This window comes from Musca domestica, unplaced genomic scaffold, assembly GCF_030504385.1.
Source record: "Musca domestica strain aabys unplaced genomic scaffold, Musca_domestica.polishedcontigs.V.1.1 1, whole genome shotgun sequence".
Classification (NCBI taxonomy): Eukaryota; Metazoa; Arthropoda; class Insecta; order Diptera; family Muscidae; genus Musca; species Musca domestica.
The window spans coordinates 7,243,865-7,532,222 of record NW_026712114.1 but is presented as its reverse complement, the minus strand read 5'-3'; the positions used below and the strand labels follow the sequence as shown (position 1 = coordinate 7,532,222).

Here is a 288,358-nt window from a genome sequence, read left to right as displayed (position 1 = left end):
ATCCTAGAGGATCTACGTCAAATAATGTGGCCTGTATCGTGATTTCAACAGACAGACGGACGGACGGACATCGTTAAATCGGCTTAGAATTTTTAGCTGATTATGAATATATATACATTATGGGTTCTACTACGAATATTTAGGGATGTAACAAACGGAATGACAAATTTAATATAACCTCCTGTCCAAGATGGAGGGTATAAAAATGTCGGAAATAGCATCCAATTTTAGAATAAATTTAGATTTGTTCGAATTGGTCACTTTTGGCACGAATTATGGCCTTCAAACGGCCAATGAAACCGTCACACGCTGCCCGAATGTTGCTTTACGGTATTAGTGCCAACCTTGCTTTCCAAAATACTCCAGACACAATAGTCCAATGGATTGGTATCCGGAGATCTTGGTGGCCATTGTGCACTGGAAATGAAGCGAGGAACCTCATTTTGTTACCATATTTGGGTGGCGCGTGTTGTGTGCAATGGTGCTGAGTCCTGTTGGAATGTCCAAAGTCTGCGGCCAAAATAATTGCGTGCCCAAGGCTTTAACACACCCTCCAGAATATTTTCGCGATAATATTCGGCATTTATTTTGTTGCCGCGGTCGATTAATACGAGCGGAGAACGACCATCGGCTGTTATGGCGGCCCAAACCATCACCATGGCCGGCGCTTGAGTTCTGGTGGCCAACCGAAAGTGCACATTTTCAGCTGACCTCTTTGGCAAGAAAACACGATCATTTTGTTTGTTTACAAACTGCTGGACGAGAAAATCATCGGAGAAAATCAAATTCGGCAATTCACCACTTTCGGCCAACCGAAGAAACTCTTTAGCTCTTTTGAGTCTAGAAACTCTTTAGCTCTTTTGAGATAGACCGATAGTTCCTTTTGATGATCTGCATAGAATCACATTCTGAGTCGATTTATGCATGTCCGTCCGTCCGTCTGTCTGTCCATGTATTTTTGTAAACAAAGTACAGGTCGCATTTATTGCCCAATTCAGGTGATTTTTTTTAAAAAACATTTGTTTGGCCCAGGGACGAACCCTATTGAAATTGGAGATAATCGGTAAACATTTAGATATACCTCCCATATATATATCTTCATCTGATTTGCCTTTTATTGTGCACTAAACGTGTAATATCAGCTCAAATATTATGGAATTTTGCACATACAACCAAACCTGGAAATAAGTATGCCAAATTTGATCGAGATTGGTTCAGATATAGCCATTGGTCCCATATATATTGTTCATCCGATTTGTTATTTTTGTCCTCCACAGCCGTAATATGCACTCTGTAACAACAATATTTGGGGAAATATATCAAATACAGCTCAGAAATACATTTGCTAAAATTTTATCGAGATCGGTTCAGATTTGGATATAGCTCCCATGTAACCCTTCGTCCGATTTACCTTTTGTAAATTGTGCACCAACCGTTTAATATTTGCCCAAATGGGATGGAATTAGGCACTTACAACCGAATTGAGTTTAGAAGCTAGTATGTCAAATTTGGTGAAGATCGGTTCAGATATAGCTGTAGCTCCCATATATATTTTTCATCCGATTTGTTATATTTGTTACCCACAGCCATAATATGCACTCCGTAACAACGATATTCAGGGAAATATATCAAATACAGTTCAGAAATATCTTTGCCAAATTTTATCGGGATCGGTTCAGATTTGGATATAGCTCCCATATATATATTTATCCGATTTGTGCTCCAAATGGGCAATACAAGTCCGAATTTAAAATATACAAATGGTTCGGCTATAATTACAATCAATTATAATTACAATCATAGTGTGTATGATTGAATTCTCCCATAAAAAAAAACTCTACCGTCCGACTTTAGGACTTTCTATACTGGTTCTTATTGTTTCAATGTAAATTAGTTAATTAACAATCGAATATTGGAGAACAAACCTCCATATTCAGAATGATATTTTAAGTCCTGTTGTGTATTCCAACATTTTGAAGCATTCGTTGATTCCAGTCAAAATAGTTGTTGTAGGAGAGTTTTATAAATCCCAGCTACATTTTCTTATGGAATTGTTAAAATTCGGTATTTAAAGTTTATAATGAGTTCTACCTTCCCATACATTTTTCCAATATCAAAAAATTTCGTATACCCCTGGAATCATAGAATTTCGGCTAATTTTTGTTTGCTGATAGAGGCGTTGGGCTGTCGATCTTCTGATTGGTACCCCAATGATGGACACCCCATACAATCAGCCACTGCGACGAACATAAATTACAATGTGGAACATATAAAATAAATAAATAAATATTTGCAATATTTTTAGGGAATTATGAAAGTAGGGTTAAATTTGTAAAAAAATGATCGCAAATGTATTTAAGTAATTTAGTTTACTTACGAATTGCAATTGCTTCTTGGGGTCCAGAAGAAATTTGTTTAAGGTGACCTTTCCATCGGTGGTTATTCTAAGGTTCTTAAATAAATTTCGCGGACTCAGAATATATTGCTTTGGAACAATTATAAATATCAAAAAAAAAATCCTTCCCTCACTATTTTTAACAAAATTAATGTTCAGGGTTGAAGTTAGAGTATATCGGATTCAGCACTTCCGCTAGAAACCTGTCGTAGGGCAATTGCATAGTACGATTTAGATATCAAATATTATTCATGTGCCTTAAAAGCACAACTGTCCCAAATATCCCTATTGTTAAATTGTGTGGATTTTAATGAGATTTACGATTATTTATGAATAGAGAACAGAATGCATTGAAGATTATCTACAAAATGTTATATTGGAACACCCATATTTGAAATTGAAACCACAAAACGAACCAATGTTAATTTCATTATAAATCGCAATTAAACTATTACCATAGAAAATGAAACGAATAAAGGAATCCTAATAAATTTTAACAATGTTGAGGGCGGATGCCAAAATTGAGGTCTATATTTCCTTTTGAAAAACAAATGAAATATCACTTACATTTAAAGGAAGTTGTCAAAAGCAATCCCACAAATTTCTAAAACTGGGATACATTTAATACTCCTCGATAATTATTTCATTTAACAATTGGATTTTTAGCGACAATGAGAATCAGTGCATGTGTAACACAATACAACTCGATATTCTTATGGCCACATTACTTTAATTGTGTTGAAAAGAAAACGCAAATAAGATTTCAATTGATTTCTATTTAAAAAAAAAACTATAATTAAATAAAAGAAATTCCATTGAAAATCTCATTATCTTGGGTGCGTTGAGCTGCACTTTCCGCCTAACACAATGGAGAGGAAGAGAATGCCAAGCCGAAACAATGCTAAGAGGAAAAGTGTGTGTAAGCGCATGCGCGCAAACGCGCCTTAAATCCCTGTACAATGGTGTTTTACAAAAACTATGTATCCGGAATTTGGTAAACTTTATTTTCAATGTGTTTTTTATAAGAACTTATTCTTAAGAATAAGGACCAAAAAGGACCTTAAAGAAACAAAGGTTATTTTAAGTATACAATTTTGAGTAAGGACTTTTATGACAATTGCTCACGGAAGTAATAAGTACTTCGGGATGAAATCTACCCCTTTTAAAACAAAATTAACCTTTTTTAAATATAAAATAACAAGAAAAAGTTCACACACATGCCCTAAAATAATGACCATTGGTTTAATACAAAATGCTTTGTACGAAGCTTAACATCTTAACAATTCAAATTGGTACAATCAAGACTAAAATGTGTATTTGAAGGGTATTCTTATTAATTGTCCTGCATATAAGTTGACTTGATATGAAAGTGTAAAAAAAAGTAAGATTAAGTGCCCAAAACTTAACCGCTTTCGCTCGTTGGTTATAATTTTGTATATGTGTTGTTGTTGTTGTCCTTCATCCTGAATACAAGTAATGATACTAATCCCTTATGCTGGTCCAAATATGTTCAATAGGACTTTTCGCACACGATATTCTCTTAAATCGAAATCTTTACGAAACATATAACAAGAAAATAAGGTATATATTTCTGATACGTGACCATTAGGAAAGTATTCCTCCCCCTACGTCCGTCAGTCTGTCCAGACTTCGTTATATTTTACCAAACCTAGATCTTTCTTCTGGTACATTTTGATAATATTTTGATCAGGTGGGAAAATTGACAATATTGCTTCATTCTTTCGTGTATCCTCCTCTTAGTCAACATCTTCAATAAAAACTATCTTAATATAAGAAATATACTTTATTTAAATTTAACACATCCTTCCTCACAATTTTTTTACTTATTTTATTTCCCTCAGCCAGATGGCTAGAGAGGGTATATGTTATTTGATACGGCCACAATGTGACTCATCGAAATTGCGGTTATAAACCGTAGATCAAAATTGATAATATCGGTACATGGAAATATGCATCCATTTTTTTTTTTTCTATTTTCACACTTCCCAATATATCTTCCAACAGAAAATCTGGTGTGAAGATCGGATATATTGGCCCTTCCCCTCAAAAAGGGTGAACATTTTGGATTATTATATTTCCCATAAAAAGAGATATGAGCAACCGATCCCTTTCAAAATTGGCAAATCCTATTATTTATATTAACACAAGATCTGGTGGGAGGATGGAATATAGCGGTCCACTTATTCTGGCACCTCCCCCATATTTCTTTCTACGCGAGACCTAGTGTGAAGACGATAGATATCGGCCTACCCATTCTTATATGGCTGGGTTTTTGGAAATTCATAGTAAAAACGTATTAAAATGTACCTAAAAATAAATGAGCAAGAATTCTGAAAATTAAAATTAAAACGACAGTCACTGGTGGGCTGCAGGTTACTTTAAGGTTACGAAAATTTACAAAATGGTACTAAACTTCTAAAATGGTACCATTTGGTATTATGTCATAAAATCGGAAATATGCATCCAATTATTTTCTAATTTTACACATCCCAATATTTCTTCCAACACAAAATCTGGTGTGAAGATCGGATATATTGGCCCTTCCCATCCCCTCAAAATGGGTAAACATTTTGGATTATTATATTTCCCATAAAAAGTGATATGAGCAACCGATTCTTTTCAAAATTGACAAATCCCATTAATTATATTAACACAAGATCTGGTGGGAAGATGGAATATAGCGGTCCACTTATTCTGGTACCTGCCCCACATTTCCTCTCTCATATTTCTTTCTACATGAGACCTAGTGTGAAGATGATAGATATCGGCCTACCCCTTCTTATATGGGTCTAGGTTTTTGAAAATTCATATTAAAAACGTACTAAAAAATTAATCCTTGCGACAAATCGGATGAGCTAGAATTCTTAAAATTAAAACGAAAGTCACTGGTTGACTGCAGGATAGATCTGCCAAAAGATATCTGGAAATTCGAACTGTAAGGTTACGAAAATTTACAAAATAGTACTAAACTTCTAAAATGCTACCATTTGGTATTATGCGAACGTATGGAGATAAAACTGGAAATTTTGGTAAGAGAATTAAGGTCGGGAAGAAAGTTTGGTTTAGGCGAAACGGATAAAGCTGGAATTTCTAAGTTTTTGTATTGAAATATCCCTGTTGGTGGTAGGTTTGAGAATTAAAGTTGGCTTTGGAAATATGTACGTTAAATTTGGTATGGGGTAAACAGATAGTACTTACAATTAAGGTGGTGGTATGGTACTAAATGTGGCGTTGAGTGATGGGACAGAGCTGTAATCCTGAAATTTGAAATGAATGTCACAGTTGGGGTCCTATTCTGAAACCCTGAAATTTGAAATGAATGTCACTGTTGTACGAAAAAGTTAAATTTTGTATTAAGTGAAAAGATAGGGCTGGAATCCTCTAATTTTAAACTGAGGCCTCTGCACGCATCTGAAATTGAGATATTGAAATTGTTTTGAAAGCGTCTACTACTACTATAAAAGTACTAAAAGGTACTGAATTTGATTTTGGGTTATGTCCTGAAATTTGGTATGGACTTCACTGTTGGTGTCTGCGGTTACGATATGGAGATGTTTTTTGGAAATGTATACTTTAATTATTTGAAAAGTACTAATTGGTACGAAAATGGGTATTGAGTTAAGGGATAGAGCTTGAATCCCGAGGTGGAGGTGGTCTTGCAAATAAGTACTATAATTGTACGAAAATTACTAAATTGTACTAAATTTGGTATTGGGTGAAGGAATAGAGCCGAAATCTGAAATTTAATATGGGTGTCACTGTTAATTTCTGTGGTGGAGATTTGGAGCTGGTTTTGGATATCCGTATTTATAATTGCACTTAATGGTACACAATTTGGTAACGGGGGAATTTAAAGATCTGAAATCCTGAAATGTTATATTATGGTATGAAATATGATATTGGTATCGGAGTTTTATTTTGAAAATGCGTATCATAATTTATCGAATGACCTTAATTTTACTAAATTTGAGTTGAAAAACATTCCGAAATTGTAAGTTTAGATAACTATTGGTATCTAGGATTGAGAATTCGTTGCGGTTTTGCAAATACGCACTACAATTGTTCGAAAAGTACTAAATTTAATTAAAATTGGTATTCGGTAAATGGATAGAGGTGAAACCGTTAAATTTTATATTGCGATAACCGTTTGTGTGTAGAATTGAAATATGGGATTTTTTGAAAAATGAGTATCAAAACAAGTAAAAAAGTATCGGTCGGTTTTGCCGACAGATGTATACCCTCAGCCAATGTTCGATTATTTTAAAATATTTTGACTTCTGTTATGAATTTTCAAACTCTTGACCCTCTATGGAGTGGGTTTGGAAAGAATGGGTCAAAATTGTCCATTTGAGCGTTATGTTTTTCAAAGTTTTGAACCCTATGTGGGGCATGTAGCAAAATAAATGGTCCGATCTATACCATCTTTAGAACAGATCTTGTGTTGGTGGAAACAATGAGATGTACCATGTCTGGAATGGAATCGGGTGTTGATTTCGCTTTTTATGAACTTCATGGGTATTCAAAATTTTGAGAGTTTGGACAGAAGGAGTGGACCGATATATTCCGTCTTATCTTGGGTTCATAAAAATAGTAGGATGTGTGAAATTTGAGGACAATTGTACTCTTACATCATATTTTTTTAAAAGTTATAATTATTCAAACTTTTGACTATTTTTGTTGGAGGTACTTGATGGAGTGGACCGATATTGTCTATTTTCACACCTGACCTAGCACTCACGCACATATTAGGATTTGCAGAGTTGGAGCAAAATTGGATTATCGTTTTTCTATCTATGCAAAAAATATATATTTTTTGAAAATTTCGACCATTTGTGGGGGATGTACCAGAACCGATATACTCTATCTTAACACCACACCTTGGGTTGATATAAATATTGGGATGTGTGAAATTTCGAGACAATCGCAATCTTACATCACATTTTATGAGAGTTGTAATTATTAAAAATTTTGGCCATTTGTGGGGGATGTACTTGATAAAGGGGACCGATATTGTCCATTTTCATACCTGACCTAGCACTAACTCAAATATTAGGATATGCAAAGTTGGAACAAAATCGGATTATCCTTTCTCTTTCTGTGAAGAAAATATTTTTTTTGCAAATTTTCGGAGGAACCAGAAGGAATGGACCGATATTGCCCATTTCCGAACTCGATGTAAGTTTGACAAAAATATTACGATGTACCAAGTTTGGACCAAATCTGATACTCCCTTGCAGAGTTATCCTGCGCACCAGCCAGCCAAACAGACAGACGGACGGACGGACGGACGTCGCTAGATTGACTGCAAAAGTTCTGAAATGGATTTGGTCTAAAAAGACCTAGGGTCTAAAACCGTTATTGTTATCGACCAGGCACGTTTTGACTGTATCAAATTGTATATAACCTCTGTAGCCATATGGCTGAGTGTATAATTATACGAAAAGTACTAAACGTTACTAAATTTGGTATTGAATGAGCTTGTATCCCGAAGTTTGATACTGATGGTATCTGATGGTGGTTTTAGTACTTTTGTTCAAAAGTGCTAAATGGTACTCATTTTGGATTCCTGTTGATACTCAAATTAAGTATTGGGTGAAGGAATTGGGGTGAAATTGTGAAATTTGATATTGATGTCACTGTTGGCTTCCAGTGATAACATATGAAGACGTTTAAATAGTTTTGGACATAAAAGTTGAATATCCTTCTCGATAAACTTTAGGTAAACATTTTCCTATTAATCTTTCCGAAAACGAAAAGCTTAATATAAAAAACCTTGAAAGTCTGAAAATTTAGATTTTTATCCAATTGAACAAATTTTACATTTTACAAAAAAGGCCACGAATTCAAAATTTTAAGGTGGATATTTTGCTAACGAAGTAGCGGCCACTTGTTAGTTATGATATAAACATCGGATCATTTATCTCAAAAAAAAAAAAAAATATTTTTTTTTGAATAACAAAAAACATTTGGAAGTTTCCAATACCCTGTTCATAATTATTAATTCACGTACCCCTTTCCGTACCCTCACAGTCGAAAGTCGAAGAAAGTATAAAACTCACACAAAGTGGGTAAATTATCATTTTCCTTACTTCAATCTGGGAGACGAAAGAGGACTTTGGACTAACTCAAAGCTGTGCTTAAATTTTTGTATTTTCTAATTATTTTTCAAATAAAAGGTCATGCAACCACTAAAAACACGGTTCAAATATTTATTAATTTTATACCACGAGGGGATCGTGTTATCATCATTATGTATGTGCGCATTTATTATTGCCACTAGGTATATATGTATGTGTATTTAAGTACGTGCAACAGTCTAATCTTTGAACAAATCAGTATGTTGTAGTCCTGAGACTATGAAAAAAATCATAACCTACCATTTCGAAGATACCGCTGAAATACGTTCGTTTTTGCTATGTCAAGCCATCAAGAAGAATGACTATAATCCTGGGCTATAAAGCTGATCGCTTACAGTTGATTTTGAAAGAAAGAGCCAAACAGGATTGTAAATTGGAATTTATTGAAGAATGTGTCAATAAATCGAAAGATGTGAAGCCAGCTGATGTGATGGTGTTCAATATAATGCCATGCATTATCCGTGATATGAAGGAGAATTGTAAAAAGGTTTAAGAAACAAATACTAATATAGCAAAATTAAAAGATATGATTATGTTCGTTTTCTCACAGTAATTCGTTTTATAAGACTTTCATTGGCACAGATTTCTGTGACTTTAGCAAAACTTATTGATCGACGTTTTGCAGCAGATATGATACAAATGTACTACCCACCAACAATTGTATCAACAGCCGACATGCAATACTTCTTTGGTCTTAGAAAATTGCCATTCATGGATACAAAGTTGAAAGAAAGAACGTCGACTGATCAACGGCTACATTCGCCAAATCTGTACCGTTTCCAATTAACACAACCCCAAAATCCGACACAGATCTTAGCTCATTCTTTCGTTGTTAAGTATTCTCGTGAAGATATTGGACAAATTGTCCATATGATATAATACTTTTAGAATAGTGATTCTGGACATTCACACGTTTCATTGAAAAAGAAAAAAAAACACAGTTTCCCCCGATCAATCTTGCTACTAAATTAATGCAATCCAGACCATCTAAAAATATTAAAAAATGGCAATATAAATTCGCTCTTTCTGATACACACCAAAATTGTTCTAATTTTCCAAAAGAAATATATCTCATTTAAGTCAAAGGGAGTACTTGACTACCCAACGCAGCTTATATCCGCTACAAACATTTAAAAGTTTGAATATTAATAACTAGTATTTTATGTGAAATCAACGTCAGACATGTTTTAAACTTCTCACACGATCATATTCCCGCTTCTGTTAAACTAAAAAAAAAAACATCTGTTCACTATATCTGGTACACATTAACAATTAGAATTTTAAAAATTCAGTAATCACAGGTAAAGCAAGTGGAGTTCAGGTCTAAGCCCAAACTTTGCATATACAGGGTGAGATAAAAAAACTGCAACAGAGTCAACTGCCACATTTTTTTTAATTTTATTGAATGAGAACAGAGAATGTCGGAAATAGCATACAATTTTAAAATAAGTTTAGATTTGTTCGAATTGGTCACCTTTGGTACGAATTGTGGCCTTCAAACGGCCAATGAAACCGTCACACACTGCCCGAATGTTGCTCTGCGGTATTTTGACCCATTCCCGGCGAAGCGCTTGCTTGAGGTGGTCGACAGGTTGGTATTTTTTATTGCCAACCTTCTTTTCCAAAATACTCCAGACACAATAGTCCAACGGATTGGTATACGGAGATTTTGGTGGCCATTGTGCGCTGGAAATAAAGCGAGGAACCTCATTTTGAATCATTCTTGGGTGGCGCGTGCTGAGTGCAATGGTGCTGAGTCCTGTAGGAATGCCCAAGGACTGCGGCCAAAATGTTTGCGTGCCCAAGGCTTTAATACACCCTCCAGAATATTTTAGCGATAATATTCGGCATTTATTCTGATGCCACGGTCGATTAATGCGGACGGAGAGCCACCATCGGCAGTTATGGCGGTCCACACCATCACCGTGGCCGGCGCTTGAGTTCTGGTGGCTAACCGAAGGTGCACATTTTGCTTGTTTACAACTGCTGGACAACGAATGTTTTCTCATCGGAGAAAACCAAATTCGGCAGTTCCCCACTTTCGACCAAGCGAAGCAACTCTTTAGGACTTTGGATCTATTTTCTTTCTGCGGCGGTGTTAGTTCTTGCACTTTTTGGAATTTCAATGGCCCCGAGCTAATCTTCAATATTTGCGAATGGAATATTGCGATATGTTCAGCTCACGAGCCATTTTTCGGCCACTGCGACGCGGGTTTCGATCAAGTCGCTTCTTTACTTTTCGAACCATTTCTGCTGATGTTGCTGTTTTCTTCGGTCCACTTCCTTGACGTCGGGCTACGCTACCAGTATCACGGTAACGAGCGATGGTGTGAGACACAAAAGATTTATTCACAATTAAATGCTGGAGTGCTTTAACGATAGCCACTTGTGGGTATCCTACCAAATATAAAGAAATCACACTATCACGCTTGAATTCTATCACGAATAACAAAAATGCTTTTGTACGCTTGTAAACAATATAATGAGCTGTCACTGGAATAATTTTAACAGCTGTCGGACTAGTGGCTTAGAAATGACAGCAGTCTGAAGTTGGTTCAAGTTTTTTCATCTCACCCTGGATCGACTCAGAAAATTTGGAGTCGATCTAGGGGTGTCCGTCCGTCTGGTTGGTGGCTTGCAAGGGAGTATCCGATTTGGTACATCGTAATATTATTGTCAAACTTAAATCGAGTTTGGAGATGGGCAACATCGAGTCATCCTTCGACCTCAAAAGGTAAAATTTTCAAAGAAAATAATTTACCTCAAATAAAGAGAAAGAGTTATTCTATTTTGTGGAAAATTTGCAAATTCCTATAATTTTGTCAATGCTAGTTCAGGTGCGAGAACGGACAATATCGGTCCACTCCATCAAGTACCCCCTCCACAAAGGGTCAATATTTATAATAATTAAAACTTTTATAAAATTTGAAATAAGAGTCTGATTGTCTTCAAATTTCACATTTTCTAATATTTTATTAACTTAAGATCTGGTTTAAGATATATCGAAAGACACCTTCTGGTAACTCCTACGCAACGGTTCAACATTTTTAATAGACATGACGCTTAAAAAGCGTGAAATAAGCATCGGATTGTTTTCAAACTCCTCAGATTCTAATATGTCTATCAACACAAGATCTGGTTGAAGATGGGATATATCTCCCCCACGAATGATCAATATTTTGAACAAACAAAACGGCCATAAAACGTGAATTGAGCATCCACTTCCCCCTAAAATTTCACAAGAACCCAATGTTTATACTGAAACAAGACCTGTAGTGGGAATCTCTAACTCATGTTTTGAGTTACCGACAAAAATTGGTAACTTTGAAAGGCCAAATTTTGATATAAAAAGAAGTTAAAGTTGACAACATTGGTATATATCGGTAGGTCTTAGCGACTACTTCGATTCCGTAGCTAACTCACCGAAAAATTTCAATAACTACCGAAACCTTAAGCATTTTAATTTTACCGAAAATTCATCGATTATACATTTCGAGAAAAAAAATCAACTTATTTCTAAAAATAGCTTTACTAAATATGACACAAATACTCGGCTTTAGGGATATGGGACGCCCACTTTTCAATATATTTTGCGAATAATCGGAAATTATGTAAAAAAAATGATTTTTTACCCTTGATATAAATAAGTTTTCAATAACATCTAACTAAGCTTTTCAAACAAGAAATCAAATCAAAATTTAATTTCGGAATCCAAATTTCATTTAAATCTCCTTTTATTAAATTTCAATAGGCAGCACCCTGTGGTGTCAAGAGTACAGAGGGCCAGTATTCAGGCAATTTTAAAAACTTGTATATTTCATTGTGTAACAATAAGTGGTGGTGGTGGTGGTTTTCAAGAAAGGGTTCGGAACTTACATGCTGATATATATGGTAGCGACAATAACTTAAATTGTTGGACAATCAAAAACTCACTCCCCTCATTTGGATTAGGACAAGCCAGCCAAAAAACAAATCACAAACAATAGCGCAACGATTGGAACATTTGTTGTAATTTTTTTTTTGCCAAGTGGTAACCTGAGGAACGAACACACGCCAAACTTACAATCTACGTGACAGTTACGTACGTAAACGCTCAAACACTAATCACAAAAACAACAACACCAACTCAAATTTACTGCCAACTGTCAGCCATAATGAAAATGAAGAAATGTTAAATGTTTCGAGAAGTGGAAAAAAGAGAGAACGAAAGAAAGAGGGAGGGAGTAAACGAAACGAACAAAAAACTAAAACTTTAAACAATGCATCGGTAAGCGTACACACACGACCTCTTATATGAAATTTGTTAAACTTTGTGTTCAACCCTCTGCACCCTAGCACCACTACCTTAGCCCACCAATTGCCCAATAACTCCATCCACCCATCCATCTTCATTTAGCCACACTCCCATTTTCTGTTTCTCTTTGTGTGTGGCTCGGTTGTTGTTATTGTTTTCGTTGTTGTTGCAGAAATAACTTTTATTTCCCATTGGTTGTTTCTTTGTTAAACAATAGAGAGCTTCTCATTCGAAAGCCACTTGAAATCGAATAGCAATATACAAAATGTGTTCATTTGTAGTGGTGGTGGTAGTGGAAGGTAGGTTGGTAACCTTTACAATCCGTGTGCCTTCATTCAGCCACCCAAACTCATCGAATCGAATAATTTTAACCACACGCACGCATACACACTCAATCGGGTGGGGAGGAGTGCACTGGAACTTGATTTTCAGTGATGTCAACTTGTCACTCGATTTGCCGACAAATTTATAACTTCTGCATTTCACAGATGTATCATAAAATTTGGACCTACGTATCCCACCTGTAAGCTTTTATACGTACAGGCTTTGAAATTTGAAGAGAACAGGGATAGAACAGTGTTGGCTTGTTTGTTCGGGATACCACAGTATTTTGTTGTTGCAAAATGGTCAGGCTTAATCCCTTTATTGTTGTTTTTTAAAAACAAGGTTTGTTTATTAGTGGAGAATGATAGTAATGTTTACCAGGGGGTAAGACAGGGAATACCTAGGTTTCGGAAAGAGCCATCAATCCTCATCAGTTCCCTTGTTTTTGTCTGGGATATTCTCCCTAGAAGTTATTTTAAAAATGTTTTCTCATAGAAGTTATTTTTAATTTATGGGGAGAATATCCCAGACAAAAAACAAGGGAACTGATGAGGATTGGTGGCTCTTTCCGAAACCTAGGTATTCCCTGCCTTACCCCCTGGTAAACATTACTATCGTTCTCCACAAACAAACGTTGTTTTTGAAAAACAACAATAAAGGGATTAAGCCTGACCTGATTAAGCCTATATTTCCCCATTAAAATTCCCACCCTTTTGAGGGCAACGTGTCGATAAGTTATATATTCACGCTAGATTTCATGCATGAAATATCGATCAAGTATTTTGCGTTTTATGAAAGAGATAATTGTTCAAATTTTGTCGCTATGTGGAGAGGGAGTAGAGGAGGTGGGCAGATTTTTGCAATATTCACACCATCTATGTGGTTGGTAAAAATATTCGAAGTTCAAAGAACAGTGATGACTTGGTTCGCTTTTTATGACAATATGATCAAACAGTTGAACCTATATCGGGAAGGTACCAGAAGGTGTGGTCCACACTAAATCTTGTATAGGCACAAATCTTAGGATGTCCAATGTTTGAAAAGAATAGGATGCTTATTTCGCATTTATAAGCGTCACGATTATTGAAAAATTTAAACAGTTGTGTGGGAAGTAACAGGAGTAATCCGATGCATACCTAGAGTTCATATCAGACCGAGAGTAGGTAGAAAACGGGGGTAATCCTATATAAAATGTTATAAAAGTTATAAATAATTAAAATGTTAACCCTTTGCGGATAATGTACTAGAAGGGTCGATAGTGGTCATTTTCCCCACCTGACCTGACACCGATGCAAAAGCTTTTGTTATTTTATTATGACTATGGAGGGTACATTAGGCTTGCCACTCTCATTGTAATTTCCGTAAATAACGACGCCAAAAAAAATAAATTTTCTTGAAAATCACTACAGCTTCCGAACGAAAGGAGGTAGGGTAATAAAATTTTACTTAGACGAAATAGAGGTCTATAGAATTGTTGGTATTGAAAATGAGCTATATACAGTGTGATATAAAAATAACTGCAACAAAGTCAAACGCCCATAAGTTTTATTTTTATTTTTTAATTTGTATTAAATGAAAGCAAAAAATGTCCGAAATAGCATCAAATTTTAGAATAAGTTTAGATTTGTTCGAATTGGTCACATTTGGCACGAATTATGGCCGTCAAACGGCCAATGAAACCGTCACACGATGCCCGAATGTTGCTGTGCGGTATTTTGGCCCATTCCCGGCGAAGCGCTTGCTTGAGGTGATCTACACTTTGGTATTTTTTAGTGCCAACCTTGCTTTCCAATATACTGCAGACACAAGAGTCCAACGGATTGGAGATTTTGGTGACCGTTGTGCGCTGGAATGTCCAAGGACTGCGGCGAAAATGTTTGCGCGCCCAAGGCCTTAATACACACTCCAGAATATTTTCGCGATAATAATCGGCTGATAGCTGACCTCTTTGGCAAGTAAGCACGATTATTATGTTTGTCTACAAACTGCTGGACAACGAATGTTTTCTCATTGGATAAACCCAAATTCGGCATTTCACCACTTTCGGCCGAGCTAAGCAAGTCTTTAGCTCTTTTGAGTCTATTTTCTTTCAGTTGCGGTGTAAGTTCTTGCACTTTTTGGAATTTCAATGGCTCATTTTTCAATATTTGCCAAATGGAATATTGCGATATGTTCAGCTCACGAGCCATTTTTCGGCCATTGCGACGCGGGCTTCGATCAAGTCGCTACTTTACTTTTCGAACCATTTCTGCTGATGTTGCTGTTTTCTTCCATACACTTCCTTGACGTCGCGCTATTCTACCAGTATCACGGTAACGAGCAATGGTACAAAACGCAAAAGATTTATTTACATTTAAATGCTAGAGTGCTCTAACGATAGCCACTTGTGGTTTCCCAGCCAAATATAAAGAAATCACACAATCACGCTTGAATTCCATCACGAATAACTTTTTTTGTGGAAAATTCTCAGCAAAATGCTTTTGTACGCTTGTAAACAATATAATGAGCTGTCACTGGAATAATTTTAACAGCTGTCGGACGAGTGGCTTAAAAATGGCAGCAGTCTGAAGTTGTTTGCACTTTTTTCATCTCATCCTTTTATATTATTTGAAACGGCCAAAACGTTCTTACATTCGTGGTCGCTTTGGATCAAATCCGTTTCAGGAAATTTGGAGTCGATCTAGGGGTGTCCGTCCGTCTGGCTGGTGCTCTGCAAGGGACTATCCGATTTGGTACATTGTAATATTATTGTCAAACTTTAATCGAGTTTGGAGATAAGCAACATCGGGCCATCCTTCCACCTCTAAAGGTACACATTTTCAAAGAAAATAATTTACCTTATACAAAGACAAAGAGTTATTCGATTTTGTGGAAAATTTGCAAATTCCAATATTTTTATGAGTGCTAGTTGAGGTGCGAAAATGGACAATATCGGCCCACTCCATCCATAACTTTTATTAAATGTGAAAAAAGAGTCCGATTGTCTTCAAATTTCACACATCCCAATATTTTTTATTTTTGCTGTGGAGATACTTCTTCTGGTACCTTACCCACAAAGGGGTAAAACTTATGATTTAACAATTATCCCTATAAGTGTTAGATTTTCTTTAAATTTGCATATCCCTACCGTATCTGGTACTTGGCGCACATTTGGTATTCCAAATCTGGCACCTTGTAACATTTATATGAGTATATTTAATATTTATATGGGTCAGATACGCAAATGGAGAATATTTGCCAACCCTTTTGGGACCTCCCCCGTAAAGGGTAAAAAGCTTAAATAGGCATAACGCATGTCGGTGTATATTTGACAAGTAAACAGGCATTGGCTCATGGCATACATCTGTCGACTAAATCGACTGATACTTATAAACTTCTTTTTTCATATAGAATGAACAATTGTCTTAGATCACGATTGTAAAAGGAGATTTTTACGGCACCCTTATATTATAACTAATATCAAAAATAATTTAAAAATCAATTGATTTTCTCTATATGGAGAACAATTTAATGTCATAAGCCTAAAAACGCAGATAGTGCATTACACATTTCCAATGTGTTAGTATATTTTAAATACTTTGTGTAAATATATACAAGTATCTCATACACATTCGCCTTTTGCTTTTTCGTCGCATTTGTGAAGTGAAGATGCCAGCCAAATTTACACTACATTGCTACAAACACACACACACAATTGTGGAAAGCATTCATTTCGTTCATTCGAGAAGTTCAAACCACACTCTCACACATACACTAATGCATTTAAAATTGCGCAAGGATTGTGCCCAGCAAATCCTTGATTGACATACAGAAACAATTGCTGCTTTTAAGCACAACTGTTGTCAGCCATTCATTCATTCAGTCAGCCAACTGCTGTTAAAAAATGCGCACACAACCCCTTCAGAGGAGTAGAGGCAGCAGCAGCAGCATCAGCTACACACAAAACTATAATCATCGTCAAACGAACATACATCTCGTACAAATATTATCAACAGCAAGGACAATGCCAGTCAGCAATGAACAACAACCCCGCCATACAATACCGCAATACCAGGAATAACAACAACAACACCACATACAGGAAATCGACAATCGGCAGCAGCAGCAACAACAACAATAACAATGTTCTATAACTACAATTTGATTAAAATTTTATTTATTTGTCATTGTCTTTCTTCATTCGTCCGCTTCTGTTTCCCTGCCTTGCTTCGTTCGCTGATCCTTTCGTGGGCACATGATTGTTGTTGTTACTGTTTTCGTTGCAATTCCAGCTACAAGAAGAATGTCCTGGTGAATGATGATGCTTCTGGCTATTGTTTGAATTTTTATACATATACTCAATTTCAACAATGGGGGAACAGACATACACGCATATACAAATACATATATGAAATGTATGAACATGGAGAATTGTATGAATGAACATCCATCCACACTATTCGTGTATAGGTGGAAGGAATAACTTAAAAAAGGATTATTTATTGGGGACTACAAGAGTAGCAGCACAAACAAAAACAACAACAACAACACATGAAGAGACACTCGACACAACAATCGAAGAAACAATGCTCCGCCGCTCACTGATAAAAAAGACAATTCATTATTGAAATGACAGAATGAATGTTAAGAGAGAATCGTTCAAATTAAAATAAAATTCTTTCTTTCTTTCTTCTTTTAGTTCGGGTTTTTATTAACACTAACACATGCACACAAAACCAATACAGCGAAGTATCAACTATTTTATGGAACAAATGCAGACTATCGTTTATAGTTTTAATTGTCACTGAACGGATTGTTATTGTGTCCATGTATAGGTTGTGTCCTGGCCGCCATATGGAGTAGGGAGGACAGCAATGAACATCTGACCTCTCTATGAATCAAATAAAATATTTGTATATTTGAAATCAATAAAATTTTGGAAAACAAAAAAATAAATAAAATTGAAGAAAATAATAAAAGGGGTTTAAGAGGATATTTTGGGTTTAACAATTTTATTCCGATATGTGAGATTTAAAAATTTTTTCCAACATATTTCAATATTTTTTAGTTTCAAAATCTGGAAAATGAAAACCTTGCAGAATTTTGAATTGATTTTAATGGAGACATTCACAAAAATAGATTTGTACGCAAAATTCCTGCTAGTCGACAAGATACTTAATTAGGATTAGGATTTGTAAATTACCTTCTGTTCTTTGTTATAACCTCCACCATTGTATTAAGTTTGTCATTCCGTTTGTAATACCTCGAAATATACATATTAGACCCCACAAAGTATCAGCATAGATTGCTATGTCGATTTAGCGATGTCCGTCCGTCTGTCCATTTGTGGAAATCATTCTATGTAGCTTCCGAATGAAATGTCTGCACGACTTTTAGTATTGAAAATGTGCCATGTAGGTACAAGATTTGGCATTGCCCCCATTTAATGGTACCTCCATATTTTCGGTATTTTGGTGATTTAAGCGACATTATTCACCGGAATTGTTGCAATTTTGGTATATCAAAGAAGCTCATATATTTTGAAATTAACACCCAATTCCATTCAGACTTGGCACATCTCAATATTTCCATCAGCACAAGATCTGATATAAAGATGGTAGAGATCGCACCATTCTTTCTGGTACCTATCCCACAAAGGGCCAAAGTTTTCATATTTCACACATCCCGTTATTTGTCCTAGCACAATATCTGCTGTGAAGATATATATATATATATATATATATATATATATATATATATATATATATATATATATATATATATATATATATATATATATATATTTATATATATATATATTTTTTTTTTTTTTTTTTTTTTTTTTTTTTTTTTTTTTTATCTGTATATTTTTATCTGTATGAAAATGGAATACAGATATATTGTAGAGAAGTTCTCAAATTCTTCTAGTGCTAACAAAAATATTAAAAACATTTTTTTCCCAAGTTATGTCAGATATAGCCATATAAAGTTGTCCCCCTTTGTGGGGAGGTCTCAGAAGGGCTAAACAGAATCTATAATCATCTCAGGTCTTGTGTAAATAAAAATATTCGGATGTGTGTAATTTGAAGAGAATCAAATGCTTATATCGCATCGAGCGAGTCATAATTTTGCAAAATTTTGACACTTTGTGGGAAAGATATCAAAAGGATTGGCCCGATTTAGTTACTCTTCACACCTAGCCTTGTGTTGATCGAAAAATTGGGATGTGCGAGTTTAAAAATAATCGGATGTTTAATTCGTATTCTGTGAGTTTTATGGTTATTCAAAATGTTGATTCTTAGTGGGGAGGAACTTGATAGAATCAGCCGATATTTTTCGCACATGACCTGGCACTGACAAAGATATTGGGATTTGCTAAATTTGCACAAAATCTTTCTTTTTCTTTCTTTGAGGTAAATTATTTTCTTTGAAAATTGGGACCTTTTGTTGGGGAGGTACCAGAAGGGCTGAAGCGATGTTTACTACCTCCGAACTCAGTCTCAGTTTGACAATAATATTACGATGTACGAAGTTTGGACCATATCGGATACTCCTATCCTATCGGATACTCCTATTATCGTTCGCACAAGCCAGCCATACTGACCGCCGAAAGGACACCCTTAGACCGACTTCAAATATCCTGAACCGGATTTGGTCCAAAGAGACCTAGGGTGTGAAACCGTTATTTCGATGAGAAACGTTTTTGCGGTATCAAATGTTATATAAACTAGCTATATGGCTGAGGGCATACAAATAAAAAACTCATATTTATCAGCGGAAAATAGTAATATTTATGATATAAGACTTAGGATTTATCCATTCATGTGAAGTATGTCATACCAAATACTGCCGTTATAGTCGAGAGGAACTTATATGGATGGTATATCCTATTCCAACTCATTTTCCACTAAATTGGATGAAGGTATTTGTTTCTCTCGATTTTGAGAAAGTCAAACATATATTAAAACATATATTACAAATCATGGAACCGGATGGAAATGAAGCGAGGAACCTCATTTTGTAACCATTCTTGGTTGGCGCGTGCCAAGGGAAGCAACTCTTTAGCTATTTTGAGTCTATTTTCTTTCTGTTGCGGTGTAAGTTCTTACAGTTTTTGGAACTTCATTGGCTTTATCCCGAGCTCATTTTTCAATATTTGCCGAATGGAATATTGCGATGTGTTCAGCTCACGAGCCATTTTTCGGCCACTGCGACGCGGATTTCGATCACGTCGCTTCTTTACTTTTCGAACCATTTCTGCTGATGGTGCTGTTTTCTTCCGCCCACTTCCTACCTACCAGTATCACGGTAACGAGCGATGATACGAGACACAAAAGATTTATTCACATTTAAATGCTGGAGTGCTCTAACGATAGCCACTTGTGGTTTTCCAGCCCAATATAAAGAAATCACATTATCACGTTTGAATTCCACCACGAATAACATTTTTTCTAGAAAATTCTCAACAAAATGCTTTTGTACGCTTGTAAATGAGCTGTCACTGGAATAATTTTAACAGCTGTCGGACGAGTGGCTTTGAAATGACAGCGGTCTGAAGTTGATTGCAGTTTTTTCATCTCATCTCATTAAGAGGGCCATCATACAAAATTCCTTGTATCATCTTATTTGAGTGAATGAGTGAACTGTGTAGGATTGTGTAGGATTTTCAAAGTTTGAGCTAGATGATAGATTGATACATTTTATATTTATTTTTTGACAAGTTCACAATTACGCCCTCTGTGATCTCATCTGATCTCATTTTTTCTATTTAAACCCCATCTCATTTCTTAATGTAAGGGAAACAGCAAATTATCCTGTATAACACCCTCACATTAAAATATTTTCACATAATAATTCACAAAGTGTTTAACACACTCAAATTAAATGGGACACAACAAATTGTCAGCTCAAGTCGCCTTTACCACCCAGGCCAGTCCACAACAATGTGTTGACTACATGTCGTGTGTCAACATTGGAATGAAGGGACATTTACTGGAGAAAAAACCATATATAATGACCATAAAAAATATAACTTTATTCAATATAAATGTCCCCAATATACGTCACACATGCGTCGATGATAATAATAATCGTAAAAAAGGGAACGAAGGAAAAAACATTACACAAAATATGAGGTCCTCAAAATACCGGCACGTGCCGGCTCGAAAAAAGGCCACACAGTCGAAACGATGTAAGAATGTTGGGAAGCGTGTTAACCAAAAATGTACCCAAGTAGGACACAAAAAGAAATACAAGCACTTTTGACTTTTGTAACGAAATATATTAAGGACAAGAAGGAAGGCCTCATACGTGTGAGTGTGTATGTGTGTGAGGGTTTTTCTTGGGCGGACTTCTTACACATTGTCAGTCACCAACATTCCAAGAGGCCAACAATATACGGACACTTTTTTTGAAATACCAAAACGTAAACTATGACACATCATAACTTGTACCAATCATACACATACATATGTACAAATGAACACACACACATATATATTCACATAAGAGAAAGGACATGGAGTCAATAAGTAAGCCATAACCAAAAGTCCCCAAGTAAAACATATACCACTCAAGGACTTGTATGACAACTAGCCACCCACTCACCACTTGATCGGTTGTATTTCATACAAGTTAGATTCGTCTTTATTTGCCTCAAGAATGTCTTTTGTTCAGTTAGGATGTAATAAAAAAAGTCTCACCTCCCCCTCACTCCCTCCCCTAACGAACAAATGAAAGGTCGTTAAAAGCACTCTCGACAGTTTGTCAGTGACCATAAAATATTTTTGTCTTCCACAACGAAAGGATATTCTTTTGAATTTCTCGTTTTGAAGGCCAGCAAATAAATTGAATATAAATGTTTTTGAATTGCTACAAGAAAAATTGCTATTATCTGAAGTTGGAAGTTCACAAAAAAAGTCCCCCAATTTGAATGGTCACAAAGAATCGTAGAAGGCTTCCAAAAAAAGTCGAGAATAGATATCGTTAAAATACCATGAAATTTTGCGGTAAAAAATTGTTATTGGCAAATTATTCAAATAAATTGCATATCTCAAATGTAATCGGAAAGTGTCAATGTTGTGGGAAATGTTAGGAAGGAAAAAGTAATGATAACGAGCAAGAAATACAGTGGGACACTTGGAAATAGAAAATTTAAATTTGACAAAAAATATTGAACAGAAAAGAAATGTTTAAGGGAGAAATTATGTGAAATATTTTTGGGTGGGCTTAGCTTCCAGTTCAATTGGATTGAATCCGACTCCTGAATAGACCGTGTTAATAAATAGCTATTGAAATTATGGACAAATATAATATAAATATCAATAGGAGAAGAGTCGAAGTGCAAACAATTCCATAATGAGAGGATGAATTCACCAGATTGGCATAGGGTTTTACTCCGGAATAGGTCAGCAAACCCAACCCTCGAAAAAGCTAAAGAGTTGCTTCACTTGGCCGAAAGTGGTGAACCGCCGAATTGGGTATTCTCCGATGAGAAAACATTGGTTGTCCAGCAGTTTGTAAACAAACATAATGATCGTGTTTACTAGCCAAATACGTCAGCTGAAAATGTGCACCTTCGGTTGGCCACCACAACTCAAGCGCCGTCCATGGTGATGATGTGGGCCGCCATAACAGCCAATGGTCGCTCTCCGCTCGTAATAATCGACCTTGACATCAGAATAAATGCCAAATATTGTCGCGAAAATATTCTGGAGGGTTTTTTAAAGCCTTGGGCACACAAACATTTTGGCCCCAGACCTTGGACATTACAACAGGACTCAGCATCATCGCACCCAGTACGCGCCACCCAAGAATGGTTACAAAATGAGGTTCCTCGCTTCATTTTCAGCGCACAATGGCCACCAAAATCTCCGGATACCAAACCGTTGGTCTATTGTGTCTAGAGTATTTTGGAAAGCAAGTTTGGCACTAATAAATACCAAAGTGTCGATCACCTCAAGCAAGCGCTTCGCCGTGAATGGCCCAAAATACCGTCGAGCAACATTCGGGCAGCGTGTGACGGTTTCATTGGCCATAATTCGTGCCAAAGGTGACCAATTCGAACAAATCTAAACATATTCTAAAATTTGATGCTATTTCCCTCATTTTCTGCTTTCGTTCAATAAAATAAAAAAATTAAAAATTATGACGTTTGACTTTGTTGTAGTTTTTGTTAACTCACCCTGTATATTCTTGATCAGCGTAAAATTCTAAGACGATTTAGCTTTGTCCGTCCGCCCGTCTGTTTTAGTCACGCTAGAGGCAAAATGAATGGAGATAGGAGGGTAAAACTTTAAACAAATCAGTCTGCAGGCAGGTCAAGTTCGCGATGGTCTATATCGGTCCACGATATTGTGTATTCCCCTATAACGGTATCTCCCGATGTTCGGTATTTTCATGATTTCAGCCACATTTTCCAATGGAATTGTCTGAAATTATACACAAGGTGTCTTTTCGATCCTGGAAAAGAATTGTCTATATAGAATATAGATATTCGGTATTTTGATGATTTTTGCTACATTTTTCAATGGAATTGTCTAAAAATCCATACAAGGCGTTCGTTCTGAGTACTTTACCCCCTGAAAGATAATTATGTCCACGATATTGTACAGCCCCCATATAACGGTACCTCCCGATATTCGGTATGTTGATGATTTTAGCGACATTTTTAAACGGAATTGTTTCAAATTTCGTATTTAAAGTTTGAAGCACGTATGACAAAAAAACGTCTATGCAGGTCCACGTCTTCGTATAGCTCACGTGATGATATTAGCAACATTATTTACCTGAATTGTTTCAAATTTCGTATTTAAAGTTCGGAGTCGGAACTACAGCCTATGACAAAAAATTACTTATTGATTTAAGTGGTATTTTTCGACGGATTTTTTTGGACATTTTTTAAGATCCTTCTAAATGGTGGAGGGTATTAAATTTTGGACCGACCGAACTTAGAATCTTTTTTTACATGTTTGCATTGAAAATGGGATGTATAGATCCAAAATTTGTTATAGCCCCGATAGTCAACACATCAAGGATCTTTATTTATATTTTAGCTGTATTTTCAACCGAATTTTCTATTTTTTTTTTTAGAATATAGAAAATATCAATACAAGGGAAAGGTACAGACCCCACATAACTTTGCCTCCCGTATTCGGTATTTACATGTCTTAAGACACATTTGAAGTTCACAATGTATAGCATTTTCTTCGGTATATAATTTCAGTTCCATGTTGTCGTATATCCGCCGTATTAGGATATCTCCAATAATAGAACCTCCTATATTGGAGGATTCTATACACATTATTTAACGGAATTCTCTCAATTCCGTTTTTTTGGAGTTCGCAATAGGTCCCACATTCTCCGGCAAATACTTATCTATGTAGGTGCACGTTCTTGTATGGCCCCCATGTTACCGTACCCCGTTATCGGTTTTCGGATGATATTTAGCACATCTTCCAATAGGATGGTTTGAAGCAACCTTATGGTTCCTACTTTTGTGAACATTAAGTGTTGTTAAAAGTCTTAAACCATAAACCATAAATTAACTCGTAATGCAGAAAGTATATCGGTTTTGCAATACTTTCAGGCATACTAGTAATGCAGATAGTCTGTTCTTGGCATTACTTACTTAGTAGGCTATTTTGTAAGCAGTTACTGGTGACAAAATGTACATAGTAATATAGTAATGAGATTTTTTTCTGAGTGGCCCCGAAAACATGGCTCGTTCCCCGATGACAGTACAGGGAAAATTTTGTAATCATAAATCGAATTAAAAACACTAAAATATAATTCTACTTACATTTTTTGCAGAGGAAATCCTGAAACGTAAAAAAACATATATGTAATTAAACTAATTTCTTGAAAATGTTAATTTGATTACTATTCTAACTTTGTCAATACAAATTTGAATTATTTTTTAAAATAGATTGTTTTTATTTACGAATCATGGGTTTTGAAGATGTATCCTGTCGGCTCACGTTTTACAAGGATACCAATTTCATATATAACGATTACTCTTGATATTTAAAAGTAACGTTACAATCAATTTTTATGAGTCAGAACTTTTAAAATTTAAGTTGCAACTCCCTAAATATCTTTTCAGGGAAGTTTTTATCCCGGAGAATAGAAGTTCTTCAAAAAAAATGTTTTTTTTTTTTGTTTAAAAATTGAGTTTATTCACTTTACCCACTGTTTCGCTAATCCATTAATAACTATAACTCGTTTCTTATTGCATGGCAATAATATTTGAATAAAAAGATTGTTACTTGCAGATATCAGTGGCAAATCATCGCCATCATTATCATCATCATAACCGCAATAATCGAAGGGTTTATTAACACTTACCTCGATGATAACAATTTAGCAGGCATTTATTTACATATTTATGCCCCAAAAACAAAAAACACATTTGCAAGTGTAAAAAACGAATTATAACAAAAAACATTAATAATCGCAATAAAAAGATGAGAGAGAAAAATACCAGCATTTCCTATATAAATACCAGCAAAAATAAAAAAACCCAAACCCATTCATTATTTCTTCAAAACCATAACCAAATAAAATAAATTTATTAACAGTGTGTATATGTTGGAAAATATTTCATGCGGAAAATTACACATTTGTCTCCCTTTCTCGCTCTGCCGTGCCTTTGTTTCATTTCCCCTTTTTCGCAAAGGCATCCAGCTATCATCGACAGCAGTTGGCAAATGAAACAAATCATCTTCAAGCCACAAAGCCACAATGATATATCTTGGCCTACACACTTCGACCCTGGTTCATCAATGCAAACGCAGTGACATACGTTCGGTTCGTTCATTCGTTTAGTCGACCCACTTATTGACAATAAAGCAAAAGACAACGCCACGCCAACTGCCGGTATCAGTACCAGGAAAACCATCACCATCATCAGAATTGACGTTTTTCGTTGGTGATGACAACTGGCAGAGACACAGACACAGTTCGCATCCCTTTGCCCTGTTTCTTTTAACCAGACGTGACGACCGAAAAAATCAACGAATCTACAGAAATAATAGACTAACTTGTAATCTTTGTCTCTTTCTCTCTTACCTCCCATCTTCCTTCCCCCCGTCTCTTTTCTGCTTCAATTTGAATTTGTTAGTAACAAACCCACACATCCGCCCACACACCCCCAGCCACTCCAACCCACCTCTCTCTATTCATAGTCTAACAAGTGACTAAACGATTAACGAAGAAGGATAACGGCAATAACAACAACAACAAACGATGACATTTTTCTGTTTCGATTTTCACGGAGAGCAAATTGGGGTGGAACAGTGCTACGAAACCTGATCTCTTTAGACACATAAATAAAAATGTGGAATGGAGAAAATTATTTTTCAATTATGAAAAAAGGATCCAATCGGTATAGAATTAAGAATTTTTACACCGATCGGCTGTGTTTTAAATAACTTCAAAGGCCCAAATCACAGCTGATTTTTTCATTTTTATGCGAGTAGCTAATACCTTATTTTTTTGGGTATAAATGTTCTGAGCAGTTCTCGTTGAACGTTCTTGATATTACCTGATTTAAATAAATAAACCCATTTTTAAACCCTCAGCCATAAGGCTAGAGGGAGTATATAGGGTATAGAGACCGTAGGTCTCTTTGTACCAAATCCAGGACATTTCAGGAAATTTGGAGTCTATCTAGCAATATCCGTCCGTTTGTCTGTCTTTCTGGCTGGTGCGCACGATAACTCTCAAAGGGAGTATCCGATTTGCTCCAAACTTGGTACATCGTAATATTTTTGTCACACAAAATTCAAATTTCACACATCCCAATTGTCTTCAAATTTCACACATCCCAATATTAACATTAATATTAATCCAAGGTCTGGTGTTAAGAAGGAATATATCGTTCCACTCCTTCTGGTACCTCCCTCATAAATAGTCGAAATTTTCAAAAAAAATATTTCCCGCACATAAAGAGAAGCGATATCCCGGTTTTGCTCCAACTTTGCAAATCCTAATTTTCTGATGCCAAAAAGTATATAATATCTGTCCACTCTATCAAGTACCTCCCCCACAATGGGTCAAAAGTCTGAATAATAAAAAATTTTATAAAATGTGATTTAAAAGTCCGGTTGTCTTCAAATTTCACATATCTTAATATATTTATAAAGCCAAGATCTGATATTAAGACGGAATATATCGGTCCTCTCTTTCTGGCACCTCCCCCACAAAGGCCCAAAATTTTAAATATCCATGAAGCTCGACCACCACAAGGTGGTCAGAGTATTATGTCTTTGTGCATTTGTTAGTAACAGGCAAAAGGAAACGAGATAGACCCATAGTTCATTTTGATGATCTGCATAGAATCAGTTTCTGAGTTGATTTATGCATGTCAGTCCGTCCGTCTGTCCATGTATTCTTGTGAACAAAATGCAGGTCGCATTTATTACCCGATCCAGATGAAATTTTCCAAACAACATTTGTTTGGCCCAAGGACGAACCCTATTGAAATTGGAGATAATCGGTAAAAAATTAGATATAGCTCCCATATATATCTTCGTCCGATTTGACTTTTATTGTGCACCAAACGTGTAATATCAGCCCTAATAGTATGGAATTTTGCACATACAACTAAATTAGGCCTGAAAATAAGTATGCTAAATTTGATCGTAATCGGTTCAGATATAGCTATAGCTTCCATATATATTGTTCATCCGATTTGTTATTTTTTATTCCACAGCCGTAATATGCACTCTGTAACAACAATATTTGGTGAAATATATCAAATACATCTCAGAAATACCTTTGCTAAATTTTATCGAGGTCGTTTCAGATTTGGATATACATAGCTCCCATATATAACTTCGTCCGATTTACCTTTTATTGTGCACCAAACATTTGTCCAAATGGGATGGAATTTGGCCCTTATGACCGAATTAAGTCTAGAAACTAGTATGTCAAATTTGATGAAGATCGGTTCAGATATAGCTATAGTTCCCATATATATACTGGACATCCGATTTGTTATATTTTTCACGCACAGCCGTAATGTGCACTCCGTAACAACGATATTCAGGGAAATATATGAAATACAGCTCAGAAATATCTTTGGCAAAATTTATCGAGATCGGTTATCTGATTTCAAAATTAATTTTGCACCAAATGGGCAATACAAGTCCGAATTTAAAAGATACAAATGCTTCGGCATATTTAGTCTTTTGAACTTTAAATTACAATTATAATCATAGGGTGTATGATTGAATTCTCCCATAAAAACTTTTAATTGTTATGCCGAGTTCTACTAAATTAGCAAAGTGGTGTAGAGTATCATATAGCCGGCCCCGCCCGACTTTAAGACTTTCTTTACTGGTTTTTTTATTTGAACTGAGTGGGACTATATGGATCTGCTTCTTATTATAATACGGTCACAGACTGTATATATCTGCGGGCAAACTTATTGATATTTCCAGGGAACTACACATACATGCATTCCGGAACCATTTCGGGGGGTAAAAGAAGTAGCCATATTTCAGAAGAAACCCTTCTTGCGTACATCACTTTCATGCCCGGTTCTGCATGTTTCAATATAATTTTGCATTTGTCTGCTTGTATTTCCCATCACATGAGTTCAGTCTCTAACTTTAAAAGATATATTCCCAAAAAAATTATTTTCAAATACTGTGCCTTTCCCCCTTTTTAGTCGGCAATTTGTACGCCAATAAAACAAGCTGCAACATTAGCGTATCATTGACTTTCGCCCCCACCAAAAAAAAAAAAAAAAAAAATACAGATCCAAGGTTGGAAAGAAAAAATACCAAAAGTACCATTCAATGCGGGAGAGAAGAAACAAATGGAATAAAGAAATCAAAAGGCACGTCACTCGAGCGTGCAAATGTCTGCGGGTGACATGACAAACACCAAACAAATTTTATTTGCCGTCTTTCGCCACCCAACGCCCACCACCAAAAACCACTTTCCTTTTAGAGACCCATTCCACAAAGGAGATGAAATGGTTGGGGCGGAGGTGGGAGATGAAAAAAAAATATTCAAAGGTAATACAAAAACGAAATCGAAAAGAAATTGAAAATATAAACGAAGAAAGGTAGTAGCTGAGTTAATAAAATCGGCAAAAATGATACTGAAATGAAAAGGGGGAGGTTGGTTGGCCCTCGAGGGGTGAGGGTAGTAGATACGCATGTTGTCATTACAAATTTAGCGGGTGTGATAAATACTTTTTGATGACACAATGATGATGACGATGACGTTTTTAATATCACCATCAACAACAACAAAAACAGCAGCAACAGCAACAACTTCAAGATTATTGTGATATTTTTTAATTTAAAATTCCTCCAGCAACCCCCGCTTCCTCGTTTAGTAACCTCGAAAAAATGTCAAGAGTTACTTACATCACAAAAAGGGGGAGTTTGAAGATGAGTCTTGCAATCATTACACAGGGATAGAAAGGGAGAGAGGGAAAGAGAGAGGGTATAGAGGATTGGTAGAGAGGATGTGGCTGAGGTATTTTGGTTTGTGGGTTGGTTGCTTCGTTGACTGTTAATAAACTCTAAATGATGTTTCATAATTAAATTAACAACAATAGCAATGCCATTGATCCATCATCTCCAACGATTGTATACAAATTTAATTGCTAACAGCAACAGCAGAAGGACAACCAACCACAACGACACGGCGGCAATCGAGGATATGAAGCCTCGAGCCAAATAACCCAGAAAAAAAAGGAAAGAGTATTGAATGGATTTGTTTCGTATTGTTTATTAAATTTATGTTAAATCGTAATAGTTTGGAACGCCTTCTCAAAAAAAAAAAATCCCGGCAGATGGGCAGATGTCTGCAGCGCAGACGGACACAATTCGAAATGTTTTATCAGTCATCCGTGCCGCCAAACCAGCAATCAATGGACATATGCATGTGCCGCCGCTGAAGGACATAGATTTTTAATTTTTTTTAAAGAATTCTTGCAATCATCCTTTGACGGGTTAAATTGGCGACTGTGTGTGTGTGTGTTTCGTTGGAAGTTACCCTTTAGAAAAACCAAAACCAATGAATCACAGGATGCAATGGTTGAGAATGAGTTTATCCTGAGTGTTTGTATAATTTTGAAAGGATCACTGTCAAAGAGTTTATCTTTTGTCTCTCGTTTTGTTTTGGCATTGCTAATGTATTTATGTTTTATTGAGTTCGGTTTATTGTTGTGAATTATTTTTTTTTTTATGAGAGGGGGTGCTTGTTTTCTAAAAAAAAAAATTCGTTATTTTGTAACGGTCATTTGTTAAAGCAAGAAATTAAAAAAAAAAACTTCAATCAAATGTTAGTAATGCAACAAAATTAAAATTTTCCATCAAATAAGATAAGAACCTCAATAGAATTATGAAGCAGAGCACGTGTATCGACGTTTTGAAAGTTTACAACGAAAATTACTCCAAATATAGGATAAATATTGCCCCCTCTTCCAAACTTTTTTGAAATTTTCGAATTAATATTCCAGGAAATTCTTCTTGTCTTAGGTTATATTACAGATAATAATAAAAGGATATAATTTGTCATAAATTTTACCCCTCATGCGAGTTACTAAATTGGTCCTTTGAAAGTGGACATCTTTAAGAAACCCTTTTTGAATTTCATAGTAGAAGACCTTCTGGTCTACTTTAAGGGGACACTTTTGGTCTTCCATAAGTTAAGTCTTTTGTCTTTTATAAAAAGGAAATACTTCCTGATCTTCTACAAGGAGACCTTCAGGAACCTCAAGCCGAAAAAATTTTAGTCTTCTACAAGAAGATCCCTTGGCAATCTATACCCAGACTTTTTGGAGTCCTGTAAAGAGAATTTTTATACTTCTATTGAATTAACTTTTGGATTTTATATTAGATCTTCAGGTCTTCAATAATAAGATTTTTTGGACTTCTATAAGGAGACTTTAGGTCTTCCATAAGAAGTCTTTTTGGGTTTCTATTAGAAGACCTTGTGGTACATTGAACATATCAGAAAGTATCAGACCGTTCATCAAAAAAATATTGACTTGCATCATGATTTTTAGAAGATTACCCCTTTTTTTAATGGAATGTGCAATATTTAAAGAAAATCGGACATATATTTCCAATTTAATGCGAATAATTGTTAATCAAAATGTTAACCTTTTGTGAGGAAGGAACCAGTGGGAATTCACATTAGATCTCGTTTTATGAGATTCATGGAGACTCAAAATATTGACCCGTTGTGGAGGATGTACCAGAAGGAGTGGACCGATTTATCTTATCTTACACAAGATCTTGTGGTTATAAAAATATTGAGAAGTGTGAAATTTGAAGATAATCCGATTTATAAATCACATCTTTAGAGTTATAATTATTCCAAATGTTGATGTTATGGAGAGGTATATGATGGATTCCGATATAGGCCATTTTCACACCTGACCTAGCACTGGTAAAAATATTTGGAAAAAATGTTGGCACGAAATCGACCGATGGTGCCCGAACCAAGTTTGACAATAATATTACGATGTACCAAGTTTAGACCAAATCGATGCTACTGGTCTTCTGTATGATAAAACCTTATAGGAGAAGACCTCGATGCTACTGGTCTTCTGTATGATAAAACCTTATAGGAGAAGACCTACTAGTCTTCTGTAGGAGAAGACCTTCTGGTCTTCTGTACCTTCTGTAGTCTTTTATATGGGAAGACCTCCTGGTATTCTATAGGAGAAGACTTCCTAATCTTCTATATGAGAAGACCTCCTGGTCTTCTGTAGGAGAAGAACTCCATGTCTTCTATAGGAAAAAGACTTCTTGGTCTTCTATAGGAGAAGAACAACTTGCATATGATGACCTTAAGATATTTTACAATCGATGTATTCAATAGTTTAATACCCTCTATAGGAGAAACCTTCCTATATTATAAAGGATACCTCTCTGCCTTGTAGAATAAGAAATGTAAGTCTTCTATAAGAACATTTTCTATAGGAGGAAACCTTTTAGCCCATCTGGTCTTCTACGGGGTGAGATAAAGAGCAACAAAGTCAAACCCAGTAATTTTTATATATATATTTTTTTAATTTCATTGAATGAAAACAAATGTTGGAAATAGCATCAAATTTTAGAATAAGTTTAGATTTGTTCGAATTGGCACGAATTATGGCCTTCAAACGGCAAATGAAACGGCCGTCACACGCTGCCCGAATGTTGCTCTGCGGTATTTTGGCCTATTCCCGGCGAAGCGCTTGCTTGAGGTGATCGACACTTTGGTATGTTTTAGTGCCAACCTTGCTTTTCAAAATACTCCAGACAATAGTCCAACGGATTGGTATCCGAAGATTTTGGTGGCCATTGTGCGCTGGAAATGAAACGAGGAACCTCATTTTGTAACCACTCTTCGGTGGCGCGTGCTGAGTGCGATGGTGCTGAGTCCTGTTGGAATGTTCAAGATCTGCAGCCAAAATGTTTGCGTGCCTTAGGCTTTAATAAACCCCCAAAAAATTTTTTGCCGATAATATTGGGCATTTATTCTAATGCCACGGTCGATTAATACGAGCAGAGAGCGACCATCGGTTGTTATGTCGGCCCACACCAACACCATGGCGGGCGCTTGAGTTCTGGTGGCCAACCGAAGGTGCACATTTTCAGCAGACCTCCTTGGCAACTAACCACGATCATTTTGTTTGTTTACAAACTGCTGGATAACGAATGTCCAGCCAAATCTGGCAGTTCACCACTTTCAGCCAAGCGAAGCAACTCCTTAGCTCTTTTCAGTCTATTTATACTCTACACCACATAGTGGTAAGGGTATTATGTCTTTGTGCATTTGTTTGTAACATGGAGAGAGACTTTTGAGAATCTCCATAGAAACACTTTCTGAGTTGATTTATGCATGTCTGTCCGTCTGCCCATGTATTCTTGTGAACAAAATGCAGGTCGCATTTATTATCCGATTGAGATGAAATTTTCCAAACAACATTTGTTTGGCCCAAGAACGAACCCTATTGAAATTGGTGATAGTCGGTGAAAATTTAGATATAGCTCCCATATATATCTTCGTCTGATTTGCCTTTTATTGTGCACCAAACGTCTGGGATGGAATTTGGCACATACGATCGAATTGAGTCTATAAGGTAGTATGCCAAATTTGGTGAAGATCGGTTCAGATATAGCTATAGCTTCCATATATATTGTTCATCCGATTTGTTATTTTTGTCCTCCGCAGCCGTAAGATGCACTCCGTAACAACGATATTCAGAGAAATATATCAAATGCAGCTCAGAAACATCTTTGCCAAATTTTATCGAGATCGGCTTCGATTTTGATATATCTCCGATTTCAAATTAATTGTGCACCAAACTTCTAATATTTGTCCAAATGGGATGAAATTTGGCACTTACGACCGAATTGAGTCTAGGATCTATTATGTCAAATTTGGTGAAGATCGGTTCAGATATAGCTGTATTTCTCATATATATTGTTCATCCGATTTGTTATATTTGTTACCCGAATCCGTATTATGCACTCCGTAACAACGATATTTAGGGAAATATATCAAATACAGCTCAGAAATATATTTGCCAAATTTTATCGAGATCGGTTCAGATTTGGATATAGCTCCCATATATATCTTTATCCGATTTGAAATTAATTTTGCACCAAATGGGCAATACAAGTCCGAATTTAAAAAAAAGGCAAATGTTTTGAGCATATTTAGACCTTTGAACTTGAAATTATAATTATAATCATAGCGTGTATGATTGAATTCTCCCATAAAAACTTTTAATTGTTATTCGGAGCTCTACTAAATCAGTCGGCCCCGCCCGACTTTAGGATTTTCCTTACTGGTTTCTTTCTGTTATATTCCAGCCAAATATAAAGAAATCACACTATCATGCTTGATTTCCATCACGAATAACTTTTTTTCTCTAAAATTCTCACCAAAATGCTTTTGTACGCTTGTTAATGTTAATAATGAACTGTCACTGAAATAATTTTTTTCATCGCACCGTGTACCAAATGATATATACCATCTATAGCCATATGGTTTACTAATAGAAAAATTCGGATGTTGGGTATTGACCATAACTTCGTTTGTAAAATAGCAATTGGACGACAACTTAAGATGTCAAATGTCCAACAAAACTAGGAAAACGTCAGTAACCATTCAAAAGTTATATAGTTTTGGGCAGGAAAATGCGATTCTGAATCAATACGTATCACTTGTTGCTAATATTGGCAATATCGGTCCACATCTTCTGATAACTCGCCCACAAAAGGACATGAATAAGAAAGAGTAGACATTTTGTTAGTCAATTCTAGGTTTGGTTCGAAGAAAGACTGTGTAGGTTTACTTCGCCCAATATCTCACTGGCCAAGAAATCAAAGACGTACACAGAGAGGAACCCAGTCCCTCTCTTATTTTTTAGATGTACGTCGCTGAAATAACCCCATCTAATTGAACGGAATACAATGCTTGGTCAACTTCTTTAAATTCCTTCCTCACCCAAGGAGTCCGAACAATTAAGAATTTTATAAAATCACTTATAAATTCTAATCTAGACTTAATTAATCTTTTGAAATCTAAAATTGCATTGTGTCTTTAGATCATTTTAAAATTTTAAATTTAAGGGTTTGTTAACCCTTTCTAATTTCAAGGAATGATTAAACGTTCGAAACAATAACAAATAATTTGCGGTATTCATATCTACTACTAATATTCACAACATCCCCCTCCTCATAAAACCAACTCTTAATGAAGACACAAGTTGGAAGCACACTCTTGAGCGTACCACAAAAACACCAAAACCAAGTGCCAATTACATGGTTCATGCATAATAATCACCGGCTGGCTTGCAGGTCAATATTTCTAGTGGGTGGGGAGGGGCCAAAACCCCCAATCCCATAGACCGCCACAATTGCTAACATGTTAAATCAAGCAGCAAGTATTTACCGGGCTACGGGGAAGAAGGCGGGAGGAGGGGGGAAGGAGGTATTGAATGTCAAGAACTAGATAGGGGATGTTCTGCAAGATGGTTATGTTGTGGCCGGGAGGCTGCTATGCGGGATTAAAAATGTGTGATGAATATAACAATAAAATTTTTGGCCACACTGCCTGAGGTAAAGGTGTGAGAACGGATGTTTGCCGGCAATTGTTGTAAGGTGGGACCAACAGGAATGCAGAGATATGTGTGGATGTAATGTTGGCTGCTCTGTGCACACGAATTGTGGCAAACACGAAAACCAGACTCCCATACAATTACATTTTACAAAAGGACGACAAGGACAATGGCCATGCCATGAAATCTTTTATTTGGAACTTGCCTACTGTGAGGTGTTGTTGTAATTTATACTGATTTGTATTTAGCTTATTGGCGACGGGATTGGGAGTTACTGACTAGGCTGGCTGCCTGCCTGAGGGATTATTTGTTAACTCGAATAGCTTGGTTGCTTGGCTTCGTCACTTGGATTTATGTGATCTCCAGTGGGAAGCAGTAAGTAAGGGAGGTGGGAATGAAAAGGATTCTCTTGGAAATTGTATTTTGGGTTGTGGCAGTCAAAGAGTTATTGTTTCGAAATGATTTCTTGCAAACAAAGGACAAATAGTGAATGCCATGGTTCCAAAGCCCTTGGAAGGGAAGAGTAGAAATAAATTTAAGAGACCGCAGCGGTTTTCAATGCATTTAAGGTCCTTGATCTCTGAAAAAATATTCTTGAAAAATCAACGATTATTGCTCTCCTAGTGCCTTGCATGAATAGGATACATTCTAAAGCTCCTTGGCACTCCTTATTAGTTCCGTAAAAATTTCAAAGCAAATTTCCAAGGACTTTTTATCCTTTCGAACTCTTTGGCAATTTTTTTTCTCTTCTAGAAAATTAATTAAAAAACATTCAACATTCTCCATTCGAATGAAACTTTTCCTGCATACATATTATGCGCCCAACTTAAAACTTCAAGCTGCTGGTGCCTGTTATTATCCTTTTTTTAATATTGTAATTTGCGCGTAATTAGGGAACTATTTTTCAAGTGAATGCGTTGCAACTGCGAGCCTGCATTTAAAAGCAAAACTTTTGTAATTTACTGCAACATAAAATATGCGACAGTTTGAAAAAGTTTTCTTCATTTTCCAACTGTTCTTTGTCAGAAGAGTCGCGCAGGGAGGCGAAAAGCAAATGGGGTGGACAGATTTAAAAATAATGGAGGAATAAAAAAAATTTAAAGAATATTATCTCAAGGACCAACCAAGAAATAAGCGTGGATTTTTAAAGAATATTTTCTAAAGGAGCAAAAAAAAGATCTAAGCGTGGATTTTTAAAGAATATTTTCTTAAGGACCAACCAAGAAATAAGCGTGGATTTTTAAAGAATATTTTCTCAAGCACAAAAAAACATCTAAGCGTGGATTTTTAAAGAATATTTTCTCAAGGACCAATCAAGAAATAAGCGTAGTTTTTTAAAGAATATTTTCTCAAGGACCAACCAAGAAATAAGCGTGCATTTTTAAACAATACTTTCTCAAGGACCAACCAAGAAATAAGCGTGGATTTTTAAACAATATTTTCTCAAGGACCAACCAAGAAATAAGCGTGGATTTTTAAACAATATTTTCTCAAGGACCAACCAAGAAATAAGCGTGGATTTTTAAACAATATTTTCTCAAGGACCAACCAAGAAATAAGCGTGGATTTTTAAACAATATTTTCTCAAGGACCAACCAAGGAATAAGCGTGGATTTTTAAAGAATATTTTCTCAAGGACCAACCAAGAAATAAGCGTGGATTTTCAAAGAATATATTCTCAAGCACAAAAAAGGATCTGAGCGTGGATTTTTAAAGAATATATTTTCAAGCACCAAAAAGGATCTAAGCGTGGATTTTTAAAGAATATATTCTCAAGCACCAAAAAGGATATAAGCGTGGGTTTTTAAAGAATATATTCTCAAGCACCAAAAAGGATCTAAGCGTGGATTTTTAAAGAATATATTCTCAAGCACCAAAAAGGATCTAAGCGTGGATTTTTAAAGAATACATTCTCAAGCACCAAAAAGGATATAAGCGTGGATTTTTAAAGAATATATTCTCAAGCACCAAAAAGGATCTAAGTGTGGATTTTTAAAGAATATATTCTCAAGCACCAAAAAGGATCTAAGCGTGGATTTTTAAAGAATATATTCTCAAGCACAAAAAAGGATATAAGCATGGATTTTTAAACAATATTTTCTCAAAGACCAACCAACAAATAAGCGTGGATTTTTAAACAATATTTTCTCAAGGACCAACCAACAAATAAGCGTGGATTTTTAAACAATATTTTCTCAAGGACCAACCAACAAATAAGCGTGGATTTTTAAACAATATTTTCTCAAGGACCAACCAACAAATAAGCGTGGATTTTTAAACAATATTTTCTCAAGGACCAAAAAAATATAAGCATGGATTTTTTTAACAATATTTTCTCAAGGACCAAAAAAATATAAGCGTGGATTTTTAAACAATATTTTCTCAAGGACCAACCAACAAATAAGCGTGGATTTTTAAACAATATTTTCTCAAGGACCAACCAACAAATAAGCGTGGATTTTTAAACAATATTTTCTCAAGGACCAACCAACAAATAAGCGTGGATTTTTAAACAATATTTTCTCAAGGACCAACCAACAAATAAGCGTGGATTTTTAAACAATATTTTCTCAAGGACCAACCAACAAATAAGCGTGGATTTTTAAACAATATTTTCTCAAGGACCAAAAAAATATAAGCATGGATTTTTTTAACAATATTTTCTCAAGGACCAAAAAAATATAAGCGTGGATTTTTAAACAATATTTTCTCAAGGACCAACCAACAAATAAGCGTGGATTTTTAAACAATATTTTCTCAAGGACCAACCAACAAATAAGAGTGGATTTTTAAACAATATTTTCTCAAGGACCAACCAACAAATAAGCGTGGATTTTTAAACAATATTTTCTCAAGGACCAACCAACAAATAAGCGTGGATTTTTAAACAATATTTTCTCAAGGACCAACCAACAAATAAGCGTGGATTTTTAAACAATATTTTCTCAAGGACCAACCAACAAATAAGCGTGGATTTTTAAACAATATTTTCTCAAGGACCAACCAACAAATAAGAGTGGATTTTTAAACAATATTTTCTCAAGGACCAACCAACAAATAAGCGTGGATTTTTAAACAATATTTTCTCAAGCACAAAAAAGGATCTAAGCGTGGATTTTTAAAGAATATATTCTCAAGCACCGAAAAGGTTCTAAGCGTGGATTTTTAAATAATATTTTCTCAAGCACCAAAAACGATCTAAGCGTGGATTTTTAAAGAATATTTTCTCAAGCACCAAAAAGGATCTAAGCGTGGATTTTTAAAGAATATTTTCTCAAGCACCAAAAAGGATCTAAGCGTGGATTTTTAAAGAATATTTTCTCAAGCACCAAAAAGGATCTAAGCGTGGATTTTTAAAGAATATTTTCTCAAGCACCAAAAAGGATCTAAGCGTGGATTTTTAAAGAATATTTTCTCAAGCACCAAAAAGGATCTAAGCGTGGATTTTTAAAGAATATTTTCTCAAGCACCAAAAAGGATCTAAGCGTGGATTTTTAAAGAATATTTTCTCAAGCACCAAAAAGGATCTAAGCGTGGATTTTTAAAGAATATTTTCTCAAGCACCAAAAAGGATCTAAGCGTGGATTTTTAAAGAATATTTTCTCAAGCACCAAAAAGGATCTAAGCGTGGATTTTTAAAGAATATTTTCTCAAGCACCAAAAAGGATCTAAGCGTGGATTTTTAAAGAATATTTTCTCAAGCACCAAAAAGGATCTAAGCGTGGATTTTTAAAGAATATTTTCTCAAGCACCAAAAAGGATCTAAGCGTGGATTTTTAAAGAATATTTTCTCAAGCACCAAAAAGGATCTAAGCGTGGATTTTTAAAGAATATTTTCTCAAGCACCAAAAAGGATCTAAGCGTGGATTTTTAAAGAATATTCTCTCAAGCACCAAAAAGGATCTAAGCGTGGATTTTTAAAGAATATTCTCTCAAGCACCAAAAAGGATATAAGCGTGGATTTTTAAAGAATATTCTCTCAAGGACTACTTGAGCTAGAATCAAGGACTAAGGGAATACTTTTTCTAGGACCAGTAGGATTCGGGGATTTTTAAGAATATCTCTTCAAACAACATCTTCGAATTACAAAATACCATATATATGGTCACCCCATTCCATTCCATCTACGCCCCACAAAACAGTGCTCCAAGGCGCGCCCCTATTGGCATAGGGGTGGCAGCGAACAGAACCTTTTTACATGTGTTGAGTGTTACAAAATGGAGGAAACTAACTGAAATACTATAAATTTTCCAACAAAACAAAAACTACAAAAAACACACACATACACAACACATGCAATGTGTAATGAGAATGAATCGCAAAAACTTACAGCGGAGCTGGTTAAAACTTTGCCCTTTAGCGATGACTACAAAACACAAAACTGAAGCAATGAAACACACAGTCGATAAGGAAAGTTGTAAGAAAAAAACTATTTTTCAAGTTTTACTCAATGCTGGTACTGCTTCCCCTATTTCTTTTCCGTTTCCTAAACTGAGAACATCTCACATTTCAGTGCTACACATTCTTAGACTCCAGTTTCTTCTTTCGTTGTTTATGCGCCTTTTTCTTGGCTTCAATCCGCCTCTTTTGAATTAATTTTTTACTTTTTGAAGAAAAAAAGTTCAATGAAAACAGAGAGGGAGAGCAAAAAGCAACGCAAGAACCTTAACTATTATGAAACTTTTACATAATTTCATTTCATGCCTGACTAAATGCCAGCAAATAAGGGGCACCACGTTCCCACCCCAAAAATGAAAAGTGGTATCCCCCCTCAGCCACAAGAGTCACCACAAGATTTTTCCAGTCTCTTTTTAATTAAACGCAATTAGGGCGCTTAATACAGAATATGCTAAGTACATTCCCTCTTTTGGCGTATGTCACGGTTTCAAACGCTTGCGAAATGGCGCCCAACGGTGGTGGTTGCACCTACTCATGTTAGTTCTCCCCCCACCAAGTTGTGAGGATTTGTGCATGCTGCTTATCCGCCATGGCAGCCAAAGCGGATATATACATCATTATTATATTTATATAATGTATTTTTGTATATAAAGAAAGAAAAGTAGCAAAAACAACAACAAACCTCAAGTTATAAAAAAGAGGAAATGGTTAGGGGAAATAGAGAAAACTATAATCAGAAAACTTATAATCACAATAAAAGAGAAGAGTATAAAATGGTAATTATAGCAAATGAATGCATAGAAATGGATATACCGGGGGTGGAGGTATATTGCGAGCTAAGCGGATTCAGTTGAGGAAGGTTTCCGTGGTCTGGTAGTAAAGTGTCACTACATTATCTTATATGTGGAGTAAAATTATTTTATGAAGGCATGGCAATAGATATGCTATATAAGCAATAGTGTGGAATAATTCTGTGATCATATCAGATTTTCAACAGATCTGCATATAGGGTCGTTAAAAATCGTGTATGGTTCAAATTTCAGCTCTATCCCTTCCCCTAATAACAAAGCTAGCACCATTTAATACTTTTCGTACAAATATAGTACGCATTTTCGACGTCTCAACCTCAGATACCAAAGTGACCTTAATACCAAATTTCTGGATTTCAGATCTTTAATTTCCCCCATAACCATATTTAGAGCCATTTAGTAGAATTACAGTACACATACCCAAAGTCAGCTCCTTCGCTCAACCACAGACACAAGTGGTGACATTCATATCAAATTTCATGAATTCAGCTCTATTCCTTTATCGAATACCAAAATGAGTACTATTTAGAACTCTGCGAACAATTATAGTACACACTTTCGAAACAACCTCCATATCTCAACTCCAGATGCCAACATAGACCCCAATATCAAATTTTGGGATTCCAACCCTATTACTTTACCCAATAACTAATTTAGTGCCATTTAGTGGTTTTCGTTTCCAAGCCACCGCCAAATGTCAAACACACATACCAGCAGTAATCTAAATATCAAATTTCAGAATTTTATCTCTGTCCCTTTATCCAGTACCATTCAGAACCGTATAATACCGTATAATAACAGGGTGAAATGAAAAAACTGCAACTAAGGGAAATAAATAGAAAGAGATTACAAAAAAAGTGAAGACCAATCTTATTTTTGAAAGAATTTCTTCCTATTTCATACCGATAGACGATCTTCTATTCCAAAATGACTATTTCAAACACTTCCGGATGGCATATACATGAAATAAATTTTTGAGTACAATAAATATGAGACATTCTGGACAAGAAAGACAGGAGACCTTCTAAAACAGAATGTGTGTGAATAAAGCCCTTTAGAAAATTAATAGCCCTTAAATACCCTCTGATTTTGGTGGCCATTGTGGTGTAAGTTCTTACACTTTTTGGAATTTCCATGGCTTTACCCCGAGCTCATTTCTCAATATTTGCCGAATGGCAAATATTCTCGATCGGGATTCGATCAAATCGCTTCTTTACTTTTCGAAACATTTCCGCTGATGTTGGTGTTTTCTTCTTCTTTTTTCATCTCACCCTATCCTCCAATTCCATAAATCTTTTTGGAAATTTCCAACAATAAACTAACTTCCAGAGGTTTTCTAAGGCTTGTGGGGTCTTCCAAAAATTGAGAAACCAGAAGACGTTCACATGGCATTCTTAAGAGGACGTCTGAAGAAAGATAATCAACTAACGGTCTCCCAAAACAAAGACAACCAAAAAGTATTCGAAAGCTAGAAGATCGTCTACAGGTCCTCTGAGGCAGACTATTTCTAGAGGTCTGCTGGATATTGATATTCTCCGTGGTTTTTGCTACGAGTGTAAACCTTCTGAAGGGTTCACATAAATATAGCTATTTCCAGAGGTCTTCTTAGATATATTTACATTCTAAAGAACTTCAGAGCCAGGAGACGATATCGAGGCCTCTTTAGTTAGAAGATAATTTTTAATTCTAGAGGCCAAACAACCTTCATATGATCTTTTATAGATTAAAGAAGCCTTCTGGAGACCCAGATAAAATAAGCATTTTTTTTTTTTTTTTGTTAAGTTTTGTTAAGGTATTTATTTTAGCTTGAAACAATGAAACGTGGAACACCTTCGGGAGATTATAAAAAGATAGAAATCCTGCTTGAGTCCTTCAATAGGTATATGATCCTCTGTAAAGATCTTAGGATAGGAAATCGTTTAGATATCTTTTGAGATAGAATGCTTTCTGGAAAAAATAAGACCTTCTAGAGGGCTCCTAATACAGATCAGTGGAGGTCTTACGAATTTGGTGTTTTTCCACAAATAGAAGACTTTTAAGAGATCTCCCAAAGATAAAAACCCTATTTTGTCTATCAAAGATCTGATCTCCCTTCAAACCGTCAGTAGGAATTCGAAAGCCAAAACAAATTCTAGAAAACTTTTGGAGATTTTTCAAAGATTTTACCTTCTGGAAATCTTTCATAGATAGATGACTAAAGGTCTCCTTAGGTAGAAGGCTTTCTAGAGGTCTCCTAAGGATACCCTTTTGCAAGAAGGTTTGGAGGGCTACAGATAAAACCCTTTTTAAGGTTTTCTGTAGGTACAAATTCCTCCGGGGGGTCTTTTAAAATATGAGATCTTCGAAATCTACTAAGGTAGAAGACTTTCTCAAACTCTCCAAAAATTATATTCCCTTGAAGAGAAGAGAACGATTTGGAGATTTGTCAAAGACCTTCGGAGAGTCTTCTATATTTAGAAGACCTTCTTGAGATCCTCCTTAACACATGTGGTAGTATTTTAATGTAGTTGACTTTGTGGAAGCCTTAAAAAAGTAGAACACTTTCCGGAGGTCTTCTAAATCCAAATCAAATTGGGAAGTAATCCTAGAGAAGCCCTAGAAACCGTTTTGGGGAATTTAAAAAGATTTTGTCTATTATGGATAGACAACTTTCCAAAGAGATTTAAGATAAAAGGACTTCTAAAGGTCTTCTAAAAGTTCTTTTGTATATTTCTAAAAATAAAAGCCCCTCCGGCGATCTCTTAAATATCTCTTATATGTTAAAATAATACATTTTTTGGAGATCATTCATATAAATGGATAGTCTGCAGGTTTTTGTAGGTAGAAACTTTCTTGAGGTATTTAAAGTTTAAAAGAGCTTCCCGAGGTTCTATTGAGTAAGAGACATTCTGCGACAAAAAAGCTTCTGGAGGTCTTTTAAAGAGAGATAACATTGCGAAGGTCTCCAAAAATAGATGAAGTTAGAAGATTTCTTAAAGATCTGCTTAAAAATAGGTAAAAGACTTTGCTTTAGTGATCCATGGATAAAAAAAAATTATAGGAGGTGTCCTACGCTAGAAGACGTTTTGGAGATGTACTAAAATTGGAAGAACTTTTAGAAATCTTCCGAAGATAGACTACTTCTGGAAATAAAGAACCTTCTGTGAATATAGAAAACCCTTCTGGAGGTTTTTGCTCCAAAGTTTTCTTTAAGTAGTTTATATGGTAGAGGACCAACTTCTGTAAACTGTGCCATGCAGAATTTCTCTTAAACTTCCAACTTTCCCTTTTACTGCCAACCTCATATTTACATGGCGATTAGCGTTGTGGTCAGTTACCATATTTTCAAAGCGCATTAGCAACGCTAAATTAAAACAAAATGCCAAGTATTTTTCCGCCCACTCGACAAGTCTTTGTGTGCAACAACAACAACATTCGGTTGGTGGCTTATTTGCCAAATGACCAAAAAACAACCAGAACGTCGTCGACATAACGACCATTTGAAGCGACCAAAGAAAATTGGTCAGTTAAGTTTTATTTTGTTTTCAGAAAACCGCACACCGTAAGTACTTCAATCCACTTAAAAATACACGGTCATTAGGATTGAAGTTATTGCCCCTGCCCCCTCTTGGGGAAAAGGCGGTAGTAAGAAGAGAGGTGGGTGACTTGAGAAATTAGTTAAGAAATTAATTTTCTTTGCGGTTTTATAAGAAATGACTCCCCAAACCAAGGATGTAGAGATATAAGTATTTTTATTATGAAAGCATAATGTAATCCTGTTGTAATATTGGTTATCGGAAATTAAACTTTTTGAATTGGAAATCGACTGAGCTGTATATACAATATGAATGATCTTAAGTAGAATTCTATATTCATATAACCCTTCAGATAATCTTAAGCCTGTAGACCAATAAAGAAAATGTTTCTTAAAAAATAAAGATATTTCCCTTAAAAATTATCTCCAATAGGGAAAGAGGAACGCCTAAACGTTTATTTCGCCTAAAATTGAGCAACAATTTCTGTAACAGCCCAACTAAATACTTGACTCTGCAAAAACGGATGGGAGCTAACCACTACATGAATTACAAATCATGTTTATCGAAAAGGTCATTGGAACACAGGGAGAAATAACAAGGCATGAGCTGTCCAATAAGATATGCGATTTAGAGGTCCTCTGCTATGGGTCAGAAGATATTGCAGGGTTTTCATTTAAGAATCCTTAATGCGAAGACCTTCTGGCTCTCAGCTGAAGAACAACTTCTGGCCTTCTGCGGGAAGACCTTTCGCTGTTCAATTTAACCTGTAAGAAGACCTGCTTCTGGTCCTCTATGAGAAGACCTGCTTCTGGTCCTCTATGAGAAGACCTGCTTCTGGTCTTCTATGAGAAGACCATCAGTCCATCTATGAGAAGACCTTCATCCCTTCTATGAAAAGACCTTTGTCCAATCTTCTATGGGAAGGTCTTCGTCTGGTCTTCTATGAGAAGACCTTCGTTCGATTTCTACGAAAATACCTTCGTAGGGTCTTCTTCAAGAAGACCTTCTAGTTTTCTACAAGAAGACCTTCTCGCCTTCTATGAGAAGACCATCTCGCCTTCTATTAGAAGACCTTCTCGTCTGCTATGAGAAGACCTTCTCGTCTTCCACGGGAAGTCCTTCTGGTTCTCTATGAGAAGACCTTCTCGTCTTCTGGTCTTCTATGAGAAGACCTCCTTCTGGTCTTCGATGAGAAGACCTCCTTCTGGTCTTCTATGAGCAGACCTCCTTCTGGTCTTCTATGAGCAGACCTCCTTCTGGTCTTCTATGGGCAGACCTCCTTCTGGTCTTCTATGAGCAGACCTCCTTCTGGTCTTCTATGAGCAGACCTCCTTCTGGTCTTCTATGAGCAGACCTCCTTCTGGTCTTCTATGAGCAGACCTCCTTCTGGTCTTCTATGAGCAGACCTCCTGCTGGTCTTCTATGAGCAGACCTCCTGCTGGTCTTCTATGAGCAGACCTCCTTCTGGTCTTCTGTGAGAAGACCTCCTTCTCGCCTTCTATGAGAATACCTCCTTCTCGTCTTCTACGAGAAGACCTCCTTCTCGCCTTCTATGAGAAGACCTCCTTCTCGTCTTCTATGAGAAGACCTTCTCGTCTTCTATGAGAAGACCCCCTTCCGGTCTTCTATGAGGATACCTCCTAGCCTTCTATGAGAAGACCCCTTCCGGTCTTCTATGAGAAGACCTTCAGCTCTGGTCTTCTATGAGAAGACCTTCAGCTCTGGTCTTCTATGAGAACACCTTCTTCTATGAGAATACCTTCTGCTCCGCTCTTCTATGAGCTTCTGTGTGAAGACCTCCATCTGGTCTTCTGTGAGAAGACCTCCATCTGTTCTTCTATGAGAAGTCTTCCCTCTGGACGTCTATGAGAAGACCTCCTTCTGGTCTTCTATGAGAAGACCTCCTTCTGGTCTTCTATGAGAAGACCTCCTTCTGGTCTTCTATGGGAAGACCTTCTCGCCTTCTATGAGAAGACCTTTTCGCCTTCTATGAGAAGACCTTCTCGCCTTCTATGAGAAGACCTCCTTCTCGCCTTCTATGAGAAGACCTCCTCCTCGTCTTCTAGGAGAAGACCTCCTTCTGGTCTTCTAGAAGAAGACCTCCTTCTGGTCTTCTAGAAGAAGACCTCCTTCTGGTCTTCTAGGAGAAGACCTCCTTAAGCTCTTCTACGAGAAGACCTCCTTAAGCTCTTCTATGAGAAGACCTCCTTCAGCTCTACTATGAGAAGACCTACTTCAGCTCTTCTATAAGAAGACTTTCTGGTCCTCTATGAGGAGACCTTCTGGTCTTCTATGAGAAGACCCTCAGCTCTTCTATAAGAAGACCTTCAGCTCTTCTATGAGAAGACCCTCAGCTCTTCTATAAGAAGACCTTCAGCTCTTTTATGAGAAGACCTTCAGCTCTTCTATGAGAAGACCTGAAGGAGAAGGAGAAGAAGAAGACCTATGAGAAGACCTTCAGCTCTTCTATGAGAAGACCTCCTGACCTTTCAGGAGAAATTCTTTTAGGCAGGTCTGTTTCACATTTTTTCCATTTTCCCCGTGTCGAATAACCTTGATTGTATCATCATGGTCTCATATATTTTTGCATATAACACAGCGTGCACTCACACACTCACATAACAACCACTTGTGAAGACCCCCCAACATATAAAACTTTGCACCCCAACAAATGCAAATATCCAACGTCCATTTCAATGCACTTAGCTGCTGATGCTGCTGACCACAAACTCCAAATATGGCAAACCAAATGAATAAAGCTACGACGACCATCATCCCACATCCAAGTGATATGTGTGTGTGAGTGAGTGTGTGTGTGCATTTGGCATATGCCATTCATGCTTAAAAACCAACAAGTGCTACTTGAAATAAATAAAACACAGTATTTTAAATAAAAATTAATTGGAGAGCATTGCAAAACCAGCTTCATGCATCCCGCATCGCATCACATCTAGCTTCCAGCGTGTTGGCATTAAAATGTTGTTATGTTCCGTGAGTAGCAGTGGGAGGAAATGGAGTTGGCCACCGGGCAGGCAACTATTATATTGTTAATATTAATACAGCTCATGGAAGAGTATGATGTATGTTTCGTTGGTTGGTTGGTCGGTTGGTTGGTCGGTTGGTTGGTAGTTGTTGTTCGAGTACATGTAATGGGTATAATACTTGTTTGTTGTCGAGTACGTAGAGTACAACAACTAAAACAACAGCATGACCAAATACTCGAAACAAAAACATAATATAAACACAGTATTTATTAAATGGACCTACTCATAGAATATGTACAAGGTTACCTTGGTGAAATTGTGTTATGCACAGGGTGGCAAGGGGGACGAGAGAGTTCTTCGAAATTGCGAGGGTCAACTGTGAAGGTCAGGAAAAATATAGATGGTACGCCACCATCATTTTCTATGGAAAATCTGGTGGGAGACCACCACCCATTTTCTATAGAAAATCTGGTGGTAGACTACCACCATCATTTTGTATAGAAAATCTGGTGGTAGACTACCACCATCATTTTGTATAGAAAATCTGGTGGTAGACTACCACCATCATTTTGTATAGAAAATCTGGTGGTAGACTACCACCATCATTTTGTATAGAAAATCTGGTGGTAGTCTACCACCATCATTTTCTATAGAAAATCTAGTGGTAGACTACCACCATCATTTTCTATAGAAAATCTGGTGGTAGACTACCACCATCATTTTCTATAGAAAATCTAGTGGTAGACTACCACCATCATTTTCTATAGAAAATCTGGTGGGGAGACTACTACCACCATTTTCTATAGAAAATCTGGTGGGGAGACTACCACCACCATTTTCTATAGAAAATCTGGTGGGGAGACTACCACCACCATTTTCTATAGAAAATCTGGTGGGGAGACTACCACCACCATTTTCTATAGAAAATCTGGTGGGGAGACTACCACCACCATTTTCTATAGAAAATCTGGTGAGGCAGACTACCACCACCATTTTCTATAGAAAATCTGGTGAGGCAGACTATCACCCATTTTCTATAGAAAATCTGGTGGGTGACCAACACCACCATTTTCTATAGAAAATCTGGTGGGAGACTACCACCATCATTTTCTATAGAAAATCTGGTGGGAGACTACCACCATCATTTTCTATAGAAAATCTGCTGAGGAAGACCACCGACCATTTTCTATAGAAAATCTGCTGAGGGAGACCATCATTCATTTTCTATAGAAAATCTGCTGAGGGAGGCCATCATTCATTTTCTATAGAAAATCTGCTGAGGGAGGCCACCCCCATTTTCTATAGAAAATCTGCTGAGGGAGGCCACCATCATTTTCTATAGAAAATCTGGTAGGAGACTACCAACATTCCCCAAATTATAATCTTCACCCTCGTTTCACCCGACGACCACATTGAAATCAGGAATCATTTAAAATAAATATGTAAACTGTATGAATGGAATTTCGCTGGGAAAAAAAAATAAAAATGTTGAAATTATTACTTGAATTAAAAAGTACTTGAAACGAATGAAAACACTGACCACCAAGTTAAACCGTCCATTCATAATTCTCCCCCCGCAACGTACAACACGAGGAGGTCAACATGGAAAAATGTTTTTTTTTTTTTTTTTGTTCGCTTGGGTCTCCCCTGTTTGTTAATTTCGTACACGCTTCAAACCGTGTAGTTGACCAACAAAAACAGAAAAACAGCATCCAAATCAAGTAGTGATTCCTGTCCAAAAAAATTTTTTTTGGTAGGACTTCATCGCAAAAAAAGGCGAGGCACGAGGCCAAAAAAACTCAATTTAATGAAATTTGGAAGTAAAACACATTCATCGTCTTCATCAGGGGTTGCTGCCGCTTCTGGCTTGCCACTCTTCTGCCATTCAACCTGCAACCATAAAAATTAATTTTAAATGCCCAAAAAATACACTTAAAAACCAACAACTGGCGTTGCATCAGCATCTTCATCATGGTCAAGTTGGCAACTTGAAAAGCCGGAAAAATAACAATAAGAAAGTTGCATAAAAAGCGCTTTTATTCGCTTCACTTGCAATCGATGGGAGGAAGTCCATTTCGTGGTTGTAGATAATTTGCTAGTATATTACATTTATCCGGGTATTTGTGGTATATACAAAATAGCTTAGGATCGACTTTGTGGAGAGCTTGCTCAAAAATAATAAAACTGAGTTCAGAAATGACAAGAGAATTCTGTCGTTTTATAGTCAGAATCTCGGTTTGGGCGAAAGGGCCTGGAAGATAAAGATAATGAGATTCCATGGGACTGCCATTGAGGACTTATATGAAAAATATTTCTGTTTTGGACTAAATAAATTTTAAAATAATATCTAGACTAGCCCGTTTTCCTGAACGGAAAACATGAAATGCAATGCGGAAAGTCCCAGAATGACGCCAAAAATGGATGGATGGATGCTATGAAAACGGATTTCGATGCCTTAGATATAAAACCGGATTAAAGATATTTATGGGAACTATATCTTAAACGATTTCTTAACCAAATTTAACACACTGATGATTTGGTGGGCTCCACCAAAATTCATCCCATTTGGGCTTTTTTACATAATATCCTTGAAATCGAACAATGATTTATATGGGTCCTATATCCGAATCTGAACTAATATTGAAAAATATTGGTAGAGACATTTCTGAGTTGTATCTGATATCTGGTACCGAATATCATTGTTATGGAGAGCATATTTTGAATTTGAGGGACTTGAAACCTAAATTGGATGAATCATATATATTGGAGCTATAGCTATATCTGAGCCGATTTTCGAATTACTTACAAATTTGAATTACTTGCTTCTGGGCTGAATTCGATCGGATGTGCCGAAATCCATTCCATTTGGACAAATATTACACATATGGAGTCCATTAAAATTGAAATCGGACAAACATATATATGGGAGCTATATCTAATCTGAACCGATATTTACCAAAATTACAAGGCATACTTCTTGACTGAATTTGGCAGTGTGTGCTGAAATTCAATTCGGACTGGTGATTTGTATTTACAAATGATTTGTGAAATTTTTATCGCCCGACTTTAAGACTTTCTTTACTCGTTTGTAAATTTGTCTTTTTTATGAATATACCAGAAAAATGGGATACACACTTCCCATCATTGAATATTCTAATGTTAGGTAAAATATTACAATGTGCGAAATTTGGAGAGAATTGGGAAATATTTCCACAGAGTTACATTATTCAAAATAATGACAATTTGTGGGAAGGTACCAGACGGAGTGTTCCGATCAGCCCCATATTCGAGTTCATAAAAATATTAGGATGTACCTAGTAAGAAAAGAATCGGACACTTATTATGCACTTTATAAGCACCCTTCGAGAGTTATCATATGCACCAGAGGGCTGCAACGAGTATGCAAAAATTCAAGCATACTCGGTTTCTTACATGATTTTTGTTGATGCAGTCGTTTAGTTTGATCTGAATGAAATGACCGTTTTCGCTTCTGATCGAATCGAACGCTCAGTTTGAATCACTTCACTCACAATCAAACATGAGCGTTCGAGACGGTTTGATGTGTTCAGCAGCATGAGTTGATCGAACACATGAATGTAAATGAGCAATCATAACCGTGATTGTCTTCTTTGAATCGAGTTCGCTCAGCGTCATTGTTCATTCAACCATTTAATCAAGTTGGGACAGTTTATTTTGACTTTTTTTGATATTTGAAATGGAAGAATATTGTGATAGTGCGACCGAAATTGTTGCAAGTAGAAACTACACAGGTGTAGGTAAACGAAAAGGTCGAAGTTTGTGAAAAATCTTGACCAATATTGTAAAATTAAAAAAAAATATTTAAACATTTTTAGTTTTCTAAATACCAATGATGTGTTTCTTTATTAAAAAATTTAATTTTGTGTTTTTTTTTCCAAATAAGTTACTGAAGTCTAGCATACCAAAAACCCAAATAAAATGAAAAATTGTATGCTTATTAAATATAATTTGTACCAATTTCTTTAATGGGGACATCTTTTAGTTATGAAATCCTTAGTAAAATTACAATCATGATTTCGCTCAAATTCGAACATTTGTGTTTTAATCAAATCAAATCACTCACTTAATTAGGATAAATAAAACCGATCTGACTCATTATAGATGATCGACCCGTTATGAACAATTCATCATAAGTTCGTAAACAAATAACTCATGTGAGGTGTTTGATTGCGATCACAAAACTTCGATCAATACATGTTTGATCACAATTTCTTCGTTTGGCTTGAGTGACTCGAATGAACATGTTGCATCTGACCGACTGATTGAGCTTGATTGTATTTCCACTGTGTGTGATCAAGCCTACTCAATCATACTCATTGCAGCCCTCTGATATGCACCAACCATACGGAAACAAACGGACGGACACCACTAAATGGAGTCAACGTTTTCTGCAAGTTATTTCGTCCAAAAAGACATAGGATCTTTAATCGTTATTTTGATTGGACACATTTTGGCTTTGGTAACCATATGGCTGAGTGTATAGTAAAAGAGAAATTGGAATAATATTCTTTGCAATCACTTATTCTACTAGGATCATTATGTTTGAAATTGAAGCTAAAATATTTAAAATACAGAAAATTAGGGAGAGCCGTTATATGGGTGACACATTTTATTTTAGTATTCAAAATTTCTATCCTTTGTGTAGGAGGAATGAAAAACAGTGAGACGGTTTGAATATTTCCAACCCTTTCTGGAAACTTCCATAAAAAGTTTTGACAATTAAAAAAAAAAAAAAATTAAATTGATTTTTTTTTTTTTTTTTGGAAATTTTTTGTCATAGGCTCTAGTAACGATTCCGAACTTCAAACCAGAAATTTGAAACAATTCCAGTGAATAATGTCGCTAATACATAAAAATAACGAATAAAAGGAGGTATCGTTATATGTGGGCTACACAAAGACGTGGATGCATTGACAATTTTCTGTTATAGGTTGTAGTACCCATTGCGGACTTTAGATACGAAACTGGAAACAATTCCGGTGAATAAAGTCGCTTAAATTAGCAAAATACCGAATATAGAGGGTACCGTTATACGGTGGCTATACGGAAACATGAATCTGCATTGACAATTTTCCGTTATAGGTTGAAATAACCATTAAGAACTTTAGATACGAAGTTTGAAATTTGCAGGGGGTAAAGTGCTCAGAAGGAACTCCCTTTGTGAATTTTAAAACAATTCCATTAAAAATGTTTTCTACAATTATCAGAATACTGAATATCGGGAGGAACCGTTACATAGGGTATATGTGATATCCTGGACCTATGTATACAGTTCTTTTCCAGGGAGTAATATACTCACAAGGAACTCCTTTTGCAAATTTTTAAACAATGAAAAATTTGGCTACAATCAGCAAAATACCGAAAATAATAATAATTACAGATCTGTGCAAAATTTCAGCTTCATATCTTAATTCATTTTGACACAAAATTCATTTTGTCTCAAGTGTGATTACAACAGACGGACGGACGGGCCGGGCTAAATCGTTTTACGCTGATCAAAAATATATATACTTTGTTAAGTCTAATATTATTATTTTGATGAGTTACAAACGGAATGACGAACTTAATATACCGAACTTAATATAATACGAATTATATTGAGATCAGTTCAGATTTGGATATAGCTCGAAAAAAACATTTTCGGCCGATTTTGACGCATCAAATATGAAATTTATATGCATTTTTTATAACAACAACTACTTTTTATCCCTCCACCATACTATGGAGGGTTTATTAACTTTGTCATTCCGTTTGTAACTCCTTGAAATACTTATGTCAGACCAAACAAAGTATATATATTCTTGATCAGCGTAAAATTCTAAGTCGATTTAGCGATGTCCGTCTGTCTGTTGTAATCACGCTTCATCTTTCGAACGAATTGAGATAGAAGGCTAAAATTTTGCACACATGTTTATTTTTTCAGTAGGCAGGTTAAGTTCGTAAATGGACAATATAGGTCCACGTCTTCGTATAGCCGGTATAACGGTACCTCCTTATATTCGGTATTTTGATGATTTTAGCGACATTATTAACCGGAATTATTTAAAATATGGTATTTGAAGTTCGTAATGGATACTACAGCGTATGGCAGAAAATTGTCTGTGCAGGTCTACGTCTTCGTATAGCCCCCATAAAACGGTGCCTCCCAATATTCCGTATTTTAGCGACATTAATAACCGGAATCGTTTCAAATTAGGTATTTGAAGTTCGAAATGGATACTACAGCCTAAGGTCCATGTCTTCGTATTACCCCCATATAACGGTACCTCTCAATATTCCGTATTTTGATGATTCTAGCGATATTATTCACCGGAATTGTTTCAAATTTGATATTTAAAGTTCCAAATGGATAGTACAGCCTAAGACAGAAAAATTACTGTGCAGGTCCACGTTTTCGTTTAACCCCCAGGGTGCCTTCCAATATCCCCTATTTTGATGATTTTGGCGACATTATTAACCGGAATTGTTCCAAATTTGGTATTTGAAGTTCGTAATGGATACTACAGCCTATGACAGAAAATTGTCTGTACAGGTCTACGTCTTCGTATAGCCCCCATAAAACGGTACCTCCCAATATTCCGTATTTTGATGATTTTAGCGGCATTAATAACCGGAATCGTTTCAAATTTGATATTTGAAGTTCCAAAAGGATAGTACAGCCTAAGACAGAAAAATTATTGTGCAGGTCCACGTCTTCGTATAGCCCCCATATAACGGTACCTCCCGATATTCGGTATTTTGATGATTTTAGCGTCATTATTCACCGGATATGTTTCAAATTTGGTATTTAAAGTTCCAAAGGGATAGTACAGCCTAGGACAGAAAAATTACTGTTCAGGTCCACGTCTTCGTATACGCCCCATATATCAGTACCTCCCTATATTCGGTATTTTAACGAATTTAGGTACAATACCCATCGATATTGCTTGAGATGTCGTATTTAAACATCGTAATGGATGCTACAGCCTCTGACAGAAAATTGTCTGGCTTGTCCTGGTCTTCACACAGCTCCGATATAACGGTTCCTCCCTATATACGATATTTTTATGACTTTAGCTACATTATTCACCGTATATTTCAAGTTATCGAATTTGAATATGGTAATGGCTTATGACAAACAGTGCCTTTGTAGGTCCACGTCGTATAGACCCCAATAAAACGACTATATTCGGTATTTTTAAAATTTAAACAGAATTTTCTAAGGATTTTATTTTTTGAAAATTTCCAAATTCATTCCAAATGGTGGAGGGTATTCAAAGTTTGGCCCGGCCGAACTTACTGTTTTTAAACTTTTTAATATATTAAAATCGATTGAGGTTTGGATGTAGGTCCCACATATATTTTAGGCCGATTTCATGCATTTAATGCACCAAACATGCTATATACCTCCAATTTTAATGATATCTATATTGATGATGCACCAATATAATTTGACAAATTTATTTACTGACCAAATTCCACCACAAATTCCAGATATCATTAAAATTGGAGGTATATAACATGTTTGGTGCATTAAATACATGAACGCGCAATATCCTCAATTGCAATGAAGTTTAGACTTTCTGACGGAATTTGTTTTATTTTTATTTAATAACCACAATATATTCGTATATATAATACTAAATGCATAAAAAATCGAAAGAGGGCACACCAGGTTCAGGAAGTAAAACATAAACGCCAAGGGAGACGCTCATTCAAATGCATGGACTTTGATAAATCAGCCAAGCCAAAACCAAACCTATTATTTTGGCATTTTGTCCCACTCTTCAGATTCGATTTATTTTCAAGCTAATAGTGTATCAAATGGTCGTCCTCATCGCCTATGCCCATATCGCAGTTACCACCACCATAAAATTTTACATAAATTCCCCTAAACTTACCATCTCACTTCGATGGTTTTACGAAAATGCCAACAAAAAACTAAATCAATTTAACTCATGCCTATCAGAGGGGAAGCAAAGCTGAAGATATTTTTTTCTACGTTGGAGGATTCTGTAGAAAATTGCCAATTGGCAGACAATTCACAACTAAGAATGGTAAAAAAAATATTTGGAAAAAAATGTGTTCAGCTTCAAGTTTTCTGGCAATAGATTATGTGGCTGCCATCAAAAACTACTTCAGAAGCCAATGGAAAAAAAAAAAACTAAACTAAAAAATTAATCATTCCCAAACTCAATTCACGAAGGGAAGTATTATTTTGCATTGGCAAAAAAACTTAGATTGAGACAAATCCGTTAACAAAATTTGTGGCCATAAATGGGGACCTCTGCACCTCCATCACCCTCCCACTTCCACCAACAAAACCAAGGGTGTAAATGTTAAAACTTCCATTTATCCCTTTGCAATGAACCATGGCAAATGAAGAAAAAACTCTTCCATTTTTTTAATTTGTTTTCACTTCACGATCCTGCCAGCCAACAGCCGCATAAACTTGCCATATTCCAACCACACATGCCAAACAATGGAAGTTGGCTTAAAACCAATCTTTTGATTGGTTGACGATTACGGATGATTTAACTTTCGATGATGTGTTTGTGAGTTGTGTTTTTTTTTTTTCTCTTTCTCTCTCTCCCCGTTTTGTGTGATATGTTTATGACACAAAAGTGCGATTGATTGTCACCAAGGAGAGTGATATGAGTGATGTGTGGTTGTGGGCTTGTGTTTTGAGGAGAGTGGGGAATTTTCACAAAAAAAAAACGGGGATTGGCACAAACTTTTGCAGTTGTAATTTAGCGTAGGCAAGGGAATGTTGGTGTTTTTGTCTTTTGTTCAAAATTGAAAAGAAAAATTTCTATTTAGAAAGGTTTGTGTCAAGTGTTACGTATTTGTGTGTGTGTGTGTGTGTGTACATTTCAATATACAAATATTGTCGTTTTGAGAACGTTCAATATTTTGAAAGCAACACAACATATATTGTTAATAAGATTTTCTTCTATCGCCTTTGAGTTGGCTTTAAAGGAAGTGAGTTAATTGTTAGAAAATCTGGTAGCAGCACACTCAGAATTTTGAGCGATTCTAGAAAATCCCTCTAAAAGGATTTCTAGGTACAGTAATCCTTTAACTGGTTTTCTATGTAGGAATAGAATCATTAGAGGTCTAGCATTTGTTTTCCGTAGCAAAAAGCCCCCAAAGGGTATTAGATACAGAGAAAACACTGTACACATCCCAGGAACGCTTAGGAAGGTATATTATAAACAAAAGACCGTCAGAAAGCCCATAGGAAACTCAATATAAAGGTAACAAATAAAAAAGCAGTAAAGTTCGGCCGGGCTGAACTTTTAATACCCTTTACCATTTCAAAAGTACTTGAAAATTAAACAAGTTAAAAAGCAGTAAGTTCGGCCGGGCCGAACTTTTAATACCCTCCACCATTTACAACGAATTTGGAAATTTTCAAAAAATAAAATCCTTAAAAAATTCTGTTAAAATTTTAAAAATGCCGAATATAGCCGTTATATTGGGGTCTATACGACGTGGACATACATATGCATTGTTTGTCATAAGCCATTACCATATTCAAATTCGAAACTGGACCCGCACCGACAATTTTCTGTCACAGACTGTAGTTCCCATAACGAACTTCAAATACCAAATTTTAAACAATTCCGGTTAATAATGTCGCTAAAATCATCAAAATACCGAACATAGCGAGGTGCCGTTATATGGGGGCTATACGAAGACGTGGACCTGCACAGACAATTTTCAGTCTTAGGGTGTAGTATCCATTTGGAACTTCAAATACCAAATTTGAAACAATTCCGGTGAATAACGTCGCTAAAATCATCAAAATATCGAATATCCGGAGGTACCGTTATATGGGAGCTATATGAAAACGTGGACCTACATGGCCCATTTACGAACTTAACCTGCCTACTGGAAAAATAAACATGTGTGCAAAATTTTAGCCATCTATCTCAATTTATTCGAAAGATAGCGTGATTACAACAGACAGACGGACAGACAGACAGACGGACAGACAGACAGACAGACGGACATCGCTAAATCGACTTAGAATTTTACGCTGATCAAGAATATATATACTTTGTTGGGTCTGACATGAGTATTTCGAGGAGTTACAAACGGAATGACAAAGTTAATATACCCTCCATAGTATGGTGGAGGGTATAAAAAAAATCCGAAAACTACCACTTAAATGAAAACCGTTATATGGGGACTATACGAAGACGCGGACCTGCATACGAAATTTTTTGTCATAGGCTGTAGTGCCCATTACGAGCTTCAAATACGAAATTTGTTACAATCACGGTGAATAATGTCGCAAAAATCATGAAAATACGGAGTATCAGGAGGTACCGTCATATGGAGGCTATACGAAGACGTGGACCTGCCAACGAATTTGTTTGCCATAAGTTGAAGTACCCATTAAGATACGAAATTTGGAACGATTCCGGTGAATAATGTTGCTGAAATCGTCAAAATACCGGCTGTCGGTAGGTACCGTTATACGGGGGCTATACGAAGACGCGGACCTGCATACAAAAATTTTCGTCATAGGCTGTAGTTCCCATTACGAACTTCAAATACGAAATTTGAAAAAATTTTGGTAAATAATGTCGCTAAAATCATGAAAATACCGAATAACGGGAGGTACCGGTATTTGGAGGCTATACGAAGACTTGGACCTGCATACAAAAACTTTTGTCATAGGCTGTAGTACCCATAACGAACTTCAAATACCAAATTTGAAACAATTACGGTAAATAATGTCGCCAAAAATCATCAAAATACCGAATATCGGGAGGCAACGTTATATGTGGGCTATACGAAGACGTGGATCTACATGGCCCATTTTCTGTTTTAAGCCGCAGTATCTATTATGAACTTTAAATACCAATTTTGAAACAATTTCGGTAAATAATGTCGCTAAAATCACCAAAATACCGCATATCGGGATGTACCGTTATATGAGGGCCATTTTCAATATCAAAAGTCCTGCAGACATAATACATATTTGAGTAAAATTTTATCAACCTACTTCATTTCGTTCGGAAGCTAGAGTGATTTCCACAGACGGACAGACAATGCTAAATCGACATAGAATTTTATGCTGATCAAGAATATATTTTGTGTGGTCTAAAATGTATATTTCGAGGAGTTATAAACGGAATGACAAACTTAATATACCCTCCATACTATGGTGGAGGCTAAAAAAAAATAATCTATACATATATAGAAGATATTTATAAGGAGCTCTGAACGTATTCTAGGCATAGAAAAGCCTATTGTCAATAGGATACTTTCCGAAGTTATAACTTTTTGTGAGTTCAATTCAACAATTTTATTATCCCATACACTGAACCAGACCCCTTACGATGCAATGGTCTTATGCGACCCGCCAGCAATTTTGGCAGTGTTCCATTTTTATACCCTACATTACATAGTGGTAAGGGTATTATGTCTTTGTGCATTTATTTGTAACATGGAGAAGGAAGCGAGATAGACCCACAATTACTTTTGGGGATCTTAAGAGATTCACTTTCTGAGCCAACTTATATAAATTATTTATGATGAAATTTTCCAAACTATATTTGTTGGGCCCAAGGACGAGCCCTATTGAAATTGGTGAGAATCGGCTTATATATAATTGTCCACCAAATGGCAAAAATCAGACCAACTCGACTGAATTTTGGCAATTCCGACTGAATTTATCCCTTGTTTCTACAACTACTTCAAATTTGGTGAAAATCGGTTCAGATGTAGCCATAGCTCCCACATATATTTTTCATCCAATTTGGTTTTTAACTCCCTCACATGCGTTATATGCACTCCACATCAATTGTACAGGGTGAACTGCAACCAACTTCAGACTGCTGTCGTTTCTAAGCTACTTTTCCGACAGACGTTAAGATTATTCCAGTGACAGCTCATTATGTTGTTTACGAACGTACAAAAGCATTTTGCTGAGATTTGTGATTTCTTTATATTTGGCTGGAAAATTACAAGTGGCTATCGTTAGAGCACTTCAGCATTTAAATGTGAATAAATCTTTTGTGTGTCGTACCATCGCTCGTTAATGTAATACTGGTAGCATAGCCTACGTCAAGGAAGTGTATGGAAGAACACAGCAACATCAGCAGAAATGGTTCGAAAAGTAAAGAAGCAACTTGATCGAAAACCGCACCCGCGTGGCAGTAAAGCCATTGCAATTTCAAAAAATGCAAGAACTTACACCGCAACAGAAAGAAAATAGACTCAAAAGAGCTAAAGAGTTGCTTCGCATGGCTGAAAGTGGTGAACTGCCGAAATTGGTTTTTTGGTACGCATTTCCAAAACTTCGTACCACAATCCTTTCCAAAACTACCTCCATACCTCAAACATACAATCCCATAGAAATCTTATTTCAAAATTTTTAGCTCTCTTGGTTCTCCATAATTCCATATTTAGTACAATTTAATTAACATAAGTACGAATTTCCAAAGCTGCCTATATACCTTAATCCTACACTCCCACAGTAATCCCAAATCCAAATTTCATGATCGGTTCGCTGAAAAAATATAAAATTGTACCCAATTAAGCACTATTAGTACACATACGTAATTAATTTTAAATTTCAGGACTCCAGATCCATCCGTTCCTCCAACTTTAAGTTGTACTAAATTTAGTACAGTTTTTTACTTTTCGTATACATGAGTACACACTTCCAAAACTACTTACTTGCATGGACTCTTCTCCTCAACCTTGATTCCGATTCCAAATTTCAAGTTTTTAGTTCTAACCGTTCACATGATACGAAATGGTACCAAATGTAGTACATTTTAGTACTTACTTATAGCGCGGATTTCCTTCGTCAGTGACCCTAATTCTAGCTCTACTGGTTCGTCAAATACAAAAGGTTCCATGTTTAGTACTTTTCGTACAGTTCTAGTACGAATTTCGAAAAAAAAAAAACTAGTCTTATCTGACACCTTTGGAACAAGAGTGACTTAAGATTCTAGATTCAGCCGTTTCGTCTTGTAGTTGAGTTAGTCAATCAGTCAATTACTTTACTTATTTATTAATATATATTAGAGTTGCGAAGATATAACAGAATCTGACTGATTATTTGGGTGAAATTGTAGACAATCGTTTACAATTGTCTTTCAAACAAGTTATAAATTGCAATTTTGTGTTGTTTTCAGTCGTTCCGGAGTCGTGAAAAAATTTGGTTGGAGTCTCGGTTAAAGTTGGGATTGTAGTCGGGCTTAAATATGATGACCTTGGAAGATCGTCGAGAGCCATGGAAAAAAAGTAAGAAGAGGTAAAAAAGTCTGGCCGAGCTTGTGATGTCTCAAACTTTCTTTGAAATAGAAAATCCCTCAAAATATTGGGTAACATAAGTGAACTACTTAAAAGATCTTTCCAAATATCAAGGTTAATTTTTTAATTTTCGATTGATAGGAGTTATAAATAATGTAAAAATTTTCAAATTACGTAAATGATGTAGTTATTATTACGTTCCACCTTTCGAATAATATGCTCATTTTTTTCAAAAATGATCCTTAAATAACATTTCAGGTATGATTTGCTCCATTTCGTTCTTGATCATACGATCCTGGAAAATTGTTATCTTGAGGTTTTACCGACCACAAGTCCTAGCCAAATTTCGTTACAATTGAAGGGAATTTAAAAAATTACGACTAAGGTCAAAAGTGCACCCTTCATTATTTGTGAATTGGTATATCGACAAATATACCTGACTTCAAAACCCCTCGACCCCAAACCAAAAAATATTTTATATCAAAATAAGGCCTTTAGATGGTACCTATTTGAAATATTTTCTCCCAGTGCACATTCAGTTAATTATGATGCTCAAAATACTACTTTGCTAAGAAAACGAATTCTATTCAACACCCTCGACGACTTTGAGCAACACCTTTCTGAGCGATAAAACTATGGAAACAAAGTGTTAAAGTGATCGATAATTAGCTTTGACAAATATGCAGCAGAAATGCTGTGTGCAGGTCCTTAGAGCATTTTCGATTATTGTTAAACTTTGGCAAAATGGCAGGCGTCAAAGTTGGGCGAAGAATAGCACACACACACACACAAACCCGCACATAGCTTACAAAGTAAAGGCTTGTTTTTGGTTTGGCATCACTTGTGAGTGACGATTGGATTACCCAATGAGTCAAAGTCATAGAAGAAAAATATTAATTCCCCCTTTTTAACTATTGTTGTTGCTGTTGTTTTTGTTTCGCACAGAGAAATGCATTTAAAATGTTTGGATGCAAACGTAAATGCCAACATGTGCAGCAAAAAGCAGGATGATTATTTTTGTAATTTATCAAAAAAAGGAAGAATAAGAACAACAACGTTTATATGAGAGCTAAATGCAACGGCAATGGTAAAATAAAAATAATAATAAAACAGAAAATTATAATAACCTGTGGTATGACCTTTGGCAAAACGTGTGACATGAACAATTAATGACGCGCGGAAGCATGTGACACGAAGCTCTACCACGCGTTGCATGCATTGGCACACACTCTGGCACTTCTCATCCCATTCTATCCCATCCCATCTGAAGGAGGATGGTGTACCTTTCTTTGGGCTTTTACTGTCAAGCACACTTGTCCTAAACACATTCACACACACACAGAAAAAAGGAGAACACAGCCACATCCCTCCATGGTCCGACCATGCATCACCATTAAGCCGCGCCAATTGAAATCGGCTTCAATATTTTATTTTTGTATTGAACAGCAGTGAAGAAAAATGCATTGGACCAAACATTTATAATTACAAAACGTTTTAAATCGATTAGTAAATGGTTGGTATGTGCGACGGAGTGGTAAAGATGCAGAAAAAGGGAGTGGCGATTTTGGAATGATGGAAGAAAATGTTAAAATTAAAAATGAAGGAAAAATGGTCCTTGGGAAAATATTCTTTAAAAATCAACGATAATTTTTTGGTTGGTTCCTGAAAAAATATTCTTTAAAAATCAACGCTTATTTCTTGGTTGGTCCTTGAGAAAATATTCTTTAAAAATCAACGCTTATTTCTTGGTTGGTCCTTGAGAAAATATTCTTTAAAAATCAACGCTTATTTCTTGGTTGGTCCTTGAGAAAATATTTTTTAAAAATCCACGCTCGTTACTCTGTTGGTCCTTGAGAAAATATTTTTTAAAAAACCACACCTATTTCTTGGTTGGTCCTTGAGAAAATATTTTTTAAAAATCCACGCCTATTTCTTGGTTGGTCCTTGAGAAAATATTTTTTAAAAATCCACGCCTATTTCTTGGTTGGTCCTTGAGAAAATATTTTTTAAAAATCCACGCCTATTTCTTGGTTGGTCCTTGAGAAAATATTTTTTAAAAATCCACGCTCGTTACTCTATTGGTCCTTCAGAAAATATTCCTTAAAAATCCACGCTTATTTCTTGGTTGGTCCTTGAGAAAATATTTTTTAAAAATCCACGCCTATTTCTTGGTTGGTCCTTGAGAAAATATTTTTTAAAAATCCACGCCTATTTCTTGGTTGTTCCTTGAGAAAATATTGTTTAAAAATCCACGCTTATTTCTTGGTTGGTCCTTGAGAAAATATTGTTTAAAAATCCACGCTTATTTCTTGGTTGGTCCTTGAGAAAATATTGTTTAAAAATCCACGCTTATTTCTTGGTTGGTCCTTGAGAAAATATTGTTTAAAAATCCACGCTTATTTCTTGGTTGGTCCTTGAAAAAATATTGTTTAAAAATCCACGCTTATTTCTTGGTTGGTCCTTGAGAAAATATTCTTTAAAAATCCACGCTTATTTCTTGGTTGGTCCTTGAGAAAATATTCTTTAAAAATCCACGCTTATTTCTTGGTTGGTCCTTGGGAAAATATTCTTTAAAAATCCACGCTTATTTCTTGGTTGGTCCTTGAGAAAATATTCTGTAAAAATCAAAAAAAAACCTATTGAATTAACAACACCCTATTAAATTGTTGTAGGTGTGTGTGAGAGCATGTCTTGCCTGTAGATTAATTTTATAGACCTTGAATACATTTTGACGTCAACTTCCTTCCTTTCATTGCACTGACGACGACGGACCGCCACCACAATTATTATTGCAATATTATCGTTTATTAATACTCATAATTGTGCTGCATTGTTATCGGATGGATTTCCGGCAATTTGCAATTGAAGAGGAGATCGTTTGCTGTTTGCACATGCAGTTCGCTACCAACCAGGGAGTATCCTTTGAAAAGGAAAATCCAAAAAAATATGGTTTTTAATGATGAAGACTTTTTTATTTTCAAATTGGAATATGAAACTCTAATTTTTGGTTTAATTTTGATTCAAAATCTGTGCATTCAGAGGAAATTTCAAATATCCAATAAATGAAGAAAATCGTAAAATTTTAAAGATATTTTCTCCTCAATCTAATCCTCTCTCCATTAGAAATGCATTAAAAACATTCTTGGCAAATTAAGAATTGAATTTGTGCCGAATTTTGTACTTCCTCGTAGTACCCTAAGCCAGTTTCGGATAATAACACCCTCAAGCAATTAAATCCGTATCTCTCCTCTCTTCTATGATTCTCTGAAGATAGCAAATACAAAAGAAGAAAAATTGACAAAATATCTCCAAACAATTCTGGGTTAAATCAAGCCATTAGCTGAAAGTACTTTCTAAACAAAAAAAAGAGAGGGAAGCAAAGGATAACAACCTCCATTGAGACAAATTCAATTCAATGCACTTGAATGTGGAATTGTAGTTCGGCAGCAGTATTGGGAGTTTGTTAACCGCAAAGATATTTATCAATGTTTACTTTTATTGTTCCCCCCTTCGATGATGATGATGATGATAATAAGGACGAAGATATTGATACTGGAATATACCATGTCATTTATCCATCTTTCTATCTAGCCATTCATCCATTGTTCGTCGACAATACATTCGAATTCAAATAATTGGATCAAAATATGAATATATGGTACTTAAACCTTATCTCATTCATATCTCGTGCATATGTATGTAAGTGATGTGTTGAGAATCGATCGACCCTTTGTCGATTTGTAACCATGTCCTTTTTTTCCTTCTTACTCTTTTGTAAAATTCTAAACTCCCATGACCAACAATGAAAAGTGGAGGACCAAAACAGGGAATAAGTCATTCAATAAAGGATAACAAGAACATCAGATTGTTTTTTTTTTTTTTCTTTATCTACGAAAGTATCAGGAGAAACATTTATCCCCTGTTATTTTATTTGTATGGCAAATAATATGCACTTGGAACCCATACTGAGAGGAAATATGGGGAGTTTGTATGGATGAACAAATTAAAAATGACGGTGAAGTGCATTTATCTCCTCAATTAAATAAACATTTATGACAGTAATGTAATTGGGCTATTTGGAAATATTTGATATTAGTATTCGGTATTGAATGGGTATATAAATAAACAAAGCAGTCGAAATCTACGAGCTTGATAAAGTTTGAATCATCTCTTCGGGTTATGTACATCTTCCTTAAAGTGCTCTTGGGAGACCTATGTCTATGAACTGTATTGCCAATAATAACTGCCATTTTTGCTTAATCGGTACTCGGGCTATAGCCCTCTTCTATTTTCGGTATTTTGAATGTGTCCACTAAAATCGTCAATACACATTTCTAACAAGTATTGCGATTTTACCGGCAGGTGCGTACCCCCAGCACTGTTCGTTTATTTAAATATATTTTGACTTATGCGTTATGATCATCAAAACTGTTGACACTTTATGGAGAAGGTTCGAAAGGTGAATGTGGGTCAATGTTGTCTATTTCGTATCTGACCTAAGTCTAATATAAATTTATCAGATTTGGGATATAGTGCCTACTTTATTCACCTTTGCATAAGAAATGTAATAAAGAAGATAAGAAATGTGCATGAGGTACCAGATTAAGTGAGCCAAGGTATTATATATTCACATCAGCTCTCAGGTTACCATGTTTAAAAAGGATCGCTGACTTGCTTCGCAAGTTATGAGAGACATAAATATTGAAAATTGCGACCCTTTGTGAGGGAGATTCCAGAAGGGGTGGTCCGATATCTATCACATCTTCACAGCAGATCTTATGTCAATAGAAATATTTGGATTTGTGAAATGTGAAGGGAATCGGATGCTTACTACGGATTTATAAGCGATTTGGTTTTTCAAAATTTTAACCCCTTGTGGTGGAGGTACCCAAAGGAGTGGACCGATTTTCACGTCAGGTGTTGTGTTAGCAAAAATACTGGGATGTGCCAAGTTTGAAAATAATCGGATGCTCATTTCGCGTTTTATGAGCTTCACAGCTATTCAAAATTTTGGCCCGTTGTGGTGGAGGTACCAGAACGAGTGGCCTGATATATTTCATCTTCATACCAGATTATGTGTTGATAGAAATATTGTGATGTGTGAAATTTGATGACAATTAGATGCTTATTTCGCACATTATACTCGGTTTGGTTATTCAAAACGTTGGGGAGATACCAGAAGTAATGGTCCGATCTCTACCATTTTTATACCCTACACCACAAGGTGGTCAGGGTATTATGTCTTTGTGCATTTATTTGTAACAGGCAAAAGAAAACGAGATAGACCCATAGTTCCTTTTGATGATCTGCATAGAATCACATTCTGAGACAATTTATGCATGTCCATCCGTCCGTCCGTCTCTCCATGTATTTTTGTGAACAAAGTACAGTTCGCATTTATTACCCGATCCATATGAAATTTTGCACAAATCATTTGTTTGGTCCAAGGACGAACCATATTGAAATTGGAGATAATCGGTAAAAATTTAGATATAGTTCCCATATATATATCTTCGTCCGATTTGCCTTTTATGGTGCACCAAACGAGTAATATCAGCCCGAATAGTATGCATATACAATCAAATTTGGCCTGAAAATAAGTATGCCCAATTTGATCGGAATCGATTCAGTTATAGCTATAACTCCAATATATATTGTTCATCCGATTTGTTTTTTTAGTCCCCCGCAGCCGTAATATGCACAATGTAACAACAATATTTTTGGGAAATATATCAAATACAGCTCAGATATACCTTTGCTAAATTTTATCGAGATCGGTTCGGATTTGGATATAGCTCCCATATATATCAAATGGGCAATATAAGTCCGAATTTAAAAGATACAAATGTCTTTTGAACTTTAAATTATAATCATAATCATAGAGTGTTTGATTGAATTCTCCCATAAAAACTTTTAATTGTTATGTGGAGCTCTACTAAATTAGCAAAGTGGTGTAGGGTATCATAAAGTCGGCCCCGTCCGACTTTAAGACTTTCTTAACTGGTTATAACTGATCCTGTTGTTTATAGAAATATTAAGATGTGCCAAGTCTAAATGGAATCGGATGTTAATTTCGAGATTTATGAACTTCATGGATTCATTCCAAATGTTGACCCTTTGTGTGGGAGGTACAAATATTAGGATTTGCAAAGTTGGAGCACATTCGCATTATGCTTTCTCTTTATGTGCACTAAAATATTTTATTGACCTTTTGTGAGGGAGGTACCAGATGGAGTGGACCGATATTGACTTCTCCGAACCTCATCAAGTTTGATCGGACATCGCTAGATCGACTCCAAATGTCCTGAAACGGATTTGGTTCAAAGAGACCAAAGGGTCTAAAATCGTTTTTTCGTTTGCACAAATGGTTCGAAAAGTAAAGAAGCGACTTGATCGCAGTGGCCGAAAAATGTTTCGTGACTTGAACATATCGCAATATTCCATTTGATAAATATTAAAAAAGGAGCCTGGGGTAAAGCCATTGCAATTCCAAAAGTGCAAGAACATACACCGCAATAGAAAGAAAGTAGACCCAAAAGAGCTAAAGAATTGCTTCGCTTTGTCGAATGTGGTGAACTGCCGAATTTGGTCTTCTACGATGAAAAAACATTTGTTGTCAATTTGTAAACAAACAAAATGATCGTGTCTACTTGCCAAAGAGGTGAGCTGAAAATGTGCACCTTTGGTTGGCCACCAGAACTCAATGGCCGGCCATGGTGATGGTGTGGGGCACCATAACAACCGATGGTCGCTCTCCGCTCGTATTAATCGACTGTGGCATCAGAACAAATGCCGAATATTATCGCGGAAATATTATGTAGAGTGTGTTAATGCCTTAGGTACGCAAACATTGTGGCCGCAGACCTTGGACTCATGAACAGAACTCATCACCATCGCACTCAGCACGCACCACCCATGAATGGTTATAAAATGAGGTTCCTCGCTTAATTTCCAGTGCACAATGGCCACCAAAATCTCCGTATACCAATCCGTTGGACTATTGTGTCTGGAGTATTTTGGAAAGCAAGGTTGGCACTAAAAAACTACCAAAGTGTCGATAACCTCAATGAAGCACTTCGCCGGGAATTGGCCAAAATATCGCAGAGCAACATTCGGGCAGCGTGTGACGGTTTCATCTAAACTTATTCTAAAATTTGATGTTTTTCCTACAAGTTAAAAAGCATTAAGTTAGCCCGTGCCGAACTTTGAATACCCTCCGCCATTTGGAACTAATTTGGAAATTTTCAAAAAATAAAATCCTTAAAAAATTCTGTTAAAATTTTGAAAATACCGATGTCCTAACATGCTATGATAATGTCAATATGTTTTATGTTTGTTATTTAATTTGTAGATCACCCTCAGGATGAAACTCAAAGAGCTACTGGAAAATAAAAATAAAATAATTAAAAACCAATAAGTTTGACCTCAAGCTCAAACAATTGTTCTTATTAACAATCCAAAAGGTCGAAAACCCAGAGAAAATATTTATAATACCGAATATAGCCGTTATATTGGGGTCTGTACGACGTGGTTCTATATAAGCATTGTTTGTCATAAGCCATTACCATATTGAAGTTCGAAACTTGAAATAAACGGTGAATAATGTAGCTAAAATCATCAAAATATCGTATATAGGTTGGCACCGTTATATCGGAGCTGTGCGAAGACATGGACCAGCATAGACAATTTTCTGTCACAGCCTGTGGCATACATTACGAACTTCATATACGACATCTCAAACAATTTCGGTGGGTATTGACCTAAACTCGTCAAAATATCGAATATAGGAAGGTACTGATATATGGGGCCTATACGAAGACGTAGACCTGCACAGACAATTTTCTGTCATAGGCTGTAGTATCCATTACGAACTTCAAATACCAAATTTGAAACAATTCCGGTGAATAATAACGCTAAAATCATCAAAATACCGAATATAGGGAGGTACCGTTATATGGAGGCTATACGAAGACATGGACCTGCACAGACAATTTTCTGTCACAAACTGTAGTTCCCGTTTCGAACTTCAAATACCAAATTTGAAACAATTCCGGTGAATAATGTCTCTAAAATCATCAAAATACCGAATATCGGGAGGTACCGTTATATGGGGGCTATATGAAAACGTGGACCTACATGGCCCATTTACGAACTTAACCTGCCTACTGACAAAATAAACATGCGTAAATTTAAAATTTTTTAAATTTTTATTTATTTTTTTTTTTTTTTTTTTTTTTTTGAAATTTTAGCCTTCTATTTCAATTCGTTCGAAAGATAGCGCGATTACAACAGACACACAGACGGGCAGACAGATCGACAGATAAACGGACATCGCTAAATCAACATAGAATTTTACGCTGATCAAGAATATATATACTTCGTTGGGTCTGACATGAGTATTTCGAGGAGATACAAACGGAATGACAAAGTTAATATACCCTCCATAGAATGATGGAGAGTATAAAAAGTAAAAATTATGGTGTTTGACTTTGTTGCATTTTTTTTATCTCACCCTATATTATTTAAAATGCTGACCCTTGAAGGAATTGGACTTAAATATCACGATGTGCGAGTTTTAATCTAGATTGGATATTAGTGACGAACGAAAACTGGTCCTCCCGATTGATGCCTTTTTTAATCATTTTTCTTGAGAAGTCCTTTCCCACAACAGCCTACTAGTTTTATTTTCTTTCGCGGAACGGTTAATCCAATTCACTGTACAAACGAACAATTCCAAATCGGCAATAAAAATATTTATTTTTTCGATTGTTAAAAGATACACTCAAGAAGGGCTCCGTATCACTAATCTAAGGTTATTTGCAGAACCTTCTTTCCATTATTTATTTGGAATGATTCCCATCGAGTGCGCAGAACTCCCCACATTACATGGTGTCAAAATTTGACCTTTTTACATCAAATTTGCCAAACAAACATCTCCATTGATCCCTTGTGCACTTGCAAGGCAGTTATTGCTTTCCCCCAATTTCAATGGTTATCTTTCAGGGTAGCAATTCCCACAAGGGTGGCTTCCAAGAGTGTGGTATTTTTCCACTTGACTGCCTATTTGTTGGCAAATATTTATCTTTGCCAAAAAGGTTTATTTAATGGGATTGATGATGTGATGTTGCAAAATATTTTTTTTTATAAAAATAGTAAAAGATTTAAAAAAAAATCTTGTAATTGATAACAATCAAAATGCAATTAGGGTTCAAATTTCCTATATTTTCCCCCTTATAAGTATTTAGGCTTGTTAACCATTTTGCGGATTATGACAACGTGTGCGGTTTTACTTTGTTACGGTTGAATGGGAAACAAAACTCTCTTCTCAAGGAATCCACTTGATAATGATGTATTTATATAACAGATAAGATAGAAAACTGTCTTTATTAGTTCCAATTTTAACACCTGATTCCGAGGACCACCATGAAATCGAATTGCACTATTTTGATTGTTTTATTATTTTTTAGAGACTCATTATTATTAAGAGAGAGAGAGAGAGAGAGAGAGAGAGAGAGAGAGAGAGAGAGACCCTTTGGTTCTGTCTGATAAGAAGACAGTTTGGACTTCTATTGCCTCTACGAGAAAACCTTCTTTTTGGTCTTCTGTGAGAAGACCTTCTTTCGGGTCTTCTGTGAGAAGACCTTCTTTCGGGTCTTCTGTGAGAAGACCTTCTTTCTGGTCTTCTGTGAGAAGACCTTCTTCCAGGTCTTCTGTGAGAAGACCTTCTTTCTGGTCTTCTGTGAGAAGACCTTCTTTCTGGTCTTCTGTGAGAAGACCTTCTTTCTTGCCTCTACGAGAAAACCTTCTTTCTGGTCTTCTGTGAGAAGACCTTCTTTCGGGTCTTCTGTGAGAAGACCTTCTTTCGGGTCTTCTGTGAGAAGACCTTCTTTCGGGTCTTCTGTGAGAAGACCTTCTTTCGGGTCTTCTGTGAGAAGACCTTCTTTCTGGTCTTCTGTGAGAAGACCTTCTTCCAGGTCTTCTGTGAGAAGACCTTCTTTCTGGTCTTCTGTGAGAAGACCTTCTTTCTGGTCTTCTGTGAGAAGACCTTCTTTCTGGTCTTCTGTGAGAAAACCTTCTTTCTTGCCTCTACGAGAAAACCTTCTTTCTGGTCTTCTGTGAGAAGACCTTCTTTCTTGCCTCTACGAGAAAACCTTCTTTCTGGTCTTCTGTGAGAAGACCTTCTTTCGGGTCTTCTGTGAGAAGACCTTCTTTCGGGTCTTCTGTGAGAAGACCTTCTTCCTGGTCTTCTGTGAGAAGAACTTCTTTCTGGTCTTCTGTGAGAAGACCTTCTTTCGGGTCTTCTGTGAGAAGACCTTCTTTCGGGTCTTCTGTGAGAAGACCTTCTTTCGGGTCTTCTGTGAGAAGACCTTCTTTCTGGTCTTCTGTGAGAAGACCTTCTTACTGGTCTTCTGTGAGAAGAACTTCTTCCTGGTCTTCTGTGAGAAGAACTTCTTTCGGGTCTTCTGTGAGAAGACCTTCTTCCTGGTCTTCTGTGAGAAGAACTTCTTTCTGGTCTTCTGTGAGAAGACCTTCTTTCGGGTCTTCTGTGAGAAGACCTTCTTTCTCGTCTTCTATGAGAAGACCTTCTCGTCTTCTATGAGAAGATCTTCTCGTCTTCTATGAGAAGACCTTCTCGTCTTCTATGAGAAGACCTTCTCGTCTTCTATGAGAAGACCTTCAAGCCTTCTATGAGAAGACCCTTCTGGCCTTCTATGTGAAGACCCTACTGGCCTTCTATGTGAAGACCCTACTGGCCTTCTATGTGAAGACCCTACTGGCCTTCTTTGTGAAGACCCTACTGGCCTTCTATGTGAAGACCCTACTGGCCTTCTATGTGAAGACCCTACTGGCCTTCTATGGGAATACCCTACTGGCCTTCTATGGGAATACTCTTCTGGCCTTCTATGAGAAGACCTTTAGCTCTTCTATGAGAAGACCTTTAGCTCTTCTATTAGAAGACCTTTAGCTCTTCTATGAGAAGACCTTAGCTCTTCTATGAGAAGACCTTAGCTCTTCTATGAGAAGACCTTAGCTCTTCTATGAGAAGACCTTAGCTCTTCTATGAGAAGACCTTAGCTCTTCTATGAGAAGACCTTAGCTCTTCTATGAGAAGACCTTAGCTCTTCTATGAGAAGACCTTCTGGTCTTCTATGAAGAGACCCTTCTGGCCTTCTATGTGAAGACCCTACTGGCCTTCTATGTGAAGACTCTACTGGCCTTCTATGAGAAGACCTTCTGGTCTTCTATGAGAAGACCCTTCTGGTCTTCTATGAGAAGACCCTTCTGGCCTTCTATGAGAAGACCCTTCTGGCCTTCTATGAGAAGACCCTTCTGGCCTTCTATGAAAAAAACTTCAGCTCTTCTATGAAAAGACCTTCAGCTCTTCTATGAAATGACCTTCTCGTCTTTTATGAGATGACCTTTAGCTCTTCTAGAAGAAGACCCTTCTGGCCTTCTATGAGAATACCTTCTGGTCTTCTATGAGATGACCTTCTGACCTTCTAAGAGAAGACCTTTTTGTCTTCTATTAGAAGACCTTTAGCTCTTCTATGAGAAGACCTTTCGCCTGCTTAGAAAAGTCATTTTTGTGTTTAATGATTATGAATTCTTTAACGTTTCAATATCTAAAATCGAATTAAATTCTCAACCACAAAACGTCTTGCTTAAACATATATTAATTATTCAAATTAAGCACTAAGGAAAGGTGTAAAAGACAACAGCTTTTTAATTACATTTCAGAGTAAAACATGTTTAGAATTTCATTAGAAGATGTAAGAATGAAGATGAATTTCTTCCACAGACGGCTATGCCTAGAAATTTGTGTAGAGGTGGGTGAGGAAATTCTTTCTTTCTTTCAATACTTTTAGCAAATTTGCATATAATTTCTACAACAATCTCCCTTTTTGTTGGCAGGCAAGATACGAAAGGATAAAATTGTGGCATGTGGTTGAAGCGATTTAAGGACACTCTTTCTCTGCCAATTCAACTCGATAAGTTGAACATGACTTTTAATCTATAATGAAGTTTGGTAGCTATGCGAATGTGAGTGAATGTTCTATGATCCTTCTTAAAGGATAACATATTTTTCATATGTTCAACTATTCACTTAACTTCCTTTTGTTGTTGTGACTCTGGCAATCCCCATCCCTTTGGCATGTTTCTTTAATACCCACCAAACAATACACATAAAAAACATATTTCAAATTTTATTCAAATTGAAAATTTGTTACTTATTAAAAAATAAAATCTTCAAATCTACCACAGCAGGCACGTGTCGATGACAATGGCCAACCAGTCAGTCAGCCAGCCAGTCAACCAAATCCAGCATCATCTAAACAATTTTATGGTCCTCTTACTTTTAACTAAATCCTCTCACCCCCATCTTGTTATGACTGGTGACGGATGGTTGTTTGGTTACCAAACCACACCAAAACACCAACAAAATCCTTCCCTTGTGGGAGAGAGCGCATTTTAAAATTTGAAAATGACATCTCGAACTGTTATAATCCTGTTTTCAAAAGATTACTGTCACCAAAACATATTTTTTCTGCTTCGCCATTCAATTCGAAATTATTTATAATCAAATTTGACCTGGCAAATTGTCATTGTTATCCTTGGTGGTTACACTCACTCCTTTGCCTTATTACTCTCCCTCATTTTCTCTCATTCTCTTTGCCGTTGGTACCCTTTGTTAATCTTAAATGCAAGGGGTGCACAACAGGCCCTTTGTGCTTCGCGCCGTGTGTGTCCTTTTTTTTGTATCGAAAAGGATGAAAGGATGCTGCTTTGTAAAAATTGTATATGGTTTTAATGGTCAAAAACTTTGTTGGGTCTTCAGAGGAATGGTAACCATAAATTATTTACTTGCAACTGTTTTTGAGACAATTTTTTTTTGGAAAAGGCTATATTTACTATCAGAAGTATTTTGTGTCAATTGAAGTATTCTATTGAAAGTCATAAAAATTGAGTTATTTATTTTCTTTTTTTTAATTGTGCGATATAGAACAGAATTATCAGAAGTTCAGAAGAATTAAATATCATCGTCATATCAAATTTGGCACTAAATGTCTTTTTAAGGCGAATTTTTTTTCGAATTACAGGGGCGTGTTTATTGATATAATAGCATAAATTTGTGCCAACATTGTTTCTGTATATTTTTAGGACAAAGGGTTAGAGGTGAACTAACAATTGTATCAAAAAATATTATAAAAGCTATGTTTTATTTAGGATTCAGAAAATCTTATTACAGTTGTGCAAAACGAATGTGCATGAGGAATGGATTTATGACTTCGATTAAATCGAATGAAAGGTGCAAGAAACCATTACCCTTTTCTTACAAAAATATACAATTGAGGAGTACAATGGCATAAAAACGTTCTGAGTAAATATTATTGGTTAGAAAATTTTATAAATATTACGAAAACTAGTTCTTGCTTTTTAAAGTATAATTTTTTTAGAATCTTGAAATTTTCGACAATGGTTAATCAGTTGGAAATTCGTACTTAAAGTGTACGAAAAATACTAAAAATTTAATCGGTCCTATCTACGTTGTCGTCGTCCTCGCAAAATGAAGTCGTTTTTTTGTCGACAGCGATGAATGATTGCTATTATCATTGTCGATACAACAGTGGACTTGAAGTCGCTTTTAGAGAATATCTGTCGCCGTAAAAATTGTGACGGCATTGTAATTCTAGTTGACTTTAATATTTTAACCATTTTGTATTTGACATTTGACCACGAAAATAACAACAGCAAAACAATTTGGAAATATTGAAGTCAATTCAGACACTGGTCTACTAGTAAAAACTCTTCGATTTTTTCGAAATTTTTCCAGAGGTAAGTATTTGGATTCCGGGCAACTATTAACATAATTCCACAGATTTATGATTCAAAAGTCCGGTTTCAAGACCCGGGCTTGACCCGGATGAATCTACCCGATATAGGCTATACCTATATTGCTTATGAAAATACCTATCCACAATATGGGGTCACATGATGGGACCGAAGGCCGGCTACTTAAAACTGTTAAATTTATAATACTTTAGTTCGCGCAGCCGGTTGAACATACCCAGAAAAGAATATCTCAGGACCCAGAAAAGTTATTAGCACAAATTGTACCATTTTTGAAAGATAAGAGTGACAGCTATAATTTGGCATCAATTTTGTTAACCCTCTAATGGGAACTTTTTCGACTTTTTGGGGTTTTTTAAAAATCCATAATATGACTATAACTTCAGAACCTTTTTAAGTAACACCTCATAATATATTGGGTAAAAGGATCCGGGTCTAACCCGGGTCTTGGACCTGGACTATCGGGTCAAAAAAATAGTATTCCGGAATCCGGTCAAAATAACTAAAGTTGAGATAAGCCGGCTAATTTAATTTCAGGCCTAAGAGCCAATGACCCGCGCCCAATTTGCAACTTTGGAACATATTTTAAATAAATTAATTGAAATATATACTTCCTTGGAGTCAGACAGGATACGTAACGCATTTATGATATTCATATTGTCAAAGTTTTATACTTTTTGTCAATAACAAGGGAGTGTTGCCAATGTTTTTTAGGTTGTTGTCAACTTTTTTTTTCAACTGTCGATATCGCTTCTATGCCTTACCGTGAAACCATTTTTGAATCGAAGCGACGGCGAAGGCGACTTGCACATAACGTCGACGACTATAGAAACGACAACCGTAATTGGGCCGAATACTTTGTATTTGACAAACAGAACGAGCTAGTATTCCGAAATTTGAAATGAGAGTCACTGATGGAGTACAGGATAGATGTACCAAAAGGTTTTTGGAAAGTTGAAATAAAAGGGTGCGAAAAGTGCTATCCTGTGAAGCAATAGAACTAACAACTTGAAATTTGGTATTAAAATCAAGGTTGACAGTAATGCGTACTAATGGTACGAAATTTTGAAAAACTTGGCATAGGATGGACGGATGAAGGTGGAATTTTTACAGTTGGGATCCCTGTTGATGATAGGTTTGTGATAAAGATGTGGTTTTGGATATGTGTACGGCAAGTGTACGAAAAGTACAATATTAGGTACCATATGGTATCGTGAGACCAGATAGTGCTTGTAATCTGAAGTTTGGTATAACAATCGCTGGAATATGTAGGTGGTTTCGGTAATATACGAAAAGTAAGTTACTAAATTTGGAGATAACCGAAGGGAGATATAAAATTGTGAAAATTGATATTTAGATTACTATTGCTATCTAGTAGTGGTGTTTCAAATGTAATGATGTACAGGGTGAGATGAAAAAACTGCAACCAACTTCAGACTGCTGTCATTTCTAAGCCACTTGTCCGACAACTGTACAAATTACTCCAGTGGCAGGTCATTATATTGTTTACAAGCGTACAAAAGTATTTTGGGAGGATTTTCAAAAAAAAAAAAAAAAAAAAAACAAAATATTCGTGACGGAATTCAAGCGTGACAGTGTGATTTCTTTATATTTGGCTTGAAAACCGCAAGTGGCTATGGTTAGAGCACTACAACATTTAAATGTGAATAAATCTTTTGTGTCTCGTACCATCGCTTGTTGCCGTAATACTGGTAGCATAGCCCAACATCAAAGAAGTGAACGGGAGAAAACAGCAACATCAGCAGAAATAGTTCGAAAAGTTGATCGAAACCCGCGCCGCAATGGCCGAATATTGGCTCGTGAGCTAAACATATCGCAATATTCCATTGGATAAATATTGAAAAATGAGGTAGAGCCATTGATATTCCAAAAAGTGCAAGAACTTGCACCGCAGCAGAAAAAAATAGCCTCAAAAGAGCTAAAGAGTTTCCTCGCTTGGCCGAAAGTGGTGAACTGCCGAATTTGGTTTTCTCCGATGAGAAAACATTCGTTGTCCAGCAGTTGGTAAACAAACAAAATGATCGTGTTTACTTGCCAAAGAGATCAGCTGAAAAGATGCACCTACAGTTGGCCACCAGTACTCAAGTGCCAGCCATCGTGATGGTGTGGGCCGCCATAACAGCCGATGGTCGCTCCCCACTCGTATTAATAGACAATGGCATCAAAATAAATACCAAATATTATCGCGATAATATTCCGAAAGGTGTATTAAAGCCCTGGGCACGCAAACATTTTGGCCGCAGACCTTGGACATTCCAACAGGACTCGGCACAAAACGCACTCAGCACGCGCCACCCTTGAATGGTTACAAAATAAGGTTCCTCGCATCATTTCCAGCGCACAATGGCCACCAAAATCTCCGGGTAGCAATTCGTTGGACTATTGTGCCTGGAGTATTTTGGAAAGCAATATTGGCACTAAAAAATACCAAAGAGTCGATCACCTCAAGTAAGCGCTTCGCCGGGAATGGGACAAAATACCGCAGAGCAACATTCGGGCAGCATGTGATTCGGGTTTCAATGGCCGTTTGAAGGCCATAATTCGTTCCAAAGGTGACCAATTCAAACAAATCTAAACTTATTCTAAAATTTGATGCTATTTCCGACATTTTTTGCTTTCATTTAATAAAATTTAAAAAAATGTCAACATTATGGCGTTTTACTTTGTTGCAGTTTTTCTTATCTCACCCTGAGGGTATATATCATTTGATACGGTCAAAAGGTGTCTAATCGAAATAACGGGTTTAGACCTTAGGTCTCTTTGGACCAATCCGTTTCAGGGCATTTGGAGTCGATCTAGCGATGTCCGTCGGTCTGGCAGGTGCGCACGATAACTCTCGAAGGGAGTAATCGATTTGTTACAAACTTGGTACATCATTACATTTTTATCAAACTTAGATCGAGTTCGGATATGGGCAAATCGGTCCACTCCTTCTGCTACCTTCTCCCAGAAAATAATTTGTTTGTACAAAAAGATAAATGAAAATCCGATTTTGTTCCAACTTTGCAAATACTAATATTTGGCCAGTTCTAGGTCAGGTGGAACGAAAGTGGACAATATTGGTCCACTCCATCAAGTACCTCCCTCATAAAGGGTCAAAATTTTGAATAATTATAACTCTTATAAAATGTGATGTAAGAATACGGTTGCCTTAAAATTGCACACATCCCAATATTTTTAGAAACTTATGATCTGGTGTTAGGATGGAATGTATCGGTCAACTACTTCTGGTACCGAAATTTTGAATATCCATGAAGTTCATAAAAGGCGAAATTAACATCCGATTCCATTCCAGACTTGGTACATCTCAATATTTCCATCAACACAAGGTCTGTTATAAAGATGGTATAGATCGTACCATTTCTTTTGCTACCTGCCCCACATTGGTTTCAAGATTTTGAAAAACAAAACGCTCAAAGAAAGCGAAATAAGCAACCAAATCTCTTACAATTTCACACATACAAACATTTTTGCTAACACAAGATCTGTTATGAAGATGATATATATCTGCGAACCCCTTCTGGTACCTCACCCCCAAGAGGTTACAATTTTCAATTCTTTTATCTGTCATAACTTTACAACTTGCTATATCTAAATATGTCTCTCAACCAGAAACCTGAGATGAATATCGAATTTATTATTTTCCATAAATTGGATATAAATCCTCGATTTTCCTTTAATTTTGCCCATATCAAAATTTTTATATGCATTAGATAAAGCATGAAAAGGAAATATTTCGGTCGACTACATCTGGTACCTCGAGCACATTTCAACATTCTCTAAAATTTATTATATATTTCAAATGAAGTGAAGGAAGTAGCCAATATAATCCAAACCGGGCACATCGCAATATTTATATCATATGTATTCAGGTTCGAAACTAAATTGTCAAAATTGATCCATTCCTTTGTAACCTACTCCATAGAGGGTCGACAATTTTAATAATCATAGCAGAAATCAAAATATATTTAAATAATCGAACCTTGGCTGAGGGTATACATCTGTCGGCAAAACCGACTGATATTTTCTAACTTGTTACATAAAATTTAAAATATGTAAAAATTATGAAAATTATCTCACCCTGTTATTCTGCGTCGATTGGTCTAAAATTGCGACCTGTAGAGTGACAGCAAAATCAGGATTTTTTTCGGTTTTTTTTTTTTTTTTTTGGTCCAAATGGCTTATATTCTGACCCTAATCCAACTTCTATTTTCAATTTCTTAAGGATAACTGCGACCTGTAGCGTGATTACAAATTAACATGGACAGTCGGACGGACACTCGGCGAGATAGGAAGATCCAGATATAGTTTCCTATGTCGGGAACCAATATTTCGAGGTGTTACACAATTTTCGGCCCAATCAAACTTATAATACCCCCAACACGTAGTGTTGCAGGGTATAATGACAAATAAATAAACCACAGACAATTGCTTTACCATGGTTACGGGTTATGGTTATGACAGTCTAATTGAACCATAACCATAGTTGCGACCTATAGCGTGATTACCGCCGAGAATCGATTTTAGGTTAATTAAGTAAGATCTAAAAACTACTTTCGACTTTTAGACTTACATTCCCAATTAGTACGTATTGGACTTGGTTTAATATGGTTATCAATACCAAATGCCTATTAAGATTATCTGGAACATGTGAAAGTATTAATTATTGTTATCATCCACAGATTTCTGACAGTGACTTCATTAATCCTGAAGCTTATTTTACACCTCAATCCACAAAACATGAAGTGAAAATAATGTAAATTTTCTAAACAATTAACACCCAAACCTCTTTGAAGATACTTTGTTTCACATCCTTGCTTCACTATATCCTATTAGAATTATATATTTTAAATGAATTTCCAATCCATCTGGATCTATTGTCTTTGTATTAGTTGCCAAGTTTGCGGAGAATAATTGCCTTTCTAATCTCTCAAACTCAGCTACAGTAGCCCACATACAAGCATTTATAGAGCAGGCTTCACAGCAAGCAGGCAGCCACCTCTATCACCCAAGCCTTTTGTTTAATTCTTGTGCAAAATGTGAGTTATTTGTGTTGTTGCTGTAGTTGTTGTTGCAAAAGCTAATTCATAATGGACTTGAATGCAATTGACAGCAAATAACTTCGAATGAATAAATGAATGAATACAATTATCCGTTATTCGTTATTAAATTACCATAGTAATCAAATCTGTCTTAATTACCAACAACAACAATCACTTCTTTTTGTGTCAGAATATCTTCACTGACAAGAAGGAGGAGAAAGGAAACCAGAACATCACAAGATGCGAGCATGCTGTTGTCATTCCATAATTTCCGAAAGGGGTCTTTGGAAATTCCTAAGAATTGAAACTGTCTATTGTTGTTTTGATGTGTTGTTATTGGCTTTTGACAGCGATGACGATGATGCAGAGATCATGTGAGGAAGATAACTGGAGCTAATAATTATTTGAAATTTATAAGTTTATGAGAGAAGGGAGTCAAACAGCTTCACACACCGAAGATGATGTGCAATGGGAAGTCTATGGAAAGGAGAGCTACAACTTTTCTAGGGGAAGAATGAGAAGACCTACAAGTGGAAGGAAACCCTATAGGTCTCAACAGGTCTTTTAGGGAGGAAAGAACTTCAAAATGTCTTCTATGGAGAGGTGACCTTCAAAAGGTCTCCTATAAAGGGAAGGCCATGTACAAGTCTCCTACGGAAACACTTTTTCTCCAACGGGTCTTCTATGGAGAAAAAAACATCTACCGCTTCTATAGAGAGAAAACCTTCATCAGGTCTTTTATGGTGAAAACCCATTCTACAGGTCTTCTATGGATCTTCAACAGGTCCTCCAAAGGTCTCCTATGAAGAGGTATGCTATAAAAAAAAGACCTTGAACAAGTCTTCTATAGACAGAACATCTTCTACCGGTCTTCTATGGAAAGAAGACCTTCTACGGGTCTTCTATGATAAGAAGACTTCCACAGGTCTTCTATGGAAAGAAGACCTTCTACAGATGTTCTATGAAGAAAGGACCTTGTGCAGGTCTTCTATGGAGAGAGACCTTGTACAGGTCTTTTATAGAGAGAAGACTTAGTGCAGGTCTTTTAAGGAGAGAAGACCTTGTAGGTCTTCTATGGAGAGAAAAACTTCTTCTATAAAGAGAAGAACCTCTACAAGTCTTCTATGGAAAGAAGGCCTGAACAGCTCTTCTATGGATAGAAGACGTAGAGCTCTTCTGTGGATAGAAGAGACTTACAGCTTTTCTATGGATAGAAGAGACCTAGAGCTCTTCTATGGATATAAGAGACCTAGAGCTCTTCTATGGATAGAAGAGACCTAGAGCTCTTCTATGGATAGAAGAGACCTAGAGCTCTTCTATGGATAGAAGAGACCTAGAGCTCTTCTATGGATAGAAGAGACCTAGAGCTCTTCTATGGATAGAAGAGACCTAGAGCTCTTCTATGGATAGAAGAGACCTAGAGCTCTTCTATGGATAGAAGAGACCTAGAGCTCTTCTATGGATAGAAGAGACCTAGAGTTCTTCTATGGATAGAAGAGACCTAGAGCTCTTCTATGGATAGAAGAGACCTAGAGCTCTTCTATGGATAGAAGAGACCTAGAGGTCTTCTATGAATAGAAGAGACCTAGAGCTCTTCTATGGATAGAAGAGACCTAGAGCTCTTCTATGGATAGAAGAGACCTAGAGCTCTTCTATGGATAGAAGACCTTGAGCTCTTTTATGAATGGAAGACCTAGAGCTCTTCTATGGATAGAAGACCTACAGCTCTTCTATGGATAGAAGACCTAGAGCTCTTCTATGGATAGAAGACCTAGAGCTCTTCTATGGATAGACACCTAGAGCTCTTCTATGGATAGAAGACCTAGAGCTCTTCTATGGATAGAAGACCTAGAGCTCTTCTATGGATAGAAGACCTAGAGCTCTTCTATGGATAGAAGACCTAGAGCTCTTCTATGGACAGAAGAGACCTCGAGCTCTTCTATGGATAGAAGAGACCTCGAGCTCTTCTATGGATAGAAGAGACCTCGAGCTCTTCTATGGATAGAAGAGACCTCGAGCACTTCTATGGATAGAAGAGACCTCGAGCTCTTCTATGGATAGAAGAGACCTCGAGCTCTTCTTTGGATAGAAGACCTACAGCTCTTCTTTGGATAGAAGACCTACAGCTCTTCTTTGGATAGAAGACCTACAGCTCTTCTATGAATGGAAGACCTACAGCTCTTCTATGGATAGAAGAGACCTACAGTTCATCTATGAATAAAAAATATCTACAGCTCTTCTATGGATAGAAGACCTCGATGGATAGAAGACCTACAGCTCTTCTATAGATAGAAGACCTAGAGCTCTTCTATGGATGGACGACCTACAGCTCTTCTATGGATAGAAGACCTACAGCTCTTTTATGGATAGAAGATCTAGAGCTCTTCTATGGATAGAAGACCTAGAGGTCTTACATAGGTTTTAAATTGAGAGGAAGGCCTACACGAGAAAAAATACAACTGCTGAAGGTTATCCAACGATGAGATTGTTGTAGTAGGTCCTTTACCAAAAAATTTAAAAGTCATGTTTTTTTAAGTTCCAGCATTTACTTCTTTATTTTCTTCCATTCTGAGTTCCCTCATTTTCACAACTAAACATTCGGGCTCCTCTTCAATTTCCATTGCCGTGTATCCTTTCTCTCAATGACTGTGAATACTATCCTGTACCAATTTCAAATGATTCGCCAAGAAACACATGCCGCCACGATACGCCCAAGTACAGGCGTCCGATTTTTGTGAATTCTTGTCGGCACACAGATCAATTTTCTGATGGATTTCATCGCTGTGATCCACTGGCTCATGACCACCGGCCAATTGATGATGTACCAAATAGGGATTGAAACCATGAGTTTCATCGAAAAAGCCGAATTTCTCGAAAACACATTTCATATAGCAGCGGGTTATCTCGTCGTTGGGATATTCCCAAGCCTTGTATTTCTCCATTTTATCGGCAGGCACGTCCAATTGTTTGCCGCACTCGTCACGGAATCTGGCCAGATCTTCTTTGGTCTTAACCGTGTAATCGTGACCATCATGGATTATGTGATGATCATGTCCCGTATGGCCCTCCTCGTGATGGGCCGAGACCTAAAGGTGGGTGGTAAGGAAATATATGAGTTTTCGAGAATATTACACATTCAACCTAAAGCTACTGCTTACCGTCACTGCTGCTGTCAAGCACAAAATCGCAATGAATACCTTCATTATACTGTCTGTATGGCTGACAATTTCTCAGGGTTTTTATACTTTCTCTTTTGCCTTTGTACTTAGTTGGAGTCTGAGTCGAAGCTTGTGTTCGTTGTGTTTGCTTGTTTTTGAGGCAAGAGGAGGTTATCTCGCAACAGACAGAATGCATCTGTGTTTTGAATTAACCTCTTGGGGGGACACACAATCAATTGTTTACCTTTTGAGTTCGTATTTTTTAATAAATAGAGGTCACTGCTCGTTGAAGGTTGCGATAAATAAAATCATATAAAAATAACATCCGTGATTCATCCAGAAATTGCTGGATGTCTTTGAAAATAATATTCACACTTTTTAGCAAGATTGTTACTTAACTTCTGTCATATTAGAATTTTTGCATTAAATCTGTGATCAATGCTATGCTATTCAAGCTTTGGGTTATACAAAAACTCTTAAGGCATTTTTAATGCAGCATTAACCTAAAATCGTATAATTTTAAGAAATTTTTGAAAAAAAAATATTGGTATGGGCAAAGTTAGAAGGAATTCGAATATGTATAACCAATTTCATGCGAAATCATAAATTCCGATGGATTCCATATTTATATCAGATTTTTATTTTAGAGATATAAGTATTGAAAATTGTGACCCTTTGTGGGTGAATACCAGAAGGAATAGGCCGATATCTATGATCTTCACGCCAGATCTTGTGTTGATAAATATATAAGGATGTGTGAAATTTGAAGAGAATCGAATGCTTATTTCGCGTTTTATTGGCGTTTTCTTAATTAAAATTTTAACTCTTTTGTGGGGGAGGTACCAGAAGGAGTGCATCAATATATCCCTTCATCACAGCAGATCTTGTGTTAGTAGAAATAATGGGATATGAGAAATTTGAAGAGAACCGAATGCTTATTTCCGATTTCATTATATCAAAATTTTAACCCTTTGTGGGGGTGGTAACAAAGAGAATTATCCAATCTCCATCATTTTTATAACAGATCTTGTGTTAATAGAAATATAGAGATGTGCCAAGTTGGAATGGAATCGGGCATTCGTGTTTTATGAGCATCATGGATATTCAAAATTATGTCTCTTTTTGGGAGAAGTACCAGAAGGATTGGACCGATATTTCCAATCTACACACCAGATCTTGGGTTAATAAAAAAATATTGTGATGTGTGAAATTTGAAGACTGTCAGAAACTTATTTTCCATTTTATTAGAGTTATATTTATTCAAAATATAATTATTCAAAATTTTGACCCTCTGTGGGTACCTCTCCAACAAAGGTAGGTCCACAAAGTAGGAATGTACCGATATTGTCCATTTTCGCACCTGACGTAGATCTAATGCAAATATTAGGATTTGCAAAGTTGGAGTAAAATCTGATTATCGTTTCTCTTACTGTACAGTAAAATATTTGTATGCCCTCAGCCATATGGCTAGAGAGGGTATATATCATTTGATACGGCCAACACGTGCCTCATCGAAATAATGGTGTTAGACCCTAGGTCTCTTTGGACCAAATTCGCTTCAGGACATTAGGAGTCGATCTAGCTGGTCGGTCTGGCTGGCTGGTGCCTACGATAACTCTCGAAGGGAGTATCCGATTTGGTCCAAACTTGGTACATTGTAAGATGGGCAATATTCGTCCACTCCTTCTGGTACCTTCCCCACAAAAGGTCGAAATTTAAAAAAAAAAATATTTTCTACACAGAAAGAGAAACGTTAATCCGATTTTGCTCCAACTTTGCAAATACAAATATTTGCGTCAGTGCTAGGTCAGGTGCGAAAAAGGACAATATCGGCCCTCTATATCTAGTACCTCTCCCACAAAGGTTCAATTTTTTGGAGAATTACAACTCTTATAAAATGTGATGTAAGAGTCCGATTGTCTTCAAATTAAACACATCCCAATAATTTTATTAACCCAATGTCTGGTCTTAAGATGGAATATATCGATCCTCTCCTTTTGGTACAACCCCCCCCCCCCCAAAGGGTACCAATTTTCAATATCCCTGGAGCTCATAAAACGTGAAATAACGTCCGATTCCATTCAGACTTGGCACATCTCAATATTCCCATCAACAAAAGATCTGTTACAAAGATGAAAGAGATCGGACAATTTTTTCTGGTACCTCCCCCCATAGGTTTCAAGATTTTGAGAAACCAAACGCTCAAATCCGCCAAATAAGCATTCAACTCTCTTCAAATTTCACACATACAAACAGTTTTGCTAACACAAGATCTGTTATGAAGATGTGATATATATTTGCGAACCCCATATGGCATCTCACCCACAAAGGGTTACAATTTTCAATACTTTTATCTGTCATAACTTGCGAAATAAGTCAGCTAACTAAATATTTCTCTCAACCAGAAACTTGGGATGAATATGGATTTTATGATGAAGATATCAATATAGACCAAGTCGCAATATTTATATCGTATTAATTATGTCCGATATGAAATGGACAACATTGGCCCATTCCTTCTGAACCCATTCCATAGAGGGTCGAGAGTTTAAATAATCATAACAGAAGTCAAAGTATATTTAAATAATCGAACATTTTTTTATACCCTACACCACAAGTTGGTCAGGGTATTATGTTTTTGTGCATTTGTTTGTAACAGGCAAAAGGAAACGATATAGACCCATAGTTCCTTTTGATGATAGTTCCATAGAATCACATTCTGAGTCGATGTCTGCATGTCAGGTAGCATTTATTGCTCGATTCAGATGAAATTTTGCACATATAATTTGTTTGACCCAAAGGAGAAACCTATTAAAATTGGAGATAATCAGTAAAAAATTAGATATAGCTGCGTCCGACTTGCTTTTTATTGTGCACCAAACGTGTAATATCAGCCCAAATAGTATGGACGTACGATGAGATTGGACCTTAAAATAAGTATGCAAAATTTGATCGAAATCGGTTCAGATATAGCTATAGCTCCCATATATATTGTTCATCCGATTTGTTATTTTTGTCCTCCGCAGCAGTAATATGCACTATGTAACAGATGCCCTATGTAATAAATACCATTGCTAAATACAGCTCAGATATACCTTTGCCAAATTTTCAGATTCAGATATAGCTCTCATATATATCTATTCGATTTCAAGGTAATTGTGCACTAAATGGATAATTCTAGCCCGAATTGAAAAGGCGCAAATGTCTCAGCAAATTTAGTAGAAATCGACTCAGAGGAGGATATTCCTCCCATATATTATTTCCTTCGGACTTTTAATTATTACTATAATCATAGTTGGTATGATTTAACTGGTTTTCTTTTCAACACAATATCCAAAAAAATTCTAGAAACAAAAAAATTACGGCGGTGCTTAACGAATTAAATTAGCTGGCCGCCTGGATTCTCTGTATGCATATATGTTCAATTATATGTATGTATGAGTGGGTACTTGCATGGAAATTATTGTTCGAGTTGCTGCTTTTGTTGTATTTGATTGTAATTTGCACAAACAATTATTGATAATACTCAGAAGAAGCAGAAGCTCAAGTATCAACAAAGCAAAAGCAGCGCAACATATGTACATACATAAATAAACACACAAACTGAGATAGCGCCTAGCAATTCAATCTTGAGTAAGACCCGAATTGACCGCAGACGACGAGAACAGCTGTGCGCTCTGCGGCGATGATATGTCCCCAGAGATCAGTCATAAAAATTTGTACTTAAATACAATTAAAAATCTATAATTAGCGCGTGGTAGACTAGGCGATGCCCTAGACTAGTGGGGAATTGTTTGGGGGGGTGATATTGGGTGAGAAAAAAGGTCGATTATTTTGTACCTTCCAATTGTTTAGGGGGGAGGAAAACCTTTAAGGTAAATAAAGAAGTCGGTGTGAGACTTGAAAATTAAATTTTAAACAATAAAAATGATTGAAAAATTGTAATAAATTTTGGAAAACATGCAAAGTGATAGGGTACCTTAGCAACATTATTGCAAATGGGCTCGAAACAGCAACTATCAGAGGTGAGGTGTAGAGACAGTTTTTAACCATATTTTAAAAAGGGACAAAAAGAAAGCAAATATTCCTCTTATTTTAATCTGCAATATTACCTAAGACACTTTATACCTAAAAAATCACGGATTTCTAGAAATCTTAATCCGAACATATCCAAAAGTAGAAAAACTTACCCCTCTCACCCCCCTAGTTTGGTTACATTTCGATATATACTTTTAAAACGCCGCTACACGTCTCTTATTTTTTAGCTCAATCAAAGACATCTAGCTACCTTTATATAGAGTAGAATCTAACGTTACTGAGCATAGAAGATTTTTTCAAGTTAAGCCCTTCGTATACACCCATTATCAATGGTATATACAGGGTGAGATAAAAAAAAAACTGCAACAAAGCCAAACGCCATAATTTTTACATTTTTTTTTTTTTTTAAATTTTATTAAATGAAAACAAACCAGTAAAGAAAGTTTTAAAGTCGGGCGGAGCCGTCTTTATGATACCCTACACCACTTAACCAATTTCGTAGAGCTCCGCATAACAATTAAAAGTTTTTTATGGGAGAATTAAATCATACACGCCATGATTATAATTATAATTTAAAGTTCAAATGACTAAATATGCCGGAGCATTTGTATCTTTTAAATTCGGACTTGTATTGCCCATTTGGTGCATAATTAATTTGAAATCGGATAAAGATCTTTATGGGAGCTATATCCAAATCGGAACCGATCTCGATAAAATTTGGCAAAGATATTTCTGAACTGTATTTGATATATATCCCTGAATATCGCCGTTATGGAGTGCATATTATGACTGTGGGTAACAAATATAACAAATCGGATGAACATTATACATGGGAGCTATAGCTATATCTCAACCGATCTTCACCAAATTTGACATACTAGCTTCTAGACTCAATTCGGTCATAAGTGCCAAATTCCATCCCATTTGGACAAATATTAGACGTTTGGTTGCCAATCAAAGGTAAATCGGACGAAGTTATATATGGGAGTTATATCCAAATCTGAACCGATCTCGATAAAATTTAGCAAATGTATTTCTGAGCTGTATTCGACTTAATTCCCCAAATATTGTTGTTACAGAGTGTATATTACGGCTGCGGAGGACAAAAATAGCAAATCGGATGAACAATATATATGGGAGCTATAGCTATATCTGAACCGATTTCGATCAAATTTGGCATACTTATTTTCAGGTCCAATCTGATCGCAGGTGCAAAATTCCATACTATTCGGACTGATATTACACGTTTGGTGCACAATAAAAGGCAAATCGGACGAAGATATATATGGGAACTATATCTAAATTTTGACCGATTATCTCCAATTTCAAAAAGGTTCGTCCTTGGGCCAAACAAATGATTTGTGCAAAATTTCATCTGGATAGAGCAATAAATGCGAACTGTACTTTGTTTACAAAAATACACGGACAGACGGACGGACATGCATAAATCGACTCAGAATGTGAAAAATGAGGGAAATAGCATCAAATTTTGGAATAAGTTTCGATTTGTTCGAATTGGTCACCTTTGGCACGAATTATGGCCTTCAAATGGCCAATGAAACCATCACACGCTGCCCGAATGTTGCTCTGCGGCATTTTGACCCATTCCCGGCGAAGCGCTTGTCTGAGGTGATCGACACTTTGGTATTTTGCTTTCTTGCTTTCCAAAATACTCCAGACACAATAGTCCAACGGATTTGTATCCGGAGATTTGGAGGAACCTGATTTTGTAACAATTCTTGGGTGGCGCGTGTTAAGTGCGATAAGTGATACTGGTAGCGTAGCCCGACGTCAAGAAAGTGGACGGAAGAAAACAGCAACATCAGCAGCAATGGTTCGAAAAGTAAAGAAGCGACTTGATCGAAACCCGCGTCGCAGTGGCCGAAAAATGGCTCGTGAGCTGAACATATCTGCAAATGTTAAAAAATGACCTCAGGGCAAAGCCATTGAAATTCAAAAAAGTGCCAGAACTTACACCGCAACAGAAAGAAAATAGACTCAAAAGAGCTAAAGACTTGCTTCGCTTGGCCGAAGAAAGTAGTGAACTGCCGAATTTGGTTTTCTCCGAAGAGAAAACATTCGTGCCACAGCAGTCTGTAAACAAACAAAATGATCGTGTTTACTTTGCCAAAAAAGGTCAGCTGAAAATGTGCACCTTCGGTTGACCAACAGAACTCAAGCGACGGCCATGGTAATGGAGTGGGCCGCCAAAACAGCCGATGGTCGCTCTCCTCGAATGCCGAATATTATCGCGAAAATATTCTTGAGGGTGTATTAAAGGTATGGGCACGCAAACATTTTGGCAGCAGACCTTGGACATTCCTACAGGACTCAGCACTATCACACTCAGCACCAAAATCTCCGGATACCAATTCGTTGGACTATTGTATCTGGAGTATTTTGAAAAGCAAGGTTGGTACTAAAAATACCAAAGTGTCAATCACCTCAAGCAAGCGCTTCGCCGGGAATGGGCCAAAATAACGCAGAGCAATATTCGGGCAGCGTGTGACGGTTTCAGGTGTCCAATTCGAACAAATTTAAACTTATTCTAAAATTTGATCCTATTTCCGAATTTTTTTTGATTTCATTCAATAAAACTTAAAAAAAGTGTAAAAATTATGGCTTTTGACTATGTTTCAGTTTTCTTATCTCACCCTGTAGGTTTACTCTTTCTGGTACCTCCTATGGAAAGGTTATCCAGAAAAAGGCTAAATATTTGCCGACAAATCGATCAAAAAACAAGTTAAAAAGCAGTAAGTTCGAAATTTGAATACCCTCCACAATTTGGAATGAATTTGAAATTTTCAAAAAAATCCTTTATAAATTCTTGTAAAATTCTAAAAATATCGTATATTGGGGTCTGTACGAGGTGGACCTACATAGACATTGCTGTCATAAGCCATTACCATATTAAAATTTGAAACTTGAAATAATCGTTGAACAATGTAGCTAAAATCATCAAAATACCGAATATAGGAAGGTACCGTTACATCGGAGCTATACGAAGACCTGGACCTGCATAGGCAATTTTCTGTCACAGGCTGTAGCATCCATTACGAACTTCAAATACGACATCTCAAACAATTTCGGTGAGTATTGTACCTAAAATCGTCAACATACCGAATATAGGGAGGTACTGATATCTGGGGCCTATACGAAGACCTGGACCAGCATAGACAATTTTCTGTCACAGACTGTAGTTCCCATTACGAACTCTAAATAGGTAATTTGAAACAACTTCGGTGAATAATGTCGCTAGAATCATCAAAATACCGAATATGTGGAGGTGCCGTTATATGGGGTCTATACGAGAATGTGAACCTGCACAGAAAATTGTCTGTCTTAGGCGGCAGTATCTATTTCGAACTTCAAATACCAAATTTTAAACAATTCCGGTGAATAATGTAGCTAAAATCATCAAAATGCCGAATATCGGGAGGTACCGTTATATGGGGGCTATATGAAAACGTGGACCTACATGACCCATTTACGAACTTAACCTGCCTACTTGAAAAATAAACATTTGTGCAAAATTTTAGCCTTCTATCTCAATTCATTCGGAAGATAGCGTGATTACAACAAACAGACGGATTGACAGACAGACACCCAGACAGACAGACGGACATGGCTAAATCGTCTTAAAATTTTACGCTGATCATGAATATATATACTTTGTTGGGTCCGACATGAGTATTTCGAGGAGTTACAAACGGAATGACAAAGTTAATACAACCTCCATAGTATTGTGGAGTGTATAATAAGAAGATTGTAACATAAGTTTTAAGCTGAAACTCACTCCCACAAGAATATCTCCATTCTTAAATGTTTTTGGGCCACACTGACCAGTTAGGATTTTATTTCTTGAATTTTGAATTTTTTCAAATTCAATTTCGATTATAAAAATGCAGCACAATATTGCCATATTTGAGGTTACGTTTTTGTCCGTCCTTCTCCTTCTCCTCCTCCTCTTTCTTTTCCTCCTTCTCCCTCGTCATTGTACGATTTCCATTTTACGAAAAAAATCCGGTTGTTTATCATGCCAAAAAGTGTAGCGAAACGGTTGGCCCGTTGCCATCCATGTAAATTAGCCCACATTAGGGCCCACAGCATAACCTCCAACCCAGAAAAGATAAGAAGATCCTAGATTTTTTTTTTTTTTTTTCAAAACAATGAAATTAAATTAAATCAAATTGAATTGAATGGAATTCAGTTCCACCTCCTACCGAATTTTGTTTTAATTAATTTGCTTATCTCAACGGATTTTTCCGAACTGGCAATTGTGAAAAGCGTCATATTGTTGCGGGAACGTGTAGCCCAGGCTTGAAACCAATCATACTGTGAAAAGAGGCAATTCGTTTAGACATTTTGAAATGTATTTGAAAATTTACTGATCCCGTGCTAACCTTATATTCACTTTCAATCAAGTACGTGTTGTTCGCTTCGGATTTATAAAACGCCGATTTGCAATGTATAATAGCGGTGCATTGCAAAGTGATTAGAATAACTAGAAATCCTTTAATAGCTCCCATAGCTACGTTACGACCAATCTTAATGCGACGGTAGTAAAATACGGAATGAAACAAGATTTCGAAACATTTTATTCTATGCATTAATGGAATTCCCAAAAAAAAAATTGGAGAAACCCCAATTTATGTGTAGATGAAATAATCAGTGAAATAAGGCATTGTGGGGAGGGAGAACCCAACGTTTGTATGTATGTATGTAATACATCGTTCAAATAAAAACAACTCAAAATCTCGGAAGCAGACGGGAAATGTTTTTGGCAATTTTAAATTTAGAACATATCAGCCGGATTTCTTGACAAATGTATACCCTAATCCTGGGAATGAACCAATATTGTCCATTTCGTATCGGACCTAAATAAATATGATATAAATATTGCGACGTGCCAGGTTTCTTCCATCACTTTATGTGAGATATGTGATAATTTTTAGATAATGTTGAAATGTGCGTGAGGTACCAGCTATAGTCGACCGAAGTACAGGGTGAGATAAAAAAATCTGCAAAAAGGTCAAATACCATAATTTTTACATATAGTTTTTTTTAAATTTTATTGAATGAAATCAAAAAATGTCGGAAATAGCATTAAATTTTGGAATAAGGTTAGATTTGTTCGTATTGATCACCTTTGGCACGAATTATGGCCTTCAAACGGGCAATGAAACCGTCACACACTGCCCGAATGTTGCTCTGGGATATTTGAGATTAAGGGCTTCCTGGAGATACTCCAGACACAATAATCCAACGGATTGGTATCCGGAGATTTTGGTGGCCATGGAAATGAAAAGAGGATCCTCATTTTGTAACCATTCTTGGGTGGTGGCGCGTGTTGAGTGCGATGGTGCTGAGTCCTTTTGGAATGTCCAAGGTTTGCGTGCCCAAGCCAAAATGTTTGCGTGCCCAAGGTTTTAATACACCCTCCAGAATATTTTTGCATTTATTCTGATGCCACGGTCGATTAATACGAGCGGAGAGCGACCATCGGCTGTTATGGCGGCGCCTGAGTTCTGGTGGCCAGACGAAGGTACACATTTTCAGCTGACCTCTATGTCAAGTAAACCCGATCATTTTGTTTGTTTACAAACTGCTGGACAACGAATGTTTACTCATCGGAGAAAACCAAATTCGGCAGTGCAGCACTTTCGGCTAAGCCAAGCAACTCTATAGCTCTTTTGAGTCTATTTTCTTTCTGTTGCGGTGTACGTTATTGCACATTTTAGAATTTCAATGGCTTCGATCAAGTCGCTTCTTTACTTTTCGAACCATTTCTGCCGATGTTGCTGTTTTCTTCGGTCTACTTCCTTGACGTCGAGCTACACTACCAGTAACACGATAACGAGCGATGGTACGAGGCACAAAAGATTTATTCACATTTAAATGCTGGAGTGCTCCAAAGATAGCCACTTGTGGTTTTCCAGCCAAATATAAAGAAATCACACTATCACGCTTGAATTCCATCACAAACTACTTTTTTTCTGGAAAATTCTCACCAAAATGCTTTTGTATGTTAGAAATGACAGCAGTCTGAAGATGGTTGCAGTTTTTTCATCTCACCCTGTAAGGCAGAAAATTGTCCGTGCAGGTCCACGTCTTCGTTTAATTTGATATTTGAATATAAGTTGCCTTTGCAGGATTTTAAGGATTTTATTTTTTTGAAAATAGCCAAACTCGTTCCTAATGGTGGAGGGTATTCAAAGTTTGGCCCGGTCGAACTTATAGCTTTTTTACTTGTTATACCCTCAGCCATATGGCTGCAGAGGGTATATATCATTTGATACGGTCAAAACGTGCCTAGTCGAAATAAAGGTTTTAGACCCTAGGTCCCTTTGGACCAAATCCGTTTCATAACATTTGGAGTCGATCTAGCGATGTTCGTCCGTCTGCGTGTCTGGCTGGTGCGCACGATAACTCTCGAAGGGAGTATCCGTTTTAGTCCAAACTTGGTACGTCGTAATATTTTTGTCAGACTTAGATCGAATTCGGAGATGGACAATATCGGCCCCCTCCTTCTGGTACCTCCCCCACAAAAGGTCGAAATTTTCAAAAATTATCGGTTCACTCCTTCTGGTACCTCCCACACAAAGGGTCAAAATTTTAAATAATTTAAACTCTCATAAAATGTGATGTAAGAGTCCGAAATTTCACAGATCCCAATATTCATATTAACCCAAGGTATGGTGTTAAGATGGAATATATCGGTCCACTCCTTCTGCTACCTCCCCCATAAAGGGTCGAAATTTTGAAAATCCATTAAGCTCATTGTTTAATTTGGCCTTCAGCTTCCCGAGTCCAGTCAATCACGGATGCTGATTGCCACAACGGGCATCTCCTCGACGGAGACCGTAGAGCGCAGATGCCATCGGGCGGTGGTTGTTATTGGTTAGCTCACTTTGATACATAAGAGACTCTGCTCTCATTGGAAATAATTTTAGATGTAGTAGTAGTAATCAATAAACCACCAAACTTAGATAATCTTAAAACTAATCGCTACTTGTGTTTTATTATTTCTTTCTTTCACCTCCTCACAATTCCCCGCCTAAACACTCATAAAACACGAAATTAACATCGGATTCCATTTAGACTTGGCACATCTGAATATTTCTATCGACACAGGATCTGTTAAAAAAACGGTAGAGATCGGACGGGAAGGGTCAAAGTTTTAAATTACCAAAACGTTTATAAACTCCGAAATAAGCATCAGGTTCTCTTTATATTTCACACATCCCATTATTTCCACTAACAAAAGATCCGTTGTGAAGATTTTTAATGTCCATGAAGCTCATAAAAAGCGAAATTGGCATCTGATTCCATTCAAGACTTGGTACATCCCAATATTTCACTCAACACAACACAGGCCCATTCCTTCGGAACCCAGTCAAAATATTTTTAAATAATCGAACATTGGCTGAGGGTATACATCTGTCGGCAAAACCGACCGATACTTTTTTACTTGTTTTGTTTAGGATTTGATAGGATCAAGGAAACATGTTCTAATTATTTTGCATTTAATAGGATTTATAATTATTCAAAATTGAAAATCCTTACAGAGAGGATAAAAGGAGTGGGCTGATAAATCCTATATAGATTTATGTTTGATACAAATATTGAGATATACGAAGTTTGAAGAAAATCCCTGAGTTATTTCCAAAATAATAAGATATATAATTACTAACAATTTTTGAGACCTTGCGGGTGAGGACAAGAAGGGCCGCATCAATTGATATATACCCCTTGCTGCTTTAAGACCTATATCAATGGGATTAAATTAAACACCGTTTCTAAAACACTATTTAAATAGAATATTTTAAAACTAAATATTATAGGCTTTGCCCGGATCTATTGTTATTAAATAGGTGCGTATATAAACTTTTATTTTTATTCAATTCTTTATTTACTTTATGGAATTTCCTTGGAATATTTCGAAGTGTTATTGTTAATGAAAACGTACATATTTAATAGTTGTCATTTATGCAATGTGCTGTACCAATTTACATTATTTTAAATTCCAACCGAATACTGTACTACAAAATACTTTGTTCATTTCATAGAACCAACGCCTACACAATATTTACAGTCTCACGAAGGGTTAAGTCGATAAAGTCATACATTCCACATCATCCACTAGCATAGACAACCATCTTTATCGACCGAAAAAGTAACTGTGTTATCGACCCATTTATCACTATGCTCCTCAAAGTATGCTTCGTTTTTTAATATTTTCAAAGTAAATAAGAACGAATGGGAACCACTCATAAGGAATCAGCATTCCAATTGGAGACTTACGGGGTTCGATTTGTGGATGTTGTAAAGTCTACCATCAAATACCTCCCACGTTGTTTAACGCAGTAAATAAAGAAAATTAGCATTAAATTCTGACAGTCCAAATGACAAATAGAACAAGTTAAAAAAGCAGTAAGTTCGGCTGGGCCGAACTTTGAATAGCCTTCACCATTTGGAACGAATTTGGATATTTTCAAAAAATAAAATCCGTTAAAATCTTAAAAATACTGAATATAGCCGTTATATTGGGGTCTATACGACGTGGACCTACATAGGCATTGTTCGTCATACACCATAACCATATTCAAATTCGAGACATGAAATAAGCGGTGAATAATGAAGCTGAAATCATCAAAATACCTAATATAGGGAGGTACCGTTATGTCGGAGCTATACGAAGACCTGGACCTGCTTAGACAATTTTCTGACACAGGCTGTAGCATCCATTACGAACTTCAAATACGACATCTCAAACAACTTCGGTGAGTATTGTACCTAAAATCGTGAAAATACCGAATATAGGGAGGTACTCATATATGGGTCCTATACGAAGACCTGGACCTACATAGACAATTTTCTGTCACAGACTGTAGTTCCAATTACGAACTCTAAATATGTAATTTGAAAGTACTCCCGTGAATAATGACGCTACAATCTTCAAAATACCGAAATACCCGTTTGTAGCTCCTCGAAATACTCCTGTTAAACCAAACAAAGTAAATATATGAATGGAACCAGATGAATGACCTATATTAGATGTTGTAATGAAGTAAAAATCAAATGAAATTTCGTCAAAAATATGAAGTTGATTTCTTTGCAATTCCTTATCTTAATAAATCACAGAACTTAGTCACAATAGGTCTTTATAATGTGATGATAATACCTTATTAAGGCACAATTATAAATCAATCGCTGCTGTGACCAATCACAATTTTTGTGCAATAAACAATAATTAAAATATGGGAAAATTGAAAAATAAAAAAAAAAACTTAACTTAACTCAACTGAACCAATGCCCACTGGCCGTTTACACGAATTGGCATCAATCATCTTCATAGTGATTATATCTCATCTTTGCGATGTTCACCCTTGAAAAACGTTGTAATTTAGCAAAGCTACGTGATCGGACATGCCTTGTTATTGCAACATTTTGCCAATTCTATTCTAATTTTCTGGGGCGGATGTTATTTTGCAAAAAAAAAAAAATGGAAAATAAATGATTGTCTAATATTGCTTGCTATGTTATTGTAATTTACCAATCCCTTAATACGATTTGATAATTGAACTATCGATAGATTTGAAAATACACAATTATACAAAAAAATATATTCTTATATACAGGGTAAGGTAAACAAAACTGCAACAAAGTCAAACGTCATAATTTTTACATTTCTTTTTTTAAATTTTATTGATGGAAAGCAAAAAATGTCGGAAATAGCATTAAATTTTAGATTAATTTTAGATTTGTTCGAATTGGTCACTTTTGGCACGAATTATGACCTTCAAACGGTCAATAAAACCGTAACACGCTGCCAAAATGTTGCTCTGCGGTTTTTTGGCCCATTCCCGGCGAAGCGCTTGCATGAGGTGATCGACACTTTGGTATTTTTTTTTTTTTTTTTGTGCCACACTTGCCTTCCGAAATACTCCAGACACAATTTTGCAACGGATTGGTATCCGCGGACATTTTTGTGCCCTGGAAATGAAGCGAGGAGCCTCATTTTGTAACCATTCTTGGGTGGCGCGAGCTGAGGGCGATGGTGCTGAGTACTGTTGGAATGACCAAGGTCTGCGGACAAAATGTTTGCGTGCCCAAGGCTTTAATACACTCTCCAGAATATTTTAGCGATAATATTCGACATTTATTCTGATGCCACGGTCGATTAATACGAGCGGAGAGCTGTTGCGGCGGCCCACACCATTACCATGGCCGGCGCTTAAGTTCTGGTGGCCAACCGAGGGCGCACATTCTTAACTGACCTCTTTGGCAAGTAAACACCATCATTTTTTTGTTTAGTTTTTTTGTTTGGAGGAAACCAAATTCGGCAGTTCACCACTTTCGGCCAAACGAAGTAACTCTTTAGCTCTTTTGAGTCTATTTTGTTTCTATTGCGGTGTAAGTTCTTACACTTTTCGGAATTTCAAAGGCTTTACCCCGAGCTCATTTTTCAATATTTGCCGAATGGAATATTGTGATATGTTCAGCTCACGAGCCATTTCCCGGCCACTTTTCGAACCATTTCTGCTGATGTTGCTATTTTCTTCCCTCTACTTCCTTGACGTCGGGCTACGCTACCATTATCGGACGGTAACGAGCGATGGTACGAGACACAAAAGATTTATTCACATTTAAATGCTGAAGTACTCTAACTATAACCAAATAACATCTGTCGGACGAATGGCTAAGAAATAACAGCAGTATGAAGTTGGTTGCAGTCTTTTCATCTCACCCTGTAAAGTATTTTAATAGGAGATGAGAAGGTATTCTCACAGAAGACCGGAAAGTCTTCTCATAGAAGTTTAGAAGGCCAGAAGTTCTTATTATAGAAGAGCAAAACGCCTTCTCGTAGAAGACAAGAAGTTGGAAGACGAACAAGTCTTCTCCTAGAAGACCAGAAGGTCTTCTTCTCATAGAAGACCAGAAGGTCTTATTCTCATAGAAGACCAGAAGGTCTTCTTCTCATAGAAGACCAGAAGGTCTTCTTCTCATAGAAGACCAGAAGGTCTTCTTCTTATAGAAGACCAGAAGGTCTTCTTCTCAAAGAAGACCAGAAGGTCTTCTTATAGAAACGAGAAGGTCTTCTCATAGATCACGTGAGTTGCTTCTAATAGAAAACGTGTAGACCAGTGCAATAATTGTTGGTCTTTTTAAACCAGAAAAACAATGCAAATTATAATTACCTTCAAAGTAATAACTTATTTTCAATAACACGAAAAAATACCAAAATACAAAATTCCTATGGAATGAATCATTTCAATGGGGAAACCGGCAGAAGGTACTCACCAATATTGATATTTTCAATTAGCCCTCGATGATGAAATATTCGTAGATTTGGACGGTAATCTGTAAAGAAATGCAAAGGAAACAATGAAGATATTGTATGAAACTTTGAATGAACTTAAAAAGGTATGGTTGAATATAAGTGCGATCTCATTTTACTTTCAAAGGTGACATTGACATAATAACGGTAAAAATTGTTGAGGATGTGTATGTTATGGTTACACTGAGGAAAATTTTTAAGTTAATCGCATCGTTAATCTTTAATCGAAATCATATCGACACTACACTCAACTACCCCATCCACCTCATCCGAAATGTCAATATTAAGGGAGTTATGGCCATTTTAAAGTTTTCATTAATTCATGCCTAAAAAAGTGATCACAAATAATAGCTAGAAACGCCGAAATGTCATTATTTACGGAGTTATGGCCATTTTAAAGTTTTCATTAATTCATGCCTAAAAAAGTGATCACAAATAATAGCTAAAAACGCCGAAATGTCATTATTTACGGAGTTATGGCCATTTTAAAGTTTTCATTAATTCATGCCTAAAAAAAGTGATCACAAATAATAGCTAAAAACGCCGAAATGTCGTTATTTACGGAGTTATGGCCATTTTAAAGTTTTCATTAATTCATGCCTAAAGAAGTGATCACAAATAATAGCTAAAAACGACGAAATGTCATTATTTGCGGAGTTATGGCCATTTTAAAGTTTTCATTAATTCATGCCTAATGGCCATTTTAAAGTTTTCATTAATTCATGCCTAAAAAAATGATCACAAATAATAACTAAAAACGCCGAAATGTCATTATTTATGGAGTTATGGCCATTTTAAAGTTTTCATTAATTCATGCCTAATGGCCATTTTAAAGTTTTCATTAATTCATGCCTAAAAAAGTGATCACAAATAATAACTAAAAACGCCGAAATGTCATTATTTACGGAGTTATGGCCATTTTAAAGTTTTCATTAATTCACGCCTAAAAAAGTGATCACAAATAATAACTAAAAACGCCGAAATGTCATTATTTACGGAGTTATGGCCATTTTAAAGTGTTCATTAATTCATGCCTAAAAAAGTGATCACAAATAATAGCTAAAAACGCCGAAATGTCGTTATTTACAGAGTTATGGCCATTTTAAAGTTTTCATTAATTCATGCCTAAAAAAGTGATCACAAATAATAGCTAAAAACGCCGAAATGTCATTATTTACGGAGTTATGGCCATTTTAAAGTTTTTATTAATTCATGCCTAAAAAGTGATCACAAATAATAGCTAAAAACGCCGAAATGTCATTATTTATGGAGTTATGGCCATTTTAAAGTTTTCATTAATTCATGCCTAATGGCCATTTTAAAGTTTTCATTAATTCATGCCTAAAAAAATGATCACAAATAATAACTAAAAACGCCGAAATGTCATTATTTTCGGAGTTATGGCCATTTTAAAGTTTTCATTAATTCACGCCTAAAAAAGTGATCACAAATAATAACTAAAAACGCCGAAATGTCATTATTTACGGAGTTATGGCCATTTTAAAGTTTTCATTAATTCATGCCTAAAAAGTGATCACAAATAATAGCTAAAAACGCCGAAATGTCATTATTTACGGAGTTATGGCCATTTTAAAGTTTTCAGTAATTCATGCCTAAAAAAGTGATCACAAATAATAGCTAAAAACGCCGATATGTCATTATTTACGGAGTTATGGCCATTTTAATGTTTTCATTAATTCATGCCTAAAAAAAGTGATCACAAATAATAGCTAAAAACGCCGAAATGTCATTATTTACGGAGATATGGCCATTTTAAAGTTTTCATTAATTCATGCCTAAAAAAGTGATCACAAATAATAGCTAAAAACGCCGAAATGTCATTATTTACGGAGTTATGGCCATTTTAAAGTTTTCATTAATTCATGCCTAAAAAAGTGATCACAAATAATAGCTAAAAACGCCGATATGTCATTATTTACGGAGTTATGGCCATTTTAAAGTTTTCATTAATTCATGCCTTAGAAAGTGATCACAAATAATAGCTAAAAACGCCGATATGTCATTATTTACGGAGTTATGGCCATTTTAAAGTTTTCATTAATTCATGCCTAAAAAAATTAACACAAATAATAGCTAAAAACGCCGAAATGTCGTTATTTACGGAGTTATGGCCATTTTAAAGTTTTCATTAATTTATGCCTAAAAAAGTGATCACAAATAATAGCTAAAAACGCCGAAATGTCGTTATTTACGGAGTTATGGCCATTTTTAAGTTTTCATTAATTCATGCCTAAGAAAGTGATCACAAATAATAGCTAAAAACGCCGATATGTCATTATTTACGGAGTTATGGCCATTTTAAAGTTTTCATTAATTCATGGCTAAAAAAGTGATCACAAATAATAGCTAAAAACGCCGATATGTCGTTATTCACGGAGTTATAGCCATTTTTAAGTTTTCATTAATTCATGCCTAAAAAAATTAACACAAATAATAGCTAAAAACGCCGAAATGTCGTTATTTACGGAGTTATGGCCATTTTAAACTTTTCATTAATTCATGCCTAAAAAAGTGATCACAAATAATAGCTAAAAACGCCGAAATGTCGTTATTTAGGGAGTTATGGCCATTTTTAAGTTTTCATTAATTCATGCCTAAGAAAGTGATCACAAATAATAGCTAAAAACGCCGATATGTCATTATTTACGGAGTTATGGCCATTTTAAAGTTTTCATTAATTCATGCCTAAGAAAGTGATCACAAATAATAGCTAAAAACGCCGATATGTCATTATTTACGGAGTTATGGCCATTTTAAAGTTTTCATTAATTCATGCCTAAAAAAGTGATCACAAATAATAGCCAAAAACGCCGATATGTCACTATTTCGGAGTTATGGCCATTTTTAAGTTTTCATTAATTCATGCCTAAAAAAGTGACCACAAATAATTGCTAAAAACGCCGACATGTCATTATTTACGGAGTTATGGCCATTTTAAAGTTTTCATTAATTCATGCCTAAAAAAGTGATCACAAATAATAGCTAAAAACGCCGAAATGTCATTATTTACGGAGTTATGGCCATTTTAAAGTTTTCATTAATTCATGCCTAAAAAAGAGATCACAAATAACAGCTAAAAACGCCGATATGCCGTTATTCACGGAGTTATAGCCATTTTGAAGTTTTCATTAATTCATGCCTAAAAAAATTAACACAAATAATAGCTAAAAACGCCGAATTGTCGTTATTTACGGAGTTATGGCCATTTTAAAGTTTTCATTAATTCATGCCTAAAAAAGTGATCACAAATAATAGCTAAAAACGCCGAAATGTCATTATTTACGGAGTTATGGCCATTTTAAAGTTTTCATTAATTCATGCCTAAGAAAGTGATCACAAATAATAGCTAAAAACGCCGATATGTCATTATTTACGGAGTTATGGCCATTTTAAAGTTTTCATTAATTCATGCCTAAAAAAGTGATCACAAATAATAGCTAAAAACGCCGATATGTCGTTATTCACGGAGTTATAGCCATTTTTAAGTTTTCATTAATTCATGCCTAAAAAAATTAACACAAATAATAGCTAAAAACGCCGAAATGTCGTTATTTACGGAGTTATGGCCATTTTAAACTTTTCATTAATTCATGCCTAAAAAAGTGATCACAAATAATAGCTAAAAACGCCGAAATGTCGTTATTTAGGGAGTTATGGCCATTTTTAAGTTTTCAGTAATTCATGCCTAAGAAAGTGATCACAAATAATAGCTAAAAACGCCGATATGTCATTATTTACGGAGTTATGGCCATTTTAAAGTTTTCATTAATTCATGCCTAAAAAAGTGATCACAAATAATAGCTAAAAACGCCGAAATGTCATTATTTACGGAGTTATGGCCATTTTAAAGTTTTCATTAATTCATGCCTAAGAAAGTGATCACAAATAATAGCTAAAAACGCCGATATGTCATTATTTACGGAGTTATGGCCATTTTAAAGTTTTCATTAATTCATGCCTAAAAAAGTGATCACAAATAATAGCCAAAAACGCCGATATGTCACTATTTCGGAGTTATGGCCATTTTAAAGTTTTCATTAATTCATGCCTAATGGCCATTTTAAAGTTTTCATTAATTCATGCCTAAAAAAGTGATCACAAATAATAGCTAAAAACGCCGAAATGTCATTATTTACGGAGTTATGGCCATTTTAAAGTTTTCATTAATTCATGCCTAAAAAAGTGATCACAAATAATAGCTAAAAACGCCGATATGTCATTATTTACGGAGTTATGGCCATTTTAAAGTTTTCATTAATTCATGCCTAAAGAAGTGATCACAAATAATAGCTAAAAACGACGAAATGTCATTATTTGCGGAGTTATGGCCATTTTAAAGTTTTCATTAATTCATGCCTAATGGCCATTTTAAAGTTTTCATTAATTCATGCCTAAAAAAATGATCACAAATAATAACTAAAAACGCCGAAATGTCATTATTTATGGAGTTATGGCCATTTTAAAGTTTTCATTAATTCATGCCTAATGGCCATTTTAAAGTTTTCATTAATTCATGCCTAAAAAAGTGATCACAAATAATAACTAAAAACGCCGAAATGTCATTATTTACGGAGTTATGGCCATTTTAAAGTTTTCATTAATTCACGCCTAAAAAAGTGATCACAAATAATAACTAAAAACGCCGAAATGTCATTATTTACGGAGTTATGGCCATTTTAAAGTGTTCATTAATTCATGCCTAAAAAAGTGATCACAAATAATAGCTAAAAACGCCGAAATGTCGTTATTTACAGAGTTATGGCCATTTTAAAGTTTTCATTAATTCATGCCTAAAAAAGTGATCACAAATAATAGCTAAAAACGCCGAAATGTCATTATTTACGGAGTTATGGCCATTTTAAAGTTTTTATTAATTCATGCCTAAAAAGTGATCACAAATAATAGCTAAAAACGCCGAAATGTCATTATTTATGGAGTTATGGCCATTTTAAAGTTTTCATTAATTCATGCCTAATGGCCATTTTAAAGTTTTCATTAATTCATGCCTAAAAAAATGATCACAAATAATAACTAAAAACGCCGAAATGTCATTATTTTCGGAGTTATGGCCATTTTAAAGTTTTCATTAATTCACGCCTAAAAAAGTGATCACAAATAATAACTAAAAACGCCGAAATGTCATTATTTACGGAGTTATGGCCATTTTAAAGTTTTCATTAATTCATGCCTAAAAAGTGATCACAAATAATAGCTAAAAACGCCGAAATGTCATTATTTACGGAGTTATGGCCATTTTAAAGTTTTCAGTAATTCATGCCTAAAAAAGTGATCACAAATAATAGCTAAAAACGCCGATATGTCATTATTTACGGAGTTATGGCCATTTTAATGTTTTCATTAATTCATGCCTAAAAAAAGTGATCACAAATAATAGCTAAAAACGCCGAAATGTCATTATTTACGGAGATATGGCCATTTTAAAGTTTTCATGATTCATGCCTAAAAAAGTGATCACAAATAATAGCTAAAAACGCCGAAATGTCATTATTTACGGAGTTATGGCCATTTTAAAGTTTTCATTAATTCATGCCTAAAAAAGTGATCACAAATAATAGCTAAAAACGCCGATATGTCATTATTTACGGAGTTATGGCCATTTTAAAGTTTTCATTAATTCATGCCTAAAAAAGTGATCACAAATAATAGCTAAAAACGCCGAAATGTCGTTATTTACGGAGTTATGGCCATTTTTAAGTTTTCATTAATTCATGCCTAAGAAAGTGATCACAAATAATAGCTAAAAACGCCGATATGTCATTATTTACGGAGTTATGGCCATTTTAAAGTTTTCATTAATTCATGCCTAAAAAAGTGATCACAAATAATAGCTAAAAACGCCGATATGTCGTTATTCACGGAGTTATAGCCATTTTTAAGTTTTCATTAATTCATGCCTAAAAAAATTAACACAAATAATAGCTAAAAACGCCGAAATGTCGTTATTTACGGAGTTATGGCCATTTTAAACTTTTCATTAATTCATGCCTAAAAAAGTGATCACAAATAATAGCTAAAAACGCCGAAATGTCGTTATTTAGGGAGTTATGGCCATTTTTAAGTTTTCATTAATTCATGCCTAAGAAAGTGATCACAAATAATAGCTAAAAACGCCGATATGTCATTATTTACGGAGTTATGGCCATTTTAAAGTTTTCATTAATTCATGCCTAAGAAAGTGATCACAAATAATAGCTAAAAACGCCGATATGTCATTATTTACGGAGTTATGGCCATTTTAAAGTTTTCATTAATTCATGCCTAAAAAAGTGATCACAAATAATAGCCAAAAACGCCGATATGTCACTATTTCGGAGTTATGGCCATTTTTAAGTTTTCATTAATTCATGCCTAAAAAAGTGACCACAAATAATTGCTAAAAACGCCGACATGTCATTATTTACGGAGTTATGGCCATTTTAAAGTTTTCATTAATTCATGCCTAAAAAAGTGATCACAAATAATAGCTAAAAACGCCGAAATGTCATTATTTACGGAGTTATGGCCATTTTAAAGTTTTCATTAATTCATGCCTAAAAAAGAGATCACAAATAACAGCTAAAAACGCCGATATGCCGTTATTCACGGAGTTATAGCCATTTTGAAGTTTTCATTAATTCATGCCTAAAAAAATTAACACAAATAATAGCTAAAAACGCCGAATTGTCGTTATTTACGGAGTTATGGCCATTTTAAAGTTTTCATTAATTCATGCCTAAAAAAGTGATCACAAATAATAGCTAAAAACGCCGAAATGTCATTATTTACGGAGTTATGGCCATTTTAAAGTTTTCATTAATTCATGCCTAAGAAAGTGATCACAAATAATAGCTAAAAACGCCGATATGTCATTATTTACGGAGTTATGGCCATTTTAAAGTTTTCATTAATTCATGCCTAAAAAAGTGATCACAAATAATAGCTAAAAACGCCGATATGTCGTTATTCACGGAGTTATAGCCATTTTTAAGTTTTCATTAATTCATGCCTAAAAAAATTAACACAAATAATAGCTAAAAACGCCGAAATGTCGTTATTTACGGAGTTATGGCCATTTTAAACTTTTCATTAATTCATGCCTAAAAAAGTGATCACAAATAATAGCTAAAAACGCCGAAATGTCGTTATTTAGGGAGTTATGGCCATTTTTAAGTTTTCAGTAATTCATGCCTAAGAAAGTGATCACAAATAATAGCTAAAAACGCCGATATGTCATTATTTACGGAGTTATGGCCATTTTAAAGTTTTCATTAATTCATGCCTAAAAAAGTGATCACAAATAATAGCTAAAAACGCCGAAATGTCATTATTTACGGAGTTATGGCCATTTTAAAGTTTTCATTAATTCATGCCTAAGAAAGTGATCACAAATAATAGCTAAAAACGCCGATATGTCATTATTTACGGAGTTATGGCCATTTTAAAGTTTTCATTAATTCATGCCTAAAAAAGTGATCACAAATAATAGCCAAAAACGCCGATATGTCACTATTTCGGAGTTATGGCCATTTTTAAGTTTTCATTAATTCATGCCTAAAAAAGTGACCACAAATAATAGCTAAAAACGCCGATATGTCATTATTTACGGAGTTATGGCCATTTTAAAGTTTTCATTAATTCATGCCTAAAAAAGTGATCACAAATAATAGCTAAAAACGCCGAAATGTCATTATTTACGGAGTTATGGCCATTTTAAAGTTTTCATTAATTCATGCCTAAAAAAGTGATCACAAATAATAGCTAAAAATGCCGAAATGTCATTATTTACGGAGTTATGGCCATTTTAAAGTTTTCATTAATTCATGCCTAAAAAAGTGATCACAAATAATAGCTAAAACGCCGAAATGTCATTATTTACGGAGTTATAGCCATTTTAAAGTTTTCATTAATCCATGCCTAAAAAAGTGATCACAAATAATAGCTAAAAACGCCGAAATGTCATTATTTACGGAGTTATGGCCATTTTAAAGTTTTCATTAATTCATGCCTAAAAAAGTGATCACAAATAACAGCTAAAAACGCCGAAATGTCATTATTTACGGAGTTATGGCCATTTTAAAGTTTTCATTAATTCATGCCTAAAAAGTGATCACAAATAATAGCTAAAAACGCCGAAATGTCAATAATGAGGGAGTTATGGTCATTTTAAAGTTTTCATTAATTCATGCCTAAAAAAGTGATCACAAATAATAGCTAAAAACGCCGAAATGTCATTATTTACGAAGTTATGGCCATTTTAATGTTTTCATTAATTCATGCCTAAAAAAGTGATCACAAATAATAGCTAAAAACGCCGAAATGTCGTTATTTACGGAGTTATGGCCATTTTAAAGTTTTCATTAATTCATGCCTAAATAAGTGAGCACAAATAATAGCTAAAAACGCCGAAATGTCAATAATGAGGGAGTTATGGCCATTTTAAAGTTTTCATTAATTCATGCCTAAAAAAGTGATCACAAATAATAGCTAAAAACGCCGAAATGTCATTATTTACGGAGTTCTGGCCATTTTAAAGTTTTCATTAATCCATGCCTAAAAAAGTGATCACAAATAATAGCTAAAAACGCCGAAATGTCATTATTTACGGAGTTATGGCCATTTTAAAGTTTTCATTAATTAATAATAGCTAAAAACGCCGAAATGTCATTATTTACGGAGTTATGGCCATTTTAAAGTTTTCATTAATTCATGGCTAAAAAAGTGATCACAAATAATAGCTAAAAACGCCGAAATGTCAATATTTACGGAGTTATGGCCATTTTAAAGTTTTCATTAATTCATGCCTAAAAAAGTGATCACAAATAATAGTTAAAAACGCCGAAATTTCATTATTTACAGAGTTATGGCCATTTTAAAGTTTTCATTAATTCATGCCTAAAAAAGTGATCACAAATAATAGCTAAAAACGCCGAAATGTCGTTATTTACGGAGTTATGGCCATTTTAAAGTTTTCATTAATTTATGCCTAAAAAAGTGATCACAAATAATAGCTAAAACGCCGAAATGTCACTATTTTTGAAGCTATGGCCATTTTAAAGTTTTCAGTAATTCATGCCTAAAAAAGTGATCACAAATAAAAGCTAAAAACGCCGAAATGTCATTATTTACGGAGTTATGGCCATTTTAAAGTTTTTCAGTAATTCATGCCTTAAAAAGTGATCACAAATAATAGCTAAAAACGCCGAAATGTCATTATTTTCGAAGTTATGGCCATTTTAAAGTTTTCATTAATTCATGCCTAAAAAAGTGATCACAAATAATAGCTAACAACGCCGAAATGTCATTATTTACGGAGTTATGGCCATTTTAAAGTTTTCATTAATTCATGCCTAAAAAAGTGATCACAAATAATAGCTAAAAATGCCGAAATGTCATTATTTACGGAGTTATGGCCATTTTAAAGTTTTCATTAATTCATGCCTAAAAAAGTGATCACAAATAATAGCTAAAACGCCGAAATGTCACTATTTTTGAAGCTATGGCCATTTTAAAGTTTTCAGTAATTCATGCCTAAAAAAGTGATCACAAATAAAAGCTAAAACGCCGAAATATCATTTTTTTCGAAGTTATGGCCATTTTAAAGTTTTCAGTAATTCATGCCTTAAAAAGTGATCACAAATAATAGCTAAAAACGCCGAAATGTCATTATTTTCGAAGTTATGGCCATTTTAAAGTTTTCATTAATTCATGCCTAAAAAAGTGATCACAAATAATAGCTAACAACGCCGAAATGTCATTATTTACGGAGTTATGGCCATTTTAAAGTTTTCATTAATTCATGCCTAAAAAAGTGATCACAAATAATAGCTAAAAATGCCGAAATGTCATTATTTACGGAGTTATGGCCATTTTAAAGTTTTCATTAATTCATGCCTAAAAAAGTGATCACAAATAATAGCTAAAACGCCGAAATGTCACTATTTTTGAAGCTATGGCCATTTTAAAGTTTTCAGTAATTCATGCCTAAAAAAGTGATCACAAATAAAAGCTAAAAACGCCGAAATGTCATTATTTACGGAGTTATGGACATTTTAAAGTTTTTCAGTAATTCATGCCTAAAAAAGTGATCACAAATAAAAGCTAAAAACGCCGAAATGTCACTATTTTTGAAGTTATGGCCATTTTAAAGTTTACAGTAATTCATGCCTAAAAAAGTGATCACAAATAATAGCTAAAAACGCCGAAATGTCATTATTTACGGAGTTATGGCCATTTAAAGTTTTCATTAATTCATGCCTAAAAAAGTGATCACAAATAATAGCTAAAAACGCCGAAATGTCATTATTTACGGAGTTATGGCCATTTTAAAGTTTTCATTAATTCATGCCTAAAAAAGAGATCACAAATAATAGCTAAAAACGCCGAAATGTCATTATTTACGGAGTTATGGCCATTTTAAAGTTTTCATTAATTTATGCCTAAAAAGTGATCACAAATAATAGCTAAAAACGCCGAAATGTCATTATTTACGGAGTTATGGCCGTTTTGAAGTTTTCATTAATTCATGCCTAAAAAAGTGATCACAAATAATAGCTAAAAACGGCGAAAGTCATTTTTTACGGAGTTATGGCCATTTTTAAGTTTTCATTAATTCATCCGTAAAAAGTGATCACAAATAATAGCTAAAAACGCCGAAATGTCGTCATTTACGGAGTTATGGCCATTTTAAAGTTTTCATTAATTCATGCCTAAAAAAGTGATCACAAATAATAGCTAAAAACGCCGAAAGTCATTTTTTACGGAGTTATGGCCATTTTAAAGTTTTCATTAATTCATGCCTAAAAAAGTGATCACAAATAATAGCTAAAAACGCCGAAATGTCATTATTTACGGAGTTATGGTCGTTTTAAAGTTTTCATTAATTCATGCCTAAAAAAGTGATCACAAATAATAGCTAAAAACGCTGAAATGTCATTATTTACGGAGTTATGGCCATTTTAAAGTTTTCATTAATTTATGCCTAAAAAAGTGATCACAAATAATAGCTAAAAACGCCGAAATGTCATTATTTACGGAGTTATGGCCATTTTAAAGTTTTCATTAATTCATGCCTAAAAAAGTGATCACAAATAATAGTTAAAAACGCCGAAATTTCATTATTTACAGAGTTATGGCCATTTTAAAGTTTTCATTAATTCATGCCTAAAAAAGTGATCACAAATAAAAGCTAAAAACGCCGAAATGTCATTATTTACGGAGTTATGGCCATTTTAAAGTTTTCATTAATTCATGGCTAAAAAAGTGATCACAAATAATAGCTAAAAACGCCGAAATGTCAATATTTACGGAGTTATGGCCATTTTAAAGTTTTCATTAATTCATGCCTAAAAAAGTGATCACAAATAATAGTTAAAAACGCCGAAATTTCATTATTTACAGAGTTATGGCCATTTTAAAGTTTTCATTAATTCATGCCTAAAAAAGTGATCACAAATAATAGCTAAAAACGCCGAAATGTCGTTATTTACGGAGTTATGGCCATTTTAAAGTTTTCATTAATTTATGCCTAAAAAAGTGATCACAAATAATAGCTAAAACGCCGAAATGTCACTATTTTTGAAGCTATGGCCATTTTAAAGTTTTCAGTAATTCGTGCCTAAAAAAGTGATCACAAATAAAAGCTAAAAACGCCGAAATGTCATTATTTACGGAGTTATGGCCATTTTAAAGTTTTTCAGTAATTCATGCCTTAAAAAGTGATCACAAATAATAGCTAAAAACGCCGAAATGTCATTATTTTCGAAGTTATGGCCATTTTAAAGTTTTCATTAATTCATGCCTAAAAAAGTGATCACAAATAATAGCTAACAACGCCGAAATGTCATTATTTACGGAGTTATGGCCATTTTAAAGTTTTCATTAATTCATGCCTAAAAAAGTGATCACAAATAATAGCTAAAAATGCCGAAATGTCATTATTTACGGAGTTATGGCCATTTTAAAGTTTTCATTAATTCATGCCTAAAAAAGTGATCACAAATAATAGCTAAAACGCCGAAATGTCACTATTTTTGAAGCTATGGCCATTTTAAAGTTTTCAGTAATTCATGCCTAAAAAAGTGATCACAAATAAAAGCTAAAACGCCGAAATATCATTTTTTTCGAAGTTATGGCCATTTTAAAGTTTTCAGTAATTCATGCCTTAAAAAGTGATCACAAATAATAGCTAAAAACGCCGAAATGTCATTATTTTCGAAGTTATGGTCATTTTAAAGTTTTCATTAATTCATGCCTAAAAAAGTGATCACAAATAATAGCTAACAACGCCGAAATGTCATTATTTACGGAGTTATGGCCATTTTAAAGTTTTCATTAATTCATGCCTAAAAAAGTGATCACAAATAATAGCTAAAAATGCCGAAATGTCATTATTTACGGAGTTATGGCCATTTTAAAGTTTTCATTAATTCATGCCTAAAAAAGTGATCACAAATAATAGCTAAAACGCCGAAATGTCACTATTTTTGAAGCTATGGCCATTTTAAAGTTTTCAGTAATTCATGCCTAAAAAAGTGATCACAAATAAAAGCTAAAAACGCCGAAATGTCATTATTTACGGAGTTATGGACATTTTAAAGTTTTTCAGTAATTCATGCCTAAAAAAGTGATCACAAATAAAAGCTAAAAACGCCGAAATGTCACTATTTTTGAAGTTATGGCCATTTTAAAGTTTACAGTAATTCATGCCTAAAAAAGTGATCACAAATAATAGCTAAAAACGCCGAAATGTCATTATTTACGGAGTTATGGCCATTTAAAGTTTTCATTAATTCATGCCTAAAAAAGTGATCACAAATAATAGCTAAAAACGCCGAAATGTCATTATTTACGGAGTTATGGCCATTTTAAAGTTTTCATTAATTCATGCCTAAAAAAGTGATCATAAATAATAGCTAAAAACGCCGAAATGTCATTATTTACGGAGTTATGGCCATTTTAAAGTTTTCATTAATTTATGCCTAAAAAGTGATCACAAATAATAGCTAAAAACGCCGAAATGTCATTATTTACGGAGTTATGGCCGTTTTAAAGTTTTCATTAATTCATGCCTAAAAAAGTGATCACAAATAATAGCTAAAAACGGCGAAAGTCATTTTTTACGGAGTTATGGCCATTTTTAAGTTTTCATTAATTCATCCCTAAAAAGTGATCACAAATAATAGCTAAAAACGCCGAAATGTCGTCATTTACGGAGTTATGGCCATTTTAAAGTTTTCATTAATTCATGCCTAAAAAAGTGATCACAAATAATAGCTAAAAACGCCGAAAGTCATTTTTTACGGAGTTATGGCCATTTTAAAGTTTTCATTAATTCATGCCTAAAAAAGTGATCACAAATAATAGCTAAAAACGCCGAAATGTCATTATTTACGGAGTTATGGTCGTTTTAAAGTTTTCATTAATTCATGCCTAAAAAAGTGATCACAAATAATAGCTAAAAACGCTGAAATGTCATTATTTACGGAGTTATGGCCATTTTAAAGTTTTCATTAATTTATGCCTAAAAAAGTGATCACAAATAATAGCTAAAAACGCCGAAATGTCATTATTTACGGAGTTATGGCCATTTTAAAGTTTTCATTAATTCATGCCTAAAAAAGTGATCACAAATAATAGTTAAAAACGCCGAAATGTCATTATTTACGGAGTTATGGCCATTTTAAAGTTTTCATTAATTCATGCCTAAAAAAGTGATCACAAATAATAGCTAAAAACGCCGAAATGTCATTATTTACGGAGTTATGGCCATTTTAAAGTTTTCATTAATTCATGCCTAAAAAAGTGATCACAAATAATAGCTAAAAACGCCGAAATGTCATTATTTACGGAGTTATGGCCGTTTTAAAGTTTTCATTAATTCATGCCTAAAAAAGTGATCACAAATAATAGCTAAAAACGCTGAAATGTCATTATTTACGGAGTTATGGCCATTTTAAAGTTTTCATTAATTTATGCCTAAAAAAGTGATCACAAATAATAGCTAAAAACGCCGAAATGTCATTATTTACGGAGTTATGGCCATTTTAAAGTTTTCATTAATTCATGCCTAAAAAAGTGATCACAAATGATAGCTAAAAACGCCGAAATGTCATTGTTTACGGACTTATGGCCATTTTAAAGTTTTCATTAATTCATGCCTAAAAAAGTGATCACAAGTAATAGCTAAAAACGCCGAAATGTCATTGTTTACGGACTTATGGCCATTTTAAAGTTTTCATTAATTCATGCCTAAAAAAGTGATCACAAATAATAGCTAAAAACGCCGAAATGTCATTATTTACGGAGTTATGGCCATTTTTAAGTTTTCATTAATTCATGCCTAAAAAAGTGATCACAAAAATAGCTAAAAACGCCGAAATGTCGATATTAAGGGAGTTATGGCCATTTTAAAGTTTTCATTAATTCATGCCTAAAAAAGTGATCACAAATAATAGCTAAAAACGCCGAAATATCATTTTTTTCGAAGTTATGGCCATTTTAAAGTTTTCATTAATTCATGCCTAAAAAAGTGATCACAAATAATAGCTAAAAATCTTCTTTGTCTCGTACCATCGCTCGTTACCGTGATATTGGTAGCGTAGCCCGACGTCAAGGAAGTGGACGGAAGAAAACAGCGACATCGGCAGAAATGGTTCGAAAAGTAAAAAAACGACTTGATCGAAACCCGCCAGCTCATGACCTGAACATATCGCAATATTCCATTCGACAAATACTGAAAAAGAGCTCCGGGTAAAGAAATTGAAATTCCAAAAAGTGCAAGAACTTACACCGCAACCGAAAGAAATTAGACTCAAAAGAGCTGAAAAGTTGCTTCGCTTGGCCGAAATTTGGCCGAATTTGGTTTCCTCCGATGAAAAAATATTCGTTGTCCAGCAGTTTGTAAACCAACAAAATTATCGTATTTACTTGCCAAAGAGGTCAGCTGAAAATGTGCACCTTCGGTTGGCCACCAGATCTCAAGCGCCGGCCATGTTGTCGGTGTGGGCCGCCATAACAGCCGATGTTCGCTCTCCGCTCGTATTAATCGACCGTGGCTTCAGAATATATGCCGAATATTATCGCGAAAATAAACATAAACAAACATTTTGGCCGCAGACCTTGGACATTCCACCAGGACTCAGCACCATCGCACTCAGCACGCGCCACCCAAGAACGGTTATAAAATGAGGTTCCTCGCTTCATTTCCAGCGCACAATGGCCACCAAAATCTCCGGATACCAATCCGTTGGACTATTGTGTCCGAAGTATTTTAGAAAGCAAGGTTGGCACTAAAACATGCCAAAGCGTCGATCACCTCAAGCAAGCGCTTCGCCAGGAATGGGTCAAAATACCGCTGAGAAACATTCGGTCAGCGTGTGACGGTTTCATTGCCCGTTTGAAGGCCATAATTCGTGCCAAAGGTGACCAATTCGAACAAATCTAAACTTATTCTAAAATTTGATGCTATTTCAGACATTTTTTGCCTTCATTCAATAAAATTAAAAAAAAAATTAAAAATTATGGCGTTTGTCTTTGTTGCAGTATTTTTTGTCTCACCCTGTATAGAAGTTCAAGCTAATCTTATGAGGCATATGTCTCCTATGGGATCTATATTCCTGGGTGTTGCAAACAATATGACAACGTCAATACACCCTCAATTTAATGGTATAGGGTATAATAAACCGTACTTAGTAGCCAGCACTTTCAATAACTTCAAGTCTAAGGCCAATAATTCAATTTTTCCCAAAATCACAATTTTATTTTCTTTGATAATTTTCAATAGCATTTAAAAAATTTTCATTTCTCACGTCACATGCCGGCGACGTGTTGTTTATAAATTTGAAAATAAGAGTTCGATTTTTTTGGCAATTCAGCATGACTAAGGCTAAGGGGAAAAAGTAAAGCCAAACTTAATCATTTGAGACACCTTCAGTCACATTCGCTCGAATCGCTCAATCCATCATTATTATAACCAATAATACCACACACACTCCACTCTCATCTAGACGATCAAAAAGCAGTCCCAATATGATAAAACATTGACAACCGAAGAGTGCGGGCGCTCGCCACCAATCTGCCATTAGAAAGTTCAATGGAAAATAATTGAGGTAATTTTAAATTTCTATTGATCGGCATCGGCGACGACGTGAGTGACGATGATATATGGTGGTGGAAAAAAATTTGTTTACAAAAATAGTTAAAAAAAAAACCAAAACCGACAACAACTCTCTTATCCAATTGCAAAGCCTCAGCAGCCCAGCAGGAGACGGTGCTGGTTATGCATTGTCTAATACCGAACTCCCTTTGGAGAAGAAGAAGAAAAAAAACGGTTAAGCGCCAAAAACCACAAGTGTTTTCGGCTTTATTGGTATCTTTTGGGGGAGGAGGGAAGAGGGCTAAATCTTAAAAATCCATCCATAAAACAAATCATCAACAACATCATCATTATCAGCTGCTGCTGCTACGACCACAACAACACTAGGGCGCGTTGACTTGCAACTTAAGTAACAATTTTTATTTTTTTGTCTTGTTTTTCTCCCTAAAATTATCATTCCCCCTCAAAAAAAAGATCGGCAACAACATCAGCAAGTAATTTTTAAGGCATAACAACGACTGAAAAAATAAAGGTAAATATTTGGACGGAAAGAGGTTAACACCGTTTGTGCTCTGAGCATTGGTTCGTTCGCTGATGATGTTTTACTTTGACTGATGTCAAAAGAAAGTGAAATTTGTTTTGGTTTTAATTTTTTTCTTCTTTCCTCCAAAAGGTGATGTTGTTGTTGTTGCTGCTATTTTGTTGTTTGACTTTTAAAATAACCATAATTTATGATGTTTGATGTTGTAATGCAGATAAGAATGTGACGATGATGATCAACATCATCATTATCGCCAGCAACAGCATCATGATCACGCTGATGCCCCGATGTTGTTAAGAGATAATCTTTGTAACTCGTGTGGGAGTTGAACATGTGCAATGAAGTGGATTTAAGACACCAACAACAACAACAACAACAACATGTTTTAGCAGAAATTAGATTCTATGCTGTGTTTTTACCTTCGGAAACAATTAGCTTCCAAACATGGGTATAAAAAAAATGTGATTATATTTGAAAAAAGAGAAGGATGTTACTGTTATCAGGATAAATAAATCTCGAGAAATAATGATCGGAATTTACCAAAATACAAAGTACACTTCGTGGAGATATAGTAGAATACTGAGTTTAACTAGAACACCTACCTTTTGGCCTAACTCTATGATTGTCTGCTTAAAACCGAGCTCAATATAGATGTTCCGATTGGCCGGGGAGCTACATAAAGAATTGGAATGACATATCCCATATCATAAACAATAGACAAAATTGATTTTTTTTATATCCTCCACCATACTATGGAGGGTAAATTAAGTTTGTCATTCCGTTTGTAACTCCTCGAAATACCCATGTCAGACCCAGAACAAAGTATATATATTCTTGATCAGCGTAAAATTCTAAGTCGATTTAGGGATGTCCGTCTGTCTGTCAGTCAGTCAGTCTGTCTGTCTGCCTGTCCGTCTGTCTGTCTGTTGTAATCACGCTATCTTTCGAAGGAATTGAGATAGAAGGCTAAAATTTTGCACACATGTTTACTTTTCCAGTAGGCAGGTTAAGTTCGTAAATGGGCCATGTAGGTCCACGTCTTCGTATAGCCCCCATATAACGATACCTCCCAATATTCGGTACTTTGATGACTTTAGCGACATTATTCACCGGAATTGTTTCAAATTTGGTATTTGAAGTTCGTGATGGATGCTACAGCCTATGAAAGAAAATTGACTAGGCAGGTCCACGTCTTCGTATAGCCCCCATATAACGGTACCTCCCAATATTCGGTATTTTGATATTTTTAGCGACATTATTCATCGGAATTGTTTCAAATTTGGTATTTGAAGTTCAAAAGGGATACTACAGCCTAAGACAGAAAATTGTCTATGCAGGTCCAGGTCTTCGTATAGGCCCCATATATCAGTACCTCCCGAAATTCGGTATTTTGACGAGTTTAGGTACAATACCCCCCGAATTGTATTTGAACATCGTAATGGATGCTACAGCCTATGACAGAAAATTGTCTATGCTGGCCAGGTTTTCGCACAGCTCCGATATAACAGTACCTCCCTATATACGATATTTTGATGATTTTAACTACATTATTCACCGTTTATTTCAAGGTAATGGCTTATGACAAACAATGCCAAGGTCCACGTCGTATAGACCCTAATAAAACGGCTATATTCGGTATTTTTAAAATTTAAACAGAATTTTTTTAAGGATTTTATTTTTTGAAAATTTCCAAATTTGTTCCAAATGGTGAAGGGTATTCAAAGTTCGGCCCGGCCGAAATTACTGCTTTTTAACTTGTTTTTTTTTTTTTTTTTTTTGTTTAATTGGGGAAACTTGTACATGGCAGTATATCAACTCTTTCAGTTTCAGATTAAATGTTATGGTTAAAGAAACTATCAATATTTTCTGACTAAAAATAATATTCAACTTTTCACTTCCAACGGCTTTAAAAATAAAGAAATTAATTCAGTTTTCTTCGGATTTTTTTTCTTTTTTTTTTTTGTGGTATGCTGTTAAAATAGTTTAAGTTCTACTACCTAGGGCATTCCCTGGCACTCTCAATTTTTTTTCCATAACACCGAAAAATTTGCATAGATAACTAAAAAAGCTATATTCCTTGTGATTCCTACCCACAAACCTTAAAAATACGGCAAATATAGGTACGGCAAGTATAGGCAACTTTATACACATTGGGAGGGTATGCCAAACAGTGCGCATTCCTTGCTATTTCTTTAAAGAACCCAAAATGTCAATTTGCATTAAAATCTGTTGAAATGTTTTTTAAATCATTTTAAAATCACGTCAATTTGTAAGCCTATTCCAAACGTGAATGTTACATTTCAGCAAAATCGATTGAAACAAGCTAAAAAGTATCGGTCGTTTTTGGCGAAAAATGTAAAATTTCACCCAATGATCGATTATTTGAATAAATTTGACTTCTATTGTGATTATTCAAATTGTTGACAAACTATGGAGTAGGTTCCGAAGGAATGGGCCAATATTGTCAATTTCGTATCGGACCTAAATAAATTTGATATAAATATTGCGACGCGCCAGGTTTTGACTATATTGGTTACTTCCTTCCCTTTATATGAGAAAGGTGATCATTTTTAGAAAATGTTAAAATGTGCGTGAGGTACCAGCAGGTACCGGTATTTTCATGATTTCAGCGCCATTATTTACCAGAAGTTCGTAATGGGTACTACAGCCTTTTACAAAAATGTTTGTATACAGGTCCAAGTCTTTGTGTAGCCCCCACATATCGGTACCTCCCGATATTCGGTATTTTCATGATTATTTCGAATTTAAATTTCGTAACGGGTACTACAGCCTGTGACAACAACCCCTGATATTCGGTATTTTTATGATTTCAGCAACATTATTCACAGGCATCGTATCAAGTTTTTTACTGGAAGATACCAATGGGTACTACAACTTATGGTAAAAAAAATCGTAGGCAGGTCCACATCTTCGTATAGCCTCCATATGACTGTACCTCCCGATACTCCATATTTTCATGATTTTGGTGAAATTATGTACCGTAATTGTAACAAATTTCATACTTGAAGTTCGTAATGGGCACTATAGCCTATGACAAAAAATTTCGTATGCAGGTCCACGTCTTCGTATAGTCCCCATATAACGGTTTTCATTTAAGTGGTAGTTTTCGGAATTTTTTTCAATTTTTTCGATTTCCTTCGAAATGGTGGAGGGTATTAAAAGTTCGGCCTGGCCTGATGAAAATATTGGTATTGGGCAGAAAGAAAAGGAAGTTAGAGCAGGAAGAGAAATCATAAAGGTTTCTGGGTGAGAGAAATATTTAGGTATATCAAGGAATGGGCCTACTTCTACCATTTTTTAGGAGATCTTGTGCTGATGGAAATATTGAGATGTGCCAAGTCTGAATGGAATCGGATGTTAATTTCGTGTTTTATGATCTTAAAGAATATTTAAAATGTTTATCCTTTTTGGGGGGATGTACCACAATTATTGGACCAATATTGTCCATCTCCGAACTCGATCTAAGTTTGACAATAATATTACAATGTACCAAGTTTGGATCAAATCAGATATTCTCTTCGAAAGTTGTGGTGCGCACCAAACAGACAGACAGACGGACGGAGGGACATCGTTAGATCGACTCCAAATGCCCTGAAACGGATTTGGTCCAAAGACACCTAGGGTCTAAAACCGTTGTTTCGATGAGGCACGTTTTGGCCGTATCAAATGATATACCTCCCTCCCTCGCCATATGGCTGAGGGTAAAATAATTCCTAAAAAATTGTAATCATCAAAAAATCTTGTATCGACTTCAATTGGTTTGGTTTGAAAAGTCAAAATAGAAATTGACATATGTAGTGAGCTGGTGGAACGTATGTGACAGCTGGCGAGAGCTATGGTGTATCATGTATATGTATGTAAATGTAGTTCAACCCGAGGACCTGTAGGTTTGTTACCAAAACCTTTCAGCAATTTTGAAATATTTTGAAATTTTTATTTTGAAATAATTTCTAAATTTTCAAAGGACCCCCAAAATTTTTTCTTTAAGAAAAAAAAATTGAAAATATAATTTCAACATTTGACCATACATACTTCATTACCAATCCAACCCCGAAACCCACTAACATTAAAATCCAAAGAAATTTTTTAAAACATTTTTTTCTAAGGCTATTCAAGTGCACAACACATTAACCTAATAAATTTGATACACTTACTCTCAACTGAAGTTCAAATTGAATGCATTTCATTTAGCCCAAGAGCTGCCACTACTATCGCTGCTGCCGATGCCGCTGCTGCTTCCATTGCTATCTTAATCGCTTAAATATGATCATAATGATGGCATTTATTTCCATTCAAAAAATGATTCAGAAGAAAGTAAATGCCGCCATAAATCAACGCTCAATGAAATGGAAACAAACAATAACAAAAAAAAGAAAAAACAGAAAATCATGGAAACAGTTCCGCCGCATTCGCGTTTCGATCACCTTTATTGTTGTGGGCAGGCAGACAGACGGACGGACGGACAGACAGAAGGAGAACTTTCAATCTCATAAAGAAAAGCAAAACAAAGAAATGTACTTTCTTTAGATGCCTTCACAACAGCAACGACTTGGAAAACCACAACAATGGTCACATAAATATAGCAGCAGCAACAACAACAACAAGAAGACAGTACCAGCAATTGATTTCAATTTAGTTTCTTCAAGATCAGCCGACCCGACAACAGCGAGACCACCACGACAAACAAAAGCCGACCAAGCGACCGACCAACTGATCAGCAAAAAGGGAAAACATCTGAAAGATTTAAAAGCCAAGTCATCGCACACGCCATTGCCAGCCAGTAGCGGTTGGCCAGCCCACCGGCCGACAAACGAAAACTTTAACCTAAATACTAACCTAAAACAACAACAAGAAATGCGTTCACCTTCATTGCATAAAAAAAATTGCAAGATTCCAAGTGAGACAGAATTTTTCTTTGGCTAAGTCCTCAACAATGGAGTGGGGGTCTTTAGCCATGGCATTTCCTTTTCTTTGCAATGCAATGATGATGGTGGTCCGTCCCTTTGCCATGTCGCTGGAAAACCTACGGACCAAAATTCATATGAAAGTGGTCGTCTAACGGAGCACTCATATGGATGGACAAATGTCAAGGCGGATCTCTGAATTTTTTCCGACTTAAGGTGGTTTTAACAAATCATTTGTTGTCATTTATTTGGACTACGAGGGTCGTGTGATAAATTGAGTTGAACAAACGAAATGAGCTAGAAATTTAGAATGAGAAAAACTGATGGAGTGCAGAATAGCTGAACAAGAGAGTTTGTCAAAATTCGAACTTCAGTTTTAAACTGGTACTAAACTTCTAAAATGGTACAATTTGGTATCATGTGAACGGATGGAGGGAGCTAAAAGGTTAAAATTTGGCATGAGAATCAAAGTTTGTTTGATATATGAAGGTGATTTGGGAAATGTGTACTAATTGTGCGGTACTAAATTTGAAAAAGTCTGGTTCAGGGTGATTTGATGAAGCTAAAATTTTTTACTGGGGTTCCTATTGTGGTTGGTTTGTGATAAATAGGTGGTTTTGGAAATGTGTACTACAAGTGCACGAAAAGTACTCAATAGTACTATATTTGGTACAATTTGCTATTGGGTGAAGAGATAGTGCTTGAAATCTGAAATTCCGTAGGTTCGTATTCATGTGTAGCCTGAACATATAAAGGTCGTTTCGGAAATGTGAACTATAATTGTACGAAAAATACTGAATGGTACTTTATTTGGTATTGGGTGAAGGGATAGGGCTAGAATCCTCAAATTTGATATTTAGGTCTCTGTTGTTATCTGGATGTGAAATGCGGAGGTGTTTTTAGAAATGTGTACTATAGTTGTACGAAAGGTACTAAATTTGTACTAAAAGTAATAAATGGTGCTTAATTTGGTATTGGCGGAAGGAATAGGGCTAAAATCCTAAAATTTTATATATCACGGTCTTTGATAGTATCTGGAATTTAGATAAGGAGCCTGTTTCGGATATGTGTACCACAATTCTACGAAAAGTACTAAATAATACTAAATTTGGTATTGGGTGAAGGAATAGGGCTAGAATCCTCAAATTTGATACAGAGGTCTCTGTTGGTATCTGGAATGTATATAAGGAATAGATCAGAAATCCTGAAATTCAATATAGATATCACTGTTGGTGGAGGTGGTTTGGGAAATGTGTATTATAATTGGGTGAAGGTATAGATCGGGAATCCTAAAATTTGATATGGAGTCGTAATAAATTGAACTAAATTTGGTATTGGGTGGAGGGAGAGACCTGAACCATGAAATTTTATAATGCGATAACTGTTGGTGTATATGGAACGATTTTGCAAATGAGTACTAAAACTATACGAAAAGTACTAAATGTTACTACAATTTGTATTGAGTGAATGTGTATAATTGGAATCCCGAAATTTGATATGGAGGTGTTTTTGGAAATATGCACTACAATTGTAGGAAAAGTATTAAATTTGAAACTGGAATCCAGGAATCCTTTGTTGAATTATTCTCCGGAGGCCTTAAAAAATATTTTAAAAAATCCTAGATTTTTTTCCGGGACGACCTGATCTATTGAAACAAGTACAAAAGTATTAAGTTTGGCCGGGCCAAAGTTTTTTATATCCTCCAAAATACTATGGAGGGTATATTAAATTTTGTCATTCCTCATCCTCCAAATATTTATGTCAGACCCAATAAAGTATATATATATTCTTCATCAGCGTCAAATTCTAAGTCGATTTAGCGGTATCCGCCTGTCTGTCTGTACCAATCACGTTCGTAAATGGGTCATGTCGGCCCACGTATAGCCCCCATATTCGTATAGCCCCCATATTCGTATAGCCCCCATATTCGTATAGCCCCCATATATCTCTTAATATTCGGTATTTCGATGATTTTAGCGACATTTTTGAACCGGTATTGTTTTGAATGGATACTTTAGCCCCTATATAATGGTACCTCCCAAAATTAGATTTTTTATGGTATTAGAGACATTATGGATCGGAATCGTTTCAAATTTCGTATTTAGAATTCGTAATGGGTTCTACAGCCTATAACAAAAAATAGCTTATGGAATTCCACGTCTTCGTATAACCACCAATTAACAATATTTCCCGATATTCGGTATTTTGATGGTTTTAGCGACGTTATTCACCGGAATTATTTCAAATTTCGTTATGGAGACAGAAAATTGCCTATGCAGATCCAGGTCTTCGAATATCCCATATATAACGGCGCCTCTCTTTTTCATTATTTTGATGAGATTAGCGACATTATTCAACGGAATTGTTCTCAATTTCGGAATTGAAGGTTCTGATAGTTACTACAAACTATAATAAAAAACTGCAAATGCAGGTCCTTGTCTCCATGTAGTTTCCATATATTTTTTTAATTTTTCCAATTCCTTCTAAATGTTGGATGGTATTAAAAGTTCGGCCCGTCAAAACTTAGATGGTTTTTTACTTGTTAAATTCTACAGCGATTTGGCCATGCCCCTCTTTCTGTTTTCTGTCCTTGAACTCATGATAGAGCTCGGAATATAAAAAGCAGAGTATTGTAAATTTGCACAGGTATTAATATTATTACCATGATATTTCAAAATTGATATGTCGTATATAATGGTACATTCTGATTTTCTGTATTCCCATTTTTTTACCAATTCTAAGTCATGTTTAATTTTAATTTTTTCGCATTTAAATTTTTGTTTTTGTGTTTCAGATTTCTAAAGGATCCAAACCCTGGCTTAACCGTTCTTCAGGGAATTCTCTTCCATTTAGTTTTTTTTTTTTTTTAATTTTGTTCGATTTGTAGTCCATATTTTCACATAAGACCCGTATTGCGGTAACGCGTTATTTGGAAGAACTATAGCCACATTTTTGACCGAAACAGCAGCAATTTGATCATTTTTAATCTTGAAAGAAAAAACCTATTGAAGTTAGCCTTATGGGCGTTCAAGGGTAAAAACATATTGAGAATATAATGGAGATCCAAACACAAAAATGTTTCCGCTTTTCCAGGAAATATTTGAGGTAATCGATTAATGTAATGTTTTCACATTTTCAAATCATTATTGAATCCTCACATAATAATAATGCTTAATAATGCTTAATAATAACACCCGCAGAAATCTTATGTCGGATCGATTGACTTAAGAAATGATTTGATAAAATATGTAATAACCTCGCAGTTGGCCTACTGTCTTGTGTTCTCTTGTTTTAATGCCCCATCGCTTAACAGCAATGAGTGGTAGTTGTTTGAGATTGTTCCGTATACGCCATCAAATCCAAAAAAATAAAGACCCACGCATACTTGGAAGGAACTGTCAGCGGAGCAAATAAAAATTGTAGTTTCTTGGTTATTTGTTTGGTACATTGCATTATGGAAAAGCCCTCCACAAACAAGAAAACAAACATTTCAGTACTGCCTCTGCTGTCGTCCCCCTCAAACTACGATGCTATGCCGTAAATTTCCTCCTTCTGTAGCAGACAGAAATGTGACTGACTGGGTTACAATCCCAAACTGATCTATGCTCTCGTAGCTTGGGTTGTAAAGTTGAATGGCATGTCACTTTCTTGATTTGGACAGTTTGTGAGAGGAGGATTTCTTCGCGGTGGGGAGGTCTATAGAAACATTTTTATGTTTTTATTTGCATTCCGAATTTGGGTTATTAGGTTCTGTTTTGTTGTGAAAAAGAAAAACAAAACTTTCGCATAAAATCATATCCTCAAGGTTTCTTATGCACCAAAAAAAAAACCGTTATTTTTTATGGTGGATTTTTGCCTTGAGGCGATACTTTTGTGTTTATTTTGTTTTTTTTTTTTTTTTTTTGAACGTTTAATGTTCGACAAACAGTTATAAATGTTCTTTTGTCCAGTTAAATGCAGCACAGTGAGACAGTTTTGAAAATTTGCAAATTTTTCGGAAAGCTGGAAAATCTCCTGGATGTGGAAGTCGTTGGTAGGTCCAGGGTATGTCAAATTTTCACGGTTCAGAATACTGTGACCAACTACCCCATCAAACATCGAAATCATTCCAGTACCGAATTATTATGACTTGTTGCTTTCCTCTAAATGCTGTTGCATCTGTTAAATTCTGATTGAAGTTTTATAGCAGACAGCAGTTGGTTGGCCTCAAGGCTCAAATGTTCCACCCACTTGGTTAATAAACTGAAACTCTTAAGCAACTGTTCTCTGCTAATTCATCTGCATTGGTATTGCAGTGAATGATTGTTTTAAGATAATGTCATACACAATAGATACATTTGGGATATTAAACATTTGATTTCAATAGAGCAGTTGTATCGGTAAATTAGCATGATGTTGGATTGGTGTCAATCGTTCTACAAAAGAAGATGAGAATGAGGAGATTTACTCTCCCCTTTATGATAAGAGCTAATGCTTCCCTATGAGAGGAGCTATTGCCCTCTCTGAGAAAAGCCATTGCAAGATGAGAATGAGGAGATTTACTCTCCCCTTTACGATAAGAGCTAATGCTTCCCTATGAGAAAATCCATTGCTCCTCTGTGAGGAGAGCTATTGCTCCTCTCTGAGGAGAGCTATTGCTCCTCTCTGAGAAGAGCTATTGCTCCTCTCTGAGAAGAGCTATTGCTCCTCTCTGAGAAGAGCTATTGCTCCTCTCTGAGAAGAGCTATTGCTCCTCTCTGAGAAGAGCTATTGCTTCTCTCTGAGAAGAGCTATTCCTCCTCTCTGAGAAGAGCTATTGCTCCTCTCTGAGAACAGCTATTGCTTCTCTCTGAGAAGAGCTATTGCTCCTCTCTGAGAAGAGCTATTACTCCTCTCTGAGAAGAGCTATTACTCCTCTCTGAGAAGAGCTATTGCTCCTCTATGAGAAGAGCTATTGCTCCTCTCTGAGAAGAGCTATTGCTCCTCTCTGAGAAGAGCTATTGCTCCTCTCTGAGAAGAGCTATTGCTCCTCTCTGAGAAGAGCTATTGCTCCTCTCTGAGAAGAGCTATTGCTCCTCTCTGAGAAGAGCTATTCCTCCTCTCTGAGAAGAGCTATTGCTCCTCTCTGAGAAGAGCTATTGCTCCTCTCTGAGAAGAGCTATTGCTCCTCTATGAGAAGAGCTATAGCCAACCGGTCTTCTATGAGAAGACTCTCTGGTCCCTCTATGTGTAGACCTACTGATCTTCTATGAAATCTGATCTTCTAGGAGAAGATCAACCCTTCTGTTTGAAGACCCACTTGTCTTTTATGAGAGGAGGGTCTTTAAGGAAAACATCCTCCGGTCTTGAACGAGAAGACTTTTCGGCCTTCTATGAGAAGACCAATAGGTCTTCTAAAGGTAAACCTACTGCTTCAATTAGAATTGCTTTTCTGGTCTTCTAAGACAAAACCTAGTGGAGTTCTATGTGAAGACAAACTGGTCCTTTATGCGAATCTCAACTTGTTTCCAATGAGAATTCGAAAAACAGCATTCACAAAAATTTCATTCATAATTTTTTGTTCATCAATTTCTTATGGAAAGCTCCATAAATTTTGGCATAGAATATTCAGTATTTTTTGTCAATGAAACTATGAATAAAAGCGAAATTCAAAACACTCAAGACCCAGAAGCAACCGTCACTTCATTTTGTCACTTTAATCCTATTAAGTGTAAAAGAAGAAGTAGTAGTTGGCGCTTTCACAAGAGTGGAAGCATTTCTTTAAGATCGAGAGATAAAAAATAACAATTCTGTTTACAGAAAGAAAGAAAAAAAAACGACCACCAGAGAAACTTCTTCAATGAATTCGTCAGAAGCAATGATTTACGTTAATTGTCATAGAATTGAAATTGTTGAATGGACATGTGAGTATGTGAGTAAATTTTCTGTTCGATATCTTGCTGGCATTTTTCCTGCACTTTACATACATTAAAATTTGGTTTCCTCATTATTTATAAATATTTAGAAATAGTATTTAAAAAAATAATTCTAATAACTTTATGAAATCCATCTCTTTCTAATATCTACAGCACTAAAATATAATTTTTTTAATCTAATAAATTAATTTTTATGCAAATGTAAATGTACATTAAAGCGCAATAAAATCATAACATAAAATAATCGAAATATTCCAGATATAGCCAACGAATTGATTGACAGATAGGGGCGGCATTAAACCCACCGCACACACACACGGCAACAAAAACACAATGGATTAGTTCAAAACACATTACGGCAGTATGACGAACATTTTATGGCCAACAGAGAATGCAACTAAGAGAATGGCAATAAAATATTGTAAAGTCGTAAAGTTTTCATCAGCTACGAAAGAGAGAAGACTGGGGCTTAAAAAATTATATCCATTGTTTTCCTCTTTCGTGCCGTTGATTTGCAAAGTGGCATAAGTTATAAGGGTACAAATAAAATGGAACAATTTGTCCATAATGGAATTATGTTGAGTTTTTTCGAATCGAATATAATGATCACATCCAAGCAAAAATATTGATTACAAATCGGGTTACAAACGAAATAATTAAACAAGTAAGCAAAGGCTACAGTCGAGCGGGGCCGACCGTTGAATACCCTACAACACTATAATAAACGATACAGTTTATATAGGCGAGATACTCGAAAGAATTCCACAAGATATTGTGACAAATAATAAAAGAAAACCATCAGGTTTCGTTCTCTAATTTTCGAATAATAGCAACTTAAACTGATTTGCTCATTTCCAATTTATTGGTAGATGTTGCACGTAAATGGTCTTCCTAGATCTGGAACAAATATTTCCCCAAGACCTATAATCTCCCAGAAGTGGCAAAAGATTAACATTTATTATTGGTTTTTGACTGAAACGCATCTATATGAGATACAGGCATTTTACTATATTCTTCAACGAAATCAGCGTTTCCGAAATAGTCAGAAGTGCGTCTTTCCTGTATTTGTGAATTCTCCAAAAATTCACTGGAATGGGCATTTTCGTATTTTGTCTACAAAAGTTGGCAAACTATTTCACACAGTGAATATTTTTGGATGGCCATCCAAAACTACTTGGCTTTTGCAATGTCCGGTAACCCCCATTCAAATGTGCGTGAGGATCGGGCGATAATTACGACCTGCCGACAATTTTGCAGTTTTTTGGTCCATTCAACCCCTAAATATATGGTGATCATCTCCAAAAAGAGTAGGCTTCTTTTCTGACCCTCATCTTATCTCCATGCAAAATTTCGTAAGGATCGGGCCATAAATGCGATCTGTATATGATATCCAGATATCCTAACTACTAAGTTTTGTTAGCTGTAGAAATATTACCAAATGTTTAATTCAAAATGAAAATATGCCAAAAATATGACAAAATTTAAAAATATGAGAAAATTTTACAAAACCAATATTTTCATCTTTAGAGAGATATTTTTATGCGATTTTTTAGACGTTTTTTCTTTCCTGCCAGGAGGCCATTCTGAATTAATGAGAACTGCCGAAATCAGTTCAGCCGTTCTCGACATATAAGAGATCTTTCAAGGATATCTTCTTTGATAGACATATATATCGCACATATTTTGCTATATATCCGATTTGTTGGATGTTAACATCAATGTAAAGGTCAGAAGTAACCTTGTCATGGCTTCATGATTTCGCCGGGATTTAAAATATTCGCGGTTTAATGAAAAATTTTGAATTTTTTCAACACAAAAGATATGGTCTATTTTACCCGCTAAATATTATCCGATGACCACCCAAATTGGTAGGCTTCTTCCCCGCCCTAAACTCTGACTACATGCGAAATTCCGCGTCGATTGGTCTATAATTGCGACCTGTATAGCTACTGCAAAATCCGACATTTTTTCAGTATTTGGTCCATTTCAACCCCTAAACATTTGGCGATCATCTCCAAAAGAAATAGGCTTCTATTCTGACCCTAACCCCACCTTCGTGCAAAATTTCGTAAGGATCGGGCCATAATTGCGACCTGTAGCGTGATTACAAATTAACATGGACAGACGGACAGACGGACGGACATACATAGCTAGATCGACTCAGCTCGGCGAGCTAGGAAGATCCATATATACTTTCCTATGTGGGAAACCAATATTTCGAGGTGTTACATAAATTCTGGCCCAATCAAACTTATAATACCCCCAATACATAGTGTTGTAGGCATATTGACCACCAATAGTCGACCAAAAAATTTATATATTTCGTTCGACAAGGCCTTGCGAAAATTTTGTGTTGGTAACCCGATTTGTAATTATTGCTGTAGATGGGATGATCAAAATATCTACTTAATTGAAAAAACTTGGCATGGTTGGAGAATCAAATGGGAGCGAGTGGGGGCTATATCTAAATTTGAACTGCGAGAGATATGGACAAAATTTAGAAGAGGTAGATCTAGGCGGTATTAATTAAATCCGTATTAAATTAGTTTTATGACCATGAGAAGGGTTAATACACAAGATTGTTAGTGGGGTTATTAATAATTAATCCTTCGAACTTTGCACTTTCCAATATTTCTCTCAACATTACGAATCAGCATATATTCGGGAATATTTGAAAATAACCTAAGTCTTTAGATAAATACCTATGATACCCTCCCTACGCCTTTATGCGTATTAAGTAGAGCTCACGTAACAAAAAATTGATATTAGGAATTTATGTGAAGTAGATCGTACCAATTATGAACGCTATTTGAATGGGTATCACCACATTCGAGTAGTCACAATTTGGAACTCTGAATCGATTTTCAACAAATATGACGGAGGCTTTTGTACCTCTAATACCAAATAACATTGCTGTATAGTGCAAGATATGACTTCGATAAGTATTATATTGAAAGTACTTTTTTGGAGCAATAGATATACTGGACCGAGTTTCACCAAATGGTAAAATTCGGTTGTATGTCAAAAAATTTATTCATTTTGGGCTGATATTACAAAAAAATCTGAACCGATCTTGATAAAATGTAGCAGAGGTATTTTCGAGCAGTAGCTGATGCTCGGTATCAAATATAATTCTTGTGGAGTGCATCCTACGCATTGTGGAGTGCTTCTTACACATATCTGAACCGATTTTCAACAAATTTGATGTACTCGTTTCCAGGGGCTGATATAAGCCATTTATCCTGATATCGGACGAAGATATAGCTCCAAATCCGAACCCATCCAAATCCGAACCCATCTCGAAATAATTTGGCAGAGGCATTTTCGAACAGTATATGATGCCCAGTATCAAATATCATTGTTGTAGAAAGTATATCACGCATGTGAGAGACTTAAAATCCCAAATCGGATAAACATATATACGGCAGCTATAGCTATATCTGAACCGATTTTCAACAAATAGGATGAATTCAGTCGTAATTGCCAAAATTCAGTCAATTTGGGCGGATATTAGACATTTGGTGCCCAAAAAACTGTTATCGGATGAAGATATATAAATGGGAGCTATATCCTAATCTGATGATGTGAGGGACCCAAAATCGGAAGAAACATGTATATGGGAGCTATAGGAATATCTGAACAAAATTTCTCCAAATTTTCATGTACTTGCTCTCCTAGACTATATTCGGTTGGATGTGCCAAAATTCTGGTAATTTGGACTGATATTATCCATTTGTTGTCCAATTGACACGAAATCGGTTGAAGATATATATCGGAGCTATGTCTAAGTTTCGACCAATTTCAATAGAGTTCGTCCTTGGGCCTGTCATTTCTAAGCCACTTGTCCGACAGCTTTTAAAACTATTCCAGTGACAGCTCATTATATTGTCTACAAGCGTACAAAGCATTTTGGTAAGAATTGCCCAAAAAAGTGGTGAACTGCCGAATTTGGTTTGGTGGTCTCCGATGAGAAAACATTCGTTGTCCAGCAGTTTCTAAACAAACAAAATGATCGTATGTACTTGCCAAATAGGTCAGCTGAAAATGTGCACCTTCGGTTGGCCACCAGAACTCAAACTTCGGCCATGGTGTGATGGTGTGGGCCGCCATAACAGCCGATGGTCACTCTCCGCTTGTATTAGTCGACCGTGGCATCAGAATAAATGCCGAAAATTATCGCGAAAATATTCTGGAGGGTGTATTAAAGCGTTGGACGCGCAAACATTTTGGCCGCAGACCTTGGACGTTCCAACATGACTCAGCATTACCGCACTCAGCACGCGCCACACAAGAATTTTTACAAAATGAGGTTCCTCGCTTCATTTCCAAAACACAATGGCCACCAAAATCTCCGTATAACAATCCGTTGGACTATTGTGTCTCGAGTATTTTGTTAAGCAAGGTTGGCATTAAAAAATACCAAAGTGTCGATCACCTCAGGCAAGTGCTTCGCCGGGAATGGGCCAAAATACCGCAGAGCAACATTCGGGCAGCGTGTGACGGTTTCATTGGCCGCTTGGAGACCATAATTCGTGCCAAAGGTGACAAATTCGAACAAATCTAAACTTATTCTAAAATTTGGTGCTATTTCCGACATTTTTTTGCTTTCATGCAATAAAATGTAAAAATTATGGCGTTTGACTTTGTTGGAGTTTTTTTAATTTTACCCTGTACATAGGTAGGGCTAGGTAGACTCCAAATCCCTCATTCAGTATCATTTTATCAATCAACCATGCTTATATCTGTAGAACCAAAGGTGTCATAGCTTTTTACCTTTTAAATTAAATTAAGAATTTAAATACTCCAAACCATGCCTAATCTTGGATTGAAATTTGGCTGTGGTATCTTATGACCTCTTCGCAAATGATCGTGTCTGCAGTTATGTTACTCTTTGTCTTATAAACTTTTTAATTCGGAAATTCAAATTCCAATCGGTAACTTTAAATTTTCATTTTAAAAATATTTTTGAGTAAGTGAACCTAACCAAACTTTGAAAACCCTCCACCATTTCAAACGCATTCGGAAATTTTCAAAAAAATAAAATTCGTTAAAAATTCTGTTAAAATTTTAAGAATACCGAATATAGGAGGTCGACGTTATATTCGGCCATTACAAAATTCAAACACGAAACTTGAAAAAAATCCGGTGAATAATGTAGCTAAAATCATCAAAATACGGAATATAGGGAGGTACCGTTATATGGGGGGGCTATACGAAGACCTGGACCAGCATAGACAAGTTTCTATCACAAGCTGTAATACCCATTAGGAACTTCAAATACGAAATTAGAAACAATTCCGGTGAATAATGTCGCTAAAATCATGAATATACGGAATGTATAGAGGTACCGATATTTGAGGGCTATACGATATCGTGGACCTATATAGACAATACTCTTCCTGGGGGCAAAGTACTCAGAACCCCTGTGTAAATTTTCAGACAATTCCATTGAAAATTTTGGCTACAATCATCAAAACACCAAATATCGAGGGTGCCGTTATATGGGGGCTATATGATATTGTGGACCGATATAGCCCATCTGCGAACTTGACCTGCCTGCAGACAAAAGGTTGATCTGTGCGAAGTTTTAGTTTCCTATCTTAATTCTTTTGGAATCTAGCGTGATTACAACAGACGGACAAACGAACCGATTGACGCACGTACAGTGCTAAATCGTCTTAGAATTTTACGTTGATCAAGAATGTATATTCTTTGTAGGGTCTAAAATGCTTATTTCAATAAGTTACATACGAAATGACGGCACAAGGAACTCCTTGTGTGGATATTCAGACAATTCCGTTAAAAAATGTGGGTAAAATCATCAAAATACCGAATATCGGTGGCTACCGTTATATGGGGGATATACGATATCGTGGACTTATATAAACAATTATTTTTGAGGAGGTAAAATGCTCACAAGGGACTCCTTTTGTGGAATTTCAGACAATTCCATTAAAAAATGTGGCTAGAATCATCAAAATGCCGAATACCGTGGGGTAACGTTATATGGGGGCTATACGATATTGTGGACATATATAGATAATTCTCTGCCGAGGTATAAAGTACCCACAAGGAACTAGTTATGTGGATTTTCAAACAATTCCATTGAAAAATGTGGCTAACATCATCAAAATACCGAACATCGGGGGTACCATTATATGGGGGCTATATGATATCGAGGACCGATATAGCCCATCTTCGAACTTGACCTACCTGCAAACAAAAGATTTAAGCTTCCTACCTTAATTCGTTTAGACTGTAGCGTGATTACAACAGACGGACGGACGGGTCTAAATTGTCTTAGAATTTTACGCTGATCAAGAATATATATACTTTCTTGGGTCTAAAATGATTATTTTGATGAGTTACAAACGGAATGACGAACTTAATATACCCTGCATACTATGTATGGTGGAGGGTATAAAAAAAAATATTTTTTTTTTTATTTTCAGACATGTCCCATTTTCATTATCACCAGATTGATCCGTAAGCTTGTGCAATGCTCATGCGCAAATGCGTGCTGCAGTAGACTCTTTGGCGATCGCTTGCATGGAGCGAGGGGAAATGGGACTTAACAATGCAACAAAACTTCAAACAAACAGCTCAATCCGCTATTATTGTGCATTCAATGGCCCCCTCAATTTCCACTGGCACTAAGAATAGCACCCAACATAGCCAATGGCAAACACAGCAACAACAACAACAACAACAACAACAACAATTGATATCACAGCAACACAAATGGCTGACTGTTAATAACAGTGCTATGTAAAACCCTCCGAACAGCGTCAGACAACATTGTTTGGCGGTCGCCACTACCACTTAACAGTCGCGAATTTCAAATAAGAAATGGATTTTCGTTGGTTTTCTGCAGCTGGTCGGTCGGTCGGTTGGTGGCTCGGTCATGTACTGAGTGTGTGCAGCAGGCCAGCAAGCAGCTTAGCTAACTGTGCGCGCTGTTTTACAAACGTGTCCGTAAGCAAAGAAGGTATAAAAAGGTTTGTACTCCCGTTAAGCGTTTCAAACGCTCACCAGATAGCAAAGCAACTGAGCACAAGCGCAAACCAAACGAACGAATTTGAAGAAAACTTGTAAAAAAACGGAACGGATAAAAAATATTAGTGGAACTAATAGAAAAATCAAAAAGAGCTCACAACTAAGAGAGCAAGTGAAGTGGGAAAAACTGAAGTGTATTCGAAATCAAAAAGACATCCTGTGAATTTTAAATTTGTGTCGAACTTCCAAAAAAGGAAAAAAAGTTACAATCAATCCTTGAAAGTGTTATTGAGACAATTCGAGTTGAAATCTTCCTCCCATCAAAAAGGAATTAAACGTGCCCAAGTGAAGTGAAGTGGTGCCATACACGGTGCATACCAAATCGAAACTTCCAAATAACCAAAATATGATCATCATGGATGCAAAAAAGGTGACTACATAATTTTTTTAAACTACAATTTTAAAATTGAATTTCCAAACTCCAATTGCATACGAAAATCCATTGCCTTGGTACAAACCGAGTTGCTATAGTTTATTTAACCCAGAATCAACCTGTCGTGCCATCATTCATAGCCACCACATTTATTCTTCATGTCATTCCTGATGGTCGTTCGTCGTTCGTTCGGTCTGTTGTCATCGACTAACATTGGCCATCAAAACAAGCTGAATGGCTAATGGATAAGTAATGATGTTATCAGATGATTTTATTGATTATCCGTTTGGAATATTAATTTCTGTTTGAAATACGTTGAAATAGAGTAAAAAATAACAAATCCACTTGTTCGCAGCCAATTTATTCATAACTGTAACAGCGAGAATTGAAATGCATTTTAAGAAACCAAACGAGATAGAATTCGGTGAATTCAGAATTTATGTATGACATGTGACAGAGACACGACAAAGTGATAAATTTGAATGAACATAGAATTACAGTGTAATCCAGAAAATCGTTACATCTTTTCAATAAGAAATTGAGAGTACTTTTTTAAACGTGTTATGATATGTTTGTCAAATATAAGAAGCTCTGGTCACAATTTGATTAATCCACTTGATTTCAGAACAGATCTTATTTGCATTAAAGAACTCAAATGGAAGGAATTATTTCAGATCATAAAGCTGCATTAACTTATTACAAATTGGTTGTAAACAAGTAAAAAAGCTGTAAGTTCGGCCGGGCCGAACTTTTAATACCCTCCACCATTTGGTACAAATTTGACAATTTCCAAAAAAAAATAAAATAATTAAATAAATAAAATAAAAAAAATTCTTTAAAAATTCTGTTAAAATCTTAAAAATACCGAATGTCTATACGACGACGTATACCTGCAAAGGCAACTTTTGTCATAAGTTATTACAACATTTAAATGCGAAACTTGAAGAAAAATTTGTTTATAATGTAGCTAAAATCATCAAAATACCGAATATAGGGGGTACCGTTATATGGGGGCTATACGAAGACGTGGACCTGCACAGACAATTTTCTGGCATGGGCTGAAGTATCCATTACGAACTTCAAATGCGAAATTTAAAACAATCCCGGTAAATAATGTCGCTAAAATCATCAAAATACCGAATATCGGGGGTTACGGTATATGAGGCCTATACGAAGACGTGGACCTACGTGGTCCATTTTCTTTTTTCTGCTGCAGTATCTATTACGAACTTCAAATACCAAATTTGGAACGGTTCCGTTAAATAATGTTGCTAAAATCATCAAAATACCGAATATCGGGGGGTACGGTATATGGGGGCTATACGAAGACGTGGACCTACATGGCCCATTTTCTGTTTTCTGCTGCAGTATCTATTACGAACTTCAAATACCAAATTTGGAACGGTTCCGTTAAATAATGTCGCTAAAATCATCAAAATACCGAATATCGGGGGGTACCGTTATATGGGGGCTATACGAAGACGTAGACCTACATTGCCCATTTTCTGTTTTCTGCTGCAGTATCTATTACGAACTTCAAATGCCAAATTTGAAACAATTCCGGTGAATAATGTCGCTAAAATCATCAAAATACCGAATATCGAGAGGTACCGTTATATGGGGGTTATATGAAAACTTGGACCTACATGACCCATTTACGAACTTAACCTGCCTACTGGCAAAATATACATGTGTGCAAAATTTTAGCCTTCTATCTCAATTTGTTCGAAAGATAGCGTGATTACAACAGACAGACAGACAGACGGACAGACAGACAGACAGACAGACACACAGACAGACAGACGGACATGGCTAAATCGTCTTAGAATTTTACGCTGATCAAGAATATATATACTTTGTTGGGTCTGACGTGAGTATTTCGAGGAGTTACAAACGGAATGACAAAATTAATATACCCTCCATAGTATGGTGGAGGGTATAAAAATGAGAATGGCCATTGAAAATCTGTAGCAAATAAAAATGAAAAATTGTTAAAAAAAATTTCCTGATCTTGACGGTCGAAATATTAAGCATAATCAAAAGAAATAATAAACCAGTAAAGAAAGTCTTAAATTCGGGCGGGGCCATCTTTATGATACTATACATTCCAGCTAGTTATAATTTAACGTCCAAAGGACTAAATTTTCCGAAGCATTTGTGTCCTTTCAATTCGGGCTTTAATTGCCCATTTGGTGTATCGAAGCTATAACCAAATCTGAACCGATCTAAATAAAATTTGACAAAGGGTATTTCTGAGCTGAATTTGTCATATATCTCCCTGAGTATCGTTGTTACGGAGTACATATTACGGCTGTGAAGAACAAATATAACAAATCAGATGAATAATATAGAGCTACAGCTATCTGAACCTATTTTCACCTCAATTTGGTTGTAAGAGGCAAATCCCATCACATTTTGGCTAATGTAACGTTTACGTTTGGCCCACAACAAAAGACAAATATATATATATATATATATATATATATATATATATATATATATATATATATATATATATATATATATATATATATATATATATATATATATATATATATATATTTGTCTTTTGTTGTGGGCCAAACGTAAACGTTACATTAGCCAAAATGTGATGGGATTTGCCTCTTACAACCAAATTGAGGTGAAAATAGGTTCAGATAGCTGTAGCTCTATATTATTCATCTGATTTGTTATATTTGTTCTTCACAGCCGTATATATATATATATATATATGAATGTTTACAAAATGAGGTTCCCGCTTCATTTCCAGCGCACATATTACACGTTTAGTGCATAATAAAAAGCAAATCGGACGAGGATATATATATGGGTGCTATATCTAAATTTTGACCGATTATCTCCAATTTCAATAGGTTTCGTCCATGAGTCAAACAAATGATTTGTGCAAAATTTCAACTGGGTCGGGTAATAAATGGGACCTGTACTTTGTTTACAAAAATACATGGACAGATGGAGAGACGTAAGGACATGCATAAATCGACTCTATTTCGTTTCCTTTTTCCTGTTACAAATGCACGAAGACATAATACCCTGATCACCTTGTGGTGTAGAGTATTAAAACGTTTTTATTACTCACCTAACTAAATAAATTGGTCGAAGTCCTATAATTTTGGAAATATTCTCGTATACATTATTTTACCTCAGCCTCTAAGTTACAAAGGAACCTATCATTTATTGGGTCCATATATATATTTAGATCGAATCCGTTGCAGGATATTCAAAAAAACGATTGATCATTCTTCCCACCTTCTTTATAGTTAGCTCTCTAATGGGAGCATCTACTGCTGAATTAATATTTCTACGAAACTTGGATTAAGTTGAAAGAAGAATAATAACATCCCCTCAGATGGTCAATATTTTTCAAAAAACTAAGATATATCTTAAACTTAGCTAATAGAGTATTCAATTAGGTTGATGCTTCGTAATATATGTATCAGTCTTAGATAAGGTACGGAATTGATAGTATTACTGTATTTCACATCTTCCAGGAGTCCCGTCCCACAAAAGGTAAAAAACTGTCAACCTTTATTATCAAGTTAAGGCCAAATGTAAAAGTTCCAAAGCGATCAAAATTTTGAATATTTATTCGCAAGTTATGACATATAAAAGTATTGAAATTTTTAACCCTATGTGGTTGAGGTCTCAGAAGGGGTTCGCATTTATATATCATCTTTAAAATAGATCTTTTCTTATCAAAAATGTTTGTATGCGTGAAACCCATGTGGGTGAGGTACCTGTAAAATGGTCCAATCTCTACTAATTTTATGGCAGATTTTGTGTTTATGGAAATATTGAAATGTACCAAGTTTGAATGAAATCGGATGTTAGTTTCGCGTTTTGTGAGCTTCATGGATATTCAAAATTAAGACCCTTTGTGAGAGAGGTACCAGAAGGAGAGGGCCAATATATTCACACCAGAATATGGTATAGTAGAAATAATGGGATGTGTGAAATATTAAGAGAACCGGATGCTTATTTTGAATATTATAATCGATTTGTTTATCAAAAACTTTGACCCTTTGTGGGGGAGGTACCAGAAGGAATGATCCGATCTCTACTTTTTTTTATAAGAGATCTTGTATTGATAGAAAAATTCAGATGTGCCAAGTCTAAATGGAATCGGATGTTAGTTGCACGTTTTATTAGCCTAATGGATATTCAAGATTTCGACCTTTTGTGGGGGAGGTATCAGAAGGGGTGCACCAATATATTCCATTTTCACACCAAACTACGGGTGAATAAAAATATTGTGATTTGTGTGATTTGAAGACAATTGGACTCTTACATCAAATTTTATTAGAGTTAAAATTATTCAAAATGTTGACCCTTTGCGGGGGGTACTTGATGGAGTAGGCCGACATTGTCCATTTTCGCACCTGACCGAGCACTTAGGTTTTGCAAAGTTGGAGGGCTATCCTTTCTCTTTCTGTGCAGTAAATTATTATTTTAAAAAATCCCGACCTTTTGTGGGGAAGTACCAGAAGGATTGGACCGATATTGTCCATCTCTGAACGCGATCTAAGTTTGGTAATAATATTACGATGTACCAAATTGGGATCAAATCGGATACTCCCTAAGAGAGTTATCGTGCGCTCCAGCCAGAAAATCCACATGAAATTGTATGCTGATCAAGAATATGTACATGTTATGGGGTCGAATTGTTACAGACGTAATGACAATCATAGTATACACTTCATACTAGGGTGGGGGCCGAACCGAACTTTTTAATACCCTCCACCATGTTTCTTTCTTTTTTTTTTTTGAAAATGGTCGAAAAAATCCCGTCGAAAAATGAAAACCTTTATATGGGGCCTATATGAAGCAATTGTTTGTGATAGGCTGTAGTAACGATTTAGAACTTCAAAGACGAAACTCGACGCAATTCCGGTGAAAAATGTAGCTCATATCATTAAAATACAATTTAAAGGGAGGTGCCGTTGTATGGGGGCTATACTAAGACGTGGACCTACAAAGAAAACTTGGAAATACCGAATATCTGGAGGTAACGTTATATGGGTGACATACTAAAACCTAGACCTATATAGACAATTCCCTTCCAGGGGGTGAAGTACTCAGAAGAAACTCCTTAGGTGAATTCCATTGAGAAATGTGACTAAAATCATCAAAATACCGAATATCGGGGGCACCACTGTATGGGGGGCACCATTGTATGATATCGTGGACCTATATAGAAAATTCTCTTTCAGTGGGTAAAGTACTCACAAAGAACTCCTTGTGCAGAATTTCAGACAATGTCATTGAAAATGTGACTAAAATCATCAAATTACCGAATGGCGGGAGGTACATTTATATGGGGGATATACGATATCGCAGACCTATATAGACAATTCATTTTCAGGGGGTAAAGTAGTCACGAAGAACTCCTTGTGTAGAATTTCAGACAATGACATTGAAAAATGTGGTTAAAATCATCAAATTTCCGAATATCTAGGGCATCGGGGGCTATACAATATCGTGGACCGATATAGACCATCTTCGAATTTGACCTGCTTGCCGACAAAGACAAATAGGGGCAAATTTTAGCTTCCTTTCTACATTCGTTTGGACACTATTGTCACTTTGTTGGGTCTAAAGTTATTATTTCGATGAGTTACAAACGGAATGACGAACTTAATATACCCTCCATACTATGTATGGTGGAGGGTATAAAAAGTAATATAGTTATATTACTGGACAGTTATTTTCAAAGACTTCCTAAGGTCCCTAAGTTTAAGGCCATATATCTGACGGAATTTTATAAAAAGTTCAGCCGATTTGCTGAAACAATGGCATCACTTTTATGTTCAAATATCACTCGCTTGACACTACCTAAAATCGGTTTAAATTTTCCACATTTCGGAAGACATAAAACATCGATCCACCCACCCTCGATCCATCTGTACAATGTTCCTACTTTACCCAACCCATTTGTTGGCCATAAACTACAAATTACAAGGCAATACATCCATACATTCAATCAATCCAAACATCGAACAATGTAACACAAACTTACATCCGGCAAATGATTTAAATACCATAAACTAACTCCCCACCGGCTAACTCAATGTCCAATTGATAATGAATCCAAGCAAATCGTTTACATGTGCTCACTCTTCCGATTAACAAAACATCATGGTTGAACATGATTTGAAATCTTTTCCAGCCCGGTTTTCAAGCAACATTATTTACAATCCCTAATTGCATTTTTCACACACCGTTTGACCGATCAAACATTTATATGGCTTTGCTTCCATGCGTCGAATGTCCGTTTACATTGTTGCCAATGCTCTGGGTGGCTGTTGTAAATGTCCAACAAACAAACAACAACAGCAGCAACAACAATATATAACATTCAAAACAAAATCTAAGAGGCGAACTTGAAAATTTTTATTTGAAAACCAAAATTTAGGTCACCGCTCAAGTGGTACAAAACAACAACAACAGCAACAACGACGACAACAACAACTGACATCTCTTTGGTCTTGAATTCGGTCAAGTTTGGCGGCGTGTAGCTTTAAGACGTTTAAAGGAAAATGAAAGTGTTTCGATTTCTGTTTATTTGTCTACTTGACAGACAAACCCACTGACCGGCTGTCTACTGATGCTGGTTCATCTGTCAGTATTTCGCTGTCTTCTTGTCCACTGTACAACTGTTGTCCATTTAAGCACTTCCACCGTATGTGTGTTTAAGCTTAAAAGATTTAAACCAAATCGAATCACTTTCATTATCTCCATGACAACGATGTAATTTACGCTCCCCAACTTCCAAATGTGTGACGGACGAAGCCACTGGAAAAGGAAATTTTTATTCCCCCCGAATGAAAATGAAATGTAAAATTATTTGCATTTGTTTATGGCTGTAATAAAGTCGCTGAACATAAGATTCCGTTCCGTAATTGATTGATAAGTAAAAGTGTGGAAAATAAGCTGCATGTACAGGGTGAGATAAAAAACTGCAACAAAGTCAAATGTCATATTTTTACATTTTTTTTTTTAATTTTGTTGAATGGAAGCAAAAATTGTCAGAAATAGCATCAAATTTTAGAATAAGTTTAGATTTGTTCGAATTGGTAAATTTTGGCACGAATGATGGCCTTCAAACGGCCAATGAAACCGTCACACACTGCCCGAAAGTTGCTCTGCGGTATTTTGGCCCATTCCATGCGAAGCGTTTGCTTGAGGTGATCGACAATTTGGTATTTTTTTGGTGCCAACCTTGCTTTCCAAATACTCCAGGAACATTTGTCCAACGGATTGGTATCCGAAATTTTGGTGGCCATTGTGCGCTGGAAATGAAGCGAGGAACCTCATTTTGTAACCATACTTGGGTGGCGCGTGCTGAGTCCTGTTGGAAAGTCCAAGGTCTGCGGCCAAAATGTTTGCGTGCCCAAGGCTTTAATACACTCTCCAGAATATTTTCGCGATAATATTCGACATTTATTCTTATGCCACGGTCGATTAATACGAGCGGAGAGCGACCATCGGCTGTTATGGCGGCCCACATCATCAACATGGCCGGCGTTTGAGTTTTGATGGCCAACCGAAGGTGCATGTTTTCAACTTTCAATTCAATGGCTTTACCCTGAGCTCGTTTTTCATTATTTGCCGAATGGAATGTTGCGAAATGTTCAGCTCACGAGCCTTTTTTCGGTTAGTGTGACGCGGGTTTCGATCAAATCGCTTATTTACTTTTCGAGCCATTTCTGCTGAGGTCTCTTTGGACAAAATCCGTTTTAGAACATTTGGAGTCGATCTAGCTATGTCCGTCCGTCAGTCTGTCTGTCTGGCTGGTGCGCACGATAACTCTCGAAGGGATTATTCGATTTGGTCCAAGCTGGGTGCATCGTAATATTTTTGTCAAACTTAGATCGAGTTCGGAGATGGGCAACATCAGTCCACTCCTTCTGGTACCTCCCCCACAAAGGGTCGAAATTTTCAAAAAAAAAAAATATTTTTTTGCTCAGAAAGAGAAAGGATAATCCGATTTTGCTCCAACTTTGCAAATCCTAATATTTGCGTCAGTTCTAGGACTGGTGGAAAAATGGATATTATTGGTCCACTCCATCAAGTGCCTCTCCCACAAAGACTCAAAATTTTGAATAATTACAACTCTCATAAAATGTGATGTAAGAGTCCGATTGTCTTCAAATTTCACACATCCCAATATTTATATTAACCCAAGGTCTGGTGTTAAGATGGACAATATCGGTCCACACCTTTTGGTATCTCCCGCACAAAAGGTCGAAATTTTCAAAAAAAAATATTTTCTGCACAAAGGGATAAAATAATTTAAATTGCAAATCCTAATATTTGCGTTAGTTCTAGGACTGGTGGCAAAATGGATATTATTGGCCCACTCTATCAATTGCCTTTCCCACAAAGAGTCAAAATTTTGAATAATTATAATTCTTTAAAAATATGATGTTAGAGTCCGATTGTTTTCAAATTTCACACATCCTACTATTTTTATGAACCCAAGATCTGGTAGTAAGACGGAATATATCGGTCCACTCCACTCCAAATCAACATCCAAATCCATTCCAAAAATGGTACATCTCAATATTTCCATCACTGGAATAATTTTAACAGCTGTCGGACGAGTGGCTTAAGAATTACAGAAGTCTGAAGTTGGTTGCAGTTTTTCATCTTACCCTGTACATTGGAAAATTTAAGATAAAGCTTTAACATTTCATACATGCCTTTAGAATATATTTGGAATTATTTGTACAAAATATGGGTTATTCCTGTCCACGTTTTGGTATAGCCGCTAAATAAGGTCCATTCTACAGACAAATTTCAACATAGATATATATTTTAGTATAGTCCCCATATAACGATACTTCTCAGGTCCACATTCCCAACCAATATTGGTTAAGAAAGTGGAGGTTATCGCATTGGGTAATTACAGTAAATCCCTAAAATGAATATAGAAAATTTTTAAAAGCAAAAAAACATAATACCCGTTCAGATTTGGATGTAGCTCCCATATACATTACCCATATACAAACATGATATACATCTCTAATTTCAACGAAATTGGGAATGTGTGATGGAATTTGGTCTAAAAACTCATTTGATATATTATATTGAAATCGGCCCAGATTCGGCTATAGCTTCCATATACTTCTTTACGGACGACTTATGTATTTTTTGCACCAAACACGATACATATGTCCGATTCAAATAAACTTTGAAATAAATATCGGAATTTGGTACAAAAATAAATTTTGCCAAATTATGAAGAAATCGGTTCAGTTTGGATATAGCTCCCATATATATTTTCGGACGAATTCATGTAATTGATGCAACAAACATGCTATGTATCTCCAGTTTTAATGAAGTTTGGATTGTGTGACGGAATTTTGTCTAAAAATTATTTTTTTCAATTTATATTAAAATCAATAAAGATTTGGATATAGCTCCAATGTATATTTTCGGCCGAATTCTAATAGTAAAAAAAAACTACACTACAAAGAAAAAACAACCATAGTCTATATCTGGCAAACGTAAAACCAGTCTTAAAATTCTCCGCTTATGATTGTGGGTATTATTAAAAGGATCGATTCTGGACAATACAATTTTTTTCGCCCAAAAAAAAAAAAAATATTGGACCTTTCCAGGAATCTCAAGAGACCTGTTGAAGAGTAGAAATTACTTTACAACAATAATAATCTAAAAGAGGATGTTGGAAACAGAATCCAAAAAAATAACTCCCATAGTGACCAATAAGTTTTGACGACGACATTCCGGCTATTGTACCACTCTTTGTTGTGTTGCTACCAATTCTGCAAATACTTTCAATTGGATCAGTTCCGCTTAGCACAAAAATAATTCTATTTAAATTAACAAACATTTGTTTATCAAAACAGAACTGCGAGAACAAGAACCTAACAACGATGAAAGAGAATACACAAATGAACAAAAAAACCGAAACGGACATTTACCTAGAACTGTAACAATTCAATAATCTTGTACACCATATTTTTATACGAACGTACGTACAACATATGTACGTACATAGGTTCACACCCCGTGTGCATGCATAGTTAGTTCATTTTACGTTATTCGAACAAAAGGTTAGCAGGTTTTTTTGTTTTATTTCTTTTCACTGAGTTATGTTTTATTTGTAGTTTTTTTTTTTTCAACATATTTTATTTTTGTTCTAAATAATACATCAACAAACAAAGACAAAGTGCACTGAAAAATTGAAATTACAGTGGAGTAGTTTTTTATTAGAATCCGTAACACACACCCATGCATATGGAGATAGATAGACTCACACACAGGCCAGGTGGGGTCAGACATGTCGTAATAAACATAGTTTAATTGCCTGCCCCTCTCTGCATTTGTATGCGGTTATTGTTGCTGCTGCTGACGTTGTTATGACATGCCGGCACCCAGTTCAATTGTAAATTGTTTGTTGTTATTATTTTTGTTGTTGCAACAATATCAACTGGTTCTGCAACAAACCATCAATGGAGACAAATTGCTGTCATAGATACTCGTGTTTGGGATGATAAGTGAAGGTGGACTAAGGAGTTAACGAGTAAAAAAGCTGTAAGTTCGGCCGGGCCGATCTTTGAATACTCTCCACCATTTGGAACGAAATTGGAAATGTTCAAAAAATAAAACCCTTAAAAAAATCCCCGTTATATTGGCGTCTTTAAGACGTGGACCCACATAGGCATTGTTTGTCATAAGCCATTACTGAAACTTGAAATAAACGGTGAATAATGTATCTAAAATCACCAAAATATCTTATAAGAGGAGGTACCGTTATATCGGAGCTGTGCGAAGACCTAGACCAGCATAGATAATTTTTTGTCACAGGCTATAGCATCCATTACGAACGTCAAATACGACATCTCAAACAATTTCGGTGGGTATTGTACCTAAACTCGTCAAAATACCGAATATAGGGAGGTACTGGTATATGGGGTCTATACGTAGACCTGCATAGATAATTTTCCGTCACAGACTGTAGTTCCCATTACGAACTCTAAATACGTAATTTGAAACAATTCCGGTGAATAATGACGCTAAAATCATTAAAATACCGAATTTTGGGAGGTACCGTTATATGGTGGCTATACGAAGACGTGGACCTGCACAGACAATTTTCTGTCATAGAATGTCCATTATGAATCTCAATACCTGTCTCAATTCGTTCGATAGATAGCGTAATTACAACAGACAGCCAGACAGACTGACATGGCTAAATCGACTTAGAATATATATTTATTTCAAGGAGTTACAAACGGAATGACAAAGTTAATATACCCTACATTGTATGGTGGAGGGTATAAAAAGAAGACAATTACTAAGTTATGAGCATTCCGTTATATGGCGACTATATCTATTTTGAGAGAAGTAAATTACACCCGATTTGGTTGGAAATTGGGACATAAACCATTAAAATAACGCTGATCAGAAGGTACCCTTTATGGAGGCTATAGCAAAAAATAGACCTACGATAAATATTTGTTCGAGGAACGCGAAGTACTCAAATTATTTAGTTAGAAATTGGGGCCAAAACCGTTGATGTATCGAAGATCAGAAGTGCATAACCTCAATGGGAACCGATATACCAATAATCTTAACATTACTACAGACATCTAGGCTAAATTTCATAACTCCTTACTTATAAACTACTTATGAATCAACCTGCTTACCCATTATTTTTACAGGGTCAAGTCGTCAAAAATAAGTTGTTTGTCAAAAAAGTAAAAAAATGCTTTTGTTTTATATTCAGATTTAATATTCCATTGCCTCAGTCACAGTAGTGTGACTGGTAGTTAGACAAACTACACACTGAGCCACGGTTACGAACATTATATGGGGTATTGGGCCTGTAAAAGCCAGTTTCTGTCCTAGGCATTACCAAATCCAAATACAAAATTTGAACCGAACTGTTAACCCTTTATAAGGAAGGTATGAGAAGTAAACTTACACTGCCCATTTTTGCGCGTGGCCTAAGCGTGATGCAAATATTACGGTGTTCACAATTTTTGCTACATCGGATTCTACCATCACTTCCTATAAGGTATATTATAATTTTGAAAATTTTCAATTTTTGTATAAAGACATCGAAAACTGTGGACGGATGCATACTATCTACGCCCTTAAATTGGCAGAAACATTTAGATGTGCCTGGGTAAAAAAAGTCTGTCACTAAGTTAACATACGAGATGGATCTGACTTATGTGCGATTAAAATATTACGGTGTGCCAAGCTTGGACTCTATTCGACATATAGGGTGAGATGAAAAAACTGTAACCAACTTCAGACTGCTGTCATTTCGAAGCCACTCGTCCGACAGCTGTTAAAATTATTCCAGCGTACAAAAGCATTTTAGTTAGAATTTTTCTGAAATAAAGTTTTTCGTGATGGAGTTCAAGCGTGATAGTGTGATTCTTTATATTTGGCTGGAAAACCACAAGTCGCTATGGTTAGAGCACTCCAGCATTTAAATGTGAATAAATCTATTGTGCCTCGTACCATCGCTTGTTACCGTCATACTGGTAGCGTAGACCGACGTCAAGGAAGTGAAACATCAGCAGAAATGGTTCGAAAAGAAAAGAAGCTACTTCATCGAAACCTGCAAAAAATGGTTCGTGAGCTGAACATATCGCAATATTCCATTCGGCAAATATTGAAAAATGAGCTCGGGGTAAAGCCGTTGAAAGTCCAAAAAGTGGAAGAACTTACACCGCAACAGAAAGAAAATAGGCTCAAAAGAGCTAAAGAGTGGCTTCGCTTGGCCTAAAGTGGTAAAAATTTGGTTTTCTCCGATGAGAAAACATTCGTTGTCCAGCAGTTTGTAAACAAACAAAATTATCATTTTTACTTGCCAAAGAGGTCAGCTGAAAATGTGCACCTTCGGTTGACCATCAGAACTCAAGCGCCGGCCATGGTGATGGTGTGGGCCGCCATAACAGCCGATGGTCGCTCTTCGCTCGTATTAATCGACCGTGGCATCAGAATAAATGCCGAATATTATAGCGAAAATATTCTGGAGGGTGTATTAAAGCCTTGGGCTTGCAAACATTTTGGCAGCAGATCTTGGACATTCCAACAGGACTCAGCACCCGCCACCCAAGAATGGTTACAAAATGAGGTTCCTCGCTTCATTTCCAGCGCACAATGGCCACCAAAATTTCCGGATACCAATCCGTTGGACTATTGTGTCTGGAGTATTTTGGAAAGCAAGGTTGGCACTAAAATATACCAAAGTGTCGATCACCTCAAGAAGGCGCTTCGCAACATTCCGGCAGCGTGTGACGGTTTCATTGGCCGTTTGAAGGCCATAATTCGTGCCAAATTCGAACAAATCTAAACTTATTCTAAAATTTGATGCTATTTCCGACATTTTTGCTTTCATTCAATAAAATTTTAAAAAAATGTAAAAATTATGGCGTTTGACTTGGTTGCAGTTTTTGATCTCACACTATATATTCAATATATATAGTTATTAATTTATTATAATCAATCATCATTCAAAACGTCCAGCTCATATCTTCGTTCTTGCCGGCAAAAATTTGAATGTGTCAATTGTCATAAAGCTGCACTTAGTGGTATAGGTTATAATCAGAGAAGGTTCAAATAGATTTAAAATATTCCAAATCTCAACCAATGGAAACTGTGTTCCTTACCATTTTGAACTCCTGAATATGTATTGCCATATATTGTCATAATTTCTTTCTCTGTTACCATCTCCACCCAGATACATTGATCTCTTTCAATTAAAATTATATCGAACAATCTATGTTTGATATCGATCAAAATAAAATGTCAAACCAAGTTTTCAAAATGATCAATCATTTATTTTATTATAATTTTTTTTTTTTTTTTTTTTTTTGTCATCTATAGTTATGTTTGAACTCCAAAAGAAACCCAAACAAAAAACATCGTTTTGCTTGTCACCTTTGAAAGTGTCAAACTATTTAAGTCTTAGCGGTGTCACTCAATCACATAAAAGAACTACCAGAGCTGGAGCCAGCCATGCTAAATCAAACCCACGCTCAAACATAATAACCCACCCCCTTTTCTTAAAGTTCATTCGAATTCAATTCGAATGATACATATTTTATGGACATACTCGTAGATACATTCGCATGTAACTTGCCTTACCCAACCATGTCTTACAATGTGCTGTTTGTGCGCTAATAAGATTAGGTGGCAATTAATGTGATTAGGTTTAAATTGAAACTTCCGTCAAAATGACTGGCACATATTGAACCTAAGTGTGCGTGAGTATGTGTGCGTCTGTTTTTTGCATGCATTGTTCGGTAGTGTTTTAATATTAGCCGATCGATCGACTGGCATGAATGAATGAAACTCTAAGAAATTATGATCACAAACAGAATAAATGCTTGTTAAATGGGAATTTGATGGACAGTAGGGACATTCCTAAGCAAATTCTACTGAATAATGTACACTCGAGGAAAATGGTGAATTCAAATATTTGGTTCGATGTAAAAATTCATCGAATATGGAATGCATATATGGATATTGGGAAATGTGTACATTATGTGAATGAAAACAGAAAATATTTCAAAATAATGTACAATAGATAATACATGAAACTATAAAAAGTGATATAATTCCATACGTATATAGCTAACAGAAAGAGATGAAGCTTTACATTTTTTACATTACATTTTCGCAATCTCGTAGCATGGGATACGAAATTGTGACCCATTATCGACATTGAACAATTGAGAAATGATACAGCTCTAATTTTTCGCAAATTCGAATAATATGGTACAAAAGGTAGAATAGATGTCTAACACTCACACTCCACAGTGAAAAATACTCGCGAGTAGAAATATTTGAAGATTACGATTTTTACAAGAATTTTGCGCTCCACTCTTTTATATAAGAACGAGACAGCAGCACCCGTTTGTGTACGAAATTCTATAAAATGTCCAAAACATACCGTAGCGAATGGAATGAAACAGACTCTAGAACTATGTACAAATGAATTACTTCAAAAATGAATTAAGAAAATAGATGATAGACAATTCGAATGTGCTATTTTTGGTACGAAAAAAATATAAATGGGTCTAAAAATACTACTCTTTTTGCAAAAATTTAAGATGAAAGACGAGTGGTCCAATATTGCCCATTTCGTATCTGGCATATGTTTATACACATATTACAACGTTTCAAATTTGGACTTTATTTACTACTTCCTTCACTTTACATGAGATATTTCATAATTTTTGGAAAATGTATAAGTGGAATATGTACTAATACTGGTCAAAAAATTTTAGAGTGTACAAAATTTAAAGAGAGAAGGATCTCAAATTTTTTGACTAGTTATCAGAGATATATTTATTAAAAATTGTGACCCTTTGTAGGCGAGGTTAGTAAAAATATTGGGATGTGCGAAATATAATGAGAATAGCTTTTATGAATTTTTTATTTCTAAAAAAATTGACTCCGATATCGAAGAAGCGGTCCGATATCTACCATCTTCACAACAGATCTTGTGTTGATAGAAATATTGAAATTTCTGAAGTTGAGAATAAACCTCTTTATTCAAAATGTTAACCATTCGTGGGAGAGGTACCAGAAAGGGGTATAAAGGGCGATATCTCTAATTTTCACACCGGAATTTGCGTTAGTAAAAATATTGGGATATGTGAAATGTGAAGAAGTCTTATGTGTATTTCTCCGTTTACCTGAGGTATTATAAGGAGTGGTCCAATATATCTCATCTTCACACCAGATCTTGTCAAAAATGTTAGGATGTGCGGAGTTTGAGGCAATCGGGCTGTTATTTCACATAAGAGTTATGATTATCCAAAATTTTGTCCCCTAATGGGTGAGGCACTAAAAAGGAGTGGGCCGATATTTTCCATTTTCCCATCTTAAAATTTCCCACTTATTAAAATATTGGCATTGCAAAGTTTGTAGAGCATTGGATGATCGTTTCTTGTTCTATAACGTAAAATATTTTCTTTGAAAATTTTGACCTTTTGTGGAAAGGTACCAAAAGGTGTGCCCCGATATTGTCCATCTCCGAACTCGATCTAAGTTTGGCAAAAATATAACGATGTACCAAGTTTGGACAAAATCGGATATTGTCTTCGAGAGCCAGACACACAGACGGTCGGACGTCACCAAATCAACTCCAAAGAGACCTAGGGTCTAAAGCTGTTATTTAAATAAGGCACGTTTTGACCCATATGACTGAGGCAACTGACGAATTCATCAATGTTTGTGTAGTAAACTAGTCCATTGTATCGTTCAAACGAATAGAGCTAGAAATTTGGATTGATGATCGCTAATGGATTGTGGGATAACTGTACTAAATATACCAAAGACTACTAAATTTAGAACCATTTGTTCTTATGTGAACGTATAAAGCTAAAATCTCGGTATTTGATATAAGAATTATTTAGGGAAGTAGGGTTCATATGAAGAGGTGGTTTTGAAAATATTACCAAATTTTGTACAATTTGGTGTTGGGTGAACATAAGGAGCTGGAATTTTTAAATGTTGAAATTGGGGGTGGGTCGGGGTGTTTGAGATTTAAAGGTCGGGGTGTTTGAAATTTAAGTAAGGTCGGGCGGGCCGACTATATGATACCCTACACCACTTTGCATATTTAGTGGAGCTCCCGTAACAAAAGAATTTATATGGGAAGTTTATTTGAAGTAGATCATAACACCTATCTACATTTGGCTTTAGAGCAGTTAAAATTACTAATACGGGGTCGGACACCATAATTTTTACATTTTTTTTTAATTTTATCGAATGAAAGCAAAAAATGTCGGAAATAGCATCAAATTTTAAAATAAGTTTAGATTTGTTCGAATTGGTCACCTTTGGCATGAGTTATGGCCTTCAAATGTGTTTCGATCAAGTCGCTTCTTTACTTTTCGAACCATTTCTGCGGATGTTGCTGTTTTCTTCCGTCCACTTCCTTGACGTCGGGCTGCGCTACCAGCTGGAGTGCTCTAACGATAGCTACTTGTGGTTTTCCAGCCAAATATAAAGAAATCACACTATCACGCTTGAATTCCATCACGAATAACTTGTTTTCTGAAAAATTCTAACCAAAATGCTTTTGTACGCCTGTAAACAATATAATGAGTTGTCACTGGAACACAGCTGTCGGACGAGTGGCTTAGAAATGACAGCAGTCTGAAGTTGGTTGCAGTTTTTTCATCTCACCCTGTATATCCTACACACCAAATACCAACGACATTTAATACATTACCATGTACGATATTATCTATTTCAAATTTCAAGCTACGTACAGTGACCCTTATACCAAAATGTGCAATTCCATTCATTTCGTAAGCTTTTCCAAAAACACAGTATTATTCTCATCCTGTATACCCACAGTGACCCTAACAACATTTCCATTCCTACTCTATGTAACAAATTTAGTACAATTTAATACTTTCGTACACGATATAGTACGCCTTTCCAAAATTATCTCCTTACGTAAACGCCTCATACCAATGTACAATTTCAGCTGTTCCTACAAATTTGGTGTCATTTAGTACTTTTCCGTACACTATAATGTTCGTACTTACTAAAAACCCTTTGTTACATATTTTCCAAATTTCTGATTTCTTGATTTATCCGTTCGCCCTATACAAATGCTACCATATTTAGTACCTTTTAATGCTTTTCATACATTTCTAGTCGGAAATTCCAAAATGTTTATCAATACACCTTTTTTTATAGTCACCCTACAAAAAATGCAGATCTTTAATTGTACCATAATTAGTACATTCTTGTACTTTTCGTAACCTTTCATGTATTTTTTCCCATCCATATCCTTGAGAACTTAAATAAAATGAAACTTCATTCGTTTCGACAGATTTTTTTCTCTGGGTGTAACATTTTCCACATCACCTACTGGCATTCGAACGAGTGGACAAGTCCAAGGTATTACAAAGAATTATTAGAATTCTTTAAGAATGGAAAGCAAATTTGAAACACACACACCCTTTTTAATGGAACTGCAATTAGTGGTCGCCATGGTCAGTTTGCTAATAGATGGCGGATTATGAAGTTTTGTGGCAACAACAAGCAAACAAAGCTTGTCAAAAGTTGTTGCTGATCAAAATATTATTATTATTGGCGGCATGAAGGTCTCCCGTCAATGGATATTGTTAGAAAAAAATGGTTGGCTAAAAATATATATCTCCCAGAAGAACACACCTTATGCACATTCACATACATAGGCAAAATGAGAAACTGCATAGACATACAAAAATTTAAAATTGATGGATGGAATTTAACACAATTTTGTTTCCTTTCATTTATTTTTCAGATTTTATTATTCGTGGCAATAGTGGTGATGATGGCCACAAATACCTATGGCCAGACCAAACCCGGATTGCGACGTAAACCTAAGATCTATAATGCTCTTATTACAACCGATGAAAATCTTGTACAAAGTAGAGCATATCCCGTGATACAGCCCACAATACATGAATCGGGGATTGCTCACTATGCACCATTTGGGCCATATGGTCCATATACAGGTCTCTATAATCCCCACGTGGTTCGATTTGGCCAACCCATTGTACCCAATTTAATGCCCAAAGAACAGGTTGGTAACAATATTAAGTTGGTAAATATTTTTTTGGAAAAATTATACTAATTTGGTTTTTCTTGCAGTTACCCTACCCCTTGCCAGTGCCACAATTTCCCCCGCAAGTAATGGCCCAACCATTGGGTCCACAACCCCAACCATATCCCGGTTATCCATTACCACCCAATGTGGCGCCAGCAGAAAGCAAACCATCTGAAGCCCAGACCCCACCAACGGCGGCGGGTGCCGAAGAACCAGCGCCCACCGTACAGCCACCCACAATGCTTATGGCAGAAAAGGATCCAAAACCCGAAGATAAAATGCCTTCCGAACAATTACCCATACCTTTAAATCAATATGGTTTGCCACCTTCCCTTATTCCCTTGAGGCAGCCAGCATATCCCCAACTTCCTGCAGCTGGACAATCACCCTATTTACCACCCTATGCCTTCAATCAATTCCCACCACTCTATTATAAAAATCCCGCCGTTTTAAGGCAACAATTTTTACCACCCTATGGATATTTGCCAACTGGTCCCCAATTCCCATTGAGCAATGCAATACCCAAAGATGATCCCTATGCCCCACCAGCAGCAGCAGTACCAACTCCTGCACCCCAGGTGCCACCAACTCCACCAAATGTTATGCCAACACCAGCAGCACCCCAGCAACCGCCACCAAGTACAGAGGCTGCACCTCCTCTACCACCCACTCCAGCAGAAAATCCCGAACCCGCACCGGCCGATTTTGAAACAATTAAAAATGGTTCAAAAAGTGCCGACAGCAATGTACCCGATGTTCCACCACCTCCAATACCATCCGGTGCCAAATCGAAACAATCTTAAGTTTGTGTTTATCTTCTTTTTTTGTAATTATTTAGGGAAATTTCTTTGATAAGTTATTATTTATTTATCTGTCTTTTTTTATTAAACTATTAACTCTCACTCGAAGTGGAAAGTGATTTTCCAAAAAACAAAAAAAAAACATTTTTTGTACTTAAGCAAAAATTAGTTTAAGGATCTAAGTTATATGCACTGCACTAACTACATACATACAGACAAATATAAACAATTGAAATTAGATGCGGTTTTAAATAAATAAAGAAAAAAATTAAAATAAAATAGTTCTACTAATTTTTTTTTATAATAAACAGAAGATCTTATATACGACTTCAAGCTCTTCTATACGAATAGAAGACCTTGAAGCTCTTCTATACACAAAGGAGACCTTTAAGCTTTTCTACAGGGTGAGATGAAAAAAACTGCAACCAACATCAGACTGCTGTCATTTCTAAGCCACTTGTCCGACAGCTGTTAAAATTATTGCAGTGACAGCTTAATATAATGTTTACAAGCGAACAAAAGCATTTTGGTGAGAATTTTCCACAAAAAAGTTATTCGCGATAGAATTCAAGCCTAATAGTCTGATTTCTTTATATTTAGCTGGAAAACCACAAGTGGCGATCGCTAGAGCACTCCAGAATTTAAATGTGAATAAATCTTTTGTGTCTCGTACCATCGCTCGTTACCATGATACTGATAGCATAACTTGACGTCAAAGAAGTAGACGCAAGAAAACAGCAACATCAGCAGAAATGGTTAGAAAAGTAGAGAAGCGATTTGATCGAAACCCACGTCGCAGTGGCCGAAAAATGGCTCGTGAGTTGAACATATCACAATGTTCCATTCGGCAAATATTGAAAAATGAGCTCGGGGTAAAGCCATTGAAATTCCAAAAAGTGTAAGAGCTTACACCGCAACAGAAAGATGATAGACTCAAAAAAGCTAAAGAGTTGCTTCGCTTGGCCGAAGAAAGTAGTAAACTGCCGAATTTGGTTTTCTCCGATGAGAAAACATTCGTTGTCCAGCAGTTTGTAAACAAACAAAATGATCGTGTTTACTTGCCAAAGAGTTGAGCTGAAAATGTGCACTTTCCGTTGACCATCAGAACTCAAACGCCGGCCATGGTGATGGTGTGGGCCGCCATAACAGCCGATGGTCGCTTTCCGCTCGTATTAATCGACCATGGCATCAGAATAAATGCCTAATATTATCGCGAAAATATTCTGGAGGGTGTATTAAAGCCTTGGGCGCGACACAAACATTTTGGCCGAAGACCTTGGACATTCCAACAGGACTCAGCACCATCGCACTCAGCACGCGCCACCCAAGAATGGTTACAAAAATTAGGTTCCTCGCTTCATTTCCAACGCACAATGGCCACCATTGCCACCAATCCGTTGGACTATTGTGTCTGGAGTATTTTGGAAAGCAAGGTTGGCACTAAAAAATACCAAAGTGACGATCACCTCAAGCAAACGCTTCACCGGAAAGTGGCCAAAATACAGTAGAGCAACATTTGGGCAGCGTGAGACGGTTTCATTGGCCGTAGTTAAGTGAAGGCCATATTTCGTGTCAAAGGCGACCAATTCGAACAAATCTAAACTTTTTCAAAAATTTGATGCTATTTCCGACATTTTTTGCTTTCATTTAATAAAATTTAGAAAAAAAATGTAAAAATGATGGCGTTTGACTTTGTTGCAGTTTTTTTTATCTCACCCTGTATACACATAGAAGACCTTTAAGCCCTTCTATACACATAGAAGACCCTAAAACTCTTCTATACACAAAGAAGACCTTAAAGCTCTTCTATACACATAGAAGACCCTAAAGCACATGGAAGACCTTTAAGCTCTTCTATACACATAGAAGACCTTAAAGCTCTTCTATACACATAGAAGACCTTAAAGCTCTTCTATACACATAGAAGACCTTAAAACTCTTCTATATACATCGAAGACCTTAAAGTTCTTCTATAAACATAGAAGCATAGCAATAGAAGACCTTAAAGATCTTCTATGCGGATAAAAGACGTCCAAGATCATATATGGCAAAAGAAAAACTTAAAGAAGAATACTTTAGATAGCCATGAAAGGTCTTAAAGCTCTTCTATACCAATTCAGGACATTTGTAAATCCATTTTTATCCCACATATGCATACAATCTAAAATTTCTTCTGCCCAAAGACCTTACATTTCCAACCCCAAAAATCGAATTTTTCATTTCATGATGTTGTTTTACACCAAAATTTACAAAAAATTCTTTTTCCTCCACATCCATCAATGTAAATGTCAAAGAACCGATCAATGTTTCCCGTGGGATAAATGCATATGCTGTTCCACCAAAGTGCGGAAAATAAAACATGGAAGTTGCAAATATGTGCGAATGTAATCAATCAATAGCTGGCGCATGCAAGCGACGATAAAAGATCAATAACACTTTCGCTTTCATGCAGGCAAAAATGATTGCATCGAACCAACAACAAATGAAAAAATCCACATGTCTCTCAAGGGAATAGAGATGACAAAAACCACAGCATCAATTGTGGGGGTAAAGAGAGAGGGGCAACCCCAAATGGAAACATATAAAATGCTGGAATTACCGAAATCTGCAATCAGTTCTTGGCAGAAATTCGTAGAAAAATGCAACTCAAAAATATTTGTTTGCCTCTGCTAGTTATCCTGTTGTTCGGCATTATTGGTGTGTAAAATATTTTTCTTTAGAATTTAAGAAAAAATAATTGTTGGTGTTTTTTATTCCGTTTTAGTTTGCCATGCTGGAACCTTTAAACCCTTCGTACGCAGTCGTTACAGTTTGCGCTGGCGCAAAACAACGGAAACTCCCAAGCTATGGGATTCGACGACCTCTTCACCCAAAATAGAAGTGGCAGCAACATCGAACACTGTGGAAGATATTAAAAAATTGGTTGAGACATCAACAGCCGCAATTATTGGTGGAGGAACGGTTAAAACTTCTACACATTCGCCGGATTATGATTATTATGGAAATAATGAAATCGAGGACAATGATCGTGCCCAGAATGTCAGTACTTAAAGCAGAATATGAATATAAATTTTTGAAAATATGTATTACATTCCTACAATTATATTTTGAATAAAGATTTTATATTATTAACAAAAAATATTAACAAAAAAACATAAATATTAAAAACATATTTTATGGTAAAAGCTGAAATCGATTCAGATATAGCTATAGCTATAGTTATTTTTGTCCTCCGCAGCCGTAATATGCACTCTGTAACAACAATATTTGGGGAAATATATCAAATGCAACTCAGAAATACCTTTGCTAAATTTTATCGAGATCGGTTCAGATTTGGATATAGCTCCCATATATAACTTCGTCCGATTTACCTTTTATTATGCACCAAACGTCTAATATTTGCCCAAATGTAATGGATTCGGTGGAATACGACCGAATTGAGTCTAGAAGCTAGTATGCCAAATTTGGTGAAGATCTGTTCAGATATAGCTATAGCTCCCATATATATTGTTCATCCGATTTGCTGTTTTTGTTATCCACAGCCGTAATATGCACTCCGTAACAACGATATTCAGGGAAATATTTCAAATACAGCTCAGAAATATCTTTGCCAAATTTTATCGAGATCGGTTCAAATTTGGATATAGTTCCCATATATATCTTTATCCGATTTCAAATTGATTGTTCACCAAATGGGCAATACAAGTCCGAATTTAAGAGATACAAATGCTTCGGCATATTTAGTCCTTTGAGCTTTAAATTATAATTATAATCATAGCGTGTATGATTGAATTCTCCCATAAAAAACTTCTAATTGTTATGTGGAGCTCTACTAAATTAGCAAAGTGGTGTAGGGTATCAGGACTTTCTTTACTGGTTTTTTTCAGTCCACTCCTTCTGGTACCTTCCCAAAAAGAGTCAATATTTTGAATATCTATAAAGCTCAAAAGACGAGAAATTACATCCGATTCCATTCAGACTTGGCACAGCTCAATATTTCTATCAACACAAGATCTGTTATAAATATGGTAGAGATCGGACCATTCCTTCTGGTACCTCCCCCACAAAGGGTAAAAATTTTGAATAACCAAAGTTATCATAAAATCCGAAATATGCATCAGGTTTACTTCAAATTTCACACTTTCTATTATTTTTACTAACAAAAGATTTCTTCTGGTACCTATGGTACATATAAAGAGGCACATTTTGCCCATATTAAATGATATATACCCTCTCTAGCCATATGGCTGAGGGTATAATAAACGAACTTGGGCTGAGGGTATACATCTGTATGCAAACCCGGCTGATACCATTCAACTTTTTTTCTTTGAATTTTTTGACCTTTTGTGAGTGAACCAATATCGTCCATGTCCGAACTCACTCTCAGTTTGGCAACAATGTACAGAGTTTGGACGAAATCAAATATTCCTTTCCAGAGTTATCGTAGGCAACGGACGATGAGATAAGTTTTAACTCTTTCGAATGAAATGTACCCTCTGTAGACTTATGGTTGAGGGTATAATAATACCATATCCGTGTTGGCCACATTTTGCAATCATCAAAATGCCGAATATCGGTAGGTAGGTACATGCGGGAGGAGATTCTAAAAATGAAGAAGAACGTATTTAAATCTATACCTAATTTATGGCCTGTTCCAGAACTGCAAAAATGTAAAAGTTTTTACTACGATAACCGATTTTCCCTTTATGATTATCCAAAAAAAACTAAACTAGTTGATTCATGCAGGTACTGGAGCAAAGTATTGGAGAATGTTTTTTAAGCACAAAAGGAACGCCGAGTATTTTAATTTGTTATTGATAATTTTAAATGGAAAGGTTAAATTTCAAAAATTCAAATACTAAACACCCGTAACGGTAAATGTTCCTGAACATTAACCAATTTCGCCACACTCCATATGGCATCTCTGTTACCAAAAAAACATATGTTTCCACAATAAAAACAATAACAAGTGAGCGAGCCGCCAGCCGGTTTGTATGAGAAGCTGTACATTAAAAAGTAATAAAATTAAACTTTCTGATAAAAGAAAATGTTAAAAATATTCCAAAAACTTGTTCATGTTCCAAATGTTTATTCAAAATCGACCAATTCCTGTATCAAAACACAAATGAGATGTATAACAGCCATTGGTAACAGGAATGAGTAAGTATGGCTGTATGTGTCTATGGCGTGTGGATGCGTATAGCACACAAGTGAATACCTACATAAAGCTTATGAATTGGTCTTAACAATAATCTTTGATTTGATTTTCAGCAGCAGTATTTCAGAGCCCGTGGAGAAGAGAGCAAGACTTGTTGCCACAGCAATCAATTCGACAATAAGATACAGTACAGCAACAACAGTTCCCGTACAAAAGAAGAAAAAAATGGTAAGAGGTGAAGTAAAGTAACGAGAAAATACAGAATTGTACATTAGAGAAGGGATTATTTGCCATGTCCATGGGAAGTTAAAGATACATGAAAAACGACACTTGTTGACTCATTTTATGTATACATATCAACAATTTGTTACTACAGGGGTTCTGTTGTTTGTTTGCTATTAAAAGTTGTAAAATTTTCAATCATTTTTAACTTGGCCTCTGGGGGTCAGACCTATTTTGATAAGAACAAATGGACATTTATTTAGGAATGCTAAGAAATGTTTTTTTTTTTTTTTTTAACTTGGAATTAATTATTTTATAACTTGTGTTTTTGTGATGTTATTGTATGTGAAACCAGTTTTTGATTAGTACATTCTAATGCGGTCACTGCACGACTTTCGCCTCAGCACTTCTTAATAAGAACATTTACAACATGTATTGGAAACTTCAAGGTTAATAAGGGAAATCTTTATTCATTCATTTGTTGCAGCAGGGGAGTGCATTAAAATTTTGATTTTAATTTTCGAACTTTTTAAAATAGTATATTAATATTCGGAGATTTGATCTAATTTTAAATGAAAGAGATTGGAAGACCTAAAAATGGTCCATACTACTATGTCGAAAGTAGGACCTCTATGTAAAGCAATGCTTCTTTCGTAACATCTTTAAATATAATATTTTGAGAGATTACGATTCTCGAATAGATACCATTAAATGGTGAACTATACCGAATTGTTTAATATATTATATAATGAAAATTAATGTAAAGTTGATTCTAAGCAATGAGAACCTGCAATTAAAATTACAGCCTAGTCGAGTTGTAGTTAACGATTAAATACGCCTGTACCGTATAAAAGCGGTTATATAGTTCATAAGCGTGATTATAGCAAGAGCTACTACACCCGATTCGATTTGGAAAATGTTTAATGCCGGATAAATACTTTCCTACACAATGAAAACGCAAAGTATTGGATTACGGATCAAACATTAGAATCTAGCAGCTGCAACAGTATGTTGTCTTGTCTCCCCTTCCTGAGAAGACGAAAGTTTGTCCAAAATCGAATCGATTTTTACATTCCATTCCTAAAAACAGATTCAACCATGGTCGCAAACATACGCACCAGTTTGGAAACATTTTTATCGTGTCTGAAATTTTTACAACTTGGATAAGAATGCAGCCTGAAACAAGTAAAAAAGCTATAAGTTCGGCCTGACCGAAATTTGAATACCCTCCACCATTTGGAAAGAATTTGGCAATTTTCGAAAAAAAAAATAAAATTCTGTTAAAATCTTAAAAATACCGAATGTAGCCATTATATTAGGGTCTATACGACGACGTTGACCTGCATTGGCAACTTATGTCCTACACCATTACAATATTCAAATGCTAAAATAATCAAAATACCGAATATCGGGAGGTACTTTTATTTGGGGGCTATATGAAGACGTGGACCAGTACAGACAATTTTCTGTCATAGGCTGTAGTATCCATTACGAACTTCAAGTACCAAATTTGAAACAATTCCGGTGAATAATGTCGCTAAAATCATCAAAATATCGAATATCGGGAGGTACCGTTATATGGGGGCTATATGAAGACGTGGACTTGCACGTCATAGGCACTAGTATCCGTTACGAACGTCAAGTACCAAATTTGAAACAATTCTGGTGAATGATGTCATCAAAATACCGAAAATGGGGAGGTGTCGTTATATGGGGGCTATACGGAGGCATGGACCTGCATCGCTAAATCGACATAGAATTTCATGCTGATCAAGAATATATATATTTTGTGAGGTCTAAAATGTATATTTCGAGGTGTTACAAACGAAATGACAAACTTAATATACGCTCCATACTATGGTGGAGGATATAAAAATGGGACCGAAGTTATTGAAACTGCAATATGGTTTCATGTAGAGAACTATGTACTCGTCGTCATGATGTGGAATGATTTTATCCTTCTATCCAATCGTGAAGAGTATACATTTTTCTACATGGAAACACCTTGCAATTTTTATGACTTCTGTCATAGATTTTCAAGCTCAATTCCTAACATAAATAATATTTTTAAGGGACATAAATTAAAAATTTCTATTAGCAACATGTTAGAGCTTCTACAATTCTTATTCTATAACAACATTTCTATTATATTTTTCAGGCCAAACTTACCGAACAGGAACGCGCTGAACAATTGCAACCTCTTTTGGATGCCGGTTGGTCGATGGTTAATGGACGTGACGCCATTTATCGTGAATACATTTTTCAAGATTTCAATCAATCTTTTAGATTTATGACCGGTGTTGCTCTCTTGGCAGAGAAAATGAATCATCATCCCGAATGGTTTAATGTCTATAATAAGCTTCAAGTTACAATGTCAACACATGATGTAGGCGGTTTAAGTGCCAAGGATATTCGTATGGCCAAGTACATGGAGGAAGAATTTAAACGTTATGCTTGAATAATTGAACAATAAATTGAAATGATGTTTTGTTTTGCTTGTTGAATCGGGAATTGCGTTTTGTTTTATTTGAGGGAACTTAAATTGACTTGCTTTGATGAATTGATCAGATCTGCACAGATTTTCCAATTGCCAAAGATATTCAGGTGACCAAGTACATGGAGGAAGTATTTAAACCGTAAATTGAAATTATGTTTTGATTTTATTGTTGAATCGGGAATTGTGTTTTGCTTTCTTTCGAGAAACTTAGGTTTGCTTTCTTAGTTGGATGTTGAACTTGTGTTTCTTGTTTTATTTGGGTGAATATTATCAGGCTTAGAAAATTGGTTTATCCGCTAGCTCCCTTTAATTATTTATTTGGTTTTGCGTAATGTTTCCTGGTCATAATTTTTTTCGTGAAAATAGCATTTATATTGGTAATTAAATTCGCAAATTCTTATTCTTCTGACATGCACAGATTTTCCAATTTTGCCACAATAATTTTTATCTGACACAATAACTTTTGTGGCCAAGTACATGGATCATGAATTGCTTAAATACTTAGACAATAATTATAAATGATATTTTGTTTTGATTGTTGATTACGGAATTTTACTTGGTTTACTTGAAGAAATCTAGGTTTACTTGCTTGGTTGAATGTTGAAGTTTTGTGTCTTGTTTTATTTGAGTGAATTTACTTAGGCTTATGGAAAATTTATTTATATGTGGTTTCCGGGTCATGGCTTCGTGAAGGTGCTACTTATTTACTTAAATTAATTATGCTTACACTTCGATGATGCATAGATTGATTTATCAATGTTGCTTTTGTTATCTGCCACAATTATTTTTGTGGCAATGGTTGTTAACACTTACATCTTATCATTATCTTATGTTAATTTGGTTAGTAGATTTTTTGTTATCCTTAAATTATGTTTAATGCTTAATCACTAACGGATTTGCTTAGAATCTCATAGTCAGCCTTTTCCAATACATCCGGAGATGAATCGTCCAGCACATAACCAATAGTTTTAAAGAATGCTCGGGCATTGTCATTATTTTTCAGTACCGTGAGTACTATTTTATCCATTTTCCAATGTTTTGCACAACGTTCCAATGCCAGCATCATATGTTTGCCCAATCCCTGGCGCTGGGCTGAGGGCTCAATTTGCATTTCATAACTAAAATTTGCACAAAATATATTACTTAATGTCAAATTGTTATATTCACACACTTACCAATATAGGACGGGGTGACCATAATCCATGTCGAAACGGAACATGGCATATGCAACAGGCGTTTTGTTCTTGTCAACCGCCACCAAATATCTAGCCCATCCCTTCATCAGATCATTTTGTTTCACTTTAGGCTGCCATCCCATACTAAGCTGTTTGTAAAAGGGTGAAACATTCTTTTCGGCCAACTTAAAAGCCCATTTTAATGTTTTACTATCCATATCGCCTTTGGCGCGGCAATATAGGCTATATGAAGCCCCGTCTTCTGGCTCCTTGGCTGATTTGTAAGAGAAAACATCTGGAAATGCTTCTAAAGGATTTTTCGATCGAGCAGCATTTTCAACATTCTTTTGCTGTGTGGCGGCATTGTTGGTATTGTTATTTGTCATTTTTAATGTACGTTTTATAATTCTTTTCGATCTTTCAATATTTTTGCGAAATTTACACGCGTACGAAGGCGGCAAAGAAATGTTTATAGCACAGAGTTGCTATTTTGCAATGTTACAGTGTTGCCAATAGAGAAAGTTAAATTGAGAGTTGCCAGAGATACCGTTACCTTGGTTATTGTTTTGTGATAGAGGGAGTTTCCCATGTCTCACAGTCAAATACATATTAGAGACAATATAATAAAATTAGAATAAATTTTAATATTTCGTAAAATGAAAAATAATTGCAAGAAATATAAATTTTTCATTGATGATTCAGCTACTGCTTTCCCAATTGTGTGGATGCCGGCGTCACAACGGTCAAATTCTTTTTCCCGTAACAGACTTAGTTCGTGTGCGTAGGGTACTTTTCGTGGTAGAAGAATACAGGTAAATGCATCAACGCTTGGAAACATTGATAAGTCAAAAATTTTAAATGTTTCTTCAAAAATAAGTATATTTGTTTATAAATAAGTATATTTTATTATTTTGTTATGATACGCATTTTTTAAGAATTGTTTTAAATTTGAAAAAAATTTTCAATTTCAAAATTGGTTTGAGTTGCAGTTGTGTCGATGCGACTACCAATATTCATCTATAATGGCTTGGAATCTCCTTCCTGTTTGTAAAAAAATATGTGGCAACATTCTCTTACTTATGACGTTATCACAAAAAACAGCTGTTCATCCCAAGTCAATTTATTTACAAAATTGGATTTAAAAATGTTGAATAGAAAATTATTTTAATTTGTAAGAATTGTTGAAAAATGCTTGTGATAACATCCTACAATTGGCATCGTATAAGAAAACATATGAAAATCTGTTTATTTTTAACAAAACATTTTGAAATTTTTGACACATCAATGTTCCCTAGCATAGATGCATCTACCTGCATTATTCTACCATGAATATTTGCTAATAACGAGTGTCACATTTTACAAAAAATAATGAAAAATAAAAATAACGAGTGTCACATTTTACAAAAAATAATGAAAAATAAATTTAGCTTCATTATCTTAATGCAGATAATGATACATCTTGCTCCTGATCTTCGCCATACATATCTTCATCAATTGTTAAATCAAAATCGCCAGCCGTTAATTTTCATAGCCTTGCCATAACAATCGAAAAACTTTTGGTATTCCCGCCTTCAACTATCGCAGCAAATATTTCAATTACGCCAAAAATCTGATTTTGGTCGGATGTGGCAACTACAAACATACAAAAGAAATAAATACAACAAAACAGACTTGATGGAGCTGGTTCCGTGCTCTTTTGGTGAATGTGTTCAAACCACTTATGTTGTCGGCCGTTTTGTTTTGATTCCTTTTGTGTTGTCCGCCTTTCCCTTTTGATTCCCATCTTTATTATCGATTTCTCTCTGAGCTGTCTTTCTTTTCAGTGTTGCCAAGTGTCCTTTGTTCTTTACTTCACTCTCCCGGTGGCGTCGGTGGCGACGGTTTGGTGTGTAAATTGTTAATTTATTAATTAATTCTTAATTATTTAATTATTTATCGTATTTCGATAAACAAATTAAAAAATGTTTAAAAAATCCAAAAATAAACATATAACACCACCAAGCCCTCCAACTTTGGACGAAATACTCTCCGATATACAAGTAGACATCGATATACCGACAGTTAACAACAATGCAAATCATAAATCTCCAACGGATGCAGTGACGAATCTTGATTCTTGGTGGCAGGTGTTTGAACAATTCATGGGTGATCTTAAGTGTCTGGAAATGGTACACAGTGAACTGGAGGGGTGTAAACTAAAATTGGAATCACAAAAACTCGAGATTGAGACCGAAGCAAAACTATTGAAAAATGATATAGATGAACAAAGAGCTCTAATAAAGGAGGCCTTAGAATAATGCAATGTTTGTTTTCTTGATTTATTTCGGTGGAATAGTTGTGGTAAGTCTAAAGAGAAGGATGGTATTTTTACCATAGATACTTTTAAGAGAAAGTTTTCCTGAGATCCAGCAATACAAGTATTTGGCCATTTATTTTAAAAAATATTAACTTTTTGTTCGAAAATGGCGAAAATGGAACCAAGACAACCTAGTATAACGAGTCAACGTACAAGATAATAAATCGTTTAAACACAGGGTAGAGTCTTTACTATATCTTTTAAATTTAACAATCTCCACCCGAGCATGCAAAGAAAGACCTTCACGATTTAGAGAGATATAACCGAGATCTTCTAGATCTATACGCCTATTAAGCAGGACTAAATGGTATACACTCTGCGGCGGTCAAAAAAGTTAAGGAGGGAATACCAGAGATAATCCCCATGTCATCACAGTTGCGAGAGTTGCCTCCACAAAATAGAGTAGTTTTATCACAGTGACACCTGGCGATGGTGTAGCCGCCTTAATTTGCATTGGACCCGAATTGACAGCAGTGCACGGAAAGCCTGTCCATCGTATGACAATTTTTAAACCGTCCAGCCTGTCATAATTAACTAATTCCAGTATTGCTAAGAACCCAGCAACCATAGTCGCTTCTTTTGAAACTGGTAGTTAGAGTCTAAGCCAGATTAGAAATAAATGCGAAAGAACACAGCAGTACGAACTGCTGTAGGTTGTGTGAGGATAGAAAAAGGCTCCGAGTCGATTAGACACCCACACGTATTCTTTCATTGTCCTTTTTGCTTACTCACAAAAGCTGCCCAATTCCAACAACCCTCTTTAAGTAGTACAACACCGGTATAAAGAAACGTTTCAATGATAAACAACTCAAGTTTTTAATTCAGGTTTTAATAGCAATCACCAGAGACTAATCTCGATGTCATATCCTTTTTGAAGATTCATCGGATCAAAGTAAATTGGATAGTAGATCAAAACTTCTCTAGCCTCAGCCCCCTAGAATAAGATTTAAATGAATTTAACCAGTAACTTTTCTTCATCAGAGATTTTAAAACCAAATTATTCTTGAGAATTTTTGGTTATAACTTAAAAAACTTCCGATGTACTTTTTGTGTGCGATGTGTTCCACAAATTTCCAAGTCTTCTCCTATGAACTTGGAAGCCTGAAAAACCTTCCCAATTTTCCAATCACAATTTTTAGCTTAAAAGATTAAACAAATGAAGTTTTTTTTTTTGCTTTCATATCAGTTGTATTTTTTATAATTCAAAATGCTTGTAACGTATTAAGTGGTTCACTTTTTGTTTAAATTGGTTATTTTCATAAAATGCAACATTGAACAAGCTTTTTGTGTAAAAATCAATCAAGCAAATGATTCGATTTTTACATCATAATTATTAAAATAATTCTTTTGCTGATAAGCAGTTTCATTTTTTATGGGCCCCAAGAAGTTTTATTTTTGTGTTGGGGCATTGTTGAGCTTTGCAGCTGTTTATTCCGTTTTGACGGGAACATAGGTTAAAATGATGGTGGAGTATGGAGACACCTCCAAATCAGCTGTGGCAATTTTATTCCTATAATACAAAAATGCAAACCATAAGTATATGAATATGTTTCAAATTAAAATATCTTAAACTTACTTGGCCACAACATTGGTAACATTGTAGTTATCACTAATGGATACCACAGTCATTTTTTCCGGCAAACTGCTGTTGTCGGTCACATTGGCCGCTTGGGTGGCATCAGTGGGATTGAACAGCACCAAGAAACCAGGATTGCCCGACTTTATTCTATATTCAGCAATAAAAGGTAAATGAAAATTAGCATTTCGATTTAAATAAAATAAAAACATAACAAATAAACACAAACTCATGCATAAAAATAATAAAATATGTATTATCAACCGTTACATTAGTACAGAAAATCCTCTCACCTTTGTCTAAATTGTATTATAACCACAACCATTGATGTAAAAAGTGTTAGCATTAGAAAGTATGGGAAATATTTTTTTAGAAATAAGTTAGTCACACAAGTTAACATTGTTAATTAGACAAATCACAAATAGCAAAGATATTCTCATTTAAACAATTTACCTTGTATATCCAACCAATGGATCAATGGGCAACAAATTGAAATCACCATGCATATAGGATGGCGACAGACGAGATGTCTCAATTTGTTTGGAAATGACATCACTTAGACTGCCATAGGCTCCCTTGTCAACGGGCACGACAGGTGTACCGGGCAACAGAGACAGGAATAAGATGACCGATGATGGTGGCACTTCAGAATTTACCTCAGCATCTTCCACATTCCATTGTAACCAAGTGTAGTTACCAGCTTCACGCATAACATTAGTCAATTCACTACGCAAATCCTTGTCCTTGGGTGAACTCAAAGTCTTGACAAACTTGCCATACAATGGTATATCAATGCCCATTTCACCCGAAGCGGTACGATAAACTTCTGGACGTATGACATCATCGGCAACAGACAAGAAACCATCTTCGGTGGTGTTTTTAACAACAGTCAAATATTCATAGAGCACATCACCCAAACCCTCTTGGAATGTTGTTTGCGTGTGAGTCCAGAAACCGTATTGGGTCAAATCATATTTGGGATTTTCAGCTGGCACTTCATCCTTGATTTGCTTGGACAAGATGAAGAATTTGGTATTCTTCAAGCGTATACCCTTGACACCCAATTGCACCAGATGTTGCAAAACATGACTCAATTCCTTCTTGACAATCGTATCGTTCATGTGCAGATCATACAAACCATCACCGAATTGCGACAGCACATAATTGCCTGGCATTACCTCAGCCCAGGCAGAACCATTTACCAATGACAACCAATTGTTGGGTACCTCGGGTTTTTCAATCCAAACAAAAGCAGAACGTTTCGTTTCATCATCCATGGCATCCTTCAATAGACGTGATGTCTTTGGCACAAAATTTGGTGTAATATCGAAAATTACGTTGGCTTCGGTATCCTTATAGTGATTGACAATGTTACGAATCTTCTCTTCGACATCGGGATCACGCACATTATAGGTAAGTTCGGCGGGCATTTCGTAAATAACACCGCTTGCTTTGAGTTGTTTAACTAATTCAACATTTTCATTGTTTGACTCGAAATTGGAGAACTTAGCCAAAATTCCACTCTTATACCAGGGCAATGGTTCGGGAGCAGCACATTTGGGTGTTTCGACAATAATCAGAATGGCACCCACCAACATACCCAACCATACCAACCAGAAAGCAATGAAGAAAATCCAACGTAAACGTATCCAGAACGGGTCATTGGCATATTTCATTAATTCCTCCTTGGTCATGCCAGTGAAAGCCTGATATAAAAAAGAAGAGAAATGGCAAAATTTAAAAAAAAAAAATTAAAGATGGGTCTTAAAGAAGATTATATTGATAAAAAAATGGGTGACGATAAAGATAAGCATAAAAATAGGCTGTAAACCAAATTAATAGATGCAATGAGAAAGAGTCAAGGTCAGATGGGCCGACTATATGTGGGTTTGGAAGGATGGAAGGAAGGAAGGTATTGTGTATTAGAGAGCTGTAGAGGGTGAGTTGAAAAAAAAAACTGCAACCAATTTCAGACTGCTGTCATTTCTAAGATACTCGCCCGAGAGCTGTTAAAATTATTCCAGTGACAGCTCATTATATTGTTTACAAGCGTACAAAAGCATTTTGGTAAGAATTTTCCAGAAAAAAAGTTATTTGTGATAATGTGATTTCTTTATATTTGGCTGGAAAACCTAACGATAGCTATGTGTGTGCACTCCAACATTTCTTTCTTTCTTTCTTTCTTTCTTTATTCAATTCATACTTAATACTAAAGCTTCCAAGGCCAATTAATTGTATTAATAAGGTACACACCAAGTAGAAAAAAATCAAAATAACTTATAATTAGCTATAACATTATTAAAAAAACAAATTATAAAAGGCTCCCCCAGCCAAAACTACAAAAAAAAAAAACAAAAGGCAAAATAACCAACAACAAGCAATTAATTTTTTTTAAGAAAGGTGAACAATAAAGGCGACGATAAAAATAATTTAAAAATTATTATAAAAAAGAAAATAAAAGCTCAAAACAACGAAAATAAAACTAATTGGGATAAACTAAATGGGATATATTTATATATATATAAATGTGTATAAATCTTTTGTGTCTCGGCCGAATACTATCGCGAAAATATTCTGGAGGTTGTATTAAAGCCTTGGGCACGCAAACATTTTGGCCGCAGACCTTGGACATTCTAACAAGACTAAGCACCATCGCACTCAGCACGCGCCACCCAAGAATGGTTACAAAATGAGGTTCCTCGCTTTATTTTCAGTGCACAATGGCCACCAAAATCTCGGGATTCAAATCCGTTGGACTATTGTGTCTGGAGTACTTTGGAATGTAAGGTTGACAAGCGCTTCGCCGGGAATGGGCCAAAATACCGCAGAGCAACATTCGGGCAGCGTGTAACAGTTTCATTGGCCGTTTGAAGGCCATAATTCGTGCCAAAGGTGACCAATTCGAACAAATCTAAACTTATTTAAATTTTCCTATAGCTCCTAAAATATCACCCATTATATTAACCAAAGCTAACTGTAACAAATATACGTTTATGTAGGGAATTTGTGTAAAGAGAGTTTTAAATTTTAAATCGGATGGAGCTAAATTATGGGATCTATTTCATAATTTTAATCGGTTTTCACTAAATTTGAGGGAAGTGTTTATATCTTGTATCAAAAATCATTGCTATAGAGTGAGTATTAAGACTTTAATATAAAATCGATTTGATGCAAACTTAGCATACTTGATTCTGGTCGTAACTTGATCATATGTTTGGTGCTTCATTTACATAAAATGAAAATACATATGGGAGCTATATCTAAATCTTAACCAATCTGGACCAAAAATGAGGAAAGTTGTAATTATGAATTTCAGATGTTTGCAAATATGGTTCTATGATATCTCAAGTGATGTAAAATATAAATATGCATTCCAAAATTAAACGAATAATTTGAGCCTACATGGTGTTTGATTTGTTTAATAAACTGAATTGAATTTAAATGCATTAAACTAGCACTACCAACCTGGTCGTTGTCCTTTTTACATGGAAGTTGCATTGATTTATTAATATATTCGCAAAACGTGAAAATTTGTTAAATAATCTATAGGTAGCTATATCTATTTCGATTTTTTTTAAATAATAACTTAATTTTATCGCATTTTATATTAATTCTAACTCACAATTTTATCAATCATCACAATCACATTGTATTCCAAATATTGTTTCCATAAACAACATTACAACTTACCTTTCCATTAACATTGCCAATATCAATTTTGGCATCGCCATTTTGATGGTCACCACCCTTGATGAATTTAACTTCTTCACGTTTTTCGGCCAACTTTTCATTATCTTCGGCACCTAACATTTGTTCGTCGGCGCCATCATTATTGATTTCTTCCTGCACCATTTTGGTATCTGTCGATGAATAATCACCGCCTTTGCTATCAACAATATTTTCGGTTGATGCTGTATTGGTTGACAATGATGACGTCGATGTCGTGTGTAAGTCTTCTGAAAATACAGAAAATGAGAAGAAAAGAAAAATTTGTGAATGAATTCTTTGCGATTAACAAGCACAAAGAGATAAGGGTAAAATGTATATACACATTTTCGTATTGAAGAAGTTATGTAATAAAAGTAATAAAACATTATTTATTTGCAGAATATGGGTATAAAAAAAACAAGAAAATCTATTATTTTTGAACCATGAAATATGAGCATTAATATTATGACTATAACAACATTTACGTGTGAACGAATAGCAGCACGTTTAACACGTACCATAATATTGGAAGTATAAAATATGCAATGTGTTGAAGATGGTCTTTAGGTCTGTACATAAGTTACTTCTTCGACGGAAGTATTAAAACAATTCATTACAACTAATCATAATAGCACCTTCAATGCGTTTCCAAAAAGGAACGAACCACAATATTTTAAACCGCGGATTGATGAACTTGAAGAAAGCAAGCCTTGCTGTAACGCTATCGAAATTTTTTTTTGTATTTTAAAAATGTGTACTAGTGTTCGGAAGATTTGTTCTCCACTACCTTCAAATAATAGTAGCAATTGATTTTTCAATGGCTTACTTCTTATCCTAGTTATTGTCATTGTTAGCTATGACCTTGATATTGTTGAACCCCCAGCATCAAGTACCTATTTCCGAGAAAGCGATAACTTATCTACAGGATATAGGGATCATGGGCACTCAACTCTTTCACTATACGGGCTGACTTCCTGTGGCATATACGTAAATATGACATTTCAAGAACCCCAATAATTGGGTGTGCCCAATTGATTTCTACTTTGTTCTCCTTGATGCTATGCAAATTGTCCCTTGTTTATATGCATATGATAGGAGAATCGGAATCATTTTATGGTTTTTGCATAAATTGTGACTTATTACTTATATTTGATCCTTAGTGGACAAGACTGGCGGCCTATAAGGATTGATCACCAAAATTGGAAATAAATTAGATAAAATACCTTTATATTCAAATTCAAATTGTATACGCTAGGGCAGTCATTACCTACATATGAGAGGGGTAGACAACGAAAGCCGGAGCGACAGATAACGGTCAACGGTATCAGTTTGGTTGCTCTTGAAACAGTGTAGTTTCAGAATCAATCTTATCTGTTGGAAAACTATAAATAAAACAGCGTAGAACAAGGATAAACTAAGTTTCTGCTTTCTTCCTAAATCGTTTTTTTTTTTTTGACAGTTGACCGCGTATATTTTGAAATGCATTTTTTCTACGTCGTTGGGTCAGGGTATCGCATGTCGAGTTTTTATTTTATTTTTATACCCTCAGGCATAAGGCTATAGAGGGTATATGTTTTTTTTTTTAGACCCTAGAATCTTTGAACCAAATCCGTCTGTCTGACTGGCTGATGCGCACGATAACTCTCAAAAGGAGTATCCGGTTTGGTCCAAACTTGGTACATCGTAATATTATTATCAAACTTAGATCGAGTTCGGAGATGGGTAATATCGCTCCATTCATTCTTGCACCTAACAATCCCCCCCTCCCCACTGCACTGCACAGACAGATAAAGGATAATCCGATTCTGCTCCAACTTTGCTAATCCTAATATTTGCGTTAGTTCTAGGTCAGGTGCAAAAATGGATAATATCGGTCTACACCATCAAGTGCCTCCTCCACAAAAGGTAAATATTTTTAATAATTATAACCCTTATAAATGTGATGTGAGAATCCGATTGTCTTAAAATGTCTCACATCCCAATATTTTTATAAACCCAAGATCGGGTGTACCTCTCCCACAAAAGGTCGAATTTTGAATACAAAATGAACAATATTGGCCCATTACTTTAGAACCTACTGCATAGAATACTAATAACACAAGTCAAAATATATTTTATTAGTCGAACATTGGCTGAGGGTATACATCTGTTGGCTAAACCGAGATATACTTTTTTTAACTTGTTTCTTTTACATTTGTATCGTTATAGTGGAACAGGTCCTTTTATTTTCCTTTATACATTGTCCCCGTATACCCATATTAATTTGTGAATATTAAAATAAATCATTTAGACTACGCCCATTTAAATGTGTACACGTTATCTTTTCGATGTAGGTTGCAGCTAAATTGAAATCCGATTTACCCCACAAACTTTTGTAAAAGCACACACAGAAAAAAACTGTCATTCTCTGATTATAGTGTGTAGTATTCGACAATCTTTAATCTTGAGACTGGGCTTATTTAGGGCCCGGACCGTCCTAAAAGAAAAATATCTCCGGAAATCTAGAGGTGTTTATAATTTTTTTGATTATATTGTAGATATCTTCTCCGTTCCAGATCCTGCAAGAATCTACTAGTTTTGCATTTTTTTCGATATCATAAAGGAAAAATCGGTTATCGTAGTAAAAACTTTGACATTCTTGCAGTTCTGTAACAGACCAATCGAAAAAAATAGCATCTTATTAAGATTGTACCTCATTGTCATTTCAACACAAAAAAAATTTTTTGTATGATCCTCATATAGGTACCTAACTACCCATATTAATTTATGTATATTAAAATAAATCACTACATAACTACTTGGACTACGCCCATTTAATTGTCTACACATTATCTTTTCGGCGTAGGTTGTAGCTAAATTGAAATCTGATATACCCCAACAACCTCTTGAAAAATCACACAGAGTGCAAAAAACTTTTATTCCCTGATTGAGACGGGCTTAATTAGGAAACTGTCTCGTATTAAAATGAAAGGTATGCACACACATATATTCATATTAAAATACAAATAAACGGAATTTGTGCAATTCTACACATTTTTATTAAATGGAATTCATTTAATAACAACAACATACAAAGGTATATGAATTCTCTGGATTTCCAACATCCATTTATATGAACTAAATTGCTTGAGAATTGCTGACGCAACAAAGGCAAATTCAGTGGTGAGATTTTGGGGCGTTGTGTAGTTAGGATACAACAGCAGCATTCAATTGAACGTTCCTACACTTCTCTCACAATTAAAGATTTTCTTAATATTCGTCGGATTTTGCCAACATCCCCTCTTAGAGCATCTTGCAAAGCCACGTGCAACCATAAATTGCTAAAAAAGAATACCTATATCGACTATTTGAAACATGTTGGCATTGTTGTTGTTATATGCAGTATAGAACTTTTATCATGTCTGTATAACAGAAAACTTATAAAATATGTAGATACATTCAAGCTGAAACCAGCCAGCACAACACGCACACATAATTTGTAATGTTGTTAAATTGCCTTCCCCAAGAGTAACCTTAGTCTATTAATAATATAATATGCTATTAATATCACACATAAACATTTCAATAAATTATAAACTTAAATTGAATATTTTAAGCTTACCTTTACTTTCACTGTCCCTTGGAAGAGCTTCTTTCTTTTCAATGTTGCTATCCTCCGATATCGATTTGAATACTTCAACTTCTGTTTGACGATTGTCTGTCGCCGCCTCCAATTCAGCCGAGCTGACATTCACTTTTCTTTTATTCTTTGTTAATATCTTCATCATAGTTTTCTGTTGTTCCTTGTTATTCTATTGTTCACAAGGGTTGATAATTGTTGCCAGATTGTTTTATTGTATGTTGAACACAACGTAGGCGCAGACGTCAAAGTTTAAAACAGACGATTATGGTGAGGTGCTAACGAATTATTTTTCTATATGAAAATATATGATACATAATACTACTATTTAAAAAATTTTAATTTTTTTTTTACTTCTTAATGTATTTATTAATTCATTATTTTATTTGTTTATTTAATATTAATGTGAAAAAATGTAATGGAGAAAGGTACAATGTAGCGAACTGTTAAAAAAATGTTAATGAATAAACCATAGTAAAATTAAGAAGGTAAAGTCATTTCAAAAAAATACACCCGTGTCTACATTTTCTGTAATTTACCTTGTAAAATTTCACTGCATAAAAATTGGTTTCCATACCTCCATCCGGTCAAATAAATAATTTTGAAAAAATTCTAAACATATGATTGCATGACCTCATCTTCTTGATTCTACAATGAAATAAACTCTATTATCGTAGAATTATTTAAGAACTAATAGGAAAGGCGTTACTTAGTTCCACAAAAACTAGATTTTAATACTCCCCATTCATGATGCATTTACAGTAAGGTAGTAGCAAAACCAGCTGCAACTGAATTGATTCTATTGTGATATAAGTTCGAATTCATGTTGAACATTTTTTCAAAGCAATATTGAAAAAAATTCCCTGACAATAGAAAATGTTTCCCTTCACCTTAGTCATGATAGAACTAAGATGGAAACTTCATGCAATCAAATAATTACAACCATGGCCCAATAAGAAAGGTTGCTCAACTTCAACTAGAAAAATGCAACTCTGTGCTGGAGTCTTATAGTGTCAAATAGACTTTAAAGTATACAACAGTTGGCATTATTAATTTTTTTTTTCAAAATTCTTTTATTGGGAAAAACCTGCGATACAAAGTTTGGAATATCAGGGTTATTCCACAAGATTGAATCTAAAATAGTAGGACAATAATGTTGAATCACAAAATTGTACAATTTGTTACCTATTTCGTCTAAAATTTGCATTTATTTTGCAACCAAATTTGAAACAATTTCAAATTATTGTATTTTTAATTCAAAACAATACACACACATACACAAAATGTGTATGTTTTGACAGAATTGGGGCACAAAAAGAAAAAAAATCGTGTTTAAGGGGTAGCTTTGTTCTATCTTCAGCAATTATGCCACATGGTAGAAAAAATACAGGTACATGCATTAACGCTTGGGAACATTGATATGTCAAAAATTTTTAAATGTCTTTTCAAATATAAGTAGATTTTTATTTGTTTTCTTATACGACGTCGTTCGGAGGTTATTGTAATACGCGATTTTTAAAAATTTTTACAAATTTAAATAATTTTTCATTCAACATTTTCAATCCCAAAATTGGTTTGACAGTTCATTGTCCCAGCAGCTGTATCGATGCGTCTACATATATTCTTCTAACATGTTATGCCATGATTACAACCATGGTACAATAAAAAGGTAAGGTGCTGGTAAGAGCTACCAGCTGATAACAATTATTCTTCTAAATGTGCTCGAATTCTACCAATTTTGTGTATTTATTTATTGTTTTGAATATGAGGAAAATTAAAAATGAGGAAAAATATTGAATAAATGAAAACAACTTTTTGTATGCAGATTTGTCAAGAAACGGGCATAGCCTCAGAGCTGTATTTCTGTAGTTTTATGAAGCTGCTATACCTCTGTATTGTATCATGATTATAATTTTTTTAAATTATTCATTTGACAACATCTCATTGTCAAAATTTATGTTTACAAATCCATTGTAAACAAACAAATCAGTAATGGGAACCAATTTTCTATGCAATGAAATTTGACGAGGTAAGTTACACAAAATGCAGGGATGGGAATGCTTATTTGAAATGACTTAACCTTTTTAATTTTACCATGACCATAATATAGAGGGTATATTATATTAAATAGAATGGCAACCAATTGTAACTCCTCAAAAAAAGCATTTTAGACCCCTAAGGGCCAACACAAGATTGTTACCATGGTAAAATTAAGAAGGTAAAGTCATTTCAAATAAGCATTCCCATCTCTGCATTTTCTGTAATTTACCTTGTCATATTTCAGTGTTTAAAAAAGGGATCCATCTCTGATTTCTGTGTATAGAATCGATTCATAAATATACATTTTGACAAAGAGATGTTGTCGAACCAATAATTTTGAAAAAATGTAAACATATGATTGCATGGCTTTACCTTCTTAATTCTACCATGCTTGTTACACTTGATGTTCAGATTTTTTAAAATATTAACAACACTTTTCAACAGACTTTTTTTGCATTCTGCGAGATTCGTTGCATTAAAGATTCGTCCCTGCCGAACTTATCTGATCTTTTCATTGTTTGATTCGTAACGGATAAATTACAATCTCGCATTAACATTCAGTTTTTTACAGGTGTTGTGGGTATGGAAGCATATTGATTGCCTTAAATTGTTCCGTAATGATTAAACTTAACACTTTTGACATGTTTTGTTATTTCAATTTACCTTTCGATTAGGCGCCACAAATCCTTAATAATTTTATAAAATTATTTTACTCAATGACAATTTTTTTAGCAGTATTACGAATATTCTTTAATTATTTTTTTATTCAAACTTCTGATGCAATTTTGCAGTGACTTTCTTTTTTTAAAACTACATCAATCACAAGTTGCAGAGTAAAGCAACGAACTATTCAACGTGTCAATACATCCAATACAATGGACAAAGCGCAACTAATGTTGCGCATTGGCATGCATTGAACTTTTAATGCGTGTGTGGAGTGAGCGCTTGAAGCTGCAAAATTAAATTGCAGTTTGCAGTGCAGACTCAATATCAGGTTTTAAGAAATGCAAAGAAATTATACCTAACTAACAACCAGTGGACAGAAAAACCGCACATACCTAGGTGTGTACAAATGTACAGTGGTTAACAAAAGTTCTTTGATATTTTGACCCAAACATTAAATATTTCGCAATATTCATAGGAGGCAGCGTATATGAGAAATACATTTAGTTTTTGCTTAGACTTAAAATAAATGTTATTAGTGATTTTTGGTGTTATATCTTCACAACAATTCTATTATATCCAAGTCCAAAAACACAGTAGCAATGTACATTGCCCCGTCATGTCATGCAACTACAAAAGACGAGAATATCAAAAAGCGATATCATAGTGAAAAGAACTTGAACAAGCGTTTCAAATTCCACTAATACACACACATAAGTGGGTAGGTATGTGCTGGAATGCACAATCGAGACAGTTTTTTTGTGCTGATTTGAAAATTCATGTTGTATCGGAACATCTCAAATAAGCGAGTATATCTTTTTTTGGGAGCAATCACTTATAACAAAATGCTTGATGTATGTGGCTATAGCTTATTAAACATCTTTCATATCAAATTATTTAAAATTGGATGTTTGCGCCCGAGGAGAAACGAATATTTTTGGTTTAACAAAATGTTGGCATCATTTCGGTGGAATCCTTTTTCAACCGTGATTTGATGTTGAAGGGTCCACATTGGTTTTGCCCACGCGGGGATTTTAAGTAACCAGAAATGTTTTTCGGTGTTTTAAAATATCTAAAATGTTACCATTTCTGAGGGGGCCCGGCCCCAACCCTCACTTTGTCGGCGCAACACGTACAATAAATACAATTCAACAAGAATCTCATAAAAATTTGCTGGTGTTAGAGTTAAGGTGGGAATACATAAAGAGCTTATTTGGCTGGCTTCTTCGGAAATGAACAAAGGAGCGTATGGTTAAAATCGAGCCAAGTCAACCTGAAACTCCTTTATTTCTCTACAAAGAGCCAGCCGATGACTTAAGCCTGCTAAGTAAGCGCTTTATGTATTCCCACCTTTAGGGTGTTAGCACATAAGAAGCTTGAAGTCATGGCTAGGCAAATTTTGTGACATTTCATTGACTTAAGCCAGCTAAATAAGCGGTTTATGTATTCCCACATTTTGGGTGTAAGAACATAAGAAGCTTGAAGTCATGGCTAGGCAAATTTTGTGACATTTCGTAAAACCCTGGCCTCGTTTTCCATTATAAGTTGACATTTATATGCCTAGCCATGACTTCGAATTTGAAATTGTAAAAAATAACACAAAAAATTAAATTTTAATCAATTTTTTTATTCGAAAGATCAATACCTGACATTAACATTTGAAAATGATTTCGGACATATGGGCACCGCGGCTGTTCTTGACGAAGTGCATTCCGGACGTCCACTTCCGGCCTCATTTTTGAAGAAATAAGGTACGATGATGCCACCAGCATCCTTGTTTCTTCGAACAACATTTCTTATTGAGCCATAATATCAACATATTATCTTAATTTTAAAAAATTACATTTTTGGAATTTGGATTATTAAATTGAAAATGCTTTCACACATGATACAATAAATAGGTAAGGTACAGCTACAATTTTTGACTAAAGGTGAGAATACATAAAACGAAATATGGTATTGGAATTCCTTCTTAATTATACCAAGATATAAACCTTTTGTGTATCAGAAAAATTAAATTTAAATCCATAATGTGATTTTTTGTTAACATACATCTATAATTTTTGAAAATCTTGTTTTTAAGAAAATTGATACTTTCGAGTTATACCACCTTTCCAAGGTGGAGAGTATGGAACAATAAGGAGGTAGAACAGCTTCTCAAAACTACAAAAATACACACATGAGGCCATACCCGCTTTCTGTCAAATTTGCATGCAACAAGTTTTAACATTTATTTCATATTTTTGGTAATTTCTAAAATGAGTCAAATAGCGCGAAATATTATGGAAATGTCTGGATGTTCTCTCAAAAACATGACCCTAAGTGTTTAATCTTTCAATTCCATGGCAAATCTCATTAATATTATTAACGCGCGCCCGGCAATTCAAGTTTTTTTCCAATCATTGATTTCGAAAATATTTTGTTTTTATTTTTCAAAACAACAAACACATACACAAAATTGGCAGAAGTCGGACACACTTAGAAAAAAATGTAATCAGCTGGGAGCTCTCCTTTAACTTTTATTGTACCATGGGTGAAGGGTATAAAAAAACAATTATAGAAAAGAATGACAAATAAAAGTTTGTATAGTTCAAACAATTGGTTTCTAAATTCTAATCCATAGACATTTCCAATTAATTGCCAAAGACCTAAAATGATAAAGACTAGATAATGCATTTTGAGCAAATGATTTGTGTCAGCAATATATAGAGACAGATGCATTTATATATAAAAACCACAATTACAGAGACGAATGGCAAATAAAAGTTTGAAAAATCCAAAAATGTGGTTTCAAATTGTATTCCATAGTCCTTTCCAAAATTTTGCATATTGCCTTAGCGGTTTAAATCAGTCAACATTAGTATCTATGTTGTTATGATATCATAACAACAGAGTTGCCATATTCTGACTTTGTCTTGTGCAATATGAACCCAGCGGTTTAAATAAGTTAATCACAAATTATTTAAAATCATGCAAATTTTTAATTTTAGTAAATATTAGTATTGAATTATTCAACATTATTTGAGCTTAACATAAATACATGTGCTCTGTTTCGGGACTTGTAAAGTATCAGCAAGAGTTCTTGTACAACAGTTTCAAACATATCGAATGTAAACATACAGAAACAAGGTCTACTACCAATATTCTATTCTATGTCTTTGCTTGCTATTTGCTATGCTCCAGAACGGAATCTATGTTATTAGAAAATTTGGCAACCTTATCATATGTTTTGCACCCCAATTTTCTCACTCTCATTTTTTTGCACACACACACTTTTTCTCTCTCTGTTATCATCAAAATAACAGTACAAATCTCAACCCCCTGCCTCTTGCATGATAACACCTAAAAGGCAATTGACATTTATTAAAATTAATAGAACTAATTCAACGAGCTACAACTGAGATAAATTCGACGGAAAATTTTGATTGTGGTAACTTGTGATTTGGGTGCAAAGTAACAAAACCCGAAATTTTCTCCAAAAGTTCATACTGCAGGCAGTATACCAATAAAAAAATCGAACATTTATTAAATAATCAATAAGGAAAATGTTGCGATTGGCAGTGTCGAGTGTCCTTATGATTAAGCCACAAATACAACAACGAGCAATGTCTTCTTTGGTATGTTCAAAGGCATTGATTGATGGCAAGTGGGTATCAGCCAGCAGCGGTGAAACATTTGAGGTTAAAAATCCGGCTAACAATAGGGTGGTCGGTAGTGTACCCAACATGAATGCCAAGGATGCTCAATTGGCCATAGATGCTGCAAAGAAGGCATTCTATTCAAATGAATGGGCCGGTTTGACAGCCAAACAAAGATCTCAGTTGTTGAAGGTGTGTAAAATTTAAAACGTTCCTCGGTATCTTTATTCTAATCTACCATATTTTGTTTATTTAGAATTGGTACCATCTGATCGAAAAGAACACCCAAGAAATTGCCGAAATTATGACAGCAGAATCTGGCAAACCCATAAATGAATCCAAGGGAGAAGTAGCCTATGGCAATTCATTCATGGAATGGTTTGCCGAAGAGACAAGACGAATTTATGGAGAAATTGTTCCATCCCCAATACAGAATAGAGAAATTATTGTTATGAAGCAACCTTTGGGAGTGGCAGCCCTCATAACACCCTGGAATTTCCCATTGGCAATGATCACACGCAAGGCTGGAGCAGCTCTAGCTTCAGGTAAGTTGTTGTACTCCGTTTAAAAGTTTTTGAATTGCTTATTGATAAATTCAATTGCTTCAGGCTGCACCGTTGTCATAAAACCAGCAGAAGATACACCCTTGACAGCACTCGCCGTTGCAAAACTTGCTCAGGATGCGGGCATACCTGATGGTGTAGTTAATGTTGTAACCACCAAAGAAGCAGCTCCTATTGGCGATCTATTTTGTAAAAGCCCTGATATTCACGGTATCTCTTTCACCGGCTCCACAGAAGTAGGCAAAATACTTTTCCGCCAATCAGCCGATGGAGTAAAGAAGGTATCTCTTGAGTTGGGCGGTAATGCTCCCTTCATTGTTTTCGATTCTGCAAATTTGGAAAAAGCTGTAGATGGGGCAATGGCTTCAAAATTCCGCAACTGTGGTCAGACATGTGTTTCAGCAAATCGCTTCTTTGTCCAGGAAGGGGTATACGATAAGTTTGTAGCGGGACTCAAACAGCGTGTTGAATCATTAAAAATTGGACATGGAGATTGTGCCGATACTCAAATTGGTCCTCTAATCAATACAATGCAATTCAATAAAGTTTCTGGATTTGTTGAAGATGCCCGCAGCAGAAATTGTAAAATCGTTACAGGTGGCAAGCCCCTAAAGGATCTAGGTGACCTTTTCTACGCCCCAACCATTGTAACTGATGTTGCAAAGGACGCAAAAATCTACACCGAAGAAGTCTTTGGTCCAATTGTTACCATTATTAAATTTAAAACCGAAGAGGAAGCCCTTAAAATTGCCAATGAATCGCGACGAGGTTTGGCTGGTTACTTCTTTAGTGAAGATGTTCAACAGATATTCCGTGTTGCTAAACGTCTAGAAGTTGGTATGGTTGGTGTTAATGAGGGTATCATATCTGCTGCTGAAGCACCATTCGGTGGTGTCAAAGAGTCCGGAATTGGTCGTGAGGGCTCCCACCACGGCATTGATGAATATACTGAAGTCAAGTATATTTGTTTGGGCAATTTGAAATATTATTAAATTTCATTACGTCACTGATAAAATACTCGTATTCAAGTTATAATAGCAGCTTTAAACATTCGTATTAACAAAGAAAGTCTTCCACGCAATATCAGCATTGCAATTTTGTCGTTTAATTGTATTAAGCCATACTTTGAGTCCTAAGCACTTGCAAATAGATAATATTATTATGTATGTTAATAAATGCAACATTTAGTCAAAATAGAGACTAGCCCTGTACATACTTGTGTTATTTTTCTAATTTTTGGTAGTACAAGAACAGAATGTTTATGTATGTTGAAAGTAACTACATGCCAATTATATGTCAAATTACATGTGTGTTCTCCAGATTTTCTCTATTTGAATGATGATATAAATTTTAAAAAACGAACGTAGAATGGCCTTATTTCTTTCGACATATAAAACAAACCATATCTCTTTCACATTTCTTCAAGATAAGGTAATCTCTTTTTTTAACCAAAATACGCGGAAATATACTCAAGTAGGTTTTGATGGGGCAGCTGTTTTGACATAAAATGACATATTGATCACGATAGAGCAATCAGGATAAAGGGCTTCAATAGACTAAACAATATATTGAATATTGTTTGCATGGTAGAATAAAGAAGGCAAAGTCATTTCAAATAAGCATATCCATCTTTGCATTTACTGTAACTTACATTGTCAAAATATATTGTGTAGATAACAGGTTCCCATCTCTGATTTGTAAATATACAGTGGGTTTATAAATAAATATTTATTCAATGAAATGTTGCTAAATGATTTATAGATTTTTAGTTATTTGAGCAATTCTTGCAGGTTCGGCAACAGAGCATATTGCAGTTCTGGAACAGAGCAACTCTGTATGAGCAAATACTGTATGATTCATAATATTTCCTATCACACACTTGCCTATGTTTTAAATATTTTCGGATGAATTTTTACCACAAACTTATTCAATATAGCAGGTTCTGCAATAAAACAGTTGTTCTGTTCCAGTACCAGCAAAAATCCAATCGCTTTGCAATTTTTTCGATATTATAAAGGGAAAATCGGTTATCGTAATAAAAACGTTTACATTCTTCCGGTGTTTTAAACATCCAAAAGTCGTTTTCTGTTAATTTTTTTAACATCCAATTGTTTTTCGAAAAATGAGAAGATTGCAACTCAGTTAAAAATAAATAAATTTGACATGGCAAATAAAAAATAAAATCAATAGGTAGCAGTGCCCTACCTTGATCTCATTGTACAATGGATTATCCACTAATTATGCCAATGTAAACAAGCCATTAGTTACGCTGCACAAACATGGTAGAAAAATACAGGTAGATGCATCAACGCTTGAGAGCATTGAAATGTCAAAAATTTTTAAATTTCTTTTCAAATATAAGTGGATTTTTATATGTTTTCTTATACTACACAAATCGTGGATTGTAAAGATATGCATTTCTCAACAATTTTTACAAATTTAAATAAATTTTCATTCAACATTTTTAATTCCAAAATTGGTTTGACAGTTCATTGTCCCAACAGTTGCGTCGATGCGTCTACCTATATTCTTCTACCATGCTACACAAATATCAACAATTTTTACAAATTTAAATAATTTTTCATTCAACATCATGGTAGAAGAATATAGGTAGACGCGTCAACACAGCTGCTGGGACAATGAACTGTCAAACCAATTTTGGAATTGAAAATGTTGAATGAAAAATTATTTAAATTTGTAAAAACTGTTGAAAAACGCGAATTATAGTAGCCTCCGAATGACGTAGTATAAGAAAACATATAAAAAATGAATGAAAAATTATTTAAATTTGTAAAAATTTTTGAAAAACGCAAATTAAAATAACCTCCCAATGACGTCGTATAAAAAAAAAAAAACATATAAAAATCTACGTATATTTGAAAAAAAAAAAAACATTTAAAGTTTTGTGACATTTTAATGCTCTCTGGCGTTGATGCATCTACCTGTATTCTTCTGCCATTTTCATTTACCAACACCTATGCTATGTTTACATTCAAACCCTTAAAAGTGTCATCAATCAATCATACACATTTTGTGTATGTGTGTGTATTGTTTTGAATAAAAAATACAATAATTTGAAATTATTTCAAATTTGTTTGGAAAGCAAATGCAAATTTTCGACGAAAATTGTCCAATTTTGTGATAAAACTTTATTGTACTACTATTTTAGATTCCATCTTGTGGAATAACTCCGCAATTTCATTCTTGTTTCGCGGTTTTTTTCCAATTTAAGTTTGTTATAAAAAAGTATACAAAGCCTACTGTTGCATATTTAAAAGTGTATTTGACACTATAAGACTCCAGCACATAGTTGCATTTTTCTAGATTCTTTTGAGTTGAGCCACCTTTCTTAGGGTTGTATTTCTGTAATTTTACGAAGCTGTTCTACCTCATTATTGTATCATGGTTATAACTAAAACTGTATTGTCCTACTATTTTATATTCCGTCTTGTGAAATAACCCCGAAATTCCAATCTTGTTTCGCTTGGTTCTTTCAAATTAAGAATATTGTTTAAAAAAATAACAAATTAACAACCTCATTATTGTATCATGGTTATAACTGAAACATAAAGTATTTTTTTGTTCATCAATTTGTTTAGACACTGTCAATGACAAAAAAATAAAACAAAATATTTTACAATTCCAAGGGTGCGAAATAGAAATAATAACAGAAGATATACAAAAATAAATGAACTAAAAATATATAAATATATAAAAAGAATTATTTATTAATACGAAAAATCACTTTACGTAGCCTGTGTAAATGTAGCATTAACTTAAATCCAGGGTTAACAATTCTCTATTGATCAGTCATTTCTTTGTTTCTTTGGTGTTGGCAACCATGCTGGCAATTTTATATTGCAAATCGAATGCAAAAAGGCGCCCGTAAACACACCAAACAAACCCAAGCAGCCGCTACAGAGGAAAACACGATTTAATTTCACAATTTTGGTAGAATATATAAAAAATACAAAAAATGAACGACACATGTAAGTTTTGGAAACAATTTGAATGAATAAAAGTGGTATTGTATATATGAACTCTAAGCACACTGTTTGGAAAATAGTGGCTTAAGAGGAATGGAGGAGAATCCATGATCTTTTCCTGGAATGGAACGGTGTAAAAATATATCAACATCTTATACATGCGCTTAACCTATTTCTTAGATATATCAGTGCGGCACATCGTTCTAAATTCACATTCCAAGCAGCCAGATTAAAAAGGCTTCCTTAGAGTAATATACAGCCACCATAGTCCCTAAAAAATATCTTTGTTGTAATAATTTTGTTAATGAAATTAACATATTTTATTGTGCATTTTAGTTGGAGGAGATTTTAATGCCACCCAAAGCCATGACGGAGCCGCTTCGGAAAAGAAGGCAGAAGGAATTGCTCCTGTTATGATAAAACAAATTCTCAGTTCACCTGAAGGAAACTTCCAAATGTTTGACATGAGCTTTAGTATGGTGTGCATCAAGGGCATCGTACGTAATATTGATACTTCATCGACCAAAATTACTTATACCCTGGAGGATAGTACCGGTCGCATAGAGGCACATTACTGGCTTGAAGAAGGTGACACTTCCAAGTCACCGAATGTAATGTTAAATCAATATGCAACCGTATATGGTAGTGTAAGATCACAGGGTGGTCAGAAGACATTGATGGTCTTCAAAATGTTGCCAGTAAATGACCCAAATGAAGTTGTTACCCACATCTTGGAAATGTTGAATGCTCGCTATAAATCTGAAGAATTTGCAACGAAGGGTAGCAATTTTGATTTCAATGGTGGCTCGAAGGCAAGCAATGATGGTGGCAGTTTTGGTATACAAAGTGGTAATGATTTAGGGCTGGAGGGTAAAAATTTGGCTATATTCAAGGCCATTAAAGAACACATTTCGAATGATGGTATCAGTCGCAATGAATTGAAACGAAAATTCACCCAAATGAAGGAAGCCGAGTTAAAGTAAGCAATACTTCCCTTAATATCGAATATCTAATTTTATTTTTGTTCTGTTTTTTTTTTTTTTCAGTGGTATTTTGGATTTCTTAATTTCCGAAGGTCACATCTATTCAAGCATAGACACAGATCATTTTCTCAGCACGGAATAGGAACATTCCTAATATCGAAATAAGCATTTATATAATATGTACTGTTTTTTTTTTTTATACAAATACACCAGAAATAAAATTTTCTTTTCACATGTTACAGTTTAGAACTCCGATTTAAGATTGACATTTATTATAATCGAAAATATTTAAATGGAAAATAATCTAAATACACAAAGTGATCCATGGCAATGATAAAAACTTGAAGTTCTCCTCGCCATGCAGCAGTATTCTATAATCCTAATGGTGTTCGGCATGTTCCTTGGCTTGTGATTCAGCCCAGGCTTTCTTGTTACCAGGAGAGTTAGCTGAAATACGAAAAATCACGAGTTAATATGTTACATATTCTTTCTAACTACCATCAATATCCACTTACCCAATTTGCTAATCTTGTAGAAGACAGGAATAGACAAACCAAAGGCAAGGAAGTAGTAGCGCCAGATCCATTGATTCTTAATGTAGTGCTTCAATGGGAATTGAGCGATTTTGGCAGAAAAGGTGTAAGGGAATTTCATGGGGTTGCCAACGGGCTTTTCAACAACTTTGTCAGCCATTTTTTGGATTTGCTACAAGTCTGGAAAATGAAAAGCAAACACAATTTAACGATTTTTACCCAACTTTTTTATTCAAAAATTATGTAATCTTAGTATTTTTCACAAAAAAATGCACTCCAATACCTCCTAGTCAAGAAATTTGCAAAATGTCAATGTACAACCTGAAGTTGGCTGTAGTGTTGTAGAATAATGTACTAGTTGGTAACCATATACAATTATAGTGTTGCCAGTGTTTGTTGTTATTTACACATATTAAAAAATTATTTGGTGTGTAAATCTTTCTTAAATTGTCTGATTTGCTTTCTCTTGGCCGATTGAAAAAATAAACTGTTAAATTAAGGTAATTTTTGTACATTGTTAAATACAAATCTATCTGTGAACAAGGACAAAGAATTATCCTACACCAGCATTCATTTATTTTTTTTGTTATACGATGTCGTTCACAGGCTGTCGAGATATGCGTTATCAACAAATTTATCTAACTTGCAAGAATCTACTGTAATTTTTTCGATATCGTAAAGGAAAAATCGTTTATCGTAGCCAATATTTGTAAATTCTTGTAGTTCTGGAACAGGCCAATAATATATAAAATTTTACTACCATCACCGATTTTTCCTTATGTTATCGAAAAAATTACAAGACTACTATAATTTTTAAGTCTTGGGACAGAACAAGTGTCTTTTTTCAGTTTCTTGCCAATATGACATCTTCCCAATTTTTTTGGCTTTTAGACAGTCATCTGCTCTGTTCCAGAACTGCAAAAAGTACACCTCTTACTTCGATAACCGATTTTTCTTTTATAATATCGAAAAAATGTGAAATTAATAGATTCTTCCAGGTTCTTTAACATTTGCTCTGTTCCAGTTCCTGAAAGAATCTACTAGTTTTGAAATTTTCGTCGATATCATAAAAGGGCAATTCGGTTATCGTAGTTAAATCTTTTACAATTTTGCAGTTCTGGAACAGACCAATACTACTACAAGGTTCTAAAAATGTTACGACGATAACCGTTTTTTGCCATTGGACAAAAATTGCAAAACTAGTAGATTCTTGCATGTCCTGGAACAGAGCAAATCAATTCAAGGTAGAACCTGTTTCAAACACAACTCTGAAGCTACAGTCTTGTAACTTCGAATTAAAAAATAAATGCGAAAAGTGTTGTTTGTTTAATTTACACATTTTTCACATATTTTAATTCCAAAGAAAATCGCATAGAAATAATGGAAGAACTCTGCTCTCAACCAGAATTGCAAGAATAAAGAAGTGGGAATACATAAAAGGCTTTTTTGATTGGCTTAAGTCATCGGCTGCATTTTCGGAAAAGAAAAAAGGAGCGGAGGGCCAAAATCGAACTAAGTCAACCTGAAACTCCTTTTTTTATCTACGAAGAAGCCAGCCAATGACTTAAGCCACTCAAAAAAGCGTTTACGTATTCTCACCTTTAAATTTTTTTCTACGAAATTATATAAATTATTAATTAAAAATTATTTAAATTAATTCCAATAATTTTTCTTGTTATAATTCCCATATAAAACTAGAAATAAGAAAGAATAAATAATGCGTCCAAGCGAAGGACGTTGTTAACTGGTTATTTCGTGTACGTAATTTTGAGATCGAAATACGGACCAAAATCGAACTAAGTCAACCTGAAACTCCTTTTTGTATCTACGAAGAAGCCAGCCGATGACTTAAGCCACTCAAAAAAGCGTTTACGTATTCTCACCTTTAAATTTTTTTCTACGAAATTATATTAATTATTATTTAAAAATTATTTAAATTAATTCCAATAATTTTTCTTGTTATAATTCCCATATAAAACTAGAAATAAGAAAGAATAAATAAAGCGTCCAAGCGAAGGACGCTGTTAACTGGTTATTTCTTGTACGTAATTTTGAAATCGAAATATGGACCAAAATCGAACTAAGTCAACCTGAAACTCCTTTTTTTATCTACGAAGAAGCCAGCCGATGACTTAAGCCACTCAAAAAAGCGTTTACGTATTCTCACCTTAAATTTTTTTTCTATGAAATTAAATAATTAATTAAATAAAAATTATTTAAATTAATTCCAATAATTGTTTTTGTTATAATTCCCATATAAAACTAGAAATAAGAAAGAATAAATAAAGCGTCCAACCAGTTACGAGAAGGACGCTGTGAACTGGTTATTTCGTGTATGTAATTTTGAGATCGAAATATGGACACATATCGTTGTGTCTCCAACTTACACCGGATTTAATGTAAATTCGCATTTATAAATATAAACTACAACCTCACTTCTCAAATGTAAATCAGTGGTAACAGTCAACGAATTGATAAGTCGATAAATCGATTTATGGACTTACATATCCCTAGTCTCGCGCCAAACTCTCTCCTTCTCTCATTTCGGAGACAGTTGCGTTTGGTAGCATTTGGTAAAAAATTTTTCATACAACAGAAAGAAGCAAAAGCACGCCAAACGTATTTTCGCGCGTTATTTTGCTAAAAAATTAATTTTACAATAAATCTTCGGCATTGATTGTAGTGAAAAAAGAACAAGTGCTTGTCGACAAACACAATAAACTGTGTATCAATGATTTTAACGTTGAAATAGGAAGCAGAAAAACTAATTTGTCTATGGTATTTTGTGTTTTTCTTTGGTGTTTGGAAGGAAAATTTTAAGTTTTGAGACACAGCATACAAGCACACTCACACCTTCGAACCAAACTCTTCTTCTGTGTAGCAGCTTTTTTCACACCACTTGAGGAAGGCTGAGCTGAACGACGAGATTGTTGTTGATTTTTGCAAACCCAGAATAATTTGCTGCTGAAAATGCCGATTTGCAAACGAGAAGGGTTTTATAATGTTACTTCGAAGGGGAAGGACGAAACTTTTCATGACAATGAAGATGTTTTCTACTGCGAAGTGACCAAGGAAATTTTCAAGGATTATGAGTAAGTGTAACTGAAATTAAGGACCACGGTGTCGAGCTGTTGTAGTGATGACTGTAACTAATGTATGTATATATTTTGTAGGGATTACTTTCGTCATGTAATGGCCATCAACAGTACTGTGTGGCAGTGTGAAGCCACCGGAAAAGACGATCTTACATATGCCGAAGCGTTGAAAAGCGAGCGAAGAGCTCGCAAGAAAATGGAAATGTTCAAAGACTGTCTGCGGCCCCCAGTTATGTTGGTTATTGAGCATGCCAAACAGAGCTCATTGAATGTTTTAAATGCCTTAACATTTCGCTTCCTACGTAAACGCTTTTTTCTCCAGGAGGAAGTATTTACGGGGAAAGGTACAAACACTACTTATCGTGTGGAGAGTATAAGCTCCCCCGATAACAAAGTCCCCGCCAATGGTGTATACGAAGACACAGACAAACTGTTGTACAAATTGAAAGGGACGGGAAATAAAAATTCAGAATTAACCCTGCCATTTGAAAAAATAAGAAGGAAGAAATTTGAATTTACTGGCGAAAACTTACAAATGTTTATTAAGAATAATGTTGTGCGTGTGGATGGTATTTTGAGGCCAAAGCCAGAATCATACCAGAAGTATGTGACGGATCGTAAAATCACATTCGAATCTTTGTTCATAGGGAAGATGCCACACTTTACACCAGCCAAAATTAAAAAACCTGACGAAAATAAAAACAAACAATCAACACTGAACAATTATTTCGGCAAAAAGGAAAATGATAAGACAGCTGGGTCTAAGAGTGACAAAGCAAAATTAGAAAAGGAAAAGGCTGAAAAGGCCGAAAAGGCGGAGACAAAGGCAAAGGCGCTGAAAGAAGAAATGGAACGTGTGAAGCGTGCTAAAGAAGAGGCCCTCTTGGCACAGATGCGCGAGAAGGCCGAAAAAAGAGCCAAGCTATTGGAAAAAATTGAAGAGGAAATTAATGCCTTGCTCACGAAAACCGATGATTTGGAGCGTGCTGATCAACGTTTAATGCCTGTCTACACGCCCATAAAAACTGTTATACCCACAAAACTAATCGGCGATGCTTTTATGCTGCGAGAGTTCATGCACACCTACGCCGGTTTGCTTTCGGGTATTGAAGTGTTTAAAAACAATCTCAGTTTTTACGAAATGGCACGTTCCTTTACTGTGCGCGAAGTGGCTGGTCCACTTTCGGACATTTTGCTCATACTTATTGGAACCATTTTCGATTTACAGCGTGAAGAGGAAGAGGAGGTGTACATTAGCTACAGGATGTCCACACAGGCGATACCCTACTGGACACATAAATATGTTCAAAGACATTTCTCGTTTCGTCTATATGAACTGCCCTTGGATGCCTTGACAGTAAGTGAGGTATTGCGTCTGCACTTGTTGGCCTCAGGAGGTATTGTTAAAGAGAAACAGGCAGAGAAATGGCGAATTATGTATCGCAATGGATATACATCACAGGAAGACCCTGGAATAGAACTAAGAATGCGACACCCTCACATTTTACGTGCTCTCAAGATGTACACAATCTATCAACTGCCTTACTTGGATATAATGCGCGTCATAAAATGTCTTATGGCGCAAATTCTAACCTATTCGCCAACAATAAATCTCATCGAGGAACGTATGGAGCAGATGGCTACAGCACGGCAGGAGCTTAAAACATTGGTTAGTGCCGAAAAGCAAAGAGAAGCTGCCGTACAAGCGCAAAAGAAACAACTTACCGTTGAATTTAATGTTCAATGTCTAGACGATGAAGTTAAAAACAACCCAGAAAAGCGCAAATCTTTGGAAGATAAACTCAACAAGAAAATAGCAGATATAATGGCTATATCGGATAGGGATCGACGCAAATTCGATCAACAAATTGCCAACACACATAGTTCGTTATTTAACTTTTTGGTTTACTTGGGCATGGACAGGGCTTACCGCAGGTACTATGTCCTGGAGTCAATGCCTGGAATCTTTGTAGAACATCCTACTGAATGTTCAGATAGATGTTTGGAAAATCCACCCAAAAATAATTTAACCAAAGGACTATCCTTAGACAAAGCTAATTTGCCAAAGAATCGTGGAAACCTTCGGGCAATGTTGCTAAAAATGTATACTGAACAGGAGAAAAAGTCCAAAAATGACATTGCTGCCCAAGAGGACAAAGAAAATCAGAATCAACAAAATGGATCAGTTGTCAATGGCCTGGCCAATGGTCATTCCAATGGAGAGAAAATGGATGTTGATGATGATGAATCTACACCTTCTCAGTATAAACTATTTATGTGCACAGGAAATCCTCGTGAATGCATTGTCCATGATGAACGCAATCCCGACCGCCATCGTTGGGCTTATCTCTACAAAAAAGAAGATTTGGAGGCATTAATTGAATCATTAAATCCATTGGGTTATCGTGAGTCCGAGTTAAGAGAACAGTTGACCACTCTTAAAGAACTTATTGTAGAACACATAAAGAACTGTCCCACAGATATGTTAAACGTGGATACCAAAAACCTGTCCAAGTTCAATACAAACATGATGGCCGAAACAACACGCAAATACAATAAATCCAATTTCGGTTTCCCCATCGATGGGGCTGATCTCAATGAAGTTATGTACGGCGCCTTAGTAGATCGTATACTCCAATTTGAGAGTGAAATTTATACTGGCGATTTGGGACGACTTAAAGTCAAGGATATGCAGAAATGGCGTGATGATTTACAAAACAGTCGCTATGATCCACAGGTCAAGCTTCAATGGGGTCCACCGAAAAATATACCGGCCGCTGGTTCAACGGAGGCATCCGAGGTCGATGCTGAACGAAAAGTAGATGACGAAGATGAAAATGGCTCGGACAATGAAACAGAGCAAGGCGAAAATGAAGAAAGAAATTATGCTGGTAAACCATATCGTGATCCTGGTGAAAGTTTAGGCGATACATTGGAAATCGACTCGGAAGATTCGGCAGATGAAGGCATTTCATTACATGATTCGGATACATTGCGTTCCTATGTAAAACAATTGTCTTCTGCTCTGCTACAAGTAGAGCAGGCCGTCGAAAGGCGTTTTCTTAAAGAACCATTCGGTGTTAACACAAATTATAAGGACAAAGATGTATTGGAACATAAACAAACACTGGCAGCGAATCGTCTGCGTCAATGGGAAGTTTCGTTGATGGAGAGTACAAGTTATTCACAGGTGAGTTATATACAGGGTGAGATAAAAAAAATATTTACATATTTTTTTTTTTTAATTTTATCGAATGTAACCAAAAAATGTCGGAAATAGTATCAAATTTTAGAATAAGTTTAGATTTGTTCGAATTGATCACCTTTGGCATTATGGCTTTCAAGCGGCCAATGAAACCGTCACACGCACGTATTTTGGCCCATTCCCGGCGAAGCGCTTGTTTGAGGTGATCGGCACTTCGATATTTTTTGGTGCCAACCTTGCTTTCCAAAATACTCCAGATACCATAGTCCAACGGATTGATATCAGAAGATTTTGGTGGCCATTGTGTGCTGGAAATGAAGCAAGGAACCTCATTTGGTAACCATTCTGGGGTGGCGCATGCTGAGTGCGATGGTGCTGATTCCTGTTGGAATGTCCAAGGTTTGCGGACAAAATGTTTGCGTGGCCAAGGCTTTAATACACGCTCCAGAATATTTTCACGATTATATTCGGCATTTATTCTGATGCCACATCATCGGCGCTTGAGTTCTGGTGGCCAACCGAAGGTGTACATTTTCAACTGACTCTCGCACTCCTTGGAATTTCAATGATTTTATCCCGAGCTCATTTTTCAATATTTACCGAATATTGCGATATGTTCAGCTTACGAGCCATTTTTCGGCCACTGCGACGCGAGTTTCAATTAAGTCGCTTCTTTACTTTTCGAACCATTTCTTCCTCCGTCCACTTCCTTGACGTCGGGCTACGCTACCAGTATCACGGTATCGAGCGATGGTATGAGACACAAAAGATTTATCCGCATTTAAACGTTGGAGTGTTCTAACGATAGCCACTTGTGGTTTTCCAGGCAAATATAAAGAAATCACACTATCACGCTTAAATTCCATCACAAAAATCTTTATTTTTGGAAAATTCTCACCTAAATGCTTTTGTACGTTTGTAAAAAATATAATGAGCTGTCACTGGAATAATTTTAAAAAATTTGCAGTTGGCAGTTGTAATCAAAGTAGAGAGACATTTATTTTCGAACTAAGATAACATTAAAGAGCTCTTTTTTTGGTCTGAGCATATTGAAAAGGCTTTATTTTTAGTCATATAGCATTTTAATGATTATTCAGAGACCCTACGTCAATCCAATAACAATGAAACCTTACACTCTGAACTCAATACAATTATCGACGCGGCCTGGGCGGATAGGGGAGCTGGGGCTCTTCCGAAAGGATCATTTATTAAATTGTTACGTTGGTGAGAATTCATTTCTGGTTACCTCGGAGGGGATTCAAGCCGACAGTATTAAATTTTCTTAAATGTGAAGGAATTTTTTAACCGACAATTTTCTTCATATCTGAGATCTTTAATTTTTTACGTATTGTATCAAATACTTTCTGTCAGTCCTGCAATCAGGTCTTTACTCGAATTTTAAAGACCTTCTGATGTATAAAATTGGTTTCTTAAATATTTTTGAAGACTTCTTTTTTTAAGACGGCCAAATTTTATACTTAATTTTTAGCTACCGTTCATAGACTAAATTATGAAGTAGAATTTTTTAAGATTTTTTTAACAGTCCTCAGTTCCATGATTTATTGAAGTTATTTTTGATATTTGAGTGATACGGAAACACGATTGTCAATTTTCTAATCGCTTGTTTTTTTTTTGTCCCAGGTGTTCCTTCACCTTAATCTTCTGTACGACTGCATCATGTGGGCGCGATCGACAAATAAATCCAATTGTGTCGTTTGTCGCCGCGGTAGTGATCCTGACAAAATGTTACTCTGTGACGAGTGTAATGCCGGTACGCATATGTTCTGTATGAAACCGAAAATGAAGACTGTTCCAGAAGGAAATTGGTATTGTAAACGTTGTGTCGATAAATTGGGACTTCAAAATGAAAATGACAAGAAGAATAAAACAACACAACGTCGTAAGCGTAAGTTTATTGTCGAGGAGGATAACAGTGATGTGGCGTCTGTTTCGTCGGAAACTACTGGCTCGAAAAATGGCCGAGGAAACGACAAGGGTCGTAATAAACGTTTACAATCCAATGAAATTGAAGACATGCTGGAGGAGGAGGATGACGAGAATGGCGAACAAGATACTGTGGATGATGATGCTGCCGCTGATATCAGTATGGAGGATGAGGATGGAGCTGAAGAAGCTGACGAAGACGCAGAGGGAGATGAAAAAGAAGAATCAAATAATGAATCCGAACTTGATGAGTAAGTTTTTTTGAAGAGAAAGAAGAGACAAAAACGTAACATAAAAACGCATTCTGCTTTTAAGGGATGAAAATGTCTGCAACATTTGTTCATACGATGGCAGTGAAATATCATGTACAACATGCAAAGATTCCTTCCATTTAGAATGTATAAAACTAAAGCGAATGCCGCGTTACAACTTTTTATGCAACAAATGTAAAAACAATGAAAATACCAAGAAGAGAAAGAGCAGGACAAATGGTAAGTATTGGGGGGACAAGTGTACCAAGAAGCCGTAATAGTTTAAACGCAACCTGTTCTTTTTTTTAACAGATTCTCAATCGGACGAAGAAAGCAGTGACGATGATGAGCCACTGGTTAAACGAGGTCGCTCATCTCGGCCCTCTTCACAGCGTAATTCATTGGCAAACACAAAAACCGAACAAGATTCCTCCACTACAAAGGCATCAAATGGCAGACGATCGATACGTCGAACTGCCGATAATTTACCTTTAAATAATTCAATACTATATGAACTTTTAGAGAAAATTATGAAAAATGAACATTCTTGGCCATTTTTAAGACCCGTATCACAATCTGAAGTTCCCGATTACTATGATATCATTAAAAATCCCATGGATTTTGCAAAAATAAAATCCAAACTGAACATGGGCTCTTATCAAATCAATGAGGAAGTGATGCGTGATATAGAATTGGTTTTTGGAAATTGTGATGAATACAATGTTAAAGGCAATGAAATTTATGAGTAAGTTCTTTCATCACATAATGAGAAAAGAGATTTTTGAAACATTGTTTTTTTTTTCTTTTTTAGGGCTGGATCAGCATTAGAAAAATACGTCATAGGCATGTGTAAAGAAATGAATCTGCCGTACAAACCAAGCGATATGAATTCTGAAGTTTAGTCTAATTTAATCGCAGCAGCAACACATTCAACAACAAAAATGAGCGGTCGGCCTTTAGATTTTGTATTATATTTCCATAAAATGTTTTTTGTAACAAAATTCCCTTGATGCAGTACCCTTTTTCTAAAAAAAAACAATATCCAAGTTTGTAGTTATTTTATATTTTAGTTACAACGTACAAATTGGAATTATAAATTTATCAATTTTTTTCTTTGGCTTATTTACCCAAAAAATTGTTCATCGTTAATTTCCATTTTCGAAATATGTTTATCCATATCCCCGTATTATAATATCGTTAATGTGTGTGTTTTCCTTCAAGCAAAACAAAACAAACCGTCTTTATTTTTATACGTATTTTTTCGCAAGTATATTTCTAATAAATAAATCCCCCAAATATTTTTTATTATTACTTAAAAATATATTTTTAATTAAGCATTGAAAACATGTTTTTGTTTATAATAATATGTGTAAGTCTAGAGCTAAACAAATATATAATAAGATTTCTAATATAATTAAGATTCATTCACTTACTAAGTAGAAACAAAAACAAACAAAACAAAAAATGTTGAAAAAGAAGAACAAAAAAAAAAAAAAAAAACAAAGAACATATATACCTGCACACACATGGCTAAAATAAATTATTGAATAAAGTTTGCATCAACCAAACATATTACATTTGTTACTTACTGTGAGATTTTGTGAATGAAAAAACTGCAATCAACTTCTGACTGCTGCCATTTCGAATCCACTCGTCCGACAGCTGTTAAAATTATTTCAGTGACAGCTCATTATATTGTTTACAAGCGAACAAAAGCATTTTGGAGAGAATTTTCCAAAAAAAAGTTATTCGTGATGGAATTCAAGTGTGATAGTGTGATTTCTTTATATTTGGCTGGAAAACCACAAGTGGGTATCGTTAGAGCACTCAAGCATTTAAATGTGAATAAATCTTTTGTGTCTTTTACTATCGCTCGTTAACGTGATACTGGTAGCGTAGCCCGTCGTCGTCAAGGAAGTGGATGGAAGAAAACAGTAACATCAGCGGAAATGGTTCGAAAAGTAAAGAAGCGACTTGATCGAAACCCGCGTCGCAGTGGCCGAAAAATGGCTCGTGAGCTGAACATATCGCAATATTCCATTCGACAAATAATGAAAAATGAGCTCGGGGTAAAGCCATTGAAATTCCAAAAAGTGCAAGAACTTACACCGCAAGAGAAAGAAAATAGATTCAAAAGAGCTAAAGAGTTGCTTCGCTTGGCCGAAAGTGGTGAACTGACGAATTTGGTTTTTTTCCGATGAGAAAACATCGTTGCCCTGCAGTTTGTAAACAAAAAAAAAATGATCGTGTTTACTTGCTAAAGAGGTCAGCTGAAAATTTGCAACTTCGGTTGGCCACCAAAAGTCAAGCGCCGGCCATGGCGTAGGTGTGGGCCGCCGTAACAGCCGATGAATGCTCTCCGCTCGTATTAATCGACCGTGGCACCAGAATAAATGTCGAATATAATCGTGAAAATATTCTGGAAGGTGTATTAAAGCCTTGGAAACGCAACATTTTAGCCGCAGACCTGGGTCATTTCAACGGAATTCAGCACGCGCCACCCAAGAATGGTTACAAAATGAAGTTCCTCGTTTCATTTCCAGCGAACAATGGCCACCCAAATCTCCGGATACCAATCCGTTGGACTAACGCGTCTGGAGTATTTTGCAAAGCAAGGATGGCACTAAAAAATACCAAAGTGTCGATCAACTCATGCAAGCGCTTCGCCGGGAATGTGTTAAATTACCGCAGGTCAAAATTCGGGCAGCGTGTGACGGTTTCATTGGTCGTTTGAAGGCCATAATTCGTGCCAAAGGTGACCAATTCGAATAAATCTAAACTTATTCTAAAATAGAACAGTGTTGGCTTGTTTGTTCGGATTACCGTAGTATTTTGTTGTTGCAAAATGGTCAGGCTTTATCCCTTTATTGTTTTTTTTTTTTTTATAAAAACAACGTTTGTTGTAAGATTTAGAAGACTTTCCAAAAGAATTTTAGTTTTATTTAATTCTTTGGTTCCCCTTCTCTGGAGCTAACGATCTCGTCACTTGGGTAAAAAAATGTTTTTTGTCATAGAAGTTATTTTTAAAATAACTTCTGGGGAGAATATCCCAGACAAAAAACAAGGGAACTGATGAGGATTGGTGGCTCTTTTCGAAACCTAGGTATTCCCTGCCTTACCCCCTGGTAAACATTACCATCGTTTTCCACTAATAAACAAACGTTGTTTTTATAAAAACAACAATAAAGGGTAAAGCCTGATCATTTTGCAACAACTTATTTTAAAATTTGATGGTATTTCCGACGTTTTTTGCTTTCATTCAATAAAATTTAGAAAAAAATGTAAAAACTATGGCGCTTGCATTGTTGCAGTTTATTTTATCTCATCCTGTATACCCAAAATGTAAATATTCCAAGGAATCGTAAACCAAAAATTTCAAAAAATTGGAAGAAGGGCAAGTTTTCACCTCTATTTAGGTTACTTTGTGATGTAAACTTTCTAAAAGCCGATAGAGTTTTCTTCTACTTTTATAATCTATTGGATTTTCTCCATAATTATAGGAAATATTGAATTTTATTGCACAGTGTCCAACGAGACCCACCAGTGAGTAATTAAAAAAAAAAAAAAATAGTTCATAAACACATTTCGAAATATCTTATTCTTTATTTCAATTTTAAATTTTATTCACATATATTTTAAATGAAGTAACCAAGCCAAAACAAATGAATACATTTTACAAAGAGATAATTTTGGCTGCAGCACTGTGTGCATTATTAATAAAAAATGAGTTTGACATTATTCGAAGATAACAGATTAGTGTTGTGGAGGCCAATAGGGATGAGAGAGAGAGAGAGAGCGGGAACGAATTTGATTTATTTTTATTTTGCCATTTAAAAAAAAAAAAATTCAATTATTAATAGGACACACTATTGTGCAAGTCTTATTTCTTTCAAGTCTCCTAAAGTTGTATGAATATGTAAAGGGAGCGGGAGGGGTGTAAAGGTTAGTTATTTTTTATGTCTCTAAACTATATGACAATTATGGAACTAAGTTTTTATGTTGTTTGTTTGTGTTTTTTTCTTCTTCTTTTTCTTTATTCACTTTCCGAATCATCAACAAATTGTTTACGATAATTACGACGTACTCTGGCCAATTTTTGTTCATAACGCGATAATTTCTGTTGATATCTTTGAATTTTTAGGGTAACAACACCTTCATCTTCACCATTTTCCATGCTATTGACATCAGCAGGACATTCATTGTCTGCATTGTGTGTGTCTTCTTCTTCCAGGCATGGCGACAAACGATGGCTCATAATGTAGCGAGATGTGGAGGCGATCTCAGCCTCGTCATTGTGTTCTATGGTACTGGGTGTGGTCAGCGAGTTATTTAAACTGACACCACTGTCCGGGGTGAAGAGATAAGAGCTGTTCATGTTGCTGTTGTTTAAAAACATTGACATATTACTGCTGCTGTTATTTAGATTTGTTGGCCTCTGAGGTGTGGTATTTTGTTGCTCCTGATTGTGATTGTAGTCCTCCCCGCCCCCGGCATTGCCATTTAGAAAATGATCACCCACCAAACCGAAGATATCATTATTGTTAGTTTCATTGTTATTTTCCTCCATCTCTGCAAGATTGTTGCTATTGCGCCTTATGTGTATGTAATCATTGAGGGAGATTTTACGTTTCTTCAGGGGTGATGATGATGATGATGAAAAATTGGAACATTGGACCTGAGCATTATAATCACCATTTTCCATTTCCGGTTTTTGTAAATTGTACGAGGACGATGATGAGGATGATGCGGCCGATAACGAGAGGGTAGATGAAGAAGTGGATGGGACCGCTGCCGCCACATCAATATGGGGATTGAAGGCGTTCTCAGGTTCCTCATCACAGTGTCTTTTCTTGGGAGATTTATTGCCATTGGAAGCAGCACTTTGCATTGTCTCATCATAGGCAGCATTGCTATTGTCTGTACTCGTACTACTACTGCCACTGTGACGATTCATGCGACTATTGTGATTTAGACTTGAGCTTTGTGGTTCAAAATATTCGGTATGGGAAGAATTTGGTTGAGGTAGTATTGTTTCAGTTGCATTAATCACATTTAGGGCCGCCGATGTTCTAGGTTTTTGCGACTTTCTCATGTGTTTGAATTTATCATGACTGCCGCCGCCATCACCATTGCTGCTCCGGTCCGGACAGTTTTCTTCATTTGGATTTTTATTGGCACCATTTATCTTTTTCTTATTAACCTGTTGTCCATCGTCTTCGTGTGATGGGGAAGATGTTGGTATATTTTTTGAGTTTTGTTGATCCGAATCTTCTTCAGAATCGGACATAAATATTTGACGACTCAAACGTAGGAAGGCATCTGTAATGGAAAGAAAAAGAAGAAGAAAATTAATAAACTAAATTGAAATAATTGCTATAAATAAAAAAACCAGGCAAAAATATAATTGCAGAAACTATTTAGTATATTATGCAAAGTAACCCACAAGGTTCGTGCAAATCCTACCCTCTTCAATATTAGGTGGGTCTGGTTACCCTAAAAGTTGTAACAATTGTTACAAATTGTTACTGGAAGTCGTCGGTTAACCCGAAAGTTCTGCAAAAGAGAGCGGTTCAGAGAGAAATTTTGACAGTTCTTTCAGTGAGAGTTTGCAAATTCTTGCTGGACAAATTTCTTCTTGCAATCTCTTGCAACTCTTCTTCTTCTCATTCATCGACATTTAATCAGATGTTTTCTTTTGTTTATTTATTTCTTTTTGTGCATTCAATTTGAAAATATCGTTTTGGAATAGGCTAAACAAATTGTTTTTGGAGAATATCTTAACAAAATGTTAAAAACATAAATATTAATATGTAATAAGGAAATAAAAGAGTATTTCCAACATTTTTAGACAAACGCCATTAGCAGCAGGTTTAAAGCATTCCGGGGAACACATCAAATCTATTTTTGTTTTATTGCTCATATTTGTATTTTATTGCCAATTTTATTTTCATTTATAAAACTTGTAAAATTGGTGGTGTTTCCTTTATTTTAATTCTTTTAATGGGGGACAAATTGGTTTGTTTTGACAAATCAGCTGATTAGTTGCAAGCATCTGCAGGAATACCGTCTGTTTACTTTTCGCCTTTTCCTTGCAAAAGAGAATGTAACTACCTCACTCTCTCAGAAAGAAGTTGCTGGACAATTCTTGCTGGAAAAGTAACCAGACACACCTATTTTTGGAAATTTTCGGATTTAGATTCCTGGGAAACCGAGAATTTTAGGTTTATAGAGTCTACACCAATACAACTGACTGCACTACGAACATTATTTTACATGACGTTTGCATATAAATGAGTTAACCCACTGGAATTGGATTAAAATAGTCATATCCATTATTTATACTTTATTTACATCCTCTTAAATTGGGTTAAACCTACAAAAAGTTTTAACGTAAATTAGTCAAACAAATTTAAGTATTTATAACCCAAACTAGATATGCTATTGAACAGGGAAATTATAACAAAAGTGTACGAAAGAAAACAGCAACATCAGCGGAAATGGTTCGAATAGTAAAGAAGCGAAAAATGTCTCGTGAGCTGAACATATCGCAATATTCCATTCGGCAAATATTGAGAAATGAGCTCGGGGTAAAGCCATTGAAATTCCAAAAGGTGCAAGAACTTACACCGCAACAGAAAGAAAATAGACTCAAAAGGGCTAAAGAGTTGCGTCGCTTGGCCGAAAGTGGTGAACTGCCGAATATGGTTTTCTCCGATGAGAAAACCTTCGTTGCCCAGCAGTTTGTAAACAAACAAAATGATCGTGTTTACTTGACAAAGAGGTCAGCTGACCTCGGTTGTCACTAGACCTCAAGCGCCGGCCATGGTGATGGTGTGGGCCGCCATAACAGCCGATGGTCGCTCTCCGCTCGTATTAATCGACTGTGGCATCAAAATAAATACCGAATATTATCGCAAAAATATTCTGGAGGGTGTATTAAAGCCTTGGGCGCGCAAATATTTTGGCCGCAGACCTTGGACATTGCAACAGGACTCAGCATCCGCCACCCAAGAATGTTTGCAAAATGAGGTTCCTCGCTTCATTTCCAGCGCACAATGGTCACCAAAATCTCCGGATACCGATTTGCTGGACTATTGTGTCTGGAGTATTTTGGAAAACAAGGTTGGCACTTAAAAATACCAAAGTGTCGATCACCTCAAGCGAGCGCTTCGCCGGGAATGGGCCAAAATATCGCAGAGCAACATTCGGGCAGCGTGTGACGGTTTCATTGGCCGTTTGAAGGCCATAATTTGTGCCAAAGGTGACCAATTCGAACAAATCTAAAATTATTCTAAAATTTGGTGCTATTTCCGATATTTTTTGCTTTCATTCAATAAAATATAAAAAAATCCTGGCGTTCGACTTTGTTGCAGTTTTTTATCTCACCCTGTATTTTCTTTGTAGTTATTTAAAAAAATATTTTGTCGTATAGTGTTAATAAAAAGACCCTTTAAAATCCAGTACAAAGTCTTTAATAATCTTAGAAAAAATCTACGATTAAAGAGCAGGTGAGGTGCTGAAACATTTCCTAAAAATCCACCAGAATAGACCTGTGGACGAGTTTTGAGAGTTCTCTTAAAAAAATCCACGATTAAATACCATAAGCTCTTAAAGTTCTCTTAAAAAAATCCACGATTAAATACCATAAGCTCTTAAAGTTCTCTTAAAAAATCCACGATTAAATACAATAAGCTCTTAAAGTTCTCTTAAAAAATCCACGATTAAATACCATAAGCTCTTAAAATTCTCTGAAAAAACTCCACGATTAAATACAATAAGCTCTTAAAGTTCTCTTAAAAAAATCCACGAGTAAATACAATAAGCTCTTAAAGTTCTCTTAAAAATCGACGATTAAATACTAGAAAAGGGGGCACGAAAAAAATGAAAATGTAACAATGTGAATCCCCAAATTAAATTAATGTTTTTGAGAATTGTCTCTAAAAACCCACGATTAAATCCCAGAAAGAGATCTTTGAAAAATTATCAACATCCACGATTTACTACTGAAAGAGGGTTATAATTAACAAAAAATAAACACCATAATATCTCATAAACTTTATACAAACTATTTTCAAAACTAACTCTTCAGCTAATAACCATCTACACACCTTCAAATTTATTGACACACTGAAGTGATAAACTTTAACTTTAATAGAATACTACTACTACTCGATGTGTGTTGTAAACAACCAAACGGCTTAATGATGCGGATTTAGTTGCCGGCAAAATGTCAGTGTATGTGTGTGCTTATGAGGTATAGTCACCACGTTTGGATGTTAACACCGATTCTGCCACGATGATAAGCGACTACAACACGTGCACCATACGTACTATGGAGTCGATGTGAAGTTCAACAAACCTCACTGTATATGAAGATAATATTTGCTACTCCAAAACGGATATGTGTATATCATGCAAAGTAATTGCAAGGAATGTCAAGTGTTCCATTATGGGCTAATTAATATTAATAAATATTCTGGCAAAAATCACACACAAAACTGCAAATCACAAAGTCAAATGCGATTTTACAGTGGAACGAAAACAGTAGTCGAGAGTGCCGAAAGATTTACATTTTTGTTAAAAATTCTTGCAATATTTCGAATACCAGCTTCAAAATGGTCCTTGAAAAAATCTCACAAGATCCACAAATATAAAATCTTGAAATGAATCTTGAACGACTTTTGTCCTCTCCTTAGTTATTTACATCTGTATCTTCATTTGCTAGGGCCGCCGAAGCCGTTGATGATTCAACATCATCTACTTCGCAAAGTAAAATAGAGATAGTACAGGGTTGCCCATATTCGACGGACCCATCTGGCAACGCCATAACTTTTGACAGAGATGTCACATCGCTTAATGACATACCGCGTTTGAAGCGTCAGTCCAAGCAGATTTTTACCATAAACCAATACACGCCACGCGAAATAATTGATATTTACATTCAACAGAAGAAGTCAATTGTGAAAACTCAACGTGCTTTTAAAACATTAAAAAATGTGAGAAGTGCGCCTTCTAAGAACACCATTAAGCGTTTATACGAAAAATTTTCGACTGGTAAGGCTCTTTCTAATCCGAAAAGGCCATATAAAAAGTCTAAAAATATTTATTGAAAAATTTCTTCGAATCCATGAATTTAAATCTCAAAATGGTCTTTAATAAATCCATGATACACATTTCATAATGATTTTCTAAAAATTCTTGAAAAATTCCGAATACCAGTTTCAACATGGTATTGGAAAACATTTTATAAAATCCATAAATCCCAATCTTGAAATAGATTTAAAACAAATACTCCAAAATTCATAAACATAAATTTTAAATAGTATTTGAAGAATTCTTTCAATATCCACAAATTTAAACCTCAAAATAAATTTAACTGCAAAAATAAATATCAAAGTGGCCTTTGAAATCAACGAATATAAATTACAAAATGCTCTTTGAAAAATTTTTTAAAATTGAGTTTTTTTTTAATTTTTTTTTAGAATTACGAAAATCAATCTAAAAATGGTCTGTAAAGTTTCTTAAAAAATGAGTTTTTAAGAATCTCTTTAAAATTCATAAATTTAAATCTCAAAATATCCAGGATAGTTCATAAAAGTCCAGGAATATAAATCCACAGATAGAGATGATCCTTTTTTATGTGTATCTGCATTTTCCGAGCAGGTCTCCGCTATTGGGGCTACAACATCAACTATAACGAGAATATTCTGAAGTATGAACCTAAATGTAAAATCGAGGGAACTTTACTCCAAATTATTTTTTATCAGGTAGAATACTGTTAGTTCGCACCTTGAACAGCGTTAATTTGTAAGAATTACAAATGTATTTGTCTGTAAACATTGTATTCATATTATAGTTTTAAGTGCCATTTAATACTATAATTTAATTGTCACAATGTAACTACACTAGAGTGCCCTTCAATCTACGATGAAAAAATAAAAAACTAAACAAGTTAAAAAGGTATCCGTCGGTTTTGCCGACAGATTTATACCTTCAGCCTTGAGTTATGATTGTTCAAACTGTTGACCCTTTATTGGTGAGGTTCCTCCAAAGGAGTGGGACAATATTGTCCATTTTGTATCTGAACTAAGTCTGATATACAGGGTGAGATGAAAAAACTGCAACCAACTTCAGACTGCTGTCATTTCTAAGCCACTCGACCGACAGCTGCTAAAATTAATGCAGTGATAGCTTATTATATTGTTTACAAGCGTACAAAAGCATTTTGGTGAGAATTTTCCAGAAAAAAAGTTATTCGTGATGGAATTCAAGTGTGATAGTGTGATTTTTTATATTTGGCTGGAAAATCGCAAGTGGCTGTCGTTAGAACACTCCAGCATTCAAATGTGAATAAATCTTTTGTGTCTCGAACCATCGCTCGTTACCGTGACACTGGTAGTGGAGCTCGACTTCAAGGAAGTGGACGGAAGAAAACAGCAACATCAGCAGAAATGGTTCGAAAAGTAGAGAAGCGACTTGATCGAACCCCGCGTCCAAATGACCGAAAAATGGCTCGTGAGCTGAACATATCGCAATATTCCATTTGACAAATATTGAAAAATGAGCTCGGGGTAAAGCAATTGAAATTCCAAAAAGTGCAAGAACTTACACCACAGTAGAAAGAAAATAGACGCAAAAGAGTTGCTTCGCTTGGTCGAAAGTGGTGATCTGCCGAATTTGGTATTATCCGATGAGGAAACATTCGTTGTCCAGCAGTTCGTAAACAAACAAAATTATCGTGATGTCAGCTTAAAATGTGCACCTTCGGTTGGCCACCAGAACTCAAGCGGTGGCCATGGTGATGGTGTGGGCCGCCATAATAGCCTATGGTCGCTTTTCGTTCGTATTAATCGACCTTGGCATCGGAATCAGTGCCGAATATTATTGCGAAAATATTGTGGAGGGTGTATTAAAGCCTTGGGCACGCAAACATTCCGACCGCAGACCTTGGACAGTCCAACAGGACTAAGCACCAATGGTTACAAAATGAGGTTCCTCGCTTCATTTCCAGTGCACAATGGCCTCCAAAATCTCCGGATACCAATCCGTTGGACTATTGTGTCTGGAGTATTTTGGAAAGCAAGGTTGGCACTAAACAATTACAAAGTGTCGATTGCCTTAAGCAAGCGCTTTGCCGGGAATGAGTCAAAATACAGCAGAGCAACATTCGGGGAGCGTGTAACTGTTTCATTGGCCGTTTGAAGGCCATAATTTGTGCCAAAGGTGACCAATTCGAACAAATCTAAACATATTCTAAAATTTGATGCTATTTCCGACATTTTTTGCTTTCATTCAATAAAATTTAAAAAAAATGTAAAAATTTTGGCGTTTGACTTTGTTGCAGTTTTTTTTATCACACCCTGTATATTTATAGAAAATTATGACTAATGCTATTCATTAAAGCACATGTGTTCGCATTTTTGTATTTTTGCAAAAGCATTGCAACTCACCACCCCAACCCCCAACGTGTCAGAGGGAAAAAGAGTAACTTTCACATTAACTTCGTCATTTTCGTGTTGTTCTTCAAAACGTTTAGACAAAAGAGGCGGCGGTTTTTTACTTTGATTTTTAGTTCAATAGCTATGCCAAAACAAGTTAACCGTAGTATAAAAATATTTCAAATGGCCTTAATTATTGCTTTGATTTTAAATATTTTTATTTTAACAAAAAGTCATCGAATAACTCCCGACTTCATTGGAGAGCGTCTGAAGGAGCCGCTGAAGTATATGCACAGTTTACAAATGAAAATACGACTCCAACATGCTGGGGAAGATTTGGAAAATCCCTATATAAAATGGTTCCTCCGCTATGGTGATATAACAAAAAGCCTAAACACCTACAATATCGAGGATAACAACCTAAAGCCGCTAATACATCGTGATAATTATGTAATCTGTACGGATATGCGAAGATTGCAATTGACAATTGATTTGTTTGGCCGTGCGGTGGGAAGTTTCTTTTTCATCATGGATGGCGGCGATGTGAACGTTGAGGCATTGCTGCCGTATTTTCGTTCAACATTCTATGAACATTTAATATTTCCCATATATTTATTGATCAGGGAGGACATTTTGATATATGACCCCTTTGCTTTGGACGCCAGTGGAAGGCATGGTCAAATTATGCCCTATAATGGGGAAAGCGATCCTCAACATCGCCTGTTTAGGGATATGCGTGGTTATCCATTGAAAGTGTTGCTTTTCAAATCGGTCTTTGTTCGTCCCATTTATGATGCGGCTACCAAGAAGGTGAAGGATTATAGTGGGGTGGATGCACGGGTGGCTTATCTATTGCAGGAGCATTTAAATTTTACATTGGAGTTGCAGGAACCCGTTGGTGATCCTTATGGGTAAATATATAATTTTCCACCCTTATTCCGTGAACCGAAATATCCGTTGAAGACCACATAAGCGTACTTTTCCAATTCGCCATGGAGACCGCAGTATTGAAGATCGAACTATAAAACTTTGCACAGACATTTTGAGTGTCCGATATTGAATCCGATATATTCAGGCCCCGGTTAGATATAGCCCTCATATACATTTTGGCATTGTGCACGTGATGGTAACCCGAAATACTTGGGCTTTTGAGGTCAACCAATCTGGTCAAAATTCAAGTTTTTCCATGGTGAAGGAAGTAGGCGTTTAAATTGAAGGAAATATTCGATAGTCGATCAAATCTGGAACGTTGTAATATTTACATCAGACCTAGGTCACATACAAAATTTACTATATTGACCCACTCCTTTGGAACCGCATCCATAAAGGATCAGCAGTTTGAAAAGTCATAACGCGATTTATATTTAAAAACAAGTAAGAATACAATAAGTTCGACCGGACCGAATTTTTAATATCCTCCACCATTTTTTAGACAAATCCGTGGGAAAATGTGGCGAAAATCATTAAAATAATGAATATCCAAACGGTACCATTATATGGGGGCTATGGAAACGTGGACCTATACGTAACATGTTCCGCCACAGGAGGTAGAACCCATTACGAACTACAAATACCAATTTTTAGACCAATTCGTGGAAAAATGTGGCCAAAATATCGAATATCAGAAGGTACCGTTATATAAGGCTATACAAAAACGTGGAGCTATGCATACAATGTTTCGCCACCGGAGCTAGAATCCATTATGACCTACAAATACCAATTTTTAGACAAATTCGTGAAAAAATATGGCGAATATCATCAAAATTCCGAATATCGGGAGGTACAGTTATATGGCGGCTATAGCAAAAAATATCAACCGTCCTAGGCACAATACAAATGGTTCTGCCAAATTTTGAAGCTCTACGTCAAATAATGTGGACTGTATCGGGATTTCAACAGACATCCGGACGGACATCATTAAATCGACTTAGAATTGTATACTGATCATGACCTCAGCCATATGGCTAGCATTTGGTACCGCCAAAACGTGCAACATCGAAATAACGGTTTTAGACACAGGACCAAATCTGTTTCAGGACATTTGGAGTCGAAATAGTGGTGTCCGTCCGTCCTTCTTTCTGGCCGATGCGCACGCCAATTTTTCAAGGGAGTTTTCGATTTGGTCCAAACTTGGTACATCGAAATATTATTGTCAAACTTAGATCGTGTTCGGAGATGGACAATATCTGTCCACTGCTTCTGGTACTTCCCCACCAAAATGTCAAAATTTTCACAGAAACTAATTTGCCTTATAGAACAAGAAAGGATTATCCAATTTTGGGCAAACTTAGCAAATCTAATATTTTTATCAGTGCTAGTGCTAGGTGCGAAAATGGGTCCACTTCATCAAATACCTCTCCCACAAAGGGTACACATTTTTAATAATTGTAACTCTCATAAAATGTGAAATAAATACCCAATTGTCTTCAAGTTTCGCCCATTTCAATGTTTCCACCAACGGCAGATCTGGTGTAAAGAATAGATAGAATGGACCACTCTTTCTCGTACCTCCTCCACAGCTGTTAAACATTTTTAGTAACCATGTCACTCATAAAATGGGAAATGAACATCCGATTCCTTTCGGTAAAATCGGTACATACCAATGTTTCTATTAAGACATGATCTTGTGTGAAAACGGAATAGCTCGGTCCACTCCTTCTGGTACCTCCTTCACAACGGCCAACAATTTGAAAAAATTAGAACTCTCATAATATTGAGAAATTATCATCCGATTCTCTTAAAATTTCACACAATCCAACATTCTTAAAGACACAAGATCTGGTGTGAAGATGAGATAGATTGATCCACCCCTACTGGTACCTCCCCCACAAAGGGTCACAATTTGAGAAATTATCATCCGATTTCTTCTTATCAACACAAGCCCTGGTGTGAAGATGAGATAGACTGATCCACTCCCACCGGTACCCACAAAGGGTCTAAATGTTGAATAATCATATCTCTTATAAAATGTGAAATTTCGCAGATCTCAATATTTCTACCATCAATATTTCTGGTATGAAGAACGGATAGAACGAACTACTCCATCTGTTACTTCCCGCACAACGGGTTAAAATTTTGAATAACCATGAAGCTCATAAAAGGTGAAATAAGCATCCGGTTCCTCTCACACCAGGCAAATCCGAATATTTTTATTTTTTAACACAAGATCTGGTGTGGAAATGGTATGTATTCTGATACCTACGTCACAACGGGTCAATTTGTTCAATAATTATAAGTTTCATAAAATGTGAAATAAGCATCAAATTCTCAAAAGAATTCACAAATCCCAGTATTTCTTCTAACACAAAATCTGGTGTCCAAATAGGATATATCGTCCCACTCCGTGTGGTAACTCCCCCGCAAAGAGGTCTCAGTTTTTATATCCATCACATTACAATATTTTCCAATAATAATCACATATCTAATATAAAGTGAAGAAAGTAGCCTATATAGTCCAAATCTGATAATTATACCCTACAACACTATGTGTTGGGGGTATTATAAGTTTGATTGGGCCAGAATTAATGTAACACCTCGAAATATTGGTTTCTCATATAGGAAAGTATATATGGATCTTCCTAGCTCGCCGAGCTGAGTCGATCTAGCTATGTATGTCCGTCCGTCCGTCTGTCCATGTTAATTTGTAATCACTCTACAGGTCGCAATTATGGCCCGATCTTCACGAAATTTAGAATGGAGGTGGGGATAGGGTCAGAATAGAACCCTATTTCTTTTAGAGATGATCGCCAAATGTTTAGGGGTTGAAATGGACCAAATACTGAAAAAATGTCGGATTTTGCAGTAGCTATACAGGTCGCAATTATAGATCAATCGAAGCGGAATTTCGCATGTAGCTAGAGTTTAGGGCGGGGAAGAATCCTACCAATTTGGGTGGTCATCGGATAATATTTAGCGGGTAAAATAGACCATATCTTTTGTGTTGACAAAATTCAACATTTTTCATTAAACCGCGAATATTTTAAATCCTGGCGAAATCACGAAGCCATGTCAAGGTTACTTCTGATCTTTACATTGATGTTAACATCCAACAAATCGTATATATAGCAAAATATGTGCGATATATATGTCTATCAAAGAAGATATGCTTGAAAGATCTCTTATATGTCGAGAACGGCTGAACTGATTTCGACAGTTCTCATTAATTCAGAATGGCCTCTTGGCATGAAAGAAAAAAAAAACGTCTAAAAAATCGCATAAAAATATCTCTCTAAAGATGAAAATATTGATTTTGTAAAATTTTCTCATATTTTTTCAATTTTGTCATATTTTTGGCATATTTTCATTTTGAATTAAACATTTGGTAATATTTCTACAGCTAACAAAACTAAGTAGTTAGGATATCAGGATATCATATACAGATCGTATTTATGGCCCGATCCTTATGAAATTTTGCATGGGGATAAGATGAGGTTCAGAATAGAAGCCTACTCTTTTTGAAGATAATCGCCATATATTTAGGGGTTGAAATGGACCAAAAAATGGACCAGTGACTTTTTGGAGAATTCACAAATACAGGAAAGATGCACTTCTGACTATTTCGTTAACGCTGATTTCGTTGAAAAATATAGTCAAATGCCACTTCTGAGAGATTATAGGTCTTTGGAAAATATTGGTTCCAGATCTAGGAAGACCATTTACGTGCAACATCTACCAATAAATTGGAAATGAGCAAATTAGTTTAAGTCGCTATTATTCGAAAATTAGAGAACGAAACCTGGTGGTTTTCTTTTATTATTTGTCACAATATCTTGTGGAATTCTATCGAGTATCTGTATCGTGTTGTAGGGTATTCAACGGTCGGCCCCGCTCGACTGTAGCCTTTGCTTACTTGTTTTGATATTATATTGAGTTCTATTAATATTCATTTTTATTTATTGCAGAGGTCGTCTTCCAAACGGATCATTCAGCGGAGCTCTGGGCATGATACTCGACAAGAAAACCGATATATGTTTCACCGGATTCTTTGTGAAAGATTATCACACATCAGATATTGCCTTCTCGGCGGCCATGTACGATGATCGTTTGTGTATTTATTCGCGTAAAGCCAAACGTGTACCCTACTACCTGCTACCGATATGGGCTGTAAATCACAATGCCTGGATTGGTTTCATTGGTTTGGCATTCTTCTCCGCATTCATGTGGATGGTGTTTCGGACCTTAACATGGAAAATGGAAATCTATAGTCACGATGAAAATAAATCTCTAAAATGGCAATACCTAATTATCCTCAAGGACACCTGGGTGCTATGGGTGCGTGTCAATGTAAATCATTTGCCAGTGATGTCAACGGAAAAAGTCTTTGTCGGTGTGCTGTGCTTTGTAAGCGTTATATTTGGAGCAATATTTGAATGTAGTCTGGCTTCGGTTAACATCAAACCGTTGTATTTTAAGGATATGAAAACTCTGCAAGAATTCGATGACAGTGGAATGCACATTGTCATACGCTATATATCCATGGCGGATGATTTATTTGCCCCCGATACCTCGGCACTCTTCGATAGGCTGCGCAATAAAACAACTTTCAATGCCGATGTAAAACATAATTTAATGCAGGACATCCTACAGAATGGCAATGTGGCTGGTGTGAAACGTTGGCGAAGTCTAACGTTGGACAATCTAGAGCTGGCCTTTACCAAACAGATATGGATGATACCGGATTGTCCGAAAGTCTATCATATTTCCTATGTTTGGTTACGCTATGCCCCCTGGGAGGAACCCATCAACTATTATCTCTTACAATATTTACAATTTGGATTGATTCAGGGTTTTGAGCAAGCCATGCGCCATGAGGCTTATGTACAAATTATCAAGAAAGGTTTGAACGTATCGCGTGAGGCATTTAAGAAATTACGGATTGAAGATTTTCAATTGGCATTTTATGTGGTATTGGCCGGAAATGTTGTGGGTAGCATTGTATTTTTGTTGGAGAAAATTTGGGCTCTGCGAAACAGCAGGAATTGCCAATGAGGGTGTGATAATTTTTGGGAAAAGAAAATAAAATTGTTGTTTTTAAAAATAAATTAAATGTTTTATTTTGTGGGAAACGTTTGTTCTACAAAAGATGGTTTCCTGGCTTACAATGGGAAGAAAACCACAAGAAGAACTTTAGGTCTTCTGTCAGAAGAACTGGTGGGTTTCTAAAAGATGGTCTTGAGGTCTGCTTTGAGAAAATCTTAATGTCTTCTACTATTGGAAAAAGGACATTTTGGTTTCTTTAAAACTAGACCCCTTATATGAGAGGAATACCTTCTGGTCTGCTATGAGCATACAAGGTTCTGGTGTTTAATGTGAAGATCTTCTGTTTTGGTCTTCTGGGAGACCTTCGGGTCCTCTATGAGAAGAATACCTTCTTGTCTTCTACGAGAAGACTTTCTGGTCTTCTATGAGAGGAGGGCCCATAAGGTCCATATGAGAAGAATACCTACTTGCCTTCTACGAGAAGAATTTCTAGTCTTCTATGAGAGGAGGGCCCATAAGGTCCTTCTACGAGAAGTTCTTCTTTGAGGTAGCGATGAGATGACTTTCTGTCCGTCTTTAAGGAAAATATCTTCTACTCTTCTTTGAGAAGAACACCTAGTTTTTTTAAGTGTCCTCGTCTTCTATTTAAGGAAGGTTTCTTTGGAAAGGCCTTTGATTCTTTTTAATTTTCTGTTTTTTTTTTGCTCTTCTTTGAAGTAGCAATGAGACGACTTTCTGCCTTATTTGCGGAAAAGATCTTCTACTTTTCTTTGAAAAGAACACCTATTTTTTTTAAGACAAGAAAACCTTCTAGTTTTCTGTTTTAGGAAGACTTTCTAGTCGTCTATGGGAAGAAGAAGTTCTTCTAGTCTTCTCTGGGAAAAAGGCCTCTCTCGGAGAAAAGAAGAAGTCTTTTTGCCCTTCATTGAGGAAGCAAAGAAAAGATCTTGTTCTCGTCCTTGAGAAGAACGGCAGATCATCTTGCCGTCTATTAGAAGAAAACTTTTTGGTCCTTCTAGTCTTCGATGGAAAAAAGACCTTCTAGTCTTCTATTAGAAAAAGGCCCATTAATTTTTGTACGACAAGAAAATCATCTGGTCTTACACGAGAAGAACACTTTCTGCTCTTATGTGAAAAGAGGGGCTTATGGGCTTCTACGGGAAGAAGTCCTTTTGCGACGACTTTCTGGCCTTTTTTGAGGAAAAAAACCTTCTACTTTTCATTGAGAAAATCTCATAGATTTTTATGACAAGAACCCTTCTTGTTTTCTATTCGAGGAAGACTTTCTAGTCTTTTATGAGAAGAAGAATTTTTAGTCTTTTATGAGAAGGAGGCCTTCGAAAAAATGGGAAAAAGCCATTAAATTTACTACGACAAGAAGACCTTCTAATCTTACATGAGAAAAGGAGCTTATGGTCTTTTACGAGAAGTTCTTCTGCTTTTCTTTGATGTAGCTATGAGACGACTTTCTGACCTTTTTTGAAGAAATGATCTTTGAGGACAACTTCTCCTTCTTTATGACAAAAATATCTTATGGTCTTCTATGAGCAGAAGTCCTTCTAGTGTTTTATGAGAAGAAGAATTTCTAGTCTCTTATGAAAAAAGACCTTCTAATTTTCTATGACAAGAAGAGAAAAGAAGACATCCTGGTCTTATATGAGGAAAGGAGATTCTGTTTGTTTTTGAGAGGAGGGCCTTAAGGTCTTCTACGATGAGAAGTCCTCCTACCTTCGTTGAGGTATATATGAAAGGACTTTTTGAGCATCCTTTATAAGAACAAGTAGTTTTTAATTGTTCTGCCTTCTATGAGAGGAGGGCTTCCTGGTCTTCTACGAGAGAGGAATTCTCTGACTTTGTATGAAAATGAGGAATACCACCCCTTAGGTTTCTAGACCTTTATGTCTGCTCTTCTTCGAAATTTTTTTAAATGAGAGATTTCTGTTCTTCAGTGAGAAAAAAGAGCTATACTAAAGACTTCCTGATCTCCAATGACCTTTTACAAGAAGACATTCATACCTTCTATAAGAAAAATATCTTCTGGTCTTTTATAAGAATAAGACTTTTGGGAAGATATTCGGCCTTCTTTGAGATTTTTCTTGAGATAAACATCCTCCTAATGAAAAAAATGCTTTGTATGCTTCTGTAAGAAGAAATCCTTCTGGTCTTCCCAGAAGTTTTCTATGAAAAGAACCTAATGTCGTCGAAAAAGAAAATATCTAGGCCTCTATGAGAAGATCTTCTTGTAGGAGGGTATAAACTCCACCGTACTATGGAGGGTATATTAACTTTGTCATTCCGTTTGTAACTCCTCGAAATACTCATGTCAGACCCAAAAAGTATATATATTTTTGATCAGCGTAAAATTCTAAGTCGGTTTAGCGATGCCTGTCTGTCCCTCTGTATGTCTGCCTATTGTAATCACGCTATCTTTCGAACGAATTGAGATAGAAGGCTAAAATTTTGCACACATGTTTATTTTTCCAGTAGGTAGGTTAAGTTCGTAAATGGGCTATGTACGTCCACGTTTTCATATAGCCCCCATATAACGGTACCTCCCTATATTCGGTATTTAAATGATTTTAGCGACATTATTCACCGGAATTGTTTCAGATTTGATATTTGAAGTTCGAAATGGATATTACAGCCTAAGACAGAAAATTATCTGTGCAGGTCCACGTCTTCGTATAGCCCCATATAACGGTACCTCCCGATATTCGGTATTTTGATGATTTTAGCGACATTATTAACCAGAATTGTTTCAAATTTGATATTTGAAGTTCGAAATGAATACTACAGCTTAAGAAAATTATCTGTGCAGGTCCCCGCCTTTGTGTAGCCCCCATATAACGGTACCTTCCTATATTCGGTATTTTGATGATTTTAGCGATATTATTCACCGGAATTGTTTCAAATTTGGTATTTGAAGTAATGGGAACTACAGTCTGTGACAGAACATTGTCTATATAGGTCCAGGTCTTCGTATAGGCCCCATATATCAGTAACTCACTATATTCGGTATTTTGACGAGTTTAAGTACAAAACCCATCGAAATTGTTTGAAATGTCGTATTTGAAGTTCGTAATGGATGCTACAGCCTGTGACAAAAAATTGTATATGCTGGTCCAGGTCTTCGCACAGCTCCGATATAACGGTACCTCCCTATATACGATATTTTGACGATTTTAGCTACATTATTCACCGCTTATTTCAAGTTTCGAATTTGAATATAGTAATGACAAACAATGCCCATGTAGGTCCACGTCGTATAGACCCCAATTTTTAAAATTTCAACAGAATCGTTTAAGGATTTTATTTTTTGAAAATTTTTAAATTCGTTCCAAATGGTGGAGGGTATTCAAAGTTCGGCCCCGCCGAAATTACTGCTTTTTAACTTTTTTTTATAGAAAAGGTATGTCGATCTTCTCTGAAAAAATAAGTCTTTTATGTAAATAAGACCTTTTGCTATGAGAAGAGTGCCTTTTAAGTCTGTTGAGAGAAGAGAGCCTTCTAGTTTCTTTCAGATACTATCTGAACCCTTCGATCTTCAATTAGAAGAGGATATTTTGTTAGTTTGTGAGAGAAAAGTTTTTAACAGGTCGTTTGTCCTCATTGTTGCAAATTTTGCACATTTGGAATGCCTATTTCATTCGACGACAATTCCCTGCCAAGTATTTGTATTTATAACCCATTGGTGTCGGAATTAATTGCACTCCCCTTTATATGATTTGGCAAGAATATGAAATGCCAAATAAACAATGACTTTGGATTATAAAATAAACATTCTGCAAAGGACAATTATGTCCCAAAGGACACATTGTTGTTTCATTGTCTGCGGAACATGAATTATTTGCCCAAAATACCAAATAAAATAGCAACAGATTGTTATACAAGTTCTTAATATCGAATAAGGCCATCAAAGCGAAAGAAAATGCTGTTAAGATTTATCATAGCGCTAATAATTTTTTTATTTCAAATTTCTAAAATTGCAACGAAAAATAAAAGTGAAAATGAAAATCAGGACATTAAAGGAGATTTAATACAGACGTGGTTGAATATTCCTCTTAAAAATGTCGTATCCCTAAACCTACTACTGAGGGAAAGCAATTTCGAAGAAGATATGGAAAATCCCTTCATTCAGTGGTTTATGAAATATTCTCAGCTGCCATATATCCTTACATCCTATGGAAAGGAGACGGAAAATGGAATAAAAATAGGAAGATCAAGCAGCTATGTAATTGTGTGCAACATGGAACATTTAAAATCAAACGTTAAACATCACGCACAACGTGGTGCCACAAATTTCATTGTCATCAACGATATGAAATTGGATTTGAAAGCCATACAAGAAGCTGCCTCCTTTTTATGGAATCAATTTCGAATATTAAATGTGTTTTATCTCACCTTGTATGGAGTTTACATTTACGCCGCATTTTCATTAGATGATAATGGAAATTATGGCTCGATGACTGCATATAAGGGAGAAAATACTTTGAATAAGATTTTATTCCATAATATGAATCACTATCCTTTGAGGATACAGATTTTTCAGTCTGTCCATTCGCGTCCCATTCTAAATCGAATGACTAAAAAAGTCGATCATGTCCATGGGCTGGATGGCAGAGTGGCTCAAAATTTACAAATACGCATGAATTTTACCATGGACCTATTGGATCCGGATCCCAATTATTTTGGGTAAGTTAAATTGTGAGAAGAATTTGCCGAATTTGGGTTTCTCCGTTGAGAAAACATTCGTTGTCCAGCAGTTTGTAAGCAAACAAAATGATCGTGTTTACTTGCCAAAGAGGTCAGCTGAAAATGTGCACCTTCGGTTGGCCACCAGAACTCAAACGCCGGCCATGGTGATGGTGTGGGCCGCCATAACAGCCGATGGTTGCTCTCCGCTCGTATTAATCGACTGTGGCATCAGTATAAATGCCGAATATTATTATATAAAATACCAAAGTGTCGATCAACTCAAGCAAGCGCTTCGCCGGGAGTGGGCCAAAATATCGCAGAGCAACATTCGGGCAGCGTGTGACGGTTTCATTGGAAGCAAACCTTTTGCAAATGCTTTTACATGTGTCCTAACGACAGTACACCTTCTACAGGTCTTATATAGATATAAGATCTCACATGGGTATTTCGGGATAGGAAGTCCTTCTTATGGTCAGTTTTAAAAATAAGATCTTCTACAGGGTCTTTATCTATAAAAGGTGGATAGAAATTACTTTATAATCCCTTCGATGCAAATAGGAATTTCCAAAAGAAAGATTCTTAATAGGATTTCTACGGATAAAAGATCTTTATAAACCCTTCAAATGTAAGAAGATCTTCTTCAGGTATTTTTTGGACACAAGGCAATCTAAGAGGTTTATATGTACAAAAATATCTTTTAAAGACCCATCAATGTATATAATCATTTTTAAAGCCCTTCCATGGATAGAACACGTTCTACAAGTGTCCAATATATAGACAACATGTCATCGATGGAGGTATAACGACATGATATGAAAGGAGATACAACAGGCAAAATATATCTTCTTCAAGCCTTCCATTGAAACAAGAACTTTTGCAGGTTTCCTATGGAAATCCTTCTAGAGTCGATGTATTCCATTCTATTCTACAAGCTTTTCTGCAGATAATCTATGTATATATATGAGGTATCCTAAGCTAGAATCCCTATCTGCATTTAGAGAGATTTGCAGTGCCATTCAGAAATTAAGGTTTCTATTTCGAATTCCCACACACGATCTAATGTCAAATGTCATATATATTCAACCAAAACTAATTTCTAACAAGAAAACTTCGAATATCCTCCACCATTTGGTACGAATTTGGCAATTTTCAAAAAAATAAAATCCGTTAAAAATTCTGCTAAAATCTTTAAAATACTAAATGTAGCCATCAGATTAGGATCTAAACGACGACGTGGACCCGCATAGGCAACTTTTACCAAAAGCCATTACTATATTCAAATGCGAAACTTTAAAAAAAATCGGTGAATAATGAAGCTAAAATCATCAATATAGGGAGGTATTATTATATAGGGGCTATACGAGGACGTCGACCTGCACAGACAATTTTCTGTCTTAGGCGGTAGTATCCATTTCGAACTTCAAATACCAAATTTGAAACAATTCCGACAAAATACCGAATATCGGAGGTACTGTTATAGGGGGGCTATACCAAATCGTGGACCAACATAGCCCATTTGCAATACCAAAAAGTCCTGCAGACATAATATACAGTGTGATTAGTCTAGTGTCTAGTGTGATTTCCACAGACGGACATCGTTAAATCGACATAGAATTTTATGCTGATCAAGATCTTAAAATACCCTCCATACAAAATTTTTAAAACTAACTCCTTTCTATTTATTTTAGAGAACGTCTACCAAATGGAACATATACTGGTGCTATAGGTTCCATATTGGATCACTCGGTGGATATCTGCTTTACAGGATTCTTCATCAAAGACTATTTAACACGAGACATTGAATTTTCTGTGGCCATGTACGACGATCAATTGTGTATCTATACACGAAAAGCGGAACGTGTACCCGACTATCTGATACCGATATTTGCTATAAAACTAAGTGTATGGATAAGTTTTATCGGCATAGGATTTCTGGCATCAGTCGTTTGGATCTGCCTTCGTATTGTTTTAATATCCTTGAAAATACATAGAAGAAAATTTAGGAATAAGGATTTACAGCGACCCCTAAAGTGGCAATATCTTTTGATTCTCAAAGATTCCTGGGTTATATGGGTACGTCAAAGTGTAAATTATTATCCCGCATTTGAAGCGGAAAAAGTTTGGCTCATATCGTTGTGCTTGGTTAGCATGGTATTTGGAGCGATAATTGAATCCAGTCTGGCCTCCAGTCACATAGAACCTTTGTATTTTCAAGATATACGAAGCTTAGCGGATCTTGATAAATCTGGTTTACCCATAGTCTATCGTCATGCATCCATGAAGGATGATTTATTTGTGGGTAATCAAACTTCCGAACTATATAATCGTCTTGATAATAAAACTCGTTATATGCCGAATCGTAATGTTAGTATACTGGACGAAATAGCAAAATATGGCAAGGCGACCGTTGTAAATCGTTACAACAGCTTAATGCTGGAGTCATTGGATGTATTGGTGAAAAAACAAATATGGATAATACCAGAATTTCCCAAACATTACAGCATTGCCTATGTATGGTTGCGAGATGCTCCATGGAAGGATGCCATTAACATGTGGCTTTTGAAATTCCAACAAGCCGGCATTATAAGCAAATTTCAGCGTGATATGAAAATAGAAGCAAAGCTGGATGTAATGAAGAAACATTTGTATGAGAACGCAGTTGGCCTGAGGATATTGACAATACGAGATTTGCAATTGGCTTTCTATGTGGTAATTTATGGTAATATTTTGGCTTTGTTGTTATGTTTACTGGAATGTTGTATTTTTAAGTCTAAATAGAAATATTCCCGAAAAATAAATAAGAATGTTTAAAATTGTTGATATGATTTGAATACAGATTTGTCTAACAACAAAGGGCTCGTTTAGGTCTTTAATTGATAAAAAAGGAAGGTATTTTAAATACAAACAAATCTAATTTAATAACATGTCCACAAGGTCTTTAAATAAGAGAAGAGCTCAAAAAGTTAACCATTTCGTTTGGAAATAAAAAACTTGAAAATACATAAATAAGGGATACAATAAGCAGTGAATCTAGTAAGGGCTTAAGTTTCAGCTACTTTAGTGGAAAATGCATCTGAAACCCTAAAAATAATTGAAGTCTGAATTGAATTATTGTATTGAACATTTCATTCTATTTTTAGCTACCTTATTGCCCTTTGGGTATAAAAATAAAAAAAAAAAAAATTCGACACTTTTGTTATTCCTTATTGTGCAACACCTTGTTACGACATCAAGCGACGATGATAAAAAGAAGGGGAGAGAAAAAACTGTGAGATATATTAGGTGGGTACGACTTAATGTGTGGAGGATTTCGTGTCACAATAAAAAATCGGATACTTGGAAATAATATACAAAATATAATAGGATTGAAATTGGCTGAAGCTTGAATCTTGTAATTTGCACGAAACTCTGTTTACGCTAATATGTTGCAAGCCTCGGGCTTTTACTTATTATTACTCTAGGCTATGGGAAAAATACAAATAGAGCATAATAGTGTAGCTGTGGTATTAATTGTAAGCAGCTGAATCCTTAAACTTTGAACTAGGATAATTTTTGGTCCGTCGGCTCCAAAACCACAAGAGGCTATAGTTAGAGCACTCCAGCATTTAAATATAAATAAATCTTTTGTGTCTCGTACCATCGCTCGTTACCGTGATACTGGTAGCGAAAACTTCAACATCAGCAGAAATGGTTCGAAAAGTAAAGAAGCGACTTGATCGAAACCCACGTCGCAGTGGCAGAAAATGGCTCCTAGGCTGAACATATCGCAATATTTTATTCGGCAAATTTTGAGCTCGGGGTAAAGCCATTGAAATCCCAAAAAGTGCAAGAACTTACACCGCAACAGAAAGAAAATAGACTCAAAAGAACTAAGGAGTTTCTTCGCTTGGCCGAAATTGGCGAACTGCCGAATTTGGTTGCCGAATGGGCCAAAATACCGCAGAGTAACATTCGGGCAGCGTGTAAAGATTTCCATGGCCGTTCGAAGGCCATAATTAGTTCCCAAGGTGATCAATTCGAACATATCTAAATTTATTCTAATGTGATGCTATTTCCGAAATTTTTAGCTTTCATTCAATAAAATTCAAAAAAAAAAAAAAAAAATGTAAAAATTATGGCGTTTTATCTCATCTTTTATCTGTATAGCATAGAATACAATTAGAAGAATTTATGCCTATTTATACTGTGCCCGACAACTTTAAAATAAACAACTAATCGGAGTTTTTCCTTTGAATATTTCCTTTAATAATTTTCTTTCGAATAAGGTTAAAATATTTTTAGAACAAAACCAGTAAATAAAGTATTATCACTATATTTTAAAAACTAGCTTTTAGGCTGATATTACACATTTGGTGCATATTGCACCTGAAATGGGAAAAAATATATATGTGGGGGCTTTTTCCAAATCTGAACCGATCTCAACAGAATTTGGCATATGTGTTTGTAGGATGTGTCTGATATGTTGCACCAAATATCATTATTATGGAGTGCATGTTACGGCGGTGGTGACTAACATATTAAATCGTGTGAAATACAAATGAAAACTATGGCCTTATCCGAACCGATTATGTCACTATGCTGAAGTCGGTCCTGCACCTGTATGTTTCTTAAAAAAAACATAGATAGAAGCACTTGTTTAAATCGACCTATAATCTTATTCTATGGAGATCACAAAAATGAATCGTTTCCTTCTGCATGTAACAAGCCATTGCAAAAAGGAATAATACCCTGTAGGGAAAAATAAAACTTTTGAAACAAAATCTGTTGTGAAAACATCTGTGGAATCAAAATATTCCCCTATTCTTCTTCGGACAAAAAATATAAAATTGACAATTGTATCAACAAGGAAAATGTACGAACAAGGAATATCTGGTATATTTTGGTTGTATAAAATAGCATCCTTTCTGATAATGGGAAATAACGAGTTAAAAAGTATTTGTCGGTTTTGACGACAGATATATGTACTCTAAGTCAATGTCTGTTGAAATGCGTTATGATCATTCAAGCTTCTGACTCGTTATTGTCCTATATATGATACAAAATATTACAATATGCCAAATTCGGCATATATGAGATATGTGCTAGTTTTCGAAAAAATGTTGAAATTTTTGCGATGTACCAGATACAATAGATCGAAGTTCCACTTCTTCTGATAAAAATATTGGGATTTACAAATATTAATTATAAAATGTGATGTGAGAATCCGATTGTCTTCAAATTACACACATCCCAATATTTTTATACCCTCCACCATATTATGGAGGGTATATTAATTTTGTCATTCCGTTTGTAACTCGTCGAAATAATGATCTTATTTTGATGATTTTAGCATCATTATTCACCGTAGTAGTTTTAAATTACGTATTTAGAGTTCGTAATGGGAACTACAGTCCGTGACAGAAAATTGCCTATGCAGGTTTAGGTCTTCGTATAGGACCAATATATATATATATACCTCCTTATATTCGGTATTTTGAAGATTTTAGGTACAATACTAACCGAAATTGATTGAGATGTCGTATTTGAAGTTCGTAATGGAAGCTACAGCCTGTGACAGAAAATTTTCTATGCAGGTCCAGGTCTTCGTATAGCTCCTTTATAACGGTACCTCCCTATGTACGGTATTTTGATGATTTTGGCTACATTATTCACCGTTTATTTCAAGTTTCGAATTTAAATATGGTAATGGCTTGTGAAAAACAATGCCTATATAGGGGCACGTCGTACAGGCCGTAATATAACGGCTATATCCGATATTTTTAAAATGTTAAAAGAAATTTTGGCTAATGTTATCTTTTTCGAAAATTTTCAAATTAGGTCTAAATGGTGGAGGGTATTCAAAGTTCGTCCCGGCCGAACTTACTGCTTTTTTACTTGTTATTAATCAAAGGTCTGGTGTATATCGGTCCACTCCTTCTCCTCATAAAACACGAAATTAACATCCGATGCCATTCAAACTTGGAAAATCTCAATATTTCTATTAACACAAAATCAGTAAAGTAAAGATGGTGGAGATCGAATATATTTATATACCTCAAACACAAAGGGTCACCATTTTCAATTCTATTATCTGTCATAAAATGAGAAACAAGTCAGTGATTTTTCCAAAAAATATGACATATAATAATGTAGTCGTAACCTAGTAGTTAACAATATTTATATCATATTTATTTACTTCTGATACAAAATAGACAACATTGGCCCATTCCTTCGGAGCCCACATCATAGAGTGTCCACAATTCAAATAATGTTAACAGAAGTCTAAAAAATAATATTTTTGTCCTTCGCAGCCGTAATATGCACTCTGTAACAACGATATTCAGGGAAATATATCAAATGCAGCTCAGAAATACCTTTGCTAAATTTTATCGAGATCGGTTCAGATTTGGATATAGCTCCCATATATATCTTCGTCCGATTTACCTTTTATTGTGCACCAAACGTCTAATATTTGCCCAAATGAGATAGAATTTGGCACACAATTGAGTCTAGAAGGTAGTATGCCAAATTTGGTGAAGATCGGTTCAGATATAGCTATAGCTCTCATATATAGTGTTCATCCGATTTGTTGTATGTGTTATCCACAGCCGTAATATTCACTCCGTAACAATGATATTCAGGGAAATATATCAAATGCACCTCAAAATACCTTTGCTAAATTTTATCGAGATCGGTTCAGATTTGGATATAGCTCCAATATATATCTTTATCTGATTTCAAATTAATTTTAAAAAAAATTTAAAAACTTTTAATTGTTATGTGGAGCTCAACTAAATTAGCAAAGTGGTGTAGGTATCATAAAATCGGCCCCGGCCGACTTTAGGACTTTCTTTACTGGTTGTGATTTTATTTGTGAAACTCTTCTCTGACAAATTATAAAGCTTTTGAGTTTTAGCAGCAATCTAGGCTTGAAAAATAATATTTTCGTCCCATACTATTAACTTTCATACTGATAAAGATAGAAATCTTAAGATTATTGTAATTATGGCATGTTACAAGTACACACAATAACAAAACGATTACAAAAGGTGTCACAATAAACGTTAGTTACCGCCACAAGTTTCGATTACAAAACGAAATCACAACGTCGGTCATATGAGACATGATAACAATTTAGGCATATCTGGGGGGATAATTGTTTGTTATGTTTTCCTATGATTTGGCAAAAAAAAAGCAAACAAACAACATGGCAACGGAATTGGGAAATTAGGAAATATACAAAAACCCTCCGGAGGGACCTGACGTCAATCACTGTTGCAAATTCTTGGGGGTTATAAAAACCCAGAGAGGTATTTGCACTGGAGTCAGTTACTTACTAACCTGTTTTAAACAGGAAAATGATTTTTCCGTTTTTTATATTTATTTTCGGTTTCTTAATACAAACCAGTCAATCCTTCCAAGGAATCCTTCGAATTATGGAACTACAACAAAACGAAGAGTTCACCATAGAGCAAATAAATAAATGGCTAGAGAAACCATTAAATGATATACCCTATCTGGATGTAATGCTGCGTGAAAACAATTATACAAAGGATATGGATAACGGCTATATAGAATGGTTTTTGAAACAGACCCGAATATCCTTTACATTAAATACCTACAGCATCGGGGACAAAAGAAAATTCGCTGGTCTTAAAATGGGAGAAGCAAGTGAAAATGCCATTAAACATTATGTGATTGTAACCAGTTTTAAAGAATTCCAACAAACCTCTCTGTATTTTGCCCAACATTCTGGCATATATTTCTTCGTGATATTGGATGAATTCAGGTTAAGGGAGTTACGTGAAATATGCCAAATGCTCTGGACTAAACATCAAATATTCAAAAGTTTCCTTTTAACAAATAGGGGTGTATTAGTATTTGACCCGTTTGCTTGGAACAACAGAACAGGGAAATATGGTAAAATAATCCAATATACGGGCGAAAAATCATTGGAACGCACCATATTCTATAATATGCGTGGTTATCCCTTGCGTGTGCAACAATTTAGTTCGGTCTACTCGAAACCAATGTTAAATCCCATAACAAAGAAACTTCATGTCCATGGTGTTGACGGGAGAGTGTCTGACGTCTTACAAGAGAGTTTGAATTTTACAAGGGTGCTGTTAGATCCGGATCCGCATTATTTTGGGTGAGTATAAAAAAGAATGCATGTAAATGAAAGCGGCTTTAATTGCGGCTGGGTCTAATGACCAAAAATTAAGCTATAGTAAAATCCTTTGAATTAAAGAAGAATAGAAATACAAAGTGTTTTTTAGGAGACATCGAAAAGTAAAAAAAAAAAAAAACAAGTTAAAAAGTATCAGACGGTTTTGCCGACAGATGTATACCCCCTCAGACAATGTTCGATTATTATAACTTCCGTTATGATTTTTCAAATTGTTGACCACCTATGGAGTAGGATCCGAAGGAATGGGCAAATATTGTTCATTTCGTATCGGACCTAAATAAATATGATATAAATATTTCGACGTGCCAGGTTTGGTTACTTCCTTTACTTTATATGAAATACAGGGTGAGATAAAAAATTGCAACAAAGTAAAGCGCCATCATTTTTAAATGTTTTTTAAATTTTGTTGAATGAATGCAAAAAATAAGTTTAGATTTGTTCCAATCGGTCACCTTTGGCACGAATTATGGCCTCCGGCCAATGAATCCGTTATACGCTGCCCGAATGTTGCTCTGTGGCCCATTCCCGGCGAAGCGCTTGCTTGAGGTGTTCGACACTTCGGTATTTTTTAGTGCCAACCTTGATTTCCAAAATACTCCAGACACAATAGTTTAAGGGATTGGTATACGGAGATTTTGGTGGCCATTGTGCGCTGGAAATGAAGTGAAGAACCTCATTTTGTAACCATTCTTGGGTGTCGCGTGCTAAGTGCGATGGTGCTGAGTCCTGGTGGAATGTCCAAGGACTGCTGTAAAATTATTTTGCGTGCCCAAGATAGAAGTTATTTTACAGATTTTTTTCAATGGATATCGGAACTTCTAGAACAAAGATGCTTATCATTATCAGATCGGATAAAATATAAATATTTTGCAAACCCATCAAATGTAAGAAGATTGTCTAAGAAGTTTATATGTTTTAAAAATCTTTTACAGATATTTCAAACCTCTTCTATGGACAGAACATATTCTATAAGTCTTCAATATATAGGTATAACGACATCGCATTGAAAAGAGATAAAGCAGACCTATCATGGGAAAATATCTTCTTCAAGTCTACCCTTGAAAAAACAACTTTTACAGGTTTCGCAGAAGATTTATGCTGGTAATCTATATTTATGAGATTGTTTCCCAAGGTATTTTAAGTTTGAAGAGCTTTCCGGAGACATTCAATAATTAATAGTTCTCGTTCGACTTCTTTTACACTATATAATGTTAAAACTAATTTCCAAAAACCTGTTTTTTTAAAAACTAACTCCTTTCTATTTATTTTAGACAACGTCTACCAAATGGAACATACAATGGTGCTATAGGTTCCATATTGGATCACTCGGTGGATATCTGCTTAACAGGATTCTTCATCAAAGACTATTTGACACGAGACATTGAATTTTCTGTGGCCATGTACGACGATCAATTGTGTATCTATACACGAAAAGCGGAACGTGTACCCGACTATCTGATACCGATATTTGCTATAAAACTAAGTGTATTGATAAGTTTTTTAGGCATAGGATTTCTGGCCTCAGTCGTTTGGACCTGCCTTCGTATTGTTTTAATATCCTTGAAAATACATAGAAGAAAACTTAGGAATAAGGACTTAAAGCTTCCCCTAAAATGGCAATATCTTTTGATTCTCAAAGATTCTTGGGTTATATGGGTACGTCAAAGTGTAAATTATTATCCCGCATTTGAAGCGGAAAAAGTTTGGCTCATATCGTTGTGCTTGGTTAGCATGGTATTTGGAGCGATAATCGAATCCAGTCTGGCCTCCAGTCACATAGAACCTTTGTATTTTCAAGATATACGAAGCTTAGCGGATCTTGATAAATCTGATTTACCCATAGTCTATCGTCATGCATCCATGAAGGATGATTTATTTGTTGGTGATCAAACTTCCGAACTATATAATAGTCTCGATAACAAAACGCGTTATATGCCGAATCGTAATATTAGTATACTAGGCGAAATAGTAAAACATGGCAAAGCTGCGGGGGTAAATCGTTACAACAGCTTAATGCTGGAGTCATTGGATGTATTGGTGAAAAAACAAATATGGATAATACCTGAATTTCCCAAACATTATAGCATTGCCTATGTATGGTTGCGGGATGCTCCATGAAAGGATGCCATAAACATGTGGCTTTTGAAATTTCAACAAGTTGGCATTACAAGCAAATTTCAGCATGATATGAAAATAGAAGCAGAACGGAATGTAATGAAGAAACATTTGTATGAGACCGCAGTTGGCCTGAGGATATTAACAATACGAGATTTGCAATTGGCTTTCTATGTGGTAATTTATGGTAATATTTTGGCTTTGTTATTATGTTTAGTGGAATGTTGTATTTTTAAGTGTAAATAGAAACATTCTCGAAAAATGAATAAAACTGTGTAAATACATTTGATAAATAAAGGAATATTTTATTTTATGCAAATCCACCTCTGTAAGTTGTTGAAATGATTTTCGATTAAAGAATCCTTGGAATATGTTTATTCTAGATATATAATATGTTCGGCAATTTAATAATATGTTAATAATACGAGGCAAGTCATTTGCTTTTTTTATAAATATGGTTAAAACTTCCATTAAACGGCACCGTAGCAAGACAAATTGATTTGTTATAAAATTCTACTTTTAGTCCCAGTATACATGAAAAGCCTAAATCTTATCAGACGCCAAGAATTCACAAATATTAAAAAACTCATTTTAGGATTGAGGCCGTACTTGATGTGAGTTTATGCAAAATTCTTCTATAAAGCATCATTTTAAAAGACAACAATATTCTACATCAAATATCACAATAAGTCAAAAAAAGTCTAATTCCGTCGATCATAAAAAAATTGCATCAACGCAAAAACAAAAAAAAATGTAAGTTTGTCCGGGCCGAACTTTGAATACCCTCCACCATTTGGAACGAATTTGGCAATTTTCAACAAAATTAAATTCATTAAAAAGTCTATTAAATCTTGTAAATATAAAATTCGTTAAAAATTCTGCTCCAGTCTTAAAAATACCGAATGTAGCCATTAAATTAGGGTATATACGACGACATGAACCTGCATAGGCAACTTTTGTCATACGTTATTACAATATTCAAATGCGAAACTTGAAAAAAAAACTCGGTGAATAATGTAGCGAAAATGATGAAAATGCCGAATATAGGGAGGTATCATTATATCGGGGCTATACCTAAACCTGGACGGACAATTTTCTGTCATAGGCTAGGAACTTTAAATACCAAATTTTAAACAATTCCGGTGAATAATGTCGCTAAAATCATCAAAATACCAAATATCGGGAAGTACCGTTATATGAAGCTATACGAAGGCGTGGACCTGGACAGTTTGTTGTCATAGGCTGTAGTATCCATAACGAACTTCAAATACCAAATTTGAAACAATTCCGGTAAATAGTGTCGCTAAAATCATCAAAATACCGAATATCGTATGGTGGCGTTATATGGGGGCTATACGAAAGCGTGGACTTGGACAGTTTTTTGTCATAGGCTGTAGTATCCATTACGAACTTCAAATACCAAATTTTAAACAATTCCGGTGAATAATGTCGCTAAAATCATCAAAATACCAAATATCGGGAAGTACCGTTATATGAAGCTATACGAAGGCGTGGACCTGGACAGTTTGTTGTCATAGGCTGTAGTATCCATAACGAACTTCAAATACCAAATTTGAAACAATTCCGGTAAATAGTGTCGCTAAAATCATCAAAATACCGAATATCGTATGGTGGCGTTATATGGGGGCTATACGAAAGCGTGGACTTGGACAGTTTTTTGTCATAGGCTGTAGTATCCATTACGAACTTCAAATACCAAATTTGAAACAATTCCGGTAAATAGTGTCCCCAAAATCATCAAAATACCGAATGTCGGGAAGTACCGTTATATGGGGCTATACGAAGGCGTGGACCTGCACAGTTTTTTGTCATAGGCTGTAGTATCCATTACGAACTTCAAATACCAAATTTGAAACAATTCCGGTGAATAATGTCGCTGAAATCTCCAAGATACCGAAAAAATTTGGAGGTACCGTTATATGGGGGCTATACCAAAACCTGGACCTACACGGACCATTTTCAATTTCCTGCAGACATAATATGCATTTCAGTAACATTTTATCAACTTACTTCATTTCGTTCGGAAGCTAGAGTGATTTCCACAGACGGATAGAAGGACGGACATCGCTACATCGAAATAGAATTTTATGCTGATTAAGAGTATATATATACTTTGTGGGGTCTAAAATGTATATTTCGAGGTGTTACAAACGGAATAACAAACTTAATATACCCTCCATACTATGGTGGAGGGTATAAAAACTAAAAATATTTCCTAATTATACCCAGCAGGGTAAATTACTTTTCCGTTTGTAACATCCCTAAATATTCGTCGTAGACCCCATAATTTGTATATATTCATGATCAGCATAAAATTCTAGGTTGGCGATGCCCGTATGTCTGTCTGTTGAAATCAAGTTGCAGCCCACATTATTTGACGTAGAGTTTCAAAATTTAGCAGAACAATTTCTATTGTGTCTAGGATGGTTGGCATTGCAAATAGGATACATCAATCCACGTTTTTGTATAGCCCTCATATAACGGTACCTCCCGATATTCCATATTTAGATGATTTTTTGCCACAATTTTCCACGGATTTGTCTAAAAACTGCTTTTTTGGTGAAAACTCAGGTGGCCAAACATTGTATGTATAGGTTCACGTTTTTGTATAGCCGCCACATAACGGTATCTCCCGATATTCGGTATTTTGATGATTTTTGCCACATTTTTCCACATATCTGTCTAAATATTGGTATTTTCTGTTCGTAATGGGTTCTAGCTCCGGTGGCAAAACATTGAAAATTTTAGGTCCACGTTTTCCCATAGCGCACATATAACGATACCCACCGATGATATTCTGTATTTTCTATTCTACATTGTCCTTTGGGTATAAAAATAAAAACAAAACAAATTCGACAGTTTTGTTATTCATTGTTGTGAAACACCTTGTTATGAAAGCTGACGACGATAATAAGACGAAGGGGAGAGAGAGAGAAGTGTGAAAGTTTTTTTAGGTGGATACGATTTATTGTTGGGGGATTTCGTTCCAAATACATTTATTTGAAGAGTTTTGTTATTGAGTTGATTGTTCAGGTCTATTAAGATTCTTAAAAATAATAAAACTGCAAATTATTCTAAAAATACAGGGTGAGATAAAAAAACTACAACAAAGTCATAACGCCATAATTTTTACATTTTTTTGAATTTTATTAAATAAAAGCCAAAAATGTCGGAAATAGCATCAAATTTTAGAATAAGTCAGCTTTGGCACGAATTATGGCCGTCAAACGGCCAATAAAACCGTCGCACGCTGCCCAAATGTTGCTCTGCGGTATTTTGGCCCATTCCCGGCCAAGCGCTTGCTTGAGGTAATCGACACTTTGGTATTTTTTAGCGTCTACCTTGCTTTCCAAAATACTCCAGACACAATAGTCCAATGGATTGGTACCCGGAGATTTTGGTGGTCATTGTGCGCTGGAAATGAAGCGAGGAACCTCATTTTGTAACCATTCTTGGATGGCGCATGCTGTGTGCGATGGTGCTGGGTGCTGAGTCCTGTTGGAATGTCCAAGGTTTGCGGACAAAATTTTTGCGTGGCCAAGGCTTTAATACACTCTCCAGAATATTTTCGGGAAAATATTCTGATGCCACGGTCGATTAATAGGACCGGAGAGCGACCATTGGCTGTTATGGCGGCTCACACCATCACCATGGCCGGCGCTTGAGTTCTGGTGGTCAACCGAAGGTGCACATTGTCAGCTGACCTCTTTGGCAAGTAAACACGATCATTTTGTTTATTTACAAACTGCTGGACAACGAATGTGTTTTCTCATCGGAGAAAACCAAATTCGGCACTTCACCACTTTTGACCAAGCGAAGCAACTCTTCAGCTCTATTCAGAGTCTATTTTCTTTCTATTGCGGTGTAAGTTCTTGCACTTTTTGGAATTTCAATGGCTTTACCCCGAGTTCATTTTTCAATATTTGCCGAATGGAATATTGCGATGTGTTCAGCTCACGAGCCATTTTTCGGCCATTGCGACTCGGGTTTCGATCAAGTCGCTTCTTTACTTTTCGAACCATTTCTGCTGATGTTGCTGTTTTCTTCCGTCCACTTCCTTGACGTCGGGCTACTCTACCAGTATCACGGTAACGAGCGATGGTACGAGACACAAACGATGTATTCACATTTAAATGCTAGAGTACTCTAACGATTGCCAGCCAAATATAAAGAAATCACACTACCACGCTTCAATTCCATCACGAATGACTTTTTTTTTTCTGGAAAATTCTCACCAAAATGCTTTTGTACGCTTGTGAAAAATATAATGAGCTATCACTGGAATAATTTTAGCAGCTGTCGGACAAGTTGCTTAGAAATAACAGCAGTCTGAAGTTGGTTGCAGTTTTTTCATCTCACCCTGTATCGCCCTACTCTTTCAAAATGATACTTTTTAACTTTTTTTCTTTGAAAAATTTCACCTCCTTTTCCATAAGGACTCGATCTAAGTTGGACAATAATATTACTATGTACCAAGTTTGGAAAAAATCGGATGCTCCCTTCCAGCCAGACAGATCCTAGATCGACTCCAAATGGCCTGAAACGAAATTGATCCAAAGAGACCTTGGGTCTAAAAACATTATTTCGATGAGGAAAGTTTTGATCGAATCAAATGATATAAACCCTCTGTAGTCATATGGCTGAAGGTTTGCAAAAATAAACAAAAATTTTGAATGTTTTTCAAAATATGAAAAAAACTAAAAAATGGTGTCACTTTCGAAAAAAAACAATATTAAAATGACATTTCCGTACCGTTCATGTTAAAATTTCCAAGAATACATACTTATTTCTCAATATTTTGTGATTTTATTCGCAGAACTCTTCTCTGACAAATTATAAAGCTTTTGTGTTTTAGCAGAAATCTAGGCTTGAAAAATAATATTTTCGCCCCACCCTATTACCATTTATACAAATACCGATAGAAATCTTAAGAATATTGTAATTATAACACCTGAAATAACATGTTCGAAATACACACAATAACAAAACGATTACAAAAGGTGTCAGAATAAACATGTGTTACCGCCACTAGTTTCAATTACAAAAAGAAATCACAACGTCGGTCGTATGAGACATGATAACAACTTAGGCCTATCTGGGGGGATAACTGTTTGTTATGTTTTGCTATGATTTGGCAAAAAAAAACAAACAAACAATATGAGAAGGAAATTGGGAAATTAGGAAATATACAAATTCCCTCCGAAGGGACATGTCGTCAATCACTGTTGCAAATTCTTGGGACCTATAAAAACCCAGAGAGGTATTTGCACCCGGGTCAGTTACCTACTAACCTGGTTTAAACAAGAAAATGATTTTGCCGCTTTTTATATTATTTTTCGGTTTCGGCATAAAAACCGGTAAATCCTTGCAAGGAATTATGGAGCTACAACAAAAGGAAGAGTTCACCATGGAGCAAATAAATAAATGGCTAGAGAAACCAATAAATGATATACCCTATCTGGATGTAATGCTGCGTGAAAACAATTATACAAAGGATATGGATAACAGCTACATAGAATGGTTTTTGAAACAGACCCGAATATCCCTTACATTAAATACCTACAACATCGGGGACAAAAGAAAATTCCCTGGCCTTAAAATGGGAGAAGCAAGTGAAAATGCCATTAAACATTATGTGATTGTAACCAGTTTTAAGGATTTCCAACAAACCTCTCTGTATTTTGCCCAACATGCTGGCATATATTTCTTCGTGATATTGGATGAATTCAGGTTAAGGGAGTTACGGGAAATTTGCCAAATGCTCTGGACCAAACATCAAATATTCAAAAGTTTCCTTTTAACAAATAGGGGTGTATTAATTTTCGATCCCTTTGCTTGGAACAAAAGAACAGGGAAATATGGTAAAATAATCCAATATACGGGCGAAAAATCATTGGAAAGCACCATATTCTATAATATGCGTGGTTATCCCCTGCGTATGCAGCAATTTAGTTCGGTCTACTCGAAACCAATGTTAAATCCCATAACAAAGAAACTTCAACATGTCCATGGTGTTGACGGGAGAGTGTCTGACGTCTTACAAGAGAGTTTGAATTTTACAAGGGTGCTGTTAGATCCGGATCCGCATTATTTTGGGTGAGTATAAAAAAGAATGCTAGGCCTAATGACCAAAAATTAAGCTATAGTAAAATCCTTTGAATTAAGAAGAATAGAAATACAAAGAGTTTTTTAAGAGACATCGAAGAGTTAAAAAAAATCAAGTTAAAGAGTATCAGTCGGTTTTGCCGACAGATGTATATCCTCAGCCAATGTTCGATTATTATAACTTCTGTTATGATTTTTCAAATTGTTGACCACCTATGGAGTAGGATCCAAAGAAATGGGTTAATATTGTCCATTTCGTTAATATTTCGACGTGCCAGGTTTGATTACTTCCTTCACTTTATATGAGATACAGGGTGAGATAAAAAAATGCAAAAAAATCAAACGCCATGATTTTTAAATGTGTTTTTTTTTTTAATTTTATTGAATGAAAGCAAAAAATGTCGGAAATAGCATCAAATTTTAGAATATGTTTAGATTTGTTCGAATTGGTCACCTTTGGCACGAATTATGGCCTCCGGCCAATGAAACCGTTACACGCTGCCCGAATGTTGCTCTGTGGTCATTCCCGGCAAAGCGCTTGCTTGAGGTGTTCGACACTTTGGTATTTTTTAGTGTCAACCTTGCTTTCCAAAATACTCCAGACACAATAGTTTAAGGGATTGGTATCCGGAGATTTTGGTGGCCATTGTGCGCTGGAAATTAAGTGAGGAACCTTATTTTGTAACCATTCTTGGGTAGCGCGTGCTGAGTACGATGGTGCTGAGTCCTGTTGGAATGTCCAAGGTCTGCTGTAAATTGTTTGCGTGCACAGAAGTTATTTTACAGTTTTTTCAATGGATATCAGAACTTCTAGAACAGAGATGCTTATCATTATCAGATCGGATAAAATATCTTTTGCAAACCCTTCAAATGTAAGAAGATTTTCTAAGAGGTTTATATGCTTTAAACATCTTTTACAGATATTTCAAACCTCTTCTATGGACAGAACATATTCTATAAGTCTTCAATATATATAGCAGACCTATCATGGGAAAATATTTTCTTCAAGATTTCCCTTAAAAAAAAAAACTTTTACAGGTTTCCCAGAAGATTTCTGCTGCTAATCTATATTTATGAGATTGTTTCCAAGGTATTTTAAGTTAGAAACCTTTCTGCATTTAAAGAGCTTTCCGGAGACATTCAATAATTAACAGTTCTTGTTCGACTTCTTTTATATAATAATATAATGTTAAAACTAATTTCCAAAAACCTGTTTTCTCAAAACTTACTCCATTCTATTTATTTTAGACAACGTCTACCAAATGGAACATATAATGGTGCTATAGGTTCCATATTGGATCACTCGGTGGATATCTGCTTAACAGGATTCTTCATCAAAGACTATTTAACACGAGACATTGAATTTTCTGTGGCCATGTACGACGATCAATTGTGTATTTATACACGAAAAGCGGAACGTGTACCCGACTATCTGATACCGATATTTGCTATAAAACTAAGTGTATGGATAAGTTTTTTGGGCATAGGATTTCTGGCATCAATCGTTTGGTCCTGCCTTCGTATTGTTTTAATATCCTTGAAAATACATAGAAGAAAATTTAGGAATAAGGATTTACAGCGACCCCTAAAGTGGCAATATTTTTTGATTCTCAAAGATTCCTGGGTTATATGGGTACGTCAAAGTGTAAATTATTATCCCGCATTTGAAGCGGAAAAAGTCTGGCTCATATCGTTGTGCTTGGTTAGCATGGTATTTGGAGCGATAATCGAATCCAGTCTGGCCTCCAGTCACATAGAACCTTTGTATTTTCAAGATATACGAAGCTTAGCGGATCTTGATAAATCTGATTTACCCATAGTCTATCGTCATGCATCCATGAAGGATGATTTATTTGTTGGTGATCAAACTTCCGAACTATATAATAGTCTCGATAACAAAACGCGTTATATGCCGAATCGTAATATTAGTATACTAGGCGAAATAGTAAAACATGGCAAAGCTGCGGGGGTAAATCGTTACAACAGCTTAATGCTGGAGTCATTGGATGTATTGGTGAAAAAACAAATATGGATAATACCTGAATTTCCCAAACATTATAGCATTGCCTATGTATGGTTGCGGGATGCTCCATGAAAGGATGCCATAAACATGTGGCTTTTGAAATTTCAACAAGTTGGCATTACAAGCAAATTTCAGCATGATATGAAAATAGAAGCAGAACGGAATGTAATGAAGAAACATTTGTATGAGACCGCAGTTGGCCTGAGGATATTAACAATACGAGATTTGCAATTGGCTTTCTATGTGGTAATTTATGGTAATATTTTGGCTTTGTTATTATGTTTAGTGGAATGTTGTATTTTTAAGTGTAAATAGAAACATTCTCGAAAAATGAATAAAACTGTGTAAATACATTTGATAAATAAAGGAATATTTTATTTTATGCAAATCCACCTCTGTAAGTTGTTGAAATGATTTTCGATTAAAGAATCCTTGGAATATGTTTATTCTAGATATATAATATGTTCGGCAATTTAATAATATGTTAATAATACGAGGCAAGTCATTTTGGTTTTTTTTTGTGAATATGGTTAAAACTTCCCTTAAACGGGATCGTAGCAAGACAAATTGATTTGTTATAAAATTCTAAATCTTATCACACTCCAAGAACTCACAATTATTAAAAACTCATTTTAGGATTGAGGCCGTACTTGATATGAGTTTATGCAAAATTCTTCTATAAAGCATCATTTTAAAAGACAACAATATTCTACATCAAATATCACAATAAGTCAAACAAATAAAAAACATTAAGTTAGGCCGGGCCAAACTTTTAATACCCTACACCTTAGGGTAAAGGAAACATTAGAAGAAATGTGGCAAAAACCATAAAATGCCGAATATCGGGAGGTCCCGTCATATGGGGGCTATACCAAATCGTGGACCTACACATGCAATGTTTCGCCAAAGGAGCTGGAACCCATTATGACCTAGAAATACCAATTTTCAGACAAATCCGTGAAAAAAATGTGGCAAAAATGATCAAAATACCGAATACCTTTATATGGGGACTATACCAGAACGTGGACCTATAATTACAATGACTCGCCACACGAACTAGGACCCATTATGATCCACAAATACCAATTTTTAGACAAATCCGTGAAAAAATGTGGCAAAAATCATCAAAATACCGAATATCGGGAGGTACCTTTATATGGGGACTATACCAGAACGTGGACCGTTTTCAATACCAACTATCCTAGACACAATACAAATAGCTCTGCTAAATTTTGGCGCTCTGCGTCAAATAATGTGGGCTGTATCGTGATTTCAACAGACAGACAGACGGACAGACAGACTGACAGACAGACGGACATCGTTAAATCGACTTATAATTTTATGCTGATTATGAATATATATACTTTGTGGGGTCTACGACGGATATCTAAGGATGTTACATACGGAATGACAAAGTTAATATACCCTCCTTTCCAAGGTGGAGGGTATAAAAAAGTCTAATTCCGTCGTTCATAAAAAAATTGCATCAACGTTGCCAAAAAAAAAACTGTAAGTTTGACCTGGCCGAACTTTGAATACCCTCCACCATATGGAACGAATCTGGCAATTTTCAACAAAATAAAATGCATTAAAAAGTCTATTAAAATCTTAAAAATATAAAATTCGTTAAAATCTGTTACAATCTTAATCTTAAAGGAGGTACCATTATATGAGGGCTATACCTAAACCTGGACCTGCACAGACAATTTTCTATCATAGGCTGGGGCATCCGTTATGAACTTTAAATACCAAATTTTAAACAATTCCGGTGAATAATGACGCTAAAATCATCAAAATACCGAATATAGGGAAGTACCGTTATATGGGGCTATACGAAGGCGTGGACCTGAACAGTTTTTTTGTCATAGACTGTAGTATCCACTACGAACTTCGAATACCAAATTTTAAACAATTCCGGTAAATAGTGTCGCTAAAATCATCAAAATACCAAATATCGGGAGGTGCTGTTATAGGGGGGCTATACGAAAGCGTGGATCTGGACAGTTATTTGTCATAGGCTGTAGTATCCATTACGAACTTCAAATACCAAATTTGAAAGATTTCCGGTAAATAGTGTCACTAAAATCATCAAAATACCGAATATCGGGAGGTGCCGTTATATGGGGGCTATACGAAAGCGTGGATCTGGACAGTTATTTGTCATAGGCTGTAGTATCCATTACGAACTTCAAATACCAAATTTGAAAGATTTCCGGTGAATAATGTCGCTCAAATCACCAAGAAATCGAAAATATGGAGGTACTGTTATATGGGAGCTATATGAAGACGTGGACCTACACGGACCATTTTCAATTTCCTGCAGACATAATATGCATTTCAGTAAAATTTTATCAACTTACTTCATGTCGTTCGGAAGCTAGAGTGATTTCCACAGACGGATAGACTGACGGACATCGCTAAATCGAAATAGAATTTTATGTTGATTAAGAATAAACTTTGTGGGGTCTAAAATGTATATTTCGGGGTGTTACAAACGGAATAACAAACTTAATATACCCTCCATACTATGGTGGAGGGTATAAAAACTAACTAAGAATATTTCCTCCACCATGAAAAGTAGGGTATATTACTTTTCCGTTTGTAACATCCCTAAATATTCGTCGTAGAACCCATAAAGTGTATATATTCATGATCAGCATAAAATTCTAGGTTGGCGATGCCCGTATGTTTGTCTGTTGAAATCAAGATGCCCAGATGCAGAGTTTCAAAATTTGGCAGAACAATTTCTATTGTGTCTAGGATGGTTGGTATTGAAAATAGGATACATCAATTCACGTTTTTGTATAGCCCCCATATAATGGTACCTCCCGATATTACGTATTTTGATGAGTTTTTGCCAAAATTTTACAAGGATTTGTCTAAAAACTGCTTTTTTGGTGAAAACTCAGGTGGCGTAACAATGTATGTATAGGTCCAAGTTTTTGTAGCTATCTCCCGATATTCGGTATTTTGATGATTTTTGCCACATTTTACCACAGATCTGTCTAAATATTGGTATTTTCAGTTCGTAATGGGTTCTAGCTCAGGTGGCAAAACATTGAAAATTATAGGTCCACGTTTTCCCATAGCGCACATATAACGACATCCACCGATGATATTCGGTATTTTCTATTCTATATTCTTGTTTCAAATTTGATATTTTAAGAAGATTTGGTAGCTGCCAATCTTACAATCAAGCAGGACATTACAGCTAACTTAGTTAAAGGAAATGACCAACATTTTATGTGCCCATCATATATTGGAAAGCACAAATAAGACTGACATAAGACATTTGCGTCCCAACAAAAGACAAGTTTTCCCTGTTTCTTTTTGGATTTTCCCAGAGGAACTTCTCATTCTATTGTTAGCTAACTTATTTATTGTCCTTTGGGTATAAAAATAAAAACAAATTCGACAGTTTTGTTATTTATTGTTGTGAAACACCTTGTTATGAAAACAGACGACGATGTTAAGAGGAAGGGGAGAGGGAGAAGAGTTTAAGGTTTATTAGGTGGGTACGATTAATTGTTGGGGGATTTCGTTCCAAATACATTTATTTGAAGAGTTTTGTTATTGAGTTGATTGCTTAAGTCTAAAGTATTCCCCTGTAACTTCTGTAACTTCATATTGCTCTCTGTAATAGAGATTAATATGAAGTTAAGCCATTATATTTATATTTTTTTTAAATAATATTAATATTGTTAAAAATAATATAACTGAAAAATGTACTAAAAATAGTACCTTTTATATACCCTCCAGCATAGTATGGACGTCATTGGTTTATCATTCCATTTGTAACACCTCGAAATAGTTTAGACCCCACAAAGAATATATATTCTTGATCACCATAAAAATTCTATGTCGATTTAGGGATTTCCGTTCATCTGTGGAAATCACTCTAGCTTCCGATCGAAATGAAATGGCAAATCCTAATATTTGCGTCAGTGCTAGGTCAGGTGCAAAAATGGAAAATATCGATCCACTCCATCAAGTACCAAAAACCATCATGGTCTAAATTTTGAATAATTAAAACTCTTATAAGAGTCCGATTGTCTTCAAATTTCACACATCCTAATAATTTTATTAACCCAAGGTCTTGTGTTAAGAAGAAATATATCGGTCCTCTCCTTCCGGTACCTCCCGCACAAAAGGTCGAACATTGAATATTCATTAAGCTCATAACACGAGAAATTAACATCCGATTACATTTAGACTTGCACATCTGAATATTTCTATCATCACAGGATCTGTTATAAAGACGGTAGAGATGGGACCATTCCTTCTGATATCTCCCCCACAAAAGGTCAAAGTTTTGAATAACAAAAACCTTTACATATTCTGAAATAAGCATTATTTCTACTTACACAAGATCTGTTGTGAAAATGGGATAAATCGGTCCTCTCCTTCTGGTACCTCCCCCACAAAGGGTCAAAATTTTGAATATCCATGGAGCTCATGAAATTTACATCCGATTCCATTCAGACTTTGCACATCTCAATATTTCCATCAACACAAGATCTGTTATAAAGATGGGAGAGGTTAAGCCAAAAAGGCATTCAACTCTCTTCAAATTTCACAACTACAAACATTTTTGCTAACACAAGATCTGTTGTGAAGGTGATATATACCTGCGAACCCCTTCTAGTACCTCACCCACAAAAGGTCACTATTTTCAATACTTTAATGTGTCATAACTTACGAAACAAGTCAGCGAATCTTTACAATTAGCTGTATATGATTATTTCTCTCAACCAGAAACATGGGATGAATATTTAGGTCCGATATGAAATGGACAATATTGGTTCATTCCTTCAGAACCCACTCCATATGGGATCAATAGTTTGAATAATCATAACAGAAGTCATAATATTTTTAAATAATCAAGCATTGGCTGGGGGTATACGTCTGTAGGCAGAACCGACTGATACTTTTTAAGATTTTAATACATGTATTTAAATGAATGTTACCGAAATATGTTGACGTATTCAAAGTTCAACACCATGGTAGAATAATACATGTAACAGCAAGTGTTGTTGTACAACAAACGTAACAACAACCACATACAAATTTGTTTTTGTTCGTAATGCAAGTGTCAGAGTTAAAAATCCAAAAATGTAAACAAAACAATTAATTTTCAAAAAATTATTTTTATTTCAAATTAGCTATAATTTACACCTGAAAGTGTAAATTATTGCTAATATGTTTGGAATATACGTATGTATTTTAAACATTTATTTTAAATATTGTGAGCTTCATATTGATTTCAACTTAAAATAGAATTCATATTTTACAGAGTCCTTTACAAATGGTTGATGCATAGTTTTGTCAATAAAATTTTCGACACACACTATTACTGATAAAAATGTTAGGACTATTGTAATTATAACACCTGAAATAACATGTTCAAAATACACCCAGTAACAAAACGATTACAAAAGGTGTCAGGATAAACATGAGTTACCGCCACAAGTTTCAATTACAAAAAGAAATCACCACGTCGTATGACATGATAAGTACTTAGGCCTATCGGGGGGATAATTGTTTGTTATGTTTTGCTATGATTTGGCAAAAAAAAAACAAACAAACAACATGAGAAGGAAATTAGGAAATATACAAATTCCCTCCGAAGGGACATGTCGTTAATCACTGTTGCAAATTCTTGGGACCTATAAAAACCCAGAGAGGTATTTGCACTGGAGTCAGTTACTTACTAACCTGATTTAAACAAGAAAATGATTTTACCGCTTTTTATATTCTTTTTCGGTTTTGGCTTAAAAACCAGCAAATCCTTGCAAGGAATTATGGATCTACAACAAAAGGAAGAGTTCACGATGGAGCAAATAAATAAATGGCTAGAGAAACCAATAAATGATATACCCTATCTGGATGTAATGCTGCGAGAAAAAAATTATACAAAGGATGTGGATAACAGCTACATAGAATGGTTTTTGAAACAGACCAGAATATCCTTTACACTAAATATCTACAGCATCGGGGACAAAAGAAAATTTCCTGGTCTTAAAATGGGAGAAGCAAGTGAAAATGCCATTAAACATTATGTGATTGTAACCAGTTTTAAGGATTTTGAACAAACCTCTCTGTATTTTGCCAAACATGCTGGCATATATTTCTTCGTGATATTGGATGAATTCAGGTTAAGGGAGTTACGTGAAATTTGCCACATGCTCTGGACTAAACATCAAATATTCAAAAGTTTTCTTTTAACAAATAGAGGTGTATTAATTTTTGATCCCTTTGTTTGGAACAACAGAACGGGGAAATATGGTAAAATAATCCAATATACGGGCGAAAAGTCATTGGAACGCACCATATTCTATAATATGCGTGGTTATCCCTTGCGTGTGCAGCAGTTTCGTTCGGTCTACTCGAAACCAATGTTAAATCCCATAACAAAGAAACTGCAACATGTCTATGGTGTTGACGGGAGAGTGTCTGACGTCTTACAAGAGAGTTTGAATTTTACAAGGGTGTTATTAGATCCGGATCCACATTATTTTGGGTGAGTATAAAAAAGAATGCTGGGCCTAATGACCAAAAACTTAAGCTATAGTAAAATCCTTTGAATTAATCAAAAATAGACGTATATAGAATTTTTTAAGAGATATCGAAAAGTTAAAAAAAAAACAAGTTAAAAAGTATGACAGATGTATACCCTGAGCAAATGTTCGATTATTATAACTTCCGTTATGATTATTCAAATTATTGAAATGTGCAAGTCTGAATGGAATTGGATATTAATTTCGCGTTTTATGAGCTTCATGGATATTCAAAATTTTTACCCTTTGTGGGGGAGGTACGAGAAGGAGTTCACCAATATATTCCATCTTCGCACCAGACCTTGGGTTAATCAAAATATTGTAATATGTGTAATTTGAAGATAATCTGACTCTTACGTCACATTTTATAAGAGTTAGAATTATTAAAAAATGTTGACCCTTTGTGGGGAGGTACCAAAAGGAGTTGACCGATATATTCCATCTTCACACCAAAATATTGTGATGTATGTATTTTGAAGACAATCGGACTCTTACCTCACATCTTATAAGAGTTATAATTATTCAAAATGTTGGGCCTTTGTGTGGGAGATACATGTTGGAATGAACCCATATTGTCCATTTTCGCACCTGACATAGAACAGATGCAAATATTTGGAAAGTTGGAGCAAAATCGGATTATCCTTTCTCTCGCTGTGCAGTAAAATTTTTTTCTGAAAACTTTTGTGGGGGAGGTACCAGAAGGAGTGGACCGATATTGTCCATCTCCGAACCAGATAAATGTTTGATAATAATATTACGATGTACCAAGTTTGGACCAAATCGAATACTCCCTTCGAACGTTATCGTGCGCATCAGCCAGACAGACGGACACAGTTAGATCGACTCCAAAGGTCCTAAAACGGATTTGGTCCAAAGACCTAGGTCCCGAAACTGTTATGTCGATGAGGCACTTTTGAGGCCAAATGATATATACAGGGTGAGATGAAAAAACTGCAACCGACTATCGAAACCTGCCTCGCAGTGGCCGAAAAAATGGATCGTGAGCTAAAGATATCGCAATATTCCATTCGGAAAATATTGAAAAATGATCTCGGGGTAAAGCCATTGAAATTCCAAAAAGTGCAAGAACTTACACCGCAACAGAAAGAAAATATACTCAAAAGAGCAAGAGTAGCTTCGCTTGGCCGAAAATGGTGAACTGTCGAATTTGGTTTTCTCCGATGAGAAAACATTCGTTGTCCAGCAGTCTGTAAACAAACAAAATGATCGTGCACCTTCGGTTGGCCACCAGAACTCAAGCGCCGGCCATGGTGATAGTGTAGGCCGCCATAACAGCCGATGGTCGCTCTCCGCTGGTATTAATGTATCGTGGAATAATCATCGTGGAATATTATCGCGAAAATATTCTGGAGGGTGTATTAAAGCCTTGGGAACGCATACATCTTGGCCACAGACCTTGGACATTCCAACAGAACTCAGCAACATCGCACTCAGAACGCCACCCAAGAATGGTTAAATTGAGGTTCTTCGATGAGGTTCCTCGCTTCATTTTCAGAGTACAATGGCCACCAAAATCTCCGGATACCAATCCGTTGGACTTTTTATTGGAAAGCAAGCTTGGCACTGGAAAATACCAAAGTGTCGATCGCCTCAAGCAAGCGCTTCGCCAGCAATGGACCAAAATACCCCAGAGCAACATTCGGGCAGCGTTTGACGGTTTCATTGCCCGTTTGAAGGCCATAATTCGTGCCAAAGGTGACCAATTCGAACAAATCTAAACTTATTCTAAAATTTGATACTATTTTCGACATTTTTTGCTTTTATTCAATAAAATTTAAAAATTATGGCGTTACGAGGATTGATGTAGTTTAAAGTGGGACACGTTTGAATTCAGATACTTTTATATAAAAATGTTTTCTATACCCAAAAGTGGAGGGTATTCAAAGTTCGGCCCAGCCGAGCTTAGTGTTTTTTGTTTACTTGTTCATACTTCCCTGGGGTCTGAAAAAGTTTTGTCCATAGAGTCATATTTATTCAAGACCTCTGCTACCTATAAAAAAGATTTTCTTCAAGAAGTTAAATTCCGATTTTAAACCCTTCTCTTTAATATTCTTTCAGTGAAAGATCTCCGAATGGAACCTACAATGGTGCCATTGGATCCATAATCGATAACAAATTGGATTTATGTTTAACGGGATTTTTCGTCAAAGACTACATGGTGCCGGAAATGGAATTCTCGGTTGCAGTTTACGATGATAAATTGTGTATTTACACACCCAAGGCTAAGCAAATTCCAGAGTCCATTTTACCCATTCTATCGGTTGGCTATGATTTATGGTTGGTTTTTATTTTCTCAGCCTTTGTTTGTGGATTTATATGGGTGCTGTTACGTTATCTCAATTTACGTCTAAAACTATGGTCGAGATTACAGACGGAACCTACAATCAATGGAAAATTAGATAAACCATACAAATGGCAAGTGGTGCGAATTTTCATAGACACCTGGGTCGTGTGGGTGCGAGTGAATATCAATCATTATCCGCCCTTTAATTCGGAAAAGATATTCATCGCCTCGTTGTGTTTGGTCAGCGTTATATTTGGTGCCATTTTCGAATCCAGTCTGGCCACCGTCTACATACATCCTCTGTACTACAAAGATGTTCAGACAATGGAAGATTTGGATAAAACTGGTCTGTTTGTCATCTACAAATACACCTCGATGGGTGATGATTTATTTTTCAGTGAAACATCACCGCTTTTTGCCAGCCTCAACAAGAAACTGAAACATGTCAAGGATTTAAATGCTGATATTTTGAAAGATGTGGTCGAAATTGGTGGCATGGCTGGGGTGACACGACTCACCACCCTTTTGTTGGAATATCTTAGCTATATCAGAGCAAAACGAGTCTGGATTGTGCCAGAGTGTCCAAAATATTACACAATCTCATATGTCTGGCACAAGAATGCTCCCTGGGAAGAGACCGTAAATCAATTACTGCTGAGAATGCAATCTGCCGGATTATTTGATAAATTCATAGACGACATGCAAACGGATGTTGACATCAAACTATCGACAGACCAAACCCTGGCACAACAAAAGGAGGAATTCAAAGTCTTGACGGTCGAAGATTTACAATTGTCTTTTTATGTGATATTACTTGGTTCGTTAATGGCTTTCGTTTCACTGCTGTTCGAAAGAAGGAAAAAAAGGAAACTTACTGGAGTAGAACAAACGTTGTCAGGGTAATATACAATGGGAGGTAAACACAAACGAAGACGAAGGTGTAAACAAGTAGTGTATATTTCAACAAGGTCTGTAGGAGATGACAGGCCGTTGATTGGCTTTTTTGTTTTGTTCGGAGGGCGTATGTGTTTAATCAAATAAAAATATATACATGTGTGATTTATTTAAAAATAAAATAAACAATAATACTGGAATACAGATTTATATCTTTGTCGTCGAACAGTGGTTTGAAAGGTAATAATTTTTTACGGAAGAAGGACATACACATGAATCTAAAAATTCAATAATGTCTGTTATCTATATCCCAAATATGCTTATAATTTTCAAATAGCTTTAATGAAATAACTGTGGACGGAATATCGAGAACTCTGCTCAAATTTTGCAATTGGGAACTATCATCGTTACATGAAATTTTCCAATACGAATAATCTTCACTATGTGGCAAATAGCGGCAATGACCCATTTTGAGAGTTTGAAGGTCCTAACCATAAATGCCACTGAAATCAGTTAGATAATACCGTTATGTGGGCGTTATAGAAAAAAGAGAAACTACATAGACAATTTTCCGCTACCGGAGTTTCTATCTAATGTGAAAAACAAGTTAAAAAGTAGTAAGTTCGGCCGGGCCGAACTCTGAATACCCTCCACCATTTGGAACGAATTTTGAAATTTTCAAAAAATATAATCCGGTAAAAATTATGTTAAAATCTTAAAAATACCAAATATAGCCGTTATATTGGGGTCTGTACCAAGACGTGGACCTACATAGGCATTGTTTGTCATAAGCCATTACCATATTCAAATTTGAAATTAACGGTGATTAATTAACGGTATATAGGGAGGTACCGTTATATCGGAGCTGTACGAAGACCTGAAACTGCATAGACAATTTTCTGTCACAGGCTGTGGCATCCATTACAAACTTCATATACGACAACTCAAACAATTTCGGTGAGTATACCTAAAATCGTCAAATACCGAATATAGGGAGGTACTGATATATGGGGTCTATACGATGACCTGTACCTGCATAGACAGTTTCCTGTCACAGACTGTAGTTCCCACTCAAGAACTCAAGCGCCGGCCATGGTGATGGTGTGGGCCGCCATAACAGACGATGGTCGCATCAGAATAAATTCCGAATATTATCGCGAAAATATTCTGGAGGGTGTATTAAAGCCTTGGACACGCAAACATTTTGGCCGCAAATCTTGGATATTCCAACAGGACTCAGCGCCATCGCACTCAGCACGCGCCACCCAAGAATGTTTTTCAAAATGAGGTTCCTCGCTTCATTTCCAGCGCACAATGGCCACCAAAATCTCCGGATACCAATCCGTTGGACTATTGTGTCTGGAGTATTTTGGAATGCGAGGTTGGCACTAAAAAATACCAAGGTGTCGATCAACTCAAGCAAGCGCTTCGCCGGGAATGGGCCAAAATACCGCAGAGCAACATTCTGGCAGCGCGTGACGGTTTCATTGCCAGTTTGGAGGCCAAAATTCATGCCAAAGGTGACCAATTCGAGTAAATCTAAAATTTATTCTAAAATTTAATGCTAATTCCGACATTTTTTTGCTTTATTTTTATTATGGCGTTTGACTTTGTTGCAGTTTTTTACCGCACCCTGTATAACCAATACATAAGCTCTTATTTCATCTGCCAGCTACTTCTATGGATTTAATTTTGTGTGTTTTACAATTTTGTTGTTTGCTTCAATACAGATATTGTTACATCGTCTACCACACTTTATCGTTAAACCACTGTTCATTTGTCAAAAATAAAACATATAGGTGGTACCAGACAGGTAGCCGGTGGACAAGAATAAACAACAAGTAAATAAAACCAAAAAAAGGTCTATCTTGTTTTCATATATATTTTCATTCAACCATAGCAAAGATCATGGAACCAGAAATTTATATAAAAACACCGTGTAGCCATATAAACAACAAATAGTCAAATTTAGCGGATATGTCTGCAAGGACAACAATAAAAGTGTTGCTTCTATTAATGTATAACCACATAACAACATCTATGGATTGGCAAAATATTCAAGAGATTGTAAATTCTTTGGATTGTCTTTATATAAATGTGGCAACTGTAGCAGAGGATAATAGAATCTATGAAGAAATCTACACAACTTTTGAGATACCTTTGGAAAATAGCAAAGGAAATTTCAAGGATACCAAATGTCCCAATAAAATGTTGGAAATTTATAATGTGGAAATGTTATCAACACTTTTGGCAACCGAAGCGAGTCGAGAAGGTTTCCTGTTTTTGTTATTCATCAACGAAATCACCGATTTGTGGCCTGTGGTTTTGAACGAAAGTAAAAACTATTGGTCATGGCAACGTATTTATAAAGTTGTCTATATTACACCAACACACAAACGTTTCTTTCATCCCTTTGTAAGGGATGTAAATGGAAATTTCGGTTCCTTGGTTGATATTGAGGAGTATAATATTCAAAAATTGTTTCACAACATGAACGGCTATCCCATGAAGGTTTATATATTCGATTCAGTGTTTTCAAGTTTAACGGCTGATGCTGAGGGCAAACGGTTAACTGGTGTCAAAGGCACCGATGGTAAAATAGCACATTTTTTGGAATCATATTTGAATTATTCAATGCAGTTGCAGTGGCCAGATGATGAGTTCTTTGGGTGAGTACGTTATACAATGATTAAATTATAACAATTACAATCTTGTTGTTTGCTTCAGCTCCCGTTTGGATAATGGCTCCTTCAATGGTGCCCTGGGTCGTTTGATGCGCAACGAAACGGATATTGTTTTGACTGGGTTTTTCGTTAAAGACTATTTGGCCAATGACATAGCATTCAGCTCATCCGTGTATATGGACCAGTTGTGCTGTTATGTGATGAAAGCCAAACGTATACCAGCCTCGATTCTTCCACTACATGCCGTTGATGAAAGTATCTGGCTAGCTTATACTATTGTGGGTATACTAGCATCATTTTTCTGGGTACTATTGAGGCAAGCAAATCTCAAATTAAACCCCAATGAAATGCGAAACCTCAGGGGAGCAGATTGCCGATGGTATACCGTATTCATTGATGCATGGGCTCTTTGGGGGCGAATGATTATTCTGCGATTTCCCCCCTCAAATGCTGAGCGTATGTTTGCTATATCTCTGTGTTTGGTTAGTGTGATAATTGGTGCCTTATTTGATTCAAGTTTGGCCACGGTTTTCATAAAACCGTTATACTATAAAGATATAACAACTTTGGAACAGTTAAACAAGGCAAATGTGAGAATATTTTACAAGCATCCCGCCATTAAGGATGATCTTTTTACCGGCCATAGCTCGCCAATATATCAAAGTTTAGATCAACGAATGTTGCTGGTGGGAGAACCTGAAGAACGTTTAATAAGCATTATGGCAAAGCGTGGAAAATTTGCAGCCGTTACACGGGCCTACTCCTTAAGCCTGGTGGATATATACTATTTTATAACCAAAAAAGTCTACATGATACCAGAATGTCCCAAGGCATATCACATTGCATTTCCAATGCAAAAACATTCACCTTTCGAGGAGGAAATCAATGTGGCCCTATTGAAATTACTGGCCGGCGGATTCATTAATCATTGGATAGAAATGCAGCAATATGTTGCCCGTAGTCGCATACACTTGTTTGAAGATTACGCCGGAGAATCGGAACATATATGGAAAATATTAAATATTAACGATTTACAGTTGGCATTTTATGTTTTAAGTGTTGGTTTAATTGCTTCCTTTTTTCTATATATTTGTGAGCATATATATTATAAATGTAAATTGCGAAGGAGGAGAACATGAAAAATAAAATAACGAGCTTAGCTTACCTCGAAAATTTGATGTTATGCCAGTACTGGTACTAGGAATATTTGCATTATTGGTGTTGTTGTTATTGTTGTGAGATGATTGAGATTGAGATGTGGTTGCAGCGGCAGTGGCAGCAGCAGCAACAGTATTGGAGCGACTAGAACTGCTAAAAGCAAAATTACCCGAATCTTCAGTCGATGAGCAATTTGCGGAGTCTGTAATGGAGAGTGGAAGAAAATTGGGTTAGTTTTAACATCATATAAGTAAAAAGGATTCCATGTTGGGCCAGTCAAAAGTTTTATATCCTACACCTTGAAAGATACTTGACGGTTTTGAAATACAAATAAACTTCCATGTGTTTCAAATCGGAAATGCGTGGCTATGAAAGAAGGAATCTATGTGGGTGCTAGACCAACATTTTTGCAGATAAAGTTTCTATGCCACGCCAACATTAAATTTCGGTTAATTAGATTGGAAAGATGTCTACAGATCTTCTATTTAAGAATATCCATACATATGAGTTGTTTTATAACCATAGAATTTCTAGAATTTCTATACAGAAGTTCTGCAAAAGGCTTACTATTTATAGAATGCACCCGGCTATCAATCTTCCAACCCGCTTAAAATCTAAGATGTTCGCTTAAAATCTGAAATCTAAAGGGTTTTTATTTCGAGAATGTGGGTGAGAGCGAATATTTCTATGCCATGATGATCTGAAATTTCGTCAGAGTGGTTTAAAAAGGTTTCCTATCCACTTGAATATCAATAAAATCTTTTGCTTTAACAGATGGCCTCTGAAAGGTGTTCTATTTAACGAATGTCTACATAAAGCCTGAGAAATGTATATACATGTAAGCAGGTTTCTAAATATAGAAGACCCGTACGTTTTATAAAATGGGGTTTGTTTTAGATCTAAAAATTGCAGGATATATTCTATCTATAGTAGGCATAAAATTATCTTAAATCACAGAAGGACCGTAAAATGTTCTTCATCTACCGAAGCTACTTTCATAGACATTTATGAATGATTTTTTTTTATCCGATGAAGATATGTGAAGAGTAGAGGTGAAATGAAAAAACTACAACCAACTTCAGACTGCTGTCATTGCTAAGCCACGCGTCCGACAGCTGTTAAAGTTATTCCAGTGACAGCTCATTATATTGTTTACAAACGTACAAAAGGATTTTGGTGAGAATTTTCCAGAAAAGTTATTCTTGGTGGAATTCAAGCGTAATAGTGTGATTTCTTTATATTTGGCTGGAAAACCACAAGTGACCATCGTTAGACCACTCCAGGATTTAAATGTGAATAAACCTTTTGTGTCTCGTACCATCGCTCGTTACCGTGATTCTGGTAGCGTAGCCCGACGTCAAGGAAGTGGACGGAAAAAAACAGCAAGAGAAATAGTTCGAAAAGTAAAGAAGCGACTTGATCGAAACCCGCGTCGCAGTGGCCGAAAAATGGCTCGTGAGCTGAACATATCGCAATATTCCATTCTCTAAATATTGAAAAATGAGGTCGGGGTAAGTGGTGAACTGCCGAATTTGGTTTACCAAAGATGTCAGCTAAAAATGTGCACCTTCGGTTGGCCACCAGAACTCAAGCTTCGGCCATGGTGTGGGTGTGGGCCGCCATAACAGCCAATGATTGCTCTCCGCTCGTATTAATCGACCTTGGCATCAGAATAAGTGCCGAATATTATCTCGAAAATATTCAGGAGGGTGTATTAAAGCATTGGGCACGCAAACATTTTGGCCGCGGACCTTGGACATTCCAACAGGACTCAGCACCATAGCACTCAGCACGCGCCAGCCAAGAATGGTTACAAAATGGGGTTCCTCGCTTTATTTCCAGCGTACAATAGCCACCAAAATCTCCGGATACCAATCCGTTGGACTATTGTGTCTGGAGTATTTTGGAAAGCAAGGTTGGTACTAAAAAATACCAAAGTGTCGATCACTAAGCAAGCGCTTTGCCGGGAATGGGCCAAAATACCGCAGAGCAAAATTCGGGCAGCGTGTGACGGTTTCATTGGCCGTTCGACGGTCATAATTCATGCCAAAGTTGACCAATTCGAACAAATCTAAACTTATTCTAAAATTTGATGCTATTATTTGCAAAATACTATGGTATCCCTGGTTAACCTGTATTATTCTCATCTCAATGCCTAATTGATTATCCTATTTTGAATACCTAAATTATGATTGATTTAGTCGATTTTTCATAGTTTCGTTTATAGAAAGACACCACCTAAAAGAACCTCTAATTATAAAAACCGCAATGACAATAAAGGTCTTCATTATAAGGGAAGACAATTAAGTTTTTTCGGTCAGTAGATGACCTTAAAATATTCTGGTTACACAAATCATATATTGTTCTATGCTCAAAGCCTAATTGATGATATCTTTCGTATTTAAATAAAGTAAAACATTTACCATTTTTTCTTATTGGTGATTTTTTCATTCGACATTTGCGATAACATGAACTGGAACCACGTGGAGCTAATGCGGCAGCAGCAGCCGCCGCTTTTGACGTTGTTGGTTCTTCGTTATTACTACAGACGGCATCATTTGTTGCAGCAGTGGTGTTTTCCGCCATACGTTTAGCCGGAAGACGTTGATTATTTTGTTTCTTACGTCCATTTACGACCACAACCAATTTGCGGGGACGTCGACCATCCAGAGTGGCACCTTTAATTGCCAAACGACGTAATGTATTACGTTTTTTTGAGATTAAATATGCTATTCGATTTGCAGGTTTTTGTATTTGATTCAATTTCACTTTAGGTTTCCGTGGTTTTTTATTCTGTTTGTGGTTGCTGTGGGTACGAGGCGTACGTTGATGATGATTTCTTTGCACTCTTCGTTGTGCCAATGTCTGCCTGCGTCTGGCTGCACGTCGCAAACGTCTAATTTTTCTCACAGTTGAGGCATTGTTTTCATTATCACTATCACTGTCGGCCGATGAAGAACTGCTGGATGAACTGCTACTGCTACTCTGTGATGTTGTGCTGGTTGAGGAAGAACTACTACTGGAACTGCTACTGCTTGAACTACTTTCACAACTGGAACGTGTTATGGATGTAATACTTCTTTCTTCCTCGGCCGAATCGGAGGAACTTGAATCGGTATCCCAACCTTCGATTTCTTGTTGTATTAACGAATCGAAAAATGCCATCATACGTGGATCTTCGTTGGTATTTTCACTGCTGTAATCGTGAGACAAGTGATGCCAGTTTTCTGGTAGGGCCATGGTAAATAGATTGTATGGTGAATATAATTCACGGGGATTATCTGAACACGTGGCTTCTGTTGTTAAAGTCCCAGTCCAGTTGGGTTGGGCAAATGGACTCCATATCTGTGGAAAGTTAATTGTTTTATTAAAAACATATTTCTTTGCAAATTCAAATTTAAATTACCTTGACAATCTTTTCCACACCCGAAGAGGCCAACAGGCATTTTTGTCTATTGTAGCGTACCTGGTTGACAATTGAACGATGGCCATATAAAACCATTTGAGTGTGTTCGACCCACTGTTCAACACCCTCCACTAAAATTTAATAAAATTGGTTGGGTGAAACTACTTATAAAAGAATCGTCGTATTATCACTTACAGTCTATATCGGATAAACGCCAAACATATAAATTAAAATCATCTGACCCTGATATTACTAATTCATCATCTTCGCCAGCGAAGGTACAACTTTTCATGGTACACGAATTATAATAATTGCCATTGTAGAAAGTACAAATTCTTTCTGGAGAGTTAACACTATATAAAATAGGTGTTAAACGTCGGCGTAAACCCAAAATTAGATTGCCAGTGCGGTTGAAACGTACACTCATACAGCTGCACACATTATCAAGATTTCCATATTGTATTACTGGCCTAAAAGGAACAAAACGTTACAACTTAGACAGTGCAGGGAACTGATAACATTACATACTTTTTTGGTTTACGAATATCATATAAAGCTGCCCCCTTCTTCGAATTAGCTGTAACCAAAAGATGACTCATATTTGGATGGAATTCAACAGCATGAAATGATGAAGATAATGAGGCCACCACAAGGGGATCGGCGGGATCGGTGCGTTGATCAAATAACAATACAACACCATTTTCAGATGCTGTGGCAAAAATGCTATCATTTTGTGGGTCAATAGAAAGGCCATAGACGGGTTCATCGTGTTTGAAAACGTTATCCAATTTACCACTGTAATACAAAACAATTGGATCAAATCAGATTTCTTCTAGAATTCTAAAATAATCTAATGCTTACGTTTCAAAGTCATGAGAAATAGCTAAGGCATCATTTCCACCCGAGATCAATTTGCGATTTTTACTATCGAAGCCAAGACAAAATATATTGCTGGATTGTTCTGTGGCCAAGGCCCTGGGTCCGACAGTTCCAGCCAATGATTTTTCAATATCCCATACTAAAACACGTTTGTCATCACCACCTAAAATCAACGGAAAATATTTATATAATTATTTAAAATCAATTACATTTTGTAACTCACCTGAAGCCAGATATTGCCCGCCATGCGAAAATTCAATAGCATTGACACAACCGAAATGGCCTTTCAGATCTGTTTTATATAAGTTGCGGGCAATCCGTAGACGCTCACGATATAGACGGGCTTTGAATGATTGTGAGCTACCACGGAATTGAAGATTGCTTTCACGTTGCAGCAATTGGTGGCTCAGGTTACTTGTTGCATCAATGTTTTCATACATTTTAGCCAGCCTATGTTGTCTTTTTGCGGTAGGTAGAATATTCTTCTTTATTGCTAAATGCACTAGAATTGTTTTGTTAACCGGTCAAGTATTAAAATACTTCCATTTCATTTTACGCTCATATGTAGATAACTGAAATTTATTGATCCTCCGTTAGGCATTGGTACATATTTCAGAAAGAATCTGTAATTTGGGAAAAAATGTGCGAAGTCTGAATAGAATCGGATGTTAATTTCGTGTTTCGTGAGCTTCATTAATATTCAAAATTTTGACCCTTTGTGAGAGAGGTATCAGAAGGAGTGGACCGATATATCCCAATTTTACACCAGACTTTGGCTTAATTAAAATATTGCGATGTGTGTAATTCAAAAAGAACTGGATGCTTATTTCGGATTTTATGATAAAATATATTGTATTGATGGAAATATTGAGATGTGCCAAGTCTAAATGGAATCCGATGTTAATTTCGATTTTTGTGAGCTTCATGAATATTCAAAATTTTGACCCTTTGTAGAGGAGGTACCAGAAGGGGTTCGCAGATATATATCATCTTCACGCCAGACCTTTGTTCAATTAAAATATTGTGATGTGTGTAATTTGAAAAGAACCGGATGCTTATTTCGGATTTTATGATCGTTTTGGTTAAGTTTAAGCAAAATCAGATTATCCTCTTTCTGTGCAGTAAATTATTTTCTTTGATGATGTTGATATTTTGTGCCAGACAGACGGACATCGCTAAATCGACTCCAAATGTCCTAAAACGGATTTGGTCCGAAGAGACCTAGGGTCTAAAACCGTTATTTCTATGAGGCATGTTTTGACCAGAAGGAGTGGACAGATATTGCCAATCTCCGAACTCGATCTAAGTTTGATAATAATATTACGATGTAACGAGTTCGAATCAAATCGGATACTCCCTTCAAGAGTTATCGTGCGTACCAATCAGCTACACAGACAGATCGACGCCAAATATCCTAAAACGGATTTGGTCCAAAGAGACCTATGGTCTAAGCCGTTATTTTGAAAAGGCACGTTTTAGCCGTATCAAATGATATTTCCTCTATAGCCATAAAAATAAAAAATACGCGATTGTGTGTACCCTACTTTATAGCATATATTTTTTCATCAATTGCGAACCTCCCTTTTTCTGTAATTTCCGAGTAATCCTTAAAAAAGCAACCAGATTTACAATAAAAATTACTTAGACAAGTAAAAATTTTGTTTAAATGTCTGTCATTCTCATCCCCTTGTTAACAGTTTATCAATATTTCCTTTATTAATTTATTCGTTCACTTTGCCCTTACGAATGGGTAATCATTATTTTCGCCACGACTGTATATCATATGTTTTTAGATAATACACAAACATCTACATATATACACCAGTATGTACATACATATGTAGGTCCACTCATTTATATACACTGATTCCTAAGCTTTGTTATGATTTGTTGTTAATAATTCTATATGCTTTTGATTGAAATACATTTTTGTTTTTTTTGTTGTTGTTAATTTACCAAACGATTTCAAACAATATTAAAAATAATTATTCTCTCACTAAATTATGCACCTTGCCGCACTTTGTATGTAGATATTTACTTTTAATGCGTAGTCTATTATTATCAAATTAATTATAAACTCTTGTATTTTGTATCAACTTCACTTTTTTCAGAATAATTTTCCTTTTCAATTTGTTTGGAACAACATAACGAACGATTGGAAATTAAAAAGCAATTGTTGTTGATGGATAATGTACTATGTCGCTCTGCCAGCATTTGGATGTCGTCGTCGTCTTCGTTGTTGTTGGGATAGATGATGATGGTATTTGCCTGCTTTTATTTTACTTTTTTTTTCTGCTGCTATTGGTTGCCGTAGTCGCAGTCGCCTTGTATATAATGGTCGTCAAAGACTTCTTATTGTTAGTTTTGTTGTTGCTTTGCTTGCCAATAATACACTTTAGTTTTCAAATTACCATATATTTTTGCTTTAATTCATCATTTAACACTTCCAAATCGCTAGTATTATTGGTTTTTCTTTCAATTTTTCACTGTAAACTTATTAAAAACTGGAGAGACAATTTTTATAAAAATGCAAAAGGTACAATTATACTTCGCTGTATTTGGTGTAATCAGAGTGTGGATAATAGGTTTGTTCGTTAACTTTTTTTTTGGTTGGACTTGTAGAAGAGCGAAATGTAAAATTCGCTTTGAGAGAACTACTTTGAAGAGAAATAAGGCCTATTTATCATTGGTAAAATTAGAAAAAAGGTAAATGATAAAAATCTTTCTGAGATTATCACCTTTTTCACCTGAGAAGTATGTATTTTTGCTAAATATTCGATGATAAATTTTGTGGTTTGTTACTTGATGCTACACTGTTACATATGATTTTAGTAAAAGAGAGCGAAATGAGAGAACATGAATAACCGTTGTGTGGCTGAAAGTGTGCTAGAGGTTTACTGCTGTGGTAAAAATCTTAATTTTTTATTAAATAAAACTACATTATTTAAATATTGAGCTTAAATAGTTAATAGCCTAATAAAACAAAGTCTTGAAACCATTTTGTTGTGTTCCCGTACCATTTTAATGGTAATGAGAGATAAGTAACATTCTGCTTTGTACAGTAAGTATGGGACCGGAAAACTAGAAACATTTCTGCCAATCGGAAACTGGTAATCATGCTACTATTTTTTCCCCGGCCTAAAATGTAGTAATGAAAAATTTGTGTGTTTTCTTGCCTACGAGTTTTACTAGTATTCGCCGAAAACGGTGTTCATGAAATGTTAAATGTCAGGTAAAATTAAGAAGGTCAAGTCATTTAATTTTACTATACAAAAACAGGCTCCCATCTCTGATTTGTGTATGTACAATGGATTTATACATACAAATTTTGACAATGAGATGTTGTCAAATGAATAATATTTGAAAGAAATTGTAAAGATATAATTGCATGACTTTACCTTCTTGATTCTACCATGGGAATATTCTTCATTTCATATTTTCATAGAACAAGAATCTAGCACCAGGAAAACAATCATTGAAAAAAAAAAATCAAAATTAATTAGACATCTCATTGTCGAAATGTATATTTATTAATCCATTGTATACATAGAAATCAGAGATGGGACCTTTTTTATTCAGTGAAATTTGACAAGTTAAATTACAATGCAGAGATGGATAGTCTTTTTTGAAATGAATTTGCCAAGGATAAATCTTCACATAAAAACGTATCATCAGCTAACTCCCAATAAAAAACCATGGCCCAAAATTTTTAAAATCGGACAAATTATCAAAAGCACTGTTAGCCAGTATAAAGATTTTGTATGTAAACGCGCTATAAGGTTTACTCAGAATCATGGTAGAATAATACAGGTAGACGCGTCAACACAGCTGCTGGCTTGACAGTTCATTGTCCCAGCAGCTGTGTCGATGAGATTACCTGTATTCTTCAACCATGGTACATTCACAAATCAGAGATGGGAATCTGTCTTCTTTACAGTGTAATTTGACAAGGTAAGTTACAGAAAAAACAGAGATGTATATGCATACTTGACATGACTTTTGTTGTTGACTCTAAAGCTAAAATTTGTAACAATTGTTACAAATTGTTACTGGAAGTCGTCTGTATAGAGTGTTTGGAGAGAGAAATGTTGACAGTTCTTTCAGATAGAGTTTGTAAATTCTTGCTGGAGAAATTTCTTCTTGCAATTCTTCTTCTTCTTATTCATCGACATTCGATAAGATGTTTTCTATTTTTTGTTTATATATTTTTGTGCTTTCAATTTAATATATATTTTTTTGGAATTAGCGAGACTTGTTATTTTTCGAGAACAACTTTACATAATGTGAAAAACGTAAATTTTAATATGTAATAAGGAAATTAAATACTATTTCCAACATTTTTTGAAAAACGTCATTAGCAACACCTTCGAAGGATTCCGGGGAATACATCAAATCTATCTTTTGTATTGTTCATATTTTTATTTTATTGCTGATTTCGTTTTTTTATTCATAAAACTTGTGAAATTGGTGGTGCTTCCTTTCTTTTAATTCTTTTAATCATGGTACAATAAAAAGGTAAGGTAGAACTCCCAGCTGATTACATTTGTACCCGACTTCTGCCAATTTTAATAAAATATTTTCAAAATCAATGATTGGAAGAAACTTAAATTGCGGGGCGCGCATTAATAATTTTAGCCAAATTTGCCATGGAATTGAAAGATTGAACACTTGGGAACATATTCTTGAGAGAACATCCAAGCATTTCATTCATTTTTCGCGCTATTTCAGGCATTTAAAAAATGAACAAAAAATATCAAATAAATAAAAACCACTTGTTGCCTATAATTTTGAATAATTCTGACAGGAAGCGGGCATAGCCTCAGGGCTGTATTTCTGTACTTTCACGAAGCTGTTCTACCTCCTTATTGTACCATGCTTTTAATGGGAGACAAATTGATATTTTTTGACAAATCAGCTGATTAGGAATACAGGAATACAGTCTGTTAACTTTTCCCATTTTCCTTGCAAAAGAGAATAAAACTACCTTACTCTCTCGGAAAGAAGTTGCTTGACAATTTTTTTTGCCCAGTCCTTTAATTTGTTTTTTTTTTTGGTTCACTTATATATCCACAATTTTATTTTCTCGTAATTTGTTTTCAACATTTTTAGAATTTACCCACTTTGATCAATTATAAATAGCTAAAATGTGATGTCAAAGATGATATGAAGTCAATTTGTCTTGTATAAACGACGGGAATGGAATGGGATTGGTTCGAGTCTTTGCTAATACAAAAACAAACAAGCCAATAATGAATTCACAACAAACATTTGAGTGTAAATACAGCGTTGTTTTTCGTGACATTTTCTGTGGAGCGCTTTTAACAAAGGTATGACGCTGTTTCTTCGACCTGATTTAATACTTTCACGATTGTATCAGGATTGATATTTTATTGCACTAAATAAATAATAAAATTAAGCAAAACCTTCTTTGATCGGAAGTCAAAATGAGTTTTCAAGATGATCCCCATGACCCTGAGTGGTAAGTAAAACAACCGAGCGTGTGTTGGAACTTTAAAAATCAGCCTTGTGTAACACTCCTACTATTTTTCAATACCCTTTTCGATTTCCCAAACTACTTTTTTATGGCTGTTCTTTTTAGGAAGGTAAGAAAATTGAAATCACAACCGGGAGCCGGGACCGTTAAAGAACATCACAGCAGTGGCGGTGGATCTGCTAGTAAACCGAAATATTCACAAAAATTCTGTGAAAAATGGTTAAATATATTTTCACCATGGCTGGCACGCTGCGATGATGACCCGAATAAACCATTTTGTCGTGCTTGCCAATGTCGTTTGGATTGCAATCGCTGTCATTTGCAGCGTCACGAGAGAACAAGTAAACATGCACGCAATTTGGAGATTCTAATTAATAAAGGTGAAGGAGTGGCACGTTTGAATTTGAGTATACGACGGGAACGAAGTAAATATTACCTACAACGCAGGAGGATGTCACCAACACCAGAGGATAGTGACAATGGTATAGATGAGTATATAGAAGAGTAAGTCTGAGCATGATTAAATTTGTGTAATAAATTAATAATTAACACCGGATAATGATTAACGATTTGCTTTTAGGCCGGAACCGGAAAACGACTACACTACATATGAACCTCAAACGGACGAACAAACATCTGAGGATCAATACATACAAGATGATAGTATGGGCAATTCCGAAATAATCACTGGTGATGAAATGAGTCACATTGTTGACACTCAACCGGAGCTACAACAAAAACCCACTATTATACGCCAACGTAAAATTGTCAAACAAGAAGAAATGCCCGTGTCAAATGTTCAGGTGGAGGAAGCAGAAGACGAAGAAGTTACCGATCGTCAGGAGGGCATGAAACTATTGCTGCAAATACAAAAGGACAAGAATGAGTTAATGGATTCATTTAAAGAGCTAATGGGCAGTAATATGAATAGGACGGCACCAACAGTGGCGCCAAAAGAGAAAAATCATGTTGATTTATTCTTCGAGAGCGTTAGTTCCAGTGTAAAAGCGCTGAGTCCCAAAATGATTGCCGAGGCAAAAATGCGTGTTTCGCAGTTGATATGCGAATTGGAATTGAGGGCACTAACAGAAAATGATCAACATCAGACGGTTCTTCTGACAAATGATACGTCAGGGGCAGGATCTTATATCATTAATCATGCATCAACAATACATCAGAATCACAGTAGTGATGTCCATCATGTGGATGGTAGTGTGACTGGTGTTCATCATTATGAACCTTTGAGCTGATCATTAAATGATGATTATAAAACATCTTTTAGTTTTGAAACTTAAAATTTCGTTACAAAAAAAAAAAAAAACCTGCATATATACTTAATTTTATTAGAATCTTATTACATGTGTTTTTTTTTTATTTTAATTAGCTTTGAGGTCACAGCGGAAAATATAGAATTTAATTGTCTGATCATAACATCTTCAACTTAACACATTGTTTACAAGGACTTTTAGGTAGATAACAACCAAAAGAATAGCCCTTTCCATTTTAAAGAAATAGCCGTCAGTATAAAATAAAGTGAATGAAACTTTTATTCGAGAAATTATCAGAAGCAATCATATTTTACTTGGTCCATACTAACCGAGAGTATGGAAACCTTATTTTTTTCATGTGAAGTTTCGTAGTCTAAAGTAATAGTCCAAAATTGTTGACATCCAACTATATTAATCCAAAATCAATAATTTCTAAAGCTATCTAAATTCTCTTCTCATTTTTTATACCCTCTACTATTCTATGGATGATATATTACCTTTGTGATTCCGTTTGTAACGCTTCGAAATACTCATGTTAGACCCTGCAAAGTATATATTTATTAAGTTCGTAAATGGGCAATGTCGGTCAACGTTTTTGGATAGCTCCCATATAACGGTACCTTCCAACATTCGGTATTTCAATGATTCTAAATACACTAAAGACCGGAATTGTTTCAAACTTGTTTCGCAAGTCCATGAAACAATTCCGTATTTGAAGATTTTAATGCGAGGTTTAACCCATGACAGAAAATTACATATGCCTACGAGATTTTGGTGATTTTGACAAAAAATGTCGGAAATAGCATCAAATTTTACAATAAGTTTAAATTTGTTCGAATTGGTCACCTTTGGCACGAATTATGGTCTTCCAACGGCCAATGTAACCGTCACACGCTGCCCGAATATTGCCCTGCGATATTTTGGCCCAATCCCGGGGAAGCGCTTACTTGAGGTGGTCGACACTTTGGTATTTTTAAGTGCCAACCTTGCTTTCTAAAACACTCCAGACACAATAGTCCAACGGATTGGTATCCGGAGATTATGGTGGCCATTGTGCGCTGAAAATGAAGCGAGGAACCTCATTGCACATTTTCAGCCGACCTCTTTGGCTAGTAAACACGATAATTTTGTTTGTTTACAAACTGCTGGACAACGAATGTTTTCTCATCGGAGAAACCCAAATTCGGCATTTCACCACTTTCGACCAAGCGAAGCAACTCTTTTGAGTCTATTTTCTTTCTGTTGCGGTGTAAGTTTTTGCACTTTTTGGAATTTCAATGGTTTTACCCCGAGCTCATTTTTTAATAATTGCCAAATGGAATATTGCGATATGTTCAGCTCACGAGCCATTTTTCGGTCACTGCGACGCGGGTTTCCATCAAGTCGCTTCTTTACATTTCGAACCATTTCTGCTGATGTTGCTGTTTTCTTCCGTCCACTTTCTTGACGTCGGAACGAGACACAAACGATTTATTCACATTTAAATGCTGAAGTGCTCTAACGATAGCCACTTGTGGTTTTCAAGCCAAATATAAGGAAATTACACTATCTCGCTTGAATTCCATCACGAATAACTTTTTTTCTGGAAAATTCTCACCAAAATGCATTTGTACGCTTGTAAACAATATAATGAGCTGTCACTGGAATAATTTTAACAGCTGTTGGACGAGTGGCTTAGAAATGACAGCAGTCTGAAGTTGGTTGCAGTTTTTTCATCTCACCCTGTATTTATCATAGGAATATAGTATTTTTAAACTTACCTTTAAAAATCAAGATTTCAGCAAAAACACTGATATCATACAAGCCACACACGATACAACTGGTTGCACATTTTTTCATTATTTCAAATTCATTATTTCTTTTGATTATTTCAAAAAATTGTTTGAAGTTTAATTAAAAACGTGACAATTACCAAAAATTAAAAAAAAAAATAATTTTGCAACAAAGATATTTATTTTGGCAAATTAAACTATTAAATTCATTGTGCAATGGAGCATAATCGGAAATTTACTCGTATGTTGCATTTTCAATTTATTTAAAAAATATCCATAAAGTTTATATAAATTTCAATTTTAGTTCCCGATGAAGCTTTAAAAATTCAGCGTGTTGACATCTATTTACAAGATTTAAAAGATCGCTTAAATGAACTCAGACTACAACACAATGCAGTGATACGAAATTCTGAAGATATCATAAATGAAATTGATGAAGTTTCTTCAACACTGCTTTTGGTCGATGATGCTGCGTCTGATATTACGCCAGAACGTATGACAAAAATTCGCAAGCTCATACACGAATTTGAAAAGGCAAAAGATAAGAAGTTTAATCGCACATCCCCGCAAACGCCGGAAACAAAACCTCATGTGAATATCAAGAAAATATTGGAGAATTTTGAAAAATTAAATGATAGTCATTTGCTACAAGACAGTCTGCAACTATTTCGCAGAGCTAAGGAATCATTGGATAGGATTGATTATTTTTTACAATCACCCAAGGATATAAGTGAAACCAGGAATTTGACGAGCGATATCCGTCATAAGATTAACATTTTTAGTTACAATAAAAACGAAAGCCGCAAAGAAGCAAGAGGAAATGATATTGGCAAATGTGACGATGGTATGGATGTAAGGGAAACAATTTCCAATTATGTTTCATGCTGCAGCAGTCTGAATAGTATTTCAAAGGACCACGACCATTCGGGAGAATTTACAAATTCTTTGAACGGTTATGAGGGTGACAATGATGACAGTGAATTTGATGTGTTTGCCGCCAATGCAAGAAAAAAATAGAAAATCAAATTTGAAAGAAAAATATACAAGGCCCACACAATTTATTAGCCGAATAAATAAATGAGTTCTTATGAAGTGAAAAAGTCTAGTTTATCTTAAAAAGATTATAGAGTGGGCATTAAAAAAGACCTTTAAATAACTTTTTCATCTAAAAGAATATTAAGGAGTGTATTTTAGTTAGAATACCATTTAAAGATTTCTGTAGATAGAAGACCTTTAAGAAGCTGATCTACAATTGAGATATTTAATAGATGAAATAATTTTAAACGATATAGAAAAAATAACTTTTGAGAGGACTACTAAAGAAATAACAACTACCAAAGGTCTTCTGTAGATGAAAGATAAGACACATTCTATGAACAGCATCTTTTAGAAGTCTTTAGTAAAAAAGAAGATGTCAAGGCATTTTTTGCAGGTCTTTACATATAGAATGCCGCTATAAAACCCTTTAAAGGTCTCCCATAGTCGGAAGGCATCCCACGTGTCTTATATAAGTGCCTCGTTTTCTGGAACTTCTTTCGAAATAAACCTTTAAAATCAGGAATCAGGAGATGTCTTAAGAGGTTGAAACATCCGTCTACCTTCGTGTTCTGAAATCAAAGATCTTCTGGAGTGATATGGGGTAGGTTTGGTAGGGCAATTAAAGAGCTGCGGCATATTGAGCAAGAGCCTTATATAGGTGTCTCGTTTTCTGGAGCTTCTTTCGAAAAAAAAACCCTTAAATTCCCAGAAATCAAAAGTTGTCTAAAATAATTGAAAAATCCGGTTACCTTCGCGTTCTAGATTCAAAGATCTTCTGGAATGAGATGGTGTAGTTTTGGTAGGTCAATTAAAGAGGAGGCACCACAGCTTAGCACTTGTATTTTTAGATCTCAATGGTCAGGGTCTCCTCGTCGGTAACCGAAGTGCTCGCGTCTAGCGGCTTGAGGAACTACAAGGTTGTCCATATTCGACGGACCCATCTGGCAACGCCACAACTTTTGACAGAGATGTCACATCGCTTAATGACATACCGCGTTTGAAGCGTCAGTCCAAGCAGATTTTTACCATGAACCAATACACGCCACGCGAGCGCTCTGAAATTTACAATCAACAGAAGAAGTCAATTGTGAAAACTCAACGTGCTTTTAAAATGTGAGAAGTGCGCCTTCTAAGAACACCATTAAGCGTTTATACGAAAAATTTTCGACTGGTAGGGCTCTTTCTGATTGATTTGCATTTGTTCCCGTACAAAATTCAATTGACGCAAAGAATGTTGCCTGCGGACAAGCCTCGTCGAATGGAATGGGCCCAAAGGTCCGTCGAATATGGGCAACCCTGTACTACTTTTGAATTTATTTATTTCAATTTCCATCGTAAACTGTGGTGGTGCCTTTTCTGCGGGAAGAGATATGATACGGATTAATACTCTTAGTTTCGCCCTACCGCTCTTGGGGTTCTCGGCAAATTATGGGTTACAAAATATCCAGTTCACCTCTTTGGATCAGTCACCTTTACGTTGTTAAAACTGACTGAGGTAATATTATCCTTTTCTTCAGGGTTCGAGAACGGTTTAACCGTAGCCCACAACCATATCATATCGGTTCTAATGTTGAAACACTTCATATGGTCTAGCCACTTGTTCCTCTCATGCTCCTGCTTTGACTTATGGGATCAGTAGCGTTAGAAAGACGGGGATCATCACGCTCATTTGCTAATCCCGCTACCCTTTCTGGAAAGTTTGATCGACCAGCAGGTATATACCGAGTGGCTACAGTCCCCTGAAGCGAAGGTTGGTGAACTCTCTTAATTCTGGCCAATGATTAAGCAAAGTGCGGGTTTAGAGGTTATGGAATCGAGCGATCTGCTTTTGGAGACGATTATTGGAATAGGGTCTGACCCAAGTCATGGGTTGCGTTATGTGTGGCGAACTGTGAGACTCTCCTCTTATTCGTTTGGATCCGATATGCATGCTGTGACATTCGATGGTGTGGATATAAAAAACCTGCTAATATAGTGGGTAATTAACAGTTGTGGAGATTCTTGAACCTGAGAATAGTCTTAATTTAATCAGGCTATGTAGTACCGTTGGATCATATAATCCATCTTTGCAGAGCCGACGGGGATTTAAATCAACCACATTCGTTTGAATTCCAACATATAATCGCCCTTGGGCTCTCATTCTATTTATACTCTACACCACATAGTGGTAAGGGTATTATGTCTTTGTGCATTTGTTTGTAACATGGAGAAGGAACCGAGATACTTACTTTTGGGGATCTTCATAGAATCACTTCCTGAGTCGATTTATGCATGTCAGTCCGTCCGTTCGTCCATGTATTTATGTGAACAGAATGCAGGTCGCATTTATTATCCGATTGAAATGAAATTTTGCAAAAAATATGTGCTTGGCCCAAGGACGAACCCTATTGAAATTGGATCAGATTTAGATATAGCACCCATATATCTTCAACCGATTTCGAGTTAATTGTGCACCAAATGGCTAATATAAGTCCAAATGACCTGTATTTTGGTACATCCCACCGAATTCAGTCTAGAAGAAAGTAAATAAAATTTGGAGAAAATCAGTTGATATATATATGTTTCATCCAACTTTAAATCCGAAGTCCTTCACATGCGTAATAGGCACTCCAAAAGAATGATCTTTGGTACCAGATATCAGATACAGCTCTGAAATAAGTGAATCAATTTTTTTCAAGATCGCTTCAGATTTGGATATAGCTCCCATATATATCCTCAACTGATTTCCTGTTAATTGTGCACCAAATGTACATCGAGTTCGGAGAAAAATCGGTTCAGATATAGCTATAGCTCCCATATATATGTTTAATCCGATTTGGTGTTTAAATCCCTCACATTCGTTATATGCATTCGTCAGCAATGATATTTAATACCAGTTATCAGATGTAGCCTAGAAATACCTCTGCCAAATTTTATCAATATCGGTTCAGATTTGTATATAGGTCCCATATACATATATTTCTAATACGATTTCAGGTTCATTGTACAAACAATGGTTAATATCAGTCAAAAAGTCCTGAATGTTAGTACACCCGAACGAATTCAGACTAGAAGCAAGTAAATCGAATTCGGAGAAAATCGGTTCAGAAATAGCTGTAGCCCCCATATATATGTTTCATCCGATTTGGGGATTTAAGTCTCTCAAATTCGTAATATGTATTCGATAACAATGATATTTGCTACCAGATATCGTATAAAGCTCGGCTTATATCAGTCCAAATGGAATAAATTTCGGGACGTACGTTTACATTTTCTGCAACTTGGCTCCGATACATATATTTTTTAATATAATCCTTTTCCAAGTGATATCATGCTCTCTATGGCAAACTATAACTGCTCTAAAGCCAAATGTTGATAGGTGGTATGATCTACTTGAAATAAATTCTTTTGTTACGGGAGCTCTACTAAATATGCATAGTGGTGTAGGGTACCCGACTTTTGAATTTTCCTTATAATAAAACAATTTATTTGAATCTTTTTAACACATAATTATTCTTTCCAAATAACGCCAATTAAATAATACTACAATTTTTAAATAACAATGTAACAAAAAAAATAAAATAATTTATAGCTCAGTGTAAATACTGATGCATGCTGCTGATTTTGAAAATAAAACGCTGTATACAATTTGTTCCACATATCACACTTAACTCTGAAGATACACAGAGATGACTTTTCTATAAAAGAAACTAATTTTTTATGGGAGCTTATTCCTCTCCCCTCTTCATAAAAAAATTAAACTTTCATGATAGTGTTCTGTTTATGGCTTCTGTTAAACCAGAGTTTTACATTTTGAATTATTCCAATTTTCTTTTAATATCATATGATTGTTGTAAACACTAGCCAGAATCTAAGTACGTATAAAAATAATGATAATAATATTTAGTTAACCTTACAAAATATTATATTGTCTTTCTAACACTCTTCATAGGCTGCTGTAAAACTATTTGTATAATTGACTATAATAAATATAAGTATGGAACCAATGAGAGAACCCAGCTGCGTTAAAGCTCCAGTCCAGACCAGGGATTTACCACCCTGGGCACGCATAACAGTTGTTATACTCAATTTGATGTAACTGACCAATCCTATTAGCAATGTCCACGTTATGATCTGTAAAAACAAGTAAAGATTTATTTGGGGATAATCGATATATAAGGAATGAGGATTTACTCACCACTAAAACTGATCCAGCTGTGGTACCATGCAATGGTGGATATGGACTCATGGCTGCTGTGACAAATACATAGGCCGCTAGCAAACTGGCCACACCAGTGAGGCTTAAAATACTACGCAGGGAGGTATGTGGCAAGAATATGGCCAGGAAACAGGCCAATGGATTTGCTATCACACTTAGAGTAGCCGACAGATGATAGGCTTGACCACCATACGGCAAACAGGAATATGATTGTATGCTGTTAAATACACCATTGGCAAAGAAGCTTACAGTGCCGATTAGCAGTAGCAGGAACACATAGACCCGTGATGATATTTCAGGTGCCATTTCATCAACAATTTTATTTTGGTTATCATCCATCTCGCTGACTGTAGATTTATTGCCATTGGCTTCGAGTGTTGTGGGCGATGTTTTCGTGTCTCTTGAGTAGACATAATCATTACCTTGACCCACTTTTACCGCAGCATATTGTGTTCGCGACAATTTCAAACGATCAAGCAATGTAAATCCGGCACAACTCAGCAACATCATGACGAAGACAAAGATAAAGAAATCTTCCGTACCAAAACGTGGAGGGGGAACATATTTTTCATAAACTGGCTCTCCAGTCTCAGTTGTGTTGACTAGCCTACATTCCGCCGAACCACCAATACCCTGTATCAAAGCCACCACACTGGGCAACAGACCACTAAGGCCTTCTCCCACAAAATAGGTGATTAAATAGATTTCCCGAAATCTTCCCATATAGGGCATAAATAACACTGAACTGGTACACGCTGTAAAGGCTGTGAATATCGTCAATGCAAACAAAGCCACACTGTGTTGTCCGCCAAACACCACTGCAGTTTTGTCATAGAAAAATGCCGTTAAAATTGCCGATAAAGTGCCGGTGGCCAATAGGATATAAATCATGGGAGCATCATTTCGTTTGCAAAACTTTTGTATTAGCGTATAGGTTAGAGGGCCGAGATTACCAATTTGTACCATGACACTTAAATAGGAAGGTAAACTCCAACCCTCCGGTGCCACCTCCACCAACAACGGCAGTTGTATAAATGTACCATTTATGCCAATCCAGGTTCCAATTCCGAAGAATATGGCCAATATATCGACAATGACACTTCGATTTTCGAAGAATTTGCCTAGGCCCAATATTATTTTCATCTTTGTACTAGCTCTGGGCTTATCTCGTCGCTGCAACAGTGAACTCTCCTCCGATGGTTCCAATGGCCTAGAAATAAACACATACACATACACACAATGTGAATTAATAATAATTTATTTAATTTATAATAAATATTAAATATTTACTCGTAATTCGCATGATTGCGGAATGTGAATATAGATCGTAATGTTCTCATTGAGATTAGACTTGAGACTGAAGTATTATTTACTGACGACGGCAGCAAGTTATTTGACTTTGTAACAATAAACAAAGTAAATCATATGTTTAGATAAGATTTGGGCATAGTTTGTAACGCTTATAGCTTTGTTAGAGAGATTGTGGTTAGCATTTGATATGATGCTTTATGAGCCCTAATGAGAGGAAAAATTATCTATGGTGACAAAAAGATTTTAGTTTTTACACTAGCCTACGGATGTTTGAGAGGTAAGAAGATTACTTATGGATAACTATAACCTCAGCCATATGGCTGGAGAGAGTATATATCATTTCAGGTTTCAGAACCTAGGTCTGTTAGGATTAAATCCGGACATTTGGAGTCGATTTAGCGATGTCCGCCGTCCGTCTGGCTGGATGGTCCGCACGAAAACTCTCGAAGGGAGTATCCGATCCAAACTTGGTACATCGTAATATTATTATCAAACTTAGAACGAGTTTGGAGATGGACAATATCGGTCCACTCCTTCTGGTACCTCCCCCACAAAAGGTCGAACTTTTCAAAGAAAATATTTTACTGCACAGAAAGAGAAAGGCTTATCCAAATTTGCCCAAACTTTGCAAATCCTAATGTTTGCATCAGTGCTAGGTCAGGTGCTAAAATGGACAATATTGGTGCACTCCATCAAGTACCTCCCCCACATAGGGGTTAAAATTTTGAATAATTATAACTCTGATAAAATGTGATGTACGAGTTCGGTTGTCTTCAAATTACACACATCACAATATTTTTACTAACCCGAAGTCTGGTGTAAAAATGGAATGTATCAGTCCACTCCTTCTAGTACCTCCCCCACAAAGGGTCAAAATTGTGAATATCCATTAAGCTCTTAAAACGCGCCATGCCATTCAGGTTTGGTACATCTCAATATTTTAATCAACTCAAGATATGTTATAGAGATGGTAGAGATTGGAGCATTACTTCCCCCCCCCCCCCCCAAAGGGTAAAAGTTCGGAATACCCTTGAAACTCATAAAACGCAATATTAGCATCCGATGCCATTTAGATTTGGTACATCTAATTATTTTAATCAATACAAGATCTGTTATAATGATGATAGTGATCGGATCATTTCTTCTGGCACCTCCCCCACGAAAGGTCAACATTTGGAATATCCACTAAACTCTTAAAACGCGAAATTAACATTCAATTCTGTTCAGACTTGGTACATCTCAATATTTCTATCAGCACAAGATCTGTTATGAAGGTGGTAGAGATCGGAGCATTTCTTCTGGCACCTCCTCCCCAAAGGGTCAAAGTTTTGAATAACCAAAAACGATTATAATATCCGAAATAAGCATCTGGTTTCCTTCATATTTCACACATCCCATTATTTCTACTAACACATGATATGCTGTGAAGATGGGATATATCGGTCAACTCCTTCTGGCAAAGGGTCAAAATTTTGAATATCCATGAAGCTCAGAAAATGCAAAATTAGCATCCGATGCCATTCAGATTTGGTACATCCCAATATTTCAATCAACACAAGATTTGTTATACAGATTGTGGAGATCGGATAATTTATTCAGGTATCTCCTTCACATAGGGCTCAAGATTTTAAAAAACAAAACGCTCAAAGGGAGCGATATAAGGAATCCACCTCTCTTCAAACTTCACACATACAAACATTTTTGCTAACACAAGATCTGTTGTGAATATGATATATATCTGCGAGCCCCTTCTGGTATTTCTCCCACAAAGAGTCACAATTTTCAATATTTTTATCTGTCATAACTTGCGAAACAATTCAGCGATTCTTCACAACTTGCTATATCTAAATATTTCTCCCAAACCAGAAACCCAAGGCGAATGTGGAATTTATGATTCCGCATACAATTGGATAAAAATTTTTCTTGTTATTTTGCTCATACCAATATTTGTGTCTGTATTAGATGAAGTATGAAAATGGAATACTTCGGCCGACTATATGTGGTACCTCACGGACATTTCAGCATTTTCTAAAAATGATCACATATCGCACATATAAAGTGAAGGAAGTAGCCAATGTAGTCTAAACATGGCACGTCACAATATTTATATCGTATTTATTTAGATCCGATACGAATTGGACAATATTGGCCCATTCTTTCGGAATCTACTCCATAGAGGGTCAACAATTTGAATAATGATAACAAAAGTCAAAATATATTTAAATAATCGAATATTGGCTGACGGTATACATATGTCGGATTGATACTTTTTAACTTATTTTGTTTTAAAATTGATCGTTTACTTTATTATTTGGGTATATGTCAAGCTTTTCTGTGTTCCAGACCGCAATATTGCAATATAATTGGTGATGAAGGAGTTGGTAAATTGGCTACACACGGATCTGAGCCAAACGATAAAATTAATGAGCTATTAAATATTTAAGGTAAACATTTTTAAGTCTCTCTAATCCCTAGCACCTTGTTCCTTGTTTTTTTAAAGGAAAATTTTCTTTTACGTTCAAATTGGATCACTAACCCATACTCTTTTCCCATGTAGTGCCTTTTTAATGGCAAAGCTTTAGCGCTGGAAAATATGATCATAATATTGGCGATCGAGAATCACTTTCAGCAATTATTTCCAGCAGCTTAACATCAGAAGAAATAGATTAGTTACCCAAATTGCAGTGATATGAATGGTGATTATGTGTTTCCATTTGCACCAGAAATGTACCTGAAACATTATCATTAATTGTTTTGGCGGTGAGACATTTGGCAGACATTTTATTGTTGCTCTGGTATATTGCTTATCACTGCAACAATTCCATTCGCTAATTGTTATGACATGGCTATATACATATATACAACTTTATGAAAGAAATCATGCGGGGAACTATAAATAGGTTGTCGTTTTTTTTTTCCTACGTTTTTTTTTTTTTTGGTATTGAGATTTAATTGTCCAACCTTAATGGATAAACATCAGATCCATACATGTATTTTGAAGAGTATATGTCGTCTTCGTATTGTTGTTAATGTTAGCTCTTAATGCGAAATTGATCAGTTTGACACACCTTTTGCAACTAACATGCTCCATAACATAAACCACGTTAAAAAAAAGCGAATTTAAGAACTAATAGAATGGTTATCGAACTAACTCCACCAATTTCTTGTCTTCAGCTTAAACTGCCACTATTCAACTAATGAGAACAAATTATTTATGCAGGTCATAAAACGACTCAAATGATATGCAATGTAATTGGTTTCGTTGTTGTGAATGGATAATTAAGCCTCATTAGGGGAAATTTGTTGACGTTGTTGTGTTGTTGATTCCACACCAAATTGTTTTAAGTAGTGGCGAAAAATTGAAATTTTTTATATTTTTTAAATAACCAAGTGTCAATTCTTTGGAAATCTAGCCAGACGTATTTTCTAATTCCTGTGAGAGAGCGACGAGGAATTATGTTATTATGTAGGAATTATGTGTACAGCGAAGATTTACTGTGGTGTGTAACAGACAAACCATTCCCCTCCAACAATCACTGGAGACAAAAAGGTTAGAATTAAAATCACACCTTGTGACGACATACATATACTGAACCGACAAACCAGATGTATCACTTTCAAAAGAACTGAAATCCACTGTGGAATATATTTCACGCCTATCTAAACTCGCTTCAGGTAATTGATTAAAAGTTGCCTCTAATAGTAAGGTTTCGTTGGGTTTACTTTTAGACAAATACTTCAGTCATCCTAAATAGAGAAGAGAAAGAATACAAGATCTTTGGGAAAGTTGAAAAATATCTGCGCATAAAGACGCACACCGAAGAGCATTTGAAAAATGGTAAATTTTCGACTGTTTAAGTCTTGACAGAGGTAGTAGTTGTTGTTGTTCCTTTCTGCTAAACTGGCTCTGAATCTAAGTTAATGAATTCAACTACCTTCACAGGCTGTAACTAAAAATCTTCTGGAGTGAGTAGGGTAGGTGTGCGGGCATGTGACGCATGCAGCCGACGTATTTCAGCTTCAATGGATTGGTAGTGGACTCCGAGGATGACATTCATACTATAGGTGTTAATGGCATCTGCAACTGCATCAGTATAAATACCACTCAGACCTGCCTGATGGGCTTCTTGATCTAGAGGCTCTCTTTTGTAGCAATGGTCCTCCCTTCCTGGATGTAGGTCATATTTTCTTATGGTCTCTACCTCATGTAGAAGTAACATTGTCTATATAGGTCAGATAGCCCTTCGTACCGCTCAATTAATGACAATTTGTAGACTTTAACACCATTTTTCTATCGACTTCATTGGCATTTGCAGATTATGAAACTCGTTCGTATATTGGATCCTGATACTTATAATTATAAGGGGTTTCTTCACATCACGGTAGGTTTGGTAGGGACGACCTTTATTCTATAGGTGTTAATCTTATCTCTGACTGCATCTGTATGAATACCACTCAGACCTGATAGGCTTCTTGATCTACAGGCTCTCTTTTATAGCATTACACTTACCATTCAAAATCGTGTAGGACCTTCCTGACACACTAGTAGGGTATAGGTCATATTTTTTTATGGTCTTTACCTCATGTGAAGTAACATAGTCTATGTCCTATATAGCCCCCTGTACAACTCAATTAATACAATTAAATATAATTTTTCTACCGACTCCATTTACATATGCAGATTGGACCATTCGAACATTGAACCTCATTTTTAAAATAGTGTAGATCCTTCCTCAAACGCCAGTTGGATGTAGGTCATATCATGTGAAATAACATTGCCTATGTATGCCATTTTGCCGCCGGTACCGCTCAATAAATGATAATTTGTAGACTTTAACAGCATTTTTCTACCGACTTCATTGGCATTTGCAGATTATGAAACTCGTTCGAATATTGAATCCTGATACTTATATTTATAAGGGTTTTCTTCACATCACGCAAAAAAATAAGGTGATATTTTCTCTTGTTTTAAAGAAATATTGGTGCATTAAAATTGCATAGCAACTAAAAATTCGAAATGTTTTCAGGCAATTTTGACAATCATAAGCTTATTTAAAGTTTATTGACCCACACATGCAATATTTTTTAAAAAAAATAATAACACCATTTTTGATTGTAAACAATTGTTATTGTTGCGACTAAAATATAGTATGTTTCTATTTATATGCCAGACATGTTGATATCGATTCTAACTTAATCTGAATCATAATATAAAAAATAAAAAATTGCGGTACCGACATATAAGAACAGAGGAAAAGTTGGGAGTCGCAAGATTAAACTTTTGTTAGCATTTGCAGTGCTTTTTATTCTTAATACCTCAATTTTGTTAGTTAAGTTGAAAAGTCATCGACACGATTTTTTTGTGATTTTTATGCTCCGAAATTGACTTATGCCAGAAAACCTCTTATGTATTTCAAGCCTCTTCCCTTCGATGATAGTGTCAATAGGAATACTACTAAGACCGATAGTTGACTTCTGGTAAATTTCAGTAGTTCAAGAAAGTGAAGCGTTAAGAATTATAAAATCTGGCGATTAGTGACCATCAGACCTGTTGACAAGATGATTTGATATGGCTAACTATGGCATATGTCCATTATCCGCTGCAACAAGACGTAGAATAGTCTGCGCAATTTGGATAGAAATCCGCTATTGACTTCCAAACACATATGTGTTGGCGATTTACGTAAGACACACCTCTATGTCAATAGTTCCATATTATTACATATTAATAGACACTTTCTCAAGTGAGTTAAGTCTGTATTGAACTGAATGATGTATAGGAACTCCCTCTCCATCCTTTTCAAAACGTTAAGACCATCACTATTTTGAAGGCTAAAATTTTCCAAAATATTCAATTAATTTATAGCTATTAGCTATCTTATCCAGGAGTTCGCTGCAAAAACTAATCGCAGATAGGAGAGGCAACATTACTTCGAGTCGATGTTTTGAAAAAATGATTATCATTATTTGGAATTTATTTCAATTCCACCGTGAAATCAATTCGAGCACGAAAGAAGTTAAAAAGAAGTAAATTCAGCCGGGTCGAACTTTGAAAACCCTCTACCATTTGGAACGAATTTGGAAATTTTCAAACAATAAAATCCCTTTAAAATGCTGTTAAAATCTTAAAAATACCAAATATAGCCCTTATATTGGGATCCATACGACGTGGACCTATATAGACATTGTTTGTTATAAGCCATTACCATATTATAAATGGGTATAATGTAGCATCTTCAAAATACCGTATATAGGGAGGTACCGTTATATCGGAGCTATACGAAGACTTTGACCTGCATAGACAGTTTTCTGTCACAGGCTGTAGCATCCATTACGAACTTCAAATACGACATCTCAAACAATTCCGGTAAGTATTGTACTTAAATCGTTCAAATACCGAATATAAGGAGGTACTGATATATGGTGCCTATACGAAGACCTGGACCTGCATAAAAAGTTTTGTCTCACAGACTGTAGTTTCCATTACGAACTCTAAATACGTAATTTGAAACTACTCCGGTGAATAAATTTGCTAAAATCATCAAAATACCGAATATTGGGAGGTGCCGTTATATGGGAGATATACGGAAACGTGAACCTACGTTTTTTTTGTCATAGGCTGTAGTACCCATTACGAACTTTAAATACTTAATTTGTTACAATGCCGGTGAATAATGTCGCACAAATCATAAAAATACCGAGTATTGGGAGGTACTGTCATATGGGGGCTGCATACCAACATTTTTGTCATAGGCTGTAGCACCCATTACGAACTTAAAATGTCGTTAAAATCATTAAAATACCATTATATAGGGGCTATACGAAGGCGTGAACCTGCATACGATTTTTCCATAGGTTGTAGTAAGCAAGATCTCCCAATATGAAATTTGAAACGATTCCGGTGAATAATGTTGCTGAAATAAACAAAATACCGAATATTGGGATCTACCGTTATATGGGAGCTACACGAAGACGTGTGCCTGCATACAAAATGTTTGTCATAGGCTGTAGTTGCCAATACGAACTTCAAATAGAAATTTGAAATAATTCCGGTAAATACTGTCGCTAAAATCTGGAAAATACCGAATATCGGGAGGTACCGTTATATGGGGGCTCTACGAAAACGTAGACCGACATGGCCCATTTACGAACTTAACCTGCCTATTGGTAAACTATGATGTATACAAAATTTTAAACTGCTATCTCAATTTGTTCGAAAGATGGCGTGATTACAACAGACAGACGGACATCGCTAGATCGTCTTAGAATCCAGAATATAGATACTTTGTATGGTCTATTATAAATATTTCGAGGAGTTACAAACGGAATGACAAAGTTAATATACCCTCCATAGAATGGTGGAGGGAATAAAAACCGACAATTCTGAAAACGAGGCAGACAAAAAAAAAAAAAGGTTGAAAAAATCGCTGCAGGTAAACTGGCTTACAATTAAAAAATAGATAAATAAATAACAGCAAAAAAAAAAGATAAAAAACAAAAATTTTTGCAAGTAACAGGCCTAAGGTTCTTCTCTAACCACTGTCTTTGCTGGACTTTGATATTTTTACAAAATGTGCAAAGATTTCGATTTCATATCAAAAAATTTTAGCTAAATTTTAAATCACAGTAGATTATCTCAAATATTGTGTTTCAATTCGTAAACATTTTCCAAAATTGACCTTGTATTGGTCTCATAATATGACCGATTACAAGTAACGATACAATCCAATACTACCCAGTGATAAGCAACATTGTATTGGCCTAACATTAATCACGTTAAACGTTAATTGTTATGACTGTTTAATGTTTAATTTCAGTCAACAGAGAATAAAACAAAAGAAAAACAAATGAGCGCCACGATGCTAAAATGCATGTTTGTCTAGGTCTAAAATTGAAAGTGGTGCAGTTGTGTGTCAATTCCACAAATTATTTTTATTCCTCTTGTTTGCTTGGTTTTAAAAGCGGCATTTCTTTTTATTGTTAAGATACCGCCGAGCTGTACACGAGACAAGCAAATATTCAATAAATCTGCGCGTGATACATTCAATTGACTTTGCCGTCATCAAATGACACTCAATTAAAAAAATAATTTACAAAAGTTACGTAAGCCAAACTTGTTGCATTTCAATACCACTAAACTTGGAAAGGTTTTGAGCCACATTAAAAATAAACAAGCTTCAACTCAGTGTGTGGAAAGATTTCCATGGAAATCTCTGTGCTTTCTTACCTCTCTTGATACGGCTGATGTGGTGTGAAATTTGAGACAACTGATGAATCGTCACTTGAAGACGCCAACGGTATGGAGTAGACTGTTTGGTTACTTGTTCGATGATATTCATTACCATTGTCCGCTGTTGTGCTGCGTGAGCTGTTTAAATTATAAACTGTTGTTGATGCCTGCTCTTTATTGGAGTCGTCGTCGTTGTCGCCCTCATCGAGTTTATCTTTAGGATTCATGAGAAAATTGAGAACCAAATGGGCAGAATTGTGAGGCAGTTAGTGGCAAGTGTTTTAGCAGAGCGATAAGATTAAGATTTTAACAATGCAATATGGATTCTTAAACGTACTATCATCGATTGTTGATCAGTCTTATTTTAGTTAGGATACTCTGCACACACCACTAACGGAGGAGATTACTGCAAAACGAAAAAAAAACTGAACTGAAGTGGTTGTTTTGATCTTTTCAAGCTACGTCCAGCAACTGAGTTTGGCTGAAACTTCTTGATTTACAACACCACATTACTCACTTTGCAATAAAATAGCTTCATCATCAAATTCCCATCAATATTATGAAATATCACGTAGATTTACATAAGCTGGCTGGCTGACTGATTGATGTTTGGATACTTCTTCGTTTTACAGAACTGAAATTTGATGGTGAAATAATTTAGCACCAACTGACCCGGCGGCAAGAGGTTAACGATCTCTCAATTTGAACTCCAAGTTTCACAGACAAACAAACAACTTTCCCCCAAGCCAAGCGGCAAATGAGATTCTAATGGAAGAGAATTGGAGAAACAACAACAACAATTCAAATAGCTTTATTCAAGGTTTTTTGTTTATGTCGAAGAAACATGGGATATTTTTGGTTGGGTAACCCTCCACCCTCCCCCTTTCCATTGGCGAATAACATGTGTTCTTTGTTGTGAATGCGAGAGAATGAAAGAATATCAATAAGAATGAAAAGTCAAAGAATAATGAAAAAAATTTTTGTGAATTAGTGGACTACGTAACGTAAACGACATGTGACCCCAAACGAAGCTTGGGTAATTGGGAAAGACTTGAAGTGCAGATGCATAGAAAGGTGCAGCCATTGTACAATAAAAAGGTAAGGTATAATAAAGAGGTAGAACAGCTTCGTAAAACTATAGGAATACAGCTCTGAGGCTATGCCCGCTTCCTGTCAGACTCATTATATGCAACAAGTTGATTTCATATTTTTCATATTTGTCCTCATTTTTAAAATGAGTTAAAAGCGCGAAAAAATTAATGAAATGCCTGGATTTTCTCTCAAAAATATAATCCAAACTGTTCAATCTTTCAATTTTATGGTTAAACTGGTTAATAACTTAAATACGGGTGCCTCAATGACGGGTCTTCTAATCATTGGTTTTGAAAAAATTTTGTTCAGTGACACTTGTAAAAAAATTGTAATCAGCTGGTAGCTCTACCTTACCTTTAGGTTTGGCCGGGCCGAAATTTGAAATACCCAGTACCATTTGGAACGAATTTGGTAATTATGAAAAACGATTAAATCCGTTAATAAATTCTAATAAAATCTTAAAAGTACATAATGTAGCTGTTATATTAGGGGCTATACGACGACATGGACCGACATATTTAAATGCGAAACTTTAAAAAAATCGGTGAATAATGTAGCTAAAATCATCAAAATACCGAATATCGGGTGGTACCGTTATATGGGGGCTATACAAAGACGTGGACCTGCACAATTTTCTGTCTTAGGCTGTAGTATCATTACGAACTTCAAATACCAAAATTTGAAACAATTCCGGTAAATAATGTCGCTAAAATTATCAAAATACGGAAAATGGGGGGGGGGGGGGTGGTGTACCGTTATATGGGGCTATTCGAAGACTTGGACCTGCACAATTTTCTGTCATAGGCTGTAGTATTCATTGCGAAAATTAAATACCAAATTTTAAATAGTTCCGGTAAATAATGTCGCTAAAATCATCAAAATACCCAATGTCGGGACGTACCGTTAGATGGGGGCTACACGAAAACGTGGACCTACATGGCTTATTTCCTGTATTGGGATGTGGTATCCATTACGAACTTCAAATACCAAATTTGAAACAATTCCTGTGAATAATGTCGCTAAAATCATTAAAATACCGAATATCGGGAAGTGCCTTTGTATGAGGGCTATATGTAGACGTGGACCTGTACAGGGTTGCCCATATTCGACGGACCTTTGGGCCCATTCTAATCGACGAGGCTCGTCCGCAAGCAACATTCTTTGCGTCAATTGAATTTTGTACGGGAACAAATGCAAATCAATGAGAAAAATCCGTTGTAAAGTAGACCGAGCCATGCCCAACTGCTGAGAACGGCGTTTTTGGGATGTTCTTGGGGACCTCTCAACACTGGCTCGTACGGCAGCGATATTCTCGGCCGATCGCCTTGGTCGACTTTTATATGGCCTCTTCGGATTAGAAAGAGCCTTACCAGTCGAAAATTTTGCGTATAAACGCTTAATGGTGTTCTTAGAAGGCGCACTTCTCACATTTTTTAATGTTTTAAAAGCACGTTGACACACAATTGATTTCTTCTGTTGAATGTAAATTTCAGAGCGCTCGCGTGGCGTGGTTCATGATAAAAATCTGCTTGGACTGACGCTTCAAACGCGGTATGTCATTAAGCGATGTGACATCTCTGTCAAAAGTTATGGCGTTGTCAGATGGGTCCGTCGAATATGGGCAACCCTGTACAGGTAATTTTCTGTCTTAGGCTGTAGTATCCATTTCAAAATTCAAATACCAAATTTTAAACTATTCCTGTGAATAATGTTGCTGAAATCATCAAAGTACCGAATATCGGGAGGTACTATTATATGGGAGCTATACCAAAACGTGAACCTACAATTATAATACCAATAGTCCTGTAGACATAATATACATTTGAGCAAAATTTTATCAACCTATTTCATTTCGTTCGGAAGCTAGAGACCGACAGATGGATAGACGGACGCACATCGCAAAATCGACATAGAATTTTATGCTGATCAAGAATATATACTTTGTGTATATTTCGAGGTGTTTCAAACGGTGGAGGGTATAAAAACTATGCCAAGGGAAGACTTTAAGCTGCTTATATACCCGCACCTTTAAGGTGGGATTATATAAAGTGCTTATTTGTCTGGCTTAAATCATCGGCTGGCTTTTTCGTAGAGGAGCAATGGAGTATTAAGTTGATTTAGTTCGATTTTGGCCCTAGGCTCCTTAATTCATTGCCGAAGAAGCCAGTCGATGCCTTAAGCCAGCCAAATAAGCACTTTATGTATTCCCACCTTTAGGAGAGAGTTATGCTGATCAAATATATATACTTTATGGGGTCTATTACGAATATTTAGGGATGTTACAAGCGGAATAAAAAAGACGAATTTTAAAGGTGGAGGGGATAAAATCACACTCATAATTGTGCTATACTCTTCCCCTTTTCCAATCGAAAAAATTAGAATCAGAAAATGCCGTGCCTATCATTTCGGTGGTTTAAGTGAAAACCCCCACAATTCACCTAACTCAAAAATGTCAAAAATATTAACAACTATGAATTATTTATGAACAGAAAATAGTTTATTGGAATAGAAAAATGTTCCCCTACATGGGGATATCGAGGAATATTCCAATGAAACATTTTAATTCTTGAAAGTTCAATTTGTTTTCCAAGTCGAATGTATCAGCCATTCAGATTAAACGCTTAAGCTTACAAAATCTGTTAGAGCGACATCTGCTGGGGAACGACCCCATCTTAATATATTTTTTTTAGCGACAGCTATGTTTAATTCATATACTTAAAATTAGCATGTATTCAAACCGTAAAAGAAGAAGAATGTAGAAAGTAAAACCATAGACATAGACCAAACATAACATATTTGATTTACAAAATCTATTAAGAGATGGAGCTAAATCCGACTTACGATATCTTTTATAGATAAATGACTAATACGGTCTTCTCTAGATACTGGATCAAACGTGTGTTTCAATAGAAAAAAACGCTTAACCCTGAGGTTTGATTTTTAAACCCTCCACGGTAATATGTGATACCTCGAAACAAAAATTGAAGATCCCCACAAAGTATATATATTTTCTTGATTAACATACAATTTTTATGGATTTAGCCAAGTTTTGATATAGTCCCATATAACTGCACTCCCAGTTTTTCGTTATTTCGTCGATTTTTGTCACCGGAATAACTTCTAATTTCAATTTTGGAGTACGCAATGGGCACTACTTCCTATTCACCGGATTTATTTTAAATTTGGAATTTGGAGTTCGTAATAGGAAACGGCCTCAGATAATTATCTCGAACTTGGTATTTAAAGTTCACAATGGATACCGCCTACTATAGCTATAACTAAGACGATTTTCATCGAATATAAACGACTTTCTTCTAAGGTGAATTCCGTCGTACGTGTCAAAATCCACTTCATGTGGGCTAATATTAACAATTTGGTGACGCTATATCCAAATCTGAACCGATCTTGATAAAATTTGACACAGGTATATCAGAGCTGTTTCTGATATCTGCTAACTAATTATTAGGGAGTCCCTATTACGACTGCGAGGCACTTGAACACCAAATCGGATGAAACATATATATGGGAGCTATAGCCATATCTGAACCGATTTTCATCTAATTTGAAGTACTTGCTTCTAAGCTGAATGTCCTTAAATCTGAACCAATATTTGCATAGATATTATACATTTGGCGCACAATACTTATGAAATCGGACGACAATACAGGGTGAGATAAAAAAACGGAATAAAGTCAAATGCTTTAATTTTTACATTTTCTTTTAAAATTTAATGATGAAAGCAAATTTTTTCGGAAATAGCATCAAATTTTAGAATAAGTTTAGATTTGTTCGAATTGGTTACCTTTGGTACGAATGATGGCCTTCAAACGGCCAATTCCCGGCGAAGCGCCTGCTTGAGGTGATCGACACTTTAGTATTTTTTAGTGTCAAACTTTGCTTTCCAAAATTCTCCAGACACAATAGTCCAACAGATTGGTATCCGGAGATGTTGACCGCCATTGTGCGCTGGAAATGAAGAGATGAACCTCATTTTGTAACCATTCTTGGGTTGGCGCGTGCTGAGTGCTATGGTACTGAATTCTATTGGAATGTCCAAGGTCTGCGGCCAACATTTTTGCGTGCGCGTGCTCGCGATAATTTCTGCATTTATTCTGATGCCACAGTCAATTAATACGAGCAGAGAGCGATCATCGGCTGTTATAGCGGCCCACACCACCACCATGCCAGGCACTTGAGTTCTGGTGGCCAACGGAACGTGCACATTTTTAGGTGACCTCTTAGGCGGTGTAAATTCTTGCACCTTTTAGAATTTCCATGGCATTACCCCGAGCTCATTTTTCAATATTTGCCGAATGGAATATTGCGATATGTTCAACTCACGAGCCATTTTTTGGCCACTGCGACGCGGGTTTCGATCAAGTCGCTTCTTTACTTTTTGAACCATTTCTGCTGATGTTGCTGTTTTCTTCCAGTAACACGGTAACGAGCGATGGTATAATGAGATGTCACTGGAATAATTTTAACAGCTGTCGGACGAGTGGCTTAGAAATGACAGCAGTCTGAAGTTGGTTGCAGTTTTTTCATCTCACTTTGTGTATATGCAAGCTATATCTAAATCTGAACCTTTATTCATCAAAATTTACAGATATATTTCTGGATTGTACTAGGCACTGAATGCCGAAATACATACAATTTGGCCGAATATTAAAAATATGGCGCCCAATAACAATGAAATCGGATGAAGATATATATCTTCATCTGATCCGATATTCAACAAAATGTATAGACATTTAGGATTGCAACGGTGGGCGCCGAAATACATCCTATTTCGACGAATATTACATAAATGGCGCCCAATAAGAATTAAAACGGATGAAGATATATATGGGAGCTATATCTAAATCCGAACCGATTTATACCAAAATTGGCACACATGTTTCAGGTCTGGATTTGGCTCTGTATTCCGATTCGGACTGATATTAAGCATTTGGTGCACGTTGGGTCAAACAAAGGACTCGTGTAAAATTTTATCTAACTCGGAGTATTAATTTGACCTGCATTTTCTTCACGAAAATGTCAGATAGACGGACATCCTTAAATCGATCAGAAAGTGATTCGATAAGGATCCTCAAAATTAACTATGGATATGTCTCGTTTCCTACTTCACTTTACAAATAATTGCACAAAGACATAATACCCTGTACCACAGTGTAGTATAGGGTCTAAAGAATACAAATCCTGAGGATCAGCATTTCCTCATCGAACTTTTCTCGTAAAATCGAATTTTTCCAATATCTCTTCTCTATCTTTTTCTCTGATCAGTGGATATATATTTCGAAATAGTGTTTCAAATCTAACAACGTTAATTAATCTAAGTTTACACGCAGCATAATCGCTGGCCATAACATACAAATTATATAACTGCAGCACCTTTCTAACCAACCAGCAATTGGGCGGAGGGGTTGGCTGGCCACGATTTGTGGCTGTGCAAATGAAACATTTGTGAAAAATCTACAAACATTGGTGATTATTGGTAATACAAACGAGAACAGGAGAACTACAGAACAGAGGAATTTTACGAAAAAAAAAAAAACTGAAATACAGTAGGACATGGTTACAATGAACATGCTACACAATCAGAGACCTATAGGGGCTCCACTCAGTAATTTTTTTCTCACATAGCTAACATTGGATATAGAATATCGGAATATTTACCAATTTTTGTCATTTGTAGCTATTTTCACCTGTAATTTGCTCTGGCCAGCGATGACCCAGCATCTCTCAAGTGCAAGAATTCTGGCGCACAAGGATTTTCGGTCATGACTAAGCGTTTGAGATTGAATGCACCGAATTTAAGTGTGTGCATGTGTGTGAGTGTGTGCTTGGGGAATTTCGGGGTGGGGTCTTTGGGTATTCAATTCACATTCGTGGCCATTCGCTGGCGCGGTGGTGAGATGCTGGTGTATTGTTGTGAACCGTAATTATGGTTATTAATCGACTTGGAAATTGGCTGCTAATTTGCAGTTTAGTTGGAAATCCTGGCCGTTGGCTGGCAATTTAGAAATAAATTATAGCTTGAAAATAAACAGCAACAACATGAGCTCAACTAACAGCAGCAACAACAACAACAACGGCAACAACGCGTATGTAAGCATCCACAATGAGTTGTTGTTGTTTTGTTGCTTGTATCAAATCAATGCAACAACATGAAGTGTACAACTTTGTGGCAACAATTGCTGCCATGGCCTCATCTTTCCATTGATGCTGCCCGGTTGCCTCCGAATGACTGGTGTTCTCTTTCTCCTCATATTTGTGGCAGCATATGTACAAATGCATGTATGTAGGTATGTACGTTTAAGACAAATGTTTGTTCGTTGCTGTGGTCGTTTTCTTTTTGGTCTCCCCAAGTCTTCTTTGAAATTTTCTTGTTCTGACATGAAGCTGTAACGTGAGACTTGTGTAATTTGTTGCAACTGTAAAGCGTAGCTAGGGAACACCTTAACAGGCCAATGCCGGGTGAGCTAGCTCTATGGCCAATGCACCATCTAATGTGTTTGAAATATCATGAACATATTCATCATTGCTACAAGTGGGCTAGGTAGCCAGCAGGGATGGAATAGTTGAGGCCTCTACTAATTATTCTTAGGACTTTAGGGGCCTGAGAACATCTTTTTCGTATAGAAAAAATATGTCCTGAGGACATGTTTTTCGTATAGAAAAAAATGTCCTAAGGACATATTTTTCCCTATAGAAAAAAATGTCCTAAGGACATCTTTTTCCCTATAGAAAAAAATGTCCTAAGGACATCTTTTTCCCTATAGAAAAAATGTCCTGAGGACATCTTTTTCCCTATAGAAAAAAATGTCCTGAGGACTTCTATTTCCCTATAGAAAAAAATGTCCTGAGGACATCTTTTCCTCTATAGAAAAATTTCCTGAGGATATAATTTTCCCATCCTCCCATCTTTTTCCCGTATACTCCCATCTTTTTCCTGCTGACAATATTCTTTCTTTTAACATTTTTGCTCCACAGTCTATGTTTTTTTTTCTTCTGTTTTCCCAACCACGAATCCTGACAAGAAAATATAGTTGCCGAACAACAGCTACACCTTCATTGTGAAAAATTAGTCAAAATGTGATGAGCACATCATAAACTAGTTGGCGTGGAGTGAATGTGTGTTTTACGATGGAAAATTATTTTGTGAAAACTCCACCTCCTTGACTGGTACTGGTTTTCAGGGTGAAAATTGATATCGGTTATCAATTGTCAATAGTGAGGAGGATCTCGGTATGGAAAAGCATTGAAAATAGCTAACCGGTTGAAAAGTTATTTATTCATGACTAGAATAATGGTCCTGCAATATTGTTACCAATGGCCAATTGCTAATAAACTGAATGTCTTGTAGGCTGTATAGCAAGCGGTTATTGTTGTTGCCGTTGCAGTTATCCCCAAAACGTGTGTGTTTATTAAGATGGACATGATTTCCAATTTCTCCCCATTCATTACCGGGAATTATGAGATTTTCGAAGTGTGTGTGTGTTTGCTGATCGTGAATAGCATCCATGTTGTCCGAAACGTTCCAATCATTCAGATGAATGTGTAAACGTGGTAATTTGTGGTAATCAGTCAGTCCGAGGCGAGGGATATATCAGAGCTATATAATACATACATAGAAATATGAGATACCATGATATTAGTTTAAGATATTTAGTACAAATGATTAATAGATGTTTTTTATGGCTTGGAATGTGACCTCTTGACGATGGTGGACATTCGATGATATCGAATATGAGTTATGGCGTTTAAAAAGAAAATTGTATAATATTACAATGTCATCAAATTCATAGCTTTTTGGGAGCATGTGGGAAAAAATAAAAAAAAAATCAACTGATTTACTTCGTCATTGAAAGGACATTATATCTACAGGGTTAGATGAAAAAAACAGCAACCAACTTCAGACTGCTGTCATTTCTAAGCCACTTGTCCGACAGCTGTTAAAATTATTCCAGTGACAGCTCATTATATTGTTTACAGGTGTACAAAAGCATTTTGGTGAGAATTTTCCAGAAAAAAAGTTATTCGTGATGGAATTCAAGCGTGATAGTGTGATTTCTTTATATTTGGCTGGAAAACTACAAGTGGCTATCGTTAGAGCACTCCAGCATTTAAATGCGAATAAATCTTTTGTGTCTCGTACCACCGCTCGTTGGCGTGATACTGGTAGCGTAGCCCGATGTCAAGGAAGTGGACGAAGAAAACAGCAACATCAGCAGAAATTGTTCGAAAAGTAAAGAAGCGACTTGATCGAAACCCGCGTCGCCGTTGCAGTGGCCGAAAATGGGTTGTGAGCTGAACATATTGCAATATTCCATTCGGCAAATATTGAAAAATGACCTCGGGGTAAAGCCATTGAAATTCCAAAAAGTGCAAGAACTTACACCGCAACAGAAAGAAAATAGAATCAAAAGAGCTAAAGAGTTGCTTCGCTTAGTCGACAGTGGTGAACTGCCAAATTTGGTTTTCTCCGATTAAAAAACATTCGTTGTCCAAACTAAATGATCGTGTTTAGTTGCAAAAGAGGTCAGCTGAAAATATGCACCTTCGGTCGGCCACCAGAATTCAAGCGCCGGTCATGGTGATGGTGTGGGCCGCCATAACAGTCGATGGTCGCTCTCCGCTCGTATTAATCGACCGTGGCATCAGTGCAAATTTCAGATCTTTCGATATTTCGCGAAAATATTCTAGAGGGTACATTAAAGCCTTGGGCACGCAAACCTTGGACATTTCAACAGGACTCAGCACGTGCCACCCAAGAACGGTTACAAAATTAGGTTCCTCGCTTCATTTCCAGCACACAATGGCCACCATAATCTCTGGATACCAATCCGTTGGACTATTGTGTTTGGAGTGTTTTGGAATGCTACTAAAAATATCAAAGTGTCGATCACCTCAAGCAAGTGCTACGCCGGGAATGGGTTAAAATATCGCAGGACAACATTCGGGCAGTGTGTAAAGGTTTCATTGGCCGTTTGGAGGCCATAATTCGTGCCGAAGGTGACAAATTCGAACAAATCTAAACTTATTCTAAAATTTGATGCTATTTTCGACATTTTTTGCTTTCATTCCATAAAATTTATAAAAAAATGTAAAAATTATGGCGTTTGTCTTTGTTGCACTTTTTTATCTCTCGCCGTAAGTGAGAAAAGTGCTAAAATGTAATACATTTATTACCATTTGGAATGAGGGTCACAGATGATTATATGATAGGTGTCCTAAATGTTTCTTTTTTTTGAAATTCTGATATAAATTTAAATAAATTTACGAAAAGTACTAAAATGTACTACATTTAGTACCATCTCGTAACATGCGAACGAAAGCTAGAAATTTGGAATGGGAAACAAGGTTAAGTAGTAGAGTTGATGTAAGGAGGTGTTTTTGGAAGTGTGTACTCATGTATACGTAAAGTACTAAACAGTACTAAAATTAGTACAACTAGAATATGCAAGAGCGGATGGAGCTGGAATACTGAAATTTGAAATAAACATTACTGGCGGAGTGTAGGATTTGGATATGGTGGACGTTTTCTAAATTTGTACTTGTGTGCACTTAAAGTACTAAATGGTACTAAATTTGGTACAATTTCGATGTACTAAATTCGGTACATTTGGAAATAAGATTACTATTGCATTCTAGGACTGAGAAATGTAGGTAATTTTGGAAATTCGTACTAATATATACTAAATGGTACAAAATTAAGTACGATTCAAATTATGCGAGTAACAATAGAGTTGGATCCTGAAATATGAAAATAAGATTACTATTACATTGTAGAACTAAGGTATGTAGGCAGTTTTAGAATTTGGTACTTATATGTACTAAATTTGGTACAATTTGAATTTTGGGTGAACCGGTAGAGTTGGAATCCTGAAATTAAAAAAAAAAATTCTATTGGACTGTATGATGTAGGTAGTTATAAAAATTGTTACTTAAGTGTACAATTAGTGTAAAAATTTGGTACAATTTGGATTTGGTTGAACCAATAGAGCTAGTATCCTGAAAATTGGAAACAAGATTACTGTCGGGATGTAGAATAGGAATATACAGGTAGTTTTAGAGATGTGTACTTATATGTACAAAAATGTACAAAATAAAATACAATTTGTAATTGGGCGGAGCAACTGGTGTGGAATCCTAAAATTTAGAATTGGTGTGATAATTTCGCGTGTTATGAGCTTGATAGATACTCAAAATTTTGACTCTTTGTGGGGAAGGTACCAGGAAGAGTGGACCGATATATCCCATCTGCACACCAGACCTTGGCTTAATAAAAATATTGTGATGTGTGTAATTTGATGAGAACCGGATGAATATAATATAGAGATATTTTGTGTAGAATATAGAATATTTATCAACGAAGTTAAGTTCTGCTGGACTAAACTTTCAATACCCTCCACCATTTTGAAGAAACTTGCAAGTTTTCAAAAAAAAAAAAACAAGTTAAAAAGCAGTGAATACCCTCCACCATTTGGAACGAACGTTAAAATTTTTAAAATACCGAATATAGCCGTTATATTGGAGTCTATACGGCGTGGACCTACATAGGCATTGTTTGTCATAAGCCATTACCATATCCAAATTCGAAACTTGAAATAAACGGTGAATAGTGTAGCTAAAATCATCAAAATATCGTATATATGAAGATTTCGTTATATCGGAGCTTCGCGACCAGCATTGGCAATTTTCTGTCACAGGCTATAGCATCCATTACGAACGTCAAACGACATCTTAAACAATTTCGGTGGATATTGTACCTAAACTCGTCAAAATACCGAATATAGGGAGGTACTGATATATGGGGCCAATACGAAGACCAGGACCTGCATAGACAATTTTCTATCACAGACTTCAAAGACGAACTTCAAATACCAAATTTGAAACAATTCCGATGAATAATGTTTCTAAAATCATCAAAATACCGAATATCTGGAGGTAACGTTATATACGAAGACGTGGACCTGCACAGACAATTTTCTGTCTAAGGCTGTAGTATCCATTTCAAACTTCAAATACCAAATTTGAAACAATTCCGGTGAATAATGTCGCTAAAATCGTCAAAATACCGAATATCGGGAGGTACCGTTATATGGGGTCGATACGAAGACGTGGACCTGCACAGATAATTTTCTGTCAAGGGGCTATATGAAAACGTGGACCTACATGACCCATTTATGAACTCAACCTGCCTACTGGAAAAATAAACACGTGTGCAGAATTTTAGCCGTCTCTCTCAATTCCTTCGGAAGATAGCGTGATTACAATAAACAGACAGACGGACAGACAGACAGACGGGCATGGCTAAATCGACTTAGAATTTTACGCCGATCAAGATTATATATATTCTGTTGGGTCTGACATGAGTATTTCGAGGAGTTACAAACGGAATGACAAAGTTAATATACACTGCATAATATGGAGGGTATAAAAAACGAATGGACCTGGAATCCTGAAATTAACAATTATGGTGGCGTGTAGGATTTGGATGTGAAGGAAGTTTTCGAAACTTGTACTTATGTGCACGAAAAGTACTAGAGGCTATGTGAACACGTAGTTCTTCATAAGTATTTTTTGTCATAGGCTGTAGTACCGATTTTGAATTTCAAATACGACATTTGAAACAATTCCTGTGAATAATGTCACTAAAATAATAAAAATACCGAATATCGGGAGGTATGGGGGCTATACGGAGACGTGGACCTGAGCAGACAATTTTTGTCATAGGTTGTAAGGGTTGAACTTCAAATTCGAAATTTGAAAAAATTCCGGTGAATAATGCCGCTATAATAATCACAGAAAAAAAAATGAAACAATATAACCTCCATAGTATGGTGGAGGGTATAAAAATGCATATTTTTCCTTAAGAGAGAAATTAAGGAGGACATTTTAAATAAAATTTTTAATTCCAACACCATCCAACAGCATAGATATCTCCAAAAATATATTGCATAAATTATACAAAATACGACGATGAAGAGGTTGGATTCCAGGCAGAGCCAACTCAAAATGTTAAATAACAAATCATGCAATTAAACTAAAACTAACGACTTCTTTGTCAGTTTGAATGGTGATGGCAAATACAAGAAACACACAGCAACAACAACAACAATACGAAAAAAAAAATAAAAAGCTACGGACCACACCATCACCACACATCTCCTGGAACTTCAATTCAATCTGCCATGGCATGGACATGGTTGTGGCACAGAATTCAATTGAATTCTGAAGACATTGTAAAATATGTAACGCTTTTGCAAATTCGAATACGAATTTGTAAAATTAAA

The 288,358-nt window shown here is 35.7% G+C and overlaps 17 protein-coding genes across 27 annotated transcripts; 11 read left to right on the top strand and 6 right to left on the bottom strand.

Annotated features, from left to right (window-relative positions):
• Positions 1 to 81,676: 81,676 nt before the first annotated feature.
• On the bottom strand, positions 81,677 to 82,467 carry LOC101887971 (general odorant-binding protein 99b). Its single transcript, XM_005186799.3, has 2 exons — positions 82,309 to 82,467; positions 81,677 to 82,236 (listed from the first exon to the last, which is right to left on the bottom strand). Exons 1-2 carry the CDS (start codon positions 82,351 to 82,353, stop codon positions 81,790 to 81,792), a joined length of 492 nt encoding a protein of 163 aa, XP_005186856.1. The 5' UTR covers positions 82,354 to 82,467; the 3' UTR covers positions 81,677 to 81,789.
• Positions 82,468 to 132,244: 49,777 nt separating this feature from the next.
• Positions 132,245 to 152,294, top strand: LOC101899286 (uncharacterized). The gene is made up of 3 exons (XM_005179262.4): positions 132,245 to 132,587; positions 150,910 to 151,191; positions 151,260 to 152,294. The coding sequence occupies exons 1-3, from the start codon at positions 132,564 to 132,566 to the stop codon at positions 152,016 to 152,018; spliced, it is 1,065 nt and encodes a 354-aa protein (XP_005179319.1). The 5' UTR covers positions 132,245 to 132,563; the 3' UTR covers positions 152,019 to 152,294.
• A 2,287-nt stretch (positions 152,295 to 154,581) lies between these two features.
• LOC105261549 (uncharacterized) lies at positions 154,582 to 155,152 on the top strand. Its single transcript, XM_011292508.3, has 2 exons — positions 154,582 to 154,712; positions 154,780 to 155,152. The coding sequence occupies exons 1-2, from the start codon at positions 154,655 to 154,657 to the stop codon at positions 155,064 to 155,066; spliced, it is 345 nt and encodes a 114-aa protein (XP_011290810.3). The 5' UTR covers positions 154,582 to 154,654; the 3' UTR covers positions 155,067 to 155,152.
• Positions 155,153 to 156,991: 1,839 nt separating this feature from the next.
• LOC101899463 (pterin-4-alpha-carbinolamine dehydratase) lies at positions 156,992 to 159,899 on the top strand. Of its 4 annotated transcripts, none has more exons than XM_059118494.1 (3): positions 156,992 to 157,225; positions 157,290 to 157,401; positions 159,554 to 159,899. In XM_059118494.1, the coding sequence occupies exons 1-3, from the start codon at positions 157,182 to 157,184 to the stop codon at positions 159,851 to 159,853; spliced, it is 456 nt and encodes a 151-aa protein (XP_058974477.1). In that variant the 5' UTR covers positions 156,992 to 157,181; the 3' UTR covers positions 159,854 to 159,899. The 4 variants fall into 4 exon arrangements, with proteins under 4 accessions (XP_058974477.1, XP_058974472.1, XP_011290811.1 ...); XM_059118489.1 differs by having other exon boundaries at positions 157,287 to 157,401; XM_011292509.3 differs by having other exon boundaries at positions 156,993 to 157,175.
• A 573-nt stretch (positions 159,900 to 160,472) lies between these two features.
• Positions 160,473 to 161,532, bottom strand: LOC101899623 (N-alpha-acetyltransferase 40). The gene is made up of 2 exons (XM_005179264.4): positions 161,068 to 161,532; positions 160,473 to 161,010 (listed from the first exon to the last, which is right to left on the bottom strand). The coding sequence occupies exons 1-2, from the start codon at positions 161,451 to 161,453 to the stop codon at positions 160,773 to 160,775; spliced, it is 624 nt and encodes a 207-aa protein (XP_005179321.1). The 5' UTR covers positions 161,454 to 161,532; the 3' UTR covers positions 160,473 to 160,772.
• A 1,496-nt stretch (positions 161,533 to 163,028) lies between these two features.
• Positions 163,029 to 163,364, top strand: LOC101887616 (uncharacterized). The gene has a single exon (XM_005179281.4). The coding sequence runs from the start codon at positions 163,029 to 163,031 to the stop codon at positions 163,362 to 163,364; it is 336 nt and encodes a 111-aa protein (XP_005179338.1).
• A 1,280-nt stretch (positions 163,365 to 164,644) lies between these two features.
• Positions 164,645 to 172,524, bottom strand: LOC101899788 (uncharacterized). 2 transcript variants are annotated; one of them, XM_020035321.2, is made up of 6 exons: positions 172,309 to 172,524; positions 168,690 to 168,955; positions 168,465 to 168,476; positions 165,453 to 166,705; positions 165,000 to 165,149; positions 164,645 to 164,933 (listed from the first exon to the last, which is right to left on the bottom strand). In XM_020035321.2, the coding sequence occupies exons 1-6, from the start codon at positions 172,472 to 172,474 to the stop codon at positions 164,852 to 164,854; spliced, it is 1,929 nt and encodes a 642-aa protein (XP_019890880.2). In that variant the 5' UTR covers positions 172,475 to 172,524; the 3' UTR covers positions 164,645 to 164,851. The 2 variants fall into 2 exon arrangements, with proteins under 2 accessions (XP_019890880.2, XP_011290813.3); XM_011292511.3 differs by lacking the exon at positions 168,465 to 168,476 and having other exon boundaries at positions 172,309 to 172,514.
• A 5,806-nt stretch (positions 172,525 to 178,330) lies between these two features.
• LOC101900308 (glutarate-semialdehyde dehydrogenase) lies at positions 178,331 to 180,441 on the top strand. Its single transcript, XM_005179269.4, has 3 exons — positions 178,331 to 178,859; positions 178,924 to 179,212; positions 179,276 to 180,441. Exons 1-3 carry the CDS (start codon positions 178,575 to 178,577, stop codon positions 180,220 to 180,222), a joined length of 1,521 nt encoding a protein of 506 aa, XP_005179326.1. The 5' UTR covers positions 178,331 to 178,574; the 3' UTR covers positions 180,223 to 180,441.
• A 2,622-nt stretch (positions 180,442 to 183,063) lies between these two features.
• LOC101900475 (replication protein A 32 kDa subunit) lies at positions 183,064 to 184,454 on the top strand. Its single transcript, XM_005179270.4, has 3 exons — positions 183,064 to 183,219; positions 183,553 to 184,195; positions 184,263 to 184,454. The coding sequence occupies exons 1-3, from the start codon at positions 183,207 to 183,209 to the stop codon at positions 184,339 to 184,341; spliced, it is 735 nt and encodes a 244-aa protein (XP_005179327.1). The 5' UTR covers positions 183,064 to 183,206; the 3' UTR covers positions 184,342 to 184,454.
• Positions 184,436 to 185,146, bottom strand: LOC101900651 (uncharacterized). Its single transcript, XM_005179271.4, has 3 exons — positions 185,016 to 185,146; positions 184,715 to 184,912; positions 184,436 to 184,646 (listed from the first exon to the last, which is right to left on the bottom strand). The coding sequence occupies exons 2-3, from the start codon at positions 184,890 to 184,892 to the stop codon at positions 184,579 to 184,581; spliced, it is 246 nt and encodes an 81-aa protein (XP_005179328.1). The 5' UTR covers positions 184,893 to 184,912; positions 185,016 to 185,146; the 3' UTR covers positions 184,436 to 184,578.
• A 2,119-nt stretch (positions 185,147 to 187,265) lies between these two features.
• Positions 187,266 to 194,795, top strand: LOC101900830 (bromodomain adjacent to zinc finger domain protein 1A). Its single transcript, XM_005179272.4, has 6 exons — positions 187,266 to 187,824; positions 187,906 to 191,017; positions 192,674 to 193,227; positions 193,292 to 193,467; positions 193,540 to 193,972; positions 194,039 to 194,795. The coding sequence occupies exons 1-6, from the start codon at positions 187,703 to 187,705 to the stop codon at positions 194,127 to 194,129; spliced, it is 4,488 nt and encodes a 1,495-aa protein (XP_005179329.2). The 5' UTR covers positions 187,266 to 187,702; the 3' UTR covers positions 194,130 to 194,795.
• Positions 194,796 to 196,798: 2,003 nt separating this feature from the next.
• On the bottom strand, positions 196,799 to 254,328 carry LOC101901003 (DDB1- and CUL4-associated factor 5). Of its 5 annotated transcripts, none has more exons than XM_011292512.3 (9): positions 253,654 to 254,328; positions 251,880 to 252,279; positions 251,639 to 251,819; positions 251,306 to 251,572; positions 250,973 to 251,247; positions 250,778 to 250,908; positions 249,795 to 250,716; positions 247,379 to 247,573; positions 196,799 to 198,546 (listed from the first exon to the last, which is right to left on the bottom strand). In XM_011292512.3, exons 2-9 carry the CDS (start codon positions 252,094 to 252,096, stop codon positions 197,261 to 197,263), a joined length of 3,474 nt encoding a protein of 1,157 aa, XP_011290814.1. In that variant the 5' UTR covers positions 252,097 to 252,279; positions 253,654 to 254,328; the 3' UTR covers positions 196,799 to 197,260. The 5 variants fall into 5 exon arrangements, with proteins under 5 accessions (XP_011290814.1, XP_019890881.1, XP_011290815.1 ...); XM_020035322.2 differs by having other exon boundaries at positions 253,666 to 254,328; XM_011292513.3 differs by having other exon boundaries at positions 253,695 to 254,328.
• On the top strand, positions 239,793 to 243,695 carry LOC101887440 (uncharacterized). The gene is made up of 2 exons (XM_005179280.3): positions 239,793 to 240,293; positions 242,410 to 243,695. The coding sequence occupies exons 1-2, from the start codon at positions 239,797 to 239,799 to the stop codon at positions 243,536 to 243,538; spliced, it is 1,626 nt and encodes a 541-aa protein (XP_005179337.2). The 5' UTR covers positions 239,793 to 239,796; the 3' UTR covers positions 243,539 to 243,695.
• Positions 245,525 to 247,356, top strand: LOC109611908 (uncharacterized). Its single transcript, XM_020035324.2, has 2 exons — positions 245,525 to 246,198; positions 246,257 to 247,356. The coding sequence occupies exons 1-2, from the start codon at positions 245,546 to 245,548 to the stop codon at positions 247,350 to 247,352; spliced, it is 1,749 nt and encodes a 582-aa protein (XP_019890883.2). The 5' UTR covers positions 245,525 to 245,545; the 3' UTR covers positions 247,353 to 247,356.
• Positions 254,329 to 256,841: 2,513 nt separating the features above from the next.
• Positions 256,842 to 258,422, top strand: LOC101901178 (protein suppressor of variegation 3-7). The gene is made up of 3 exons (XM_005179274.4): positions 256,842 to 257,135; positions 257,256 to 257,654; positions 257,731 to 258,422. Exons 1-3 carry the CDS (start codon positions 257,101 to 257,103, stop codon positions 258,398 to 258,400), a joined length of 1,104 nt encoding a protein of 367 aa, XP_005179331.1. The 5' UTR covers positions 256,842 to 257,100; the 3' UTR covers positions 258,401 to 258,422.
• A 1,844-nt stretch (positions 258,423 to 260,266) lies between these two features.
• LOC101887782 (uncharacterized) lies at positions 260,267 to 261,290 on the top strand. The gene is made up of 2 exons (XM_005179282.4): positions 260,267 to 260,431; positions 260,495 to 261,290. Exons 1-2 carry the CDS (start codon positions 260,407 to 260,409, stop codon positions 261,205 to 261,207), a joined length of 738 nt encoding a protein of 245 aa, XP_005179339.1. The 5' UTR covers positions 260,267 to 260,406; the 3' UTR covers positions 261,208 to 261,290.
• Positions 261,291 to 264,707: 3,417 nt separating this feature from the next.
• Positions 264,708 to 275,894, bottom strand: LOC101901351 (solute carrier family 52, riboflavin transporter, member 3-A). 3 transcript variants are annotated; one of them, XM_005179275.4, is made up of 4 exons: positions 275,485 to 275,894; positions 274,965 to 275,373; positions 265,406 to 266,636; positions 264,709 to 265,341 (listed from the first exon to the last, which is right to left on the bottom strand). In XM_005179275.4, exons 2-4 carry the CDS (start codon positions 275,192 to 275,194, stop codon positions 265,144 to 265,146), a joined length of 1,659 nt encoding a protein of 552 aa, XP_005179332.1. In that variant the 5' UTR covers positions 275,195 to 275,373; positions 275,485 to 275,894; the 3' UTR covers positions 264,709 to 265,143. The 3 variants fall into 3 exon arrangements, with proteins under 3 accessions (XP_005179334.1, XP_005179332.1, XP_058974393.1); XM_005179277.4 differs by lacking the exons at positions 274,965 to 275,373; positions 275,485 to 275,894 and adding an exon at positions 266,717 to 266,848 and having other exon boundaries at positions 264,708 to 265,341; XM_059118410.1 differs by lacking the exon at positions 274,965 to 275,373.
• Between the last annotated feature and the right edge of the window lie 12,464 nt (positions 275,895 to 288,358).

What these genes read in the sequence shown, in the direction of transcription:
- LOC105261549 (XM_011292508.3), top strand. Translation starts at nt 154,655, where the DNA reads ATGCAACTCAAAAATATTTGTTTGCCTCTGCTAGTTATCCTGTTGTTC. An exon ending in CCTGTTGTTCGGCATTATTG is followed by an intron (nt 154,713 to 154,779) that starts GTGTGTAAAATA and finishes ATTCCGTTTTAG; the next exon opens with TTTGCCATGCTGGAACCTTT.
- LOC101899788 (XM_020035321.2), bottom strand. Translation starts at nt 172,474, where the DNA reads ATGATGAAGATATTAACAAAGAATAAAAGAAAAGTGAATGTCAGCTCG. An exon ending in CCATTGGTTGGATATACAAG is followed by an intron (nt 165,150 to 165,452) that starts GTAAATTGTTTA and finishes TGCTGAATATAG; the next exon opens with AATAAAGTCGGGCAATCCTG. An exon ending in GTTACCAATGTTGTGGCCAA is followed by an intron (nt 164,934 to 164,999) that starts GTAAGTTTAAGA and finishes TTTGTATTATAG; the next exon opens with GAATAAAATTGCCACAGCTG.
- LOC101900830 (XM_005179272.4), top strand. Translation starts at nt 187,703, where the DNA reads ATGCCGATTTGCAAACGAGAAGGGTTTTATAATGTTACTTCGAAGGGG. An exon ending in AGAGTACAAGTTATTCACAG is followed by an intron (nt 191,018 to 192,673) that starts GTGAGTTATATA and finishes TTTTTGTCCCAG; the next exon opens with GTGTTCCTTCACCTTAATCT. An exon ending in AAAGGCAATGAAATTTATGA is followed by an intron (nt 193,973 to 194,038) that starts GTAAGTTCTTTC and finishes TTTCTTTTTTAG; the next exon opens with GGCTGGATCAGCATTAGAAA.
- LOC101899286 (XM_005179262.4), top strand. Translation starts at nt 132,564, where the DNA reads ATGATCATCATGGATGCAAAAAAG. An exon ending in TCATCATGGATGCAAAAAAG is followed by an intron (nt 132,588 to 150,909) that starts GTGACTACATAA and finishes TTTATTTTTCAG; the next exon opens with ATTTTATTATTCGTGGCAAT. An exon ending in ATTTAATGCCCAAAGAACAG is followed by an intron (nt 151,192 to 151,259) that starts GTTGGTAACAAT and finishes TTTTTCTTGCAG; the next exon opens with TTACCCTACCCCTTGCCAGT.
- LOC101900651 (XM_005179271.4), bottom strand. Translation starts at nt 184,892, where the DNA reads ATGGCTGACAAAGTTGTTGAAAAGCCCGTTGGCAACCCCATGAAATTC. An exon ending in CTACAAGATTAGCAAATTGG is followed by an intron (nt 184,647 to 184,714) that starts GTAAGTGGATAT and finishes TTCGTATTTCAG; the next exon opens with CTAACTCTCCTGGTAACAAG.
- LOC101900308 (XM_005179269.4), top strand. Translation starts at nt 178,575, where the DNA reads ATGTTGCGATTGGCAGTGTCGAGTGTCCTTATGATTAAGCCACAAATA. An exon ending in AAAGATCTCAGTTGTTGAAG is followed by an intron (nt 178,860 to 178,923) that starts GTGTGTAAAATT and finishes TTGTTTATTTAG; the next exon opens with AATTGGTACCATCTGATCGA. An exon ending in TGGAGCAGCTCTAGCTTCAG is followed by an intron (nt 179,213 to 179,275) that starts GTAAGTTGTTGT and finishes CAATTGCTTCAG; the next exon opens with GCTGCACCGTTGTCATAAAA.
- LOC101901003 (XM_011292512.3), bottom strand. Translation starts at nt 252,096, where the DNA reads ATGTATGAAAACATTGATGCAACAAGTAACCTGAGCCACCAATTGCTG. An exon ending in GATATTCGTAAACCAAAAAA is followed by an intron (nt 251,248 to 251,305) that starts GTATGTAATGTT and finishes TGTTCCTTTTAG; the next exon opens with GCCAGTAATACAATATGGAA. An exon ending in GCGTTTATCCGATATAGACT is followed by an intron (nt 250,909 to 250,972) that starts GTAAGTGATAAT and finishes ATTAAATTTTAG; the next exon opens with TGGAGGGTGTTGAACAGTGG.
- LOC101901351 (XM_005179275.4), bottom strand. Translation starts at nt 275,194, where the DNA reads ATGAATCCTAAAGATAAACTCGATGAGGGCGACAACGACGACGACTCC. An exon ending in CATCAGCCGTATCAAGAGAG is followed by an intron (nt 266,637 to 274,964) that starts GTAAGAAAGCAC and finishes GTTTATTTCTAG; the next exon opens with GCCATTGGAACCATCGGAGG. An exon ending in CAGCTGGATCAGTTTTAGTG is followed by an intron (nt 265,342 to 265,405) that starts GTGAGTAAATCC and finishes TTGTTTTTACAG; the next exon opens with ATCATAACGTGGACATTGCT.
- LOC101901178 (XM_005179274.4), top strand. Translation starts at nt 257,101, where the DNA reads ATGAGTTTTCAAGATGATCCCCATGACCCTGAGTG. An exon ending in GATCCCCATGACCCTGAGTG is followed by an intron (nt 257,136 to 257,255) that starts GTAAGTAAAACA and finishes TGTTCTTTTTAG; the next exon opens with GAAGGTAAGAAAATTGAAAT. An exon ending in ATAGATGAGTATATAGAAGA is followed by an intron (nt 257,655 to 257,730) that starts GTAAGTCTGAGC and finishes ATTTGCTTTTAG; the next exon opens with GCCGGAACCGGAAAACGACT.
- LOC101887782 (XM_005179282.4), top strand. Translation starts at nt 260,407, where the DNA reads ATGGAGCATAATCGGAAATTTACTC. An exon ending in GCATAATCGGAAATTTACTC is followed by an intron (nt 260,432 to 260,494) that starts GTATGTTGCATT and finishes TTTCAATTTTAG; the next exon opens with TTCCCGATGAAGCTTTAAAA.
- LOC101887971 (XM_005186799.3), bottom strand. Translation starts at nt 82,353, where the DNA reads ATGAAGGTATTCATTGCGATTTTGTGCTTGACAGCAGCAGTGACG. An exon ending in GCTTGACAGCAGCAGTGACG is followed by an intron (nt 82,237 to 82,308) that starts GTAAGCAGTAGC and finishes ACCCACCTTTAG; the next exon opens with GTCTCGGCCCATCACGAGGA.
- LOC101887440 (XM_005179280.3), top strand. Translation starts at nt 239,797, where the DNA reads ATGGGAGAAGCAAGTGAAAATGCCATTAAACATTATGTGATTGTAACC. An exon ending in CCGGATCCACATTATTTTGG is followed by an intron (nt 240,294 to 242,409) that starts GTGAGTATAAAA and finishes ATATTCTTTCAG; the next exon opens with TGAAAGATCTCCGAATGGAA.
- LOC109611908 (XM_020035324.2), top strand. Translation starts at nt 245,546, where the DNA reads ATGTATAACCACATAACAACATCTATGGATTGGCAAAATATTCAAGAG. An exon ending in CCAGATGATGAGTTCTTTGG is followed by an intron (nt 246,199 to 246,256) that starts GTGAGTACGTTA and finishes TGTTTGCTTCAG; the next exon opens with CTCCCGTTTGGATAATGGCT.
- LOC101900475 (XM_005179270.4), top strand. An exon ending in ATGAAGGAAGCCGAGTTAAA is followed by an intron (nt 184,196 to 184,262) that starts GTAAGCAATACT and finishes TTTTTTTTTCAG; the next exon opens with TGGTATTTTGGATTTCTTAA.
- LOC101887616 (XM_005179281.4), top strand. Translation starts at nt 163,029, where the DNA reads ATGTTTAAAAAATCCAAAAATAAACATATAACACCACCAAGCCCTCCA.
- LOC101899463 (XM_005179263.4), top strand. Translation starts at nt 157,063, where the DNA reads ATGTTAAAAATATTCCAAAAACTTGTTCATGTTCCAAATGTTTATTCA. An exon ending in GCCATTGGTAACAGGAATGA is followed by an intron (nt 157,176 to 157,286) that starts GTAAGTATGGCT and finishes TTTGATTTTCAG; the next exon opens with CAGCAGTATTTCAGAGCCCG. An exon ending in TACAAAAGAAGAAAAAAATG is followed by an intron (nt 157,402 to 159,553) that starts GTAAGAGGTGAA and finishes TATATTTTTCAG; the next exon opens with GCCAAACTTACCGAACAGGA.
- LOC101899623 (XM_005179264.4), bottom strand. Translation starts at nt 161,453, where the DNA reads ATGACAAATAACAATACCAACAATGCCGCCACACAGCAAAAGAATGTT. An exon ending in GGTCACCCCGTCCTATATTG is followed by an intron (nt 161,011 to 161,067) that starts GTAAGTGTGTGA and finishes TGCAAATTTTAG; the next exon opens with TTATGAAATGCAAATTGAGC.